This window comes from Echiichthys vipera (assembly GCF_963691815.1).
Source record: "Echiichthys vipera genome assembly, chromosome: 2".
Lineage (NCBI taxonomy): Eukaryota > Metazoa > Chordata > Actinopteri > Perciformes > Trachinidae > Echiichthys > Echiichthys vipera.
The window spans coordinates 10,553,477-10,841,834 of record NC_139827.1 but is presented as its reverse complement, the minus strand read 5'-3'; the positions used below and the strand labels follow the sequence as shown (position 1 = coordinate 10,841,834).

The following is a 288,358-nucleotide window of genomic DNA, read 5'->3' as shown; positions in this document are numbered from 1 at the left end:
TTTTACAAAACCACTTCATCACACTGCACTAAAACACAAGTTCTTTGATAAATTAACATGTGCATAATCAGTGATCAACTAAGACAGACCAGTTAACCAGCTATCAAAGCAACTTTTACATGTTGATTTAACCTATATTAACCCCGGTCCAGGCTAATGATGCTTCACAGGGACTTTATGAAGTGGGTGCTTGAGCTACACACACTCAAAAGGTAAGTGGTGTGACTCCTGTCTTGAATAAGTAATAACAGCCCACTTAGCAAATCTACATATTTACCATGATCCTGATCATTTTCTAGAAAATAATGACTATAAGAATATTTACATGCAATTTTGTATGCAGATATTCTAACTCCTTTTAAACTTAAAGTTACATTCTGGCATTTTTGACCACTAGTAGCGAGCAATGTATATATGAGCAGGTTTTGTTTGTTTTGTGCATAAAGACGTACATGCATGTGTGGAAGTATGCAGGCTATGCAGTACAAATTCCTGCCAATTATCTCAAACTATTCCACTGATACCATTGTTGGAGGGAAGCCTCAAAAAAGCCGAGCAATAAGCCAGAAAAGCCAGTGAAGAAGATGATTTAAGGTGAAATACTAGAGACTTTCAACTAGAGAGGGCAGTCTAACAGCCTTGTGTAAGTTGCTCTTTAAGAATGCACACAATATGTTCTGGTAAAAAAAAACACTGAATTTTTCAAACACAATCTATGTAAATTGTGGGCTTCAGATTTATTCATATTAAATCAACTACAGTGTATGATGCATGTCTTGTTTTCTTATTCATCTTCTTTAAGTTTAAAGTGTATTTGCTACAGTATGAAGCTTAAATGCATGCATAGAAGGTAAATGCGTAAAAAATATTTCATCAACATTGTACTCATAAATTCAAAATAAAATTGCAAAAAGGTGTTTTGAAAATGTTTAATTGTATTCTCGGAGATAACTGAGGTTTTCTACACTGGAATGTTCGGTCAGCAGATTAAGCCAGTGGTTGATGGATAGATGATTCTCTCCTTCAAATTAATGACGGTCTTACGGCTATTGTTTGAGCTTTTAAAATAAATGATGTGAACTGCTGTGTGACTTGAGGTGTGGGGCGATCACCCAGAACACAAATGGATGGGCAATGAGGAATGCTTGGGCCAAGAATCTTCGATAATTTGCACATGACAAATAGACCTAAAAAGGAGTTGACAGCCAGAAAGCATGAAATAAGTTGGGTGGTTTGTTACAGAAAACCATCTGAGAAGCCGTCATTGGGACCATGTTGGAAAAGGGCAGGAACTTCGGGAAAAAAACCTGGCAGGTGATTTGATGAACCATCTGTCTGCTACACGCTGCTGATGTCAGAGAAAGCATCTTCTCCATCAAGAAAAGAATTCAGTGCCTTTTTTTGCTCTGCTTTTAATGAAGAAATACTCTCCAGTTCTGATATAACTGATGCTATTGCTGCATCTACACTAACCTAACTTTTTTAGGAGCCACCATTGACACTTCATTGTCACGTGATCTCATGATATCTATACAGCTGCCGTGCAAGGTAAATTTATTGTATCTTTGAAGCCCATGCAGTGCTTTCTGTGGGTGGTGATATGAACTCTATGCAGGACCTTATATTGTATTAACTGAGTTTTGGGATTGCAGGTGACAGTGCGTTCCTGAATTCTTCTGGATTGTGGTTAGTTTTTTTAAGTACCCAAGTAGGTCAAACCACTTTGGTTCAGGTAAGTTTACAAGAAAATATCACAGGTCTGGGCAGGCGGGTCAAAAAGTGTCATCAATTAATTCAATGACACTGAAAATTGTGCAGCAGACATGGAGTGAGAATGTAACTTTTAAGGAATGACTCCATGTTAATCTGTTTTGTCAGGTTTCTTGTAAGAAACGTTTGTGTGATGTGGACAGCTGTGGGGGAGGGGAGGAGAGACATCGCTGAGTCCTACTCAGCAGGAGCAAGGAAAAGTAGGCTGAAAAGTGACATAGAGAGAGGGCCATATAATAATTATTATAATACTTATAATAATAAATAGTAGTATTACTACTACTACTAATAATAATAAAAATAGGAGAATATTATCATCAACATTGCCACCATCAACACTGAAACCTTTATCGATAAAAGTTAAATGATGAAAAATCAAGAACCAATATAACAAGTTATATAATATTTTAGAGCTGATCAGACTATTCATCAGTTAGTTGGACAAGACATTAATCAACAACCATTTAGGTAACCGGCCAAACAACAAAGCTATTAGGAGATAATGGGATCTTGGAAATTGCATGGCATTTTTAACTATTCAGTGGAGGTCGTATATGCTTAAGGCGCTCCACACAGTCAGGCCTGTGTCTCACACACCAAATTTATTTTACTAGAATGGCAAAGTCATGACCTGCCCTACTCTGCCTCTAATTGGCTAGTACCCATTGCCTTCATTGGTTGGGTTGGTTAGGTTTAAGCATGAGGAGTGAGGTATGTAAGAATATCAGGGTAAGGCAATTAGAGGCAGAGTAGTGCAGGTCATGCTTTCGCCATCCCGGGAAAATAAATATTGAGTCTCACACAGCTTTTTTGAATAGTGACTTTTTGATATGTTATTCATTAGAACCCTGGTGTTGAGTTAATGTTGAAAAAATTAGGCCCAAGTGTAAATAAATATGGAAGTCCTGGTCTGGCTAAACATCAGGTAATGCAGCCACAACACGTTGTGCAGTTTGAGTGATAAATGATGTATAACAATGAAGATGATCAAGAATACATGCTGCCCTTGTCTGCTCGATGCAGAAAGGTCATTGTGTCTCGGCCAATCTGCCTTTCTCTGTTCTCCAAATAATTACCTTATGTTTCTATAATGAAAATATAACATCTTTACAAGCTCTTCATTCAGGGGTGGGCCAAGGCAAACTTTGTATTCTGTATGCATAATCCATGTATAAATATGCCTCACTCCAGAGCCCTGTGTGTTATGTGATTTGAGTGGGGGTCAGAGCCACTTGTATTCCTGTGGGTGGGATTGTGGAATTGCAGGAGATTTGATTGGAGCATTATCCCTACACGAGGGCCCTCCAGAACTCCTATCTGTTGTTCCCCCTACTCATTTACTTTATCAGTGCACTGCTGTAATATACATAATTCAGACAACTGGGGAATGTCTTTGGGCTCCGAACCACCTGCTGGCTTTTATTAGCTAATTAATGGTGATTTATCAGAGCTGCTAATTTGAGTGGGGCCGCTTGCCTTCAGGATTCTCAGAACACCATATGAATTCTGATGGTAATTATGCTTATTTGATGGGCAGTTTGCTAAAACAAAAAGTTCTGTCTTTTCTGCCCCACAGGGATGGAATTTTCTGTTCTTACGAAAGACGACCTTGTGCGATTTCATTTTTCTGTCTCATTAAGGTCTCACACACAGTTCATTTTAATACTTAAATTCAAAACAGCTTTTTTACCTTTTTACCTGTAGATGTGTGTCCTTGGGAAGGTCTTTTTTGATGTCCTTATGTTTCAAGTATATTTACTGTTCAAGGACCCCAAATTCACCTAAGTTTCGAGACTAGATATTTGGGCAGCCTTAAAGTATAATCTCAGAGATTTTCATTTAAATATGTGCGTAAATCACTATCTATCACCAAATGAGGCAACACAATGGTGATTGAGCCTTTGGCCGACTGATGAAAGTATTGCATTATTTATATATGTGCGGTATTAAAAACTGGTTGTCCGTGCCGATATTTCAGGAAAAAATGCTGTAGTGGGTTACTGCTAATGCAAACCAAATATTTCCTACTGCTGCAGCTTCACATTAAAAGCATTTCACTTTTGAGTATCATTATGAAGTAGTCACTGGAAATACAATGTGTTTTTGACCGCTTTCCTGTCGTTCTTCAAAAATGCATCTCCAAAACAAGATAACGGTGATTTTCAGCATTTCGCTGTTGGCAAACTAATGCCATGGGGAGCATAAAATCAGATCACAGTTTCTTACAGAATGATGGAAAAAAGCACAATTATTGCTGCTTTTATTGGAGTAGCTTATTGGAGAGCTTAAGCACTAGCGAATTGCATGTAAGCTGTGCATCAGTCTGGTATATTGTGTTGCACTGTAGTTCCCCGCTGCTCCCCACCAAGAATTTAGCTTTAAAAAAGATGTTAAAACGCATCTTGCTAGTGCAGTAGTAAGAGCTATCTGACACATGCCATTGCCACTATATCGATTAGGACTGGCAGTCAGCCGTCATTAACTTGACAAAGGTTAAAATAACTGCTGCTTCAACGAACAGATATGCAAAAAAGGTTCTGATATGGTTTTTACAATTTGTAAGGCAGTGTGGGTTTTCAGGGATTATTTCCTGAAACAGGGACTTTTCTTCCTGTGGGTGACGATTGTCGATTGAAAGTAAGCTATGAACTGTGCATGGCAGTTATGTTAAAAAAAGAAAAGTTCTCCAATATGCAAGTAATGGACAAGTTTGTTGTTCATGTCAAGCAAAAATAAAAAACAAATTCTGTGTTTTCTGAGAAGTTAGGTGTGGATACCCCTGTAACGCTGGTAATATATTACCCTTGTGTTTTCCCTAAAGTCAATGCCATCTATTAATCCTAGTCATTGCAATTGTTTCTATTCTGTAATAACATAATCTTCATTGTCTTGTGACAGGGTTGTTGTCGGTTGAGCTTTTGTCAGAAGCCTGTTCTTTATTAAAAAGGTCAGGATCCTCCCTGAAGATCTCTCCTATGATAGAGTGAAGTGAAAATTTCTTTCTTTTCTTTTTATCAGATTATGTCCTCTGCTTCTTCTTGTTTTCCTTCAGAACTGTTTTGCTCTGTCTTAAGGAAAAATGTGATTCCCGACAAAAACATTTTAGCTTTTCAATGCTAGTATGTGGATGGGGAAGCTGATTTGGTCCAGCAGACCCCTGAAATGTTCTTCTTTATTGGTTTAAACTACTACTGTATCAATCAGCAACTGAATCAGAAATACTTTAATAATCCCAGGGGGGAATTATTTTAGTTACAAAACTCCAGATATAAAAACAACAAATATACTACAAATACAGACAAAATAAATCCCAAACCATCATTGGAAATATACATTTTTACTAACCTGACCCTTCAGATGGTTTGTTACACAGAATCATCTGAGAAGCCATCATTGGAAACAGTTTGGAAAGGGACAGGCACTTTCAAAACATACCTGGCAGACGACTGGATTAAACAATCTGTCCATCAAACCCTTGCAGAAGTCCGTCAGAAGATTGATTACATCTTGGAGAAAAGCCTTCAGTGCTGTTCTTAGCTTTTTTTTAATGAAGAAACACTTTTCAGTCAAAAACTCTGTTACAAGTCTAACGATAAAGACTTTACATTAAATACATACAGTATGTTTAAGTTGCCACACACACTCCTTTTTTGACGAATGCATCTTTGAGCACTAAAAATGCCAAAATATTTAATCCAGAATTTGCTATTTTTTTCTAGATAGTTAGATTCAAAACATTTGACAAGCCCTTGATATATCAACAAACATCCAATGTGTAAGGTGGCCGATTGATGTTTTCTGCCCTCTGCATGCATATCCTTGGGGAAATGCTGTAGACACTCCCCCTCTTTGCCAAAGCAGGTTAAATCCCAAAAGGCACATGGGAAGTATAGAAGTATAAAACACTATGTCAAGTCATTTGGCATGTCTGAAATTAGAATGTGGAAGAGGAAGAAAAAAAATCTGACGTTAAGAAATATCTGCCAGCGAACACCTTCTCCTGATCTTTTCATCCCAATTCAAATAAAATTCAAAACAGCAGGTAAATGGTAATATCACACAAGCAAGCAACGGTGCCTCCAGCAACATGCTCCATTAAAAGAGTTTTCAGCGTAAGGCGCTGAGCTCCCTCTGCACAAGTGAAGTGTTTACTCAGTGGGAATTGAACAGCAATTCTGAAAACACACTTTAATGTTGAATATCACAAAACCCTCTTAACATAGGTTTTCAAGACAATACACGTGTAAAAGTAATCCTGTTATGTGTCAGTCATATAATCATTTCTACATGTGTTGTATCACATCAAAGAACAATTAGACACTGACAGCCAACCTCATCCTGTAACCTGAGGTGGATATTTAGTGTTGAGACTAAATAACTCCTGTTGATCATATTCAGACAACACAGTCAATTAAGATGCAGGTCAAGATCTCTACATCAAAGGTGGGACATGTCTATGTTCAAAGGTGGGACATGGCTCTGTAATTCGAGCAATGACCCAGAGAGGTCACAGTGTGTGTGTGTGTGTGTGTGTGTGTGTGTGTGTGTGTGTGTGTGTGTGTGTGTGTGTGTGTGTGTGTGTGTGTGTGTGTGTGTGTGTGTGTGTGTGTGTGTGTGTGTATGTCTGTGTTTGTGTGTCCGTTACTGTTTGTGTGTACACAATAGACCTCTGGTAGAGGCCTCAGCCCCTCTGGGGAGGGAACCTTCAGTATAAAAACACGCTATTCACAGGGACCTCAGCAATTGTACAAGGAGAAAAGGACCAATCCTTCCCTATTCACCACAACACACACACACACACACACACTCACAGAAACTCAGACTAGGTTTGATGGGGGAAATGGAAATAAGCGCCTCTGTGCCCATGAATGCTATCATTTCATTCCTCTACTCCGAATGCTCCAGGGATCTCTGAGAAGAAGTAGGAGCAATAAGTTCACTTTGCTGAATTAATGCTGTAATTCTTTATCAGGAAAGCCTTGGCATTACCTTGAACCAGGCTGATTTTATGCAAAATGGTTTCAAGTCTATTTTTTTTTAAATGATGTTCCTAATTTGTTGGCTCACTTTAAATTATTAATCTCTTTTATATTCAAGTAGTTATTACGTGTCATAAATGTGTATCTGTGGGGTGAAATGTAATAGCATCTGCTGGACCTTAGGAAAGGAGCCAGTGCAGAAAAGCCATTAAATATTGATAATTAGCTAAATATTTGCCTTGGCACCTGCTTTGAGCTACCGTGCTAATTGGCATTGGAATAGCTGCAGTGGTCACTGAAGACTCAACGAGGTGTCCGCAGTGAAACTCACCGATAGAGGCAAACAAATCAATTAGAAAAGAAAGATCAGACTGTGACTGGTGGCTACAAGCATCTGATTTTCACCCAATTTGAAAGTGATGTAAAAATACCCAAAATTTAAACACTCCACTAACTTTAAGTAAAGCTCTCTCTCAGGAGGCTTATGAAATGAATGTTGTGTGGGACTAGGCGTCAAAACCTCAGTGCTTTTTTAGTGCCAACCAAAAACTGCCATGTACAAAAGGCTGGCCTAGAATGCTCACTGAAATTGGTACTGTATTCTGCACGGCTAATTTGTTTAATACATTTTGCATTAACAAAGAGAAAAATAGCTTAAGAAGTTTAGTTGAGTACAGTGTATAGTGCATATACACTTAGAATTTTGAGCAGGGTTGATTTTTGACTGTGAGATACAAGCAGCTACAACCTGTGAGAGCTTTACAATCATCATTTTTTTTCCACACACTGTTTTAATTATTGTACTATTTTTCTTCTCTTTTTTCCCATGTTTGAATTGTAATTTCAAATTTAAATTAGGAATGTGAACAGTTCACTTTACATATTTGACTGGTTACATGGTCACATGTTGTTCCCTAGGTTAATTTGCATACATAGTCACACTCCGCAAACAGTGTCACTAAATAAGCAGCCTGAGATATCACGTGTTGAGCAAAACCTGGCTTGTCACTAAAATGAGCTGGTCCACCTTAAAAAGTCAGTTCACCATGAGTCTGTGCCAAAGTTCTGGCTCACTGCGGGGCTAACACACTACGACTAAGCAAACTAAGGCTACGTTCATAGCTATAATGTTACTTACTGCTATTCTCGCTGTCTATTTCGTACGCTACCCTCACTCTATTTTCCTTTCTCCCTATCGTGCACTCGCTAATGTTATGCGCACAACCTACCCACTGAGTTACTTAAAGGACTTTGCTACTTGTATACCATCTATGGGTGTGGAGCTATCCAAAGCTATTAAACAAAACTGATAAGTTTGAATAAAAAGCGACAGACTAGTCTGGATGATATCTTATGAAATGTTACTGTTGCGTCAAGGAACTACAGATACGAAAATGCCAAACGAGAGATGGCAGTCCATGTATATGTCATACAAAGGAACTTCTGTGTCCATACACACAACAAAGAAGAGAAATAGTCAGCACTATGCATCCATATATCCATCAGTCAGTACGTCAGACATACCACTGAACCATCTGTCAGCCTCCCCCTTCCCTGGCTGAACCCCCACAGCCACCAGCCAGGAGGAGGCTCTCTCCCGGGGCCTGATGTGCTAATGTGAACCTTTGTGGATAGCTAGGTGGTTGAACCGTCTGTAACTTAGCTGTGACGTACTGCTTGGATATCACAAAGTAAAACTGTGCATCAGGCATGAATTCATCTTGTATTCAGGTGATGTAAATAATTATTAAAAGTACAACAACAAATAAATTATTTAATTCCTAGGTGTATTATTATGGGCACGTATCTCTTCTAAAGCTAATTTTTTATTTTGAATCTATTATTTAGGGTTTTTTGTGTTTTTTAACTTTTGTTTTAGTTTTAAGAACAGATCAGAAACACGGCAACAGTGCTCCGCATGCTGTCCTCTGCAAAATTCAATTAGACATAATGTTGCACTGCAATCTATTCATTTGTGGCACCCAGTGAGGCAGCCAGTGGGAGTGTATTGATTGGAGTGTGTCATGTGTGGAAGCGAGAGAGGGGTGGCCACAGTTTTTTGCTTAATGGACTGAAATAAAAGAGGTGGGAATGGGCTTTAATTAGGAGCAGTGGCAGGGGCATCTAGTTTCCCCTCCCAGTAGTTACCCTGCACCCCCTCTGCAGAACACACTTATTCACCCATGCATTTTCACATGTAGATGCTCACCAACACACACACACACACACACACATTTCAACTATGAATGCATTCACACATATAACAACAAACCTACACACTGGCAGTCTATCATGTGCACACACACACACACACACACACCGAGACACACACACTAACACACACACACACTGAGACACACAGGAGGAGGGCAAAGGAGAATGGAGGGGGTGATGGAGGAAAGGATGAAAAAAAGAGAGGGAGTGCTGGGCTCCTGGGGTCTCAGCTGCTGCTAGGGTGCTGCATGCTCCTCGCAATGAGTTGCAACTGTCAGTTTATTTTATCTCAGGCTTTTCATCATCGCACAGAGCCTGGTTGGAGGAAGCCACCTGAGAGTCTTAGGAATTTGTTGGCTACAAGTCATTAGCAAAGACTGCTGAGATGCGCCAGGGCCAGAGATGTGCGTGGGGTACTGCTGCAGACAAGTGTGTCCCTTTAACCCTTGATAGGCTGATTGGAACAGCAGCTTGGCTTTGATGGCTAGATAATTACATGCAGCCTAGATGACAGGGCAGGTCATAGAAGCTGAGCAGTGCAGGTAAAGAAACAAAGAAAAGGGCGATGATGTGAATGAAGGCATGTCGAGAACATTGAAAAGTGAAAGCAAGTCTCTTTCTTCCCCCCAAACAGTCTATTATTACTAAGTATACATAAAGACTGCATGTAAACCTCTTGACAGATAGTGAACATCATGGTAGGGTGGTGGATCAGTTTCACGTGGCTGCACATCCACAGTGAGATGGACATGACTTAAAGTGATAAGTAGGTATCAGGCTTGCTGATGGGAGGTAGTCGATGTTATCAATGTTACACGGTGTTCAGGCATCCACCACACCCCCACTGTTGTTTTTGTTATTTAAAATAAATGAAACCCATTTAGTTCATTTTTGCATATCAGCGGCCGCATTCATGAAATAAAAAACTAATTTGTAAAATACTAAGGGTGTTATCAATACTGAGTCGGATGATGGCTGCTACAGTTATAAACTTTAAAGTGTCTGCTCCGTGCAGCAGCAGCACATTCTAAGCACATAATAGCAGAAGTCAGATTTCACTTTATCTTGTGACGGGAGTAATGAGAGTTGACCAACAAGATGATACCGTATCATTTCAACGCGTAAAGCAAATTAGCCTATTCGGCCATATTGTGGATTAAATCCCAAATGCTAATAGGGAACAATGACATCGTTAATGAGGCAATCTGTGAACTTTGAAGGTGGCAGCAGCTGGAGGCAACATTTGTCTAAATTGGCCACGATCAGCTCGTGTCATAGTTGGAACGCAGCGCTGCAGTGCCCAGAGCCACAGTGAAGGCTTGACCGGAGAGGAGGCCCTAGTAGTTAAGTATATAAGTAAATGGATGGGTGAGTTGGATGGTGCCTTAGAGTTCAATTGCAACTTGGGTCATATTTTCATAGTTTTAGCTTCATATTAATGTTTATATTAGTTAAAATATCTGGAAACATGGTGACATTACTGACAAAGACAAAAGCTGAGCGCCATACAAAGGAAAGAGACCTGATAATTGTTCAATTTGGGGTTAGCATCACACTTTGGAACAGTTACTCCTGAAATGCATTAATATTGTTGCAAACAAAAGAGTGACAAAAATTGTGTAAAGAATGAAAAAAGAAAGCTTGAGAAAGAGGCTCAAACTACGTACACGCACCTGGCCAATCACAGTGTGAAGGGGGTGTGCTTTTTTGGGTTGTCAGTTTCAGAAAGTGAAAAACAACTGTCAGATGCAGCTCTCCCAACACTGATGTCCGAAAGGTGTAGAGAGAAGGGGTTTCAGACATCCTACAAGCACTTTTATTGAACTATACTGACGCCTTTTGACATTATCAGACTGGTAGTAAACAAGTCAACAGTTTAGCGGGATTATCTAAACCACGATTTGAAAGTAAGCCAGAACAGAGCTCACCTGAAATATTGGTTATATTCCCCTACTGCACCAGAAAAATGCAACTACCTCAAGTAGATAGGTGGTAGGTTTAAGCGCAACCAAGAAAGGTGCCTTGTGATTGTTTAGTGAGCTTGGATAATAATTTTACTATTTACTGTATTTGTTTTCTTTTCCTAATACATGTCTTGATCTCTATGATTGTCTGACAGCTCATGCTTCTCGCCAATATAGTCTTCCTTTTAGCAATCTTGATATGATCACAGATCAATTAACTTAGTAAGTATAAGGTTATTATTAGCAAAAGGACGGATGAACAAAACTACAAAGTAAGTCACTAGTTGCAATACACCAGAATTATACCTTAATACATGTAATGGCAGCAATGGGTAGGCAGTGAGGAGCATCACTAATGTGTTCTGTGACCGCTGACTTGATGGATAAGTTTGGATCAGTGAACATGTCATTTCCATTTGGCTTACACGCCAGCCGACTGAAGATACAGTAAAATGTTTGGACATCTCTGTGTGACCACTGTGTGCCAAGCCATCGGTAGCCTATTGTATTTCTTGTGGGGTTCCACCACAGATTTACATTTCCTTATACAGGGTACCAGCTCATCTCTGATGCCACAATGCCTTGGTCAAAGAGAGCAAAGACTGTAGCTTCTTTTATGCTGACTTGAAAGAGTACATGTCCAAGTGGGAACACCATATTAAATATGGATACTGTTTGGGTCCCACTTCAGTTGCCTCCTCGCCCCCACCTAACTCCCAACCAGTGTCGATGTCTCCATGTATGAATCCATGTAAGTGAATGTTTTTGTAATGCGTAGGCTCCAGAGTGGATGGCGGCTTACCTTGGAAATGCTGTATGATTACCCAACAAACACAAACAGTGGTTATAACCTTGACCACACAGAATTATTCTTTGGAATGTATGAAGGGTGAGGAGGAGTAAAATGTGAAATTCCAGTGGGTGTCTGTGTGTGTGTCTAACCTTGTGAAAACACAGGGACGTGAGTTTGATAGAGATATTACACATCTGTGGTTCTACCATTTGTGCAGCTGAATCTATTATCATGAGAGAGACGATTCTGTTGGGACATTTCATCACCTCTGTGTCACGGGTCAGACAATTGCAGCAGCCACTGTTTGCTTTTCATTACTAAAATACAAACTTTAAGGATGTCTTTTTGTTTTTCTTAACAGAACAATGTTTACTCTAGCGATGATTAGAGTGTTATTATTTCCACTGTGCCCTGGAAAATGGAATTCTACAGGCTGAAGAGAGAGAGAGTATTTTGGCTTAGTGAGCAGGCTTTTGTTGCAACAATGTGCAGCCACTTTATTGTGGCTATAAGCATCCAGGAAAAATAATTAGCCAAGCACATGTTGTGTATATTAACTACAAGGCGTCTCTGTCTACTCTCTGGAGTCTTATTTTCTCTTAATGTACGGTAGTTCAAAGAAATAGGGCTGCGTTCTACACTGTATGGTGGTGGTGTATCATCACTCTCACGTCAGTCAAAAACTGGCGTATTTCATCAGCACAGAAATCAGTAAACACTTTTCATGTTGAGAAGAACATCAGGCTATCATCATATTGTTATCATTGTTAGCTCAGTTTGTATGTTGCTTTACATTGTTAAAGTTATTTAGATGACATATTTATCTTTTACCCACATGAGGAGCAAGTGATCACTTTCAAGGTGTGTCATATATCCATCAGGGAGGGAAATAAGACGCTGGTTATCACTCCTAGACCTCCCCTGACAACTGTCCAATTATGTATATGACACTCTGCCTACTGTTTGCACTAGAAGTAATCAATAAAGGATGTGGCTGAGTGCTCATACATTTTGGTGGAACCAAATGCATGAAAACTTAATCATTCGCTCAGGCTGGCGGGGAATCAAATATTGGTAGGGAACAAGTAAGCAGTGGTTCTTCATAAGGGGAGGGACTGATTAGTGATTGTAGCACCAAGTTTGATGGGGGGGGCGGGGGGGATAGGGGGTGCAGTGGGGTTCTCTCCTGACGCGGCAAATGGAATGGGTGACAGGTGGAAATGGGGATGAAAAGGCGGTCCTCCGTTTCATGAATAAATGTAAACACAGCTCCATGCAATTACTGCGGCTGGTCATCTCTTTTAGGTTGGGGTGGGGGTAAACGTGCGGCTACATCCCTACAGGTCCAATCTAATGAAAACGCGCAGGTTACTGGGGCGTTTAATTGTATATACGGTAAAGCTAAGAGTGAGGACTGTAGGGGCTTGTTGCGGATGAAAGCCCAACCCCACAAGTGGAAAATTTGATTCAGTTTAAACATAGCGTTTCGTTTATTGATCCGCTGTGGAAGGTGAGATCATCACAGGAACACGACCTGAACAGATGGATTCATTTGAACATGTCATGAGAACACATGGGTCTTGTTGCTCCGGAGAATAACTTATTACACAGAGATAGCAGCCCAAATGAAATTTTTAATGGCAGTGATCAGAGAAATACTTTGGCTTAACATTTTTCTAACAAGTTCACTATCCATCATTCTGTATTTTCTCACAACAGATATGTTCAATAGATGATGACTTATTCACTTTGTACAAAAGTTATATAAGTTATATAAAATCTCAAATAGTCTGTCTGGACTCCATACTCTAATACGATTCAGAACAAATGTGTCATTTTAACAATTAGATAAGAAAAGCTGTCAAACTAATTTTATATATTCTCTGTTATTCAAACGGCAATCATACAGACAAGTGCTAGTCTTTATCCTATTTTAAAATAATCTTATGTAATCATCTGCATACATATGCATATCTATTTGGTATATCCACCAAAGAAGAGGCAGGTCAAAGCATACTACAGTTATATCTTTTCTATTACTGAGGTTAATCAATAATTCATGGGTCACAATAGCAGGCGGTGCGAGTCGGGGGGAGGGGGGGACACCCTGAGATCCTCTCTCTATGAAGGATCCCCTCAAAAACAGGAAGTGGAAATCAAAGCCTAAAACCACTCCGTGGAGACAAAAAAAATCATCACAATGCTTCCCTCCCACCACTTTGGCAAAAGGTAGACCATAATCACGATCTTCCTCACTGACACTTCGGCGCCCGTTCAGGCATTCCTTAGTGAGGCGATAACCTTTTCTTTCCCCTCTTTCCCTGCGTTGGTCTCTGAGTAGTGCTCACACCATCACTTAGAGCATTAATCAAAAAGCATGTGCCTAATGGCTCCTGACAGGCAGCGCCCATAATGGGCTGCAGTCCAAGCCTGCATCTTCCTCACGCATCTGGTAACACTAACAGCAGCAGCAGAGTACAGCTGCCTGCGTGGCCACCACTAGATTGTTAATGACAGTGGATGATATGGTCTCACTCACCATAAAACACTTAGGGCCCTGAGATGTTACCACATCATGCATGAAGAAAGCTTTTTGATAGTATGCTAATCTCAGCCATTACTGTGGGATGATTTACAATCACTTAAACAGCACATGAGCCGGCTGTAGAGACACAGGCGGGCTGGCTGGGATAATAAAGACGCTGGCGCATGTTGATCATTAGAGAGCTTTCTCTCTTTCTCTCCCCTTGTGTGTGTGCGTGTGTGTGTGCGTGTGCGCGTGTGCGTTTGTGTGTGTGGAAGCATGCACTCTGAATGCAGTGGCATTTGGCTTAATTAGTAAGCGATTTTAACATGAAAGAGACAAAAGACAAAAGGGAGAAAGGGTGTTGTGTTGTGCAGTGTTGTTTACTACCTGGATGTGTGTTGATGCATTACAAAGAACTGTATGAGGAGCAAAAAAACAGATTAAAATGCCAATAAATTCTGTTTCATTTGACTTGAAGGTCAAACACAGAAACACTTCTTTTGATTTTTCCCACAAAGTGCAAAGACGTACAATCCCCTTTTCTCCAAAATAATGCTTTTTCATAAATGTCTCATCTATGCCTCGAAGTGAAGTGTGATGGAATAACTAACAAGGTGCTATCAGTTCGAAAGCAATACACCTTTAACATTGAATGAAGCCTCTAGAAAAGAATAATACTGTACTGGAAGTGAATGGCAAATGCCAAAGGTTGGATTTTCAGTTAAAACGCATTGATATGGCGAGCAACGTTCTAATAGGCCATCAATTTAGCCAATACAGATAAATATGTAACGATATGATACAGTGGGAATCAAAGCTGATAAAATTTGACTATTGTGTTCATTAACATGTTTTTAATAATTTAAATACGATGGATCAAGATATCTAGAATTCTTATTGCACAACATACAACAAACATGGGCTATGATACAACGGTTAACTTTTTTAGGAGATACATTTTTCACTGAAATGCTGCTCAAAGACTATGGTTTGCCTGGGTCCGCGAACAGGAATACTGCCGTTAGACTGTGACAGAAAAAAGTTATTTTGATCCTTAAAACCAATTAATATCCACAGATATTTTTATCGCGTAGTGGCCTGTGTTCAAACAATAATCCAATAAACATGACAACATGCATGTTTCACCAGATTTTCACCAGTGTTTTGCTGTGTTTGACAATTTATGTTACCAGGCGACATGCCATTCAGCAACCCGCTGCCAGTGTATAACACCTTGTTTTCCGATTGCTTTTTCTAAATGTAAAGTGAGGAAATTGCATCAATATTTCATAGGAGGCAGCATTTTCTTGCACACAGATTCAATGGGCAAGGAGATAAACAGTGGGGTATTAATAATGCAGTGCAGTGACACTGACCTTATTTTGTGCCTTTCAACCTGCACTGATATTTTGATGCACAGTGCCCTGCTACTCTCTAGCGCACAGGAGGTTTTTTTACACTCTTTGTTCAAAGCCTGGGAAAAAAACACTTCCTGTTTGACAGAGGTTACATCACTGCCTTAACCACCTAAAGATATTAGCAGAAACGCTGGTGCTAGGTGCTGTTTTTTTGGATACACTTTGGAAATACATATCTTCATTTTCACAGAAACAATGTGAATGCTAAGTGTCGGTTTGACAACTGGCGTTGACAGCTGAGCAGATGCCTTGAAGGTGAACTGTGAGAGGCTTTGACAGGGGACTAAAAAGGCAGTGCTGCAACCTCTTCTTCACTGCAGTAAGGGGGAGATACTAAGCAGCCAAGAAAAGCCTGATAGTCCAACTTGAGGCCACCTGTACAGATAAACATGTCTAAGAATAAAGGTAGTTTTTGAAAGGAAAAATCCACTATCACTGTGGTGCATAAGGCATTTTATGATTTGTATATAACATGTCAAATACTGAATGAAAAGTAAATGTGGGACAGACATGAACCTTCACACAAAAACAATTATTATGATGTCAAGTTCTAGGCAATTCAATACTGTCGTAATGATATGATTACATTATATTCATTTAGCTGACGTTTTTATCCAAAGCAGCTTACAATATGTGCATTCAACCATAAAGATACTACTCAAAAAGTGCAAGAATTAATGTAATTACTTAAAAATCCTCCAATTGGCAAAACGGCTTCAAGTGCTAGCTAGATTATTTTGTAAATATGCATGTCTGAACAGGTGAGTTTTCAATCTGCAACTAGGGGTGTGTAAGGTTTCCTCTGTCCTGATGTCCTATGATCATATATGAGCTTATATGCTCATATATGATCATATTGTATTGTGTTGTATTGTATTATTGTCCAAAAATTCTGCAAGCAAATGCTAATCAAAGACAAACAAGATAGTTATTGAATGTTCTCTATCACATAATGAAAGAGCTTTGTCTGATCTTTACTTTCTATGCAGTGTTTCACTTTAGTTTGTACTTTCGGGACTGACACACCTTCGTCACTGGCTAATAAAAATATATATACCTTGGTATGATGTCTCTCTCTTTATCTCCATGTATTGACATATCTATGTTTTTTGATTACTCTGTTACGTTTTAACTACTGCTTTAATGTTTATATAAATAACTGTATGAAACAGTACAGTCTGAACTACAATTTAAATAATCTGTAAAAGAATAGATTATCCTGTTATCAGACTCAAAAATGAGACCTTAAAGGGCAACAGTGCTGTGAAAGTGTAAAATGACATTAAGAATGACGGAAAAAAAAATGAAATTCATTTTGTGGAACAACTTGAGCCACAGGTCATGCATCACACTAATCCTTATTTAGCCCCACTGCTGCCTATTTCCCCCATTTCCATCTATTACTTGAATATGATGCCAGAGGATATCCATTTAAAATCTATAATTCATGTGTCAAACATTTTATTTGGCATGTTTTAAAAATAAATAACCTAAAAATGTTTTTAAATATCTCTCTGACCCCTGAGATTGTGTGTGTGTGTGTGTGTGTGTGTGTGTGTGTGTGTGTGTGTGTGTGTGTATATGTGTATGTGTGTGTGGGTGTGGGGGTGTGTATGTGTGTGCAGTCTGTCCATGAGCTTGTTCTCTCAATCATCAGTGGTTTAGCTGGGCCAATCATTTCTCTGTGCAAAATAGGAAGACTTGACTTGTCCCAGTGGAAAGTTGCTTTAAAGACAAGCACATATGTGTATGTGTGTGTTTAGCCTCTGGTTCACACATTTACAAAGGTGACAAACAATGACTAAGGCCCATCTGCCAGGAGCTTTTACCATGAGTGTTATAACAACCAGTAATAAGTGTAAATAATAAATAGCCCATATCTTACCATGAGGGGGCCTCGGCAGCGCTGCTAAACTATTTAAGGTGCCTTGTTGATGGGAGTTATTTTTTGCTGTGGGGTTGTAGAAATTCTCTGGCTTCCCAGTAGAGTTTTGGCCTGACAATAAACAACAGTTTAATACTTTATCTAATCCCTGCCAGGAGGTGAGTCCAACAGCAAGCTCTTGCAGATGTTCACATCCAATAATCTATCCATAATTGATGAAACAGGGAGGTCAGATGTAATGGCTGCTGCCATTCCAGCAACAAATAAATGGTTATTGACAAAACAAGCCAGTGTGGCACTGAGTGGGCTGTGAGATGACAGGCATGGAGCAGAGCGGAGAGGAGAGGCGTGGAGACGAGGCAGGAGGCAGGAGGCAGGAGGCAGGAGAAGGAGGCTGAACTCTGGACCACCGCTCCGCAGATGGGCCAGACAGGGCCCAGAGAGCGGAGATGATCCCCTGGTGAAAGGTGGTGGACACACCCCTGAAGAGCCGTCAGGAGAGCGTAAACAGGAGGAGAATGAGAGTGAAAAGGGGGGGTACCGAACAGGGGGGCAAGCGGCATGGCGAGGTGAGTGCAACTGCGTGGAGTGTGCTGAGTGCAGTGGGCCAGCTGTCCGCTCTTCTTTCATCTCAGGGCTCTATGTCAGATACAATCTACCTGACTGTCAAGCCTCAGCAACCATCTCACAGCTCTCTCTGTCTCTGTCCCCCCCCCCCTCTCTCTCTCTCTCTCTCTCTCTCTCTCTCACTCTCTCTCTCTCTCTCTCTCCCTCTCTCTCTTTCCTGTCCACCTCTGTGTCCTCATGCTTTTCTCGGACTTCAAATTGTCAGCCCTTTAGAAATGTAAAGTCAATTCATTTTCCACATAGAACTAGACATTTTGCAGAAGGATGATAATAATAATACAATGCCTGGTATTCCCTAAAATAGATTTTTGACACATTAGCTCCTAGGCTAACATACTGTTTCTACACTATTATGCAATATTGTGTTTTTCATTTACAATTAAATGATGTAATATTTTGTCTACCACAGCGTATTTTTAAATGTTGCATCCAAAGACAATTGATCCTTGTGAAACAGAAAATGATTAATTAATTTACGGTTTGTCATTGTGCTCAAACTTAAATTAAATATATTGCCATGAATGAGATGTTCCAATGGGTTAACAGTGTAAATTATGGGAAATTGCTACTAAAAGTACGTTTTATTTGTGTGAACTATCACGAAAGATCAAAGTTATACATGATAAGAGTTGCAGCCCAGAGTACTTTAAATAAAATCCTAAAGTGAAAATGTTCTAATCTAAAACTAAGCTTAATATGTATCTCAGCAGGTTGCCTTCACTCCTTACAAGATTTAAAATACTGTGGGGTAAGAGATTCTTTAATTCTGCTGCAATAAAATCATCTAAGAATTTCACAAGTTTAAGTGTTTGCAAGGAAAAAAATTCTAAAGATGTATTTAATGACAGACGTGGGTGGTGAACTGTGGGTTTTCTCCGGCACAGAACTGGAGTTAACTCACTAAACAAAATCTGCACTTCTTTTAAACCTCATTAACTCTTACATTGTAAATGACTCTGTGTTGCACAACAGCGCACACAACGAGGAAAATTACTGAGAAAGCAGAGGACAACATGCTTTTTAGTGCAGCAGAAAAAAAGACCATTTTTAACTCCAGCAGAAGGGTAGTGACTCTCCCTCGTAGACTTCCCTTCTCCACCGCTTAATTACTGCGTGCGATCATGAATATTTCAGGCATATGCTTTCCCACTTTGTCACTGGAGTTCAGAACTAAGAGAAACAAGTTCATATGCATATTAATAGGGGGGTTGTGAGTGGAGGGGGACAGGAGGACTAAGGGTTGCCAGTGTGCTGGTGACAGCAGGAGGAAATGGCACTCATTCCCCAGCAGCTGCTCTTTTTAGATCCCCCTCAGAGGGAACTGCCCGAGGAGGGCCTCCGCCACAAAGGGGATAAAGGAGATGAGGGCTCTTGATGGAAAACAGGCAAACAACCACTGGGACCCCTTCCTATCCCCCTTCAGACACTAATGCTAGTGCGCACTCGCACACACGCACACACAGAAACCCTTGGCCCACACTTAGCCGACCCCCAGGAGTTGTCAGGACCTCTTTAGCATTTTCCACGGTGGCTGCTAAACTGTGCATTAGCACCAGGCTAACGGGACCGCTCTAATGACAGACTGAGGAGAGATTTTTTCCTAGCTATGTATAATGACAAATGGTATGAAGTCCTGAGGGAGGGGGAATGAGCCGGGGCCCTGGAAGCATCTGAGGCCCCTGTCGGTTGAAGAGGGCCGTACTATTAAAATGACAATATAAATGTAAATCCTAAGTAATAATTCTTAAAAATGGCTGACGCGACCCTCCCCTGGATCACGTGTGTCACTGCACTAACATGGTCTAGGGGCAGCATTAAACGTTGTCTAATTGAATTTATGGCCCTTTAAACACCACTTAGCACCCAGTAGAGCATAATGATATGCTTTATTTAACATATCTAAACAAAGACGATTACGGCATTGTGCAGGTTTAATGGAGCACAAAGTGTTCTCTTTCCACTTGATAAAGAGTCCCATTTGCACATGTGGATGTCTTGTTGCCAAACCCTGCGCAAATAAAAGCCTCCTCTAAAAGTTGATATTTTTGCAGCATGTAGGACGACGCTTGATTAATTTGAACTCTGTCACGTCTGTATGGAGATATCAGGAACATTCAATGGCAAGTTCAAAGGGAGCACTAATTAGTTTGACCTTTCCTGTCATAATTAGCATGCCCATTCAACCTCCCACAATTTACCAGCAAGAACAAAAGAGGTAACACTCAAGCTGTGTTTCGGGATAGAAAACAATCTCTTAATTGATGATTTCGAACAATACATGACACTATGTTTTGTCCCACATGCCCCTTATTTGCACAATTCTTAAGATGGATGCAGATCTGAATTACAGAAGTACTCAACTTGGGCAAGGAACACAAAGACGAGGCATGTAGGGTAAAGGCAATTAGAGCACTGGCAGCTATATCACTTCCTCTAACATGTCAGAGGTGCTAAATGTGATTTATAGTGGGAGTTCCTGCTGGGCACCCTTAAAGGGGAAAGAATTGAGAGGCATTCAAGAGGAGTGTAATGGGGAGGGCTTTATATTACTATCTAAACACATGCTTTTCTTTCCTTTTTTTTGTTGATTTTTTGGGGGGCAGAAAAATAAATTAACCAAAGACAGGACAAAGCTTATAAACACAAAGATAACACAACCATCACTAATACATTCTGCTTGAGCACAGATGTGTGTTAAGTACTCTTACAACTGCAAAGCCCATTGCTTAGGGTACTCAAAGTATTATTAACCATTTATCTGCAGCCAGGGTGAGCCAATGATAGCCTATAGACAGGATTAGAGTACAAGTCTAATGCGTATATCTACAAACACATCAGAATGACTGCCACAGCTACAATAAACCCTTGTGATCTGTTTCAGATCTTGTTCCACTTTCCCATCAGTCATCATCACAGCCACTATAATTCCCTTTCTTAGTGCCAAGATTTTTCTGTCTTTTTCCCCCTTAGATAGAAGGCACAAAGAGAACAGGACAGAGAGGGTGGCTTTTGTTTTGGTATCTCTGTGTCTTCCCCCACTCTTTCTCTTTCTCTTCCATTCCCTCTGTGGGGCTCTGGTGTGATTATTACACTTTCAGTGGAGGATTTAACCACGGGCCAGTTGGGCCATCGCCTCGGGGAGGTCCCGATTTCAATGCATGTGTGCTACTTTTTCCCCCAGTTTATTGCCTTGCCTTTTATTCTGCCAGACAGTCCCACTGACATCAGGGGGCTCTTAGAATAACTTGCCTGAGGCGATCAGATCCCTGAACCTTAAATCAGCCACCGTATACTGGTATAGGTTCCAGATCTGAAAATGAGCTAGTGCTAATAGATAAAGATAACTCATGATGTTGAGGATGAAACATTTTTTTTTACTGTTTTAATATTTGCGTAGTGTGTCAACCAAGGAAGTGTTCATGTGCTAACCTTTAACTACCTTTAGCCAAGATGATAAAACGAATTGTGATTAAAAAAAAATTATTGTGACACTTTGATATTTGAGTGAGCATTGCAATGCTCCGATTTGTACACTATACGTACACCACCTATCCCAATCATCAGGACTCCTATATCCAATACGCATACAGTATTCAACCTGTATCAGCAATTACTTTAGTATAGTACCATAGCTGCATTGCAAAAGCTTCACTAATGACATTACTCCTCACACTACATAAAATTACAACTAGGTTTGTACATTGCTGAAACCTTTTACAACATAAGCCTATTTACCTCTACAAGATATTGAATAATATCTAATACATGATTTTAAAAGTAGATATATATAGATAGATATTTTCTTACTGGTAAAATATAGGATTTCTGTGCTCCATACAGTACAATCTCTTTGGTTTTTTTTTTGTTGTTTTATTTCATATCTCTATTCTAACAGCTTTTATAAATGCAAAGTTAAAAAACTATCATGATCTGAAGGGAGGATAGCAGCCAAAATCAATCGGTGACAGGTTTTAAGTCTACTAATTGGTCTATATAAGAATTTAGGTATAATTAGCTTTTTTTGGCAAAGTCAAGAGGGACCTTCTTTTGAATTGATGATCTTGACCTCTCTCTCCTCTGGTCAGTATAGATTGTGTGTGGATCAATGTGATAGCCAAGTACAGGTCAAGCTTTTATGGAAAATTCAAATCGACTATGATGAAATGAAAGGAGATCAATATTCTTTTGTGCTGTGTGAATAAACGGCACTTTCATCCAACATTTTCAAGCTTTTGAGAACTTAATAATAATAATAATAATGCAACACTAGTATGAGACCCATAGAAATAGAATTTGTTATAACAGACATTGAGCCGTTAGCTGTGGTGAAGCAAAATGCCGATTGTTAATTGTTATGGTGACAGCAAATGTCTGGGCCGTTAAGTGTGTAACAGCAAATATGGTTTAATACTACATAATAGAGAGGGGAGTATAACATAGTATGCTGTTTTAATAAAGATGTAAAGCAATAATTGGCCTTTTTCCATCATTCTGTGAGCAACCATGATGTGATTTAAGGCTGCACACAGCATGAGTGTGCGAACAGTGAAAATAGTTGGTCTCCTGGAAGAGAAGATGGATGTGTGCAGCATGTTGCCTGCAGTTCACAGTGTCTGTTCCCGTTCCATTACTCCCTGAAATATTTCAAAGCGATCGCCTGTCAAACAATCACAAAAATTAATGTTTTCACGGTTAGCATCAAGCTCACTGACAAACATTAATTTCCTTTAACTACTTTATAATAAAAGTTGACTTGTGGTTCGCTGGTTAAATTCTTTTAATGTGAATCTGCAGCTGAAGGAAATGTTTGGTTTGCATGAGCAAGTGTTTATTAAGTTTAGTTATTGAAACTAAACTTAATAAACACACGCTACTAAGATGAGATGGTGTTTGGTCATCTAAGTGAGTCCGTAACATGCTTTCAAATCAGTTCATACAGAAGTGGCAGTTCTTTGCATTGGGAGGGTATGCAAAAATGTTTTTTTGTTGATTTAAATGGGAATGTCCTTTCTATCCAATTCTATTTCTATAGAAACACCTATATGCAACCCCTGAGTGTAAAAACTAATAAGTAGGACAAAAATGCACATACTTAATGTCATAGATTCACATTTGTTTGGCAAGAAGCTAGTGTGAACAATGCAATGGTCTTTTACAAGGTCTGTGACCAACGCCAGTCTACCTTTCCTGCAGAACTGTGAATTTCAGAACATTTTGGCTAAATGTCATCGTGCTATCTATCATCTGCTGTTGTCAGAGTCTGTACAGGGAAGAGGTCAAAGCCCCTGCCCCTCAAAAGGTCTCCGTACAGCCCTGCAACACACATTGCTACCAGGTCTGTAAGAAACACTGAATGTACAAAACAGCATGTATAAAGCAATTTAAAACCAAAATGCTTATGAATAAGAGGTTTAAGCAATAAGCTTTAGAGGAAGATAATCAGAAAAACATTCTTATAGCAGAAATATAGTTTGTTATATTTTCTTCTTGTGGCCCCCTCAAGGGTCCTGACACTAATGTTTGGGAACTACTTTGTGTTACATATAACGTAACATACCAATCATCTACAATCTCATACCTATTTTCCTAATATGACCTGACCACATCTGAAATATTGTAGACACACATGGGTAGTCAGACTCAGAGTCAAACCTCTAATTAATAACATTTCTACAGTATTTCTGATAAAAAAAGCACTTTTTATGTGAAAAGGTGGACCCATAATCAGTCAAGTAAAAAAAAGAAAAACACCATCGTGAAAATGCAAACCAGGACATGATTAATTCACACCACTGAGTAAACACTTAATAATTTCTTAATGTAGAACTGTCAAAGGACTTGATTTGTTGGAGGCTGATATGTACATAAATAAGACATACTGTAATTTCTGTCCTGTGGGTGCATGCGCCTGCATGTGTGTATGTGCTTCAGTGTTTGAATGACAGCTCGTAGAGCCCATGTAGTGGGTAAATGTTGCAGAAGGCCAGAGTCTCAGGAGTGAGCACTGTGGATCTGTGATCTGTGTGGGATCTCAGCAGGACACTATCACTGACTCTGCTATCGTATCAGCCGTAGACATAAACTCACATTTGCTGGGCTCTCCCGTCTCCTGCTAGAAGAGGCTTAGCATGTCTAAAACTGATGGCTCGCCCCTCCTGGTGGAGGTGTATCAGGCGTCAGAGCTCTGATAAGAAGTAATTGTACCCTTGCTTTAGCCTGGCACCCTACGTGGGATACAGGTCAATAAAACAGCTGAAACTTAGACATTGTTAAAAACAGACAGGGTCGCTCTGGGATTATTTGTAGATCGGCTTCAAATGAAATAAAAGGCATTGCCAATTTCTAGCAAGGCTTTTCACAGGAAAAGTCACAGCTTTTAAACGTCTAATTGCAGTTGGAACAAAGCAGCTAAAGCTTGGCTTGAAAAGTAATGCATTCTAGCTTAAAAACAGGAAAAGCGCTATAAACTGACAAGAACAAACATTGAATCATTGTTAAAACGATGTTAAGTTAAATTCATTAATATTGAAGCCTCAGCTTTGTTGAGACGGTTTTAAGTCGGATTGTATCAGCCTTTAAGTTTAAGATTTTATATGCAGTTTATGCAAGCAAAATGGGCCACTGCCACATCGGGCTCTCGCCTTGCTCTTTATTGAAAGCTTTCTTAAAAACGACTCATAAAAGCCAAGGGCATCTTTAAGAATTGACACAGTCTTTAAAACATACATCTCGTGAAAAAGACTTAAAGAGGGCCGGTTGCAAATTTAATATAACTTGGGGAATGCATCAGTGAAATACCATCAGTGTGCAGGCAGTGACTGTTCACAAAGTAACTGCCTGGGTCTGAGAGAATACTACGCTCACATCACATCTAAAAGCCAAACACTGGCAGACAGAGGCGAGGCAGCCAAGGCTGATGAAGAGTGAGGAGAAAAGGCAGGCTCAATTGAGCCGGAGAGATATACCCCTATTTCACCTTTTTGCATCACTTGCTTTTGTTCTATATGTCCATTCAGACAAGAGCCTTTTATGGCATGAAAGCAAGGGTTTGATGAGTTCATCTAAGTAAATAGGCAAAAAAGAGAATGAAAAAAAAGTTTCATGACATGCCTGATTCTCCTAACACCCTCTACAAACCAAAAAAACAAAGAAACCTGGACAAAAGAACCCAAGAGCTCCCACCACATGAGAAACGTAAGTGTAATTCTGTTCACTTCTATTTTGATGCACTTTTTTACCCTATAAATATTTGATGAAATGGGTCCAAACCAAAGCTATATAACACTCCTGCCTAACTGATGCTTGCACCCGTGAGCCATCAACATTAGGAGCATGATTGAGTGCATTCAAATGAATTAAAACTGCACATTGATTACTTGATGGAATAAATGGGTCCTTCCCACCACATTCCCCTGTCACTCTTCAGCTCTGCTTACATGCAATAGATCCCTAAGAAAGCAGCATTGGCATGACAGCAGGCAGAGCAAGGGACGGGTAAGACCTTGGCAAATGCTCGTTTTGACTTCCCATATATTTTAAAATGATGTGTTGATTTGATCTCTGTGGGAAGTTAATTAGGTTCATTGATTGCTCCAGGTATTCTTCAGGTAATTCAGAGTGTCATGATCTCTCGAAATAAAAACCTGCGACCTCACTCTGATCCAAACACACTGCTGCATTATTTGGAGTAGCTAATTATTTTTACTGTGTCAGGGGTGTGCATTTTTGCCGGTAGTAACGCAGTGAAAAGGAATAATAATTGGAAGATCTAATAAGGCTAGCAGACACAAAGAAACTAGCCTACATTGTAAAACGTTAATGAAAGTTTCTGGGATCCTATGAGACTGACGTTCACACTTCAACCCCACAATGGCCTTTTCTCCTGCTTTAAATTAACATTAGCTGCCAGTGGCTAGTGAGGAAAAACTTTTTTCAGTAGTGTTCTCTCCATTTTAACATTCATACTGTTAATGAGGACTATAAAGACATGGGCATCAGGACAAACAGTGCCACTGATAATGAATTGCAATTAATGGAAGCCTGCAAAAAGTCTTTCTGCAGAAGCTCTGCTCCTACAAACGGAGGTAGTAGCTTCAGGATGAGCCTAAGGCATCTCCTAGCTGTCAAAGTTGGAGGATATACAATGAGGCCACTCATTTTCCACTGAACAAGTTATTCAGCTCAGAGCAGGTACAGGACCTATTGGGTGGTTTGCATATTGGAACAGTGAAGGTTGAGAGAAGCAGAACCTCTCATTAAAACCTTCAGATATAATTAGTTCCTCTATCAACATTTTACACCAGCCAGCTCCTTTCAATCTCATCTGTAGCTTTCCCTCTGTGGAGCAGCTGTCTTAAGAATAGCGAAAGCTAACATAAACATGAATAAATAAATTTCCCATCTAATCACTCGCTTGAAAAGATTCATTCACACTCCTACCTTTCAGCCATATTTTATTTAAACAAAGGACATCAATCCTTGAATCATAAATAAAGGGGCCGCTCCATGCCAATTGTTTTAAAATGTTAAGCTATAACTAAAACCCCATAATGAAGCTGATCCGCAGAGACCAAGGTCAAAAGTAAAAATCATTTTGGTAATCCGATGTACAACAGTTCCCTTACACGGTGGCATAATTAACTTGAATATATTAATTCTTTAGTACATTGCTTATTGAATTATACATCCTCAATTTGCCTTCGACAATACAGTGTATTGAGCAATGATGGTGAATAAGGAGTAGTAGATAAGACCTGTTGGCATATCTAGAGCCCCTGAGCATGAATTATTATCTCCGTCTCACTGAAGGACATTCTGTTGGGTTCAGGGAAATCATGAACCTCTCCTGATTAGGCCTATTTGTCTGAGTAAGCTGTAATTGCTTTCTCAGGACATGGGAAAAAAATTTAATATTTTAAGTTAAACCAGAGTACACTGATGCTGCAGGACCTGACTACTAAAGAGAACATTGTGGACATTGCTCTCCATAGGATAATAAATGTCTATTCAATGTGTGTTCAACACCAGTTGCTTTCAGTGATGGGCAGCAAGTACAAATGTACAATCAAATGACAAACACGTTTGAAATATGCTTATGTGACTTTTCATGAGGATAGCAATACTACCAATACTGAGTTTTTGGAAATTGGTGAAAATTTCCACTTCTCGCTCACTGAGCTGTTTTTTTCTTCCACTCTCCCACTCAAAGTCGCTCCACACAATATCGCTTCATGCTCAGGAGAGATTTCAATTGGGGCCCCAACAGCTCACCGCTCATTCCAAAAAAAAAAAGAAAACAGGTGTATTTTATCAGACGAACGGAGTCCGTCCTCCTTTCATGTGACCAGTGCACAGAGCTCCTCGCCCACATGCTACCAAAATGTCCGGCATCATCTATCTGGGACTCATGGGGTGAGCAGTCCCTGAGCGAAATTGAAGCGGGAGATTGAAACTCCGCTCTGTGCTCCATTCAAAATCCTTCCGTTTGCACTCCGCTCACATGCTCTGCTAGCCACTAATAAGCAACCTTCTGTTAAAAGAACCTTTTTCTGAATTATGCCCCTTGTTGGCTGCAGTTCCTTGAATGACCACTTGGGGCTAGCTGCAAAAGAGAATCAATCCTCATAGACCCCCCCCCCCCCTCATGTGAAAATGACCAATTTAACAGAAGAAATAAACATGTGTACAGCCTAGTAAAAAAAAATGCTGTGATCTTTATAGATGATCCTTATTTATATGAATTTTCCCTGTCCATGTCAACGGTACGTGATTTTAATTGTGAAGTTATACATAATTAAGGGAGTGCCACTTTGAGTGACAGGTGGATGCAGCCTGCTTCCCATTTTAGGATTTTCCAGGAGCAAGGCGACGTCAGGCACTACCAAGGTGACGTCGGCCGGAGCCACCATATAGACCTTTTCAGTGGAACTCCATTGCTAGGCAACAGCCTTGGCCCTGTTTACTTCCTGTCAGTTTATGTCATTTACATGAAATGCAACAGGAAATAAACTAGGACACATTTAGAATATTTATGTTTACAACTTTGAAAAGGTCTAAAGCCAAACAATCTTCTACAGCTTCTGTCTATAGCATCACATGCAACATAAATGAATATTAATATAATATGTATCAAACAGAAACAAAATATAAAAATAAAAATATAAATAATTTTTCATTTAGTGCCCTACATTTGACCCATAGTCGCGTCTGTTTGAGTGTTATCTGAATACCAGTTTGACAGAGGCGGCGACGCTGCAAAACTTTCCCATTGTCTTGTCAGTCATGCCTGAAGAACTCACATTCCCATCTCTTATTCTCATTTTTTGATCCTACAAAAATGGCAAAGATTCTTTTATATTCAAATGAGAACATTAACATTAGACATCCGGCATCACAAAGTCCCTCTCTGTTAGCATCTCATTTGAATATCTCATATCTTCAAGACACAGCTCAGTTAGAGTCATCTGGGCTTTTGTCCCTAGCACGGGACACCACAGGCAAGTCAGAGAGGTGTCACACATCCAGCCTAGTAATTTGTCATGAAAGAACCCTTTCCTGGGATGAAAGTAACGAGCTGTCAAGGTTATAATGGCTAGCATAAACATAGCTAATTAATTAGAAACCAGGTGAGGCAGGGTAAAGCCACACTGCGGAGAGAATCCATAATTAGCTAATGTTACATATACTACTCAGAATATATTGTTTGGGAGGCAAAACAATTATGTTGGTGTGAATATCAACAAGGATAAGGAATCTCTCAGTGGCACCTGTAACAACCTCAAAGAGAGCATGCATTATAAATACAAAAGGCAAGCCATTCTCTATTAGAGATGAAGACCAAAAGGCTCTTAGACAATAACATGTCAGTATCTCTTAAAGAGCACACCAACTCCCTCAGACGTCTCAAAAACGCCAAACAAAATGAAAATGGCATGCTCCGGCTCAGAAACTTGGCGCTGAGTAAAAACTTTCAACAATGCTTTTCTCAGAGGAACGAGTTGTCTCTTTTTAGACTTTGATAGTAAATTGCAGCTAATCCATCTATGCTGTTCACTGGGAGGAGAAAAGGCTTTTATTGCATCAGGTTTGTAATATCATTCTGATATTGTAATTAGTGAAGGGGTAAAGGGATCAAGCATTGCTGTAGCTCTGAATTTAGCCTCAGCCTCAGAGTTAACATGGGAGGTAAACAAACAGTCCAACTGGCTACCTACTGTATCTATCTATAAGTCACATCCATAGGTTTCTGTGTGGCTTTTTTCAGCATTCTGGTGTAATTACCACTAATTCTCATTAATACTGGGGAAGCTGAAGACACACAGCATACCAATTCCCCTGCCCTAGGCTATATTTAAAAAAAAAAAATGCTTTATTTGATTAATGATGAGCAAAGTTGGAAATCCCTTCAAATGGCAATGCATACATAAATACAGTTTGAGACTAGAGATTTTTTAAGTAAATGCAAACACTTTAGGTTGAAAAGGCCTTCATTTCTGAGTTCTATTTGTATTGGGCTGATCCTGCTATGCAGTATTCAATATGAATTTACCTTCCCCTCACAAAAGAAGAAAGGACCAAGGCACTGTTCTGGCAAAATGTTAAAAAGCCTTTATTCAGACAGCTTCTTTGTGGTGAAGGGTTTTTTTTCATGTGTATTGTTGAAGATCACCTGTATTCACATAATTTTTCAACAGAATCTATGTAAATACTGTATGTGTACAGCACAACAATAATAATATATTGAAATGTTATATTTCTGCTGAATTGAAACCATTTTAATATCATAAACTGAGAAGCATCATCGCCGTGTTTATCTAAAACATGAATGGTTACATTCCTCTACACAAGGAGGAAGCAAAAGGAGGAATGCCTTGCAGTCAGGAATGTTGAAGGGAAAGCACATTTTGAGGGAGATATGGCTACTCAGCAAAATATTCTGAGCCATAGGAATGCAACAATGCAAAATGTTTCATTCTATAGATCACTGTACGTACTAATCAATCCATATTTGGTTATATGGAACCCTCAGGAAAATATTATTATTTTCTTAAAATGAAACAAAACTCCATTCTATTGATGACAATGAATAAGTATTTTTTTTAAATAGCATTAGGCCTGAAAAAAACTGTCCTTCATGATTCCTAAATGTTTGATTGGGTGCACACAAAAAAAACTGCTTATTTAATAATGTTTTCAGGTTCATGTCAGTCGCTGCCATAAACTGAGTATCTCAACTTGTTAACATCTCTGAGGTTGTGTTACACCATATCCACCACTAGTGTTTGTATTACAGGAATGCCAACCTTCTGGTTCAGTCCAGAGAATGGTACGGTCCGCTCTGACAGTGTATCTGCCAGTAGACAAATGGACTGACTGTTTCTCTCCATGTTCAGTACAGGTCCTGAGAGCTTACAGTTATGTTACTCTGGACAGACAAAACCACCAAAGCCAGATATAATTATTCAGGTTAAATAGGTGAGTAATTGGCCTTTTCACTGACAATACTAGTAATTACTCTACAGAAAATATTTTCTTATGAATCTAAAAATTTTATCCATTCAAAAGACACATGCACTAAACTATTTTGGCACTGAAGAATGCATAATTCATGGTTAATTTCATTTTTTAAATTATCTTTAAATAGAAGAAAGGCTTTTTTTTTTGCTTCTTTGCCCAAACGTTGTATTTTTGATTAAAGTCTAACACCGTAATAATAAAGAGAAAGTCAATCTCCACCACTTTCTGTTACACAATACAAGTGTAATCTGCCTCTTTAAAATATTTGTAGACATTTGATAATCGGCCAACATTACATTTATTCTGAAAATAAAAACAGCCACAGCATTCAACAAGTTATCAGAGTATTTTATCAGAGAGGCTCAGCAGATTTAGTGTAAATTTCAGCAACCCTGGCTTTTATTTTCCCTTAGCATTGCAGATGCCATGGATGAAACCATTTCTATTTCTCTGCCCTCAGGCTCCTAATGGTGCTGCTGTGGTTCCTGCTGCTAAGGGGTAGCTGCCACCACCCCCCTCATTTACCTGCTTGGTGGTGCGGCCCGAGCCTCGGTCAGGAAGTGCTGAAGCTGATCCAGCTTATCGGGCTGGCTCCTCCAGGGGCTTCTGCCACCATATGGCTGACCCAGGCCCTGCAGCATCCCCAGGGGTGACTTGTGCATCCATCGCAATAACGATTCTGAGTATATGGCTCTCCTTGTCGCCCTTCTACCTCCAGCATGACTTAACAGATGTTGTTTCAGCAAATTCCTGAAAACTATGAACTATTAGGGAGATGAAAAAGAAGCTGGGGTACTGGAATCATGCAAAGAGGTTAAATTGGATTTACCAGCCTTTAAACATTATTTCTCAGTTTATATCAGATAAAAGTTCAATATCAGTAAGTGGTGTTTTCTTCTTCAGTACTTGGTTGCATGAAATACATAATTTCAGATGGAGTTTGGCAGGTGGACACAAAGCTCTCAGCACCACGTGAGAGATGCACTTTCTCCATCGGTTTCACTTTTCCAGGCAGTACCCTGACATTTTAAATACGCTTTCACCCGTGGTTTTAATGGCCCTGTGTCAATATTTGCATATTGTCTTTTGTCCCCAACGGCAACAAAAGAGGATAGTAAAGAGGTAGAGGAGAAAAAAGCCAACAGTTTCTACACCAGCCAAAGCTGTATCTAAATGTGTCTTACATCTCTGCACCCTGCCAGACCCCCCATCCCTCTCATCCCTCGTTCCTCTTGCCTCCTGGAGGGAAGAGTGATTGAGGGGCGCTACCCCTTCCTTTTATCCTGCAAACGAAGGCCTGCCTCTTGCCTTAGTCAAAAACATCAACTGAGGTGTAGTAAAGACAGGGTAAGCGAAGGGGAGGGACGTGAAGTGTCACATATTCCCCTAAAGCACAATGAGCCAAGTACAGGTTAGATGCAAGGATATGGAAAGTCATTATTTGCAGGCCTAAAGGGATGTAGTTTTTACATGGGCCAGATGGTATATCAACAACAGGCAAAAAAGGACAACCTATTACAATCCTCTGTAGTATAGTGGTTTGCTATCAAAGACCTACAAAGGCCTTGTTGTGGCTACCTTGTTATCTAATTTGTGTATGTTTATTTAAGTGCCATGTGCATTGGTTGCCCCTGGGAATACGAAGCTGTCATTTACATGTTTGAGTACACCAGGTCTGCTTATAAAGTGAAGACAGTGCGTGTTTGAACAAACGGTGTTGCAAAAGATTCGATTTACGGGAAAAATAAATTCTTCTGATCTTTGATTTATTGTTTGTATATATATACACAAATCTAATTAAAACAACATTTAACTACTTAGAATCAATAGAAACACTCATTTGGGGTATTAAACCTGTATATTGTGTAATTTTAGATCCCCTGTTTTTTTGTTACTTGATTGAATATGTTGGCATGGAAGTATCAAAAGGCATGTGATTCAAGTTTCAGTAATGTATATATATTTTGTATGCCGCATAATCCTCAATGTATGTACAATGAATGCATGACACTTACTATATAACAATCGACAACAAGAGAAGCAAAACACAGAACTGCAACAAGAAGCCACCAAAAAGTCAGAGCCACTCCACACTCAGTATATCAGACAATAAGACATCATGAATACAATTACAGCCCAAATGTACCAGTGCAGAGACAAAAACAGACTCAAGACAGTTAAAAGCTATCAAAGAACAAAGGAGGCAGCACATAGAGAAACATCAGGTTTCGGATATTGCAGGGTTATTGCTGGCTTTGGAGGCAAGAAGCAATTATCAACGAGAACATCAGTAAAAGCATGGCGCCGTTGATATAAAAATGTCCACTTCAGTATTGCTTTGCAGCTCATTCCAGTTACTGTGAACAGTAAATTGTAATGAGGAGAGCCTGATGGAGGTGTTAGCTCTGGGGACTTTTAACTGACGGGCAAACTGGGTATTATAACTGACAGATGAGATTTGTAGCACGCTTAGGTTTGTAATCTAATCTCTGCTGTCGTCAAATGACACTATCAGGAGTTGTTTTATCGTCAGACTATGGGAAAATCACTTTGTTGACTCATATTAGAGTTGCTTGAACATTTACAATCAGAAGAGCAGTATTTTACGTGTGTGAATTCGGCCAATGTCTGTCTGTAAAGTTGGTCGGTGTAGTTAAAAGTAAACCAACTCTTGATATCACCATCACCTTTTGCTTTGTGTTTTTGTCGAAATTAGCTTAACAAATATCCCTTTAACTTCTCTTTCCAAGCTCAAAAAGGTCAATTCCTGATTGTATCTAACATTGTTTCAGAATTCTGAGTCACCCATTTATTATTTACATGTCTAAATATATGAAACAATTGAATATTTCTATTTAATCTTTTCAAGATATGTAATCAATTAACACAGAGCATTCGTGATGTAATTGTATCTGCGATAATTGAATCTAAAGAGAGCTATACATAAATCATAACATGGTCTTTAAATGGTCTTCTTCTGTTTAACAAATACAACAGAAAGTCAAGGAATGTATGGAAAGTTAAATTAGTTTCTAATTACCAGCAATTTTGTTACTGTGGCCTCTGGTTCTGTTACAGTGAAAGAGATGGTGATGATTGTTATGTTTGCAGTAACAACAGTGTCACGCTGCAGGCAGGACCAGCATAGTGCAGTGTTTATATGGTTTGTAGGGACACCTATTGGTTAAATGTGAAAACTACACTATATGTTGCAGATGCACACAAGATGAAAATGTCTCACCAGTCAAGAGTGCATTGCTTTTAATTTGTGTAGTTCATTAACGGTGAATAACAAACAAAATGTGTCATACATAATGGATAACAATTAAAGTGCGAGGCATATTCTCCTTTCCTTAAAAACAGAAAAAAATGGGGCTAGAGTTTTTCCCGACTTAGTGCAGTCACATACTGAGCAGTCAAGTCAGCCTGTTAGGAATAAAAAAGCAGTGCTTCCTAAGGACATACTAATGAATCATGTATAAAAGATAATCATTATTGGTTTAGAAACGCTAGCGTCTCACAAGCCACAAGCACACAGCTCAGTCCCAGGATATGCAACAACTAGTAATATAGTAATTAAAACTGGAAACATGACTGAAATTCTCTGACTTCAGACAACAGAATATCACAACAACATCTGCAACAACTGCATGAAAAAGCACGAGTGTCAGAAACCTCTGCAGATCATCCATTCACAATGTCCAGGAACACATGGATGACGTGTAGCTTCTTAAATTCAAATTTAAAGATAATATTATTGTTATTTCATTCATCATGATCACATCACACCTTAATATTTTAAGGGATACTTTTATGAAATACTAAAAACATCTGAGTAGTTTTTGAATCATAACTGTGTACTAGGGAGTACGTCCTTGTGTTTTGTTTCCATTGTGTTACTTTGTCCACATCTTAATAGAGTTATAAAAAATAATATGGTGAAGAAACTACAAGTGCAACAACAGCAGAGCAGATTTTTTTTTTATTCTCAAGGATATCCCTTTAATTTTGCACTCATTTAGTTTCTGCTCATTTCCACAGTGCTCAACAGGTGTCGTTTGCCGCGGTAAGTCCTACTTAACGGCAAAAAGACTTCCCTCTTGATTCAGTTTCACCTTTCATGGACCAGCTACCTTTGAAAGAGTGAGTGTATACAATAAATAGAATAATTCATGATTTTGTCATTAAAAATGAAAAGTTTCTTTTCCTCATACTTGGGATGTGTTTTGAAATTATACATAATGGACCATAGATGTTCAAAAGTTTTCCAAACCTCCTCTAGCTACATTGGGAGACGTACAAGAGTCCCCCCTTGCGTTTCACAGGAGAAGGGTACCAGGGCTTTAATTATGTGCAGAGCTCGGATCATTAGCATGGAAGGGGGGTGCAGTATGGAGCGTCCTCGTCTCCAGTCAAGGAACTGTGCTCTAAGTCGACCACCCCCTCCTTTCACCGACTCCTCTCATGTAACAAACGAGCCCCAGCCTTGTTACGGAGGCACAGGTTAACAAGCACAGGCACAGTGAGTTCATGCTGATGAGCTGTAAATACATGTAGGAGAATATCAGCTAACCCAGGTTGCAGGCAGTTAATTCATATAATAGTGGTAATAATATTAATTTGATTTGATTTAGCTATATCCTTAAGTTCACAGTTTATATGAAGTCACTATATTAAAATCTGAAATTCAAATTTTTCATTCTTGAGGGGAAAAAAATCCCAAAACACGTCTTGTCATGACCCTAAATGATCAATCCGCTTAATCCCACTAAAGAAAACCTAGCTCTATACAGCTGCGCTGCTGGAAACAATCCAAGTATTACCATGACATAGATACACGTAACGCTCACGCACATTCATCCCAACCTAGTTCTAAACTTTCTCAATTATTCATTAATATGAAATTGTGTTTGTCTCAAGTGGAACAGCGTGATTTCCTCCTGCGACATACAGGCATTGTTTGGCCCCTCTCCAGAGCCACTGTCACTCCTTTGCCAATTTCTCAGTTGACACATATTGTTCAGGAATCCATTTCCCTCCTGATAGTTTGGAGAGCCCTGATTTGTCCTAATCCTGAGACCATTTGTAATACAGAAGACTGGGATAAATAATAAATTGTGTATGACAGAGTCAAAGGAACAAAAAATGAGGCTCCCGAACAAATGGTTTGCTTTATGGTTAGGAAAGAAAATTTTTCTTTATGGTCGCATTATCAAATCATGATATGTATATTCACTGTAGAAATGAATAATAATAAGTGAAATGTGGGAGAAATATGGAGAACAAAAACAAAGCTGCTCTCTGCTGTGACAGCTTCATAATTGTGCCGCTCTGAGGCTGCTCACTGTGAAAATGTAGATTTTTGTATATTGTTGAAAATCATGTGACATGTGAATAAAACTGCAGCTCTGTTGTGTTGTGTGGACAACAACTTTAATGTGTGCTATACGAGAAAATGAAGACTCTTAAAATGAATGCCAATATCAAAATATTAATTATATCACCTGTATTTGATGACACACATGATTATGCTTTTAAATATTTTTTGAGTTTCTATTAATGCTTAGGAACATATCATTTAAGAATGCATGTGAGAGAAAAGGTATTTCATGAAAAAGCTGAAGAAAAAAAAGAATTAAAAAAGGACTGAAAAACTCATTCCTTTATAAATGCTTAAACAATGTTGTTTAATGGGTTTGTACATGTAATTGTAAATGTATATTCATCTTGTTTTTGGTGATGTGATTCACATTTGTGTATAAAGATAATAACTTTTAGCGTTTAAATTGTTTATGAAACTGCAGACCGTGAATAAAAACTCTCAGAAAAAATAAGATCTTTATCTGCACCAGAAATATAGAAATTACATTTTCAGGAATTATTTAAAAACATTATAAAACGACATTATTAAACCATTATATTTTAGATATTGACTCTTCCATGGCATATGGCTCACTGTACTGTTAATCTGGTAGGCAAATAAATCAATTATAATCATGTACCTAATTTACTGTGATGTCATGCTTGCACATGTTCAAACTGAGAGCCTTAAGAAATATAAAGTGACCTCTTCCAGAATTTCCCAGTGGCATTTTTTCCCCATGAATGCTGCATGCCGAGGATGAATTCATACATAATTTGGAAACACTCTGTCGTGTGATCTTCTGTAAGCACTTTTCATTCAAATCCTGCAAAAGGCTACTGAATAACTTTAATAAAAGATCAGTGATGCTAAAGACTCATAAAACAACACTCATTCATTTTAATGCTAAGAAATTTCCATTTCTGTTCCTTTTGTATCTGGGATTAATTTTGCAGAAACTAAATTAGTTTGAATAGTATAATTTGTAAATATATGTTAATTAACCCCTTTTCTTCGTCTCGTTTGTTAAGAGAGAGCAGAGCCAAATGAAATTCAAACTTACCTGTAAGGCAGACTCAGGACCAGTCTAGGAATTAAGGGCAATAAAAACACTCCTGCACAGTTTACTTTTTTGCATACTCAGTTGTTTTTAGCGAGGCGATGGTCCTAATTGCATTGTCGTTAGTGTGTCTAATAATCGCCACGAGACATTTGGGTTTATGAACCTATGCCGGCTTCTACTGTGTGTAAAACCTGCAAAAGGAAAACCACAGGAAAAGGATGCCCACCACTGCTCCTTAATTTAAGGAGAGATTAATAAAGTAGTTGCTAGACTTGCAGTTTGTTCTCCCTGAGGGTTGTATTAATAATCTTAGAGATACAGGGTTCATCTGTGGAGATCTGCCCTTGTGAAAGACCGACAAAACTTAAAAGGCTTGTCTTAAAAGATCACTGATGAGCTGCTGTTACTTGTCCTCTATAATTTACTGTTAGTTTCAAGCAGATTAAATGTTAAAAGAGTCTGTCTTTAGAGTATAATAAAAAAATGTCCTGTAGATGAGAGAGCAGGAAGGAAGTGACGTTAAGACAATCTAATTCTATATTAAGATCTATAGTAGTGGGTTGTGAATGTGGAAGAATAAAAAAAGAGAAGAGGCAACGACAGCCTCAAATATGGAGACACCTCGGGTAACGCTACTTCTGGAATGAAGCGCAACATGATGCAGAAAAGTGTTTGTTTGCTTACTTTCACTTCAGCTTACATGAAAATAATGGTAACTAGCACACAACCATCAAAATTATAAAAGGATTATTATCTAGCTTGAAAAACATGTGAATTTAGCTCAATGCACTTCCTCATTTTCCTATACAGCCAAAGCCTTTAAGAGCAAAAATATGAAAATATGCTACTATTAAGCATTGACAGTTATCCCAAACATATACTTTACAATATTGTTTGGCTTATTTGAAAAGCCCTTATCTTAACTTTACACTTCCTTCCTTTCCTTGTAGTCCTACAATGGCCTTTTGTACAAAATGTGACAAAATAAAGTCTAAATGAATAACCCGAAAAACACATCAAGGGATCACTGGGATGTGACATTAGTCAAAATCCTTAAAAATGTCTTACAAATCTGCATAAATATATTTTAATAATAGTTATTATTAACAGGAGCAGAGACATCAGTGTGTATCGGTAGGACTTTATTATACTGCATTGGTGCTGTCTAATAATGGTCTGGGTTTAGCATCTAAATGACTTAAAGTGCTTCAGTCATTTGTTGAGTCATTGATTAGGATCTGAAATCAAAATTATCTACTGACAATTTTGAATAATTGATTAACACCTTAAGTCATTTATGGAGTGAAAGATTAAATCAACAGCTGGTTATAACATAACATGTAATATAACAATAAACATGTGTAAATCATATTCCCTTTTTGACTTTTGCTCAGAAAAAATAAGTAACTTTCACTTTGGGCTTTGGAAACTAGGAGAGAAGAGAATTTATCATAAAACTAATTTATGGAAATTACTGGAATCACACCTGTCACTTCTAATCAGTTCACCATACAGTATAACTCTCTGTTGACAATAAATGTCTTAAAATGTCATGATTGCAGAAAACTATAAGTCTGATTTTCAATGATCATGTTAAGTAAACACTGATAATTATACTATATATATGTACTATGTATATTAATATAATGAATAATCATGTCTACAATATTATTCAAAAACTCAGAAACCTTTGCAGCAAACAACCCCACTCACCAGTTTATAATTTGTTAATTCTATTTCCAAAATCAGGCAAAAACTACTTCAATAACTCACATTTATTGCATTTGAGAAATCAAATGTGGCTCATCTGTGCGGTATTCTATCAGTGTTGGTCTCTGAAGCATGACTGCTTTTCATTTACAGAATGTGTAAGCTCAAATATAAAACATCTGAATACTGCAGGAGGTGTTGACTATTGATACAGTAATTCAATATAACCAATATAACCAATATAACGCAGCTCAGAGCTTTTTAAAAGGAACAAATGTTCTATTCTGTATTTAGAAAATTAAGGACCATCTTGTCAGACAAGTTGTTTGTATTCTTGATGGGGCATGACTTTATGCCGTCCACAGTACGGTATTTTGCCTTCAATTCTGTCTTTTTGTTCAGAATTAGATACGTTTTATGGAACTTTCGCACCATATTTTCCGTGAGCGTGAACGCTGTACACAAAGCAAAGACAAGTTTGTTGGTCTGTTTTTTATGTCTTCCTTTCTTCAAATGATGATTTAATGACACTGATATGATTTCTGCTTTTAATTCTTACAGCCTAATTGTCATTGAACCACATCTAGATACAACCTATCTGCTTGTTGAATTTCTTTTGGTCATCATATATTAAATAGCTTTTTTTTAAATAAGGAGAAAACAAACAACTAAATTTCAGAAGTACAAGCATCATCCATTATCCATGGTAATGAAACCATAGCCTTGCATTGCACTCTTGACCACCTGTTGGGACCTCGTCCTAAATATTTCACAGCTTTTCTCCCTTTTTACTCCTTCTTCTATTGCCCTTTGATGTTTCCTTATTCTTTCCTCCTTTTTCATCCTCCCTGGAATAGCTTTGGAATAATCCTACAGTTTTCGCCTTTCATGCCTGAAACTTTGCATTGCATTTTAACATTTGTCTGGAGAACATCCTTTTCCTTCTGTGTGAAAGATCATCTTTAATAAAAAGTGGAGGGCTGAGAAGAGCTGTAAATCTGTACTAACCACCAAGCGCTGAGGTCTCTGGGAGACTGATTAGCATCTGGGAACCAGTGCATGGCTTCTTAATAATGAGAAGAGGTGTTGGTTGGCTGCCATGTGACTCGGCTCGGCCTTGATGCCATTTCCCTGGTCGGCAAGAAAACACTACAGCCTACATTTTTTTCCTGTGTCCATCATTGCAGGCAGCCATTCAAAGAACTTTTCACTTGAAAGGTTTGTTAATTTCTAACAATCTCGTCACCAGAGCAGGGATGTGACTGTGTCTCCCTTCTGATTCAAAGATGCTCCTGTGTGGCCACAACACTGGCATCACACATATCCACAGCATAGGTTAAGAAAGTGTCTCTCTGCATCCCATCTGATAGTATCAGGAATTATTTAGATTCTTAGCTTCTTTAACAACAAATCTGTGGTAAAATTTGGGAGACATTCAAAATGAACCATCCAAGCTAATTATTGAGTGACGCCTCAGCACACTCCATGTACTTATTATTGGCCCCAGTACTGAGGAGAAACACTGGTTTGGTTTGAGTGCTTTATAGTATTGCATTGATTTAATTCAAGAATTAAAAACTTAATAATTATACCCATTTAATTGTCTCTGTGGCATTTGACTTTACTTTTCACAAAATTGATGATGAATACATAGTGAGAACAAATAACATTTTAATTTAGTAAATGTACCCTTTCTCTTTGTAGAAATCAAAAACAATTTCATATATGCTAACTGAAAAATCACTGCCTCACATGTAGTCAGTGTGGAGCTGTGAGCAGCTAAAGTCAGGTCATAAAGGCCAACGTCGTCTGCACTTGCGTAACATTGAGCTGTGCAGTACTGTGGCTGAACAAAGTTGAATTTATTTGGATCTTATGGTGCCATGGGTTTAAAATTGGAGGTGTAAGACCTGGGTTTATGCACAAGTGAGTATGTCAACAGTTTCACATTTTGCTGACATGTATATACTTTATTTTTCTACTGAATGCTATTCAAGCAGAAATTCCTACATTTACTATGTTTGCTATAAATACATTTGCAGCCACTACTTTTCTGATTGTCTTGAAATGATTACTATGTATTCCTCTGTTTAAGTATCAGGTAATAAAACTATTATATACTCACACACACATACACAGTGTAATTTCTATTATGATGATGACAGTGATTGTGATGCATTGTTACATATTCTTAATGAAATTCTTTAGTCTTCTGCCCTGGTGTCAGGTTTGACTCGATGATGTGGTACATCCATGATTTTTTTTTCTTTTTTGTCTATTCCCTGGACAAAAAAGGAAAAGATCTAAACCTTTTCTTTTCGACTGAATTTACATCTTCTGCTCATTTCTCCTGCTTTCTTACCAAGAGAATTCTAATGAAGGGCAGAGTCAGATATCTACAGGGATACAAAAGGACCTGGAGACAGGAGAGAATGCAGCCACTGATGGCAAGAAATTTCCATAAAAGTACAATCAGGTTGGAATTTTAAAAGTGAATGTTTAAGTAGTCTAAGAGATGGGCTTTGATTCACACTCTGATCAAACCCAAGACATCTCATTCAGAGAATAATGATTTTTACCCCTTAATTTTTCTGTTTCTGTCTCATCTGTGAGCTTACAGGTAGAGCAAAGCCCAATGGTATTGTTTTCCCTCCAGTACTTGAGCACAGGAGCCTTTCTTCTGCCGGATTAGACATGGCCAAAAAGAATGGCAAATGTAGATATGCCATGTTATTAAAGGTTGGCTACACAGTGCATATTCAGGCCCAATCCATTCAATGCATTTCATCTTCCCTCAAACACTGCAAGTAAATAAAAATATTTATTTTATATCTTTTCATTTGAAATGTGGAAGAAAACCATCTTCCTTTTGTGCATATGTTCCCATGCATATGAGGATGTGACTGAATATCCGATATCTATTGTTATTTACAGGAATAATGGACAATACAGTTGAGCTTCCATGTGGGAAAAGCAGCTATTCTGGCCATGGTTTTAACCAGGCTCCCCAGTAACCTTCCGTTATGGTAATAGGGAGAGACAGAAAGCCAAACAAAAAAGAGCAAAATAAGTTTTAAAGTACCATTATCTGAGTATTTCCATTCAGTGAGACTCTTTTTTACCAATAATTCAAATGGAAATGGAAACTATTTTCTCTTTTGTGCTTCTTTAAGTTACTCATCTCTTTGCAGAATATATTTTTTGTACATCAAATGCATAATAAGTTCATGAGGGATAAAAGGTCAAGGCACCCAATGGAAAGGAGGAACAGCACTTCAGTAGATCAAGTGATCCTCCAACTGCGTTAACAAAACCCTCACAGGAACTGCAAAGAAAATGTTACATTGACAAGCAGGAACCTATGGGGCTGAAAAATAAAGCCAACACAGAAGTGCCAGAAACTTCAGTTCAACCTCTTGAGGCTGGCTCCAAAACAGAGACAATCCCTATAGACACCCATGTTAAAATGCCCAACTTTACAGGAGAAATAAACATGTTTACAGCGTGGTACAAAAATAGTTTGGTCTCTATAGCCAATTTCACTCTTCATGACAACTCTATCAGGGGGTGAATTCTGAAATGATATTAAGGCTTAAAGTTATGCATAATTAAAGAATTGGCCACTTTGAGTGACAGGTGGGGGCATTCACAGGTGGCTAGTATAGACTGGATCCATTCGACCTGGCTGCTGCCGCCCACACAGAGCTTAATTGTAGCTCTTCAGGAACCTATGGGTCACGTCACAGAGACTACATCCATATTTTATACAGTCTACAAAGTACAGTTTTACTTTCAGTAATTCAAAAATATTCCATTTTAAAAGGAATTATTAGTTTTAATTTTGTGGTTTTCGCTCTACATTCTGACAGCCATCACTGTGTGAGAGTCATTAACATGGGTCTCCCCGTCCTTCTGCTGTGCATGTGGGTAACAGAACCTTTGCGAGAACGGATTGAAAGTTAGCAAAAATGCTGATATCGTTTACATCCCCTGTAAGTAATTCAACATATTCCAGTGTTAAACACTGTAACTTACACTGAACACTGTTTTATTTTAACATTTAATTACTATTCTATTATTAATTTTGAATGAATGGTTACTTCATGGAATGATATCCAATTAGTGAGTGTTACCATTGTAGTAGACTGCACACATTGTAGACTCATCGGCTGTCCTGAATTGTCCACTAAGAAGTCACACGGAAAAGCCTAGTGTATTCAAATATGGGCCCTACATTTCTCTTCTCAGTAGTGTTGATAAAGTAAAGGAAACTTTGTTTAAACTGGGTGTGGGGTGTGTAGTTCACATAGTGAAGGTCTATACATTTTCAGTTTTAAATGTGATCTGTCAGACATGCGTGTTTTTGCTGCAAGCTATTACTCTTTCATGGCCCCTTTTTGGAGGGAAGGTTCCTGACCAATTATTTTCAGACAGATGCAGGGATGCAGAATGACTAGAAGCATCAGTTTTTTTCCAGATGATGCCTAAGGTAAGGGGAGAATGGCCAGAGGCTAAAGCAGCTCTCTAGGGACACAAGGAGCTTATAAACTGTGAAACTGACATCTCTTATCTATTACTTTTGCTAAGTAAACCTTTAAAAAACCTTGACAGTCCTCTACATGCTTTTCCCAACCTGTATATATTTGGCATTTAATGAATTTGAAGTCATTTTGAAGTATCGACTGTGTATAATCTTGTGAATAATCACTGATCCAAGGATGAATAAAAGTGCTCAAACGTAGTGTATCTCCTCATCTGCAAGATTTCATATTTCTTTTAACACACCTTATGTTACTTTTATGTAGTACAACTTTCTAAAATCAATACACTGTACACTTTCAGGATGGAATATGTTTTATCATATCAATATACACTTCCTTCACAAGCCAGTTTTCACCATGCCTATCAAAGCCAGGTCAGAAAAGGCTGGTTGTGCAGTTCAAGTGAGTTTGTTGATGTGGTGCCATTGGTAGCACGTAAAAAAAAGGAAAATAAAAAGCCACTCTTAATGCCACCATGCAGGTTCCCTTGATGATAGGTCCTTGCAAACCAAAAAAGCCTTGCAGGGTGCCTCCAGAAATGTTCCTTCAGTCACAGGGAAGCCTGTCACTGTTTGAGTGCTGTCACCTCCACTTAGAGCAAAACAAAGCATCAGACATCTGCCTGTAGCTTCCTCCTAACCTTTCACATAAACTGTATGTTATACTGTATAGTCACAGCAGAGCTGTAACATAGAGATAACCAAACTATCTGAGAGACTAAAGGTTGCTACGAGATTACCCATGTTGTATAACAACATATGGTATGTTTTATGAATTTTTTTTATCATTAAGTTATTTATTTTTTGAATCTTACACACACATAAAACATGTGCAATGTCTGCAACATTTTCAGATCATGTTGGTTTTGCTACGGACTACTATTACACAACAGTGGCACAAGCCAGCTAATGGCTGATGGTGTTTACGTTCAGTTTTTGAACCATTATTGCACACTTCTGTCCAACAGGAATTTTGTCTGGCTCAGCAGATGTGTAGATGTTTGGCATCAGCACAGGAAAAAGCCAAAGAAGAAAATTATTACCGTCACTATAAAATGAGGTACAAATGCAAAAAACAAATTATTATTACAAGCCTACTATATTATATAACTTGGAGAATGCCTTTTTCTCTGACATAAGAGTGACATAGTGTATAAAGTATATATTTGGCCAATAGCTTTGCTAACTAGCCGCTTTAGGTAGCTACACTACCCACATAAAAATCTATCATTTATGTTTACAACCTCCAACAACATCCATGCTTCTCTTGCAAGTAATCTCCACTTACACTAATTCATCTTATGCCCTGCAAGTCTCATTTCTGACAAAACAGTGATTCTATTGCAACTTAATATAACCTCTATGGAATAGTGCCAATAAGGGTTACCACTAGCAACAGAATGTTTAGCCTAAACAAACTGTTGGTGACAGAACAATGGACGCTTGGCAACAATGATGCCCTATCTTCCAGTTGCAACTTCAAAGCAACATTGCTTGATTTCTGTCCAGAGCTGAATAATCCCTCAAAATACTGGCACACACACAAAGCCCTGACACCTTAAAAGTTGATGTGGACCTAAAATAAACAAACAATTTTGTCCTATGCAGTAACAATAGAACTTTTATCTCATCTTTGGTGCCAATTTCAGTGGTGAACCATAACCACTGGGCTAAGGACTCTCTATCCATTCTTCTGTTGTACTATTATTCTACTGACTAAATACAAATGTCTATCTTTTAATCAATATATATTTTTATTCAAGTTCAGTCATACCAACAAGCCAGCAACAATATCCTTGCTTTCTTCTTTCTCCTTCTTTCTTTCTTTTTCGCTTTTAGCATATTAGCTTAATCAGGACTTTTAGCTTGGGAAAATCATCACTACTTTATCAATAATGGAACCCTCCCATTCAGAGCTAAAATATGATTGGTTCATTTTAATATTACTCCAGAATGTAACCTTGTTAAATTACATTTGCAAGGCCGTCCACAGCATTAAAGAGGAACCACCAATCAGTGTTCCCTGACATGTTTTCCTGACATGTTTTGCACTAGCCAAGGTAACAAAGTTATAGGGGCACAGGGGTATTTGTTTTTCTATTCCATTCATGTGTTTGATTTTAACAATACAGACATATCGAATTGGTGTTGGGGAGGAAAATGTACAACCTACATTAGATGGTGAACTGCAAACTGTGAGACTAACCCATAGGGTGAATGTGCAGGCTGTACAAAACAAAACTATAAGCTACAAGAGGCTAAAACGTTCCATACTGTAGACCTGCAGAGTTGGTTCATCACTAAGAGCAAACCCTTTCACATTACATGCAGTCATTATTTTAAAGAATGGAGCTATAAATTACAGAAACTAAAGAAAGAGGCTCGAAGTTTGGATTCTCAAACAATGGGTTTAGATCAGTCTGCCAGGGTCAAATGTAAATAGATTTATAGTTCAAAGTGATATGCAACATAAAAAAAGATCAATGTTTTTAAGGTCATTCTTATATCTAGGACTACAGTTGTCATTAGGGCACCATTAAATATTCAGCACACCCCAAGGTATACACAGAAAGCACAAAACAGGACAATGCCACTAGCCAGAATGAAGGACTGAATTTCACTTGCCAGTTGTTCTAATTTGGACAACCATCAATCATTGTTTGGAGGACAAAACAGTTCCCCAGTTTGTCCACTTACATTTGCTGTCCCTTTGTTGTTTTCGTCTTTTTAGTTGCAAGTAGTATTAATTCAAATAGAGGTTAAGAGTCTTCAGCAATTTAAATTGACCTCTAGTACTCATGAGACAATCTCTAATCAATACTACTGCTCCTGGTGCCTTTAGTTATGCCTTGAGGGTCTAATAGGCTTTATGATTAGCATCTATGAGAATACATAATGAGAGAGGATATATATCATAATGGGTACTGTTCATAAAGCACAACAGGCCTCTGCATGATGCAGATGTAACACCGAGAAGCATTTCAGTTATATCTAATACTGTACATCCTATCCAAGCATCATTTACACCCAAACTTACTCTCTCCTAAACCTCATGTTGTCAGTAAAAACATCAATCAGACTTTCTTTTCATTGCATCATTGTTGAGCAACACAATATAATAGCATAAAAATCACCTCACTCCAAACCTAACCCAAACCTAATCAAGAGAATGAAAATGGAACAAAGAGCTGTGCGTCGCACAATACATGTTTTGCTTCCTCTGAACCTTAAGTTTTACTTAATGTAAATATGTAAAGATGTTTGCGCTATCTCATACTTAGCACAGTTTACCGCAAAGGTGCTGCCAAAACTGCCAAAGAGGAAGTAAAGCGTCATCTGTTAAGGCTTGAGCCACTGGACCGCAGTAGTGGGAGCCCTGCAGTATTGGTAAGAAACTGAAGTCTTGTTGCCACCACAGCAAAGAATCATTCAAGATGTTCATGAGTCACAAGCTAAATTGTGATGGAAGAGAGTAAGCAGAAGTAAAATGATTGGTTTAAAAAAACTGCATTTGTGGCTCCAAATGGGAACTATTAGGAAGAGAAGTGCGGATTAGGAGGAGAATATTTAGAGCAGTCATTCCGAAACTGAAGTCATGGCTGAAGACAGTCAACAATAAATGCCTGCAGTGTCGGCCTACGCTACTATATTTAAGCATCAGTCTTAGTGGTGGTATTTGAGAGAACCTGATATTTTCTGAGGTGGTACGTCATGTACAAAGTTTGAGAACCATTGTTCTAATATAAAACTAATAGGGAAGTTGTGCTGCATATCGTCTGAGGAGATCTACTTATTATTAAATATGTTGCCACCAGAATCAAATTGATTTACAAGTTATTACGTTTTTTAGTATGGATTACTTTAGGAACAAATATTACTGGGACCATTTAATATCCAGGATTCACATAAAAGACAACAGTGGTTATCTGTTTAAAAATGTGGCCACAATTTAGCCCATTCATATAAGAGGAGAATGAGGTGAAAGTATGCCATGATATGTATGTGTGCAAATGGTTATTATCATTAAGGCATCTACTGACGTAATGTTGTACCTTAGAGACTGTGTAATTTGACAACTTCTAAGTGTATACAGTATTGTAACACGTGTCTTGGGGGTGGATTATTTGGACAGATAATTCTACATTCCGAGTCAATTTTCATTGTCAGTACATCCTGTAAATACACAACTTAATTAGTATGCAAGTCAGTGGGGGAATCTCAGAGGGGACATTCCAGAGGTGGTGAGTTTGAGGACACAAGGGATGTCTGCAACAATCCCTGGTGTAAACCTAAGCAGACACAGCATAATATTCTTGATTTAAAATGAGGATAAAAAGTCAGAGCTTGAAAACTAATTAGCTCACGTAAAAACGCCTACAGAGGAGCAGAAATGGATTGCTATCTGAGTATATCCTCCTTACTTTTTGTTGATATAGCAACAATGTTCTCAAGCTAGAAAAGAGACGCCTTAAACGACAACACTGATGTAGGGAAGTCGGGCAGCCATAAATGACCCCATATTATGGCACAACACACTTCGTTTCCATCCTATCTTCTAGCTGTCCATCATCATTTAAAAAAAAAAAAGTTTTGCCTTTTCCACTAATAATCAAAACCAAGGCGCAGCGATATGCAGCCCAACTTCCCGTCAATCAAAAAAACGAACTTTATTTAGATATATTTCTCTGGGCCCTTACACCTCTCAAGTATAAGCTCAAGTCCGACACTATCCAATATAATCCAGCAAACAGTTTATATTACAGTTGAGTTCATTAGACGTTACGTTTACACCTCTTAGTTCAAGTTAGTGTGGAATTAAACTTTACTACTCTTTAATCTGAACCAACACAAGATAAACAAAGGTATTTAGTTTTGGTAAATATACATTTGAGGGTGACACTGTAATTTAAGGTGAAGCATTTATTGTCAAGACAAAAAAAGATGTAAAAATGATTGAAGTTTGTCATCCTTAGTGCATGTGAGAAGAGCATCCAGCATGGAAACACAGCCCTTAACAAAGCTGGGCAGTATGTTTCACTTTCACCGAGTATGGGCATCTCCATCAATATTTAGCTTCTCCACCACCTCACCTCTTCGACAGATAAAAGAAAGTGGAGGCCAGAGTACAAGGAGACGCCACCTCTCCCAGAGATGCTAATTATCCCTGTTTGCTATCTGGCTAGCTCCCAGGCATTCTGATTGGATTTACTTCACAAAATAAATAAATGATCATCATAAAAGAGTAATGCCACATACCTGACCTTTCCCCACAACTCAAGCCATGTTAGCAAAGGTATAGTGAAGCAAACATCTTTGGAATCTTTTGTTCTTATGTCAGATACTTTCTCACACTTAAACCATTCTCGATACCTGTCATCAGTGAGAAGCCTTGTGTGTGTTCCTCACTAAGATTTTTCCCACTGTCTCTTGTTATCCTTTCTTTCCTTCATGACAGTCAACAGAGGTAAAATATATTTAGGATATATAGCCTAAGAATATATATAATATATAGCTGTATTTACCAGAGCAGAACTTGGGTGTTTTGTTGTGTATTTACACACCACATCACTGTGTGTAGGAGTGAGTCTAGTCTTGCAGGTACTTTTCAATCATCCAATAACAAATTTTGGCCACTTAGGGGCAGTGGAAACAAGCTATAAATAAAACATTTTATTATTAAAATCATTATTATTATTATTTATGTTGCTATGCCAAACTTGCTAGTTACCAGTTGCTTATTTACACATCCTGCAGATATGGAATAGCTTTAGCATTCTTTTAGAGTCATGTTTGTGTCCCCCTTGTGAGTGGAAGTCCGATATTCACTCTACATTTAGCTCTCAATTTTAAAGGAAAGGAAACATCTGACTCTCTAGCTTATAAGTGCTCCACTGTGTTCACCAGCTAGTAGTTGTCTTACCCGCCATAAGACCATTGAGTTAGGGCATACTCACACTGTCCATTTGTACCGTGTTCGTTTGACCAGTGTGAGTACAACTGTCCCACGCCCAGACACAGCACGCTTGCCGGTTGAGAGAGGTGGACTTTTGTAAAGCACGGATGCACATGTACGAGCACACGCTGATGTCTATTTATATGCAAGTGTTCCTCGCAAAGGGACATTAAAGGTGCCGCTGAAGGGTTTGTGGTAGTCTAATGTGAAGTGGAATGTTTACTGCAGATTAGGTCAGATAAAAATGTTAAAAAAAACAGCCAGACAAAACAAAAACTCAGAGAAGTGATGACCTATACGCAAGAAGCATTCGAGCCTAGGCCCGGATAATTTCAAGTAATGTGAGTACAAGCGGGCCTGGTCCGCGGGGGGCGAGGAAGAGGGGACAATAACCCTAAAGCCAGGGCACATACAAATGGACAGTGTGAGTGTGCCCTTAATAGACACTGAATACCTTTTTAGAGCTGAGGGGAACTAGTCAGTTAACCGACACTCCTGTCACATAGTAGTAATCATACGATCCATTGTTCATATAAAAATACTGACTAGAGCCGTTTTAAAAAGGCGCTGTATTCGATATTTAGCATATTCAAAATTAATATAGCAGCAGACAAATATTTTCTAAAAAAAATTAACTTCAAAACACACCAGAAACCAGAAATGCAGGAAGGTTGGGTTTGGAGTTAGCAATCCCAGTAAATATCTTCCCCCATTGAGATAGTAAAGTATCTATCGATGTAACCCCAACCTTTAAAAACATATGCTACAGAAACACTGCAAAAAACACAAAAATCCTAAACCCTTTTTAAGGAAGACTTCAGTTTCCAAAGCTAAAGAGAATATGACGACGTACACGGAAAACCACAAGGAAACGGCACATCTGGTTCTGCTGACACATGGAAAGTCACGACCATGTATACAGGAGGAAAGACAGCAGTAGGGACTGACATGGCAGCAACCGATCAAAAGGCACAAGACCAAAGAGGATGGTTTATGGTTTTATGTACCTTAGGGAATATAAAGGCCTAAGTAAGTGAAGAAAGTTGGTAGGAAAGTATCCATATCATCCCCACATAAATCTAAACAAGTTTGTGCAAAACACACCAGGGTGCATGGTGGCCTGAAACAAATGGTTACAGCAAACTACTACAAAAAAATCACATGCAACATGTTAGTACTCACAAGTTTGTGGAAGGTTACCCCACGGAGACGCAGGCAGCTTGAGCAATGGAAAGAGTGGAGACTAGGCAACGAATGGCAGGAGATATCTAATCCACCCACAGTCCAAGGTGAGCTTCTTTGTCCTCTGTTTAGTGAACACAAATGTCAGTCTCCTCGTTAATCAGTTAAATCAGCTTTGCAACACATTCTGTACGTGTACCTGTCGTGACGTCACCAGTTGCCAGCACACATTGAAAGGCACAAACAATGTACCAGGTCTAGTGGTTGACCAGTATGGGTTTTTCAATGGCTGATGCCATCGCCGGTTTAGAGAGCGGGGCGGCCAATGGCTGTTATATTTTAATGAGAAGAAGAAAAGAGAAACTAAATTGCTGAACCAAAATGAACATATATTTAACACTGTTATGTATGTAAATATATAGGCATAAAATGGTAAGTAGCAGCAATGACATATAGGCTATGTGACTAAATGCTGTCCCCTAATTGTTCACATGCATGTTACTCCATGTAAACGTGACTAAACTTGAGTACAGGCTCATCCCAAACAAAGGTCAGTTAGCTTATATGAAAAACATCAAATCCTGCTTTATGTGACCAAAAATCGCAGATAATAAAGGCAACAGCCAAAATGTCAGTATATGTCAGTATAGCCTCCGTTTTCCAACTTTGTGCTGCATTTTCATTGCCAAATCAAAATGCCATTTTCAAAAAATGCCTGGAGTTACATTTTATAAATATGAAAGTCTATAAAACCATCCATTAACCTTGTGAACTCTGTGGGCTACCAACTTTTAAACAAATCTAACCAAAACAATTGCTCTACTTTTTCCATCCATTCAGTCATGTATGACAAGCGGTTTTAACATTTAGTCGAATCACATTTGTAATTACATTTCACATCCGTAATATATCCATAATACCCTTTCTCCTAGTCAAAATTGAATTATTACTAGTCAGAATGGTAATTAAAGATATTAACAATGTCATTCTTTCTATCTAAAATTGTCATATCAGATATCCACAACATTATTCTTACCAGTAAGCCTACAAAGGATGTCACTTTTGCCATTCATTTCAATTCTAGATATCCACAAATTTTAGATGTCTGGAGTGATCATTCTGGATATCTGTAATATGATTCTTACTATTAAAATTGCATTTGTACATATCTCTATCTATTTTGGAAAGTAAAAATTACATTATGAATATCTGAAATGGTTATTCATTTGGGATATCCTAAATAAAAATTACAACTAGTAACAATTGAATTCTAGATATCTAAAATGTAATGGTGCATATCTAGAATTTAAATCCCAATACACATGAATGGCAAACGTGATGTAAGTTGTACTGGTAAGGCTGTAATTATGGATATCTTAAATGTTATTTTTAACAAGGAAGAATTTAATTACAGATAGCTGCAATGCAAATACAGTGTAGCTATTGAATGTTAAAATCACTTGCCACAAGGCACGTTTACTGAAAGGAATGTCGTGACATATAATAATATATTAAAGCAACGTGTAAGTTAGCTCAACTAGCGACCACATCACACAGCACTAATAAATATTGGGTATGCTAACCTTAGCAGGACCTGTTCGAGGCAGTGGAGACAACTTCAGGGGCTCAAACACATGCTCACGGTTATTCCTTTGACTTGACGTTACCATGAGTTTGACACAAGACCTGCGCTATGTGCCGCTAACAAATTAAAAGCTAACAATGCAAACAGCTATCGGCAATTAGCACTTTTTGACGACCCTGTGTCAATTGCACACACGTTTAACGTTACTTTTTTTTTTTTTTTTTTTTTTTTTTTTTACATTTTATTTCACTTCGCATTCATTACAAATGAGAAAAAAACGACTATACATCACTTATTTTATTAGGTAGATGTTCAAATATTTTTTTAAAAGGTCAATATATACACAAAAACAAACCAATAGAAAAGCAAAAAAGAAACAAACAAAAAACTAAACTAAAACATGGGGTCATAAAAATAAAATAATATTGAAAATAACCTAATGGAAAACATTAAAGGTTGAATATTTTTATTAAAAGCTATATTTAAAAATAATAATAATAATACACCCATAGGGCGATTTGAAGGGTACAGAAAGAAAGTATTGCTTTTCCATAAAAAAAAAAAAAATATTCTGAATTAATATTTTACATTTTTTTGAGGGGTTGACAATGACTTTCTGTTTACATTTGACCAGCCAATAGCGGCTGATTCAGGGTTGCCAGGGTTGTCTGTCATTAGTAGACTGGCACTGGGTGAAATGGAGATGCCAATCCTGAGCTGAGTGACCGGAGACGGGCAAAAACGAGTCAAAAAAGAGTCAATATAGGCCAAGCATTCACTGGATGGACTGAGATAAAGGAGTTCAACAGCATTAAAATGGCTACGTTTCACCTTGATCAGTAAGCTAACTTTCATGTTTACTTGGCTGTAACGGTCACCGTAACTGTCAGTCAAACTCCTCTGCAATACTTGTTTTTATGGTGCGATTTGCCGGAGGGGAACGGTTCAAACAGGCTCAAACAGACTCCGGTCTCCTGTAGGATATTGGGGTGGGTCTGACCAACCTGGCAACCTGAGGGGTGGAATTATTTTCTGTTGTTGCGACTATTTTCTTGAGACACTAGATGGCGTCATTCTGCTCATTCTCCATATGCAACCTTTAAATGGGGAGCCAATCTTAGAGTTTTGGTGACTTTTTTGTTTTTGGTGAAGTAATTGTCTTAATACTGTTTAACACATTAATGTAACGTTTTTTCACTCTCACATCCCTGTAGTCTTCTGCTTCTGCTTCTTCTTCTTCTTCTTCTTCCTCTTCATCTTCTTCTACTTCTTCTTCATGTATTATGTCTGTTTTCTGACCTTTCGGAGTAGGTGTGGGCAAAGTGGGTCTGTTAATAAATAAAATTGTATCTAGTACTCATATGTATATGACCCAATCTTCAACTAGGCCTAAATTAAATACAACTTTATTAATTATACCAATAAAAATGGATAAAAACGGGTTTACATTAGCCTGACATTTTACTAAACATTTAACAGACTCCCTGCACCCACCACCACCACCAACAAAATATTTCTGTGATTTTTCAGAGTTGAATAATTTTTTTAATTAGCATTCACTTTATTAAAACACTAATGGAATACACAAACATACCAGAATAATTGTCCTCGCTCCAGAATACCTACTCTGCCCGTGAGGATAATTAACTGAAAAGTTTTAAACAAATGGTTACTATTGTAAAAACTGTATTAAAATCTTATTGGTTTGGACAAATTGAAAATCATTACAAAAATGCTAAGTCTAATTGCAGTTACATACTTTTGCCAATGCTTTATGTAATATTTGGGCCTCCACATCAGGTTCATGCACTCCGACAAAATGTGATTTGTCTACTGTACCACTTTGTAGACAGATGCAAAGTAAATAACATGCCTAGTATGTTTAGTTTAACAGTGTGTGTGTTTACAACAAACAGTGCAGCACATGAATATAGTTGCTCTGCTGTCAAACAGGTGTTTTAAAATTGAACTGAATAAAGATTATGAACTGTTACTGCATACAGTAGCTGATCTATCCATAGTAACACATCAGATGGGATGGTCAACAAACACAACATTTGGCAGGAGCTCGGGGAAACTTCTGGGGCTGTGCAGTTTGCCTTTAGGCCACAGGACAGCCGCCAGAAGCCAGCTTTTTCCCCCCGCCTTGCCTGTCTGTCACTCTCTGTCAGTTGCGAGCCGGTGGTTTGCCTCCACTCTCTGTCACCCCTCTGTCAGGCCCTGACCGATAAAGCTAGCACCGGCGCCAATCTCCCTTCTTCAGCTCCGTTGGCTGTTCCTGGACTCCATTCCACCACTAATTAGCTCTTCAGAGATTTCTTTTCATGGAAGCAGGGTGTTGGTGGTGGGGGCTTGAGGGGTGGGTTGGGGTAAGGAGGGAAGAGGCAGGAGGATGTATGCGGAGGAGAAAGTCTTATTGGATATCATGGCTCCAATGACAGTGCGCTGATTCTTGTAGTGACAGAGCTATGGAGCCCAAAGCAAAGACATAGAGACATAGATAGATAGATAGATAGATAGACGGATAGATGGATAGATAGATAGATAGATAGATAGATAGATAGATAGATAGACGGATAGATGGATAGATAGATAGACAGATAGATAGATAGATAGATAGATAGATAGATAGATAGATAGATAGATAGATAGATAGATAGACAGATAGACAGATAGATAGATAGATAGATAGATAGATAGATAGATAGATAGATAGATAGAACAACCTGTGAAATATCTTAAGGCTTTCGTCAAATGGGGGGCAAGAGGCGTTTCACTAATGTCCTGCCTCTGCCGGGCCAACATGACCACTGCAGGTCCTCAGGTGATTAACATGTTGGCAGGGGTTCCTACATGAAAAGACCCCTGTTTCTTTGTCTTCTAGTGTGTAAATATTGTGCTTGCGGAATATGAAAGTAGTGCAACTATAAGGTACAAAAACATAGGGAAAAAAGATCAAGAGTGGGTCTCACATCAAGGAGGACCCCGAGGATGTCTTTGTTGTCAACTTCAGAAGGGGGAAGAGAGGAGCAGAGGAGGAAACTGGCAGAAGGGGGAAAGATGCCAGAGAGAGCTCAAAGGATTCGGTCTGGGCAAGGTGATCGGTATTCCTCGGCAGTCTGCCTTCTGGCTCAGATCAGTGGGAGTAAGCTGGCAGCCAAGCCAGAGGGCATAACAGCACAAACACACCTTCAGCAATACACTGCTAGAGGCTTGGCTTCACAATCTGGAGGGGCGGGAGTTAGAGGGAGAGATAGAGGGGTGAGAAGGAGAAAATAAATACACTGTAATTATCTTCAAATCATCAACCACTGACATCCATTGTAAATACGTGCATGTGTGTATGTGCATATATTCTATTAAAAGCCATAATGCATCGTCTACTGTTGTGTCAAAACATTCATTATTGGATGAGATTCAGCCGTGGGTTATGTGTGGTGAAGGTACTGAGGCCACCAGTCAGGCAGACTCATCCTCAGGCCAGTGATGTCGTATCTACTCACATCATCACCTCACTCTTGGATGAAATCCAAAAACCCTCAACGTGTGACGCGCGGGTAGACTGCATCCCTCTTCAAGGATTTCCTACCGCCACGCTGGGACACAAGCATGATGCACACCTTGCATTAGACACCTACATGGCCCTCGCTGATGTTCTGTTACAGCTCTAACTAAAGGTCTAAGCAGGTACCTGATGGGTGGGCAGAACTGGGCAGGGCCCAGCAATGAAGTGCTCACACATGCACAGAGTGTTGTGACAGGAACCAGATGTCCTGGCAAAGGCCAACTGTCTCCATGGAGAACCACTTCCCACACACACATGCATACACATTGCATTTGGCTGTGATGTCCTAATGCGCTGCTACACACATTTAGCTTCATTCTGCAAAACAAATGTCTCCCTATATTTGATGTTGCTGTTATAGCTTGCAGTATGCTCATGGGTGAATAGTTGGGTCTCTGTAAATCAAAGAATGTAGAATAGACCTATGCTATATGGAAAGTGTCTTTAGATAACGTTTCTTTTGATTTGGCACTATAAATAAGATTTGATTGTATTTAATATTTTGTTATTTGTATGTGGAACCAAGTTATCCAGATTTATGATTTGACATGAGGCTAGATTTTTTGGTTCTTCAAAGTTCTCTTGATCTGAAACAGTTGTTAGAGCAACAAGTCTTTAAGCCCAAACTTGCAAAAGGCTTATTATTATTATTATTATTATTATTATTATTATTATTATTATTAATAGTAATAATAATAATAATAATGATTTTATATCATTTATATAGCACCATTTAAAACAGAGTTTACAAAGTGCTGTAAGAGGCAAAGCAAAGAACAATTACGAGGATAAAAAGAGAGACAACAACACGTAAAGTAAAAATCCAAAGAAATCACTGATGCTGCGAGCCTTATCTCCTCACGCAGGTCGTCCAGGGTCGAGAGGCCCTGATCGCAAAGGCACAGTCACCTATAGATGACGGTTACAGTTTAATGACGGTTAGCGGGATCATGACCCAGACAATTTACTGTGAATCACATGAAGTCATTTTCAAAGACAAATCGCCTGCTTTCTTAAGCCCCTCTCACACATACACTACAAACCTGAAATCATTTAGATATTCATCCGGTGGAGCTGTATTTCACAAAGCAGCTGGATTTAACATCAAACAGAGTTTACCCCACAACCTCCCAGTATAATCTCCAACTGAGCCCATGTGTGAATATAGCCGCTTATTCGTGGAGTATTCACAGAGAGGGGTGGGCGTATTGATGACGTTCCTATCATGTACTCGCCCAGACTGGAAGAAAGGGTGATTAAATAAACGTATATCCAGTAAGTGAGAACAAGTCTGACACAGATAATGTCCTATTGTGTGCTACGTTGGTGAAAGGGAATTTGATTCTCCTGACCTCTGTTCATATGTGAAACCGGCTTTAGATTGATAATGAAAGAGTGTTGATATAATACTGAGAAACCTCAACTAAAAGATTCTAACTGTTAAAAAGACCAGTGGAGCCAGAAAAGATGGCATTTGAATGATTAAACAGGGAGTCTGCCAATCTAATCCAATACACTGTTTTGTCAAGTGTCCTTTCTGTGTGTGTGCTGAAAAAAAATGTGTTAGTACACAGCCTCGGCTCTGTAAATGGGAAGCAAACAGACCCGAGTCACACAGCACGATTCCAGCAACACCCGCATCTGTGCTCATACACAGAACAGGGGAAAGGCCATGGGTGTGTATAAAGAGAAAGGCAGTGGGAGCAAGAGCGCCGGTAAAAACGGTTGGCGTACAATACAATATTTCTCCAGAATTGTTGTCTCCACCTGCAAAACTCACTTTGCTGAATATGGTTTATGCAATTAAAGCTGCTTTAACAAGATATTATCAAGGTTTCATCCTCATAACAGGCTTATGATTGTCACAAAGAGCTGCTCGTCCATGAGGGGAAACACACCATGCAACTGCATGATCGGCACTCAGACAATATGAATGATGCTCATGTTTTCAACACTCCACTAATTTTGCCGTTATTTGGAAATAAGAGCGTACTGTTATCCAAGATAACTTCATCCAGGACTACTGGTCACAGAATAAGTTACTTCACAAAAGCACAGTGTCCATTACAAGGTACTTTAATTTGATGCAATGTCTGTTTGCACGCAGCCAAAACATTGATTGTTCTGAATAACAAATGTAATGATGAGAAATTATATAATATTATAATATAATATTGATATTATTATGTTATCAATACAAAAATATATAGCCTGAATCTATCTGTATAGATCTCTAACTTATGTTACAGATGTTGCCACAAACGTAAAACAAACTTGGTTTAAGTTAATGCTTAATCTCCTCCTTCACTATTTATACCACATATAATTAGGTTCCAGTCAGACCTTGAGTTTCCATCAGAGAAACTAATTTAAGAGATATGAATACATTTTTGATGTGTTAAATCCAATACCCCCTTAATGTTGAATAATCTTCTTTATTATTCTATATCTTAGATAATACACTGTTATAATTGATCAATATGGTGCCATCTTGAACCTTCGCTAATATCCCAGGAGATGTAAGAACATCACTTTCAAGGCTGCAGCCAAGAAGAAACTAAAAGTATCACCCGATGTTGTCTTGACTCAAATTGCCCCTCTGCTTGTGCATTTCAACCTCATGAACAGGACATAAGTAAGTAATCTCCTTTGGACGGAAAAGGGAGAAGTTCTTGCTGTTTTAAGGCTTTAAGTGGAATCTTAATGTGTGTTTTTCCCTCTGCTGAACAAGTCTTATATTTCCTGATGCACAAGGTCAACACATTCACGTGGCCAGATATGGAATTAAATAAATAACTGCAAGAAACAATTAGCGATGCATCAATAGTCGGATCAATAGTGATGTTGGTAATTATCACTTTTGGGAGAAGGGAGATGGTTTTTCCTTATTGATGCTCTCTAATTCACGGGTATAACCTCAGGGCGTGCAGAATAAATCAAAACACATCAAGGTAAACCACATTCCCAATTCCTATATGACAGATGTGAATAAATATTGCCATGTATTTTAAAATATTAAAACCTGAAGTTAGCTTGCACGGACTTAGTGTTATAGCAAACTGTTTTATAATTTGGCTCCAGCTTTGATTAGGTCATGTTATAGGGTGAGTGCAGATTTATACTTATTAAAGGTGGTGAAAACATGTTAAATAGATTCAATATATGAAATCTATCAGTTTTTGAATCTTGAAATTATCTTATAGGCTTGAGAAAAAGGCATATATGTTTTTTTTTATCTACAAAAGTTATAAGATAATTTTCATTGCAAGTAATATGTTTGTAATAAATGTTAAATTAGCTAATATCCACTCTCCTTTTGTACCTAATGTTTTTTGTGTGTCGTTGAATCAGTATTTCTCATATCAATTCTCATTAATTGGTTTCAACAAATTGTTGTTTGTAATTTAATCCATACTTATTTAATATCCCCTTGTTGTATTTGTTCCAGCTCAGGCATGATGTCTAATGAAATGTGACACTTTATTTAATTCAGGCCATTTATTTTAGGCTGAATGAAAAAGCAGATGCCAAATTTGTTCTGACCCAGCCAATTTCTCGAGTCAATTACAGTCTTTAACATTAACCCTTATCACACTAAGTACAATGTGTACACTGCTCGACAGCAGAACAAAAAGCCACGCTCCCAGAGCATTTAACCAATCGCTTTCGCTACATCTAATTAATAGCGTGTTTCACAGAACCGAGTTTATTAAAATGTACCCCTGGAAGGCCCTGCAAAAAAAACCTGAAAAACTCAAGTCTTGTTAAGTTATCCATTTGGCAGAAAATAATTCACACAGATCCCGCAGGGGTCAAATAGCAACAAAAAAAATAAATGAATGTGCATAACTTCTCTTTAGTGGGTTTATTAATGTTTGTGTTTTAGAATATGACACAAGATCATCACTGATTAGTCGGCTGATAAAGTTCTTGATTAATCGATTCGTAATTTGGTCAATACAATGTAAGAAAATATTTTAAAATTCCCATCATAATATCCTAAAGATCCAGTGCGCTTCTTCAAATTGAAATTGCTTTTGACAGTCCAAAACCCAAATGTACTCATATTTGTATCCCATAAGACAGAAATAAGCAGCAACTCCTCACATTTGAAAAGCTGGAAACAGAGAATAGTTGACATTTTGGCTTTAAATGTGATTTTAAACAATCCATCGATTAAAAAGATAGTTGCAGATTAATTTTTGGTTGATCAATATAATATTCAGCTTGCCGATATATGACTAATTTGCTTTACATTAGGAACACCTGTCTAATCCTTCGTATCATTAAGGGTTAAAAGGTCTATATGTAGTGTACACAGTTATTTCATACTATTAACTATTGTGATTGACTTATAAGGTGCTGAAAATAGTGAAGCCGTCCATATATGATGAATTCTCCTTCATTCCACATTACTTCTGTTGATGTGTCTTCTCCCTTTCCCTCTTCATCTCCCCCCTGTGTTGCTGTATAAGTCGCTGGTGCAATCCCTGACCCTCAGTTCCCCCAAGAGAGGCCTTGCTACCATTTATTCTCAGCTAAACAAGAATAAGTTGGCTCAGGTTTTCAGCTTTAGGCCTAATTTTAGGTTTGTCCTAGCTTACTTCTGAGCTCTCCCAAGAACTAGACTCTCTCCAGACACATAGGAGAACATTGTGAGCCTGTGCACCATCTGAGCCTGGGCCCCTCAGGCCCCTGCTGTATCAATAATGCAGACATGACCACAATGATTGGAGGAGACAACTGGTGTTTAGAAGGAGCAAACCCAAAAGAGTTCTCTGTCTCTACACAAGTTAGCTCTGCTCCGTGCTTGCCACTGATTTAGATGTACAAGTGTAGTACGAGGGCTTCGCCACCATGGACCTTTATGTGCATAGGCATGCATGTGCACACCCACACACACGCACCTAAGTGCACACTCAGTCACAAGGAGTGCACACACAACACCCAGTCTTGTTGATGGGCCCATTGATTTTTGAAGGCCTCACTCCCTTTTCCTCCTTTTCTTTGATTATTAATTCACAGAAGCAAAAGAGAACTGCCCAGCGCTTTTAAATCTTAACTGCTCACTGAAGAACCAGCTATGGGAAAGGGTTGCCCTACAGTGAGTATACATACAGTACGTGTTTGATACGGACAATTAAAGAGGTAAATTCATTCCTTCCTGATTCAATATTATTGTAACAGGTGCAGTAATACTATGGACATATTGCTCAGTATTATCATAAATATTATATATAGTATAGAAGATGAATTAGATGACACGTATTAAGTAGGTTCATATACAGTACATCGGCAGTAAAAATGACTTCCTCAACAGTTTGAAATTTCCCAATTACCAGAGTTCAGTATGGTGATGAAATCAAAGTGTAAGTGCTGGGTGCTGGGTTTTGGCCAAAGGGTAAGAAGTGCGCGGTGTTGGGAAATAGCCAAGCTGACCAACGGGGCTCGGAGGAATTAAGATTTTCTCTGACTGAAGGGTTTTTAAAAGTTATGAATGTGTTTTTATATCAAGAGAATACAGTATGATATTATATTATGTTGGTAATGTAAAAAAATGACTTTAAAACACAGCATGTAAAATAAGATGCACAAGACTGTGTTTTTGTCTTTTTCTGCTGATGTTATAAACAATTCTCCGTTTATGATCAAGTGTCCAGTTTGTCATTTCCCAAATTATTCACTAGATGGAGCAAATACAAAACTGTTCACTCGTTTCACACTCAGAAGACAAAAGTGAACAAAACACACTGTAGGTTGTTTGTATTTATGTATCAATTTCTGTCTAAAACCAAAGACTGCGCACAGCAAACACTGTGTAAATGACATGTTGAAGTCTGTATATTTACTTTAAATATACTTTCCAGCTATACTTTCCTTTAGACGAATTGTTTGTGCTGAGAGACTTTGGCACTCTGAAAACTTTTCATTTTGGAAGAAGAACATTCACAAATGTCAGGGGGGGTTGAGGGTTTACCGGGTTTACTCCAAAGAAAAGCCACTGAATGTTGTTGCCTTCTCAAAGATGATTTTTGCAACGCGAGCGCAGTTCAATACTGCATGCTGGGTTCTTTTTGATCACTTGACTTAGCCGTGTTTGTTTGTCCGATGTTGTGATGCTGCTGATTAGTGAAGAGCGATTAATGAATCATAAAAAGACACGTTAGAAGTGTCTTCTCTGAGGGACACATCCATTCATCTGCGGGGAAACTCGTAATGCATTTTTCACTTTTCCTTGCATAATTAGACATATTGATGAATATTAACAATTAAGCCTTTCAAATGTCTTATTTTATCTGACGCCAGATAAAGACTGCTGCTCTTAGTGAATTAAATCCTGAGATGCTCCTTGCCGAAACATCTAACATTCACCCAGAAGGCTGTGCTCTGCTTGCTCCATGCTAGTTGCTCTGGGCTCCCTATATGCACCCCCATGCCTGCATCCCTCAACTTACACCCACCCCTCCACTCTTCCTTTTTTCCTTTTTCCCCGACCATGATTTCTTTTTCTTCTTTTTGCTTGTTTGATATATTTCTTTCCACCCCACCACCACCATATTCAAAGACTTATACAATATACATGTTCCATCTGGTCAAACTTGGTGAACTTAAATATACCTGTCAAGTGCAACTTTAAAGTTTCCCCCGCAACCTCTACTAAGTCTCGCCCAATCCACCAAGGCTTTAATTAAAAAGCAGCCCCAGTTCCAGGATGTGCTTCTAAATGAGGGAGTTTGTGCTGGCAGACGAGGAGCTGGGGTCTTGCAGTGGGACCCGGCTTGTGGCTTTCATCACTTCCACTCCACAGCTCTGAAGTTCCGGAGAGGCATCTGTCTGACTTGAATTGGAAAGATGGAGAGATGCACAGTGAGAAAAATTTAGACAGAGGAGAAATTGAAGAAGCGAGACAGGAAGGGGGAGGAAGAGGAGGAGGAGGAGGAGGAGGAGGAGGGGTAGAGAAGAATATCGTTGAGGCTGATTCCCTCTTTTGTTCCAACTGTGCAGAAGTTAAAGGTAGACTTTTATGCATTAATGCAAGTTTAAATGATTACCTCTTACTAGGAAATGTATTTCATTTTTCATGATTGATATTTTTCCTTAAAATAAATCACGTTAAAGGTCAGATGTTAAGGCTTTTGATGCATTTAAATTTGAATTCATTTAATTAAATTGATAGTTGATATGTTCAAATATTTAAAAAAAACAACAACTCTGAAACGATTAGAGGCTCAGTTACATTAAAAGCGTTTATACAGCGTATGTGGCCATCTGTTTATTTCTACAAAGGCCTAACTGCAAAGTGTTGACATTAACTGTGAATCAGTCAAATTAACATTCATGTAAGTGTAATATTAGAAATATTTGCATTTCCAAGTAACAAAGTTTGAAAGTTTTACAAGTACAAAAAGTATATTGAAACAACCTTCTTTCCGGACCGGTGTGTTTCTCAGCAGAGTGGACGGTGAAGGTCTATAAAGATTTCTAACCAGACTGGATATTCCTCAAAACCAAACAACTATGACATCTAGTGGTCATTACCTTGAAGCACAGCATTACAGAAAAATCTAAATGAGCTCCCACACAAAAAACTTGGCAATTCAAAGCATAAAATTATGAAGTTGTAAGATACTGAGCGCACACACACACACACACACACACAAAACCCCACACACACACACACACACACACACACACACACACACACACACACAAAAGACAAATGCAACCGTCCCAAAGAAAAGTAGCATTTTTTGTTTTGTTTTATTGGGATGCAGGAGCTGACAATGAAATCTTGTCCAGTTTTATATTTGTTTAAATAGAAAACACAGATGACACTAAAAAAAGGAGAGAAATAAGACTGAATAAAAATAAAAACCCGCCCAACATTCCACCCTGCAGTTGGTACACATTTTTATTATACATCTTGGTATATAATTACGCATGTTCAGCACCTTAAAGAATTCAAGTACACAGCAATACTTCAGGGAAAAATTTCATTGGGAACTTAGATATTTTAACAAAATACAAGACGACAAGTTGTCATTGTATTGTGAAATGTCATGAACCCTGTAAGAAAGAATTTCATTTTAAAATTAAAATCATGAACATGTAGATTAAAGTCTCCACAACATGCAGAGGTGTAGAAGAAATAGAGGTGAAATATAACCAGAGAAAAAGTGTAGTGTATTCTCTATTCTTCAATAGAAAACCAAATTTGTTTACAACATAATGAGAAACGCTGATGTGATATGACCTCACACATCTAATGTCTACAGCAATGCTTCCCAACCTAAGGTTTGGGACACCCCCAAGGGGTCGCAAAATAGATCTGAAGGGTTACAAAATTATATAAGAAGACAAGAAAAATGAAAAAGCTTCAATATTCTACATAAAACCTGTTTATATTTTTATCTCTGCTATTTTCTTGATAACAATTGGTTAATTTGACTACTTCTGGCTTATTAGATAATTCAAAATAACATTCTGAAAAGGTAACTTTATGCTTTAAGTGCTTATACTTACTTATACTTACTTATAGCTCGTAAAAATACAACCTTTAAGAAGGGTTTAACTTTGGTTTTCGAGAATCAAAGCCAAAAAGGTTGAGAACATTTGAGTTGACATTTATATTTTATTATAGTTATAATTTAGAAGTAGTGTTAAATGACCATTTGTTTTATTATTGTTTATAGAAACTCCGCCTTTACGTATAAGAACCCAAAAGGCCCCAACATCATCCAGAGCTTGATGCTTTCGGGCAGAGAGCCAAACCCCACTGAACCCTGTGGAAGGTTAGAAATTTCTCACGCATGTCTCAAGCGGGTCTCCAAGCATGCTTTTTACTTGAAGTCTGTGCTCCAGTTATGTATGGCGTATAACACTACACAACAGAAAGGCATTTCAAAAAGCTTACAGCGTATCTTGTTGTCGTGTGCTATAATAAGTTCAAGGATTATCCAAAGTATAGTTAGGCCTACTACAACTGATATCACTCTAATTAACATGACGATTGACGTGATTATAAATATACCTTGCACATTTTTGTCCTTTAACACACAGACAACTGGTACATGTACCGTCTGAATGATTACATATCTGTCTCCCCTATAGCGTCATTACACATCAGCTGTTTGTCTCTGATGAAGGGCATCAAAGGAAGGGTTCGAATATCGAATACCTTAGGCAGTCAGTGGCCATTATATACTGTAATCACTCCTGGTTCTACTTCTCTTGGATTTTTTTAAATCCACGATTGTGGTGAATAATGGGAGCATTTTTGTTGCTTCTAGGCAGGAACACAAACACATGCAGTGTCCAGATGCTGTATGATAAGCACTAGGGTTTGACCCTGTGTATTCCCTCTTCTCAAAGGAAAAGGAAGCAAATTAGTTTCAGGTGGCAGTGTGCAGTGGATTATCCGTTTTTTCTTTAAGCACGTTTGATACAACATTACCTTCAGAGACGGGGACATAACCAGCTTTTATTGTACTAAATGATGTTAAATAAATCATAATATAATAAATCAATAAATCATCAACTCTGAATAAAACACTTACCGTATATATTGGACTGAAAAAGTTAATTGGCGTCTGTAAATAACAGAATAGATTTATCACAACTAAATTAAATATTTGCAATGCCATAGAAGGTCAAAACAGAAAACTCTCCCAAAGTCACCATTTCAACAGAAGTAATTTTCACAAAATGTTTTTGCTAGATTCATCTCTCAAAGTAAATACAGCTCCGTTGTGTTTGGAGAGCAGAATGTTGTATATTTGTATTTCCCTGCATCAAGTCAAACCAGAGTTCCCTCTCTTTCCATTTGATCTTTTATTTTGAATCTTTTTCTGTGGCCAGATTCAGCCGTGCCATCGACCTGCCAAGTCCCAGCCTTTAAACCAATTAAGTGCTACCATATGTAGGGTAGAGGGTACTATTGAAGCCGTCACGTGTTTGCGATTATGCACTACAGGAGCAATCACTAAGGCATCAAGGGAGTAAGGTTTTTGTTTTATTAGCATTTTGTTAACAAGGATGAAAAAGCAAAATTGTGGGAAAACGAAACATTTTATGCTGAGAAAATGTCTATAAAATATGTCTTATCTGCTCCATATACTCACAACAAATATGTTCTCCAGAGATTAACACTGATTTTCAGGATAAGACCGTAAGACCTCCGCATGGTAGATGTGATAGATCTGTTGGCTGACATTCCTTGGACAAAATGCTAGTTTATCAGTGTCTGCACTCCTCAACCTATGCCAGTCACACTGCAGCACTCTGTTTTCATTTTATATAAGCTGTGGGACTCACCGCATGTATAATAAATTATAAAAGTCAGTAGAATCACTGTTTCTGAACGACTGGTCAGTGTACATTCTTTCAGTAATGTCTGTGCCTCTAAGTTTGTTGGCTTTCAGGAATAAGTTTTGCTTTTGTTTTTCCCCTCCTCCCTACTTTTTCTTTACAGTACACCCCCTGTTCGTTGTTTGCAGTTTTAATGTTCATAATTTTGTGTGAAGAGGTTTTGTTGATAAAAGAGATCATTTGAACCAAAGTGTAGCAGAGGGAAAACTTTGTAAGTAAAGCGTCCCAGTTCCCAGCACCAATTCTTGGTGGCTTCATTAGTAGCGTGGATACACAATATAACTTTTATTAGGTGTAATTGCGCGAAATGATTGGTTTGCTAATAAGCTGTTGATTTATCATGGCCAAGATTCATAATTACTATAGTTTGCAGTAAATCTTGGGGTTTTATGGGATGTAAAATCTTAGTTGTTGTGCATGTCATTAGCATGAGATGGTAGGTGTGCATCTGTGTGTAAATTATGTGATTCAGATTTAAAATCAACCTCTATATAATCTTATTAATACTTTCTTAGACAACATACCTATACGTCTCTCTGTGCCAATGTGAGATACCTCCACAATTCTTTTGGAAGTGAAGGCCATAAAGAGAACAAACAGAAGGGCCATTTTTAACCAGATCAAACCAGCTCTGATCTCATCTGGGTCCCCTGTCTATGAAAGCATTTCTACATCCTGTAAACACACACAAGCGGCCCACCACAGACACCAAAACACACTCATGCACGTTCTCTCTATGTGTCTCCCTCTACACTGCCTCGTAGATTCCCATCAATCAAATATTTCAGTGTCTTATTCGGAAATTAGAAGACGCACAAAAGAAAGAAACATGGTTCAAACGGCCCCTGATGCCGTGGTCTACACACACAGTTATGCCAAGTAAGGGAAGCAAAACACTGCTATGCACACACACACACACACACACACACCCAAACACACGCACACACACACATGCACACACGCACACACACACACACACACACACACACACACACACAATGTTTTCAAAGTGTAATTAAATCATCCCATGCTCGGCCCATGGGATGTCCCTCGAGGATTTAGAGGCCCACACTGACAGTCCCTGCAGGTCACAGAGGTTGCTGTTTTCATTGGGAATGTTTCATGAGACTACATGCGCTTTCTCTGGGAATTGGGTCCTTTGGATAGAAAAAAAAAAAAAGGTCTGGAAACGGTCTGGATTCTAGACATCAGAACAATTGTTGAGCACAGATTCATCTCAGTCCTGCACCTTAACACCACGAAGCAGCCCAGGTCTTTGATTGAAGTGGCTCCCAGTGGGTGGCCTCGCATCCACAATATGCCAGAGGTCATCTGAGGTCTTCTCGTGTTTGCTCTGTTTATGTTTTATTAAGGAACTCACAACAACGATGTTCTTAGGACACAGTGAGTTTTGTATGAGAGGAGCTCTTGAATTTATCTACCTCTTACTCAGTGTGTGTGTAGGATGTAGGCCAAAGCAGAGGTTAGCATCAGCCTGAGTTCCCTCAACAAAAGTTTTTTATTTGGATTTTGTATTATTGCAGAAAATAAGCTGTGTGGCAAATACACGTTTATGATACTTAAACATTTTGTTAAGTAAGATAATCTTCACAAATTAAGTTTTATGATTTTTGAAGAGTAAATGCAAATGCCAGAAGTAACAGGCTCATGTTAGGCTATGAATGAACTACACTACCCACTAGTTTCTGATTTTGCTTGTATGATCTGAAGACATTTGTGGTCTCTTTAAGCTTCTTGTTAGCAAACGCTTGTTTTAAAGATAAGCTTCAAAATTCACAAGGGGCATATTGACTGGCGTATCTCATGTTGTAGAACAAAAGGTTAAATTCCTTTCAGCCTGTGGTAACCACAGACCTTATTTAAGCATCTAATCAAAACCCCAATAAAAAAAAATGACTTTGAGACCAGGGAACTCACTTTTGGGTTTTATGACTCATTCCTGCAGCACTCTATTCCTGTTTTTGATGATGTGTATAAACTGAAATATACTGGGGGTACAAAAGTTAATGTCGGTATACAATATTGGAAATAATTGAACAACAGACAGACAATTAACACATAATAGACCTGAAACAATAAGTTAAACTCTTTCCTCTAAAAATATTTGTGGGTGTTCTTGTATAGTCTATAGGTTATGTTGTAATCTGCAACAGTCCTTGCCTCTACATCAGTATTGTTGCAATACAACTTACAGCCACATGTGGCAGACCTGAGCACAATGCTTCACTGACACTCCAGTCTGTGAGCCAGGAAGAAAATATGCACCATTTTACATTTTTCACAAGTTGTAATGATTCAGTTTGAACCAAATGTTAGATTAAGTTGTTGTACATAAATATGGTCAATAAAAAGTTTATTTTACCTCCTGTGAGTTTGAATTACAGTGAGATTTGGTACAGAGCTTGGCAGCAACTTTTTGTGTCAGTAGGAGATAGAAAATGGCTTTTTGTCTGATCTCTGAATAAGCTGAGCTATGTGACATAAAACCATGGATTACCTTTTGATGGTCAGCAAAACAAAATATATCAAATTCAGCCATTGTTTTCAAGTGGTGAAAACAACTTAGGTCAACCTGGAAATCAAAGTGTCATGATGGGATTGAAGATGGTGGATTGCATTTTGGAAGCTCAAAAACCCAAAACAATTAAACAGACAAAAAGCTGAACAAAGAGTGTAGAAATTTCTACTAATGTCTGACATTAAACATTTGAAAAATTGGCAAAAAAAACTAACAAGGCTGCATACTGGATGTCAGTGCAATGTAATAGTCATATGCAAATAGTTGTTGCATTTAAAACAACGCATTCTCATCAACAGGTTCATATGATAGCTTACAATAAGTGAGACACAAAGATTCACATGAGAGCTTATGAAACCGTGACCGGAAGTAGACCGTGAGTGGACCACACTGCTTAAGTTTAGGAAACAGAAGGTGATGGTTAGAGTTAGGCATTAAAATGACTGGGTTAGCATCATAAACAAGGTTGTGGTTTGGTTTAGTACTTTCGGGACACAAACACCGCTGCCGGGCCTCAAACTCCTTTTGCCTGGGTGAAAGTCCTGTGTTTTGGGAACCATCTAACCCCGACCCAACTCCCTAATTGGAGATAAGACCTGCTTTTAATAAGTTGAATACACACAGAATAAATATGTGGAATACACACAACTTAGAGGTAACAAGTAAATAATGGAGGACTTTGAATTGACCCCTGAGGAACACCTCAGATAAAGGGGGAAGGGTAAGAAAATGCTCTTTCTATTACAGAGAAACTTCTATTGTGAGGGATTAAAAAAAGAGCTAAATCTGAAATATAAAGGTATTCATATGCAGTAGTTGAACGATTCAAAATAAGTGCTATGTCAAAAGCTGAGCGCATTCTGAGAAATCGCACAATCACCTGAGAGGAGTAAATCATTTGTAACTTTTTCATAGACTACTTTTCATTAATAAAAATAGGTTTGGAAAACATAAGTATTTCAAATGAAGTTCTTAGAAATGTGTCAAGCCTCACAATAGATGTCTTAAGCATGTTGCATGTTTCTTGAGTTGCAGTGGATACAGACTCGTCTTTCCTTAAGCTGTAATACTCAACTCACCCATTGTACTGTATCATAAAAACCTTTTTTTTCCCTTCTGTAGCAGAAAAGGACTATAGATTGTATTTATGTTGCAGAATTACAATAAACGAATCTTGTAATCTAAAAAATAGATCTTAAAGAAAATATGTTGGAGTTCCATGCATGAATTCGAACGCTAATCTATTGTAAGAAATGCTCAGAAAATGGACTTGAAGAACAGTGGACCTCCTGCAGCTTCAAGTCCATCCTCCAGGTTAGAGATATTGATGACTAGCCCATTTGAGCAGAGAGATAGGTCATTAGCTATACTAGTGTGGCTACAACACCAGATGGAGGTGGAGGTACGGCTGTAGGCCATACTGTGATCCAAGACTTCTGAACATGTAATCCTGTCTCCTCTGAGTGTCCCTAACCACAGGAAGTCTCTCATGCTGCTCCACTGATCTCTACCTCATGGCCTCAGTGCACCTTAACATGTTTCACCAATAAATGAATATATGACATCATGTTTTATACGGCGGTAAAGGTGTGGTGAAATGACTTCCAAAGCATTGATCCTGCTTGTCTTCTTGTTGTTTATGATGTCTGTGTTGTTGGTTCAATATGAAAGACTGGAGTCAGTGTATGGATTTTTTGATGTTGTTAGTTCAACAAGAATAGATATAATCGAGTTGTCTTCAGCAGGACCATGTAACATGAGACATTCACGAGGTTAAGAGTTTCTTTCAGGAATGTGATCTCAATTGTAAACCAGACTTATAGAGAACAACTAGCTCCAAAGGGCAGTTATTATTTGGCTGCTTTGTCCAGGTACTCTCCATGTAATAATTAGTTTGTTGTTGTCACAGGATTGTTTCAATATACTGTGTGTGTGTGTGTGTGTGTGTGTGTGTGTGTGTGTGTGTGTGTGTGTGTGTGTGTGTGTGTGTGTGTGTGTGTGTGTGTGTGTGTGTGTGTGTGTGTGTGTGTGTGTGGTGGTGTTTTTAATTATACAGTATATTTTGTACATTAAGGATACAAGGTCAACAGTAACTGACTTTTAAGTTTGGATGTCTCGCAAAAAGGCTAAAAATGTGGAAATTACTGTAAATGATGATATAACGAAGAGAACGACTGTGAAATAAACAAAACTAAATGTTTATACTGATAAGCCTGTGAATGTTCTCATTTGTCCAGGTCATCAAGCAATTTCAATCAAAAGCAACTGGACTTGTTTATTTGTCTAGGAAGACGTTTCACCTCTCGTCCAAGAGGCTTCATCAGTTCATCAGTTTTTGAACTGATGAAGCCTCTTGGATGGGAGGTGAAACGTCTTCCTAGACAAATAAACAAGTCCAGTTGCTTTTGACTGAAATTGCTTAGGGGGTTTATGCTGATTTGCACTATTATCCACTTATTAAATATGTCCGACTTCAGAAATGATGAGACACAGTAGAGCGTCTTGAATGGTATTTTCTGCCAGTTATTATAACCCAATGCCAAACACATAATGATTAAATTGGTCTTCAGTCTGATGAAGAGTTCTCTGCATTATATATTTTTTTCTTCTGCTTTTTGTCATGTTTTGCGTATATACATACATGTTCATTTCAACAGGCAACAACACATATGTCTTTTTTGGGACAAAGAAGTTGAAGTTCAAGAATGATAAGAATCAGAAATGCTACTAATTTGGGTAGATTAACTGTGATATAATATAAAAGTTATAAATAAATAAACATACCACAGCCTGAAGTGAGCTATTGCTTTTATAAAATAAAATCAAAAATATGTAAAATAAAAGCAATAGCACAAGTATGGCACATTACAAATTAAAATATTTGTATTCATAAATAATAATATTCACAATAAAATAGGCCCTCCTGGCTGGCTGCACATACAGAGGCGGTTGCTATGGAACGTAGCCTGGCCTACACAAGCAGCTAGCATTCACCAAAGTCACACAATAACTCTTGGCTGGGCACTGCTCAACCCACTCCTCTATCGGCCACCCAGGAGGTCCAGGTTCATCTTAAATGTTTCCATTTTTTATCAGGTTTTATCAAAAAGTTAGACATTATTCTCTCCAACCCTGAGTGATACTTCTTGTGCAAAGACATTAGACATCATTAGATATGCTTATTATATTGTGGCAAGCATATTGATTGCTTTCAACTACCTGTTTTATAATGTAATATTGCAACTGCACTGTATATTATGTATAACTAGATTAAGTTTCAGGCCTTTGTGTATACACTATAGGTATGTTTACGCTAAATTAACTACAGCTGGGTGAATAATGAAATGGTTTATTTCTTTTCAGTCTTGGCACACCATGTGTACAATTTAGACCATTAGCAGATATTTTTGATAGTCCTTGGCATTTCTTATAATCACAGTTTCACTCTCTCTCCCACACACACGCACTAACACGCGCACACACACGCACACGCACGCACACGCACACACACACACACACACACACACACACACGCACACACAGCAGCCCTGTCTTCTGGAAGAACATTTAGTGTAAACAAGCACAGGAAATGATGAGGATGATGGCTGGACATGCTGATGGTTTTCGAGAAGCCTGTTTTTGGCATTGAGCTGGTTCGACGTGAACAAATTGTATGACCTTTGCAAGTCATTTGAGTGTTGACACACTGACTGCCTGACTGTACTTAATCCTTGTGTGAATATTCACGGTCAGACTATTATGAAATTACACTGAACTAGCATATTGTTTCATGACATTTTAGTGGCCAAATGTCATTAGGATAATGAAGCAGTGACACCTTTGAAAAGCAATGGTTCTGTTCTCTTCATATCAGATTTTTATCTTAAGGCTATATTTTCTCTCAAAATATTATATGTTTTCACACATAAACGGAGTCCATCATCAGCCTTTATCAACCCAGCGACCTCAACAAACATCTCTCAGAGAAACACACCCAACACAAGAACATAACATTATAAAAGCACGGAGCCTGCAGTTAATAACCCGTGTCTCCAAACATACAGTAAGTTACTTGGCAGCCCTGCCCTCCTAGCGTGCCTGGAAATACCCATTTCCTCAGCTTTGATCATCAAGTGCAAGAAACACCAGCCAATGGGAGACGCTGGTCAATATCATTCACACTACACTTATACAAATTGCATGAGCGATATGTAATAAGGCAACCAACTCTTAGGGTTTCCTGATAGGGCATAAAAACAGTGGACACAAAAGGACAGAGTATATAAAACACAGTATGTTGCATATGGTTGATATTAGTAGCTGTTATAAATCGGCTAATCAGTTAATTTTTACAGTAGGCAACATCTTATAATATTTTTTAAGAAGCCTTGCCACTGATGACTCATTATAAGTTTAATTATGTATGTAATCATGCTGCACAGATAAATCATGATCATAAGCTGTGACAATGAAAGAACCCTTTTGGGTTGCCAGATTGTGAGCCCACATTTACAGTAAAAGAGGAAATACCCTGCTGGTTGGGAGCAGTGTGGTATTTTCTTTTTAACTCGTTCTTTAAGGCTGCACTAAAGTGTTTTTATAGTTTTATATAAACAACAGATCAAATGACATGTAATGTGAAAGGTGCTGCACATTATAATTAACCCTTATACAGTAGTTCTTTTTAGCGTCTTTTAGCTTGTTGTTTTGTTTTTCCAATGTTTTAAACAAGGTTGTGGTCTGGTTTAGTACTTTCGGGACACAAACACCGCTGCCGGGCCTCAAACTCCTGTTGCCTGGGTGAAAGTCCTGTGTTTTGGGAACCATCTAACCCCGACCCAACTCCCTAATTGGAGATAAGACCTGCTTTTAATAAGTTGAATACACACAGAATAAATATGTGTAATACACACAACTTAGAGGTAACAAGTAAATAATGGAGGACGTTGAATTGATCCCTGAGGAACACCTCAGATAAGGGGGGAAGGGTAAGAAAATGCTCTTTCTATTACAGAGAAACTTCTTTTGTGAGGTATTAAAAAAAGAGCTAAATCTGAAATATAAACGTATTCATATGCAGTAGTTGAACGATTAAAAATAAGTGATCTGCTATGTCAAAAGCTATATAAACAACAGATCCAATGACATGTAGTGTGAGATGTGCTGCAAATTATAATTAACCCTTATACAGTAGTTCCTTTTAGCATCTTTTAGCTTGTTGTTTTGTTTTTCCAATGTTTTGTGGTTCATTTTCCTCAGTGTATTCTTATTCACTGTGCTCCACCTGCCCAGCATTAAACTGAAGTTGGACAAAGTTAGCACCTAGCTGGTGAAGATAGTGGATCATTTAGCAGCTAAAGAGTCAGATATTTCACCGTAAGTATTTGTGAAAGGCCAAAGCAGAGCTAAAACTAAGTGAATACTGGACTTAGATTCATTGGATGGACAGAAACACAACTCCAAATAAATGGCAATGTTTGCTCTCCGTCTGCTGCAAATCTGGAAAAACACAACCTTTTACAAATAGCCCTCATATTGTAAGGTCATGAATATTCATATGTTTTAAAGTTAGTGATGCTTTGCAAGCGACAAGGCTTTCATTTAAATGTGAGCTCACAACCTGGCAATGCAAAAGTTGTTATTTATGCATTTTATTGCGGATCCGTAAAGCATTATGAATGATTTAATAACCGTTAACTCAGTCAACAGAGAGGCAATTAAAACATTTCAAAGTATGCCATATTGTATACTATTGCCACTGAATCACATAAATAATTTCCTCAGAGTTTCCCATCAGCTGCTCTTGCATGTTAAAATGATCTTTCAGTGTTGTGTTTCAGTTCGAAAAACAAGCTTCCTGTTTTAATTGTCTACACAGGTGGGCCTCTACGTATCCTTTGACCCTGAGGGGCGAATAAGGGTCCCATTATACAAGTCAAAGGTCAGTTTAGTGCTTGAGGCGAGTTGAACTGAGTGGTGCTTAGATATGCATATCCAATGAATCACAGCAATCACAGCTAACCATGTGATTATCTGCGAATTTATAATGCGAGGACATCTAATATATTACCGTTTGTTTAGTGGTATAGATTTTGTGTTAACTCATTAAACTATGGGTTACTAAGAAAATTGTCACTTTTTTTAAGTTAGTGTCCACAAATGGTTAAAACTGCCATTTCTCTTAGCCCAGTCCTTAGCAAAATAAGCAAAACATTACAAGGTATTTTGCAAACATTCAGATCACAAATACACATTCAAGGCACATCTCTCATATGATATCTCAGCATGTCATCAGAGACGTAATCACTGCCAGATCGTGTCAGTCTTCTCCCCTCTAACCTTTGACGACCCTGACTCTTTGGCTCTTACTCATGAACACGGGGAAACGATAAGGTCCAGGGATTTGCTGCCATGTCTGCTGGAGGAGTAAAACTCCGTAGGAGGTCATACAGTGTGAGGGGCCAGATGAGGCCAGGAAATCCCTGTGGTCTGTTAATCAACACAAAGGAAAAACAACACAAAACGATAATGTATCATGCATGAAGGTCTGATGAGATAACCACAGCCTGCAACATTGCAGACAACGTGATGATATGAGATGTCAATAACATTTAGAAACAATGATTATCATCAGTATATATTCATTTCCGAAAATCTGTGCTACAGTTCAATAGTGATAAAGGATAATACATGCATTATTTCATATTTTTCTTCTTTCTGAAATTACCAAAACCAACAGTTTATCGATCGGTACTTTCTGATTTCTATTTCCCTTTCTGTGGTACCCAAGACAGGTCGCAAATAGTAAAAAAAAAAAAAATTAAAATAGAAGAACTGGACTAAACCCTAAACCCCGGGAAGTACTTTTTAGAACGATATAAAAATGTATTGTTTGGGTATTTTTATGGGATTTAATAACGATTAAAAGTCTATACAATATTGTCAGGCTTTTCTTTAAATATTTTAAATGTATTGCTCAGGATACAATATGAGAATAGAAGTACAAAGTGCAAAAAAAGTGAAATGGGCTTCTTTTCTTTCACGCACACAGTGCAGCTTTCAGTTGTGCTTGACTACTCTGACAGGTGCAAGTCATGCGACTATGTGTGTGCAAGTGTTAAGAATAGACTTTGCTTGAATGACCCTAATTGTTATTATCTCATTATAACACAAAAATAGAAAATTAAATTAGCTTAGTGTATGGTGAGAGTCTACAGGCACTATTTCTGGACGTTACTTTTAGTCGCCGGATCACACAGCCATCAAATGAACAGTGTCACAGCGAACCATAGCAGTGTCACTACTGCTAATCTGGTATTTCATTTTATAATTTGAAGTCAATTAATTAGTTTAATTTTACTCTTTTACGCTAAACTGTTTCACCTTGAGTTTTACATCACACTTCATTAGCTGCTCTAACTGTTAAGTATTTATACACAGGAAAACATTGTATGCAGTAGTTTCATAAGGCAGTCTCAGAGAGCAATGCAAATGGGCCAAATGTCCTACATCAAAGCAGAAAACAACACTGCAAGCAATCAAGGGAAATAAGTGGGGGGATTAAGTGTTCTGGGGGGAGGAGGGGGTCAGGCTGAGGGTTGGTCCAATTAAAATAGCAACTGGATAAGATGGACAGACTGGGAGCAAAGCATACAGATTTTTTTGGGGGGGCACCTCTTGACAGACTGCCATCACATGGCACACGTATATCTACTTAGTAGCCAATTTTGTAGAAGAAAGCACTCTGTTCTGCTAAAAACAGAACCATTTCATTCAGCATTCATCTCCAAAAATGTTTCCTTTTCTGCCAAAATCATTTCCTCAAAACATTGCTTTCACCAGGCATGTAGTTTTCTGATATCAGATCTGTATCAGGTAACAAGTTATGCAACAACAGAACAACATATGGAAGTTCAAGGAAACGGCATCAGTCTCTCTTGACGGAGGTTTGTTATCTTCAGTTTTTGGCCACTTGGTTTTCACAGCTGTGTTTACGAGTAGCACGCCACATTTAAATTGTCCACAGATGTTTTTCAAACATAACCTACCTGAAGTAAAGACCGCAAAGTGCTGATCACAGCTTCAATGGCAATCTGTATTTTGGTGAGACTTACAACATAACATCTTCACACTAATGTGAAGTTTACACAAGATGTACACAGAGATATTTATGTTTAAAAAATACCACAGACACAGTTCTGTTTTCTAGTCTGACAGACATGGAGTTATAATTATGTTCCAGACATGCTGAGCATGCACTCGTGGGCTTTTTGATAAGGGGAAAGCAAAGTGCGATGGGCTCAGACCCTTGCGTTTATCAGCCTGTTTAGGGTCTGTCCGACAAGTGCCAGATTGTAAGCAGGAATGTGTCTCAGCTGTAAGTGCATGTGCATGTGAATTCAACAAGCGTTGGATCTGTTTATTATAGCAACAATTTTGAAAAATGAATAGCAATGAATTGTTTTTATAGTGTGGATCACAGGGATTTTTCTTAGTAGGTAGATGATGGTTTTATAAGCATTATCCTCCTGGATGACAGCTTTTCACTTTACAGTGATTGATTGATACCGTTGTGTAGCTGCTGTATACAAAAACACACTAGCTTCACTTTAATGAACAGTTTTCTTCCCAGTGTTATTTAATAATCTGGTCCCAACATTCTTTGGTATCATTAAAGGGAGAAAAAAACTCTAAATCAACACAGAAACAACAAAAACAACAATAACAACAACAATTAATTTCATCTCACTGCATTCAAATAAGAGATGCAGTCGCGTGGAATCAGCAATAAACCACCTCCACCAAAACAGAAACAACTATGCCTGTGAAACAGTTCTAGTAGCCGCTACCCAAATCACTGTCATGATTTATATTTCCACAATGTAGATATACAACATCACTTTCCCCCTGCGTTTGTACTACTGTAAGCTAACGTCAGGCTAAACACTGAACACACACATATGATACAGATATACAGGCTATATTCTCATCTGTCTCCTAGTAAGTTTTCAAAAACTGTTGACTATAATTTACAGTTATCATGGACTTTTATTACAGCTTAACATTACGTTACCTCAGATCAGTTAAGATCCAAGAGCTTACAGTCACATTAAATCATAATAAAGCCTTTACGGACACTGCTCCTGGACTGCTATGAATAATGTTCTCTGGGACTCCAGAAAATCTAGACAGCTTTGTTTCCCAACAACAGTTCTGTAATAGCAAAATTCCTACCTCTTAATTTTTTAGTAATTAATTATTTGTAAGCAACCTCAAGGCACAGAAAATGCTCAAACTGTTATTCTTCCTCATTGGTAGCCTAAACTTAAAAAAACCCCAACTGTTTTCATATAATGAACCATATTACTAATGTTTGACTCTGGTACACAGAGCAGAAACAGCCTTTCAACCATTGGCATTTTGCAAAAAGTAAACCGATTAAACAAACACCAAACTACTGCAATTTGTGTTAATCTCTTAAAAATGCTCCTCGTATTCAATATGATGATGATCAAATTGGCACACTCCCCCATTTATGCATAGCCTCCCCTCCTCCCTGATTCAGTTGGGAGTGCTGATGCCAGTAAGACTGAGTCATCCTTTGGAAGTGGTTGAGTTTGTGAATTGTAAGGTGCCACCTGGTTGGAATGCAGATCTGAGATATGAAGCAGCAAAGATTTAAGTGGAGAATACATCGGACAAAATTCACTTCAACACAGCTGCCCCTGTTACCCTGGCTCTTCAGGTGGGGAATACAGGGAAATAACTCACAAAAGCCTCAACGGCAACAATTCAAATTCACTTTATGTGTTAAGGGTCCCATATTGTAAAAAAGTGAGATTTCCCTGTGTTTTGTTTACTTATTATAAAGCAGAGCAAGGTGCCATATAAATACAGTGGAAGTTTCAAAATGTTTAATTCACAGAGAAATGCATATAGACGTCCTATATATATTCAGAAAACTGTGTCTTTAAACGAGCCGTCAGGATTTCTGTACGGTTATGATGTCATAACTACACTTTATATCTGGCAGATATTCCCCAGCTACTGATGGAGAAGAATCATTATCAGACGCAGGCGCGTAAGGCCCTGAAACGCTGACGAATCACAGCAAACTGGGCTTTTTCAGAGGGGAGCTTAAAGAGACAGACGACACAGGAGAATACAGGTATTTTCAGATAGATAGTATGAGGAAAAATGAAAGCATGTATGTTCCAGTATTACAGCAAATTACAAGTATGAACCTAAAAACGATCTTAATACGTCTTCTTTAAATAGTATGCCGTTAATGTAACATCCAGCATTGTGCTTTGTCTCTAAGTTGTCATTAAAAAAAAAACTAAAATAAATCTATTGCTTTAAACCAGTCAGCATAGTTTCTCTTTTCAACTCTGAGTGAGATACATGCACATGTCATTGCTGTATAAAATGGCATGCACAAGAGGTGGAATTTTATTGTACATCAGGGCCTATGGTCTTGATCAAAACAGCTCCGAAGATAATCCTCTGAGAGCTCCGAGAACTCCGAGAGCCCAGAATTAGCTGTTTCTGCAGACTTATCATAGTTCAGTTGTACAAAAGATAACCTCCTGTCAGTTATCCACCTTCAGATAACTTGAGGCCAACGTGAAAAAGTTGCAGGAACTTTCCAACAGCTGAATTCTTCTCGAGAGCACAGGTTCCTCCACAGGCTCTTTTCCCCAGATATCATCATCACTGCTTTGACAAAGCGTCCCTCCTTCTAATTAAGATGGTCTGTTAATATTATATTGATTTATTTTAGATGAAGTCGAGTGCTGGCACTAATCGGTCTATTATGAAAATTCCTCCATCTCTATCAAGATTCACATTTTATTGTTTTGTCTCATGCTGTAACTTTTGTTTGTGAGGAGCATATGTCCCAAATTAATAAAGCCAGGCAGTATACTGAACACTCTTCACTCTGTCACTGCTTGTCACAGTAGAATTGGCCTCAAACTTTGTCTCTCTCTCTCTCTCTCTCTCTCTCTCTCTCTCTCTCTCTCTCTCTCTCTCTCTCTCTCTCTCTCTCTCTCTCTCTCTCTCTCTCTCTCTCACTATCTCTCCTCTCTCTCTCTCTCTCTCTCTCTCTCTACTCCTCTCTCTCTCTCTCTCTCTCTCTCTCTCTCTCTCTCTCTCTCTCTGTTCTTTCTGTATTCACGCAAGTGTCCCAGTTAAGAAATTGCTTACATCCCACTCAGTCTGGGGCTGGATTGGAATTTCCCATAGGGTATGTACCAATATGCAGAGAGCACACTTCGACAGATGCCATCAGAGAACAAGCATATGAATTACCAGGCAGCCTGCCATCTTTGAGTTCAGACAGAATGGCATTAATACCTGATTACGATCCAAACAACAACACAACAACAACATGAAAGCCAAAGCAACTGGAGCAGGTAAAGGTTTCATCATTTATATATTAATGGATTTACTAACAAAGACTCTACTACCCCCTCAAAAGTTAAAATGTCATAGAAGCTGCCAACAATCAAGCGACTTTGTTAAAAAAAGGGGGGGGGGGGGGGGGGATTCAGATGCCGTCAGCAAATCACGTTCCAATAAATTAAATATTCGCCACTGCTGACCATAAGTAATTCAGAAGGCATGATAAATTCATGACTACAATAAAGAAAACACGTTCCCTTTAATTCTAAATAGCTGTAAATATTGGCATTACCCAATTAAGTCACATTCGACTTTAGGAAAAGTACCTGCAAATTAACCATAACCCCATAACCACTGAACCTATATGTTGTGGGAGGAAGCATAAAAGTTTCATTCAGAGTTTATTAAAAAAAAAAAACTTCAGACATTGCAGCGTTTTATGGGAAAGGTAAAAAGTAATTATGGTTATAGTATGGTTCAAGTTATATTAATATATGCATCCCATATTACAACATAGAACATACAATTGTACAGTATAATATGTCTGAGAGAGAGAAAACACTGCCCTAACTAACAGCAACAGCAATGGAGATTTCTTGAATACCATGATCAATCCCTAACCTTACCATAAAGCAGATACTAAAACTCATTTTTATAATAGTCGTATACATTTTGGAGTGCACTGAAGATGTAATCCTGATGACGGGGCAGCAGATTATATGTTCAATCTGTTTGGAATGAGTTGAAGGAAAAGTAATAAAGACGGAACCTCATGCTTCACATCAGCGCTGAGAATAAGAAAGGAACAAATAAATAATGGATTAAAAACACATGGAGACATCTCAGAGGATATTCAGTCAACGGCCTTTGACACCAAAGGTCACAAGGAAACAGCCAATCGGAGTCTGTTTCTATACATGTATGTGTATGGTGTGTATGAGTACCTACCTCTACCTAGATTTCTCTTTCTTTTATCATATAGTGTTTCAGGTGAAGATGCATTTCTGATTTTTGCAACATCTGGTACATAAATCTACTCTACTACTTACTTATGCTTTGCACTACTTTGAAATATATAATATAACATTCTTGTAAATAAATAATAGCACTTTAATATCATTACATTTCTGTAAATAACTGTGTACTTTCTATAGCCAGCTTTTATAAGTAAAATGAATGTCCAGAAATAGTCATGCCCCTCGTGTCACTGAAATTGTGTTTAAAGGTCCAGATTGTTAGGATCTAGGGCAGGGATGTCAAACTGATCCAGTAAAGGGCCGCTGTGGCTGCAGGTTTTCATTCCAACCAAGCAAGAACACACCTGATCCAACAAAGCAACTGTGTGAAGACGATTCAGGTGATTGCATGACTCAAGTCAGGTGTGTTTATGCTTTGTTGGAATGAAAACCTGCAGCCACAGCGGCCCTTTACTGGATCACTTTGACACCCCTGATCTAGTGGATCTGTTGGCAGAAATTGAATATAATATAAATAAGTTTTCTTTAGTGTATAATCACCTAAAAAAATAAGAATGGTTGTGTTTTTGTTACCTTAGAATGAGCAGTTTGAGCTGATCCTCTTCCATAGAGTTCGCCATGTTGCACCGCCATGTTTCTACAGTAGCCCAGAACATACAAACACTGGCACTAGACAGCCATTCATACTGTGTTGTCGCATCGGCCCCCGTAGTTCTCTTACACGCACTAGAGAAGTTTCAGGTGGTTGCAATCTGCAACTTTACTGAACACACTGAACCTTTAAGGTGCTATTAATTGTACCCGGTTATAATTAAATCAATCAGATAAATAAAAATGTTAGGATAACTTTATTGAAGTTTACGATGACGGAATAGCAAAGCCCACAAACTCCAACAATCACCTTATTGTCAGGGGACCAGTTTCTCATGTATTTATTTATTTGTTTGTTTAACATATTCAGTGGAGAAGAGGCCATTTTTAACAAATATGTACTGAATTCCTCCAGGCAAGAGGGATAACATATGACTTTTTTAATTGAGTGGTTTTCCCCTTTAAGCAGTTGCTGTGTCAGCTCTTTGGCAGTGGGAAAGACAAATCATGGATATATACGATGGTCAGATAGCCCTCTTCCTGCTTTCAGCACACATCATGATAAATGGTCCATTTTGGAATCCATAATGGACACTGATGTGGGAGCACTCTTCTCTCTTGACATTGAACTGTCTTCTTCTCTCTGTATGCATTTAGTCATCTCACAGAGCAGCTGTCTTTTTGTGTTGTTTGTTTTGTCTTTTACATGCTGGAAAAAAACAATATTTTGGCTTCTCAGTGTTAGCCTTATTTTGCAATTTCGATGTTTGGTAACTAAAAGGAACGCTCATTTAATATTGAAAGGACTAGATTAACCCATATAGTGATTATCTACATGTTACAGCTAATATAAAGGTTTATTAGAACACTGTATCTGAAGTTCAGCAAGAATAAGGATGTGCTATGTGGTCCCACGCAGCGGTTAGTCTGTAAAAGCAAAGGTAGTTTGATGGTTAGTTCCCACTTCCTGTCTCCGTTTCCCCCCTCTCAAATGAGGCAAACATAACATCACAACATGGACACTGACTTCCCCATGCCTTCCTCACTCCCATCTAATCTCTGCTGCCTCTCGTGTGAGGAAACAGTTGCATGTAAGGTATACAAAACATAATGTGAGTCAGAGAGGGATTGAAAGAGAAGGTAGGAGGGATTTAAGGAAAGGGCAGATTGGAGGGGCGTTGGGCTCCCAGATGCCCTTGCCCCTGTGAGTGTGTGTGTGTGTGTGTGTGTGTGTGTGTGTGTGTGTGTGTGTGTGTGTGTGTGTGTGCCTCGGAGATGACTGTCAGCAGGCGGTGCCTCTGAGAGTGAGGAGAAAGGGGGGCAATGTATCCAAAGGGGGCCCAGTCTGTTACCAAAGGGAGGTGGAGATTTACTATCCCACCCAGTCAAAGTGTCTCACTGGTGCTCTGACACACACATGCACACACACATACACACACACACACACATACACGTATGCAGAGATACACACAACCTCTCACACTCAGACGTACTGCAAACTCTCCACAGGAAAATCTGAGCCATAATGCGAAGGCACCTCAGAGCAGACGGGTGCATTGCTCAAACCAAGTGGGATACGGTGCGGCTTTGATAGTGCGTTAATTACTCATGTGATGTGATACAGATGTCTGGGGGCTTCAGCCGAAAGTTTGCCTGACGGTTTCCAAGGGGGCCAGGCAGACATTTTAGAAGCGGTAGGTGAAAACCAAATGTATTTATTATTTATGGATAGATCAGTTTGCGTGCTGTCACAGATCCCAGCAGTGTCATGCTGATGCTAAACTGTGATGCTACTTGAAGGGCTGGCTGCTAAATAGTTCTTTGTGTACTTGGTGACAGCTGGGACTTTGAACAGGAAGAACTCTGGGCTATAAGAGTTGCCTGTGACATGATAGAAAGGGCTTCACCATGGATCTGACAGTTTGAAAGTTTACCTGCTCTTTACCAGAAGTTTTGTACTCGGATTTTGTCCAGAAAGTTTGTTGTTTTTTTTTCTTGTGTGAAGGCAGTAAAGGTGAAGGCATCTACAGTATATATTTAACATTTAACTAAGTAAAGAGCCAAATGATTCAGTATGCATTTTGTTTTGCGGATTTTCATGTTTTTCAGATTATTATATTAACCTTTTGTGCTTGCATTGAAAAAAAAATGACTGTAAATCAGCCCTGCAGCACTTCTTTGATGTTGGAGAAAAAAGCTCTTTCTTTTGTTCGTTTCGTAGCCACATGTTTAAACTCGTCTAAATATGAAACAGAGGGAGAATGCCAAACTGAGGAAATCATTTAGATTGCAAACGAACGCAACAAAAGGCTCATTGTGAAAACAGAATATGGAGCTTCACTGTGTGGCTGCAACGTTATTAACACATAACAGACAGCTCCCTCTTCCAGAGACAACTGAGAGCAAACAAGATGCCCAATGCGCTCTGCTGATGCCTCATCCTGAACTGTCTGAATCTAACTAGTCCTGGCATCTCCCATCTGTGCCCCCTTGGCAAAACCCTTTTGAAGTCTTGAAGAAGTTGTTAAACTTCCTCACAGCTTTTGAAAGGACAGTGATGCTGTTTAACTTCTTCATAACTGACATGTAATATTCCACTTTGGTTAGATTTTAAGTGAAGGAGGAAAAATGAGAAATGCTGGAGAGTGTGTTGTTTGAAAAATAACCAATTTTTTCCCCCTTTTTTGTTTTCTTTTCTCACCAGTGATATATTGGGCCAGTCTTTCAATCAGTGAAATCAAAGCGCCCAATGTGTTCCATAATGGGCATCCCAGCTGTGCATATGTTGGTGCTAATGGCCTGTATGGCAGCCAGAGGAATGTGCCAGATAAACAGAGCTGAAGCAGAGGAGGACTCTCTTGTCCACTCCACCATCCAGTCTCCGGGTTTCTACAGCACTGTCAATCCCAGCACCATGCCCGGCCTCAACCTGTTGGTCCCAGGGGCTGATGCACAAGCTGTGGTATCTGGAAATGAAACTGTCATGAAGAGGCCGGTCCGACCTCCAATGTGCAGTGCACCAACTTCTATTAAGGGCTATTTTAAGTACATCAACACCATTATTTCCATTATAGTGTTTGTGGTCGGACTGGTTGGCAACGCCACCCTGCTGAGGATTATATACCAGCACAAGTGCATGAGGAACGGGCCAAATGCCCTCATTGCCAGTCTGGCACTTGGGGACCTAATCTACATAATCATTGCTTTGCCCATCAATGTATACAAGGTACAGTTTTCTTTATGTTGGTGCATGTATAATGAAAGTCTTGATCTTATTTTGAAAACCAAGCTGCTGAGTGACAGGTCTCTGTGTCGATATGATGAAACGCAGCAACAATGGAGTTGATATGTAGAGATAAAGTGGAATATTACAGACGGGAAAAGAGGGGGGGGTGTAAGGGAGTGTGCAAATAGACGGGAAAGTGTAATCAGTCGGACGCCATTATCTCCCTCGTGTGGGCAGATTAGTGATGAGAGGAGCAGAGATATGACTGGCTTAAATAAACACAGGAATCAGCCTGTAGTCACACATGCCAGTGGCCTTGTATTGACCTAGGACATTAGTCACTGACCCTTATCTAGAGGTTTTATTTTTTCAAAAAAAAAAGTGCCCAGTGTTACACAAGTGATAAATCACTTGTGGAGTTTTGGGCTCAGTTCTTCATTAAAGCTCCCTTTAGAATGATTTATCTAAATAAAAGTGAGGTTAAAAAGGTTGAGTAGATGAGTGCATGATTCTCAGCTCATCATAATAAAAGTCAGCTTATGTTATTCCTGTGTTCATAAGCAGTACTGATGTAAAAAAAAAAAAAAAAAAAAACTTTTACAGCATCAGAAAACATAAAAAAAAAAAGTCTTACACTTAGTAGCTGTTGAATGATTATCAGTGTATTCAAAAGTCAATCAATCTGAGAACGACAGCCGGTTTCAATTTAGTGTTTTGATTTTTGCTGACTCACAACACTTTTGTTTATTTTTTTAATACAGATTGCGCCTATAACATTTCAAGCATTTAATGATGATAAATTAATCTTAGGGCTTCTGGGTTGATTTATACCAACAAATATAGCGTCATGCTTTGTATAGTAATCAAGAATGATGGAGTCATCAGTCAACCTGATCCATCCAGTGCATTATGGGACGCCATTTTACAAGAGTAAAATGAGAAGGCCACCTGGTTAGAATTAACTTGGGCCTTTGAGGGCACAGCAACTTCGTAGTCTGAGAAACACATGTGCAAAAAGGAAACACATCTTAGCGGGGGAAAGGTTTATTCACAAACAAAGAAAGAGCCACGTCTACAGTGTTGAAACCATGTTGAAGCCTTGTGTTCACTTCCTCGGGGCTGTGATGGTGTTTCCAAAAATAATCAGCTACTTATACAGTGAAAACAGTGGAGTGGGCTCCTTTCCTTTCTGCTGCTCTTCTGTGCTCCTGGGAAACTGAAACGGCACAAGTAAACAATGGGAGGCCAGGAAGCACGGTAAAGTTCTTCCTCTGGCTTCAGCTGTGGGAAACGTGTTCAACGCAGGTTAAATCATACTGGAACAGTTTCAAGGCCACTTTGATCTAACAGACAACAGAAGTGTCAACTCACATGGCCTTGACTTATTTTTCCCATGGAAGTAATATTACAGTAAAGGTTGCGGAAGTGAGGTATTGGTGACATATGGTGAATTATCCTGAAAGTTTGGTTGTACATTTTGAGCGGCCGTTTGTTTGCAGCCGATGTGAAAGGTTTGCAGACGTTTTATCAGCTGATGAGCTCCATATGGTCTGTGTCAGACTTAACTCACTCTGACGTTAAGATGACGTTGAGAGGTCTTTGATGTACTTCGAACTGCTGCAAAATTGCCTTAAATAGATATTAATGACGATCTGCATGAATTCAGTTACAAAAACAAGATCAGCTCCCAAAGGACTCAAGGCAGATATTAAAATGATGTACTTTGTAAGGAACAGCTAAGCCAAATAGGGTTTTAATGACACATTAGTGTGAATGTTGAACAGTACGTGCTGTTACAAATGTATTTTAATTCCTATTATATACGTGTTTGTGTGACAGTTATTGTATGCGCTTTTTCCACCAGCTCCTGGCGTCACACTGGCCTTTTCATGACAGTGTTGTCGGCTTGTGTCTGTGTAAGCTGGTGCCTTTCCTGCAGAAAGCCTCTGTGGGCATCACCGTTCTCAACCTGTGCGCCCTCAGCGTGGACAGGTCAGTGTTCTCATACCCCGCACTGCTTTATTAAGTAGAGCTTTGATATGTTAGGGTCAGTTTTGATGGGCCAGCTTTTGTGCATATGTTCATGATGTTTTTGATTAAACATGAAAGTTAATGTAGATTTTAGGGAATCACCTGAAACTCCAAAACACAAAACACAAAAAAAGAATAAAAGGTTTTATTGGTGTTTTTATCATTCCATAGAGACATATGAAAATGAGACACTTTCCACTCAAGTTACAGTCTTATAACCATGATTGTGCACATCCTATAGCCTGCAAATGTTTCAGATATTTGTTCGTAGTTAAAAAGCAGATATATTGTACAAAATTAGAGGAGTCAGTCAAATCGTTGTAAAGAAAATCAAACTAATTTAATTTGGCTGACAAGTCTTGCCAATTCATCCATCTTTAACTCAGCTCAACAAAGCATTGCTTTATATTCATTTTGTACATTTGTCACAAATGTTTTCTTCTGATGTTATTGTGCAATTATGAGATTCAGAGATCTATGATTTCATTTCAGTTCAATGACATGAAGATTTGGTTAGCTGAGATGATGGTCACTTTCGGGAAAGGTCAATACTGACTGAAGCTATTTATCTCTCTGCTCTTCTGTTGCTTCACTATTCAAAACTAGTGTGATGAGCTGTTTTACAAGATGCTCTTTACTTCCTTAAAAGGATAGTTGGGATATTTTGAAGAAGGGTTGTATTGAGGTACTTATTCATAGTCACTATATTAAACAAAGTACATAGCGGATGGTAAATCCCCAGTTTAGAGAAACGGGCGAGAGGTGAGGCACAGAAGCCAAGCAATGTACTTTTGTGGACAGCAGCTAAATTGCCTAAAGAACAATCAATATTAGTTTAAGTGTATGCTATATTGAGAATATTTTCACCACTTTACCTTTCCATCAGACAGCCCTGTTAAAGTTCACGGGGGGGTAACTTAAGCAGTTATCTATGCTCTTGTCAAAGCCACCAGACTCCATTGACAATAACAGTAATTTTACCTCACAGAACATGGGAGTCACTGGTCTTTCATTGCCCAGACGGGTAGTTTGTTTGTTAGTTCTGTTTGTTCCTAACCTTTTAAAACACAAAAGTCACACAATAACACGGGGACACCAGAACCTTCTGCAAGGTTTTTGTCAGTGGAGTCTGGGGGCTTTGACAAGAGCACAGAGCGGCTTCAGTTCCCCCGACGTAAACATAAAGAGGGCTGTCTGATGGTATGGTAAAGCTGTGAAAATATTCCAAATACAACATGCACTTGCACTGATATTGATTTTTTTAGGTGGCTTAAATACATCTAGCTGCTGGCCCCGTCCACAGCATTGGGTTGCTTAGCTTCCATGACTGTACTCTTGCCTTCTTCTCAAAGAAGGTGTTCCAACAGCCATCTACTGTAGGTAATACATTGGCTAAGGATAAGTACCTCACATGACTCCACTTCAAACCCTGAATTATTCCTTTAATGGATCTTTATAGTAATTTACTTTATATGCAGCATTAAGTGCATGATATATGCACTGTAAACTCTATGCTAATATCAAAAACATTATCTTGATAACAAATATACTGACAACTCCTTTTTTTAATAGTGCCTTAATAGAAATTCCCTATTGAATAAATGATGATCATGAAGTGCTGAAGCTCAGTGCCATCTCACTTTAAGCACTAGACACAACTTTAGAGATAAGAGGCTGGCCTGCCTGCTCTGAATAAGCTCCAAGGTTCAACCAGGCGGAGGTATTTAATGACCTCTATTATAAGAAAAAGACTGCAGTGCTGTAAACTTGTGTTCAAGAGCAGATGCTCACCATTTGTTTCAAGGAAACGTGTAGCATGTTTTTGTCTGTGTATATATATATATTATGAAAGTAGATGAGTCTCTTTTGTATCTTTTCGATGTTGGAGGAAGAGAAAAAGGTGGATACATTACCACTTAGTGAAATATAAATGCCGCCATGTTGTTCGACAGAGAAATTCAAATGTGTCATGAAAAATATATTGTTTTTGCCATAAAATCTTGATGCAGGATTTTACTAAAACATTTCGACAAGTGGTTTCCATTAATGAAACAAACAAGCAAACAAGTATTCGGTGCATGGGAAACGCAAGCCAACAGACAGACCTCTCTGCCAACATGGGCCAGTCTGTTTGGAGGCTTCACAAAAATATAAATATTAGATATTTAAAATAAACAATTGATCATCTCTCCTCATTAATTCTTAACATTTTGATATTCTTTGCTGACTGAGCAGTTTGTTGTTGTTGGTGTGCTGCCATGCATAGAGGAAATGTTGTTGGCTTTGTCAGTCAGGAGAGACAAAGAAAATTACGACTTCTACTGATTTCTATTTAATGATAGAGCAGTGACTGAAAGCAACTGAACACCTGCAGCCCTGTTTTAATTTTCATTTAGTTATAATAATATTATTGAATTAGTAGTGTAACTTGGTAACTGTGTTGAGTTTATACTTTCTCGTTTCAGTTTGTATCCCAGGAGTGCTATAATTCCTGCTGCAATAACTAACTATCCTGTCATCATATTACTTGATTCAATCAGTTTAATGTGTCTCATCCATTGGTGATGCCAGAACCCTAATGTATCTCTGTGTCTGCCCTTCACAGGTACAGAGCTGTGGCATCCTGGAGCAGAGTTCAGGGAGTGGGAATCCCTCTGCTTACAGTCATAGAGATTATTTCTATTTGGTTGCTGTCACTCTTCCTGGCAGTACCGGAGGCTATTGGCTTCGACATGATCAGCTTCAACTACAAGAACCAAACCTTACGCACCTGCATGCTTAACCCTAAGACTGACTTCATGCTGGTATGCAATCATCCTTTTCTTATCAGTTTTTTTTATTAGAAAGTTGCTGTTTAGCACTTTCATGTCCCAATGTTTTGCTTGATTTAAGGCCAGGATGTGCTGTGAAGTACATTGTGTCATGGTACTCACAGGAAGGGTAGTGGAAATTTACAATAAAGAGACAAAACATTACTGGACTAATGAGATAGGAAACCCACCCGCATGAAGACTACTTAAAGTGAAAGTGCAAGTTAAGCTTGATCTTTCCATTGTCTTAAAAGCCTGTGTTGTTTGTTTGAGTCAATGAGTGATTTTTTGGCACGCAGATGTGATATTTTGGTTATAAGGGTATATTTTTAGAGCATGAACACATCAGTAAAATACATTTCCTACTTGTGCAATAAATAAATAATATATAAATAAAGCACAAGTAGTATACTTAAGTAGTACACCATCCAAATTCAACTTTCAAGACAATTATTGAGTATTTGATACTCAAAAGATTTTGAGTGGAGTATCCCTTTAAGAGGACAAAAATGGTCTACTTACCCTCTCCATGTGATTTTGGCCCTTTTCACATCCTTTGAGCACATAATTGATTGCAGGCCAAGTGCAATTACTGAGACCTGAGATCTGGGGCCTCAAGCTGAGCCACATGTGTGTATCTATTCCATATGTACAAGACTGGGGTAATCTCTCTCAGGTATCAGCAATACAATGCTAAGTCTGAAAAACTGGTCTGTAATTAGGAATTTAAATGGCATTTTTTCTTTAAAATATTCTTCACCTAGTTTTATTTGTTGGTACAGAAGGCCAAAATTTAGAGTGGATCTGCAATCTTCAGTTTTGCCTTTCATGGAAATGGTGTGATAAGTTTTCAGGGTTGTGAATTTGGGGCGTTTTTAAAGAGCATACTTACCATAGTTTTAACAACCACAGAGAGCCAGACGGCACAGAAAGCGGGCTGTTTTCAGACCAATTATACACTTCGTGCCCACTTGTAGCACTCACATGGACTGTAACGGCACTGGAGTACAGGGGTAGTCTGGTGGTGGTTTATGTTGGGGTCAGGTTCAATTACAAAAGTACGTTTTATTACCTGGGTCATACCAGTGGAAGCCAAATAATTTCATGTTTACTAGTACAGCACAATATCACACATGATGTCTCATTTTGCAGATGCCAAAAGTTAATGAGAGATCTTCCCTCTGCAGATAGATGGAGGTGAAACAGGAACCATTGGTGGGAAATTAACACTTACAGAAAATGAATAGAAAGTTGTATGAGGTCCTAGGATGTATTTGACCCATCTAGATGAAACCATTCTGAGTCAAAGCAGGGCCAGGAAGATGATTGAGCTGCGTGAGAGATTAATTGAACAGGGAAGCTCAGAGGACATGTGTGAGATACATCAACAGAGCAGACAGATCACGAAGTAATTCATGCATTTATTTCATTTTTCAATGTTATTTCTTTATGTGGGCTTGTTTCCCCTTAGTTCTATACGAATGCAAAGGACTGGTGGCTGTTTGGCTTCTACTTTTGTGTACCACTGACCTGCACCGCTGTGTTCTACACCCTGATGACCTGCGAGATGCTCAACCACAGGAATGGCACCCTTCGGATAGCCCTCAGTGAGCACCTTAAGCAGGTTGGACAATACTCTTATAATCCTACATACAGTGTGATCAGGTGCTTATTTCACTAAAACCAAAAGAGCATTTGTGATGGGACCTCATAATCTAATGCAACTTTTTAGGGAGTAAAATGACTCCACGTTGGCTCAGTGTTTAAACCTCTAACCTTCCATCACACAAACTACGTCTTCTCCTCTCTAATGGTGGAATGAAATCTGTTGTTTCTCTCTGCAGAGGAGGGAGGTGGCCAAAGCCGTCTTCTGCCTCGTCCTTATCTTTGCCCTGTGCTGGTTCCCGCTGCACCTCAGCAGGATCCTTAAGAAGATGGTTTACTACCAGAATGATGTGATGCGCTGTGAGCTGTTCAAGTGAGTTACTGGTGGAACAAACCCTCGTGGACAAAAGTCACTTGAAGATCTACAGTATATGAAACAGAATATAATTATGTAGTATTAGTTCAGGATCTCACCTGTATAATAAATTTGTATTTCTTATTTTCATAAAAAAAAGTGTTTACCATTAAACAATAGATTTGTAAAAGTTTTAAATGGTGATGCGATGCTCTACAAAAGTAATTATAATCATCGTCTTCTTTTTTCAGTTTCCTGTTGGTCCTGGATTACCTAAGTATTAACCTTGCAACAATCAACTCCTGCATAAACCCCATTATCCTCTACTTTGTCAGCAAGAAGTTTAAAAACTGCTTCAAGGTATGGCACCCTCCTACACCAAACAGATTTTGAAGCATGCACACTCACACTCTTTATGTTTTTCTCTCACGCACACACTTCAGATTTAGTCTGACCAGTAAAGCAAACAGTGAACTCAGGCCTTTTGTCTATGACACAGAGGATGTGATGGTGATGAAATTCCATGAGCAATATGTAAAAGCAGCCTGGTGATTTATGTATTCACTTTATAGGCCTGAGGTCACACACTGCAAATGTCTGTCGAACGGACCTGTGCTGGAGATAAACCATGTCTCAAGTTTGCACATAAAAGGATTTGTGGGAGGGAGGTGGGGGAGCAAACAAGAGAGTAACTGCGGAAATTGTTAAATTAAAAAAACGCTGGATAGAAATTGCTATGGAACAGTTAAAAGTTTTGGGAAATACACTTCTTTGTTTTTTGCCAAGATTTCGATGAGAATAAGATATCTTAATTGATAATTAGTCAGTTTAAGAGGAGCTGGTGGGCGGATCTTACCTTTGGGCCCAGCTAAGCTAGCTGTTTCCCCCTGATCCAGTCTTCTGGTTCCAGCTTCATATTTAACAGAGAAATAACAGAGAAATATGAGAGTGGTGTCAAACTACTCTAAGACTGACTCATTTAACCCTTGACAAGAAAGCTAATAAGTGTGTTTCATGTTGATTTATTCCTCTAAAAACTTCTCTCTCACTCTCTCTCTTCACATGTACTTCCAGTCGTGTTTGTGCTGCTGGTGTTACTCTGACAACCAGCTGAGCAGCATCGGACCCATGAATGGTACCAGTATCCAGTGTAAAAGTCCCGAGCCCAACAACATCCCCACCGATCGCAGCATCAGGAAGGACAGTGACTAATCTCTTACCTGCCGACTATTTTAAAGCCCTTTCATATACCCAGCAGCTTTCAAAACACAACAAATGCTCACCCTAAAATATATACCTACATCAACAAGTACTTTTTAAGATAATATGCACATCCTTTGGACCACTGAAGCAACAAATGAACCTGGCAGGGGTGGATTAGGAACTGGAGATGAAAGCAACAAACAATGGATTTGGCGCACAGTGCTCTGAAGGTGCCCGGGTCTCTCAGCGGCCTGAACTTCCTCAGACAAACTCCTTGTATTCCCACACCCACGGACAGTGACGCTGTAGCGTGAGAGGAGGAGGAGAGTGGGATGAGGAGGATTTTTTTTAACAGGATGCAGCTGAACAGTGTCTATAAATTACTCTCAATCAGTAGACGAGCATGCTATTCCTGTAAAGGGCAGCACTACTGGGAAGTGTGCACAAAGCTACAGGAAGGAAAAAGCAGACTGCTCTCTGTCAGAGGGAATGATGGGAGATGAGTATGCGCTGTCCCCAGGAGTTCGCTACTCAGTGAAAACAGGAAAGCATGTTACTGACTCAAACAACAATTCATTTTCCATTAAACATGCAAGTGGTAGAGTATCTCACTCACGCTCATTATTCAGTGAGCTACGTTGTGGTATAATCAGAAGAATGTTTTGAAGTTAATTTGCTTCCTATGGTAAAGAGGGAAAATACATCCCTTCATTGGAAATAAATTGTCATGATCCACAGACCTGGTCTGCTTAGTAGCCTTATCCAAAAAAGAGAAGGTTTCAGTAGACACCAGACGAGATTCTGTAATCTCGTCTGGTGTCAGAGTAAGCCAACGTACACTGGCGCAAAATCCAATAAAGGGTTGTAGGTTTTAAGAGCTGATAAGGTACAACTCTGTATTTTCATATCACATGTCAAGCAAATGATAATATGATCTAATACATTATAAAAAGTCCCCAAAATTAACAGGAATGAGCTTTTTTTCTAAAGACTGTGAATTTCAACACATATAACCAAAAATTATTGTGACTTTTATGCTTGTATAACCAATGGAATACATACATATATATAGATATATATAGTGTCCACTTTTATAAAGTGTTGTACTGCAGTGATAATAAGTATTTTACTCAGACAACATTACCTGTGTAATGACAAATTAGTTCTTAATGGTGGTGGTAAATGCTCCTAATATTAAAGGAATAGATCAACATTTTTGGAAAATACCCTTATTGGCTAACACTCATGTCTGTACAATAAATACTTAGTTACTTAAATACTTAACAGCTATCCTGCCTCTGAAAGTGACAAAATCCAACTGCCAGCATCTCTAAGGCTGACTGATTAGCATGTTACATCTAGTAACAAAAGTGTAAAAGCAACAATTTGTGTTTTTTTTGCCACAAGACATCATTTGTTAATTATTAATTATTTGTTATTATTTGTTACCTTCGGACAGAGCCAAGCTAGCTGTTACCTCCGGTTTCCAGTCTTTATGCTAAGCTAAGCTAACTAGGTGCAGGAAGTAGCGAATATTTACCAATCCAACACAATCCCAGTGGTATCAATCTTCCCATCTAACTTTTTCTAAGAAAGTGAATAGGTTTATTTCCGTAAAAATGTTGAACTATCATATTCAGCTATCAAAAACTAGCCATATACTGATTTGTTAATACATGTAAACCTGTGTGTGTGTGTGTGTGTGTGTGTGTGTGTGTGTGTGTGTGTGTGTGTGTGTGTGTGTGTGCTCTGTGTCTAATTACTTGCACTTCTTGAGTTGGAGTGTTTTGCACACTTGTGTACAAAAAAACAGGCGATGTTTGTACAGTTTTTATTTTACCACTATCCATCGGAGCGATTCATTATAATCTTTAGAAAATGGAATTCATATGTTTGTTGTCATTGATGCTGCTGCTTATGCCAATAAATCAATTTCCATCACCACTGTAAGGAACAAGGAGGTTTATTTCACCCTCATGCTAATATGTTTTTTTCCAGGAAGTCGCGGGGTCCCCTTCTGTTTTTCATCTGCGTCTGTGAGAAAGAGGCGTCTGGGAGTGATTTGAAGCACACTGTGACCTGTTTGGCAACTGAGCCCTTAGGGTTGCTCATGTCAGCAGAGAGGATGTGAGCAGCTTGGACTGTGGGAATCTGATACATAAAACCAACTCGTCATCTGTGTTGCCAAAAGAAAATGGAGGAAAGTAAAGTTTAACCATTACTCATCCTAGTTTTAGTCATAGATTAGCTTTGATGTGGCAGAATTGTATATATTTTCCTATAAACAATGTCAATGGTCATAAATAATACAAATTTGCTGAAAGCTGAATAGCATTAATGCAAGTAGCATTTGATTTAATGCAATGCATTTCAACTACTGCTACTAAACTTTTTTTTGGTCTAAATCCATTATATAAAAAGTTGTTTCAAGATGGAGTTTGTGGCAACCTCTCACAATTAAGTGTCTACTTTGCTGTGAGCAAAGATGTCATGAACCCAGGATTATGCACTCAAACCTCTCAAGAAGAGACAGTTGCCAGAGCCATATAATCCCGTACAAAGTTGAAAAACTTCCAAGACCAACAGAACATCGCAGCAGCCACGGTTTTATCGGACGTTGGCCTGTTATTTGTTTCAGCGGGTTAGCGATAAGTCTCAGCCAGGTCATAACTTTATGAAACTGGTCCATATTCCTCATATGAAATCATATCACAAACAGGTTCCAGTAACCCTGAGAAAATACAGAATTGCTTAAAACTTTGAATGCTTAGACGAAGCATTTCATGGTTAAATGGTTCAGAGAATAGAAAGGAAATAATATCAGAATGAAACATATTAGAGAATATTCATGCTTTTCTGGGAAAAGAGAGAGAGAAATCAGACAGTGTGAGAGAAAGGGAGGGAGGGAGGGTGAGTGGTGAGTAGTTTTAGCTCTGTGGAATTTGGTGGGAACCTTGTTTTCTTGCCAATTGTGAATTGAATAAAGCTCAAAAACAAATAATAAAGGATCAAAATGGTCCAAAGTTCCTCTCCATGCACAGCTTATTCTGATTTGGTTGTTGATACAGAAAATATGTTCAAGAAAAATCCAATGGAAAGCTGCTTTACAAGGTGTTCCCTATGAGGAAATAAAATAAAGCATTTCAACTTATATTATAAGTTGAAATTATACTATAATACGACAATAGTGAATGTTTCCCATTACTTATTTTATTTTACACTAAATAAATGTTTTTAACAAACATTTTTCTTGTTTAAAATTGAAGAATTACATGAGAAATACTATATATAATTTAATTCACAAAAAAAATCCTAAAATCATCAAGTGCTTTCCACTTTCCCACAGAAAAACCACACAATCAGTATTTGCATCGTAATTCGTAATTCAGATGATTTTAAAAAGTCAATGGATTCATCAGAAATTACATAATAAAATTTGTATCTTTCAATTATCTTCAAGCTATCATTCAGGATTTTGATTAATAATAGGAGGGGAAATCTGTCTCATTATTGCTCAGTTAGTTTCATAGAAAATCCTGTATCAAGCACTCGGTCCACACAATGTGAAATGTGAGTTCAGTGAACCACAGATCATTTGAATGTGTCTGTCTCGCTGTTGCTGTATAATATCTTAGGGGTTTCTTGAACTCTTGCACTCCAGGGGCCCCAAAAGCTCCATGTTTACTGTGACTCAGTCTGGCTCTGTTTTCAGGGTTTCGATAAGCTAGCCTGTGACGGGAGACTTTGGCCAATCACAGGTCATTTCAGAAAGAGAGAGAGAGAGATCTTTTCACCTACTGCAGCTTTAAGTGGGTTATGCTGAATTAACCGGAACTTTGTTCGGAAATATGCAACACAAAGCATAAGAGAAGGACTTGCTCTTGAAGCCCTGTCTTAAAGAAGGTCCACATGTGGAATTTTAAGACTTTTAGTGTTTATATTGTCATAGCCAGCCGATCAGATTGTTGCAAAAGACGGATTATGCTGAATAATAAAGGAAATCTATTTACAGAAAATATAAATATATAAAGACAGTACTCAATACAGAGAGTTTTTCTTTTCATATTTCTAAAAAGAAGGATTCTGTCAAGCCACTGAAGGGTCATGAGTGTCAGGTGACTGACAGTTCATTCGGCCAATAAGCACGCAGGATAGGCGGATACAGTTTTTTATGTTTGAACCTGAGTTTCTAAAGGAACAAACTGATTTTATTTTATATATTTGCAATGCATTTTTTTTCTCTTTGTATTCTGGTTTTGAATTACAGCTCCATTTTGCTGACAAACTGTTTATTCAATAATAAATCTGCTTGTGTAAAAAATAAAAAATAAAGGGCCAAGCTGCTCCTTTTCGCCCTGGGGCCTTCAAACAGGTTAATCCAGCCATGAGTGTCACCAAGTGTGAAATACTTTTGTCATGACCTGTACATAAAAGACAAGGCTAGTGATATTGTCAATTTTTCATTATTGTTAACAAATGAAGTCACAAATACATACTTATCTTAACTCACTTTTTTTTTTAAAAAGGAAAAATGATTTCCTAAAATAGCCGCGTTTAGCATTAACGTTGGTCAAACTGGAGTAAATCATGTACATTTGGGGCCCAGTTTCAGGCCCAGATTTGGGTATTTACGGCAGCAGGACAGTGCATGTGGTATTGACTCAAAATAAGCTACGGTGCCTCACATTACAGTGTTCATGGTTATGTGGGAACATGTGGCTCATTGATGTATTTTTAATAGATTTTGGACAACAAAGGAGGTCCATGGCACGGAGACATAAGCTATATCCGGCTTTGGATACACAAATATTATTTAAAGAGAGTCAGAGCTCTAACTCTTGATTTAAAATAATTGCTGTTCATGTTGCATGAGCTTCTTTGACTCCATCCTACTTCACTTAGGAAATATTCAGACTCACTGAAGGTGTTCATCTGTTCCTGAACAACAACACGACACAACGGCCTATGGCAGACGTATTAAGATGAATAAGTTATTGTTGAACAATTGCAGACTTGTGTATTCCTCTGACAAAGGAGGTGCACTTCGGCTGAAACATTATATCTCAAGTATCAGACAGTATGTCTCCTCCTTTGTTGTGCATTGATTATTATTATTCCTCAGACCCATCCATTCTGCTTATCCCATCTATGTGTGTTTCCTGCAAGGCACATACTGTATGACGTACTTCACCCTACAGTAATGGCTATGATTCAGTAAGACATAATGGACGCCACATCTGTTATGCTAAAATATGTCTAGGGTCTGATCAAACACAGCATATGTTTATCTACCCTGCCCTTACATGGCTGTACCCTGTATGCCACTTTGCATGGCAATCCCTCCAAGCTATCCACCATGGCACTCGCTTGCACGATTGTGGCAAAGACTATTTCTAATTCATAAAAGCCAAAAGGATCAATTCAAAATTCATGAACAATCTGTCCTGCTACAACCAGTGATTTCTGTGACTGTGGGGCAGTGGAGGCATGGAGCAACAGAAAGGAGAGTTCTGCCTCCCCCCATTTTACAAGAAGACACACACACACAAATATACTCAGGCATGTGCACGTACACTTGCACGCAAGAGCAAAAGGTAAGGAGGAGGTTCTGATAGGTATTATTAATTACTTTGGAAATGCAGGATTTAGATTAAACAAAACTTTGTAGAACAGGGCAAACTGCTAATAGTGTTCTGCATTCATGAGATACTTTTCTGAAGGAAATAATGGATGATGGCTATTTCAACAGTCGGTCTGACAGGTGCTGAAAACATCAGTTACACTTCTTGTCATAACTTAGTAAGAATAAGGACAGCTTGAATTAATATATCCGATCCGATGTATAGGACTTGCTTCTAGATTTTGGATATGGTGCAATCCTTGTTGTCTGGCTCTACTGGTCCTTTGTCACTGAAGATATTTCGACATGTAACATTTAGAAAGGCCCATGTGTAAATTATTAAATGGAATATGCTTTTTGTTGCAGGGCTCTGGTATTGTGCATGGTGACTCACTGTCATGGCTTACTGTGACAGTTGAATATAACAAAGCCATTGTTAATATTATTAATAACACCTGTGCTTTTCCTACATACTTTTATAATAGGCTACCTATGAAAATCCAGTCCATCTGGGAAAATAGCACTAAATGCACAACGTGTGAAGCGAAGTTTTCACATGTAGGCTTATTTATCATACATTTCAGATCTTCTGTTCAGCTACGAACCATCCAGACCTCTCAGCTCGTCTGGGACAGGTCTGCTCCGTGTCCCCAGAGTCAGAACTAAACATGGAGGGGCAGCATTCAGTTTTTATGCTCCACAAATCTGGAACAAACTTCCAGAAAACGGCAGGTCTGCTTCAACTCTTAGTTCTTTAAAATCAAGAATGAATACGTTAACCATCTTTTGTATGTTTTAAATTACCTTTAACGTGTTTTAAATCTTTTATGTTTTAAATTCCCTTTTATGTTTTAAATATATATTTTTTTACGTGTTATTTTCCCCAATGCTTTTAATGCTTTATGTAAAGAACTTTGAATTACATTGCCTTATCTTTCATTTAAGTACAAATGTGTGAATATGGACCAATAGCTTATGAAATGGATACTATAATAACTACAAATTTGTCAACAAGTGTACTTTGCGTGCTTTCAAGTAGTAGTTACAAATGGTATTTTAAAGTCACCAGTATAAGTAACAGTTGCATAAACGTCCCAAACTAAGGGCCACATCTTCACAAGGTCTGCATAGCCTAAATGTGACCTTTCTACAGTGGATTTTAGGTCTTGTATCCTAATTCACATTGCCATCTGCTGGCGAAAGCACAGATCATGTCATCAGAGAGATTGCAGCGCAACCAAACTAGCCACAAGTAACTGGCCAAAGCACTCTATCGATTGGCTACCTTGATTCCACCAATCAGCTTCTAGATTATGGGCGGGACATCATCTAGAGCGAGCAAAACAGCAGGAAGTAGACACAACAATTACTTTTTGGGAAACTTTTACTCACGGAAACCTGCTAGAAGATACACTAAAGTGTCTATTTAGCTATGAGATACATCAGTGAGGAGTTTTAAACCATTGCGGTGGACGTTTAGATATTCAACGGTCTGGTTGCTTTTGTTTGTTTACATGGTGAACAAGCTGACGAGCTAACGTTAGCACCCTAGCTCTAGTTAAAAAGAGTCATATGATCTGTTATTTATAACAGCAGCTCTGTCCTCATGAATGTAACTTAGCATTAGGGAAAGAGCCAACGTACCTGTACGAGTGTACGAGTAAATGGTTGTCTCGGGTCGCAGTTTGGCCTGTGAAAGTGTAACAATGCGAAGCTAACGTTCAATGTGTCGAGCGTCAGTTGAAGTGTTTTGTCTCTGAGCCTGCGGCCAGTTTTATTAAAGGCCTCACGGCGTCTTCATGTAAAGATGCCTTGTTCGTATGGCAACTGGAGAAGATGGATTCGGCCGCTGGTAGTCGTGCTGTATATTTTGTTGCTATTAGTCGTCCTGCCTCTTGTCATCTGGGAACTACAGAAGTCAAAGGTCAGTTCGAGCAATCGATGCATCTGATCGGCTTTATGTGGCGTCATTGTGACTGTGGGTGCCCTGTAAGGTTTAACACCCTGGTGACATGTAACTGTGCACATTTGATAACGAAGTACTGTCCTTTTCAAAGATGTAAACATAAACAATCTAAATGTGCCCTAGTTTGTTTCCTGTTGCAGTTCATCCAGTCATTTTAAGACAAAATAAGGGTCAAAGTTGAACAAATTGCATCAAAAGTAAACTTAACTGATTTTGTAACATCAGTGTGTTAAGTAAGGAAGAAGGCCCAGAAGAATCCCAATAGGTGAAAGTTTCGAAAAAGACCCAAATATACCCTATACATTCACCTATTCATTATTTTCTTGCGTGAATAGGGGGAAATAAATTTCAGATATCACCATGAAAATGGCTGAGTTGATTGCTTTCCAAACTTGCCAAACAAATATGCATTACAATTTTTTTTATTGTTTGTAAACATGGGCAAATGGGGCATAATCTAATAATGTATGTGCTTATTTCTATAAATACCACAACGGATCTAAACATTGGGTAAAGCCAGTTGGAAATATCTTGTTAAATCTTGTTGACATCTAACAGTAAAAGACTTAATGTTAAAGTCTGAATGGAAACCAGTTAGTCTACCCATGAGCATAAACAAATGGAGGCAGGAAGAAGGACTTTAAATGTATCCTTTAAAAGTACTTTAGAAAATAAGCTCATACGTAATTAGATTTTCCCCATTTGCCCACGTGTACAAACAGTTTCAAAAAACTTGTAATACATTTTTTGTTTGTCTTGATGTAAGTAATCAACTCAGTCATTTTCATGGTGATCTCTGAGGTTATTCTTTCCCCCTATTTGGGTCTTTTTTGAAACTTTCCCCTATTGGGATTCTTTGGGGCTTTTTTCCCTTACTCAGGACACATTGAGGCATTTGTCTTACATCCGTAGTCAAAGACATATAAATATAATGATCTTCTGTTTATCAAGTATTTGCTATAATGATTCTAGTCCAGCGTCCTGCTCTCATTTCTAAAAAAAAATCTTGACCACATTGGTTTCAGTTATAAACATTTTGAAATGCTCCGACAGATTTATGTTGATTTATGTTATAAGAAAATAAGGCTGTCAGGGCTGAACTTTAGACAGACATTTCCATGACACTATAAAACTGAACATTCTGCATTATGAGTACATTTTGGTGACGCAACTTCTGCGATTTGCGTTTTAAAAAAAAATTAATTTGACAAGATTGTATTGCTATTTTACTTGAGTAAAGGATCTTAAATGTAGCCAAAATGCTAGTTTTTCCAGACTAAGTAAAATGTGAACTGTGTTGACTGTTTTTTCCATGTAATAACAGGTTGGCATTCATAATAAAGCATGGTTCATTGCTGGGATATTTGTCTTCATGACCATACCCATATCATTATGGGGCATCCTCCAGCATTTGGTTCACTACACTCAGCCAGAGCTTCAGAAACCTATCATCAGGTAAAGATGTCAACAATCACGTCATCCATGAACAATAGTCTGAGGCTGTCGTTTAATTGTTTGTGTATTTGTTGTGTTGTGTTTTTTTTAGGATATTATGGATGGTCCCAATCTACAGCTTGGACAGTGTGAGTGGTGTATTATATAATCAAAGCCATTGTGAAACACATACTGTATATGCATAGATGTTACATATGTATCTACAGAATAATGGATATTAAAAAACACGTCTTGGCTGACATGTCACAGTTTCCTTGATACGTTACTTCAAGACTGCAGTTATGCTTTTTGAAAATGATATATCCTCACTTTCCATTTAATCCCTCTCGCTCTCTTTTTTATCGTGCAGTGGATTGCATTAAAATACCCCAGTATAGCAATTTATGTGGACACTTGCAGAGAGTGCTACGAGGCCTATGTCATCTACAACTTCATGACCTTCTTGCTGAACTACCTGGAGAATCAGTACCCCAGCCTTGTGTCAATGCTGGAGGCCCAGGATCAGCAGAAACACCTGCCCCCTCTTTGTTGCTGCCCACCCTGGCCAATGGGAGAGTGAGTCTACTTCAGAATTATTCCACTTTTACAATAAGGACTGGAATACATACAATTCATGTGGGACCACAGGTTTAACTTACCAAGTTGCAGTCAACACAGCTATACAAATAGACCAAAGTCTGCAACCAACGATTTAGTGTAAAATGAATAATTACCTATAATACTTTGGCGCAAACATGTCAGCCCTACTGACTGTGGTCATAATTTATTACTATATTCCTGATTTTCCCACTATTGGAAATCTAGCTAACTTTTCAGTAATATTTTAACTTGTTCTTTTTTTTTTATATTTTATTATCAGCATTCTTTCATGAATGAAGGCAGGCCACACATTTCCCTTTGGCATTATTGGATTGCAAGGAGTTATTTACAGTTTTGAAGAAAGTAAACAATTGAAATGACTCAAAGATAAAAAGTGACAAGTTTGTTTCTTGTACTCGCTGTTTGTTTTGAGTTTGTCTTAAGGCATTGACATTTTAAGATGGACGTTTTTTTCTCAGCAAACAAATCAATGATAGTCACCAGCTACAAATTAGCCTCAGTCAGGCAACATCCTAAATTGGGTAATGTGTGCAGTTAATTTGATTCAATGCTTCTTCTTTCTTTTTTTTTTACACAAGCACCAATTTATTCTTCAAAGCCAGCAGCATCTGCCTCATTTATTAGCTTTGTATTTTATAATACTTACCTGTTAAATGCCCCTTAGTAATATTGTTGCATTTTACTTGTGGATATCATAGACCATAATCGAATATGAACAAATTAACCTTAAATTGAGAAATTATTCCAGTTGTAAACTTTCGATGTTAAAAGTTGTCACTTCTAGGATCCACTCACCACATTTCTTGTGATCGTAGATATTGGGTTTGATATTAAATGTCATAGATTTGAATGATATCCGCAAACTAGATGATGGTAAAACTAATTGAACTCTAAGTCAAATCATACATTTCCTCCGCAGGGTTTTACTGTTGAGATGCAAATTGGGAGTGTTGCAGTACACCGTTGTAAGACCCGTCACAACAGTGATTGCCTTGTAAGTTACCTCTGCTCTTCTTGTACTTCACTCTATTCTTTGACACCAATTACAGTTTTCTGGTCACTATTTGTATTGATGTCCATTGTGACTGTTTTTTCTTCTTCCCAGGATCTGTCAGCTGTGTGATGTGTATGACGAAGGCAATTTTAGTTCAACAAATGCATGGACGTACTTGGTTATCTTCAACAACATGTCTCAGTTGGTAATACTGTTTTTTTTTTTTACCTCAAGTTAGGACTTTATCATACATTGGGGCCTTGCATCATGTGAAGCGATAAGATGGAATTAAATAATATTACAAGCAGCTGGTTTTTGACCTAGATGTCTCTCTGTCTGTCTTCTCTTGCTCTAGTTTGCCATGTACTGCCTGGTGCTGTTCTACAGGGCTCTGAGAGAGGAACTGAGTCCAATCAAGCCAGTGGGAAAATTCCTGTGTGTCAAAATGGTGGTTTTCGTCTCTTTCTGGTAATTCTCAGTTTATTCAAAGTTAATGACATGACATGGACATTTCTAAAAACGTACTTTGTAAGGGGTAGTTTTTACCTTTCTTGTATAAACTTTAAATGTTGGTGACGTATGCTTGCAGTCTGTTGATTTACATAGACACAGATTGCCAGTGAATAGGTCATCATTATCCCAAAATAAATCTAAGTCCAAAGCAACTGGACTTGGTTATTTGTCTAGGAAGACTGTGTGGTCGCTACTGAGAATGGTTATTTTGTAATTTCTTCCAGGCAAGCGGTTTTCATTGCTTTGCTGGTGAAAGTGGGCATCATCTCAGAGAAACGTACATGGGACTGGCAAAGTGTGGAGGCGGTAGCAACTGGCTTACAGGTAAACTAAAGCATATGTAGTTAAGAAACAAATATCATTAATGTGTGAGAATAACTTAATGTCCCGAGTTTGATCTAAGTGTCAATAGATTTAATATAAATATATATATAACCATATGGCCTCCTAAACGTTTAAGCTGTTTTAAGTATCTGATAAAAAATTTATTCTTATCAGTGTAACACAACCAACAAACTGTCCTGTTTCCCTCAGGATTTCATCATCTGTGTGGAGATGTTTCTGGCAGCCATTGCCCATCACTTCAGCTTCACCTACAAGCCCTATATCCAGGAGGCTGAGGAGGGTTCTTGCTTTGACTCTTTCATGGCAATGTGGGACATCTCTGATGTCAGAGCAGACATTTCTGAACAAGTCCGCAATGTTGGTAGGTGTCTCCTCACCACAAAGTGCTTGCAGTTTTGAATGTAAATCATATATACAGTATCTCCAACATCAAGAAGACGGTAAATCCTTTTTTTTGTTCTCACTGACAGGGAGAACAGTTATGGGTCGTCCAAGGAAGTCCTACTTCGGTGAGGCGCAGAATGACGGCGAGCGATCTGGCCTGCTTTCTTCAGCCTCCCAAGATGCCATCATAGAGGCGGCATCCAACCCTGTATCACCCAATGGTCAATACCAAGGCCTGGGCAGAACCCCCACGCCGCACTCTTTGTCAGCCCCCGCTGGGCTCAGCTCAGCCCCGTGGGATGAAGGATATGAGGCTAGACTTGAAGAAACCCAAGAAGAGGAAAGGACCAACCAAACCAAAGAACCAACGGAAGCAGATCTCATCGTGATTACTTAGCCTATCGTTAAGGCCCATGTCATCAACAGACTCTACAAGACATGGTATTAGTTTACAGCCTTGCTATTTTCCTCCAGACATGACTATACTGATGCAACAATAGATAAACTTTTGTTTAAAAGGCACATCAACCAAGTAATAGTAGAAGTAAGCCAATAAATGCAAAACTAGATGGACCTCTGCCTGTGACAGCTCCAAGAATGTTCAGTGAAGTTTTGGCACTAAATAACTTGTAGATAACGCACATTTTATGAAATGGCTAATGGTTATTAATTCATTGTAATTGGGAAAGACTTCCCGTCAATTTCTAACATGCGTCCCAAAGAGCACACCAGTCCTGTTTCTTGAGATGCGATGCCTCATAACGCCTCCTGAAATCTGAGCGAAGCTTGCATGTGTCTCCTTTCCAAATAGGAAATTATTACACATAATTTGTGCCGTCTTAATCATATCATGATCTCAGATGTGACAGATGACAATTATGCACCATTTCCAAATGCAAATGTTTTTTTCACTCACTATCCTAGTTCATAGTGATTTCAGAAGAGATTTACTGAAATAAGTAACGGTAAATGAGAATCTAAGATACTAAAGCACATTTGATGTCCAGAATCATGGTCAGAGTTTAGATGATGTTTATCCCCGATGGAGTGGATGAAAGAAGCAGAAGCAGAACATTTTAGGGATGGACTTTGGGGGGGTTGGGGCGGGGGTGCTGAAAAATGTGTCCTGACACCGTTTGCTATCATGACAGAATCAATAATAAGATGTATTTACTATAAGTACAGACCAGGTATTAACATTCAGTTCACAGTGATGTCAGTTACAATCAAGCACATTCTAGTAAATTCCTATTGCTTTACTGCATACAGCTCACTCTAGTGTTTTATAGAAATGTATTCACTAGTTTTCTCAGATGCCTTGTTCCATGTGCCGTATAACCGGTCTATCCACTACTACGATTTAGCATTTATTCTCCACGATCGGTTTTATGTGTTGAGATGTTCCCCATTGTTTTTAGCTGGAGTAACTTTGCAGCTTCTGCACGCCAGTCATTTGTTTCCCCCATATATTTTCCAAGTTCGTTTGTCATTGCCATTTACATGAGTTTGCGCAGGGATATTGACGTGTGTAATATACAGTGTAGGATATCAGTTTGTCAAAAAACAATTGTATCAAATCAACATAATCTGCATCATGTCCAGCTACATAATACTGCATTGCCTTACATGATTTTATTTTTATTTGGTAAATAAAACTGACAGGATTATATCAGAACTGGTGTAAATGGTTCTATATTTTAATTTAATACCATTTCTTTCTTGCATTTAGTCAGAAATGACATTTTATCATTACATTTTTTTTAAATTAATACCACAAACATCTGTATAAATACAGCTGCACCCACAATCAAGAGACAACTCTAATGTTTATATTATATACTTACATTTCTAAGTACAGACTATAAATGCCCTATGAGCTCATGGCACAATTTAAAAATAAACACATGACTTCAAGGTTCATTGTTCCAAATTCTTTATGACCGTCATGACTCCTCCCGCATACTACATAATACTTACACAGGTGTGGCTCATGCAGGCTAATACTAAATCTCACAAACGAGTTCCCTGGTGTCTGGAAAAACGTTGAAGACTGGTATTACATTTATGAAAAATGGACACTGGAGAAAGTAAATCTTTAATTGATACCTGAAAGGAAATGCATAGTGTTTAATGCGCTTCCCTGTCTCTCAATAGCCTCGATTTAATTGAGGCAGTTGCAAAACTACAGTGTAAGATTATTGTTCAATTGGCCCGGGGGAATTCTCTATATGGGCTGATATGGAGATGGCGCTCTTGTGAAGCTTCACAGCGAGGCGGACCCAGTCTCCGGCTTGTACCTCCACGGGCTGCTGGAGCACAACAGCCGCCTGCTTCCAGTGAGAGTTCTGGCTGAGGGTGCTGACACTGATCTCCTGGTCCAGGTAGATGTCGTACCAGAAGGGAATTGCAGTTAATTTGCCTGCAGCTGTGGCCTGGACCTGGGACACAAACAGGGATTATTGCTTATTAATAATATACTTTACTCAGTGACAATAATTACCTGTAAATCACTAGTCATGTTTTGCTTCGGTTAGAAATAAGTTCACGTTTCTACTTTACCAAGTAGTTCTCTTCAGTTTTAATTAGCTTGGATGGGTTGAATTGACATTGCGCCTCATGTTAGATCACTGTATGATTTTGGAGAATGTGGATTTCTCGTGAAGATAAAGGTCCTAAAATATTTGAATGTTAATAACTTAACTATTTCAAAGAGCATACAAAGTCAAATTTCAAAAAGTGTGTTTGAGCTGGGATCAAAAAATACAATGTTAAAAGTGTGTCTAAGAGAGATGTGCAGTGTCCTTTGTTGGTGCAGTTTGTTTGTGTACCAGGAGGTAGCTGTGGGATTTTTGAGATTTTTTTCTTCTTCTGCAGAGTCAGTGCAAGAATGTTCAGCAGTCCAGTACTGTTCTACCACAGCACTTGTAAAGGGGACCTTTCCAAAGAATTTAAATATATTAAAGCACTCACTGGGCGAACGTATGTCTTACCTTTACTTCTCTGGTGGTGTAGTTTGCGGTGGACTCCATTAGGTCAAGAACAAAGAGCTCCACAGTCTCACTGAGATGCCTGCACTCCAGTGTGGAAAAGTCCAAAAACACATGGACCGGTACCTAAAGGGCATAAAAGATAAACACAGTGTTGGTGAGTAGTTTGCAGCAGATAAAAAGAAAAAGACTCCGGTGACTTTATCATTAAGGAACGAAATAATCCCAAAAAACAATAAAGACCGGGAAGGAAGAGTTAAGATGCACGGGTTCGAACCATAGACTGTATAATAGATTATAATAATAAAGTCTTTCGTTTGAACCCACTGTCCTAAAGAGAGGGAATGGATTTCCTTTTCTATTTAGGAGACCAGGTCTCCCTCAGTTTTTTATACTGGGCGCCTTGATGTTTTGTTGGGTTTTTTTTTTTTTTGGGGGGGGGATCCATTTATTATCAATCCATTCCCTCTTCTAAACAGAAGAACTACATATCATGTACTCACAAAATAATAGGTTGCTTATTTTTACTCATAATACAGATTTATACGAAAGCTTCACAAAAAAGGGCTCCGACCTAAAAAAACAAACAAACAGAAAAACACTGCTGCAGTGTATTAACAAGCATGCAGAAGCTGACTCACAGTTGTTGTTGTTGTGGTTGGCACTCTTTTTCCCAAACCATATTTTACCCACATTAGGTTATAATTCACAGTGTCAGTGGATAATCACTCAGTCACTGACTGTTGTGCTGACCCCAAACTCCTCAAAACTTAACAAATAGGCCGTGGCTGCAGGGCCCCCAGACTTTAAAACTGAGGGAGAGACAAAGTGGCAGCACAGATAGTGTCACAGTTTCCTTTACTGCAGAACAAAAGAATCTTTCCTCCTCCCTGTCACAGTTGTGTAGACCTTAGAGCCCGCTGTTTGATGTGCTTGATGTAATGTATACTGATGGATTCAGGTATGAATGCCATGGGCCAAGCTGTGTGTTGTGTCTTGTGTGACAGTTGTGCTAGAAAGTGCCCTCCACTGAGGGCTTCAAAGACGACATCTGGTAAAACAAACGACCGTCCCGTGTGGGGCCCACGAAATTAGAGCACAAACGTGATGCTGGAGTAAAAAAAAAAGATTTCCAGACCAAATAAAGACAAATAATTCAAAGGGGTTCTGCAGCTTTTTTTAACCACAGATAGGAAACGCACATGGAAGAAAACATTCCTGGACCTCATAGTATTCCAAGTGAAATACCTTGTTCAACCCAAACATAGTTGTACCTTCATAGTATTTCACTATATGTCAATCATATTTAACTAAACGCACAAGCAACACATTTACACCAAAAGGGTAAAACATTTAATGTGCATCTAACAAACACTGTATGCTGACTATGTGGAAACTCGACAGCTGCCTCAGTAACGTGGCAGAACACAATATAAGAGTGACCTTAGATCTTTTGCAACTTGTATTTTGAAGACTGAAGAAGTTTCAGCTTGACAGTATGGTTTAAGTCTGCTTCAATGTGATTTCCTAATAAATATAAATATTACTAGTTCTTTTTAATATTATTTCTAAGCACCATTTAGCCAGAACACATCTTGTGTTTTTAAGTATTATCTTGTGAACCTCTACAGCAGGGACACATTACATTTTGATAAGATGATTGTTTGAACCAGTCACTGTACTGTCGCAGCAGGTGACCAGTTTGTGTGCCGTTCACAGCTTAGAAATTCCTGTTAATTAATTTGTGCCAGAGTCTGTTGGAACAGGAACGAGGGCCTCTCTAATTTGTACTGTCTGTGTTCCAGCACATATTGGTGCAGAACCGGTAGCTCTTGTGTTATAGAAACAACTGCTAACGCAAAATAAAAATATATACTGTATATTTTAAGTTACAGACAAATTTTCAAGAAATTTCACTGTCTTTACTAGTTTAGATTTATTCTTCTCGCTCAAGAGCGAAGTAAACGAAAATCTTGCACGGTAATTAGGATGTCACGTACTAAACAGATTTAAAAAAATAAAAAAAAGGTGCCCAAACCGCCAAAATCTGCTGCAGTCACAACACTGAAGAAGAAAGAGTCAGAGTGTGCAACTGCAAAGTAAAAATATCAATCTCAAAAGAAAAGAGTCGTTGAAACAGCTGTTTCTATGCGCCCACCAGCTGACTTTGAGTGATTCTTGTGATTGCTCTGATTAATAAATGTAAATAAATAATGCTTTTTTTTGTGATGACAGTTTGCATCTAGTCCAATGTGTTCCAGGGACTGTTGATTTGTGATGATTCCCTTCTCACCTCCTGACCCGCCAGAACAATGACCTCTCTGGATTGACAAATTAAGCAATGCATGTACATCACATTTTATGGTCAATGGACTTTCCAACAACTCTACTTGCCACATTCACACATACACTGATGGCAGAGGCTGCCATGCAAGGTGCCACCGGTTCATCAGTCATCAGGATCTGATCCAATCATTCACCGATGGCACAGCCTTCAGGAGCAATTCAATTCGGTTCAGTTCGGTTACTTGCCCGGGGAAACTTAATCCCTGCCCATCAAGAGTTTCTAAAATGTTGTTTTAATTTGAAGTGCTTATGATCTTGTCACTTTTTGCTTATTTGTTCAAAACATATTCTATATTCAAAATGCAGAGAAGCAAGCACAATATGTAATCTGGCATCCTTTGCTGTTTGCATTTATTAATTTCTCAAGTAAGAAAAAAAACCCCCTGAAAAATACAAAATCAAGGTCAGTTGCTTTGGCACAGCCTACAGCAAACCCTGCAGTGTAGTAAGTTACTAGAGTAAAGGTCTTTGCATGCAAAGTAATTACCATAAATAAGCTAACCTTTACGTGGTAGGTCATGTAGGTACAGTTGGTATACTTACAGTAAACTGGTTGATAAAGGGGGCAATGTTGAATCCCAGTGTCGGCTCCTGACCCTGGACAGCGCTTTCCAGCAGCAATGTGTCCGACTCCACCAGGATACCGTGCACCAAAATCTTTGCTGGGAAAATCTGTCCGCCGTCCTCCAGCAAACACCTAATACAGATCATAGAGATACATTTGACTCTAAAATATATTAAAAAAAAAGGTGCAAAGCTAAAATAATCAAAACACAAAGCAAAATAAACAAGTGATCCGACTGCTTCCCCGTTACCTGGCCAGTGAAGCTTTCTCCATCAACTTCTGTCGGATGAGACCACAAGTCTCTACACAGTCCAGCATGATGGCACTCCACAGCTTCTCTCTGGACGGCCTTTTCAGCATCCCCTGCTCATCCTCCACGTGGTTGAGCCAGAACTCTAGATGCTTTTCTGGGACATTATTGGAGCGAGCCAGTTTCTTTAAGACTTCCTGTTGCTTGTTCTTTTCCACAGAGCTGTACGCTTTCACATGACCATTGCTGGCAGCGATGAGGGAGAGCAGAGAGAAGCCCTCTGACACATCCAGGACATAGAGCAGGTCACTACAGTCCGCAGAGTCAGCAAGGCCAGACTGAACAACTGTACCTCGCTCCTTGTTTCGGCTTTTAACCTTCAGCTTGGAGATGAGTTTGGCCAGCGCGCTGGAAAAACTCTGATGGTAATCCTGATTGTTCAGGAGCGCCATTTCTGCACATTCCAGCATGCAAAAGTCTTTATTTAGATTCTGGTCAGTCTGAAGACTTGCTAGTGCTTTGCACAGTTCTGCCTCTGGGTTTTGATTTGAAACGGGGTCCCCAGAGTCATGCGTATCCAGACGCTTGTCTAGTCGCATTTCATGCCCATCCCTCAGCACAGCGACACTGCTGAGCCTCAGGAAGGAATCTCTGCAGGTGACTTCAACAATCAGCTCGTCTTTAGGTTTCAGCACAAAACCTGAAAAGGATCAAAAGAAGAAAACACTGACTTGGCCGGGCGTGTGCAAACCTCACTAAAGATTTGGTAGCATGTAATGAAGCACAGAGAACTGAAAACTGTCGTAGCTCCTGATTTAAATGAACCCTTTACCCGTTTTAGTTTTTGTCCTCTGAAGGTTATTTAAGAAAAACATCTTCATATTGCTATGATAAATAAAAAAATAACATTATTTACAAAGCCATGTTTATGATTTCATAAATGCAAAGCTGACAGGGGTCTAAGGATATTGGGTGTCATATGGCCTTTGAGGCAATTTTGCAATATTGGGCTATATGAATCAAATAACTTGACAATTGAAACCATTTTAAAACGATAGAGAGTAAAGAAAAAGCAGGAGATGCAGAAAGGGAAGAGGAGAGTAAAGCCAACAGAGAAATGAGATTCAGAGGACCGGGTGCACACAGAGAGGGGGAGAGGCCCAGAAAGGATTCCTCCAGGAATAACATCTGTTCGTGTCTTCATGTCAGCGCGCGGCTCGACAGAGGCATTTGGGGAAAATGCATATTTATTGCCTATAAGAATTTCATGAACACTAAAGAGTGTCACAGGCGATCACGGTGCACACGTCACAGCAACCGGGAAACGGATGTTGGTGATCACCGGGAAAGGTGGCGGCTCCCTCGGCGCTGCCGCCGCCAATTAGCAGCGTAGTGAAATGCTGTTGAGCCCTGTCTGAGAGATGATGTACTCCAATGCCAACTGGAACATGTCACCTCATGTCAGAGGCTATTAAATTCACAGTGGCCTAGGATGATAGCTAGCGAAGATATTGTCAGTTTAAGTTTGTTGCTTACCAAATATCAACTTTACTTTGGTATAGCAGCTTTATTACAAGCCTTTACGATCATAAAATGTGTTTTTTAAAGTACATGGGTCTTAAACAGTGTTCTAAAATGTATTTTCTACACTTGCATATACTATTCAGTGATGATAATTAAGTAGATAATTAGTTAGGTTTTTAACACTTTCTTAGAGTTAAATCCTTACGTACTATCACCCTGTTATTATAGTAAATCATTTGATGAGTTGACATGGAGATCAACTTTGAACCTAAGCGTTACAAAAACGCCGCCGCCGAGAACCCTCCGTAACAGTGAAGGGAGAAGCATAGGGGCTGTAAATGATCGATGGTAAATGATCGATGGGTCAGAAACCATGGCCCAAAATGAACTGAAGGTTGTAGTAAATTAGTAGTGATGATTAAAGGCTGAAATATCCCTGGCATTATTTTTTCAACACAGTTAGAAATGTTAAATGCTGAATGTAGGGTACAACACACACTGCCCTCCTCTGACGTAACATGGAAATGCATGATAAATCGGGAATAGAGAATACAAGCGGAGCAGAAAATACAATCCATCTTATTACAACTAAATATGCCCAAGTCATCAAGCCACAATTGTAGGAAAATTCCCTGGACACCCTGTAACAGATGGACAATGCTGATTAAACACAAGACAAGAGATGAGAGAAAATGCTGTTGGCGTGCCGAAAGTCCCCCACTGTGTCTCCCTGTATGTCTACTGAATCTTACCGTTGGTGCTGTGGACAGGGTAGATGGCTTGCTCCCAGCAGGTGTCCTCCTGAGGTCCAGTAGACAGACTGCTCTCCTCGTCCAGGTGGAGCTGGAACCACACAGCCAGAGCGTCCAGCTCCCCCTCCTGAGTGACAGGCAGGCGGATCTGCTGCACCTCCCTGGAGCTCAGCCCCTCCAGTTCCTACAGGATACCAAATCAAAACAGTTAAGGGTCAATAGAGTTGTTACAGGGACTTTGGCTTAAATAAAAATACAAAGTGGCTGTAAAAAACAAAATTGGTGTACAAAAAGTGCAATATGGGTATAAAAATACAATCAGATTTCAGAGGGTTTAATGTTGAAAAGGGAGGAAAAACGACATTTTCCAGTCAAATAATACCTCCATTGGATCTTTTCTGTGCCAAGATGTAGAGAAAAAATACTATTTGTATGATTTTGCTCAAAGGCAATCACTGCAAGCCTTCTTCAATTTAATGCAATGTGGTATTGGCCCTTTCAAAGTGTATTTCTATAAAAATAAAAAAAATTTGGCTGGGGAGGAGGGGTGGTGGCATTTCACGCAAGTGAATTCTTCTATTCACATGATGGGTATCAAATGATGTAGAAAAAAAAGGGATCAAATCAAGTTCTCTGTTGGCATCAGTACCACTTAAAGGGTACTGGTATTGGTTATGGTACTGTGATTTTTTTTTTGAACGACACTCACTCAAATATGTATGCATTTCACATTGTGTATAAATATACTGTGGGTTTCATACATCAATAGTCAAATTCTAAACCCGACAGGCTACTTACAGTATTTCCATCCAGCCCAATAACACTGATATCAAATCTGGCCTGCCTTGCTGCTGACATGTTCACAGCAGCGTGGCGTGTAATAGAGCAAGCACCGTTTCAACACTTACAAATACACAGTAAATGTATTTCTCACAAAAAAAATAAACAATGATTCTCATTGTGGAAAATGTCATGGTCTATATATAGGAAAAGCTCTGTGAAGCCTAAGGATTTAAGGCGCATTTAAGGTGGTAATGCAAAAAGGATTTCTGTGTGAGATAGTATCTCAACCCCTTCAATGGGCAATACAAGCAGAAACCCTCCAGAGCAAACATCTCATTCCTGCTGCTTACAATCATATTCTTAGATGCAAACTGAAGACTCAAGTACTACATAACTGACTGAATTAGACTGCAGTGCTCTGATGTCAGAGTATCAATCTGGTAAAAAAGAGTTTGCTTCCCCAGTTCTAGACACTTTATCACAGCTAAGGCTAAGTTTGTCTGAAAGTCACTACTGCACCTGTGTGAATAAATATGAACTAATGATCCTGCAGGTGCTGTCTGGGAAATAAACACTGTCTCTCCAATCTGCCAGGTTTTCACTGTCAGCTAATAAATGAGGCAACAATACCCTGCAGGCCTATAGCTAAATAATAAGTGGTAACTGATGAGCAATATTTTAGCCTATGAGGCAGCCAATAAGGTCGTTTCATGGGACCGATGGAAATATGGTCCAATAAATGAATTACTTTTCTCAGAGTTAGATTATTCTGCTTGACTCAAGGCAAAAAAATATACACATTGAAGATTAGGAGATATCTATGGTCGCATAGCAGAAACAAAGAACATGCAGAAGTGAACTAAAGTCAGAACACTTACATTGATAGACGTTAGATTAGTAGATTAATCCCTTATTGTTATAGCTTATCAGCATCTATTGTCCGTTTCTGCTCACCTGCACATTGTTGAAATCTATGTTCAGGGCTGTGAACGGCTCCGTCAGAGATTTATATCCCCCCGGCAATCTGCTTAGTCTCTCTGTGGTGTAAGGCTCCATGGAGTCATCCGGCTCAGGGCTGCAGCTCACTGGGCTGCGGAGCTCCCCGGCTGCTGCTATAGACAGACTGCCCACCTCTGACACACAAACCCTGCATGGAAAACAAACAGCAATCTAATGATAGGTCATAGACACCTTGTGCTGCTGCTGTTCTTTTAAGTTCATTACAGGAAAACATATTTGATGCGTTTGAAGCACACACGCACGCACTCCAGGGCCTACCTGTGATGCCTGCGGATCTCGATGCTCTCGAGGGCCATGCCAAACACAGTGGCTCCAGCGGGGATGACCCGTCCTGTGGCAGACTGTTCCTGGGATTCATTCTCACCTCTCTTTAGGACAAGAAACATGTGCTTCTTTAACATTAAGCCCCTCTTGAAAAGAACATAGAATTTTACAGCATACATTTACCATTAACCTGGTTAAACTTGCCAATGAGATCTACATTTCAAAAAGGCCAAAACATTTCCTGTCCTCAAAGCCAACACCCTGAACTGTGTGTATTTTACAATAACCTTTTTAGGATTATGTCAGTAGCAAACGGCAATAGATTTTAGATGCCAAGAACTCATAGAACATTAATGTTGCACTGTGGCAACTCGAAGACAAAGTTGTGTTTCCTGCCCTGTGTTTGTGTTTAATAATTGAAGTTACCTGTGGAGGTAGCAGAAGGTGGTGCCAGGCATGAATGAGACTCTCAATGATGCCCTCTCCAAACAATCCTGCATCTACCGTCTCTGTCACCACCAAGGAGACCCTGAGAAAAACAACACGTTGAAAGGAATATGCTACTTAACATGAATTTCATAAAAAAACACACATATAAAGGTTGTGTGCTTGTATGATCAATGCAAAATAAAATAAACTGTACCTCTGTGGAATGTCCTTTGGCACTTCCATCTCCAGAGACTTCATATGGATGATATTGATGCTACCATCCATTCCGTTAGCGGTCAACACCTCACAAGCCAACTCGTACATCGTCTTCGACAGCTCACAAGCATACACCTCAGCAGCCCCCGCCTTCTTCGCACACATACTTAACACAGAGAGAACCCGGACATCAGAACAATAATGCTTACAGTATTAAAAACAGGCCCTTCACTTCAACTTGAAGAAGAAAAAAAACGTTTCCAAGTTATCATGGAGAATATCTCACCCAAGGATCCCAGTGCCAGTACCTATGTCAAGTACAGTTTTGCAGCCGCTCTGAACAGCCTTCTGAATGGCTTGCTGGTACTTCCGGTTCCTCCCGTGGTCGTTGAGCATTAAGAAATGCCAGCGCTCCACCAGCCAGTTGGCCACACGGTAGAAGTTCTCCCTGGCTTCTGCGTAGTCTGGTCTCAGCTTCAAGGCTTTATGGAAATGACCCGCGGCTTCGTCTCTGAAGCCCATTCTGGATTAGAAAAGGAGAGTCCCAATATAAAAACTGTATGAGTAGATAATTGATCTAAAGCTACATTATTCTTTTGCAACTACGGAAAGCATTGTAAAAACATCTATGCAATGATAAAATTTATGCCGGTGAGGAAATACCTGAACAGGTGTTCACCCATGCTGTTCAGGATAACCTCATCTGCAGGAAACAGTTCCAACGCTTGTTCGTAACAGTCAAAGAGGTCTTGAATGCGTCCCACAGAGTCCAGCTCTTCTGTCCATTTGAAGAGAGTGAACCTGAAGGACTCCTGAAAGATGACGAGAAAAAAAAAAGAACTAAAATTAAGTTCTAAAATAAAACATCTTATGATTCTGCAGCGGAAAAACAGACGTCTCTGTGGTGTATGATTGTGGATATTATGTGTATTAAATGTTAAGCAGTGAATGTAGAGATTTTCAGAGTAGTGTAAACAGTCATTACTCTGGCAAAGTCCTTGAACATAGGTGCAAGGTTGAGGACCAGAAGGTAGTGCACAAATGCAGTTCCATAATCTTGGTTGAACAGGCACTGTTGAGCACTTTCAAGGGAACTGGAGACCAACTCGTTCCTGGCGGGGTCCTCTCTGCGTCGCCTTCGGGTCCTCCTGCCATGCTTCGGTTTTGCACTAGCATTAGGCATCCCTAGCACACATAAAAAGGAGAGCGGAGAGTCTATTAGGAAATGATCAAGTCTGACAATACAGTATTTTTTATCCTTATCTTTTTATCTTTGTACTTCTTTCTTTGCACGCACCTTAAATTAACTAACTAGCAAGCTAATAATAATTACCTTTGTCCTCAGCACACTTTCATATAATGATGCATAATTTATGGGTATGTTCTACCTCATTGGACTTTACTATGTTTTTGTTTGATGTAGTATTTGTGTGTGTATTTTGATTTTTGCTATGTCAAAGCAATTAGCTAACTGCTGTTTTTAAAAAAGGTTCTATACAAAGAAAGTTATTATTAATAATAATATTTTTTATGACACCTAATAGTACAATAAGTTTCCACATGACACTGCACTGCACGGCCAATGTACTACGGAAGCCCATTTTGGACAGGAAAAGATTTATTAAATTGTGACTTTTTTATTTCTTAGTCAACTTTTTCTAGATAATAGGTCCAAACTTTGACATTCAAGTAGTCAAAATTATGATGTAGGAGGAACTGTTTATTAAGTCATTTTTTAAATATGAATTACTACTTTTGACTCGGGAGTTTTGACTTAACAATACATATTCTTTAATTATTGCTCTTTAAAAAGATATTTGTTAACTTAATGTGTCTTTGGGCTTTCATAGATAACATATTGCAGGGTAAAAGTAATAAACATCACAATAACGTCAACATAAATGAAGTAAGCAAGAGAAATAACCAGTAATAACGGTGACTCGGAACAAAATGGCATGTACTTTACTAGCATTACTGACAATTTATGTTGACTTACTGTTTGTTGTTTTAGATCACAGTTAAGTTCTGAGATGGAGACACGGAGGAGATCACTGCTGTTTAGTCAACGCGCTAAATCTGCAAAACGTTATCATTACGCTTATGTCCAATAACGTCGTTAGCATCGTTATAAACACGTGTGATAAAGGCTACGACAGTTTAACTGCATCTGGTTCACATCCACGTTACAACGGCTAGCTGGTTACCGCTGTAATCACATTTTCTCCTATCGTTTAACAAGGAACGTGTCCGCGCGCTGAACGAGTCGGTCGGAAACATGCAACGAGCTATGGTTCCGCTGACGCAATTTTAATGAAGTTTAGTATATTTAAAAAATTACCCCGGGTGAATTTTGCTCTCTTATTAACGTTTTAAAACACGGTGAATAATAATTTCAGTATTTATTTACAAATTTACCCCCAAAGTAAAAGTTCCCGCCTCAGATTTGTGTCTGACGGAGCCAATGACAGACGAGTCGTGAAGCACAGTCAAAGAGTATAACAGATCAGGATAGTTCTCTACCATGTAACTCCCCATCGTGCAACAGGAAGGAAGCAGTGTTAAAATTAGTGTGAATACGAATTATTTCATGTTCTTGTACCTTTGTTTTATGTCATGTATGTTGCATTTTATTAGGTTACTACTCAGCCTCCTATCACTAAAGAATATATCAAGGATTAAAGGACTCATATGTCAGCAGGACTTAGAAAAGCTTGTCCATGCATTTATCTTCAGCAGGCTCGACGACTGTAACAGTGTCTTTACAGGTCTCCCTAAAAAGTCCATCAGACAGCTGCAGTTAATCCAGAACGCTGCTGCTCGAGTCCTCACTAAGACCAAAAACCTTGATCACATCACCCCAGTCAGCAGATCTTTACACTGGCTTCCTGTCTGTCAAAGAACTGATTTCAAAATACTTCTGTTGGTTTACAAAGCACTGAATGGTTCAGTACCAAAAAACATTTCAGATCTTCTGCTCAGCTAAGAACCATCCAGACCTCTCAGCTCATCTGGGACAGGTGTGATCTGTGTCCCCAGAGTCAGAACTAAACATGGAGAAGTAGCGCTCAGTTTTTATGCTCCACAAATCTGGAACAAACTTCCAGAAAACTGCAGGTCTGCTGCAACTCTTAGTTCTTGTAAATCAAGAATGGAGACTTTTCTGTTTGCCGCTGCTTTTCAGTGAACTGCACTGTAACTTCTGTAACTGTAACCATATTTTATATGTTTTAAATGTATGTGTTATATGTGTTATTTCTCCCAATGCTTTTAATGTTTTATGTAAAGCAGTTTAGGAAGAATTACCTTGTTGTTGAATTGTGCTATACAAATAAACTTGCCTGGACTTGCCTTACTACTACTACTACTACTACTACTACTACTACTACTTCTACTACTACTAATAGTTATAATAATAATTAAAATAATAATAATGATGATGATGATAAAACTATTTGTTCTCAAATTACCTCTCATACAAGAAATGTAGATCATAGTTCTTTACAATGAGGGAAAAAAAGACAGAATGATTTGGTGAAATGTTTAAATCCTTCAGTAGCCCGCTGATCATTTGCACAATCCAAAATGACCCCCAATGTCATTGCTTTAGATTGTGACCCTCATTGTGGGTGTAGCTTTGTAATACACTGATTGTGATGACATATGTGACTGAGCCCTGACGGTTGAAGACAACGCGGAAGCTTAAACACATAACCTTTGTTTGTAAGTGTATATGCAACATGATTTTGTCTCCTGTGATTGGTTATGACTTTTGAGTAAGCTTCTGGTGTCCTTGATGGTTTACCCTGTTTGTTGACCTTGGATAGAGCACTATAGGCACTGGAGGGTCAATATGGGCTTGGTACTTCGCTGCAGCTGAGAGATGGCCTTTGTTTGTTTGGGGAGCCTCTGCGTCTCGATTGTATTTCCCTTGTCTTGCTAAGAGCCTTCACTTAACAGCCCCAGGGCTGCGGTTATAGACATCCCATTTCGCCACCCTTCTGTACTTCTGTACTTTGTTTCATACTGTTCGTATAATTCAAATGCACAAACTTGATGTCATGTAGGCTACTTATTTATCGTGTTTGTAGTTTCTTTCATATTCCATACTTTAATGTATTTATGTAACCAGTGTGGCTAGTGTTGTCTGTTTCTTTGTGTTGTGTTGTGTAAATGATTGCCCAAGGCTAACCAGATCGCTTTGGAGGCGATCTCCATTTATTCTGACACATTGACACGTAAAATCAAACAAAAACATCAATGAGATGTCCCGTTAACTTTAGCTCCTAGAAAGTTAAACAACACACATAAAAGAGTTAGCATAAAGCTAACATGTAAAGCAGGGCACCTACTAAACAACTACCTCTTCATTAGTTTATAACAATGGGCAGAGGCAAAAGTAATTTTTACACGTAGGGGGACCCCGGGAGTGACGTATGGGCTTTGTTGACAAACTAAAATAGGGACTCTCAATAAAAACACATCAGGTATCAAATATTTTGTGTAATTATAATATAATATGTAATGAGTAAATAACTGACCCTGTTACATTTAAACATTTCTGTATAATTAACATGTATGTTTGTGTTTCCAGTGTTATCACCACTATCCAGTTAGCCACAGTTTGCACCTCTCATGTGTGTATTATCAGAACGTAATGACAAGACATGAGAGATATACACTGGGGCTGCATAAAATAAGAATTGACAGTGAATCTCTACAAGCTTTTACTCTGTGTTTCAATGTAGTGTCTTGCTTCACACTGAAATATAATAATTTAAAGTGATTAAAAAACCTGTACGCCAAACCACTTCTAGAAGTGGTGGAAATGAAAAGTATCAGATCACTTTACTTATTTCAGATGGATATGTTTTATAGTTTCCACTACAACTGTCTGACAGCTGTAGGCTAGGCAAGATTTTACATACAAGCAAATCATGATCTTATATGCATTGTTATAGATTAGTCAACCCATAAAGTAGTTAAAATTAACTTCTACCAACTACAATTGTGAAGTGCTACACATTAAGGTATCATTGATAAGAATCACCCAATAAACTATATAATAATACAACACTCTCACTGTCCAGTTAGCATTAGTGCATTTACTTTTTTATACTTAAGGACTTATTGAAACCATGTTGCTCTAAATTCCCTGTTCGCTCAAAGCAAATCCATTATATAATACGACTCTGAAAGACAATCTAACTAAGGTCTTACTACTAATTTAATGTCACTGTGCTTTCCTTGAAGGAACCATGGTTGATCATTTATCTTGCTTAAAAAAAGTAACAATCCTGGCGTAGCAACCAGTGCAGATCATGTAACTGGATCTGTTAACAAATCAGTGGTGTTGTAAGTCCACATTTCATTTCTTGTGTGACTTATTTTAAATTCAAATATGTGATATCATTTTTACCACAAGTATTTTGACAAGTATTCAGGATACTTTTATGGAAGCCCATTTCCGCCAGTGTGATGACAAAAAAGATCATTTAAGTCATTATAATGAGTTAGTATCTCAAAATAGTGAGAAAGTATCTAAGAAATAATGAGTTAAGTATCCCCAATATAATGAGTTAGTGTCGCAAAATAATGAGTTAGTATCTCAAAATAATGACTTGGTATCTCAAAATAATGAGAAAATATCTCAAAATAATGCGAATGTATCTCAAACTAATGAGAAATGTCTTTTTTTTGAGATACAAAGTCAACATTTTGAGAAAGTGTCTCATTATTTTCAGATACTAACTCATTATAATGACACACAGGGTCTTTTTCCCAGCACACTGGCGGAAATGGGCCTCCACATTCTTTCAATCACTTACTTTTTAATTCACTTAAATATCTGTTTCTGATGTAAACCTTTAACTTATATTTAAGTTGTTTTCCCTGTCTATTATTGTTCCCACCACTGCTGACCTGACATGTGTCGCCCTGCAAATACTGGACGGCGAGTCGAAGGCGGAAGTAAACAAAACTACACCATCTTGCAGGAGTTACATCGTCTTTGGCAGAAGTTTTTGCTACACGCACACAAATGTCAGCAGAGTTTCTCAATCTGTCACTTAACTAGGTGGAGTTAGTTTGCTGGAAGAAGGAAAAACTTGGGATACAGCTATCATGACTTTCTGACAACTCCCGCGAACTGACCTCTGATGAACCTTCTTCAGCCGTTACCGTATTGTTTCTCACCTTTTAACCGTTATACCTGTTCGCTACCCTTCGTTATTTGACAACTGTGGAACAACACCCATGCGCGTGTCAGAAGTTAACGTTACCATGCTAACCACCGTTAGCTGCTGCTGCTACGTTACGTAGCTATGCGTTCTCTGCTAAGCTTGAAACTGCCAACGGAAAGAGTGGCGGTTTGTTTGTAACGACTATTTTTTTTTAAATTAAGCCACAAAGTCACGCGTCATTTTGACAAGTTTTACCCCGTTGTTGAAAACGAAGCTAAGTCAAGTCACAGAAATGGGACTACACCCGCTGGAGTTTAGTGAGTGCTATCTGGACAGCCCCAGCTTCAGGGAGAAAATCAAGGCACACGAAGCAGAGCTGGACAAAACTAACAGATTTATCAAAGAGCTGTACAAAGATGGGAAAAACCTCATCAATGCAACAAAGCGTGAGTTGATTTTTAAAGTATTCAAACGTTAATATAGTAAGAAAAGTGTTTGAGGTCGCACAGATCATGACCAGCCCTGGGGAGAGGTCTTGAGATCTTCATGTGTACACCACTGTAACAACGTCTTCCTCGGGTTACCAATGATGAATGCTTTATTTTTGAAAACATGTAAAATAAATAATAAAACAATAAAAGGTAAAGGAACAAAAACACAATATATTATATTAACATATCCGAAAAGAAATGGGAAGAAGCAAAAACTTGTTTAGTCCTACCCCTTTTCCACTAACGTTATATAATAATAATAAACATAATGAATGGCTTCATATTTATATCATATCCTATCTTTAACACAGTAATGCAATTTGCTACATATGTTTACACACACCACAATAAAGAAAACATACATATTTACACATGTATGCATTATACCCACCATAGAAAAGAAATACTATGACTCACTGGTTCTCAAACTGTGGTACTTGCACCACTGGTGGGACTCAAACTCTCTCTGATGGTACTTTAGGAATCTCCAAAATAAAAAAAAAAGAAACATTAATTACATAATTAAGATAATACCAAGAAAATACTTATACATTTAAGATCCTTGAGATGTCATTTAAAATAAGCATAGCATTTCCTGTCATATTTTTGTTTCAATATCAGCCTGTTGCGTGGTCACGGTCATGAATTACGAGCTAAACTGTGATGGTAAGAGGTAAAATGATTGGTTTGAAAACACTGACATGTCAGTTCTGATGCTACCCCTTCCTACAGCATGGCTGTGGCTGAACACAGTCAACATTAAAAAAAGGAACAAACTTTCCTGTATTTATTTAACATTGGTCTTAGTGGTGGTACTTGAGAGAGCCTGATATTTACTGAGGTACGTCACGTACAAAGTTTGAGAACCACAAAATAAACAAGTTTAATAAAATAATCTGTGAGAACACCTTGTCATAAAAACTCCTTCTCCATGCCTTGTGAAAACCATAAATTTGTACTGCTTTTTAAACTGGAATGATTTTGATCTTTTCCATTGTTAGGAATTGAGAAAAACAGCTTACTTAAAAGTTACAGAACAGCTTTGCTCATTGTCAAATGACATGAGGGACTGTCACGATAACCCGATCCAGGTGTTGCCTTCTTATTTGTTTGAAATTTGCTTTGTTTTTCTTTTATGAGGACAGTCCTTCATGTTTTAAGCCTGATGCAAAGGGCCCTACGTTGTTTTAAGAAGCCCCTTTTGTATTTTCTCTCAGTCACTTACGTCCTCAGTGTTAACATGATTAGATCGTTATCTCTCTGAACTCTAGTCTTGTGGGTTGGGCTCGTTTGTAAAAAGGTGCCCAGAGCTCACAGCTAGGCTTCAACACAGTCATCTAAAATGGACTACTATCAGCATGTCTTGTTGGAAATTCCCTCAGCCTCAGTTATATAATGTTTCATAATTATGAAACCAAAACAGTAGTATCAATGCAGAGGTGTTGACATGCATGTTCTAGCTGTAGTGCTACAGATGCATAGAGCTTTAGACTGTAACACATGTTTTTCTACCCTAAGACCTTAAGACAGCCTTACTTTGTCATGTTTGTTTCAACCCTGCTTGTTAGTCACCGAGGCGGGTAGGCCATGTCTTTCATTTTGCCTTTAGGACAAACCAAATTCTTCAAGATCCAGCTGCAAGACTTTGTCAAGCTTGCACAGGGATCTTAGTTCATGCTGACTTCATAGTGTCTCTATTAGCAGGTTTTTAGTGTCACATTGAAGAGGTTAAAACTCCAAACAGCAAGCTGAAGTTTATTCCCTTCTCCATGCTCCTTGAAAGTAGGTGAAGTTGTGCCAGAAATCCCTATATCTTCCTAAACAATTTTATACTAACTACAATTTCGGGCTAATTGGGGTTAAGAAATATGATTTAAGATTGTTTTGCTCATTAAGAGTTTAGTCTGCTGTTACGGACCACTGCAGAACACCTGAAACATATCAGATTTTACACGTTCAACGATAATCCTCAGCCTGAGGCAGCTTCATTCTGAAGTTGTTTTGGTTAGTTTGAGCCCTGAGGACGTTTCTGGTTTCTGGAGTAGATTGAAATCAATGTCAGTCCTTTATAAACATCTTGAAACGGCAGGTGCTCTATGGTTTGGTGGAAAGTATAGCCTGACACAGGGTCAAAAGGTCCTGAAGAGATTCACCTGCATAGCTGCATGTTTAAGTGTGCTGCGGTATTCAAAAGCGCCAGGAGTGGTGTGTCAAGAAAACGTCTCCACTGTTGACACCACCAGACCTGATGGATCTATGGATTCAAGAGAAGTGTCTCCTCCCCAGATACCTCTTCTGTAGATTCAGTCTTGCTCTTATAAAGCCGACACCAGCAAGGCCTCATGCTGCTGTAGGTTTTTTTTTAAGCTATAATTTGCATAGTGGTCTATTATACCTGTTAAAGTCCCAGTCAGCAACATTTGTTTGATCATATTCACAGAACCCGACACTTTGCTCCGATAGAACATAAATCATCAGGTTTTAGAAAAAAAAAACACACCTGAGCGCGTAGAGCCTGTTGTTTGTTTTGCAAAAATCCACAGCGCCCGAATCATTCCGTCCACTCAGCGCAGAGCTGACTCTCAGTCACAGTATGTATACGCTAAATGACGTTAGCAGTTGCTATCCATGAGTAAGTTAGCCAGTCTACCTCCATGTAGCGTGTACTCCATGCCGTTTATTGATGAGAGTAGACACAGGCGCGATCACAGGAATCTGGTGCACGCCCACTGACGAGCACTTAATTGGAGAGAGCGAAGGAGTTCGATAGTAGTGGGGGAGGGGCATGAGAGTTGTAAACATTCGAAATTTGACTGAGTCAAATCGATCTGCCAGACTTGCCGACTGCGGCTTTAACGTGAGTGAGTCTGACCATCTTCATGGCCAATGGTCCCCTCAATACTGCAACTTTATCACATATTGCGTACACTTAAGATTTATTCATTTGAGTAAAAGAGTCAGGAAGGTAGTTGTTTTGCCTTAATTACAAATCTTTCCATTTGTAACCTTTAAGTTACCTGTAATTAAGCATCCTGACCGTCTTTGTGTTTTTAATCATGTTTAATTTATTTGCTGTGATGTAGAGTTGGGAGATTACACAGCACTTTCTTCAGCCTCAGTTTTTGCAGCCACATGGAGCAGGGGTTTCCCACGTGTCCTGGAAAAGCTTGACATTTCCAGTTTTCAATTTCCAGTCATGTACAACACATGGAAAATTAGAGAAAAAGTATAATGTCCAAGAAAATCTTGTCCTGGAAAATTTTTTCAACATTCACTGAATTTCCTTTAGCTGAGAATGAATTACTAGACTAACTATCAGCGCTCACCACAATGAATAATGTCATCTGAAAAACGCAAACTCAGGATAATATTAATGTTCAAATGGTAACATTAATATTTAGACAAGAGTTTTTTGAATAGGCTGTTATGTCCAGTCCAGCACTTTAGGCAACAATTTAAGCCAAAATACACCGCCAGAAACCTTTTTTTTAAGAAAGAGACTTAGTTTATTAAATTGAAATATGTCATTTTTAAGTATGTAAGAGATCACTGCATAGATGAGTTATAGCCGTAGACTGCATCTTTTAAATCAGACTTTCATCGAAAGGAACATATTAAAGCATGCCGTGATCCCGGTCTTTCCATAACAACTAGATCATCACTGAAAATGTCCTTAATAAGTCCTGGAAAATGATTTCTAGAAAAGAGTGGGACTCATGTGGAGTTACCAAGTGGACTTCCACAGAGCCCCATGGTGAACTCTGGTATTCACTGTTGCTTATAGATGAGTTGATATTGATGCTCTGCTATGTTGGTGTAAACTGATACACAGTATCCCATCTCAGCAGGACATGTCATGTCTTGTATTTCATGCCTTATATGACTGTGGCTAAACTATGCGCCCCTTTTAAAAAATGTTGGTTTAAATGTGTTTAACTTAATGACGTATATCCCATATCGAGTCTGTTAACCCTCATTAACCTGTGTTAGGAGGAGGAATAAGGAACCCTGGTCATATGCTCCCACTGGGAGTAATGCAAAGTCAGTCGAAATTACAGGAAGGAACTGATGGTCATGTTCTTCTGTACTGACATTAATGAAGTGTCCTCATCCTATTTTGCCCAGCTTGTGGAATCAGTTTTTTATAAATGTGGCTTGACCCGTCTTTTGTCAAATAACTGTGTTTGACATTCTTTGATAACTGATATCATGAGATGTTTACTCTCCTTGCAAATAGCATTAGAGCAACTGAAACAGTATCCAACTATAATAATAAAATAATAATGCCAGTGGCCTTTTTGTTTTTGAAGTTGTCAAGAAGTAAAACAATACACACCTATTTACAAAGGGTGTTTCCTACCTTGATATTTAATTTAATGGCAGGTCGAGGTGTCACCTTTATGTTTAAACACTCAGGACTCATTAGTCAGTGAAGAGAAAATTAATCTGCATCAATTTTTAATATTGATGATTTAATCAGTCAAGTAAATTTGAAAGGAAAAATGCAAAACATTTGTTCTTGTTGATTTTGTTCTTGCCTCTTAAATGTGAACATTTCCTGCCTTTCTTAGTTTTTATTTTGCAGTAAAGTTTATAGTTTTGAGTTTTTTTTTTAAAATAGAAGTAAGTGATCCTTGGCTTTGGGAACTAAAATAATCGTTAAAAGGCTCCTTAGTTACTTTTGTAACTTGTGTGGTCCCACATGTTGTGCCCCAAATGAAAAAAATCTAATCTAGTTTTATCTTGTGAGCACAATTTCCAAGTTATTATAATTGAAATTCAATAAGTTCTGATTTAATCACGGGACTTTCAGCTTGATAATTTATATAATACGCGATGGCCTAATAGGGATTGAAGTTTGTATTGATCCTTTTCAACGACTAATCTTATTGTTAAACCAAGATCATACGACACTAATTTAAAGGCTATTTCTGCAGTCTGTCACCCTGTTCTCATACTTTGTCTTAGCACAGCGGTATTTTAAAGTACACAGTATTTTAAGCTAAAGCATTGTTAATTTACACTCTCTGGGTGGAGTTGGCTCCTGCCTTGCTCTCATTACTGGGAGTTGGACATTACTCTGATCATTTTGTCTCAAGAGAATATGACCTTGTGTTTGGTTCTCCATTTCATAGAGATCATACAAAATAGCCCTGCACTTCTTTCTTCTATATCTGCCTTGTTTGTGGTTTGCAACTTTGAAGCTCAGACGGTTGTTTTTGATGAGTGGAGTTGATTTGGGGAGGCTAAAATATGTAATCCTCTCTGTATACGATGATCACACCATCATATCTAACACTCTGCAGTGTTGATCTAGCATTCTTTAGGATACACTGACATATTTAGTTTTGTTTACAACTTATAATAAATGTTGTAGGTTGAAGAGTTTCATGATAAAATACTCTGCTTTATGTTTGACCTCAGTATGATCTGCTGTTTGGACTAAAGACAAAAAGACAGTTGTTGATGTCCACATCCCATTCCCTTCTCAGCCTTTCAGTCACTGGGAGGATGTCCCACTACGGAAAGTCCTTGGTTCTGAGAGGAAACCTTATAGTGGGGCCCTGGGCCAGGGAGCCATGACATGGAAGTGCCCACTAGAGGAGCAACATGCAGATGTGCTTCTGTTTCACAGGGTTTCCTCCACAGGAACTGTGTCCTGTCTGTACCCTTTTAACACCCCTCCATGTTGTCCTCAGCAAACCCATTGATTTGTGGAAGAAAATACGAACTGAGTTTCTCCTGCTTTATTTGTTTCATCGTGTTTCATTGTATGTCCTGTTATTGCTGCAATCATCTGAAAAGTGAAGTTGGACAGAGTTTCAGCTGAGTTAATCATAGTGTTCCCCACAGCTGGACTTCCTCTGGTGAATTGACCATTTGGCTCATAAAGCAAAAATGATTTGTAATTTTTTCCCCCATAACTTTCAGTTCCACATACCCAGCCACGTGAAGGTCGTTTTCTCATTGGCAGACAGGTTTAAGACTAAGAGTAGCCTGCTATGGTGTTCTTTGGCTCACGGCTGCTCTCTGTAATCACATTACTGTTTCTGCCAAAGAGCCACATCACAATCTTTCATTAAAATCGCATTAGTACAAGACGTGAAGTCATGTGGGAGGAACGCTTTTTCATCTCTCACTCCAAAGAGAACAAGACCTACTATAAAAATGATGCTTGATGGCACAACTATGCTTCTGGGGCTCCTTTTGTGGTGCAAAGTGTTGAAAAACTATTTGACATAACTTTTTGATTTAATTATGCACTGTAACCTTTTGGATGTGTGCCATCAGAAGACCCATGCTGATCTATCTTTCATTAGCTAGTTGGTCGTTATTGACAGGATACGGCTCAGCACAGCCTCACCCTACTTGTTTTGAGGACCAGGAAGTCATGAATTAAGTAATGCATGCTTCTTTGTGGGCAGGGAGCTGGGGGAGATTGTGGGAGTGGTGGGCAGGCTCTGTCGAGGGCAAAAGTGGGAGGCGAGTTGGGATTCGGACTGGAAAAGATGGGAGAGTGGAACAGGAAGGACTGTGGAAAGGCACAGTATGTAAACGCTGGCCGCTGTTTGAGGGCCTGGACCAGGCAAGCTCTGACCTAAGTGGCAAATCTGATGAGACTGTAGAAATCATAACAAACATTACTGCAACAGGCGCCAATGAATACACTGTGGACATCTTCAGCAGCTGACCTTCGACATATACATACCTTTTCTGGTTTGTTTTTGGGAAAGCTTTTGCAGCAGCAGCCAGAATTTAAGTTTCCTGCTTTAAGACATTCAGTCAGTAGAAATCAAGTGCAGATAACTGATGTTAATATTTTTTTTTTCATGTACTAACACTAAATGTGCTGCTTGTGATGTTTTGCAGCATGAATCACTAATGACACATTGTGACAATGTTGGGAGAACATATTAGAAATATTGTACATAACATGTACAAAGATCAGTGTCACGGCAGCCTGATGTTATAACCATAGAATAGGCAAATTCACCTCCGGAGGATTCATAAAAAACACTACACTACTACTGTACATTGGCGACATATTGGAAAAAACATGGACAGACTGGCAAAGCAATCCTTGTTGGAAAAGCTATTATTATTCCAAGTCAGTGTCTTTCCAGATTACAGTTTAAGTATAGTTGTACAGTTCAGTTAAATGTTTTGGAACCTGTAATAATTTTATTGTGTTTTTTGAAACTGAGGAAGTTTTTTTTTTTAGCATGTAATGTATTAACGAAGTGTAAGTGTGGGGCAACATTGTAGTGCAGTTTTTCACACTGTCGCCCAAAAGGGGTTTTCTCTGGGTATGTAGAATATCAGTAATTGAAATAATCACTAGCCGTTGTAATCATGACCTTAAGCTACAAGAGCCTAAGTATGTTTTTGATTGTTGAATTGACATGATATTTTGAACTAGAAGTTCATCGTTAACCTTGGAAACAATACACGTTACAAAGTGATCTTAACTGAAAGGTGCACTAAAATGCTTGCAAAGCTAGGAAATGGGCTTTTTGTATATTTTTGCTGTCTTATTGTGACAGTGGTTTTGTTGGGGGGAAAAAAGCCACCTCTGCCCTGTGAATCAGTGCCCTTCCCATTGTGTCATCTTTGTTTTTCTTCCCACCTCAGCTGAACAGGGGCACCACTGTTTATGTCGCAGAGCTAGGTTTTTTTTTTCTTTTTCATGTTTTTCCTATTACAGAACAATCTGGCCTGTAATATCAGATATATGTAAGGTGGAGTTTGTATGACTCACAGACTGAAGCTAGTAGACTGGGGTCTCTGGCTTTCTGCAGAGAAACTAGCCAAGTTTGACAGTTCCCAGGTTTGGTCTGAAATGCCTGGCTTTAAAAGGCAAAAAGCAGGAGAAGCCTTTGCCTTGGACTTTCTTGCCCTAGTGTGTGGTATTTCTATCTTGTGATAGTTCTTTCCTCCAGGACAGCAGCTATCATTTCAATCTGTTATGCAGACCTCTCATCTGACACTTTTGTTTATTGCTCCACTGATTGTATCCACTTGATCTATGCTGTTTTAAATTTTTGTAACAATTGACACTGCACAGGGACGCGAATGCTGTCGCTATTTTTTCCTTCTCTGAATGTTGCCTGCCGTCCATTTACTCTGGAGCTTCATGTAACCGGATAACATTCATTCTTCATGTTTTATGTAATGAAGTCCACACGGCCTGGCCTCATATATTCTCATATTAACTGTCCACCCTGCAGTGAGTTAACATGCATGCAGCCTGTGTAATCAGATTGTGGATGGGTGTGATCTGTGCACCACGCTCACATATGGCTCCAATAAAGAGCTTGCAAATCTATCCCTTGACATCACTGTTCCTGGAGTACACACTAATTGTCCACAGTGACCTGAGCTTTGGTGCTGTCTTTGCGGTGATAAAAAATATGTTTAATTTTCTAATAACATTGAATGGTGTAATGTACAAGACCCAAATTCACTTTAGATATATCTATGGATAATTTTAAAAAGCACATCTCATTGAGAACAACATATAAACTGGTATGTAGATTATGAAAGAGATAGCAAAGCAACATTCAACAACCCTATTAAATTCCTGCATTTATTGTGTTCTGCAGTGGGGCAGTAAAAAGTTGCAAGACTCTTATCACACCTTGAAGAATGTTTGAATGGCATTGATTTTTACTGTCAAAATGCCATCGGCTCTTCATTATCTTTTACAATACGTTGCCCCGACTTTACGTCAGACCAAATACACTGTCTTGAGGCCTTGTTAAGGTGTGTCAAGGTTCGGTGTAATGTTGTCAAAACATGTTTTTTCTATATGGGGGAGCAGCTGAACTCTCCACTCTACATTCATGTGTGTTTTGGTATCTTCTGACCACTGCAGTTGACCAACAATAAAGGTCACTGATTACCCATCAGGCTTATAGAGGGTGATAATTGAGGCTTATGTTATGAAGTGTTTTTAAGCATAATTTAACAATACAACTCATTACATAACTTTTCACTCTTAACAACAACAGATTTATGTAACATATTTTATTTGTTTATGTTAAAATAAAAGTTACAACATAAACACATGCTGTAGCTGAAGCTTCATTCTTGTCTGGCATGCAGGAAAATATGTAAAAGTAAAATCAAACATTGCTAACACAGCTAAACAAAAGCAGAGCAAAAAGCACTCGAAAAGGCAAGAGTAGTAGTTATACAGTGTGAGCATAAAATAAAACAATATACAATCTGTAAAATTGCTTTTCTAGAAAAGGTTCAAAGCAGGGATTTAAAAAATGACTGACTCATCTTCCTCACGTTCCTCTGGCAGGCTGCTTCAAAGCACAGAGAGCCGCAGACTGTAGAACACTTGTCACTCTTAGTTTGAAAGCCTGGATATAAGGATCATTTGAAGGGCAAACAAGGACTATTGAGTTACAGCAATTAAAGTAAATGTTATATTTTATTGACCGATGAAAACAACAAGAGGCCTAGGATACAACATTGGGTTAGACTATAATTAAAGCCCACCTGGGGCAGAGGAAGAAACATTAACAATTCCAGTTATTTAAGGCAGTCATTGCTTTTAAAGCCTCTTGGGGGTAGTGGAACAACCTGTAAACACAATTTTGACATTATCACATAAAGTTGTTGTGGTGCAAACATTTCAGACACTGAGCAACACTGGTATTCATTTGGGGTCTGTAAATGTAAGTCCAATAGACACCCCCCTTTTAGCTCTGTTCTGGAGTCCAACAACTCCTGAGAAGAAATGTGGTTCTTAATTATCACCTTAGTTCACCAGTAGGGATGGGAATCGAGAAGAAGTCCACTTGAGAACCGGTAAAAAAATTGGAATAGGAATCGTATGCCTCCTTATTGATGCCATCATGTTTTTCTGCAGAACAATGACATTAAACTCATACGCTGCCGAAACCTTGGAACAAGAAGGAGTCAGTAAGCCAATTGTCCAAAGCCTGGCATTATTAGCAGTCAGGCGTAGTACATTTTTTCTTTGAAAACCTAAATAAAAAAGAAAGTTGCCTTGATGCCGAAATCCTGTGTAGGCCTGTCTTTTTCCCCACACAGAAAATTGATCAGGAATCAATAAAGAATCGATATCAGTAGTGGTAGCAATAAAATCATATCGATTCCCATCACTATCCACCAGCATCCTGCTGTGCAAAGATAGTTAACCAAAACTGAAATTGTTAGTAATATGTAGCCCAACCTCAGCCCCAGAAATCCATTATCAAAACTGTCAAAAGAAGCTTTCACAGTCAGCTGTGTCAGCACAGATGTAGTTGTTTTTGGTTTGCCTGGCTAGCTAGATAATCTCACTAATGTGGTTAGATACTTTGTGAAGCGTTTTGTATTGTCTTGTTGCTGAAGTGTGTTCTATAAATAAACTTGCCTTGCCTATAAAATGAGGTTCATACAGGACTGGATACGATTAAAGGCATATTCATTTAGATTCATCAATTATGACCTGTTATAAGGAGGTTTCCGTGCTAGATAGATAATAGATTTACATACTGTCAAAAAAGTAGAGCACTAAACAGGAGAACAAGAACTACATTAAAGTGAAAAGGTGAGTTCATGGCATGACGGTGCTTCATTGCTGGAGAATTGTGTGGGTAACGGGATTCTCACCACAGGGCTGAATGTTACAATAGCCTTATTACATTGTGTTTGACAAGTGGACAGTAAAAACATGAGCAGTTGTGAAATACGATCATAGTGGTGCAGTCAGCATAAATAGATAAAGCCTACAAGTTAAAATTGAGTATATATATGATGCCTGATCCAATGAAATCGGAGTGTCTCTCCATCCATTACTTTATAAAATCATAGAGTTTATTTGATATACCATACCAATATAGGATTGTTTGTGTTGTCTGCAGTCAGGTGCTGCAAATTAAGGACTATTGCCTACATCAGTGACCAGAATCACCTTTTATTGAGTTTCACTCCCTGGTCTGGAGTTTTTGTTGCCTGTGTGGTTTAGATTCATTCTAGATTTTACAGTCACTTCAAAGAAAATTGCTATGTTCAGCATAGCAAGTGTTTACTCCCCAAATAATGCCCTTACAGGCTTATATTTGCCATACCTTTATTTTGAAAATAATGCCCGTAACCCGCACTTTAATACTCCCACATAGCAATTCATCAGGTGGTGTTTACACCAGCTAGAAGTCACCTCTGTGACGGAAACACGTTGGCCAAAAGTGGAAAGCTTTTAATGTGTTAGCAGTATATCGGTTATGAACTCTTATATTATTTGTGGTTGACACACGTTTATAATATAACTTCTACTCTAAACTATTGTCTAATGAATTCTTCCAGTAACTCACATCTGGTTATAAGATGACAATAATTAGACACCCTATAATACTCCTCCCTTCTCTGACTTCAACAAATTCCCAACTTTAAAGAGGTGACTGAGACAGAGGACTGCTATTGTTTGTCAGAGTCTCTTAATGTAGCCTGTGCAGTGTTGTGTTTTTGTTTTCCATGTCTCTGTGGTATCTGAGGGAAGGACAAATGTAGACCCTCTCCAGTCGTGATTAATGATCTAAGCCTGTGTAGTGTCTGAAGGAAGTCCATGAGCCAAGAAATGAGGTATAAGGAGCCATAAAAAAGTTTTGAATCCTTTTGTTTTGCTCACTGTCATTATAGTTGCTACATTCTTGTGAATACAAATTGGGACATAAATAAGTAAATAGATAGAAGCTGTATCTTATTTGTATTTCATCAGATTGCTTTTTGTGTGCTTATGCACATTTATTTAGCTATTTAAGCTTTTAATTTCTTAACAACAATTACCTCACCCACAAGTAAACAAAGAACATTTCCTCCAAGTGCTATATTAAGACCAACTCAAAGAACAAACAATTGTAACTACTGTGATACCCAAGCTGTCCCATTGTCTACTTTGCATCCCTTAGCTTCCTGTAGCTCAATGATTTACACAAATTGGCCAAAAGAATCAACCACAGGTGTTTGTTTGCCCATTTTCCTTGTGTGCTTTGGGATTGTAAAGAAGAGCTGAAGAGCAACCAGCAGTTGATTTCAAACTGTTTGAAATAAATTATTGAGGCAGAAGCTATGCCCTTTGTGCCAGGCTCAGGCAGGCATTGTCCAACACCTCTCACATGTTTGGGCTTTGCGCCCTACTGTCAATTTAATCCATAGCATGTGTACACATTTTGCTCAATCTGGATTGTGTAAGCAGGAGGATAGACATGGATAGTAAATTACATACACATAGCAAACAGCTCAAATAAATGAATTAAAAAATATTGTGCCAGATGGTTATTCTTTTTTTTACTGTAGAGTATATTATTGTACCACATTTGCAAAGGTTTAGGTAATTGTTAATAATCTGACCCTCCAGTGTTTTTCTTTCAGAGAATATTGGATGGCCTCTGCTGTCAAACCCGGTTTCAGGGAGTCATGTATGGCCTTACACCATCCCCATTTTACATCCAATTTGGGACCTTGTTGTATAAACAGCAAAACAATGTAGTTTATCAGTGTGGTTCATAATTAATTTAATGAATCCGTTAGCTGCAAGGATGAGAAAACAAAACTCTATTATCACTTATTTCCTCCGTTACATTCTTTTGTTGGTCAGATACTATTAGCAGAGAACATAACTGCTCTGGCAAATAATGATGGAGTACATTTCTCAGTACAATTAGACTATTATAAAGACTATTTAGAATATTTTCTGAATTCACTCAGTTATAAAAAATAATCATTAGTTGCATCTGTACGTTCCAACCAGCTGTTGAGTGCTTTTGTATCAGCTACAGATGCTCAGCGGACTCAGAGCTCTATTCAGTAGTGTAGCTCAGTTGATTGTTCCCTATAGAGTCCCAGCTATCTGCAAAATCTAATGACACTGCTACTCAGTATACAGCTCACAGCTCCGGTCTTAAAATACCCTTACTGCATTCTGTCATGCTTCCCTGGGGTACTGTGATGGATAAGAGATCCTACCTCTGGGAATCTCTTCACTGTTTGGAAATAGATTTGGTTTGCTGTGTTTGCTGTTGTACAAGGGTGTAGTGGAGGGGGGACTTTAAGAACATTTATCCACCTCTCAAAATTTGAAATTGTTGTAAGGCAGATCCCAGGAGCGTTTATGCAGGGTTCACATGAATACGCTGAAAGTATGTCACAATGTTAGGTTCATCTTATTCAGCAACAGCAACAAGATTACACGGATGTTACTTGATTTCTTGTGCTAAGCTATCGTGAAGATTGAGACCTATTTTGTTTCAAAATCAGTCAAGTTTCATAATTTGTCATAGCTCAAGGGGGCTTCTCAGGAAAGATGCATTGCTTGTATTGCTTAGCATTCCTTTTGATTAATGAGTTTTTTGTGATTGCATTTTCAGATGTTATCTGGGCTTTACATGTATATTTACAACCACACTGTAAATAGCATATGACACTGGCGATATGAAGGGATTTGTTGTATTTATTCAAATAAGAATAGACCTCAGTAAAAGAACATTTAATTTCTGTTACTTCAGCTGTAAAAACTAAATACTTTCCCATATCTTGAAAACTAAAAAACACATTAAATGTTGCCTATGTTGAACAACCTGAGGGTATACTATCAACTTTTTTTCAGAACTATCCAACATCTGGGTTATTCATTGGTAGCATCATTCTATTTATTTTCTCTTTATTTGTGTAAGCTATGACTGGCACACAGTTGATTAAATAGAGTTTGATGTTCAACAGGATGTAGCAGACTGTAGACAGACAGGATGTTTGCAAAGTGGTAAACTCTGTAGGATGCACCAGACATACTTTTCGTGATGGTTTATATTGTGTTATGTTACAATCTTTTCCTCAGGACAGGACAGTAAAACTTGTAGATCTTAAGAATATACAGACAATATAATATTATTAAGCCTTCTGCTTCTTTTTAATGGCACTGCTTGTAATTGCTTTTATATTTGAAATTTTCTTTCAGAGCTTGGGTTGGCACAGCGAAAGTTCGCCCAGTGCCTGGGAGAGTTTCAGTTTGAGTACATTGGCGATGCAAAGACCGATGATGAAAAATGTATTGGTAAGTGTGGGTTTGTCTTCTCACATGATGGAAACTAACCACTAGTTTTGTTATCACCATGCAGACATGCACTGTAAATGTTGGTTTATGGTTGCTACCAGCATATTAAGAGCTGCGCACCTGTGGTGGGAACCGATGTTAATCATCATTTTGGTCTGTGTGTGTGAGTATGTGTGTATGAGAGAGTGAGGCAGAATGATTGCATTTATTTTGTGTTTGATTTTTTTTCTTCAGATGAGTCATTGCAAGAGTTCTCGTCATTCCTCAAGAACCTTGAAGACCAAAGAGAGCTGATGGTGAGAACAACCAGTTAGAACCTGCCTGCCTGCCTGCCTGCCTGCGTGCGTGTATGTGCGTGTGCGTGTGTGTGTCTCTGTCTCTCATTGCACTTGTTCAACTGTGTCTACCTGCACTGTAGGTATTTCCAACCAGCCCACACCCATTGCTGACCATATTTGGTACTTGCATCTATTAATTTCTGTCTGTCATCCGCCAGAGATCCAGACAGACACTCAGTATATTTTTCTCCAACATAAAGTACAGCCAGAACATCCAGCAGGCAGAGCAAACCAGTTCCCTAGTGGGTGGATAGTATTGATAGTGTTCAAACAGTTCCTCCCCTTGTGCCTGACTAAGGGTCACTGTCACTGTACTTGCCTGGGAGTGGCTGCAGAGGGGACAGGATCCACATTGTTACAGCCAAGCTTTAAATACCAAGACAGATTCTCATAAGCTGCTACCGGCAACAAGGTCTGTAACAATACAGCCTGATTACAACACACAACCATAAAACTACAGTAGCTTTTGCATCAGGCAGCAAAAATCGCACATCCAATACGGAGGAAGTTACAACATTCTTAAAGGATATGTTATTTCAACGGTGCAGGTTGGTTATAAACTGCTACCCTGAAGTGTTGAAAGTGTCACACTATGCACTACCAGGGCTATTCAACTGTATTGTTCAGGGGGGCACATTTGCAGAAAGCGGACATTTGCCTGAGCTATTATTCTCAGAATATACACTTGACACGGTGCATCAACACATTTTCGATTCATATTCAATTCATAATTAGGGATTGGTATCATTAGGATTTTATCAATACCACTACTCTTATCAATAGTCCATATTGGTTTTGTTCTTTATCGACACTATATATATATATACACAAACACTAATATATATATTTCAAAAAAAGAATTTCAGTAAAATTAATAATATTCCTAACATCACAATACTGATTGAAGTTTAGGAAGAATGAAGAACACACCGACATCAGTCAGTATCATTCCTTCCTTCTACCTGCTGATGTGAATCAGGTACTCGCACCATCAGGTCGGATGATGTCATTCAGGTGCATATCAATTAGCAAGGTGCAGCTGTGCTGCTGGTAGAGGGAGGAAGGGTTAGTTTGGTTTGTCTCCACCAGCAGCAAAACATTTTCAGACACAGATTTCAAACTAAGAGTTAGACTACATACAGTCAGCTAGCTGGTTACAATTGACTATTAGCTGAGCTATCGACACCATATCCACCAAGATATACTGTATCAAGATATGTGTGTGTAAATGTATCAGCCCGGCTGACACAGAGCAGCAGAGATGCTGCTGCATGCTAATAAATTATACCAAAACATTTAAAAAGGATGCATAAAATTACCAGTAACGTCGGAGCTTATAACATGGTTTTTTCGGCCTGCCGATCAGTTGGATAGGCCTGCACTATACTGTGTAATAGATATACTTGTAAAAGCTTCTCATTTGAAGATTCATTTTAATTTAAGTAGTAGTTTCATAGCCAGTGATAGCCAGTGAGACATACACACACACACACACACACACACACACACACACACACACACACACACACACACACACACACACACACACACACACACACACACACACACACATTCTGTTGTAATGTTTGTCTGTACTGTCTGAGGTTAGGGAGTGGGCCCATCATCAGTAGCTGACTGAGATAACTGCTTTAGCGCCTGGCTTAGACCATAATGGTTAACACTCAGCACAGAACTGCTCAGCATAGTGGTATGACATCACAGTGCAAAGTAAGAAAAAGTAGGATGGATATACAGGCTCAGACATGTCCTGCAGTCAGCATAGCAGAAGCACTGGAGGAATGAGGAAAACACATTTGACTATATGACAAAGATACATTTGGAATAATAGCTATGTCATTTCAGTTATGTCAATTAGTTCTAGCCAACTTCACTGTGTGTCACTGAGTCGAACATGTTTGATCTGAAAATGTTGTTGGGTCATGAAATATCAATGGGGTTTGTCATTGAGTTGGGCAACAATGAAGGGTTTGTTTTGGCTTCTATGTCTAGATGAGAAACATCACAGAAACCTTAATGAAACCCCTGGAGAAGTTCAGGAAAGATCATCTTGGTACAGTAAGGGTAATGTATGATGATTTACTTTTGTAGCTCTTAGTTTATTTGTTTGTAGGTTTGCTGTACCCTAATGACTGTCAAAAAAAATCCATATTTTACAGTTGGAAGCTAATAGCATATTGATTGTCTTACACACACAACTTTGATCCCTTTGTCCCTCAGAATAATCTAGTATTTTGTTCTCCTTTTTATGTTTCTGCTCCTTCCACTGTACCTTCTTAAGGCGGAAAGAAAGAAGTATGAGAAAGAAACAGAGAAGTACTACAGCTCTCTGGAAAAGCTTCTGAATATGTCAGCAAAGAAGAAAGAGCCACAGCTACAAGAGGTATTTATCCTTGCCTGACATCTTCCACAGTTATGTAACATGCAATAGCATTCATAATGACAACAAAACGGATGGAAAAGGGTATTTAGTTAAGTTTGAGAATCCCTGTTTTGGTTTTTGCCTTTGGTGACGTGGGGGAAGAGCCTCGCTGCAAATTTGTTGGACCATGTGAGTTTCCACTGACCTGAATGCCTTGCAACAACAGTTTTCCTGGCTTGTTTGCAAAGGAAATGTGTGCTTACTTGTGCTGTACTACCAAGGTCAAACTTGGTTGCTATGGTCTAGGGAACAATTCATGCTACAGTACCATGATATGGACATTTTAAATTGCAGAGAATTAAGCAACCTCTCACTAAAAAATGTTTGCGCCTTCTTGTCTTTGCCATGCCATGTAGCCATTTAAGGCTTACCCATATGTTGTATACACCAGCCAGAGAGGACACTTGAAATTGTTGACATTATGTCTGCAGGTTGTTCTGTTCTCTGTGGCTATTGTGATAAAATGGTCTGTGGTACCAACACATATTTCTATCACACTTAAATAAATAAACCCAGTCATTCTTTCACAGCCACGAGTCATGAACTTCCTCAAGACTGCATGAGTTTTTAAGGCAACTTAATGAACTCTAGCATATGTTATGAAAAGCAGTATGTGCATTTAGATCGTACTCATTTCGAAGTTAAATAAGAACTGCTACTTATCAGTAGACCTTTAATTGGCAAGGATATTAGCCATTAATCTTACTGTAGTAAGAAAGTAGATTTTGTATTACATGTACACTTAAGTCAATTTTTTTCATAATATATACCTGTTTTACATAAAGGCCTCTACCAGGGTTGAACCAGGGTTCATTTTTGGTTTGAAAGGGTTAAACCGTGTTGATCAACCCGGCTTTCCGACCCAGGCGTCGAGAGGTGGGGCAAGGGTCAATTTAAATGACACACTACCATGGTTGCTAAGTACCAAGTATTTGGTATGCATTGCTCCTGGGTTGTGATCCAGGTTGGATGTGACATGACCAAGGATTAACAAAGAAGGCTTGAAAACTATTCACGAGCATTGCTAATTCAGAGTTCTTCGATGTATATTGTAGTTCTAGGGGACCATAGTGTTAAGTGTTGTCGCCTCACAGCAAGTAGGAAACAAATCCCTTCCCCATTCCCCACCTGTCTGGGACTTTTCTGTGTGTAAAGTTGCCCGTTGGGTGCTCTGGTTCCCTCCCACCATCCAAAGGTTACAGTAGATTACCTGGCAACCCTAAATTGCCTTCAGATGTAAATTTCCTCTGTCTGTACATGTTCAGAAGAGGAATCCCTGTTCTCTTGCACTTCCTTAGGTTTTCCTCTGTTTTTTCGTCTTACAGTTTTTTGGGTGTGTATAGCTTATCTTGATATAAATTGACAGTAAAAGGATAGAGGGTTGTATGTGATGCAGATTATACAGCCCTCTGAGACAAACTTATTGTTATTTGGGGCTGTATACATGAATTTGAATATCATCAGTAGATGATAAAGCACTACTTCACTATTCCCTTTGAAATAATTTGACACCATAACAAGAAAAACCTCAAATTACACCACAAAGATCACATGCTTCCATGTATCCGTCAGTCTCTATAATCATCACGGTTTGTGTCCTCCGCCTCCACAGGCAGACATCCAGGTGGAAACCATGAGGCAGCACTTTCAAGAAGAGTCACTGGACTATGTGTGCAAACTGCAGGAGATCCAAGAGAGAAAGAAGTTTGAGTGTGTGGAGCCGGTGAGTGACTCAACTTTGTGGCTTGTGAGCACTGACGTGATTTGTCTTTCACATTAATAAAAGCCAAGGGGAATTTTAGGAAATGTCACTTGGGGTTGTGTTATGAGGCATTTTGTTAGGAGTTTCTCTTTCACTTGCAGACTCTTTAGATTAACATTTCTTTATCTTTTTTTTCCTGTGTTGTCATCTTTTTAGATGCTGGCCTTTTTTCAGACAGTCTTCACCTTTTATCACCAAGGCTTCGAGCTCGCCAAGGACTTTGACCATTATAAAAGAGCACTTCAGATCAATATTCAGAATGTAAGAGATATTCATGTTTTATTATTATATCTGTTATTTGGACAAGGATGATTCTAAACATGACTGCCGTTGCTTGTATATATTGTGTGTTGTTTCTACCTAAAGAATAGAAACATATTTAGTGTAACAGTGCTAAATTGATTTAAGCATAAATAGGTCATAAGGTGAACCCTGGTATCGTTTCATCCTTCTCCGCAGTCAGGCATCTGCACAATCTTGAGTTCATAAAAAGAACGAGTCATGCTAAGCTACTAAAAAGGGTTTGTCGCTATATATCCAGTCGATTATCCATGCGTCTCCAGTCTGTTTTATACAGAACTAATTTCTTCGTAGCAGAATAAGATTTTGGTCGCGGATGGTGGCATGGTTCAACACATGATCATGCTACCTGTTAAGGCAGATGCTTCTTGTAAACAGAATGGAAAGATGGCGGCCCCCGTGATTTCATCGAGCAGTACCGAAGAGCTCCTATGAAGAAACTAGTTCTGCATAAAACATAGACTTTTTTCCGGTATCTTAGCACAATTCGTTCTTTTTTATGAAATAAAGGTTGTGTAGATGCCAGACTGCAGGGCAAATCATCATTTTCTAAAATACTTTTCGGGTTCACTTAACGGTCTTAAAAAGGGCAAAGCGGTCTGTGAAACAAAATGTTAATATGATATCGGCTCATCAAGTTCTATGGCTAACCTGGCAGAAAATCATTTCATACAGAGCGACTAAAGCTAAAAACAGAGCTTCGTCAGATACAGATCCAATTTTACTTTTACTTTTCATCCTGATTTGGCCACCAGCTGCTGAGCCCAATGTGTTTTTGGTTTCCCTTATTTCAGTTTCATTTGTTTTAGATCGCTGCCAACCATCCAACAGATTTAATGGAAATAAAGGGGTTTCCAAGGGAAGCTCATAAGTTTTTATTTACAGTGGCCACTCATTAGAAAGGTTTTCCTATCTTACCCCTGAGCATCAGGAAGTGACTCCCTGGAGTATGTGTTTGCTTCCTCTCCTCCCCCAGACAAGGAATCGATTTGAGGGCGCACGGTCAGAGGTGTACGAGCTGATGAAGAGGATCAGGGAAGCACCTCAAGAATATAGACAGACCAGCCCTATCAGTTGTGAAGGCTACCTCTATGTACAAGAAAAACGTAAGACCTTTATATAGTTTAAATGTGTATTAATACTGAGTGTCATATTACACCCATTCATGACACACACTACTGCAAGGAAACGCAGTCAAGGCAAGAATGCATGACAAACTTTCCAAAAATACACTGTCTAATGTCATGGTCAGACAGCTCTCCTTCACCTCCTAATAGTGTGGAAGTGGTTTGGCACCATTTAAACATAAATTCTGAAATGATTTCTGTACCTACTGTAGGTTCTCGTGGCATTATCTAAAGGATTGTTGACTTGAAAGTTTGGCCTTACTAGTACATTTTTTTTCACCCCTGTCATGAACTAAACATGGCATCAGCATTGATGCTGGGTGATGCACCTGCAAAATGTTGCTGAAATACAGAACAAGTAAACTATTTTTGGATGTTTCGGTTTTTTTTTTAAATGGCTCCACTTGCTGATACACGTTGTCATTATGGTGCGATAATACTATTTGTCCAAATAGTGTTGAATGTCTTTGTCGCATCCTTGTTTCTCCAGGGCCACCTCCCTTTGGTTCAAGTTGGGTCAAGCGCTACAGCACATTTGTCAAAGAGCAGAAGATCCTGCACATGGTGACTTTCGACCACAGATCTGGTGGCAAGATTGTGAGTAGAACACACAGGGCGGTGGGTTATCGATGCACACCATTCTAATGATATCTCAATGCAGTCTTTTCACCTTTCACGCTATTCTTTTGTTGTCGTGACAAATTTCTGTACAGTAAAGTTTGTTTCTTTTGTTTTCAGGGTGAGACGGAGTCTGTCACACTCAAATCCTGTCTCCGCAAAACGCCAGACATGTTGGACAGGAGGTTCTGCTTAGAACTCGACATAACAGATCGGTACACCATCACCTAGCAGTTTCTCAAATGCACTGTAATGATGTTATACTTGTTTTTGTAGGTATCATTGTACATTATGTCAGAGGTGCTGGAAAACAATGCAAAAATGTTTCATGTGTGCCTTGTCCAGAACCGCCACAGATCACATAGATTACCTGATGTGCTATTTCACATTAACAGTTTTGCTTAAGATCTTGGCTCCCCACACTTGGTGATTACAGTTTAGCTTGCTGCTCTATGTGCTTTGGATTGCAGAGGGCAGGACAGCAGGATTTGTGTTGAAGGGCTGCCCTCACACACTTAGCTAGAAGGATTTGTCACACCCTGCTGTGCCCTCCTGTAATAGATATCTCATTTTGTCACACAACTTAACTCTGCCCTTCCCTTCTTCTGTACTATTAATAGAAGTGCAATACCCCAGATTTAGTTTGGAAATTCAAGTCCATACATCCATTCTGATTGGGATGAGTAACGTGATATCCATCTGGTCCTTCATGATTGCAGGTCTCATAAACCAGCTGGGGTGACTATCAGGGCTCATTTGTGTAGTTCCTGCAAAAAGGTGCCCTTGGCAGAGGGTGTTTTTGTTTCAAATATTGCTAAACACATTTTGTGTTTTATATTGACACTGACATCACGTAATGCCTTTCTGTATTGTACCTCTACGGCTTTGCTGATGTGGTATGGCTCTAATGCTGATGTGGTATGGCTCTCCTTCAGACCAGGAACGGTTCTAACAGTACAGGCTCTGTCAGAGGATGACCACAAGTTTTGGATGCAGGCCATGGGTGGGAAGGAACCTGTGAGTCAGCTGCACTTTGTCATAATATACCACTCACACTTTGCTTATGTAGCCCCACTGTATTCTGTTTAACTGCCATCTTACAGATAACCATTATTTTTAGTTTAATATAATCTCATATACCTGCACTTTACTGTACATCACAAGGTTAAGTATACTTCATAAACTTTAAAAAGCCATGTAGATGTTTTGGAATTAATACATGGTTTCTTTTAACAGATTGGACACTATCTTGGGAGGACTTATTCTAAAGAAAGAGGAAGTTAGTAATCTAGCTGTACCAGTCTTTGTATCTGTAAAAGAGTATCATTAAGTTTCATGAGTACAATGCTTCACCACATTGATGGTGTTTTCCTTTTTCTTACACCTGCAGTTGATGCCCAGCTGGATGAAGTGGGTTTAAATTTTATGAAGAACTCCATCAGCGCCATAGACACGAGAGGTGAGCTTCAGATGTGTAAATATAGAAAAGCTTAGTTAAGAGAAGGCGATTTATATAGGGACATTTAACACGACATAAGTTTGATAGAAACAGGTAACAGGGGTGCAGTATCTCTATCTGTACACAAGGGGGAAGGCTTGCTCCAATTTGAAACAAAGGGCTGACTGTCAGGTACTGCAGGCAGGGTGTACTGTAAATAATACTAATGCCTTTCATTGCTTAGCGTTAAAGTTCTTGTTCATTTGCTTCAGTCCTCACATGCTCATTTGACCTTTCTTTCAATTTTGATCTAGTCCTCCTCAACATTTCTTTATACAAATGGTTAACTATCATGGTTATATTGCAACGACCTATTCCTTTATCTGGTGTATAGTTTCTACATATATGTACAGGGTTGTTATATATGGTATTCTGTCCTTATTTCTTATGATTTCATTGATGTTTTTTGTTTGCCTTTTCTTTTATTGTTTACTTTGTGTGCACTTTGCTGTACAAATTAAGTTCTTTTTTGTTTTTACTCATCAGGTATTAATGACCAAGGCCTGTACAGAGTTGTTGGGGTAAGCTCCAAGGTCCAGAAGCTCCTCTCATTAATGATCGGTAAGTTAAAGTCTATTCTTGTCTTTTCTTTGGAAATGTATTTTGTGGAGAGAGTTGCTGGTTAGAGCTGAATAAAGCTAAGCATTTAATTTGTATGCTACTGCACTATGTCTGTGATATTAGGTTGCCCCCAGTTTGTTGAATGTGACTTAATGGATGTGTCTGTCGGGGCAATATTAAAAAGACAGTGACTAACAATCGGCCCATGACTCAGCCAATCAGAACCATGTCTCCTTGAAGTGTAACAAGTGCCTGCGTGTATTTTTTCCTCACTTCATATACGTTTTATTTTCCCCATGTTTCATTAACGCACCACTAAAACCACCTCTTGTGCAGTCGCCTTTATGCCTCTCACTTTTCTTGAATCCCTTTCACTCAAACCCTTTTCTATCAAGCTCCTTCCTTTCCATTGCTCCCTGTCTGCTCTCTGGTTTCCTGCCGTCTTCAGTAGACACCAGCTCACTTTCAGCTCTGTGTTCAGAATGACAACAAACTCAGGCAGCCGCCAGTCTGTCTCAGCTTCCTCTCCAAAACTGTCCAGCCTCCCAACCTGCAGACTCATGCTCATGCTGTGTGGACTCCATTACCACTCTGTTGCGGCACTCTTAACAGGTTTATTTAAAGACTGAATATAATAAAAGAAGCATTCATTGGTGGGCTTGACATTCCACATATTATTGTGAATGAGGGTAAATAGAGATTTAACTTGCACTTAAATGTTTGCAAATGTTCACTGAATGACTACACAGATTAGGATGTTTTCATTAAGTTGCCTAGAAATGTAAGTTATGTTTTATCCCAGAAATGACAGAGGTAGTACTACTTCCACTCAAACCAACACATTCACAAACATTTCATGCACGCAACAGTTCACAGTGAGTGGGTGAAGCAAGCTTTAAACCCTGAAGAAAGACTTCGGATCCTCCCACTCCTCCTCTTTTTCATCTCTCACCCACCGACATGGCCAGGATCCAATCAGAGAGGACAGACTGATAGAATTTGAGTCTCCCATCATATTACAGTACACACATAGAGAGTGGCACCTATTGAATATCAGGCAACTTTATAACAGGAAGAACGCTGTAAAAATGAGCTGCATTCTGTCTCTGACCTGTCCGTTATACAGTATATGCCAGGACGTGGTGTTGGTCTCGATATGGCAACTGCTGAGTTAGACTTCTTAGTTCTATAGATATAATTGCAGAGTGAGGCAAATTTGAGGAATGCAATGATGTTTCCAAAAAACTACTTGATAAATTTCACATTTTCATAAGGCTTAAATGACCATTAATGGATTTAATGAACTAATTTGTTCCGGAGAGCTGACAAGTGCTGATCAGCGCAAGAGGTTTATGTTGCCCCTACTGCTGTTAGAACATGTCAGTTTAAAACAATATCTTGATGACTCTTGTTTACTTTGAAGGGTTGGTTCACTTAAATTATAAGAAACATAGTTTCCCGACTGTAACGCCTTCGATACTGTGGCTAGTATGCTCGCCACTTTGAGTCTGTGCCCTCTAGACCGGTGGGCTCTAGCCTGAGGGTCAGGACTCCCACAAGAGGTTGCAAAGCAAAACTAAGGGTCAGGTAACATTTGAACAGAATTCATTTGCACAGCATGTTGTCAATCAAAAGTAGTTGTTCCAAACGGCCACAGTCGAAAGAGGGGGGAGCAGCTCGGCTTAGAGAGGGGAGAGACGCGATATTGTTTAAATATAACAGGGCACATTTTCAGACAATCTCTTCTGGAAGCCATTCGTAATGTTGCACTTAGTTGTTCATGTTAAAAATGACAAAAATAGTTGTCCAAAGAAGGAAAAAAGAGAGCTAGAAAGAGAGGTACAACTCTGGTTGCTTTCTCACCTCCACGCTGCTGGCCAGTCACAGCGAGATGTGGGCGGAAATGTTAGTGAGGTTACAGTTATGGTCAGCCACTGGCCCCCTAATCCAATGTTGGAAGCATACAGGCATCTTAAGGTGTCACAAGATGATGGAAGCAATCCCTGACAAGGGGTTGCAAGTAGACATTGTTCCTTGTGAGGGATTTCAAGCCAAAAATGTTTGGAACCACCGCGTTAAGGGAGCTTCAGGCAGCTCCTACGATTCTCCGCAAGGTTGTGTAGTGGTGGGAGTGTCACTTAAATGGCCTGTTTGTGCGACATCCTGTTTCGTTCATGTCATGTTTGTTGTATTGTTTTCCGTCAGATCGTTGTTATGAACACTTAAAGGCCGCTTCATTTCACAGAGAGAAAGAAATGAGACGGAGGGACTAAGTTTTTTGCAGGAAACAGTCAACTATTACACAAACTCCTTAAGTACTTACGTTTAGTTTTTTCTTACCCTTATACATTTTTATAACTTTCTTGTGACAGTGATAGAGGCAGGGATGACTGTTGACTGTACGGGGCTGTCTGATTGCTTGTTATATGATGTCGAATTGCATTTCTCCAAAAGCTACTTTACCAGTTTGTATCCACTATACATCTCCTCCTTTTTTAAACTTTGGTACCACCATAACAAGTCCACAGCAAACGTCACACATCTTTCAAAGATGACTCTGCATATTTCTACAGCATATATTTTATTTGGCTTACGGTCAAGACAAAATGTTTGGTCAAGTTTATCTTTGACTTTTATTAAACACATTAGATCAGTTTGTCAATCCACCATAGTTTTTGGTGAAACTATGGTGGTGGTCAGAACAATTTCGCTAATATAGCAGATCTTTCCTGTGTAATGGATCTGTATGGCAAAAATAATTTTATGCATCTAAGGGTTTCATGAGAGCCGCAGTTCTAACTTTAGCTAAAATGCTTCAGTCACCACACAGAACAGTTACGTCTCCAAGGGCTTAATGTAGATAACTAAGGTAAAAAAACAAACAAAGAATCATATCTTTGAACTTGCTGCTTTGTGGTCAGCACTTTTATAATCAATGCTACTCCAACTGCTACTAACAAAACATTTTCTTTGTGCCCATGACCTAACCAAGTCCAAACCTGTTTGTGCTAGAGCAGACTACATAGCCTGTGCAGACTCCATCAATCTCAACACATACACATTTGCAGCCTTGGCTACTAACACTATTCAAAAACATTAGCTCTCAGAAGTTGATATTGGACAGACCGCTTTGTGGACAGAGCAGGCGTAGAAACACACAGTCCTCCTAGCTGCAGTGCTTAGATGAAATCCAAAAAATAAATGTTCATGCAACGCAGACCACCTACCACCCACGAAGTCTGTGTGGTGACCTGAGACCTGTGCAGTACATGTGCCTGACTCATACACGTTACACTTGCACATCCTCTGTAATTCATCAGAGGTTACTTAAGGTGTGACTAAAGCCCCCTGAATTTCAGCACAACACAGCCCTGGAGTCCCTGTGGAGCCAGTGAAGTAGTGAGGGATTAATTAAACTTGTAATGAGTGTAGAAGCAGCAGCCCTGTACAGCAGCTGTAACTTCCTTCCATATCCACTGGGGCTAGACTAGACGTAGACCCCCAAGGCTAGTAGCACTGCTTTTATCCTCATATGGCTAATTACAAGTTACATATTTATATTACACATTTTCACTTTCTATGCTGCCCACAAATTACAATGGCTTTGGCTGCTTAGTGTGAAACAATAGTTATCTGGTGCTTTATGTTGTTACCTCAGTCAATGAATTTTCTAGTAAGAAAATGTTTCATGATTGTGATTAATTCAGACGAGAAGAGCAACGAAGTGGATCTGACTACCAGCGAGGACTGGGACATTAAGACAATAACAAGTGCACTGAAGCTTTATTTAAGGTAAGGATCAGTTAGATGCAACACACTCTCACACATAGACAAATGCAAACCGTCTAGGGCTGTCAAATAATTGATTATTTGACAATTGATTAATTGTTTTTGTTATTTTTCAAGCAGCAATTCCCATGTTCACTGTTTTCTGCTGGTTCTTTTCTTTGTCATAATTATGTGATTGTAAATCATATATCCTTGGGTTTTGGACTGGTGGCTAAATAAATCTATATTTTCTGACATTTTTATGAACAGAACAATACAATTTTAATTGATACTTAAACTAATCCTTCCTTGCAGCTATCACTTTTTACCCAGTAAGCATTAAGGATATTGTTAATTTGGTGATAAATTCTAAAACCCCTGTGATCAGTTTAACTCACTCACAACAAAAATATTTGAAACTATTCTGAGTAATATGTCCCCTGAACACATTTTGACATGCAAGCAAAGTATCTTAATATTTTGTCCTTGTATTGATGCATTTAAACTATACATAGAGTATATAGAGTATATATAGATGGACGGCTTGACAGCTCCCCAAAAGTGAATCCAAAACATCTTGATTGCCCCCTGGGAGCTGGCTGCAGTATAGGTCGTATATTTTGCTTCCTCTGTGTTCTCAGGCCCTGTATACAGGACTTTTTTGGCTTCACTGTGGTACAGTGAGAGAAAGAGGAATCTTTATAAACAGTCTATGATTCAAACAGAGAATGTGGCATGACTTAATCAGTCCAGAAACACCTGTGCTTGGTGCATAGTTGATACAGGGTTGCTGTGTGTCTAGGCAAATCCACTGCTGACCTAAGACAAACCAAGTGGTTAAAGGAACATTTTCTTTGTATATCTCTTTTTTGATGAATATGATAGAGGCTCTGTTCACTTGAACATGAAACATTTAATCCATTGTCATCTCTGTCTTTTTATAAAATGAGTTAATTATGCAAAGTGCCTTTGCATAATTAAATCCTTGCAAGGTCACATTGCTTACTGTAGGCCTGTTCCACACTCACCAACTCCTTCCTGGTTGACAGATAGTGTGGGTGAAGTTCAAAGATTAAATATGCGGTTTGGCTGCAAGAAGCCGAGGCAGTTTTCATTTAAATGCCAATTTGTTTTTTAAACATGTTCGGTTAGTCTGAAAGCAAAGTTGTATTTTCTGAGTTTGGAATTTGCCTGTTTTCCTTACAAACACAATTAAATAACCCACAGTTATACAATTAAGCAGTGAAGGTTTTAAGTCCATCATCAGTGTCATTCACTACCAAAAAACGTGTTGATTTATCTCTTTTATCCTGCATAGTTAAATCATGTTTATTTTGCTGTAAGATAGTATCGTTGTGAAAAATAAGCCTAAATGTCAAATGAAAAACAGATTTCCCAAATATATTTCTCAGGATTTTATTAACTGATATGGGATTATTATAGATAAAGATTGATTTTAATCTGAAAATTGATTTTAAAAATACAACCCCAACCCTAATTGGTAGCAGATTAATTGACAGTGCTAAAATAAAGAATAAGAACATCAAAGCTGTTGAGGTTCCATTCAGTTTCTCTGTTATTTTCACAGCTGTTAATGAAGTGCTGTCATGAAATCCTATTATTAACATTTTCATGTAATTGCACGTGTTCACTGCTGTATAACAGGACTATTTTCCAACAACAAGTATTTTGATCAGAGTGTAAATGACAAGTCCTATTGAAACTGTAGTGCGTTGATTTTAAGCTTCGACCCTTTCAAGGTAGCAGTTTTTAATGGGTCGTGGGACTGTGTCACACTTGCAGTCCTCTCTCGTTCCAACTCCCAATGTAAAGGAGAGCTTCACTGTGATTTATTCGGGCAATACTCACTGTAACATTTAGTATTTTTTTAAACACTGTTTAAGCTAATGTAGCTTAAGCATATGTAATGCTATATTAAACCATGCTGAGTGTTGCTCTGACTTGCCTTTAACTTTGTGTCTGGCCTGCTGGAATGAAGCGGGGTCAATCTCCTCAGTTTCCTCTGAGGCTAAGTACCTTTGGCCACTGGCCAACTGCAGTGTGAAAGTACCTTCAGATGAACTTGGTTATCTCAACGTGTGCACCATCTAATTCCATCCCCTGGCCCGGCCACATTAATCATTGCTGTGTGCAGACCCTATAAAACAGTGTGCCGCTATTTCTGTCCCCCCTTGCTCACTTCAACTCTCATTTTCTCCATCTACCCCACCCACCCCACCCCTCTCTCTTTCTCTCTCTATCTCTGAAGGAGCCTTCCTGAGCCGTTGATGACCTATGGACTGTACAAAGAGTTTATTAGCCCTGCAAGTAAGTTTGACTAACTCTTATACCATCAGTTAATTTGAGTACAGACCATAATCAAACAACAGTGTACAAGTGTTGTATCAGTCTGAGCTCATTTTATGCTCTTAAGTTTTTGTTCTTCTTCAGTGAGTTATTGAAAACATGCAGTCAAGTGTAAAAGAGTTTAATTACTTTTAACTTGTTGTAAACTTTTACCAATTCTTTTAAGTGGGTAATAGTGGTCAATCCTTTAAAGTAAAGGATTCATCGTCTGAAAGCTATTTGGCTGTGTGTGCGTGTTGAATGCTGATAAGGATCCATCCACAGTCCTTTATCCTAATCTTTACACTTTTGAACACTTGATATGGGGCTAATAATATTTAATGCTATACTTTTGTCTTCTTACTTGGTTTAAGAAAGTTGTAGTCCCACCATCTGAGGACACTGTCTTCCTATTTTTCGTTAGAAAATTTAATATATTTGTTTTTGACTTCCAGTGAATACAGTTTACCCATTCTGGTTGCCCAAATAGCCTGTCAGCTGACTTTGGCTGAGACATAAATCTTTGATATTTCAGACTGTTTTATAACAATGACATTTATTAGCCATTCAAGGATCCCATGTGAGCTTACTGCCCATCTCCATATAATTTCTACCTGTTTTAATATGCTACTAAAATGTGTGGCCAAATAAGCCATTGAAGGTTAAAGCTAAAAGGTTTAAAATGACAAATATGCTGTAATTTGCATGCCCTCAAATGGCCCAGCGAATGACCTTGAAGAGCAAAAAGATGTATTTTTTTTTCCACCCACGTAACATCATTTATGTTGGAAATGTTTTTAAAGCAAGCCAAACTTGAATCTTATTACAACAAGTGCTATAATTGGATCAGGTTGACATTTTTATCAGGCACTCGCAATGCCCTCATAACGAGGGGGAAAAAATGGATTAGCAATGAATATTTTTTTGATGGATGACAGCATCCATAAGCAGCTTTTTCCATGTTTAAATCCTTGTCGTTCCCATAGTAATGATGTTTTGTGGGTCTGTGTATGTGTGTGTGTTTGTGTATGTGTGGGCGGTCAGATGCCCATGTGTGAGGAAATGTTTAAGAGATGATCTGGGGGGTTTAACACAAGTCTTTTATAAGGTAGCGACTGTAACGTAAAGCTATCTCCTTCGCCAGCATACTGGTCCCTGTTGCCAAATCCCGAGAGGCTTCAGACCATATATCACTTTCACACCTTTTCTTCACTTATTTAAACATGAATGTATCATCCTCCAATCCTTATACTTGAGGGTGATAGCCTCTGACCCTTGTGTCCTTAGAGGTCCAGTAGTTTTTGTTCAATTTTTAGTTTTTTTTTCAGAATGTATCCAAATAGTTTTTTAGGACTGTTTCTGTGCCTTAAACTGTGAATGTACACAGCTCAAATAAACAGTGTATCATTATCTCTTTGAATTAGCTAATGTTGTACAGTATTCCATCACAGCTGTGTCCCGAGGACCACAGAGAAAGGCTTGTAGTTTAATGCCAGTGCATGGCTGCTTCTGCGTTTGAACAGAGGGCGGGAGTCCAGAGTCTCGCATCCAAGCCGTCCACTGCCTGGTCCACAAACTACCAGAGAGGAATCGACAAGTCCTCGGGCTGCTTATGAAGCATCTGGCCAAGTGAGTGTTCATAGTTTCTTGGTCATAGTTCACCCAATCTCCACCCCCTCTCTCTCAGTTCTCTCTTCCTGTCTGTCTCCTCATTCTCACTCTACATGCTTTTTCTCTCTCTCTCTCCCTCACTCCCACTCTCTTCACTCCCCCTTCCCTGCTGTCACTCTATCTCCACTCTGTCTACTCAGTGCCTGCTGGTTAAGAAAATTGATGCCTCTAGCATCTTAACATTATTAGTATTATTATTTATTTCTTTTTTACTTTTTTTTAGGTAATTCTCATAAAATTATTAAAAGTTGTTGTGGGAGGATTGTGTAGCCTACCATACCTGTTTAGCATGCCATTGTGCAGCCCACCATGAAGTGCATCTCTCAAATGAAGTCCTCTCTTGAGATTACTCTATACACCCCTGGATAGACCACTATTGTGCATCACTCCATTTGTGAGATTAGATAGGAAGAAAGATTTGAGAAATAATGTTAGCTAACATTACAAGGTTTTACCTCAGCAAGCTTTTTATAAACTAAATATGAGCAAATTGAAGATAAGTAAATAATCCCTCTTCCCTGAGGCAGTGAAAGTCTGCTGGATCTTATTTCATAGAAACCCGCTGCAGAATCAGGCTCTGGTAAAAAGGCAGCGCTATTGAAATTGAATTTGGATTATCTAGCGTGAAATTCTCCAGACTGGAGAGACTCGAATATTTTTCTGAAGTTGGCATGTGTGCATGTCCTGCAGGGGAAGGAAGCAAAGCCAGAATTTCACACTCATATCTGAAATGGTTTCAGAGATGTTATAAATGTGAGTTGTCACCAATGTTTTGTCTTCAAAGGCATCCTTTGAAGCTATTTAAACTGTCTCTCTTCAGATGCACTGCATACTATCATATTTTGAGTGAGAAATCTTTTCACCTGTCTGTATAACTTTTTTCTTCAAAATCTTTCTTCACTTTTTTGGCTTCCTAAGATTAAGTTTCTTCTGCTGGTGTTCTGATTTCAAAACTGATTGACATTTAAATAAAACATCATTCCTCCATGTCAAATGTCATTACCGTTTTGTTAAAATAACCACAATAGCCACTGCCAGAAGTATTGATAGTTGTTGTTGTTGGAATTGATAAGGAAAACCATGTAGGTGGCATTTTTGTTTGAATGTTATAGTCTGTGTAGGGACCTGTACATGCGGGACAACTTAATGCTTGGATTGAGTTCTTCCTGTTGTTGGCACACACTGGGAATGTATATGTGACTTTTCAGTGCCTCTGTGATGTGATTGACACAATTTTGGATCATCATGTGAAACAGGAAAACTAAGAAGTAATGAATCAATATGATCAGGAGAAGGGTCAAAGTCATTTCTATAGATAGCAACATTTCATTATGTTTCTTGAGCCATTTTGGACTTTTGATATGCTTGCTCATTGAGAAATTAATATCAGCATTATAGGAAGAAACAATACATAGAATTTCCTGCAGTGCTTATTAGCAGAAGTGAGACACCTTGCCCAAAACAAAGACAGCCTGTTAACATTATAAAATGTGTTAAAATGTAATGTTCTCACTTTAGAACTGTTTCCTTCTGTCCTAAAAAAAAACATAGTAGTGAAGCTGAGTTAGTAAGTTGTAGTAAAACATGTCTAATGTGAGTTATCTTCCTCAGTGTGGCGGCTCACAGTAAACAGAATTTGATGACCGTGGCCAACCTGGGTGTGGTGTTTGGCCCTACATTAATGAGGCCACAGGAGGATACTGTCGCTGCCATCATGGATCTTAAGTTCCAGAACATTGTGGTGGAGATCCTCATTGAACACAATGAAAAGGTAACACTCAAGACTCAAGATTTGCCAGACATGCAGTGCAGTAAAGACTGTAATATCACAGAGTAATAAACTTTATACTGAACACTCTCTAAGTAGCAGTATATCTTCCAGTGGAAGTAGTTATTACAATGTATGTAAGAGCCTTTTCACACCTGAAAGTCTGAACCAAGGTTCATGTCTTTGTTACATTCTATACACTTTAAACCGGTTAGTTTTGTTTTCACATGCAATTATGCAAGACCACGCATTACGTGACAAACCTAGGTCCTGTCATCAACTACGTGAGCTTTGTCTCCCTATACTTTACTGATGTCCTCTCGTATCCTCTCAATGTTTTTTTCCAACTGACTCCTGCTCTCCCCATACTACTGCAGCTCATTGTTTTGTTGCATTGTTGAGAAGCAAGAAATTGGTGCTTTACTTGTGTCGTGAGGACCTGCAGCATTTATTCCGCGACAAACTGAAACCTTCATTGTACATTGACTTCTTCTTAACAACTTAACTGCTAATTTCTTCTCTCTTCCGATCACCCCAGCTCTGATCCACCCTCCCTCTCTCTTTTGCTCAACTACTCACTATGTACACCCTCAGTACTGATCTATAGATTCCTTGTTCTTATAACATGACAATAGCCTGCCAGAACTTCTTGTCATTGGTTTGGAGGTCCATCAAAGAAATGCTTTCTTACCGGCCATGTTTCGGTTTGATCCAGATCGAGACCATCCCTTTTCGTCAGACAAGAGTTCAGCTGTTTGGTCCAGCCGAGCTCTGTAAATAACTGTAAATAAATTTGGACAATGCAGCTCCATTTCCTCTCACCCAACAAAAGTGAAGCTAAAATATCCCGGCTACAGGCGATGCCATGTTGCTCGAGACTTTGAACTTGAAAGACCCGTCCATACGCCCAAATAACCAGTCAAAACATCAGCATGATAAAATCGAACTCAAATGACAGAACCATCTTTGGGACTTTTTAGTTTGGCCCATATCCCATCTACTAACATGGAGGGGATGAGACTTATGACCTAATATTACTACAGCCAGCCAGCAGTGGAGCATCTCGAGAATCGAGATGCTTTGTCTTCACCTTAGGGGAACTGTCAAGCCTTCCATCTTTATACAGATGTTATTCAATCTGGGGTCTGGACTGTGGTCCGAGGGTCATTTCACACCTGTAATTTTGGTTTGGCTCAAACTGAAAAGTCTGGTTTAAATGACGTAGTGTGAAAGGGCCCAAAGAATAGCAAAATGTCTTTTTATTGCATTATGTTCTTTTTTTTCTCCCAAAATGTCTGTTTTTAATTGGTCAAATCTTTGGGCACTGACTGCACTTTAATGAATCAGTCTTTCAGTGCAACACTTTGTGTCTAATTGTGTTTCCACTTGCCATCCAGGGCAGTATTTACTCAAAGATAGACACATGAGGAAACTCAAGTCCAATGATAACACCAAATCCAATCTGAATTAGATGGCACACAGCGCATTTGTGTGTATCTACCTGGTGTGCATTTACTTGATACTGACTGATAAAACATCTGCATGCAAAGCAAAAAATCTTATGTTTGGAAGTCCTGCTCTCTGCCCTGAGCGCTTTCTTACTAGTGTTAAGAAGTTAATGTTTTTTACTTAAGTTTCGATTTGACAGTTTCTGTTGGCAGAGAAGTGCACACACTGTACTGTACCTGACACCAGAATTTCATTTGGGCAGAGTAAGAGTCTCAATTAGGGTGGATGTGAAGCTCTTCTTTTCTGTAAATCCTGTTTCTTGAGGCTGTTTAGACTTGTGTATACTCGCATACAAATCTTGCCTATCCACACAAAGGTCAGTTTCTTTGAGCAAATGTTCCAGCAGTGAAAATGCATGATATTGGGTCCTTAGTAGTCTGTTTTCATATATGCATATTGTATTTTTACAGTATTACTTGCTTTACCAAAATAACAAGCAGTAATAAAGTTCTGAGATAATGAGACCTGTACCAAATTTGTCTTAAACCCATTGAGACAGCATACCCTTCACCCAGTTATTAAGGTACATAGAAGTTATACAGCAGTATGATATCCAGAATATTTTATTTGGCCAAAAGAGGGAGCCCCAAGTGCTCATACCAAGATTAAACACATTTTATTCTGTTCACTTCCAGTAGGGTGATTATTCTGTAGATTACCATATACATTTGATTACATTTGGAAGGTCCTTTGCTTGCCTAAATACATTGATTTTGTTTATGAGTCGTTTCATAACCTGTAGTTCATGAGATCATGTAATCTCCCCAGAATGTCATTAATCGGTGTCAATCCTCAAAGGGGGATAATTGTCCGTGTCAAAAGAAAAAAAAGGTTGGAGATTAGTTTTCTAATCTGTTTTGGAGCTGCACTCTGCCTAGAATCAGATGAAACCAGGAGCTTTTAGGGATTTTTTCTCCCTTCAGCTTCATAAAATGGAAGATGATGATGTGTGTTGTGAATAATAGCTCAACCAAAGCTCACAAATCTAAAATGTGGTGTGAGAGAATAAAGAGGCCTGGTAAAAAACCAATGGGGTATACAAATGTGCTTAAAAAAAAAACACCAGCAGCACTGTATACTGCTTGTCTCGAGACTACCCGGAGGTATCCAACACCGTCCAGGTGATAAAGGGATGTAGTGTTAGAATGCAGCATGAGCATTTTGGAAAGTACAGCGTGTTAGAGCAGGGGGAAAGTTGAGCAGACAGACAGACATGCATTAACTTCCCTCACAGCTTAGTCCCACTCTAGACTGTTGATACCCCCAGATACCAACAGTAGACTCTGTTTTACATTCACCTCCATCTGCAGAGAAAGGCGAGAGGGAGGCAGCAGAAACTCTCAGCCATATCAGATTTCTCACTTTTTCTATCTGCCTTTCTCCTGCAAACTTTCTCTCTCATGCCCCCTCCTCCGTGTCTGCCTCTCCCGTTCACACTCTGTCTCACTTTCTCTGCCACTTTCTCTCTCTCCTCCCTTCCCTACCTCCCTCCTCTCCACGCCTGTGATCCTTTCTGAGGCTCTGCTGAGACTTCCTCTCCTCTGCAGCCCTATTCTCTTTCAACTCTACATCTGAAGTTTATATGTAAACACGGACCGGTGTAAACAGGCTGTGCCAGTTGGCCAGCTCTTTTCGAGTCCAAACCCAGTTTATTTTACTCTTAACTCTTTCTGAGAGTGGGTCAATTTCTTTGAGGAGAAATGTCACCTTAACTTAGACCCAGATTTTTGGACGGGATGTGATTGAGTTGCATGTGGAGCTGCTCTTGTTTACTTTGGCACAAACAAAATCTTCTCACATGCAGTTTTTAGGGTCCAATCAATGAGCTGCTCGGCTCTCCCTAGGAGCACATGCTGTGGCTGCAAATGGCCTTTTCCATTCATCTACCTCTACATGAAGCCTTTGAGTTTTAAAACCCGTTCACTAAGTAAGGTCAGTTGAGGACATGCTGCTGCTGTTGCTACTCAACACTCTGAGTATCTGCACTGTGCTTTTGGTCTTGGTAGAGACTTATTGTATTCTCATTGTGTATTCAGATCTTTGCAGATGCTCCGGAGTCATGCCCTCTTTCACCTGCTGCCCCAGTATTCTCTGCTCCCACAAGGCAGTCCAAGAAGCTGAGTCGACAGAATCGACCTCTGGCTGTCTACAATCCACAGGCCCTAGATATTCAGAATGGTAAGAGCCATGTGCACCTGTTTATTTTCACACCTCTATTTAATATATATGGATATATTAAAGGAACCGAGTCAGGCAAAAGACACAAGATTATTATTATAGCAACTATTAGTAAGATCCTTCCTTTTTTGGTTTAAACTACCTTAGTGATCCAGAAAGTATGCAAAACACTTATTCATTTATTGTAGATTTGATAACGTGTTTGCGCTAATTAGTAATTCACGCACTTTAATTAATTACTTGTCTGCCCAAACTTGTAATATTTGTTTGTGAAAGACTAGTGTGCACAAATGAACATACAAATAAACAGTCTGTTATCCTGTAAAATATGTTTTCACGCATATGTAACTATGTAGTAGTGCTGGGCGATAATTCAGTATGACCACTAAACGTCTTTCAGTGGAATTGTTTTATCTAGGTATGATAATACACAATTTTGGCATCTAAATTGATAATGAGCACATACTAACTACTACTTTTGAGCATTATTAATTACTAGATTATGTACACAAATTACTAATTTTAGATCACAAATTAGAAACATTTTGTCACAAACTACACCCTCCAAAACTTAATTAAAATTAAGTTGAAGCAACGCGTCTAAAACCATTTCAGCAAAAACATTTCAATCTTCAAGCTCCTGTATTAGACTGCCAAACCATAATTTTAGCTGGTTGTACCCCGTGAACTGGGAACTGAGTGTATTTCCATTTGATTCCTGCTGGACACCTTATTTATTCACTTAATCATGATTAGGCTGTCTGCTCCCTAGTGACCACTTTACACCATAGCAGTGTCCACAGATGACACACTGAACTCAGTTGCCTCCTCTCTCTGTATTGCTGTTTGGAGAGAACTGCATCTATGACTTTGTGTGCTCTTGTTTTTTCTTAAAAATGCATGAAATTAAATACTACCTTACCTGGTAACCCAAACGATCTAACTCCAGCAATTTCTGATCCAGGGCCAATCAAATCCCTTCCCCTCCATACAAAAGGAATCTAAATCTGCTTACCAGATTGCCTCTCTTTACAGCCCTCATGCCAGCTTTTAGCATGGGGTATTTTAATATCAGGGAGGGATGAATGGCGTAATCCTTTTGTAACCTTTGTGTCTTTTATATGAGTCCCACATAATGGTTTTAAAGTAAGTTGTCTCGGCATTCAGCGGGCAAAAGCAGATTTAAAAAAAACGATGAAATGGTAGAAAGAATACTGTCTATACATGGGCGCCTTCTTGTGAGTCTAGCTGTGATATGCATGTGTCCAGTGCTCCTGTAGACATGACAACATACCATGTATAAGGGAGTGCAGTTTGTGTCATGCAGACAAATCATATCCTTCAGTAGATGATTTTAGATCAGTGGTATATCTGTTATTGATTTGCTTTTTTCATTCATTGGAGTCATGTTTTTATGTACCTGGCATATATAAGTCCGATATTCACTCTCTTTTAGCTCTGTTTGTGGTCTCTACAAACTTCTGAGTGAAATTTCTTGCTCTTACGCTGCTCAATGCTCCACTACTGTATATTCACCAGCTAGTCATCTGTCTGCTATTTGGTGCTGAGCAGGTAGTGAACACTGGGTTTTTAGAGTGTTTTCATGGAAACAGCTGCCTGCGGCAATGCGCATTGCAATTTGATACATTATTGTTATAAAATGTTCATGGAAAAGATGTGACGTTTCCAGCAGGAGTTACAAAGTCCCTTACATAAGGACATCAAATCTAATTCATAACGCAACATGTAATACCAACATTATGGCTGGTAATGTCTTTCTCATCACATACATCTGTAAATGCTCTGAGGAAACACCTGTATGGATGTGCAAAGCCTTTCTTTACAGTATTAATATTGTTATTACATGTGCTAACAATTGGGCCATAAGCCCAGCACCAGTTCAGTTCTACCTCAGGTAAATGTGGGCTTTTGGATTATGTGCTTTGATATGTGTTTGCTGATGAAAAAAGAAGAAAATGGTCCAAACAAACTACTTTTTTTCAAACATTAACAGTTGCTTCCCTGCCTCTCCCATCTCCCCAAAGTAGGATCTTTACTTGACAGTAAAATTGAAATAAAAGAGCTCCCTAGTGTTTCTTAGGTTCCTGTCTATGACTGCAGAGGTGTAGTATTATGAACAATGCAAACCTGATTGTAAGTGTTGCCTGTTTTGACAGCAGTTTGATTCATAAAATCCCACGTTGATGCAGTATTGCCTTATGTATTGATAAATTATTCAGCAGTCGTATCAGGCAAGCTATCATCAGTAAGAAGGAATAGGCTGACTGTTTTACAGTAGAAAAAAAATAAATGAAAAGATGTAAGTAATTAAAGATTTTATTTTTCACTCAAGTGTCAGTAGTGGGAGATTCCAGCCTAGCTACAGATGAGACATCAATGGGCAGCAATGAATCCGTATCGTCCCAGTCATCTTCAGCCTCGGCTTCAGAGATGCCTCCAGAAAAGAATGACCACCTACCACTTAGGGCCAGCCTCAGCTCAGGCAGCAACTCCAGGTAAGTGGTTCACCAATGCCGAAGTCCCCAATCAATATGTAACTTTGCTGCAGGCGTTGGTAGTGAAGTTAGTAGAGTCAAACATGAACCAACTTGGTTTACATTCAAATGTTGGCTGTGTACACTGTATGGATTGCAAGTAGATTTGCATATTTTCAATATTTTACAACTATTTCAGCCTCCACAGTTAAAGTTGCTCAGATACTATATTGATGCTGTATGTTGAGAATCCCTTCAGTGGTGCATCAGATCAATTGTACCCAGCAGGCTATTTGTTAAGATTCTAACTTGCACAAACCTCAGTCAGATAGAGGATCAATGAGTCAGGCAGACTAGACTAACATTTAACTCAACAACCCCTCTGTGCCTCTCTTTTTGAAACTAAGGGGGTGGAGAGGGCCTCTTCAAATCGCTTACTTATTATGCCATATTCATATGTTACCAGTCTTAGCAATCACTACCGTTTGATTTGTGTTGTAATTAACTGGTATCTGCGTCCTGGACAAAGTTGTTAGCCTGGTAATCAGTTGCCATTTTGTTTCACTCCCCTCATTCACATGGCGACTTATAGGTTTGGAACTGAGCTGCACAATTGCAACTTCAAGCCAGAACACTTTAACTACAGAAGCAAACTACAAGAATAATGTAAAGCCATTTATTATTAGGGATCGTCACTTTATGTGATGTCATTATTGTGATAATCATTGTGATCATTATTGTTGATTATTGTGAGTAACAGGAGTAGTAGTAGTAGTTTTATTTGGGAGATTTTACAGTTATATTTAATTTAGTCATAGTCAATACTGTTCAGTTAACCGATAATTTCCCATTTTTGTATAAAGAAGTTCATAACCAGTTGTTTATGCACACACCTGAAGGTAAAAAAATGCTAACATGTAGAGGGCAAAGATGGTTGATTTCATACGTATTAGCTGTGCCCTAACCAAATCTAACTGATACCACTATTGTTAACACAACAATCAACAGTACTGACTTTTTTCTTTATTTTTTTTATGGCTTAAAGGCCATGGGTGTGAGAGAGAGAAATCCTATTTGCAACCCATCTGTGTCATGTTATTGTTAATATTATTTTTATTTTTGTATTCATTATTTTGTTTCTGCATTGTCCCTTACACATAAACTAATAAATAAATGAATGTCAATTAGTCATCCCTAATTTATATATTTGGTAACTTTGATGATGATCTGAACTGTCAGTTATGTTTCATATAGCAGAGTAAAATAGTGAGTGAATTCCTCCCGTATTAACAGTCAGCACACTCGAATAAGAGCCTGAAAATGTTCAGAAATGCATCTTGACAATACATTTTGCTTCTATAGAGCATCATAGTAGCAGTTAAACCATAGTGCACTTTGTGGTTGTGACAGATCTTTTCCTCTTTGGTAAATAGAGTATTTAGCAAGGAGAGACCATGTCATTATTTCTTTTATTAACAAGCAAGTATAGATTTTTGAACAATTGCAGAAAATAAGCATCTCAATTCTTAATCAATACATTCTTAGTTCAGCTATTCAAATGGCAGATACTATTTGTACTTCTCTCGCTGTCCCTTGTACTTACTAGATGGAAAATGCTTCAGCAGTTTGGTGCTTTGCTTCTCTGGCTTCTCCTTTACGTCCTCACTCTCTCTACTAAGTCCTTGGTCCTTTTTGTTGTTTCCAGCCCATGACTTGTCTTGAATGCTGATGTGAAAGATGAATTATCGGGTTATGCTGCAGATGTTAGACTCGCTGCTGTGTCATGTCTACAGATTCACCTTGAAATAGACTTTTTTTCTCATTCACTGTCCCCTTCTCCTTCTCCAACAGCTGAAAAGAACTGTAAAAGAAAAACAAGTCTTGACAGAGGACAATGTGATTCCTTTCTCACTTTGACCTCTGTGGGTATGTGCCCACCTGGTGTGTGTAGGCATGTGCGTATCAAGTGTTTTCTCAAAGTTGCAGGATTAGATAGACAAGGCTCTACAGTATTTTACTTATGTAACCAACTCCTTTTTTTCTCCTGCGGGTATTTTTTTGCACTTTCCCACATATGTGGCATCATGTTGGAGGACGGAAGGAGCAACCAGGAGGAGGTCGTAAATCTCAGCTCTTATTTGTTTGGGAGACAGGTGGCCGTGCGTTGGCCGTGTAAATCGTATTGACATTGGGGAGATATTCATCTTGTTTACCCTTATAGCCACAGCCCCTGTCCCTTTATGAAGACTTGCGCCATATGTCACAGGGTGTCGCCCTGGCTTTGTTCACTCATAAATCTTAGCATGTGAGATGGTGGAGACCTGTTAGCACAGCACCTCTCTGGCCTGGAACCCAGGGATTCAGCTTCAGTCCTAGCCAAAAAGAGCAGTCGGGAAGCAACTGCTAGATTACTTCCAGCCACTCTCAGAAATGTGTTATCTGCACTCTGGTGTGCTCAAAAGTGCACCTGGAAAACAGCATATTTTAGTTGGTTTCTTGCAGGAAAGCTGCAGCAAAATCTGCCTGGTCATACACAAATGCATCCTGACTCACTATATCATGCAATGACTCTTTGTGGACTGTGGCATGATTTATCATCTCCGTCATTTCTGATGTCTTGCCTCATTTCTCCTCTTCTCCCTAAATCCAGTCACAGCTTCTCCCAGGAGTACTGTTGCCTCGAGTCCTGCCCAATGAGGTTACATTTTTTGGCCATTTTTCCCCTCCCCTGCCCTGCCTTCAGCCCTCCATGTCTCTCACTGGCAGACAGCTGTGGATCATAAAATGGTGGATCAGAGCTTATTTCCTGCCCACCCAAACTGGCGGTGGCTGGGTGCGCAGTTTGGCTGTCGGTTTGATCCCACTTTCTACTAGAAACACTACTAAATCCCACCACTGCCCTTCTTCCTTTATTAGAAAGAAGGTTGATAGCCCCGCTCATCCCTGTTTTAGCTCCACGCCAGGATCAACAAGGCCTGGATGCTGCAGGGTGAAATTCCTGCAGTAATGAGAAGCAGCAGTCCACTTCTGTTGATGAATTTCTCCTTGCTACTAACCTGGCAGCGTGTCACAATGTGATAACCCTGGTATTTAAAATTAATAAACCAAAAGACTTTGGAATTCGTTGTATAATACTTTTGATATCATGATGTTTTGTTTTTTAATAATGCTATACATAAGAGTACAGTTATCTTGCTTATTGTGATATACTGTACGTGCCTGTACAATTCCTTACAACTTAATATTCTTTAAAAACGTATGCATATAACCAACATCTCGAGAGGGATTTTCATGTGTGTCTTACATACAGTGCATTTTCACATGAGTCCCCATTTACTGTATTTAATCATGTTTACAGAAGAAGCTTAGCTAGGCCTGATGGGTGAAAACAACGGATGAGCAATTCAAAGCTTGATGCTATTTTCGTTGAAGAGAAATGGCAAATGATTTCCCTCGGTTTGGCTTAGCTATAATTGTGAAAGCAATTTTGGGATGAATCCATTTACCTCTGGTACATTAAACAAGTTTCTAGGGCAGCCATGTGGCATTCACTGATTTCCCCTAACTGTTTATTCTATTATTATTTAGATATTTGTTTATTTTAAAGATCTTCACAGATCTGTATAATCCTCTTTCAACCGGAATAAGCAGTTGGGGTGTGTGTGTGTGTGTGTGTGTGTGTGTGTGTGTGTGTGTGTGTGTGTGTGTGTGTGTGTGTGTGTGTGTGTGTGTGTGTGTGTGTGTGTGTGTGTGTGTGTGTGTGTGTGTGTGTGTGTGTGTGTGTGTGTGTGTGTGTGTGTGTGTGTGTGTGTGTGTGTGTGTGTGTGTGTGTGTGTGTGTGTGTGTGTGTGTGTGTGTGTGTGTGTGTGTGTGTGTGTGTGTGTGTGTGTGTGTGTGTGTGTGTGTGTGAGATTTCATGGTATTCAGGGGTTTTGTGTGTATCTGAGTGTGTTCACCTGCAGGTGGGAGAAGTTTTGGTGCTCTGCTCTCCCTTCTCTTGGCTGTGACCCAGGAAGACAGTGGTTGTGCCTGGTCCCAGGTTAATGAGTGGATTTGCTGCACTGCAGCGCACTATCCCCCCTTGCTGATGTGGAGCAGCTGAGCAACACAGTGGCCTCACACTGCTGCAGAGCTATAAATCACCCACAGTCAGGCCAGGCCCGGACGGAACAGCCACCGCTGGGGATGGACAAGCGCACTGAGAGGGCGGCAGGGGAAGAAATGGAGAGAGGAAGTAATACAGAGGGGGAAAAGAAAGCGTGAGCCCAGTACGGTGTGCTCACCTAAGTCCACATAAGATCCCCTACAATGTTCCTTCTTAAGGCCGTATCTCTCTTTTCCACCAGTGCCAACTTAACCACTATTCACAACATCCTCTCAACCTCCAGCCCCTCCCCAGCTGCTCCCTCTAATTGCCTTTATTAACGTCTCTATGGGAGCGGCAGCTAGGAGCAATTTGCTCATTATGTACTGTATTAGCACTGGCCCTGGGGCAGGCATGGAACACAGAGGGATGCCTGGCTTAGACTCCTGCTCTGCTCTGCTTCACTCTGCCTTTACCAGGACCCCCACTTCTATCCTGTAGGTCCACCATAGACTTGTTGGCCCTAACACCAGCCTACTGTAAAAGATAAGGCTCATGGTAAAAGTGTTGGAACATTATTATCTGACTTTACACATACAAATTCCTGTATGAACTGAATGCACATGTATGAGTTACAAATCAAAAGTTTAGATTATTTTAGACTGAATACTTGTTATTATTCTAATCTGGTTACTTTTGACAAATTGACTAGTTGGGTTGATCCATTTAATCTGTCAATAATGGTACTAGTTCATGAGATATGAAGAACAAGAAGTTTCAAAACTGTGACACAAGGTCAAATACATTTATTTTTATGAGTTTAAATTTCAGACCATCGGGTAAATATATCAAAGTTTGTCTTGATGATTACCTTTCAGGTTAATATGGACCACACTGTCGAGAGCCAGTCCTCCTGAAGAGGCTTTTTGGCAGATGGAGTGGAATGGATTATTTGATTTATGGTAGCCTTCTTGTTATTGGACTAAATGTACAGCCTGCACACAATGAGAATTCAAAGTGCGAGTCCCCCTGTATGTAGCTGCTGTACTGTAGAATGAAATAAGATGGGCTATGTCTTATTTTTTTTGTCAAGTGTGATATATTACTAAAATTTTAAAATGATCATAGTAATCATGTTTTCTAATTAAGTGCTACGTGTTGATATTTTATCAACGCTTTTGACTTCAATTGACCTAAGTTTGTGATGGTTTAATTTCTCTTCAATTCTGATTATGAACTTATTTGACCTAACAGTGTCCTTGTGACATGAATTTGCCACAGAAGTGACAGAGCATCTGAAGGCAGCTTGATAGACGATTGTGGATGGTGTCGAAATCTGACGAAGCTAGGCCCTTTTGCAATTTTTATTTTGAATTCCCATCCCCAAAAGTGCTCTGTATTGGTGTAGAAATGTATTCTCACCTTTTCTCCATACCATTTTTTTTCAGTTTTGCTAACGGGCTAATACCACCTCTTACCGTTGTTTCTACCAATACTGAACAATTTACGTGTATGAGAACACAGCATGTTTGTCGTGGTAAATGTCCCATCTTCTCCACTTTGCTGAAAACCCACCGCTTTTTGTAAAAATGATCATGGGACCACATTCTTGCTGCCTTCTACTTTATGTGTGTCTTCATTTTTATATTGAAAAGACATGGTGGTAGTATGGGCGGATTATGACCATTTTCACTTAGGAGCAAGACAGACTTTTGATGTTTTTGCCTCTTTTTTGTTATTGTTCTGTGTCTCTTTGTAGTTGTTCCACATCTCTCTGTGGTTTTGTTTCTCTTTGGGGTCATTTTGCATCTCTTTGCAGTTGATTTGCATCTCATTTTAGTCCTTTTATTATTCTGGTAATTTTGTGTTTCTATGTTTTTGGTATGTGGTTTTTCGGTCAATTTTTCTGTGTCTTGTTGGTAATTTTGCATCTCTCCGTGGTTGGTGTGTGTCTCTTCAAGTGACATTTTACAGGACTGACACTTTTGGACTTTCAGTAATTTAGCCATGATTGGTAGTTTTTTTTTTTTTTGGGGGGGGCAGGCCCTTCACTGCACTGCACTGCACTGCACTGCACTGCACTACACTACACTACACTACACTACACTGCACTACACTACACTACACTACAGTCTTCAGGGCAATTACGTCATGTTTTATTTCAAAAGACAACACCATAGTATCTGTGGTGACTAAGGTGTATTGTTCTTTATCTGCAGGGACCCCATAGCAGGAGCCTCCTGGTCCACTACTGGAGCCTCAGGAGAGAGCCAACCTGCTTCTACAACCTCTGACAAAGAGAAGCCAGAGGAGAGGTAAGACAGGGTTCCCTCTCTTTGGACTATGTGCCTGTTTCCTTCCCAATTGCAGTTGAGTCCTTCCTTTTTCTGCTTTATTTCTTTTTCACTTAGTCATTTTCACACTCACATATTGGCTAAGCGTCACACTGGGATTCTTTCACTCATTTGCTTCATTACTCACTTACTCGTCTTACCTTTAGCATGTTCACGCAACAGAATCACCAACTTCTCACTTGTCAACATCTACTTGACGTCTTGCTCATCAATATTTTCTCTGACTTTCTCATATATTCACCGGCCCTTAATTTGGTGTACCTTGGGATTTGAATGCAACAAAAGTATTGGCTGTTACAAGGACAGCAACCTTCTCCCCTTTCAGTCAAACCCTAGACAAACACAGGTATCTGAGTGAACCGAAGGGGTCTGTGCATACAGTCTGCCCATTACACTGATCTATTGCTCTGCTTCCTTGAGCCTAAGTGATGAATTCATTTTCAGTGCTTTCAGATGTTACCTAGAAAATTGTAAACATCTCGGTCACTCTGTGGCAATCCATTAATGTTATTTTCATAGAAATACAAATCCTCATTTTTTCCGAATGCGGTTCCACAAGAGTGCATTCTTCCAATTCTGAATTCAAGAACTCGGCTGAACATTGTTGTATTGACAACTCTGTGACCACAAACGTTTTTTTTTTTCAGTTTGTGTATCTTCTTTCTCCTCTCTCATCCTACATTGTTGCTGCTCTGCAGAAAGAATATGAAATATTTATCAGGGCATCGTGTGTTGAAGGCACAATTTCTACATGGTAATGTTGCTGGCATTCGAGATAACGGTTTGCAGTGGTGAGCAAAACAACCTTTCTGTGGAAACGTTTTTTATGTTTTTCCGAGCGCAATGGCATGAATATGCCTTTTTACTAACGTTTTCAGAGCGATGACTATGGCTTTTTTGACGCAGTTATTTTACATCAAACTGATTTAAAATGCAGCTTCTAAGCTGAAGCACCATGGAGAGAGATTTCTATTCTTCCTCTGTTTGTGTGCAAACCTACTTTAGAATCCCCTCTCCACCTTTTAATTATCTCAGCACAGATGGGTGTCTGCTGTGCGGACCTGGTGTGTGCCGGCCTTTTCGGCTGTACAAAACCTGCTACAAACAGCGCTGCATCTCATTGTGTTTCTGCATGCACACGGGTGCATGTGGGTCTGATTTGACTTGCTTGCTAGTCTTTCTAGACTGGAGATAGGGCAAACAAGAGTGTGTAGCAGCCCTGCTCCTCTCTTAGTACTTTTGCCTATATTCCAGCCTGGCCCATTTCTGCTGTTTCAGGCTAGTAAGTGAATGAACAAGTAGGCCCCGGGCCCAGATTGAACTGTGCGGTAATCCTCCCCAAAGCTCCGCCAGCTCACTGATTGCCTTCATTTTTCAGTGTCACCAGCAGGAAAGCCAAGGCAGTGTACCCATGTGAGGCTGAGCACGACTCTGAGCTCTCCTTCCAGGTCGGCGCAATATTCAACGCCGGTAAGTGTTATCGCCTACACCAGTCGCTCAATCAGAACCAACCCTGGCATATTGGATTTGGAGGAAAACCGAACACCCAATCTGATCTTCAATCGAATAGAGATGAGACGAGGAGAAGGAGAAACGGGAGGGGGGGGAGGAGACACAGATTTGCTCTTCATTGTGTCTGGAAGAAGCTCGACTGAGCTTTAATCACTCTCAGAGGAAATGAGGATTTTGTAGTTCCTATTTTTGCCTTTGTTGTGAGACACAGACACTATAGATATACTATAGTCTTTACTGGGCAACATGTGGTGGTGTCTTTGATAAGATCTGACAAAGCATCGCAGTTTATCGGTTGTCTTTATTCTTTCGGCTTAAGAGGTGCGATCCAAACTTTTTTTTTGACATTTCTAGCCTCTGCTGTCCCACAGGTATGAATATGCCGTCTCCCATCAAATATATAATGATCTAAAGTTATGATCTAAACATCAAAATATGCTACCATTAATGCATATGGATTAGATGACTGAAACATCACTTTAATCATATTTCTATCTACCTACAGTATGTACAGCATTTCCTGTTGTGATGCCTGCACATTAAAGCCATCATTGTTGCGTTGTTGTCTGAAACAGTTCATATAAGGATAAAGGCCTGCAATGGTCAAAATTTAAATTGGATTGAAAGTGTCACATTTTCTAAAACTAAATTAGATTATGTTCTAGAGGCCATTCTGTTATTCTGAAATTTAATTGGAAGCTTATCTGTTGTGTGAAGTAAGTATTACTGAATGACACAACGTTTGGGGAGTTTACATGTAGTTTTGCATATTTTCTGTTTGTCCTTCACCACATAATCATGCTTTAAACGAGGTGACGAAGTGACTGAAATGTTACATAAATACTCAGTGAGGTTCGCCTTAACTTAACATTTACAGAAACTTGAGGACCCTTGACATGTTGCATATTTTGCTGCACTATACAGTTACTTCTACATGTATTTATGATTTTTATTCTGTCTGTATGTGCATAACAAATGTGCAAAAGGTCAAGAGGTCTGAGTACTTGAGTGAGCTGCTGTACGTACAGTTTGTCTAAAGAAAAAGCTATCAACATATGTTGAAGCTTCCTGGCCCTTACTTTACTCTCCCTCACTTGAAGGACAATCTTGCTTTTTTTTTTTTTTTTTTTAAAAGGCGCAACGTGTAATTACAGTTGGCTTAGTTCAGTTTAATAAAAATAAAAATAAATCATAAAAGATAACATACTCAATCACGTATACACTGAACAAGTACACAAGGTAATAATATCAGGTAAGAGTGTAAAATAAAATGCTATGGTTCCTAGTTGTGCTTATTAGTGCAGTGAATGTAGATGAAGTTTTTCCTTCCACCTAAGGGTCAGCTCTATGTCTCGACGAATGATTAAAATATATAAAAACTACATTTTGCAATAAATATCCTAAAGACAGCAGTAAACACAATTCCATGGCTGTTTGTTATTGTTCTCTGTTGCTTTTCATTTTAATGGGGACAAGCTGATGTAAAAAGATCGTCGGAAAACATTAATCATGCCGAAAGAGTTGCTTTCTTGTGGCAGCCGTTGCATTAGAAGACCTGTCAGTCAACTTGGGAGTAAAAGCCGGTTCAAAGCCTGCTTTGAATATCAGTGGCGGGTCAACTCTTTTGATTCCACTTGTATAAAAGTTCTTTATTCATGTTGTGTTCAATAGACACAAGAGCCCTGTCGGTAAACACATTTCTTTTGTGTCGTGAGCCCGGCTCAGACATGTTATAAGTTAAAAAAGAAGTGTTTGATTATTTTATGTCTTGATTTGGCCCTAGAAGTTCTCACTGACGACGCATGTAACTGCTGACAAGCAGATGAACTCAATATTTTAAATCAAATCAAGAATCCTGGGAGGATTTTGAGAAGCAATGCCACAGAAATGTTCTGTGCTTTGTCACATTTGTCATACTAAAGAGCTCTGTTTTTCTGCTGAGGTTAAGCTCAGGGTGGAATTCTAAAAAAAAAATTGGATCCAAAAACAGACCTGAGATGTACAGTACGGATAAAAAATGAGTCACAGTGGAGTTTAGTGTTACAAGAAAAATTACTTTACCCTCTTCAGGCCTGTGCCCTGCTCTCGCTCTGACATATGCTGTATACTAACCGGGGGCTCTGTGTCCTCTGTCTGTCCCCCACCCTCACCCTCCCTGTGCTGTTGTCCCCCCTGGTGACGCTGTGTCCTCTTCTGCAGTGACCCCGTCGAGAGAGCCAGGCTGGCTGGAGGGCGAGCTGGAGGGAAAGAGGGGCCTCATCCCTGAAAACTATGTGGAGCTGCTGTAGCCCCAAATGGAAATATTTATGGACAAGTTATCACCTCCACCAGGAAAAATATGCAGAGATGCATGTGCCTCAACTCTGACATTAACCATAGAGCCTTGTTTATCCAAATCCCTGAATTCTCTCAAGCAAGTGACAGTACGTTATTACAGGTGGACCATTCTCGATACACACCTATATGCATTTTTGCTGGCAAGTAGACTTTTGTAATGCATGTGCAAGCATGTTTTGTTAGTTTGAATTTACATTGGTCGAGTTAGATTTGAGTGTCCACATGGATTTTAGCATTTTAATTACAAAATGGGTTTGCACTTACAACATTCTGCTGTATACAAAGATGGTGTAGCCTCTAAACATCAAGGTAACTTTGTAGCAGCACCAAAGAAGGAGCGTCTCTCTGTCAGAGGCCACGCTCTCTCCCTCAGTTATACATGGTATCCATGAGCTCCCAAGTCAAAGGACGATCCTCAGAAAATGTTAGGAAGAATGTCAGCACTGTAATCCGTTTTTGTTGAGATGTTTTTGCAACGAATGCAGCGGCTTTAGACAATCTTGAAAATGATTGTCTAAAACTAAATGAATTGTTTTCAGCTTTTAAAAGATTAGAGATACTGTACTTACCGTGCCTTAACCATCACAGTGTAAATGTCTGTACGGGTATGTATGGCAATGAAATAGAGTGTTACTGCTTTCACTTTTAAAATGTTGCATTTTATTTTCTGTCATTTAAAGAATATTTGGATAGTCAAAATGAGGCTCCCTATTGTTATTTTATTTTATTTAATTGGCACATTAATTGCATGACTTTTGAATTTTAAATACACTCTGTTCTGTTTTGTTCTTGGTGCACTCCTTACCCACAGAAACTCAGTGAAACGCCTGTTTGATGACTGATGAGTGTCTTATGTTAAACTAAAGCATCAGGCAGTCAGCAAAGATACATTTAAATAGTTAGTTATGATTGAAACCAAGTGTTTTTTTTCCTATCAAATTTATGTTTGTTTTGTTCCTAACGTCGCTCAGTTTCCTCTGAGCAGAGAAATGAGACACTCCCACAGAGGTTATACCCTAGTTAAACATTATTTTTTATCTGTAACGTCAGTGAATTAAATGATTAGAAATCAAAGTTTTATTATCAATGAGACAAAATGCAGTATTTCAAAGTTTTACAACTTTTTAGTGTATACTTTATAACCTAAACATTGAAAGAGTTTATGACAAGTATGTTTTACAAGTCTCATTTAAGTGACAGACAAGATTTCATATGGATTGGTTTTAGCATGTACACATCCCGTTACAATTCATCCCTCAGCTGGTCAACAAGACACTTTAATTCCTCTGAGAGCTTTGGTTCAGCAGACTGTTTTCAGCTGCAGTAATTTAAGAGATTGATTTATGATGTTTGTAAAGGGCCTTGACTTCTGTCATTTGCACCTTTATACATTTGGGTATCCTCTTGATCAATGTTAAACAAATAAAGATTTTTTTGTTCTTTACTGTATTGTGTATCCTTGCCATGAAGAAAATGTGATGTATAATAATTTAAAAATGTAGGTCTAATCAAAGATTTTATTTAATAATCAAAACAATCCTATCTCAGGCACTGATTTCATGCACTGTAGTTTCAGCGAACCTATCAGCAGTGGTGGAAAGTACATTCACTTTGTACAGTACTTAAAGAGATATTGTGCTGATTTAAACCCAGCTCTGTGTTGTGGCAGTTTATACAGGTGAACAGTGTTTGGCTTCCCTCAATGGTCGCAACATCTGGAGCTCCAAGCGTCTGAGCATTTCTGCTACTGAGGGATTCACTGTTCATCTACTCACACTGCCCATACTGCCACAACACAGCTGGATTTAAATCAGCAAAACATATCTGTAAGTATATTTATATTCAAAATACTTGTTATTTACTTTAGTATTTCCATCTTGTGCTACTTTATACTCCGGCTCCACTTCATCTCAGATGGAAAAATTGTTCTGTTTTTACTGATTTACATTTATTTACTAAATTAAGTCACTAGTCACTGTACAAATATACACGATTACTTATACAAAATATAAATCACCTCATAAATGGTGTATTCTTATAGATTACATAGTTTATAGAACTACCCAGCAGCAAACTTAAGCTGCAACATTAAAGTGCTAAATGCATCGATGCATCAATAATCATAATCCAGCTATACAGTATATTTATATATATATATTATGTAAATATAAGGATTATGTAAATATATATTTTATTCTGAAATAAATCTGCATTATGAGAACTTTGATTGTTTTGGTTCTTTAAGTATAATTTGATGCTAATATTTGTGTACTTTAACTTAAGTAAAACATCTGAGTACATCTTCCCCCACTGCTGGAGAGGAAGACATTTGTTTTCCAAAATAAGACTGACGATAATTCTGGACCAAAGAAATTTCAGAAAAGCACTGCTTCTTATGGACACTTTCTATTGACTGAGAGTGTCAAATTTATATTTGTAGAAATGTACTAATGTGAAGTCTAGCAAAAATGTCTAATTTTGTGATGACTCATCTATAGTGTCACTGAGAAGGCCCACAGTTTCCCAGGGTCTAAGAATATAGTGACTGGTGGAAGGAGGATTCATTCTGCAGCCAGTACTGTTACATTGAGCTATGTATTGAAATGTTAGCCTTCCTCTTTATATTGACCTGGACTGGTCCATCTGTCTAAAAGCTTCTTCCAAAATAACTTTCCAAAAGGCGATTAAAAATAGATGGTAATCTTTCATAGATGAAAACACATGCTTTTTCACCTCCCTGATCCATTAACATCTCAGCCTCACACATGTTCATTCTTAAGACTACATCTGTGTAATTAATTAACACGTCAAATGGCCTCCAGATCTGTGCTTTGGCCTCAGTTACATAATTACCATCAGTTCACCAGAACACTTACACCTCATTTAAGTGTGCTGTTGCACTATTTAGAAGTATAAACACACACACACACACACACACAGACTCTGTCCACTTTGAATTACTGAAGGTTTCAGTGTGGCACATGTCCACCAGCACCCTGAAGCCACCACAGACTGGATGATTACATAATGAAATGAGGCAGAGCTAATGAGATGGTCAAAAATATTCCCCCACTATCACCCCCACCACACCATCCACCCCCAAGGCCCTTCATCATCACCATCATCATCTTTCCTCTGCCAGAATACTGCTGAATCATAGAGACATCCTCTCTGCCTGCCTCTCACTCTGCTTTGGACTGTCTGTTAGAGAGTGTGCCATGATGCTCTGTCTGCCTTCCTTTTTCCACTGCCTTACCTGTCTGTGTCTCAGGAGTATTTAAAACTCAGTCTCTCCCCTCCTTGCCTCCTTTCTTTTCCCTTCTCAGTTAGTGCTCCATTTATTTTCTGCTGCTTTAATAGTAAATTGTTTATGAACTCCGTTAATCTCTGTGCATTTATCGTTCCTCATAATTTGGGAATATGGCACATTCACCAACCGTTGTAATACCTTAAAGGTCTTAATTATGCTCATTTTCAGGTTCATACTTGTATTTTGGGTTTCTGTTAGAACATGTTAAGTGCTTTAATGTTCAACAACACATTATTGTCTCATAGTTTGAATATATATGTATTCACCTTCTCTCTGAAACACTCTGTTTTAGCGCCTGTCTCTTTAAGAAATCCCTCCTGAGAAAGCCCAGCTCTGATTGGTTAGTGTTTCTGCCAATCACATCTGCGCTCTCACTTTTTACTTATATATAGTTTTTGAATGAGGGCTATGTGCATTTCTCTGTGGATTGAGCGTGTTGATACTTTTACAGTATTTATGTAGCACCTACACCTACTTTAGAATAAAAAAAATACATGCAAATCTAACTTTTAACAATATGGGGCCTGTAACATCACTTGAGACTGAGGTTGTGTTACCTGTGGGGATTTCTGTGTCTCCGAATGCATGAGTGCCAGTGTCGATTTAGACAAGATATGTGTGTGAATAAAAATCCGGATAGACGTTTTCATTTCTCATTTCCCTGAGTCCTGGCTGTGTGCCAGTTGTCCTCTGCCTCCCATGACGCAGTGTCCTTCAGCCTGAAAACATAGTCCAACAGCATGACTCAGCTGGCAGTTTACCTCTAACAAGGAGCAAATGACACAATCAAGTACCACAAATGTGTCTGAATTCCCCAAACGTGCACGTCTGGAAGTGACATTAACTTAATACATTCCAGTGTCTGGTTCCTTCAAAGTGCAAAGCCTCTGAAATATAATAATACTGAGATAATAAGACATGTATAAGATGTAACATTGGGGGGGACTGAGTGGGAATTTGGAAAAAAAAAAGGGAATTTCAAACATATACGGGAGAGTGTAGAGGGGGGGAGAGAAACTCAGCTCAGAGAGTGGGCCACAGAAGCTGCCATGTGCGCGGGCGCAGCCGTGAAATCAGCCTGATCCAATAGATTCTGTTTATCTGGCACGACTACAAGTGAAAGCAATTGGAAATCTGGGGGAGATTTGGAGAAGGCTGTGGATTCGGAGAGCGAGAGAGAAAGAGAGAAAAAAATGAGCAAAAAAGTAATACTGTCTGCTCTACAGTCTGGCAAAGCAGGCGTGTTTTCAGATCAGCTTTTAACAAGGTTAATGGTGATTTTTCTCCACAGGCACCGTTTTACAGTAAAAGCCTCATCCTGGCATGCTTTATCTCTGACATTTTTACTTTCTTCTCTTTCCGTTTCTCTTTGCTCTCTTTATCTCCCCTCACTGTGACTGCTGTACCTGCTGCTGCACAACATCATTTCTGTTTTTCATGCTAACTCTGTGTTTTTTGGCTCATTATTCTCCCCAGCCACCAAATGCAGCTGTTTCAAAATCACCCAGATCAAGCAGACCATTTTTTCGGGCATGTTTCCCTAGCTTCTGTCTCATGGTATACATTTCATCATACACACACACACACCTACAGACTATACACACAAAGAGACAAATTACTTTACATCCAATGATCATTTTAACAGTTTTATTAGAATCTTGCAATAGTTTTGCAAACACAAGTATGGCAATATCTGCATCAAGATATACAGTAGTAACTGGTTTTATTGGTTTATGGTGAAGGATGTCTACTGTCGGTTTGCTGGGTAGTTGCTGAGAAATATTGTACAAAGCATCTGAGTAAAAAGTCATTTTTGGAATTGGAAAAAAAGCATTTGTATATATTTATATATTAAGAAATGCACCGCCATAGCTGTGTAGATATGGCTTAGTCTCTCTACACCCGATTCATCACTGTGAACAGAAAATGGCAATGACGTGACTCCACATACAGTGACGCAATAGATGGTGTACTGTGTAACAGCAGTTGAACACATTCTGAGTCATTCATGCCTAAAAGGAGTTCATTTAGAAGTAGGCAGCTTTGAAGATGACGTTGCTCACTCAAGTAGAGGGAAAGGTTGTTTTTTTATTTTGCAGTAGGTGGTAATCAATGACCAATAAATAAACAGTTCATACATTTTTAGTTTGATATTTTGGGAAAAAATATTCATACACTTTCTTGCGGAGGATTAGAAGATTGATATCCCTCTCATGTATGGTAAATATGTAGTTACAGCCAGGCAACGCTAGAAATATGGGGGAACAGTTAACCTGGATCTGAACAAAGGTAACATAATCTGCTTAATAAAACCCATTAACATGTTTTTATCTTGTTTAATCCGTGCAAAAACAGAAATAAAAATAACGTGTTTTGCAGGGGAACTGTGTGCTGGACTATTTCTTTTTAGATGCTAGAATATAGTTCCCAAAAGCAACTGACATACTGTGCAAGCGCCAACACAACACAAGTTAGCAGCTGGCTAGCTATGCAGGGTTTAGGTTAGGTTAAAAGGCTAGGTTAGGGTTAGATCTTCTTAAAGATGTCTCACGTCTTCATGTATAATGAATTATAAAGTAGATTATTGCTGCATTGCTGCAAATGTTGAGTGTTGACGTTTGCTCAGTATGCCAGTTGCGTGTGGTAACTACATTCACATTTTAGCATCTACACTATTTCTTAGGCGAGCATAGTAACTTCCTAACACTCTGGGACATATACCCCCTCATTTTTTTTACAGATTAAACAAATGAAATACATGTGAATTACTGATCCCTTGGATAGGGCCAGGCTAACTGTTTCTCCCTGCTTTTTTATGCTAAGCTAACACAAGCTAACAGTCTCCTAGTTTTATATTTATCGTACAGACATGAGAGTAGTATTGATCTTCTCATCTAACGCTCAGCCAGAAAGTGAAGTGTATTTCCCAAAATGTTGAACTATTCCTTTAAATAAAATAAATAGCCAACAGTCAGAGCCTATAATATTTTTGGAGTGCAGAAGGTCATACAGGGGCTTGAGAATATTATTGAACACTGTCGTCATTTTCTGTGTAAAGATTTTAACATGATGACATTATCATTCTTTGGGACAAATTTTCTTTTAGGATTGAAACAGATTTTGGCAGTTAGTGCAATATGTCCAGTTAATAACTGGTCAGAAAATTTGAATCAGCTAAGCTTAAGGTCTACATTTATTTTCTACATCCATTATTTCATTTTATTTTGCGTGTCTTAAGTTTATATTTTTAAACTGAAAATTCAATAACCTTCTTTCACGTATCCCAGTTTCAATAGTTTGCGATTTCTTGACTTTATTGTGGTGCTCATCAACAATACCGCCGCGGGTTAGGAAATCATTTCAACAGCAACGACTCAAGGATCCATCACTTGATACATCTTGTTACAAAATAAGAAATTTTGATTATTATTTTTTGTTTGAGCCACTTGAACAATGATGCAAAAAGTAATAATAAAAAAAGAAGATGCAAAATCAAATAACTTTACTTAATAAGAAGATAATAAATGTACTCTCTCTAACATTCAGGTAGTAAGTTCCATAAGTCTCTCACAATGTATGATACATTCATTTCTCTATTTGGCCCTTTCTGGCGCCAACCCTCACTGTAAATTCTTCTCTGTGATCCAACACACAGAACATGGCGAATGCGATACACACAAATTTTTTTCTCCAATATTCCAACAAGATGGTTAAAGTAGAAATGTTTCATACTATACTCAACATACGGACTTGCTGTATTATTTACAATATATACTGTAAAATTGTAAATCAGGTGAGATAAAAAGGCACAAGTTTCCCTTTTTTAAATACAATGTAAACATCTCATCAAAAAGCATGCATTAACATTTCATTTTACAAAAAGGATATCATTTTTAGACAAAGTACTTAAATATTGTTTTCCAGCAAAATATAATTCTCTCAAAAATACTTTCCCATTCATCCCATTAACCTTTAGAGTTTTTTTTTATTCTTTAAAAAGGAAAAAAAGGGGCAAAATAAAGAAACAGTGAGAGATTAGCTTAAGGGTCCTTCACAACGTGGAACACAATAATGCACAACAAAGACAGATTGTAAAATGAGGCCTTTCTGAAAAGGGATTGTACGTAAACCATGGGGGCAGTGGAGGGGGGACTGAACCTTATATTTTCTTTTATAAAAGCGCAAAACCCTTTAGCTCATCCTTGATATTTTCATTGGACCCTCCCATACAATAAATCAAAAATAACAAGCTGCTAAATGGTTGGGTTTATACGCGCCACTGAATGAGTCATCTGATAATAAAAATCCTCATGAGAACTGATAGACTTGAGCACAATATTTACACCCCAGAATTAATTCAAAACATATCATTTTGGGATGAAAAGAAGTTGAAACACCTTCCCGTACTCTCCCAATAAATATAGACTACCCTCCGTTGAGCCAAAATTAAAAATACATAAACCTCCTCCCTGAATAATTTCCGTACAGTCCCTAATGACAGTTGTGATCATGCCACTTCCATCTCTTTGTACACCAATCTTCACACAATTGCCGCCACAAAAAAGACCTCATAGTGTAGCACAGCGCCATCATTACGAGAGCCGAGGCTGCAAATACATTACACCAGCACCCGGCTGTGCTAATGATGCCACGTTGTCTAACTTTAGGCTGGGTGACCATGCAGAAAGTCTTTTCCCGCATCATCACAGTTACTTATCAAAACAGACAATTCCTGCTAGCTGCACTAATGCCTCATTTCACATTGTATCTCCTCTGTGCAAATCTAAATGTGGAAATAGGATATGGCTAATCCTATAACATAAAATGCATAATACCCACACTGAAAGAGCAGATCAACTACGCACATGCTTGCCAGGAAAAAAACACACACACACACACACACAAACTTAAGCCATTCTCGCTCCATACGCAAATGTAAATACGCACTCACACACAGGGCACAAAAAAAACAAACAAATAATCACACGCCCCCACTGTTTTTCTTCCCCAGCGGCTCTATCGTTTTTCAGTAGCATCATAGTAGTGTTCCACAACTACCCAGAAACCAGTGGGGTGTGAGACAAGTTAATGGTCCAGATGACTGGGCCTGCCATACCTAAAATAGTAGTACTTGGCCCAAAGATAAGAGTAAGGAAATAAACTAAATTAGGAAAGGTGATCATACCAACAGTTCTTCATCAAGCATTCATCAACATGTACCTCAAAACATCTTTTGTACAACTGCTGAAGAGAATGTGTTTAAGAACTTGTTAATACCTGTACACATTTGCCTGTTTTTTGTTACATTAGCCATTTGCTGTAAGCACTGCAGAGTAATGCTCCATTTTGGATTATATCAACTTTACAGAGTATGTGTGTTTAAACTGCGTGTCCATATAGCGTATTGTATGGACTGTCTACTGTACATGTTATGCTTTGCCTGGCTTTGTAGAAATGAAGCACCTTAATGTAAAATGACTGGCTTGTCAAAAACTAAACCTTTGCAACACACTTTTATAAAATGCTTTTTATTATTTCTGGGAAGAGTAGATAAGTGTTGGTTCACAAAGGGCTGGTTTTGCTTCACTGTGAGTAAAAACAGACATTTGGACAGCTGCTCTGGAGATAACACAAAACACAATTACTGTGGATGCACCTCAGTCAAATCCATTACCAGCGGACTCTACTGAAATTGTTTCCGTAAATGCATGATGTTTTCCATCCTTCAGCACTACTGACCATTTCTGCACAAAGGTAAAATCGCTCATTAATGTTGTCTTAACTCTACACCACAATGTCTAAAATAGTGACTTTATGACATGGGAACTTCACGTGCAAGCTTTCTTCACACAAGTGAGACATTTTTTTTATTATTTCAAAACAGCTTTAGCTTTGGACTTTTGCATATTAGTTTTGATTGTTTTACTACGTATTTTGATTTTAAAAAAAACTCAGTATGTGAATGTTAATGATGGCTGCTATGACACCGATTGAGATTCAAATTGGACTTGTTAAATTTAATGTGATTATTCAGCTTATGATGAAGCTTGTATAGCCCTTGGATTATACTCAAAGAGACCTTTCGCTTACTGTCTAGATTTCTGCCCCCTCATAATGTCCTTTGCCCTGTAGTCTTGCAGTATGCTACTACACTGCAAAACCAAATCTAATTATTGGCATATCTTTTTTTCCCCCTGTAGTGCTATTATTAGTGAAAGACTGCATAAGCCACATTTAATAGTTGCAAAAACTCTTCTCTCTAGATTTGTAAGGGAATCTTATTTTAGTGCGTGTGGAGTGCATCTGTGCGTTTGTGTGAAGGCATGTGGACAGCATGTGTTTCATTTTTCCCTCTATGTGTAGGTGTGTGTGTGCTCGCAGTGAATGTATCTAGCGCGTTCTAAGAAATGTATGGCTTTATCTCCATAAAAAATACTGTTATCGTCTTTGGGGCAGGGGGAGACACGGGGTGGAGTACTTCGGGATGCTTTGTCACATTTGTCTCAAGTCCTTCTCTTCGTGTCGTGCTCGGCTCCACGAACTATTCACAGCTCTGATCCCGCTCGTGGTGACTGCAGGGTCAAATCAGTTCTCCCCTTTTTACTTCTGTCGCCATTTGACTTTTCCATCCAAGACGAGGTCGCTGGCATACTCGACGACCAGGTGCAGGCCAACTGGTCAGGCCTTTTTCTCGCACGTTTTCTCTTCTTGAACTTCTTCCTTCTCTCTTCCAGTTCTTAATGCCGCTTCGGTCCCGACTGTTAAGTGAGTCACTTCTTGTGGAAGTAAATTATATGAGTGGCGCCTGACTCCACCTTTGGTATCTGGTCACTGATGATCTCCACCAACATTTCAGGGAACTCCACCTTCAGGGCCTGGGACTCACGAAAAGTGTAGAAACAGAAGTCCAATAGGTTCCCCACCAGCTGGACAACACAGACAAACAATTGGATGAGAAACATGTGTATGTGTTTATGGCTTGTTTTTGGCTGACAAAAAGGATTTTTCTGATGTAAGCCCTTTCTATAAATTTGAGAATCTAAGTATACTACTGTATATTCATATAATTGTGCTTACATTCTGTTGGGGCACTGACCCCTTTACAATTCTTCCAAGCTCACCACATGGGGGCACCACTGATTTTTTTTCTAGACAACCCTCCTTTAAAGAAGGGTCATCCATTCAGCACTAACTCTATTCACTCAATCATTTGGGTCATTGACTTGTGGCCATTTATCTCTGTGACCTCTCGCTTGCTGACTGTCGATATGCCACATACCGGTTGATCCATGAATAAAAAAAGAACAGTGATTTAGTGCATTTTCTACGGTGGCCACTGTGCTCCAATAAACAGTGAGCTGGCATCGATCCCCTTCTGTTCCATTCACCAATACAGACTAGTCACCGCCTCTTCCAAAATAAACTTCCCAGAGGGACCGATTGGGATGCAATAATCCTTACTCCAAGCCACAGCACCATTGAACCCCTCAGTAAATGCATTATCTTAATCCGCTATGCTGCCATTTTCAAAACATGTCCAGTGATATTAGAGGCCCAAAGTGTCACTGGACACCTCGCCCCGTGCATGAAGGCATGGCATACGGAGAGACTGCCAAGGGAAGCCTGTGCTGTACTGTAGGCCATTGGCATGGAAGGCACAGGGCAAGAGTACTTACATCATGCATGGCGTCCAGTAGCTTGGTGAGCTGAAAGAAGCGCTGCCAGGTTTGGCCAGAGTTGTTGGTTGCTTTCCCCACCGAACGCCGGAGCTCCTTAATGTAATTAACCCTCATCTCCTCGAACGCCGCCTGGTTCTTCAGACCCTCTTTGGGAACTGGGACACAAAACAAATCTTTCTGTTATCAACAGGATTAAATGAGGGGACAACTATACATGTTCAAATGTTATGAGCCAATACTGACAACTGATATGTTACATGTATGAATACTGGATAGATTTTTTTTTAGAAATGACTAAGAGTTGTTGATCATTTGTGTCATATGTAATCATAAATCATAAAAAACAGCCATTTTTTGGTATTTATGAGCTGTATTAAAGGACTGTACTGGTAGACTTGCATGTTTTGCAACACTCATGTTACTGGAGATTTCGCCGTCGGCATCAAGGTAGTAGAATCACTTTAATATCTCTGGTTGTACAAGGCCGTTGTGCGCAATATTGTAAATTAACATGAACAAAAAATGAAAAATCAAAATGCCTCACAATACATGTAAAATCAAAATACCTCAGTACTTTGATTTGACTGTGATGTATTTATCTGGATTAGCAAAAAATGACATTCCCATCACATATACATCAACATCATAATTTACAATGAAAATACTGTGATAAAACTGGCTCTTGTTTTAGATTAAGCAGGAATACTGTTAATGCATTTAAAAGCAGGGACTACTGACTATTTTTGAAATGGTTTCAAATTCAATAAAACTCATTGGATCCAAAAAATAATTTCATTTAAAAGTTGTGTTGTCAGAATATCAAACCTGGGCCATGTTTCCGAAACCAGGTTTAACAAACTCTTGGTCTAACCCTGAACTCTGTGTTGACTTATCCTGAGATGGGAGTTTTCTGTAACAGAAAAGCTGATTAGTGTCAGCTCAATCCATAAATATGTTTTAATATCTATGGTTCAATAGACTCCGAGTATGTTCACTCGTGTGTGGTGAAAAGTGTCATAAAGTTAACACAACAACGTTTTATTCAACGTTGTCCATTAATTCATATTTTACCAGACATGGATGTCTTCAATGGAAGATATAGTGGTGATACTGTCATAGCCGACATTACGTTTGAAATATATTTGTTCAGCTTTAATGTGACGAGGACAACAAGCAGCAAGTGAAGATGAGAAATAAAAACATTGATCGAGGACATGAGAGACGTGATTGTAAGCTCACAATCTGATCCAGTTATAATGTGTTTGGTGATTTGCACTTGAAAAGTCATTGAGGTTAAAACACAGTAGATTTAAATGCTGAACATCTATTTGAATCTTGGCTCAAAAGCCTTCAGTGGCTTTATAATAGCTGCTTCAACAAATTTAAAGTCAATTTAAACACGGTCACCGAAATGCTGGTTAAACACCTACTGATTATATACAGCCTATTTAACCACGATTCTGCTCACTCATATATTAACATTTATTCGCCAATATTATAGGACTTCTGTTCCATCAGTGCGACAAATCACATCATGAGTGATAATTATTCATTGATCCTACGTGTCTAAAGTTTCATACCGATCTTTAATATTTAAACTGAGATCAGGCCTACACATTATGTGCAATAAACATTTTAGTGGGACTGGAACAAACTGACAGCTGTCTTGTTTACACAGTCGTAGTGTGATAAAAAGAAAAGAAAAACTTACAAAAAGAAAGACATGCAGAGGTTTTAGTCTGAGCTGAAGGTGACTTTATGCTGTGTAATATATGAATGTGAGGGTAAAAACTGCTGTCGTAAAAGCGATAACTTAAGTCCGCAGTAACAAACTGATATCCGACCAGGATTTTGATTCTGACATTCAGTAAACCTCCAATACGCTTTAATAATCCGGACGGAATCAATGACTCTGTAGGAAGGACGAGACGGAGAGAAACTCAGGGATGGTTGAAGAAAACCTGCCAACGAGCAGGTTAGGTTCACAGAGTCAGTTACCATGGTAACTGACCCAGATTTCAAGTTACCTCTATCTAAAACCAAAAAATCTGAGAACAAACTCACTCAGTTTTCACTTATCCTGCTTTCTGAAACAGCACCCTGAGGACAAATAACAGTAAACAAACATGCTGTAGATTTACTGAAAAAAACAACATTCACTTGTTCTTTCTCTTGCAAAAGAGATTATTATTTAAAAAAACATTTTAAATCATGATTTTGATTTCACTATGGATTTATAAAGTAGGATGTTCTGTAGCCAACAAGTAATTCTCAGCTGTCAAAGTCTCACAAAAAATGCATTTAAACGTCAGTATTATAAATACTTTGACAAAATAAATAAAGTTACTGTAGATGCCCACTGTGATGATGAGTTCCAAGTCTCTCTGACTTGTTTTTCCTACCATTCAGAAATAACCACAAGCCGACTGCAATGTAGGACCAAGTCCCAAAATGTATGGTACACTTTAGAAAATACCCATTAAACACCATTTGCAGTTAATGGGCTAAGCCGTGGACAAGCACCGGTGTGTTACCTTAATGTAGAAATGTGTAACTGTGTAATTAGAGGTGCTCTGTGAATTACGCTCAGACTCCCACACAGTAGTCTTTTTTTGGACATTTTTCCTATGTAGAAAATCTAATCTCTCTATTTAGCGACTCATTACAACCACTTTCACCATTTCAAGAGGTAATTAGTTTTCATGTGTAGCTACTGATTCATGAAAGACAAGTGATATACTGGAAGGCATTGATTAAAAGTTATCTCAGCAACAGTGACAGCAGAGACAGAGCTTATGTGTGTTAAAGATCTTAATCATTTTGTCAACCAGACCTCATTCATCAAGCAGTTTGTTCGATGACCAGAGCTGTTAAATAACTGCCACCGCACCATAACAATTTGGATGGTGGCAACAATGCACTAAAAATAAAAAGGAAGTGTAATGAGAGAGATCCAGACGGACGTGAAGAATGAGTTACAGTAACTGCACTGTGAGGATGCATCAAAATGTCTACAGTATCTTTCTCTCTCACTCGTTCCCCCTCCCTGTGCAGGAGAACAAAGTCACAGATATGGAAGATTGCCAAAGCTCTTAAATGACATTCAGCTGCTGGCTACCAGATTAAGAAACACCTCGCCTCTCAAAGAGCACCCCTCAAATCATTTTGAGGAAACGCCTCCACTTGTCCTTCAGCCAAGTCTAAGAAGATTTATACAGCATACCATGAGCCAATGTGACTTTGTCAACCATCTGAGATTTGGCAAAAACGCTCATACGGCAGCTATGCCTTTAGACCATCTTGGGCAATGCTGCAAATCAGTGTGTGGGGATGTTATATATTAACAGGATTTTTGTATCAATTTGCTTAAGTACTGTGATTTGTAAGGTATTTAAAGGTTCTGTGTGTAACTTTTTACATGTATTAATTGTTTTTTTATTGCCAATGACAGGGCAGGTTGTAACGTAACTTCAAAAAATGAGACCTTCACTGACTTTCTCGGTTGCTTAAAACAGCTTGTGGACTGACTTCTATGTAAAGGACTGATGGAGCGATTTGCAAACAGCAAGCTAGCGTTATTCTAAATATGGTTGTAATTCATATTACAGCAATCAGTCAACATGATCCAGGTCAAACACAGTCACTCTCAATGCTTTTGCCGATACTCGCATGCATCTACGAAGTGTGAGAGTGAGCAACAAGAGGAGGGTCCATCGTTGTCATTAATAACAAGGGTTACAATAACACAGAGAACCTTTAATTCGCTGTGTTACCCAGAAACGTTCATTCATTTCTGGTTTCTCAATTCACTTTCCAGAATTGAACTGTATCACTGTAATTTTATCCGTATCACCCACCCCAACTCCTGTATTAATAATTTCGGCAGGTAAAAAAATCTTTACAGATTCAGTAGTTACAAAATGTTTTCTCTACTGTTATGTGGTATAGGGCCGCAACTTCTGGTTCTTTTCATCATTAATTGATCTGTTGATTATTTTCTCGAATAATCATCTATTAAATGTTCTTGTTTTGTACAACAAACATCCAACAATATTGCATTTACATATGAGAAATGTTCTTAAAATCACCTCAAGTATTAATGGATGAACAAAATAGTTGCCATTGATTAATCACTATCTCTTTAATGTGGAGCATTATTGACTGACTGAACATGTATTTAAAGAACATGGTATCTTATTTAGCAGTATGGTTATTCATTGTTGAAGCTCCCGATCACACATCAACAGCCTGTTTTCACTGCAGATATTGACATGTCAGTCATAGTAAGAACAGCACAGGTGCAATAAGTAAGGGATAATGTAAAGTGAGCAGGTCATTATTTTGAATTAAAGCCTGATAGGGTCATGTGAAACGTTAAGGGGTCTCTACATTATCCTGCTTACTACTAACTACTAAGAAAATCGATAATTGGACCCAAAATGTTGATTAAAAACTGATTTTATTGAGGTCCTGATCAGAACTGCGTCCACCTCTAAATGCAGCCTTCATTAACGTTAAATACACTGCTCTTGCTACTATGTCAAAATATCTGCTGTGAAATTGTTCTTGGCCTCTTCTGCGTTCACAGCATGCTTAAACATGTCGAGAAGAGGTGATGGTACAGTATTAACACCTCGTTAATTTTTATAGTGTTTTTAAAACGTTACAAAAATATCTTTTACAGCAGAATGTAAAATTTTGAGCCCTAATGGTTCAAATGACATCCTTTTAAAAAATAAATCATGCGCTTTCTTCAGTGCGTTTGAGTGACCACGAGCAACACATACACAAAAGCAGAAACTGGACCTGTTTTGAGTTCTGCAGAATGAATAGCCATAAGCAAAAGTCTGCTTCTTGTCAGTTATTATTGTATCGTTTTGAGAACAGATCATTGCAGGTCAATAAATCTGAGATTGTGTGTTTGTCTGGCTTCATCACATCGTCTCTTTTTGTCGTTCTGCCTCTTTCTATGAAATTCTCTTCACCGTAGTTGGATGCCCAATCATCTTCAAGCATGACAAACATGAAGCTGAAGAAAGCAGATATTAAAACAGACTGGACCCTGGTGCAGTGTTTGTGATTTGTTTGCTTTATTTCATGGCTGACATGATGAGAATGTGCTAAAACCCAGGGCCGCATTCAGACCCTTTGTTTTCCTCCCACTGACCCACATACGCCCTGATTAGAACTAAACCTGGCATTTAGGGGTGTTACTATGACCGCCCCCAAAATAGGACATTTATACCACCGTAATGGGTGTCAAACTGGTGTTTGCTGCAGGTATAGAACTTAACTAGGCCATATTTCATGAACCTGCACTATTATGTATATCAAGAGCCAAGTAAAGCTCTTTTTCCAATGCATGTAACATAAAGAGGCAAACATAACTCATGCAGCTAGGAGATGCTATTAGCACGTGTGTCGCTAAAGGACATGCAGCTTCCTGCTCTGGGTCGCTGGTACATACCGAACTGACAGTGTGGCTCTCTGTTTAGATTTAATACCCGACACTTTTCATTAGGGAATTCTACAACTAGCCCTGAGCTTGACTACAGTGAAGCTTCAACTTGGATTTTATCTAACGTAAAATTTTAATCCAAACATCACAAAGAAGAAGAGTAATGGCTGGTTCAAATGAAAAAATGATTACAGTATTTCAAAAATGATAAGGCTTTGGCGTAATTAATACACTTGTAATGAGGCTGTTTTGTAAGAGAACAAATGATTGAGATAATCTAGGAATACTATCTACGTCTGTGTAGAGGTGAGTAGTGTCACTGGCTTTAGCAGGCCAGTGCTCCTGTACCAAATCCAAACAGGGTCATGAGACACCGCAGGCTCAATGAAACCTTAGGCAAGGTCACAGCGGAATAACAGCCCTTCTCTCATTTCTCTTTATCCCTCTTTCCCTCTCTCTCTTTCGCTTGTTCACGCTTTCTCTATGTAACACAACATTTTTCAAACCAGCCCAAAGGCGCACACACACACACACACACACACACACACACACACACACACACACACACACACACACACACACACACACACACACACACACACACACACACACACACACACACACACACACACACACACACACACACACACACACACACACACACACAGTGTCTCCGTAGTACTTGCTCAGCTGACAAGTTCTGACAACTCCTCTGTAAACATTTCTGCCGCTACTCCTTCCACGAGACCCTAGAATTACCTCTGAATGACTGTAACGAAGAGAGCTTCCTACAGCGCCTCAGAAAAGAGACGGGCCGCTTTTATAAAAAAGTATTTTACCATACAGTGCAGTAGCTGCTCACAGGTGCAGAAAATGTCTGCTGCACATAAGAAACGGAGCACTGGGTGATTACTTTCTTCCACTTCTCTTTACATATTTTACTGCTATATTTTGACTAAATCCAATAACTAGAGCTGACTGAGAGCCCTACATTCCCTGTTTCAATTCTGTATTCCAGCTTCTTTTATCCGTTCCTTCAAAATTCCAGCCCTGGGTTTGAAGGAAGTAAAGAAAAATAGCAGGTCTTGGAGCATTGCCTGGTGCTTGACTGGCCTTTATTAAGTACAGCAGGGCTCTCTGGAAAACCTCCAGAGGACCAGCAAGGAGAGGAGAGGGAGGCCACAGCAACAGAAGGACCAGCTCTGCCAACCCCCACTACCATCTTTGTATTCCCTCTATTTCTCCCCATAGCTATGCACCTGTCTCTTTCCCACCAACACAAGCTTTCACTGTCAACATTTGTCTGATTTCACTCTTTAAATCTCCCTTTTCCCTCTTGGTTGCTCTTCCCCTCTGTGTTCTCTCTCTCTTCCTCATCTCTCTCAGCATCCAATAGCTGAAGCCCAGCTGGAGCTCCCCAGCTTCCAGATGACTAAACAACAAGTATATGTCAGGGGAAATGCGTTCACTCCAACTCTTTCATATGCCACTGTACTATGAATCTTAACCAACCTGATGCCATTGGTCAGGGATATATTGTATGTTTACCAGTTACATCAGAACTGGAGAGTATTGCTTCATGTCCTGACTGACTTTGGTCCGTTGATCTGATTGGTTAGTAGGTAAAGTAAGCAATGATAAGACGCTGATAGATGCCTCATCCAATCACCTGTCAAGTATTTTTTGAAAGTGCCAGTTTCCACTGTAACACACAATCCAGCTCATCATTCATCAGTGTCATCAATCATACATAATTAGGTCCACTGACATACCTGCTACACATAGTCTGATACAGAACTGTAAGCTTCCTCTATGGTTGCACTCATTATAACTCATTCTGGATAATGGTGTCAGTTAACCAGCGGAAATGTAAATGTAAAATTGAAGAACTTGTGATGCTTGGATGAAGTTTACCATGGTTGAGTCTGACATTCACACATCACTTTCAGAGGCCTCAGTAAGTGAAAAATAAATATTCTGCCAATGAATATTTCCACTGATTGGCACTGATGGTGAAGTTCAAAGAGTCTGAAGTCTGGCCAGCACCCCCCCCCCCCCCACACACACACACACACACACACACACACACACACACACACACACACACACACACACACACACACACACACACACACACATACACACACACACACACACACACACACACACATACACACACACACACACACACACACACACACACACACACACACACACACACACACACAACCTCACCTCCCTCTTTCTCTAAATATCGAACATCTATTGACACAAAAAAACACACAGATAAGGGCCCTACATTGACGTATGCAAAAATACATGACTGCAGCAGGTCTGGCATGTGCCAGTGTAGTTTTAAGCTTAAGGTGATGTGTTTTAATAGCTATGACTGGGTGTGACCGGTGTGGTTATGACACAGCTGCCATCACGGAATCTTTAACTGTTACTATTGAACTGACAGCAGCTCACAGGGTGTTGAGGTGGTGGAAAAACCAGTGCTTTCAGTTTCCAACTGAGCAACTTCGTCCAACACATCATCTAATGGAAGCTGCAGTGCCTGTGGGCACAGTTTGGCAGAGAGTGACAACACGGCGGAACCTTCTTTAGTGAGTGATAAATGTATTTATTTTTTTATCCATGGGCAATAAAAAAAAGAAAGAAAAAAAGATAAAATACAGACTACGCTTCGCTCATAGAATGGAAACATTAAGAAAGTGCTCCCTTTTTCATTTACATATACTGTATGTTGCTACAAAAACAGGCGCATGCAAATTCAAGTCTATTTCCACACTTGTTATGTGCGTTAAGGGATTACCAGGATTGATAATCTAACAGACTTTTAAAAAGCACAGTCGTGGGTGCAGGGAGATGGGTACCAACACTGCCAAAAACCACCGTCACAAATGTGTGTTGATGGAATAGATCACAATACACCTTATCAATACAATTCCTATTTGGGAGGTCTGAGGAATATGGGTGTGGATCTAAGGTGGTTCAGGCCATAAAAGGCATCACACCATTTAAAGCAGACAAACACACAGATACTGTATACAATAAACCACAGATTATCAGTGGACTTACAACATCAGCACTGTTGATTCTGATGAATCCTGCTTTCAACTGCACTACAATAAAAGTTGAGTCAGGGTGCAGCGTAACACTGTGTCCTAACAGCATGCGACATGAGTGGATGAAAATCCCTTTGATTACATTGTTTTCTATTTGAAAGAGGCGTTATCTAAACGAGACTTCCTCATTTTACTGCAAAAAAATAAATAAATGACGTTGTAGCTAAACAGTGCCGGATAAAGTCAAGCCAGAGGAGACTCAGAGGAAGGAAATGAGTGTCACTGCATGTGTGTATGTGCGTGCGCGTGCACGCACACATGTGTGGCAGGACGGCGCTTTGGAGAAATGGAAGCCTCTGTGAAGGGACGCCGCTGGCTCCTTGTTACACAACACATTGGGAGTCCGCTGGTGCATGGGAAATTTACCTGTTTTTCAGGGGCATATTTTACAGCTTGTTCCACACATTCTGTGAACAAGTATGGACAAAGACTGTCGGACGGTCGCAAGCTGTTAGGACACGTCGTAAGTCACAATGCGTAGGATTGAGTTCCATTAATATGATCAGCTCCCTGCCAGAGAGTCCAGAAACCTGGCCATCATGATCTCCTGATCCCAAAACTGTTGTGTTGACGCTGAATGCAGCAAGAAAGGAGCATTAACCTCTCAATGTTGTGAGGTTACTTACAAAAAATAATGTCTGCATGGTCAGCTTTAACTGGGACACTACAGTTCAGTCATGTGGTCGAATGTGGTACTGAAGAGCAGCCTGAACAGTAGCCTCTTTTAGTAGTGTCTCCAGTCTGTACGCCTTACAACCAGTAAATTCATTATTTTACATTTACAGTTTTAATGTTATTGTCTGTTAGTCGATTTGAGTTATGGCTAGCCTGCAATTTCAAATGATTTTTGCTTGGAATTGATCTTGGCTACATAATGTTTTTTAAAATAAAATATTTCCAAATTACATTTCATTATACAGTTGGTAATTTGTAGTGAGCAGTGTGAGCGGAAGGGTATATAATGAATAAATAAGGGCTCTTGTAGGGCCTGTAGCTCACTGCTTACCTGTGCTGAGAAGCAGAAGGACCTTCATGGAGAGGAACTCGTCGTAGGTTAGCTGCAGTCGTACAAACTCCTGGCTCACCTGCCTCATGCCCAGACACAGATCGTACATGGCTGACTGCTGCATGCGGTCTCTGGAGAAAGAGAGGGAGGAGGGAGAAGAATGTGACAACAAAAACATTATTTAAGCTTCACAAAAAGAGGTATTTCTTTGAGAACTTCTGTATTAGCATTAGTTACAATCTATCCTCATTACTACACAGACTAATTTATTCATACTCATTCTGATTTTATGTCACAATTTTATGTAGCTCACTCATTCACATCCCAACTTTATTCCTAGCACACTAGTACAGCCCAGTGAAACAATATTTCCACACAGTGCAGAGGAGGATACTGCTACTCTGGGCTAAGAGCAGAATACCAAATCCCCCCAGATTGCAGAGCACTGCATACAGTATCACAGCACAGATGCACCACTCTTCTAAGGCTGTGGCATCCTTCGAAGGACCCCGTATCAAACCTTAGTCATCATAGAAACATTCTTAAGGATGTGTAATTTCCAACATATTAATATTGACAGAAAGGAGACACACATGAACATATGTTTAGCACATGAGGATGCACATGCTTACTAAACAGATTCATATGCATCATAGATATGTCGAAAATACATCATTAACCATACAACGCATTTGCGCATGCTGCATTTCCTCACTCCCCTTCACCCTCACACACATTTTATCAGCAAAATAATCTCAGTTACATCACAGAGTTCACAAAAACAGGAAAGAGACATTAGTAGGGATAAAGCATGAGCCAATCAGAAATGTGCTGTGCAGATGCCACAGATTCAGGGGAATCTCTGGCTTTAGATAGCACTTCTCTTTGCTATAAATCACATTCACATGTCAAGACTACAGTAATTAAATACAAGTGGAGAGGCTTGACTTGAAAGAGGTTGGAGTTTTACCCACAATACAGTGACAGTGCATCATTACAGCGGAGACTTGATTCTGATGGCAACTAGTGTAAACATTTTGCAGAGGAGACCAGAAGTCACTGATTGAGAACAAGTTCATAATATTCCCATTGAAGCATAATGCACATTTTACAGTATTTACTGTACAGCTGTGTCTGTTGGCCCGACTAAATAACTGATTAACGCCTGGGAGAGGAGCAAACCTGTTTCCCTGCTGAGCAACACTGTGTATGTGAGCAGTTTCATAAAGTGCAGCATAACATCATTTGATACAACTTTGGGCTGGAGTTTCTAAAAGTCTCCACACGTTTTCTCTCCCTCTCTATCACACTCTCTTCCTGAAATCAATTTTGCTGAATCACTGCCCAAAATGAGCTGCTGGTTTTGGGGCGGAAAGAAAAAAACTGGCAGAAATCTCTCCTTCCCACCTTCTCCCTCTCTCTTTCTCATCTCTGTCTCGCTCTCACTCTGTTTCTCTCTCAGTCTTGAACTCTATGGTTTCTATGGTAAAAGATTGAGGAAGGAACTCAGAACTGAGGAGAAAGGAAAGTTCAGATTCACCTTTGGCTGGAAAAAAAAATTGTTCAGAAAAGTATGTACAAAAAAAATCACTTGAAATCTAACTGACATCACAATTAGTAACTGTTTTTTTGCAGTGAAATATCATGTTAAAGTAATAATAAAGATATATAGTTAGTTATATACGGTGTATATATATATAAGGGCTGAAATAAGGGCTGAAAACAATTACGCGAGTAACTCGATTACAAAAATGTATCAAGGCAACATCTCTGCCTCGATGAGTCGCTTAATTCCTATCATGTGCGTTGGGCCTGTTCAGCGCAGGGATCATTGTTCCAATCCACATGGACTGTATTTGCAGATGCACAACACTACATCCGGGAAAGTCAGAGAATACGTTTGGGATGATTTCACACTTGAAAAAGAAGCCAAAAGGTGCAGTGTGTCCACTGTTAACTAGAACTGTTATACCACAACAGCACGACATTGATGTTTCAGCGTCTGAGCCAAAGGCAGTCCGTTGTTAACGCCAATTCACTGAGCACCGCTGTTCCGGTTTAAGGAGGGATGTTGCCGTAGTTACGGAGAAACAGGAAGAGAATGCGTAACGTTAGCTGTTCTTGTGAATGCCTCTATGTTTAGTTTTCCATGAATGTTAAACATAACGTCACCTACCTGATCTATCTGATCAGTCATTATAATTTAGTTTGAGTAATTGTGTCAGTGGTGTTTTGTTCGTTGCTTGTTGTTACGGTAAACAGGAAGAGAGCGAGTCGCTCTTCCTGATAATATATCTCTCATTCATTTTCTAAATAGATCTATTTATCTTTGAAACCTGTTTGAGTAAACACATCCGTCAGGTAGAATTTTATGCTTTGAACTGTTTAAATAGTAAACTTATTCATGGTAAATTGCGAGTGTATTGCCTGTAACACACACACCTCTCGTCTCTCTCTCTCTCTCTCCCCCTCACACTCATGTGCACACTCAAACACGCACGCACGCACGCGCGCGCGCACACACACACACACACACACACACACACACACACACACACACACACACACACACACACACACACACACACACACACACACACACACACACACACACCAAATAGGCCTACCCTAGACATAATATATTTTTACGCAAATTTATATATATTTATTTTTTATCGGATTACTCGATTAATCGATGGAATAATCGGTAGAATAGTCAATTACAAATAGATGCGACAGCTGCCTCCCTAATATACGCACACATGCACACACACACACACATACACACATACACAGCATATTATTATTTAATGCTTTAGGAGCATTACTAATATATGTTGCAGTTCATTTCTATCTTTAGACATAGTAGATAACTGATGACTGTCAAACATGAACATTAATTGAATCTTGAGTGAGTTCCTGGAACTTTTAAGGAAATAGGTTTGTTTATCTGTTTGCACATTAAAGACTTAATGACACAGATTACGCAGGCTTGCTTTGTCTTTAGTGTAAAATGCACAACTGTCTTTGCTGTATTTACGCTCAATCAGTGACAGATACCACCCTAATAGCTGAGTGAGTGGACAGTCTATTCAACAAAGGCCTTAATGCCGTGGGTCAATAAGCACTAAGTAGCTATGGAAACAAGTGTACACTGTCCAGTACCCCTAAAGACTGAGTGGAATCAGCAAAGTTATGGACCAGTTTTATCCACAGAATTATAAATGAAAAAACAAAACATAGTACTGTATGTTAACAACAAGCAAGCACCACACCTCCCCCTCATAACAGGAGGCCCAAACAAACACAGTGGAGATGCTAGTGACATCTAGGCTGCCTCTTACAGAGCAGCAAGCATGTGACCAACATCCAAGCCACAAACATCAATCTCCAACCGGTCTACATCTCATCTCCTCTGTCAAGCTTAGCACCAGGCCCATCTGTCAATGGGCCATAAATGCATCATATGCACCGATGGCAGCATACTGTGCAGTAAAAAAGATATCTTAATTTCTCTGGTAACCTTACATATTCATTTATCATATACATGCATGTGTAATATCAATGTTAGAACTAATTCCAAACTGAACTTGTTATATGATGCTATCCATTAAAGGATTGTTCAGATTATTTGAAGTGGAGTTGTTAAAGGTATAGTGTATTACCTATCTACAGTAGATGGTGGTCAGCACGACCCCAGTTTGGAGAAGCAGGCAGGAGTGACGACATTAAAGCTTAGCGATGTACATCTGTGAACGGAGGCTAACAAAATGCTCCCTTTAAGTCTATATCACAAAATAATATTTTCTCCAAAAACTGTTCTGTCATCTCACAGAAGGAAACACATAATTCTTAATAAACTATGATCCACTTGGCACTAAATTGATTAGAGGATCAGAGGATCTCTGGTGTGGCAATCTAATGCTTTACCAACTGTACTAAGCTCACAGTGATACAACACAGGCTCACAGAGCCTGAAGCTGTGTTGCACAATGGCATTTATGTGTTTATTTGGGACAAACTGACCCACTGACATTGACTTACACAAGCTATTAGTTGGAGCTTTTAAACCTGCCCCTGACTGAACCTGCTCCTCTACAGCAGGCTGCCTACAGAGGCTGCTATTCTCATTTTTGATTAATTCTATTACATTCAATTCATCAGCAGCCCTGCACCACCGCTCCAACGAGAAAAGGCCCACATACACTTCCCTTCCACTCGCTCTCCTGTTCAAACATATTAACACAGATCAAGTGGACCATTGACTGCCCTTGCTAGGCTTTGATCGCCTGTGCCTGACGCAATTAAGGAACCATCAAGAAGTACAAGTACTCAGTATTTTCTTGTGAAGTGCCAGAAATCAGGTGAAAGATTATGACATTGTGCCCCATGACTTCCTAAAAACAACATGATTGCCAAAAAAAGCTTATTTCGATCCTTTGAATAGTTTTAAGGTATGTTAATGTAACGCTCAAAATAGCACAGCAGGAAAATACACTCCTTACTCTCAACCTTCCACTCATGAAATGTATGTTCATGCATAAATTTGCATCTGATGAGCAGAAGCTACTAAACATAAACAGACATACCTTAACTTTACAAACAATTACTGTATCTACTTATTCTATATTCAATGCAACATCTGAAATGAACATGTTTATTTTTTTGTAATCATGCAGGACATAAATGTATTTTACAATATTACAAATATTCTATTTTTGTGTTTGGTACAGGCTAAAATGGTACTGGGGTGACCCCCTCTCTTGCTTACATTTTGAAAAGAAGATCATATAAATAATGTATTACAAAAAAATATTTAATATCTGGGCCACTGCTAAATGTCAGCAAGATGTGTGTGGTATAGTGCAGATATGGAAGTGTAGACCTACTCGTTAAAGATGAGGTCAGGGGCAAAGTAGAGCATCTGTCCATTGGTGTGTTTGTAGGAGCGCCAGCTGAGGCAAAAGGAGGACAGACACATCCATGAGTATTGGATCAGGGTGATTTGGTCCTCAATGGGCAGGCTCCGGAAACCTAACACACAAAAACAGAGACAAAACAGACACGGATGAAGCTGATGAGAAAAAAGCACAAGCTGAAAACACTCACACATTGATTTCAAGCAATTGGAATTAAGCACCAACCAAACAGGCATTTATGTAGCTGTGTGTGTGTACCCGTGTGTATGTTCACGAGCATTAGCGTGAATCTTTGCGGTGTGCTTTTTCGTGGCAATATTTGTTTAGACACGATAACCACTGAGAAGCATTCACCCATTCTTGTTTCATGCAAATCCCACAAGGCCTCCAGTTATTGGCGTGTTGTCTATGGAGCGCCAAAAATAGAGTTGAATAGGAAACCTGCCAAACTTTCAATCAAACTCTGGCAAGAAAATCCCCCTCATGCAAAACATAGGCCAACTGAGGACACACAAATGACTTATAAAAGCTTAGGGACTATTTTAGACAATATGCGTGTCAATTTGCAAAGTACAATAATTAGAAAAAATATATTTGTAGGAAAGGTATGTCAAATGCCTGGCTTGCCAATGTGTGTTCAGTACAGAGCTGGCTGATAGTAGAGATTGATGTCTGTAATTTTTACTCCTTTTAGACAATGTTAAAGGTACCTAGAAATCAAAAAAGTATGTGCTCCCATGGACAAACCAGTCTGACACCCCTGCAAATATAGTGCTGGTACTGACAATATTGTTCCATGTGTGTTAGACCTGTCACATCCAAATATAAGCTGAATGCAGGCAGGGGCATATCTGGAAGTCGAAGGTACTCATTTTGACCCTTCTGTCTGCCTCCCCTTCTATTTATATGTCCGGATATGGCAAGCAGACACCGTGGAGGTATCAAATATTTGCAATACAGCAAATTAAACAGCCTCAAAGAGCTACCTGTGAGGCATCTTTTAATATGTCTCCCACTGACTGGCATTTTAAGGGAACTTGTTTATCCCTTTTCAAACACTTGTTTTTTCTTCCAGTGCGGTGGTTTATGGGTAAAACATTAATGAGATAGACATCGGATCTTCTGTTCAACGAGGATGATGTAAATGAGTTCTGTTTGAAAATCTTAATCTTGATTCGTTTTAATGGTAAAATAGGATTCTCTTCCTAATCTTGTCGAAGCTTTACAAGATCATTTCCTGGCCTAATATCTGAAATTAAAATTGTTGTGTGCCCTGACAAAACCAGCAGTGTTGCATTCTCTAAATGTCGAGATCAAAAGTGAAGATGTAGGCATGTAATCTTCATTAAAACCCCAGTCAACTCACATATCCATAAATAAAACTAACTTAATTTCAATTGTTTGTCAACAATAAAGTCATTATCAATATAATATCATAGATGTAAAAATGTACAGGTAAAAGACTTTGTATTTCACTGAAAATATAAAATTAATTGGATTTACAGGCTATTTTATTCAGATAAATTTACTGCAGAGCTTTTTTATTGACTTTTAAAATAATGGCGGGGAACTGACAACAAGTACAACCCAAAATATGTCTCCATAAAATATAACCTTCATAAAGTGATTTACACACCTTATTTGCTTTACATGCATCTGTGAACGCACATTTTCAACTCCTTTCACATTTTGGCTTAAAAAACTCTCTTAAACCGCATTTAGGACTCAGTCCACTGCTCTAGTGGTCACTAACCTGGAAGTACTTTGGCCCACTTCACCATGCGTACCATCTGCTTTCCGGCCAGGCGGTTGAGACTGGACAGCAGGTGGTCAGTGGTGTCAGGCTGCGTGTTGTCATAGCCAGAGAACACCTCTTCAGGCTCAATCAGCTCCAACACACTGCAGATGGAGGGCGGCAGAAAAGGTGAGACCACCCCAGGCCCATGGGGCACCAGGGCATTGGCAGCACTGGCGTTAAGCTCCTTCTCTGAGGACAGGTAACCGCCACCAACGCCACCTGTGGCAGTTTGGCCATCCTTAGAGCCCTGCAGGTCCTCGCTGACACCCTTCAGCTTTCCTAACTTTTTGGACTTTCGTGCTGTGGAGGAAACAACAGCCCTCATTAACAGATTGTTGGTGGTGTTATTTCTTACATTCATAATCTGAGGTTATAATTACAATGTGACAGATACTGTTCCGGTATTAAACAAACAAAACAAAATGTAGATATATAGGGTAATACGCTGATCCAATTTTCAACGAAATATGCTATCTCTGAAAAAAGTTAACTTCTGGGAAGGATGTGAATCAGAAATTGGAAAGTGCTATCATGCTATGATAATCTATTAATTTGGGCTGAGTAAAATTGTTTCAGATCTTTACAAAAATAATGTAAAAATAGCAAGAGTGAAAAAATTTCACTTAAAGGAACAGTTTGGATTTTTTGAAAGTTGGGTTGTATACAGTAGGCTACATATCCATAATTGTATTAATTATTAAACCCTTTAAAACACAAAAGTTACATAACAACACTAACAAACTAATCAAGTGAAGCAGCGGTAGATCAGCACCTACTATGTTCTGTTAGGTAAAATGTGGTGATGGCAAGGTTAAGTGATGAAAATATTCTAAATATAACGTACATTTATAATAGATTTTTTTCTAGGTGGCCCAAAAATGTGGTCAACTGATATAAGTTTTTCAAAGGCTAATGCCGATATTTAAAGGCCAGCTTGGCCGATCATAATGTCGATATCATGTTATTGTTTTTTTTTGCATTGGATAAAATACAGTTTAATAATTAGAAGAAGTTTTTTGAGCTTTAAACTAAATTATATGACTGTATTAAAGTGAAATACATTAATGCTGGTGTATTTGTATAAAAGTAAAAAAGTACTCAGTATGAATAATGGGAATGGCACACATATTATATAACTGGATTATAAGTATTAATGCATTAATGTGTTCATCACTTTAATTTTGCAGCTGGTAAATGTGGAGCTAATTTTAATTATTCATACACGTTGGATAGCTTAGTTTATTTATATTTTGTTTTGCAAAATAATTACAGCTGTCAACATTTTAGTGGAGTAGAAGTATAAAGTGGCATACATTGGAATTACTCAAGCAAAGCACAAGTACCTCCAAACTGTACTAAAGTACAGTGCTTGTGTAAATGTACTAACTGTAGTTACTTTCCACCACTGCCCAGGTCTAAGTAGATGATACTCATGTATATTGGCAGAAGGAGTATAAACATGACTGAAAGTATTTACCCTTAACATTGGCTTCAAAGCAAACGTGGGGATAGTAAACACATCCACTTCTCTCCACCGAGTTGATATTTAACTAGCATCGCAGAAATGTGTTTTTTTGTTGTATTTGTATTCTTTACATTTGGGGATCTGAAAGCTTTCTTTACTTGTCTTGATATCACAATCCGATCCAAACAGCTGAACTTCCATGTAATGGGTTACACTGATGCTACTCTTAACGTACAGCCACACACTTGTTGGCAACCTTGAGCTTTTATTCATGACTCATGATCATCTGCTGCTTTTCAACACTACCTAACATTTGCCATAGAAAGAGATGTGTTAACTCCAAGTCATGTTTTTGTGTTTGTAATATTCTTAAGGTAATATTTAACTGCTGCTAAGTTGACATGTCTATACATGATTGACACATGGTGGATCTATTTTAATCAACTTGTTGGAGGCGCATTATCCGAGGGTAATCCTACGGTGGCTGGACCTCAGATATTACTTACAGCTGTATACATAATGTCAGGCTCTGTATCTGATGTGGTTTTCACAGTTGTTGTTTTTTGCGTCTCTCCCCTGTCGCCTCTCATCCTCTTGTATGTTTTAGGGGAATGCAATTGTTCTACATATGTGATTGATTGACAATAATTGGTCTACTTAAGACTACTTTTTGTTCCCGTCTTTTTTGCGCTGCCCTGCTATGCATCATCTAAGCACCACTTCAACACTACTGCTGATCATAAAGCATTTAATAAGACCCCCCTTCGTCCTAGCATCCACCTGTGTGCTCTTACTCTGCTGTGAGTGGGTTTATTACTGTCACTCTAATCTTCTCTGTGTATGAACATATGCATGTGGAGAGGGATTATGCCGAAGCAAAGAAAATGGACTTTGTTAAAACTCTGTATTCACTCAACAATACATCCATTCCACATTTGTTTTGTTGACTTAAATATATATTAGTCAAATTGGCCATAAAATCTAAGCGTTCACACATTCGCTGTGCAGAAAATGTTTCATAAAGGTCTTTTGTGGAATTGATTTTTCCAATCAGGGCCCGTTTGTTTATTTTATGGTGTACTATCAAAGGTTTGGCTTGGTTCCAGGAAATTCACCGGCCTTGAACCAAGTGTAAAGAAGAACTTCACCACTGAAATCTTTGCTAAACCAATCGCTAGGTGCATAAATAACTCGAGCTGTAAAAAGCTTAACATAGGTTGGGAGCAATTGGTGTTATGGGCTTGTAAATCCTTTTAAATAGTTTATGTGATATTAGGCTAATACAATAAACTTGATTTGACATGTCAGCAGACTGTTCTAGTGCATTTTACATGACAGACTTTTCATAAACCAGTAGCCTAGTACTGTACAGTATCCTGTCTAATGTGTTGAATTATCATAAGGATTAAGATATTCAGTATTCACTGCTTTTACACTTTGATCTCATTTCATATCTGGATAGAAAAAAATCACTCAACATTTTAAAACATAAAAAATGGTGCAAGCTTGTTATAGTGTCATATCTCACAGGGTATGATAATTAGGAATTAGGTGATAATCATTAAGAAAAACAAGTCATTTCTGTAAATGGTTTATTTTGACAGCAAGTCAAGGAATCTACAGTGCACATCAGAACAGCTAGTCTGAGTCTAAAGTCTGAGGACTTTGCCATAGGCATTCATTATCTCCCCACTGCTATAGATACATATTCCAAGTTGCGAAGATTTCACTTTGGGTTGATTTTAAAGACTCACAAATTCACTCTATCAGCAGCAGCTGCATGTGTGCAGGTTTTTTCCTTGTGGCCACCTTTGTTTTCTCAAGTCATTTAACAGCTCTATCAAATGTTTCTATACATTAACATTCCTGTTTAACTTTAGCTTTCTTAAAGAGCTTAGGATTTGTAATTTTAATAACTCTAATCGACTGAAAACCCTATCAAGCTTTGTGTATGCCACTGTAACCCTGAATTGGAATAAGCCAGTGGCAAAAAATGAATAAATTGAATTCCAAATCCCTCGCAACTACAGTGCCGTCTTTCCACATAATACAATACTGTAACTTGTCTGCAGGCTTTGTCAACTGGCATCGTATTGTATTGTACTGTACTGTAGATCTACACCTCCTGTATATGCATTATGCATATTGTGTTCAGATATACTAGATGCAGAAACATACACACAAACATCCTATGACTCAGCCTCCTCAGGCCTCCTGTGACTACAGCCAGACCTACTTTTCAAAATCTATCATTTCTTGTAAGCAGAATGCGACTGACTCAAATGTCACATCTGAGATACGTGTCAGAGCAAATCTGTAATGAGGGTGTGACTCCTCACCTCCTAGGTTCATCCCGGCCTGGAGACACTTCCGTACACGACACGCCGGACAGTTTTTTCTTCGGATCTTGTCAATGATACAGTCATTTCTCCCGGCACACAGGTAGTTGTGCTGACCTACAGAAAGATAAGATACAACATCATGGCGTATTGTACATGCAGTTTGACATAGAACAGCAGCTGTGATATTTTCAAAGTGATGTGCAGCAAAGATATGAATAGAGCAATAAAAAATTAGATAAAGGAGGCTAACTTATGCAATAAAAATATGAAATAACATTTGTGTAAATGTGGTTACATGAACAGAGGCAAATGTTGGATTCTACTGTAGAGTCTCTGCTGTTGACTGTTTGTAATGTAGGTCAACACAGAAATCCGTGAAATGTCTGGCAATATCAGAGATCTACATTTCATGATTATCACTGAGAAAATGATCGGAATTGTGATTATTATGTTCTCACATTCTACAAGGCATGACTAATGGTATATTTTACAGTATATGGCATGAGGGTATTAATATTCGCTGGAACCAGGACACTGGCTGCAGCTAGACTATTCCTGACAGTGATGCTAACATGGCGAGAATCCCTCCTGCCTCCTGCCTAGCCCTTAGCTAAACCCAATGATCTCCCATTTCAGAGCGCTTCCTTTCGCTCCACTAGTTCTTCACTGTACAGCTCCTCTCCTCCTCCACTCTTCTCCTTCTCTGTGCCTGCGTCTCCATCCCTCTTTTTTCCATTTTTCCACACGTCCGCCAGCCTCAGAGCGCCATACGCCCACACACAGGCAGGCTCATCCTCGTGCACACATTCAGTCATTCACTCTCTCACGCCCATACACACACATACAAACGCACGCACAACATGCATGCTCATACACACACATAGCCAAAGCTGCTCCACTCCGCAACTGGGAAAAAAACTGCAAATGTTGTATCTGATTTCACAAACAAATACACACATGGAAATCACAACACAACCCAGATGGAGTGGTATAGTGTGCTGTAGTGACCCCAATGACCCCAGTGCATCACCTAGGGGTGATGTTAAACTGGCGTGTCCTGAACATCTCAGGTGGTGTATTTGGCTGTGTTTATGCACATGGTCAATGCATATCCATCTGTATATCCATGCATGTTCGTCTTGTATCGTTTATTTCTTCAGAAGTATCCAAGATTTCTGGCATAGACTTTTGTTTTGGCATGAAAGCTTGTAAACTGTTTATATGCATTTTTCTCAAACATGTACATTATGTGCATTGCCTTTGTTGCATCTACAGTACAGTATTTGTATTTGTGTGTAGGACTGAGCAGAAGTTGTTTTCTGAGCTAGCAGGAATAGTGCGCAGTGTGTCTGTCTCGCTGCTGCCAAAAGCCAAGGAACCGAGCTGCAGGAGGAGAGGCAGCAGCTGTAGCCCCACCACTATTTCTGGCTAAATCACATGACCGTTACATAAGCCCATTTTTCTTGCTCTAAAAAACAGTAAACTGCGACACAGGAAACACAACGCATGCCACCCCCCACCCCTGTGCACGCACACGCACACACACACACACACACATGCGCACACACACACATACACACATGCACACACGCACACACACACACACACACATATACAGTCGCTTGGATATGTCGGCCCAATTGGCAATTCTGAAAACTCTGGAGCCTTCCTGTCAACTGTTTTGCTCATTCCCGTGAATCTTGTTAATAATTGTTAGAGTGAACTACACTTTGAGACAGGCGAAGTTGTAGCCCTGTGTGTGACTCTGTGTGTATCTGAAAATGGAAAGAAGTTGTTTATTTATGCACTGTTGCCACTCACATACCCTCGCACAGCGTTATACCTCTGAATATGTGCATTTGCTTATCAACCCGACACGTAACGGGCTACTGATGAATGCTACTTTATCAGGCTTACCTGGGGAGAAGCATTATAAAATTGAGAAAAAACTTCCTTCATCTAAAAATTATTAATTTATGAAGTAATTTCAACTCATATTTTCATGTACATCCTCACAGAAAACCACAACTTCTGTTTTAAAAGTAATAACATCTGAATCCTGTCGAGATATTTTCATTTAATACTCCATGAAAAAGATAAAAGATTCCTCAGATGCAGTATTAAATTTGACATCATTCTAAAAAACTGCTGTCTGCTACAATGCACACAAGGCAACTCTAAGAGTTTTTTAATGGAGTCCACTCACATCTACTTTTAGCTAATGATCTCACAATCTGGCAATAACCCGCTGAGTAGTCTCTGTTGTCTGTCAGCTCCAGTGTACATCAGTTATGAGGACATTTTCTGAAAGGGAAATACTCTCTATGGGGACCCCACTTTAACAAGTAATCTGCCCAGTGGTTCACCTGCCACTGGCATAGCTACGGTGCATCTCTTCAACAAACAAAAGACAGAAAGACGGCCTTTGCTAAAATACAGCCTTTAGCCTAAGAGTTTTGAATAGCCACTAGACCCAAGTGGTCAGGCGCCCAATGTGTAAATAGCCTCTCAGATACAGTAGCTGATCCACATCAATAACAATACTACTGTGACTCTCTGAATGGCATTTAGTAGTGGCTGCAGATTTATTAGTTGCAAGCCAGTCCTGCAGACACAAGATGGCATATAACTAAAGGCTCAAAACTATTTCACCAATGCCATTTAATTATCCACTCATAAAGCATTGGGTCAATTCTGTGATCCTCAGTCATCGGTATTTATGCAACCTAAATTACATAGCCAAAAAAAAAAAACAGGCTTCTCAGAGATGTAATTGTTGTTACCACTGGGCCAGCAGTATGCAAATCACACTGTTACTCCACTTCTTTGGACAGCTCACAAACAGCTGTGTTGAATGGGGCTCTACACATTTAAGTTTCCCTGTCTGGATCATTATAAAAAAAGAGGGCACAGAATGTGAAATATGATGAGAAAAGAATGTAAACAAAAGTTATTTTGTTTGGTAATCGCTGTATTTCTATAATAATCTGCTAAATCTCAAAACTGTTGTCCTGTGCATTTGTGTCTCACAAAGATTCTCACTATCTGTTGCTTTTGTACATAATGAGTCATTATTTAGGTCTCTATATAGTATTTGGAGGTGTCTATTAATGTACAAAAGCAGCCAGCCATGGTAGCCTTTATGATAAAAGCAGTTATGTTGACAGTCTAATGTATCTTACAGTATTTTCATCCATAAGGCATTATATACTTAATTAATTGACACATATGAAAAACATTAGCTTGGTCTTACAACTGGAGGTGAAAAACACAAGAAGTGGTCAATGCTAACTGTTTTCAGAATATAGAGTTACAACAGAAATGCACACTACTCTGTACCCCATTACTCACTGCTACAACACTTGTAGTACTGTATCTTTATATAACCAATCATCAGTGAAGACACCGATAAAGCCCATCAGATTGGCACTGCTTATTTGGTTAAACACAAAAGGTGTAACCCACTGGCTGCACTGGATCATTTTTGCATTGATGTCAAAGAACAAAGGTATCACCAGGGAGCAGGAAGAGATGGAGGTCAGATTAAATCCACTGAAGAGCCATCAGGCCTGCAGGGCAGCCCAGGCCAGGGGAACTGAGGGCACAGAGGAAGTAGTGTGTACATGTATGAGTGAGTTATATCATCATACGTGTACCAAACATACAGCCTAACGGCTACTGAGGCTGCATGTGTAGAAAAAATGCTCTGAATACTGTTTTTTGTAGTGCTTAGTTAATTATTTGATTAATCATTTGAAGAAGAGATATAATAATCAACAGCAAGTTAAATAATTCAGCATTTAAGTCATTTATCAAGCAAATACAAAAAAATACTTTGTTTGCTCTAGCTTTTCACATGTAAGGATTTTCTGAGTTTCTCTCTTTTGCATCATTATACATGTAAGGCATTTGTGTTTTGGAGTCTTGGTCAAATAAAACAAGCAATATGGAGATACCGATGTAGCTTCAGGAAAAGTACAAAGGACATTTCCTGTTTTTTATTTTAACATTTTACAGCCTAAACAATTCATCGATGAATTTAAGTAGAAACAACTGGCAGATTTTTTGTGTTAAAAAAAATCAATTGTAGTATCCTAATATATTGTATGCCCTTGGGTCTATTTTTAAAGCAGGTAGGGTGTAAAATGCACACACAGACTGTGATGGTTAATGTATCTAGGTTGCATTAGATAGACCCTTCCTCAGGCTGCAATCTCCAATCTAAATACCTATTAGCAATGTGGGTCACACACATACTTACAGTAAGCTTTGTAATTCTAATACTGTGCACCTGAATTCCTATACTCCTCATGAAGAATCGGTGTCCATGCATGTGTGCATGATTAGTTTGCGCCTATATATTATGTGCAGTTTCTGATCAAAGAAGTTCTGATGTGAAACATGTTGTGAAGCTGAAATGAGGGCAACGCTGCTGAATGGCTTCACTCCAGCCGTTGTTACATGAGCCTCTCACACACAACCTGAAGCATTCACTCTGGCATGGGAGGAAGACCTTTATTCCCTTGGCCTGAGCTGAAAAAGATGTCATTGGACAGCAAAGCTGCCAGTCAAAAGCAGAAACAGTGCGAGACTTGTCCTCAGATGACCTCTCCCACAGAGGCGGTATCAAAGAATAGGCTTTGAGATTGACACCAGTGCCATGGAAACAACGACCCAATCACATGACAGAAGACAGTGAGGCCGTAACAAGGTTGACTAATGTCTCTGTAAACCTCTCAGTTCAATAAGAGAACAGCAAAAACACAGCTAGTAAGCTAAAAGCAGGACCTAGTATTATTGGAAAGAGCACACATGCCAAGCCACTGATGACATGTGAATAATAAGCTAGCGTTCAACTCTTCAAATGTGCTCCACATGGAGCCGTTTATTGAGTGCAGCTGTCTTGTATCAACAAACTAGTCTTTAGTGGAGTGGATGCAGGAGAGAAGCACACATGAATGCATTCAGCTATTTCCACATTTCATTAGCGAAGATATTTACAAACTGTTGTTTTGTGTCGGTGGGCATTTTACTGCAGCAAAGGAAATACTGAAGAATTCATTCATTTCAACAGGGCCTAGAAATTGGCTGCACGTTTGCATGTGACAGTTGAGTCAACAGTAGCAATACAACTGCAAAACTTGTAAGCTTCAAAAAATGTATTATCCTTCTGTGTGTTTAATGTACAAGAATATGACAGTGAATAATATGTGTGAGTGCGAAGCTGCCATCATGTGTAACATAAACTGGATGACTTGTGGAATTGGAAAGCAGGTGGATGAATGCTTCTTTTATTAAATACACTTGTATTCATGTGGAAGCTTTAAGAATGAATTGAGAGCATTTGGAAAAAAAAATCCCAGTCCGTACTGTGCACATAAATTACTATGTCTATATGTTTCCTGGGACCATGGTTATAAACTTCACACTGCACAGTTGGCTGTGCCTTCTAGTAGATTTCACAAAAATTAAGTGGTATGAATATTTTTCCTCTTGAGGAGGACTGTTAGGTGCACACATTTGGACCGTAAAATGCCCATGTGGCCATTAGATATTACAAACAGATGGTCTAAATGTAAACCTGAAATTGTAGACTTCTACGAACAATTGTGCCAAGTGTAGGTGATGTAAAATAAAGATACCTAACAAGGTCTGACTTGAATAATGGGACCCTCCACAGTCAGAGGATTTCATCTGATTTGTTGATGACTCCAGAATGCTAACTAGCTCTGTAGTATAGGGCTGTGAGCCAGTTAGTCGTCTAATGAGCTACAGCCGACCGAAAAGTTTTGTCCCCCGAGGCAGGCGGTGCCAAAAGAAATTAAGCATGAGCTGGATTATTCCCCTTCTACAGATGCCCACTCTCTGCAGTCTTCTTTTATATCTCACACGCCAAGTCTAAGTTTTTAACTTTGAGAGAAAAGAGGAGGAGAAGGAGGAGGAAATATTGGGAGAGGGGAGGAGTAAAACGTCTTCTCCCGTCCTAACTTACACCTCTCTCGCTCTCACTGCTGACACATCGTTTTCCAACCCCTCTCCCTGTTTCTTACTCCCTCTCTCTGCTCCTCCTCTCTTTATCTCTCTGTCTGTCTGACTTTTTCTTTGTCCTTCCTCCCCCCCTCCCTCGCTGTATCTGTTTCCATGTCCTCTATCTCTCTTCACTTTGCAAAATCCTTCTCCCACTATTTCTATCCTTTGCCTCGCTCCACCTTACCTCTCTTTCCACTTCAGCAGCAGCTGTGGAAGGGTCAAGTAAGGTAACAGCTCCCTTTGCACATCAGAAGGGCATACACATTGCACGCAACCTTGATGACATCACACCACTGTACGGGCTGCCCTTATTACGCTGTCATACTGTGCATAGTTGTTTGGAAGAGCAAAATCAAGAGGAATCTCCAATCAAAGACAGAGAGATTCTCAAAAAGGAAAGAGCACTGCATTAGATTTAAATGGCATCACACAATCAATGATCATTTGTGGGATGCCATTTAAATACAAAGACAAATAGGGTTTCAGTAGTATAATAACACGCCTATAGGGATCAGAGCTCTTCACAAACCCACCTGACTGATACTCTCACACAAAGTCAGATCTTTAGCATCCGCCGCCAGCTCTCTGCTGGCCATGCTTGGAGCAAGAACAATGGCATGTCTGATTTGATAACCCCTGACACATAATCTGGTTTCAGGTCTCCATAATGACGGTGTGTAAATATCATCAAATTAAGGCATGATTTGATTGGGAATGAGTGCTATTCCTCCAACGCTCAGGAAAACACCTAGAGGGCCTGATGGCTGACTGGCAGGCTTGTTTGCTTGTTTTATTTCTGCCTGCACTGGGTTTGTAAGAGTGTTTTGCATTGAAACACTCATCTTAATGAGTGAGGCCAACGCCTCAGGCAACAGGCACAAAATGAAAAGCGCATTATGTGATTTTCCCTGAGCTAAATATAATATAAAGGGCTGCTGCTGGAGAATTACCCACTGATGTTTTTTTCCTGATGTGCCACTCAACATCTTCAAAGGCTATAAATGTAGTGTACCAAATGTTTTTGGTCATTTTAATGATCTTTTAAAAAGATGAATACGTACAAGGTCTGCTGAGACTAAACAGTAGGTTATGGCATAAAACAGTGTGGTGCAAATAAAAGCAGTATTGTCTATTGGTTAATAAAAAGTGCTGATCAGCACTGTATATTGCCTAAATGGGAACAACAGGCTTCATCTGAATGAGCTTTTCAAACTCTATTATATCAGGTAAAAAGTGATTATCGGAAAAATGGGAAAATGACTGAAAGCAGAGTTACTATATCCACGCACATTTTCTCATATAACAGTTGGAAAAGCTCTAAGCTTGAACCACAAATTTAGACATACTTAGCATAAGGAACAACCCACAAACTCAGTAAATTAAGAAGAATATCCACCAATAATTGGTTATTTTGTTTGAAATGATTTGTGAGAACCAATTTTGCTGTAAAATAAAGTTGCTGAATAACAGTAGTAGTAGCTTTCTGGTACAGTTATACAAATATTAGTTTTAGGATTAGAGTTTAAACAATATACTATGTCTCCTCTTAACAGTAAAAACAGATGTGTTTTCTTGTTTCGACATTACATTATAACATTATAAAAAACATTATAACATTATAAGAAAAGTACAGTGGGCAAGAACTCAACATACTGAAACCAAAGACAACACAAAATGAAAGAGCAATCAAATGATTTAAGTTTTAACACTGATTTCATGATTATGACATTACTGGAAATATTGGTCAGTCTACTACTTGCATGTTACATTGTTGTACCACTTTTTTCTGTTTGCTTGTGTGTGCATTGTCATTCATGTCTTGTAAAAGTGGAGACAAAGTGTTTTTATTTTCATTTACTTGTGTTTTCTTAATTTGCATTGTGTTAAGCTCTCCCAGTCACCCTAGAAAAGACATCTATCTTCTTAAAAAAAAAAAAAGTAGTAAGTAAAGTAAAGTAAAGTATCTTATGCCATACCTTCCACGGCTCTTTTGAAGAAAACTTTGCAGCTTCCGCATGTCACAACACCGTAGTGGCATCCTGATGCCTCGTCTCCACAAACCAGGCACACTTTAGCCGTTGAGGATGGTTGTCTCAGTGGCGAACTGAAAGGACACAAACACACACAGTTTTCAGACTGGGCATAAATCAACAGAGCTTTTTGTTCCCCCAAAAGTCAACCACAAAGCCAGAGCAGACTTTCCCCTTCTTTACAGTGTTTTCTCCTGATAAACCCGTGAAACATTCTTGGGTTTTTACGACCCACAGTACAGTAGCAGCACAATGTGGCTAGCCATAAAGATGTCGGCCAACCAAGAGAGAGGGGCTTTGCACTCAACTGATTTATAGCTTCACCAGGCTTACAGACACGAGAATGACAGAATTATAGAGGAGATTATTTAAATTCAATAAGCAGAGAGACACAGAGCAGGATGACAAATTTAAGTAGGATCCAAAACACTTGTCTCCTTCTCTGGCATACAAAGTGTGAGGCACTGGAAAAAGTAATGAAAAGAGTGTTGGACAAAAATAATACAAACTATGGTAAAATAATAATGTTATACTGAATATTATAATACTAGTATAACAGTCAACACTTTAACCAGTTTAGTCAAAGATCAAAAGTATGAATTGGTAGTGACGTGTGCTGTAAGTAGCACTTGTTGTATAGTACTGTTCTTACTCATGCCATGCTAAATGGGAGATTTAGTTAGAGTAAGTTACAATTTATCTTCTCCTGGAAATGAGACCATCCAGGTCATGGTAATAAGCGCCAAAGGTCAGAAACAATAGATTATATCTGATAATTTATTAACAAGCATTCTCAAAGCAGTTTACCATTATATTAAAAGAACTGAAAAGGGCTTGAAGTGCACACAGCGGGGCTGGACAGTATCATCTATAAGCTATATCAAGGTAGATGATCAGATTCACCTTGATCAGAAATTTTTGCAATCAGTGCATATATTCCCTGTCTCATATACACTCACTTCTGATATGTTTGTCCTGTTTAATTACAGAGAAAGATGGGCTGTTAGTTATTGTTACTGTTAGTTATCGTTAGTTATTATATTCAAAACTGACTTATGAGCAAATGTAGTTTGATAAGACATTTATAAATTCTGTTTACTGTCAATACAGATGGACAGAGCAACTGTACAGTGTGAGTATTACAGCCCGACTGATGAATTGCTGGGACAATATCATTGGATATTACTTCCCTGAGATACTGCATCAGTATCTATCGGCATATGTGTTGACCAGTGAGAAATATGAAATTGCAATACAGAAATTAGTCAATTATATTTTCCACATTTGTTACAGTATCTTTTTCATATTTTTATTGTAATTTCTCTATTCTGTATTTGTCCTGTTGTTGACATTTGCAGTACTTTTCTTTCTTCTTTATATGCTTATTGTATGCACCAAACGTTGAGGCAAATTCATTATAAGTGAATATCTACTTGGCAGTAAAACCTTATTCTGTTCACCATTACATAGTATGTATGAAAGCAAAAAGAAGTTTATTTTTTGAATATAAAATATCACTGTTTTGATAACCACGTGTAAGGGTCCCCTATCAAAAGGTTTATGTATGTTAAAAATAGTTTTTAGATTGAGATGTTTTAAAACTCTCCAATATCCATATTTAGTCAATTTGTAGATTTAATGCAAAGCCATTACATTTTAGGCATATCCAATGCATTACCAGGGACATTAAGACTAAATCTATTTCTCAAAACAAGCTCTGCTAAGTGGAGATGTAAGGCAACACATAGAGGTAGGTGGGCAGGTATTTTTTTAATTCGAACTGGCCACTCAGTACAGTCTGGTATGAAACATGACTCTTCATCTGCTTGTAGAGCGAGTATGTCCTATGAGGCTGAATAATTATATCACTGTATATATGGATATGCTACTTATTCATGTTATTTTTTAATGGAAGGACATTGAATCAGATGGCTCTCACACATGATAAAAAATTAAACATACATTTACATTCTGAGTAGATTAAAAGCTTTGTGCATTTAAGAATATGTCTACACATATGGGAAAATCAGGATATCATTTTTGATAAAACATTACCCTTGGTTTGCACACACCAACACACACAAACAAACGCAACACACACAAAGAACACAACACGTAGATGGGTACAATGAGAGAACACCTTGTATCAAAACATTAAAAGTGGCCTCAGCTTCCCCCTCTTTTCTGTTCTAATTACCTCCCTCCCATCTCAATCAATAACATGCAAGGTGATTGTCTGGTTAACATTCTCCTTACATCCTTCATCAAACCAGCTGCTAAGCACTCTCTCTCCTCTCTCTGTCTCTCCACCATGCACACTCTCTCATGCACACACATTTCCTCCAGGGGACTAGCTGGAAAGGTGTACAGCAACAGCACACTCAGATACAATCAGGACCACTGATCTAATTCCCTCTTGTCCATCTACACACACATTCAATTTGTTAGGACGCTTAGAGGAGTCTCTGGTGAGGTGTTTGTCTGACTAGATCTTTCTGGCGCAGAGCCCCATGGTTTCAGCTAATGTGAGTGTGTGTATGTGTGCACGCACAAATCCAATCCATGTCCAGATGTGTTTTTCAGCATGTTAATCTGCTGAATATTCTCCCCATACAATGGCCTTTTCACACATTACAAAGCAGTGTTAACAAGAAAGCAATCCACGGCAAGGAAAACAGCCCTAGAAAGTTCACGGCCAAGAACAACACGAGCAGCATATGAGAGGTCCCTCTAACACTTCTAATATGCAGTCAGTGGTCCACCCTTTAATGGTGCCGCACATTAAAACCTTGTAGCTGTGTGCCAGCCTGCCTGCCTGCTGGTCCACCAACAAGGTGACTTCCCCTCCCTCAGAGAAGTATATAGGTCATTCACTCTCTCTGCTTATGAAACCAGAGCAGACAGGCCAGGCTGCAGTGACTGTGCACCAACGGTTGCCAGTAGCCCAAAACTAAACACAAGCTAGCAGCCATTCTCACAACAGGCTGTTTTAACAAAGATGTTAGCCTGCATTTTTTCAGCATACAGTATGAATGCAAGAATGCATGAATAGCAATGTAATGTGTTTAACTGGGGTTGAGAGAAAAAGAGAATGACATGCAAAATCAAAAATGGGACGTTGTGGTTAAATGGTGTGCGTCTTTGACCACGAGGACATGCCAAAAAAATGTCCTCTTTGTTCGGCTTGTCATTTTCATAGCTTAAAATATTCTGAAGTTGCAATTTCTGTCTGTTTCAATGCAGGGTTAAATGATGATGTAGTAACATTGTTGTTAAGGCCGGGAGTTCAAACATTGCAATTTGCAGAGATCAAGTTAACTAAGGACAGATGTTCATTTTTGAAAATTGCAATGTACAGTATAACACATAAAATATGTCCTAATTAATCCTTAAAGACAAGACATTTAAAAAAAAATTTTTAGATCACAATATTCCTGAAATAATGTTCAAGTTCTGCAGTTGGGTGCCGGCTACTTCTGTGAACTGGGACATTTTCTCGACCCCTGTCTTCTCTATTTCTGGGTACAATCTCAGACTAACTCAATGGGACTGACTGCACAGATCAAAGGTCTCATTCTTCGCTCTAGTTGTTGCTTTTTTCTCTTCCTACAGAAACCCCAGGGCAGCAGTTTCATTGTTTTCAGTGTCCTTTCATCTTTAAAGATAACAGGCAAAGCTAACAACTGATTTAGTTGCTGTTTATTTCCCATGAGGATACAGATGAGTGCGAGTACACAATGCCTGTTTCTCCCCACCAAAATGTACAAGCAGAAATGTGTATCTCTTACTAACACTTGCAGCCCTTTTCGCTGCTTAGGAAAGATGTTTTTGAAATGACAAAATGAGAATAAATGTGAAAGCTTGAAACTAGACAAAGCCCAATGTGCCCGCTAAAATGTGTGAGGACTAATCCACGGGACAGATGTTTGGGCTCAAAATTGGCCTCATGTTTTTCTACAAGTTATTCAGATGTCACACTGGGAGCATTCTCCAAATGGTTCAAATATCTCCACCCTCTCTCAGCTGTGGAAGGAATGCTAAATCGGCGAGAGCTAAGACCAGAAAGGATGGCCAAAGATATATCTGAAACCGGAAATGTTGCACTTGATAATAACAGCAGTCATTGAAAGTGGATGTTTTTTTGTAGTAGAGAAATGTTCTATAAATTCATTATCTGCATTACTCGTAAACAGGTCAGTATGGGTCACAAGAAAAGGTCAGAAGTCGTCCATGCTTGGGGTAACTAGAGCAATTAGTTGCCACATCAACGGAGCATGAGGTTTGAAAATGACAAATATTGGATGTAGTACAGGGGAAGTTGGGGGGGCCGTAGTTATTCATAAGTTATCAAGATGACATCAACATGGATGAATAATGGACTGTGAGATGGCCGTATGAACCCTGTGACCCACATAAAGGTAAGTACATTTGCAAGACAGAGTCAGTAAACAATCGGCTAAACCGCAGAGGGAGCTCTGTTGTATAGAAAAACAATGTCCTCCTAATGCTTTTAACACTGTCTATCACACTTCTGTACTGTACTGTATTTACACTGCTGTAGAACCAGCCTCCCACTGTAAAGATAACTTTGTGTGTGCGCGTTTGAGCAGACACACTGACTTGTTCATTCTAGAGGCTGTTATCACAGAGATAGTTCAGACAAGTACCACAACCTCCCTGAACCTACCCCTCATGAAAGAGAAGCATCCTTGACTCTGCAAAAAAAAACAAAAAAAACAGCTTCCACGGTACAGTGCATCTCTACAGTCTGGCCTACAATATTTATGTAATACACACCTTGGCATGCTGAAAAACCTTAAGCTAGACCAGTTCAAAGAATATTTATGTAACACACAACTTGGCATGTTGGAGAGGTAAAGGTAGATTGGTTTAAACAAGATGAGGGAGATGGAGAGGGAGAGAAAGAGAGGACAAAATGGCTTACATAACCATGAGCAGACAGTATAAACATTAGGTTGACACCCACTCACCGCCTCTCAAAGGGAGAAAGGTCTTATGGGTAGTGTTAGAGAGCCACCAGGGATTTATTTTTCCTGGTGAAGGTGACCCTAGCATTGGGCAGAGTACCTGAGCATACAGAAATATGAGATTTCCTCTTTGTTGGGGTTGTGTTACACTTGTGTTAAGGTTACAGTATAATCTGCTTTGATTGGCTGCCTCTTATGGTTAATTAAATAAAAAATCCAGACCTTAAAATGTTATGCATGGCGGTTTCATACAATCGATTCTATCTCAAAATTTATTTTTTTTCTTATATTTTCTGTTAAATCACAACAGATAAAGACTTAAAATACAGGGCAAACAAGGTGATTTCATCATCAAATAAAATGTAGTTTGCAGCAGAAATGGCAAATTTGCTCTCTGATGGAATCTGGTATCCAGGCTGTGATTGCATTCCTTGTTTTAAATTCCAAGCTGTTGTGTTGTCTCTTCTCCAAGGCTTATGCCTACAAACTTTCAGTGACCTTCCCCATAACAGCAAATCATGATTATCTGTCTCCTGTAAATCCACTGTTTTGAGTGTAAACAAAGAAATGAGACAAGTCACAGAAATGCACGTATACACACTCAGACACACTAAGCGCTCAGTAGGGAGTTGATAGAGGCTCGATCTATGGGCAGAAACAGACTACAGTATCATTCTGATCTACACACAGTATCCAGTTTTTCCTCAACATGTCTGAAGCTGTACCGGTCTTTTAACTTTAAATTCCATAAACCAACTCCACAAGCACACATTGCTGAACTTTCACCTTTCCTTCAGTATGCAGACGCAGCTTAATTGCCTTAGGGGTCCCATGGAGACGGTGGATGCCTTTAGGGCACCAGGAGTGTAACTGGGCTGCTTTTAACTAACCAGACCATTTTTACTTCACCTAAATCACTAACTGTCACACATAGTGAATCAAATGCTCACCTGAGATATTTTGGCTAAGTCGCAAAGCATGCAGGAATGAATCTCATGGAGATGTGGCAGCGTGTTATTATCTGGTGGGGCGGATTATAGTGGCTGGAAAGTCCCGTAATTCATGCCTGTCAAGGGCAGCGGGGGGCCGATCACATCCATGCAGTATAAAATTAGGCATGGGATGCCACTATGAGCCAAAAGCTTTGTTCACAGTTTCTGTGTAGCTCAACTTAAACTTTGTGTGAATGCTGACGTGCTTTCAATGAATGCTGGTACAGTATGCACATTTTTCATACTTTTCAAAGTGCACATAAAAACTGCAAAAAAAGCACAGCTGTATTAAAATTCATCTTTTTGCCTAATGCCACAACAAGAAAAATAAACAATTCCTATACAGTTCATAGGGTCAACACACCCACTCGTTCATTTCTGACTGCATGCAGGAGGTCATTTACACAAAAAGCATGAACCGGGCCAACGATCTCCAATACGGCAATGAACTCAATTTAGACAGATCTCGCATTTGAACTTTGGAAATAATGCATCTGTACAAGGCCTAGAAGGGGTGTAAATCCCACACATTAACTTGGTTATTTCAAAAACCTTCTCCATTTAGAGACATTATTCAGAGCTAGATATGGAGAGCACATCGGCGGCATTTAGTGTGCTTCATTTATACAGTTCTCTTCTTCATTTCGATCGACTGTGACAAAAGTGACTTTGCCTTTAAGCGGTTAGGTTCTCATGTGCTCCTCACACTGATCTGTTCCTGATCCCCAAAGTTTCTGTTTTTAGCACGAAGTTTCCAAGATTCTCTGCTGAAAACAGTAACAGCCACAACAAAGCCGGGGGTGGTCAGCTGACATGTTGAGAAGTACATTGTTAGGCATCAGGATGATTTCCAGGCATGGGAAATTGGAAAATAATAAAACAAGAGGTCAGAGAAAAAACACAAATGTTCAACACATGAAGAAACTAAAACTAAAATACCAGCTTGGTGACTTAAGTCGAATCTCTTTCCTGAACATAAATACACACACAAAAATAAGCAGGGTAGTTGGCTTGGATCTAACTAAATACACAAAATACACAAAAATGAGCCTGTTTTTACCACCTTTGTGAAACGTGGCTCAAAATTGAATCTATCTGACTGCCACGAACATAAACACAAGTGGACCACTTCAAAGCTATGCTGCTAAAACTGGTTTTGTTATTGACCCAAATCCTTTTGATTTCAGTGGCATGGATGAACTCTAGACCTGGCCCCCCACTCTATTTACTGCTGACTTTGCTTTCTCCCACCGACTCCATGTAATACCTGCCTCCTTACAAATGTGTCTCTAGTCAGCTTTTGGGTCCTGTTGCCTGTACAGCAGGTGACCTCCAAACTCAGCTTAGAGGTCCTGGGACAAATGAGAAAAACAAATCCCTGGAGAGGGAGATTATCTTTAAAGGATCAGCCCTGACCTGAGCCACCTCCACGCCACATACTCCTTACCTCCGTTCTCCACTTTCTAGTAACAGTTAGTACACAATCACCTCCTGTTTATCCTCATCTTGTTAAACACAAGAGTCAATTAGATTACAGTATACTATAAGATTAATGGTAAGATTTAAATTCTAAAAACCCATAAATAGAAATGAACTAAGCACGCGGCTCCAGAGAAATTAAACATGCCAAAAAATGTCTTATTCAAAAGGCGACCTTTTGCTTTCCTGTGTGATTTCAAAAGGCCTCACTCTGAATGTAGGTTAATGTACACTGGCGCTGACACATGTTGCCAGCAACCCTACGCATTAGCTGTCACATGTGATCATCCTCAACACCCACCAGTCATTTACAATTCTGCTGGGACAAACATGGAAGTAGAGCAGGCAGGGAGTCCAGCCTGTGTAAAGAGGAAACACTGCACACACAAACCACAATACATTAACATACATACTGAGGGGATAACGTTATCAATGGGGCTGCCAAGTGGATCTGCCAAGAGTGTTTATTGTATGTATAGTTTATAGTCTCGTGGCTCCCTAAAGTCACAGGGTATGAAACCACAACCTCAAGAAGTGGGCTATGCATGAGCGTCAAAGCCAAGTCTCTGGTTGGCTCTGATCCAGGTGGTTAGCACCACAGCAGCACATTCTGCATGTTAGCTCAAGAACTGCTGAGAACTGCTCTCCAGTCAGCCTCTCTATAGTATTTGACAGGTTCAACAGCAGAAGAGCAGTCTTCTACCAAGCTAGAAGCCTGCTCTCAGTCACTTAGTAAAGTGTCTTGAGATAACTTCCGTTATGATTTGGCACTATAAATAAAATTGAATAGAATTGAATTGAATTAGTCCTAACTGCCGCTGACTGCATCTATCAGGAGCCAATCAGATGATCGACAAAATAGTTTGCAGTGCAAAAACACTATGCAGAATGGAAAATGCAAAATTTGCACATAAGTCCTAGTAGCAGGTAGGAATAATTAGAGCCATTAGGATTTAAGCTATACCAGTACCAATGCAGACACTGCTTATCCATACCGATACACTTCTCAGTACTACTACCCATAATTTGGTGCAAAAAATAAAGACATGAAAAGATGTCTGTTTCCTGTACATATGATATGTGAGGAGTAATTGTTGTCCGGTCTAACAGCAAGACAATAATTAGTTATCTCTGGTTGTCAAGGTGAAGGGTAAGCTGTTACTCAACGTCCCAGTCTCTACTGCTCACTCGCTAACATTACATACACATACAGCACGTTTAATTACAAATAGTTATACCTCAAGGGAGTTTGCTACTTTCTATTTAAAACATTTTATATTAGAAAAAATGCTTACTGTTTACCCAGTGGGCGCCTGGCAGCTTGCAATACACTCTGGAAACTCTGATGTTTTAATGAATTAATGTTGCATAAATACAGATAGCAGTTATCGATATACTGTATCATTACTGGCCCGTCATGAACCGGTACTAAATTTACATCCCTGGTAGCAGGTGAAGAAAGGTGAAGATTGGTTTAAGCTCAGTTAAACAGCACAAAATATTCTGCTGTTATGGATATTCTGTGCTGCTGATTAGGAGGTTAACACCCATCAGTCCAGAGCAAATAAAATAAGTGGATTATGACCACAGTTTGTCCAGCAGCATGAGGCCTGCTCATTGTAAAACGTGACATTATTTTCCTAAAAGGTCATCTTTAAGATTCTGGCTTCAAAAGTACAAAAGGTCCCATATAAGCAGTACAAAATGCAAAAGAAAAAGGTTAGAGGGCAAAAACACCCACACACCCACACCCCCCCCCCCCCCCACACACACACACACACACACACACACACACACACACACACACACACACACACACACACACACACAACGTCGGGCTAAACTAAATGTGTCTGTGCAGTGACCTTTTTCAAATTCAGTGTGTTCACCTCCAGAGGATTACAAGCCCAGGTGGCCACTGGATGAACAATGCAACACCTGCTGAGGGACATAGCAAAATTAGATTCTCACATAAAATTGCTTCAAAAAGAAAAAGCTCTTTACAAAATGAACAATCAAAGGAACACATATGTGCAGTATGTGCTGACTACAATCCTGGCTAATCTAACTCTGACCACAACCATAGTTCAACCCTAATATATACTTCATCTTCAGTCAATGTCTTCTCTTGTAGTGCTTGTACTGTAGATACCAATCTGAAATGTCTTGTTTAAAGCAAGCCAATATTGTATGTTTCCATTTGCCAGATAAGGTAGTATTGAGGTATACTTGTATGATTGAATTGTTTTTAGAATAGGCACCTAAATCTTAAGAGGCGCAAACCTTCTCCTCCCCCTTTTCATTAAGGTTTGATTCGTTGGTTTATCTTTGTTTGTGTCCAAGTGCTTCTGATGCAGAACTACATGCTGCCACGCTGTAGTGCGTGACTTCCTTTTGATACTGTGTGGTTTGTTGGTCTGTTTTGTACGTCTATATATGATATTGACCCCTGAAAAAAGTAACTTTCTGCACATTTCCCCTGCGCTCACAGCTGCAAAGAAGTATCTAGTGTTGTGTTTGTGATCTGTTTTACTTTGTTTTCGCTGTTATGCAGTTATAATGTTTTCAACCAAACAGGTAAAGTTGTATATCATTTACTGAAGTGACTGACAAAGTTAGCCTGCAGCGGCACTGACATCGGAGCAGCTGCAAACAAACCGTATCGACATGTCTCAATTTTCTCATTTCAGACAAAGTCACGCAACCCTTGAAATCTGACCAGATTGGCTTTAACAAAGAGGAAACACAGCTACTGACTGATTTCAGTTAGTACTGCTTTCTTGAAAAGGGATACAGAGAGCTGATTTTTTTTTCTACAAATGCTCTCAAGCGCTACAGCGTGGATTGCATGTCTGTGTCTCCCACATGTCTACCTCCTTCATCTCTATCATAAGTCATGTACCAGATATTGGCCATCACTACAAAACGCCCAGATTTTTCTTACCATCAAAGTCTTTTGTGTGTGTGTTGGATATGTGCAAAGAGAATGAGAGGGGGAGTGGCAGTCAGGGAGAGAGACAGGTACACAAAAATAGAGCGAGAGAAAGAGAGACGTCCCGTTTTCAATGTTGTCACCTCTCACCCGTCCCTCTCATTATAATGGTACTTGTATGTGTCACATATTATAACTTGAAATATGATTTCCTGTCCAAAACAAGAGGTTAAAAATAACATCAGTCATCGTAACCTTGGCTCAGGTGATAGCTTCTTCACAGGTATGGCTGACTATTGATGTATATTTAATAAGGTGAAAGATTTGCAGTGGTGCATGTGGCTGCCCTTTCAGAGCGCCCATGTCATCTTTTTGGGTCGGCCAAATCCAGAGATGTCAGCAATGGTGAGGCAGAATGGAAGAGTATAGAGAGTAGAGGGACAAAGGACAGAGTAAGGCAGGGCTAGAAAGGAAGCAAGGGAATATAAATATGGAATATTTAAATTGTATTTTCACATACACAGATGACTTGTTTGCTCGCTGATTCTGACAGGCTTCAAAATATATAAAATATATTAATATATATACACAGTTCTTCCCATACACAACAATGAAACTGAATATTCTGACAGTGAGTCAGTGAAGTTGAAAAGAAAGTGATTTTAATTAGAATGTTTTTTTCTGATATAAGTATAACAAAATGGAAAATGCTTTTAAAATAAAATGATCAAATGGATATTTATTCAGTCAACACAGTGTAGTGCATGGTATCAGATGAAGCTGTTGGTGTCATTCATTTTGACGTAGAATATCAAAATATGTTCACATCTGTTCTAAAATGATGGAGCCCTTGAGAGATTAATCATAATATATCAAATAAAATGACCAAATATTTAAAGGTTCCATCCTCTGTAATGTAAGGATTTGCAGCCTTTCTCTTTATCATATCATTTTAATCTGAATCCCTTTGGAGTTTGAGTTGGTGTTCAGACAAAATAAGAAATTGGAATATGACACTTTGGGCTCTTGCATTAGCCATCTGTCTTTAAAATATATTTTATATATTCAACTATGATTTAACTGAAAGTCAGTAAATGTCCATCGTGAATAGAACTTAAACCATTAAATGACTTATGGGTAAGTTGATTTAAAGAAGTTAATTGCCAACTGTATATTTTGATAATAAGCATTTAAGTTATTTTTCAAGCACAAATGCCAAACAGTCTCTTGTTCCTCCATCTCAATTGCCATAACTTGCTTGTCTTTATCTTACTGTGACTGTAAACTGAATAAATTTGTGTTTAGAGTGTTGGTCAGGAAAACAAGACATTTGAAGGCTTCAGGAAATTGTGATTTTGATTTTTCTCTATTTTCTGACATTTTATAGACCAAAGGACTTATCAGCAAATGAATTGCTCACCTTACTTGCATAATGTCCTTATCTAGACTGCCTCACTTCACCACATTCACAGTATGCAGGGCTCAACAGTGACTGCTCCCAGGTTGCCATTGGTAACCATTTAGAGAGAATTGCAACCAATTATTGCCCATCGCCCACTTTTAAACATTTTGGGATTTGGGACAATTAAACGTGCACCCCAAAATAAATACATTTTTTATATTTGTTAGTGATATTTGCAATTGCTGTTACAGTAAGACAACACTGCACATGACAATGCTGCATGTGTATTGGTGTGTTAACTTGTGTGCGCACATGCATCTATTTTTGACACAATGGTGAAGCAAATTAAGTTATTTGACTGTGGGAATAAGAGAAAATAAATTTGTACAGTTACTGTAATAACAATTGTTTCCTTTAATGTCCCATTTTCATTATTAAACTGAAATATAACTGTTTAGTATCTTAATCACTCAAAATATGAGGTTACTAAGAATGGCAACCATATTTTCAGTTTCGGCGGATGCCACTTTTAAAAGTTAGTGTTGAGTCCCGTCAAAGAAGAACAGCTGTATTCATGACGGAAATAAAATGCTATGTACTGCTCATCATCTAACTGAACTGTCCTTATGCTCTTTCCTCGGGCTAGCAGTCACATGCACACAAATATTTTCATCAACATATAGTTGCAGGCACCATACACACCCATATGTACCATTTCCCACCATGCTGCACTTTAATAAATCATAACATCAGGCTTTGCCACTAAGACGCCCTGTTCAAATAAAACATTCGCCCAACCAAATACTCCTGGGGCTCAGAATATCTCCCACATTTTCCATCCAAGGGAAATACTGTCGATTCAGAGCTTTCTCTCTCTCTCTCTGCTGCTCTTTCCCCTCACTGTCTTGTGTATACACTACATTTCATTGTTTGAGGTGTATGAAACTCTGAAGATTTAGGTAAATACATGACATCCTGAGCTTATGGCATAAATATGTAAGAATGGAAGACAGGTTTCAGGTGGAGAGGGGAGGAGAAATATCCAGCATATTATTTGAAAGGTGTATGAGGGTGATCGTTTTCTTATGAAGAGGAAAAATAAAGAAATAGTATTTCAGTCTGTCTTTTTCAAGATGGATCTCTTTCTTGAAGGAGACCACTCCAGGTCAGATGAGTGGATTTTTATTAGGAAGTATTTTAATTACTTTTTTGTAAGCAGCAGTTTGGTCTCAAGTGACATACTGAGTCCTTAAACGGGAGGCCATGGGGATTTACACAGTGAACAAAGGATTCCCTATTGAAACACAGGCTTTGTGCAGCAGAAAAGCAGCTTGTAGCTCTACAGTTTCTATCTATTCACTGTTCTGCTTCATGTTGCGAATCCCGTCAGCGCTAATGAGTAGCTTTATAAGAGGAAATAGAGCGTAATTGGTTTTTCTGAGTAATACAAAGAAGTGGTGGAAAGATGTCTGTACATCTCATATCAAGCATACAGCTCACCGGCCACTTTATTAGATACACCTTGCTGGTACTGGCCTGGACCCCCTTTTGCCACCAAAACTTAATTCTTTGTGGCATAGATTCAATGAGGTGCTTGAAACATTCCTCAGAGATTTTGGTCCATATTAATAGTTTTTGCTGCGGATTTGTTGGCTGCACATTCATGATGCAAATCTCCCAAAGGGGCTCTATTGGTTTGAGTTATGGTGACTGTGAAGGCCATTTGGCTGCGGTAAACTCATTGCCATGTTCAAGAAACCAGTTTAAGATGATTTGAGCTTTGTGATATGGTGTGTTATCCTGCTGGAATTAACCATTAGAAGATGGGTACACTGTGGTCATAAAGGGATTAAACGATGCTCAATTGGTACTAAGGGGCGCAAAGTGTGCCAAGATAATATCACCCACACCATTACACCACCACCAGCGCCTGGTGTGGTCTTCTGCTACTGTAGCCCATCTGCTTCAAGGTTGACGTGTTCTGCGTTCAGAGATGCTCTTTTGCATACTTTGGTTATAACGAGTGGTTATTTGAGTTACTGTTGCCTTTCTATCAACTCGAACTAGTCTGGTCTTTCAGACCTCTTCAATCAACAAGGCATTTTCACAGAAAGAAATGCCGCTCACTGGATATTTTCGGACCATTCCCTGTTAACCCTAGAGATGGTTGTGTATGAAAATACAGATCAGCAGCTTCTCAAACCAGCCCGTCTGGCACCAACAACTATGCCACGTTCAAAGTCACTTAATCACCCTTCTTTCCCATTCTGATGCGAACTTCAGCAGATTATCTTGATCATGTCTACATGCAGCTAAATGTAGGTTCTGTCATGTGATTGGCTAATTAGATATTTGTGTTAACAGGCATGTGGTTATACCTTCTACCAAGACCGGACTGGCACACTGCGTTCAGATTTGAAATGACGCCTCTCAATGTGGCACTGAATCCTCTTTATGTACTCTGCCCCCAGGGTCTGTCTGTCCACAGAAGCTTTATATGAGAAAGCCTGTCATAACAGCCATGTTACAGTGTGAAGCATGCCCATTTCACTGGAATCCCTGGCCAAAGCATACAAACTCTGGTTACTGTAAATTCGGAAGAAGTGCCAGGCTGCTCTGAACAAATCTGTCACCACCATCTCCCCTTGGGGAAACAGGTCATAATTTCCATTTAACACATACTGCTCCTACACATACATGTTACGGTTAACAGCCTTGCATGTGTTAAGTATATCTGAAAGGGGCATATGTTTCTTTGTTTTATAGCTTACAATAATGAAACCTTATAATTTAAAAAAAGGCCCAAACCTGCAGCCCTGCTACTGTGCCGTAGATGAAGGATGTGTTCTAAATAAATCAGCAACTGGCTAACTTGCTGTACAAAAAAACAGGAATATCTATGCTGTGTCTTTTGTTTTTCATGCCTGGATTTTATTTGCATTTTCATGTCTCCACAATATCTAATTCGGGATACTCTTCAGTAAATGCAAAATTAATTTCTATTCAGCAAATCCTCAAAATGTCTTTACAATATTTAAACATTTCCTCAGATTTAAGTTAAACAAGGCTGTTTAACCACATAGTCATAGTGTTTAAGCACCTTCTTCTACCTTCTCGTGCCACCCTTCTTTTGGTCGAGGGCTAACTGTGGCATGCTGCTGAAAGGTCTTTACCCCAGATGCTGCTCTTAAACTGTGTGTCAACACTCCTGCTTTCTCAGCCGTCTCGTCAGAGCTTCTCTGCCGTCTCTCCTCTTTTCCAACACACACATGGACACACACACACACACTGCGTGCATTATCCCTGTAATCTTTGCCTCCTGCCGAGCAACTTCTTCTAATTTATGTGGATTAAAGCCATTTGTTGCAGAAGGAAAACTGTGCCAAACATAAACATTAGCCTCATGCTTGAGACTTGCATCTTCTATTGTATAACAGAGGCATTTAAAAAAATCAATACATGTTTAAGTTGAACTGGGTGTTTAAACTCACTGCCCTCCAAAGCCCTTTTGTGCCTCGGTTGAACATACAAAATACTATTTCCTGCTTGTTTTTGTTGTGATAGCATCAGTTGTTATTAACGAGGAACAAATGCTGCGTAAATTAATCTGTCTGAGCTTGTTGCCCCCGGCCATCAACCAATATGTAATATGCTCTGCCCTGATTTTATAAAGTTAGAATGGCTGCTATGATGCTACATGCCATTCACTAAAAACTATTTGTTAACAGGGCCTATTCTTGAGTTCTGTTGTCCTCATTCCTTACCTGCATTTGAAACCTGAAGCACAGGGAAGAGGAGTGGGGAAGCAGTGGAAAAATGGAGCCATCCCTTACAGCCACAGCTTATGAAGCTGTTCCAACAGTCTTGCACCCTAGGGAGTCATTGTAGTCACACCAAATCTATCCAGAGAGACATCAGTGGACTAACAGTAAGCATGGGCTGTTTCAGGTCTGTCTGTGCAGCATTAGCATGTATTCCCTTGGTCTTTGGCCAGGGTAACAGGAGATTCAATTTCCCTGTTTCTGGTCCACTGAAATCAATTGGCGCAGTTAGGAATAGCGGAGTGTGAATGATACAGACAAATTCTCTTGGAGAGGGAGGTTAATGTGAAGTGCGCAAGGTCAGTGAATTTATAAAGGTAACTTTGGCTTTGCCTGTGACTTTGTCTTCTGTTTTTTCCCCTCTCTGTCTTTTTCTTTCTCTCACATGAACACACAGACAGCCGTATAGTCCCTTAGTGGTTTCTTTCTCCTTCACTCGTTCACTCTCCCCTTCTCCCTCTCTGTCTCCTTCTCTCTCCCACATAGGTTATCTCAAACAGTTCTCTTCAGCTCGGGGTTTTCGCTCTTTCACACTTTTATTCCCATCCCCTTTTCCCCTCTCACTCGTCTCTTTCTGCATGCTAAGTTTCTCTTTACACATCACAGGGGTTTACAGAGAGCTTCACTGCAATAATTAGATTATTGAGGAATCGGCAAACAAACATACAATACAAGACACAGGATCAATATGGAACGCTTTCATCATTTGAGGTGGTCAAAAGCAATCAAACTACTAACAGTGAATTAAGCTGTCAAACAACTTGCTGTTTGGGATTAGTGAGTCTAAGAAGAAATTGTAGTGAGACGTCAATAATTGCTTATTAGACATCAAAGGAATCCATCATCCACGCAATCACTCCCCGGCCTGCTCAGTCTGGTGAATTTGGATGAATGTATGTCGCCAGGCTTAAACTGAGCCCGGCAGTGAACAACACAGTCTGTCTGTGGCCAGTAAAATAGCTTTTGGTTTCTATTGTGTATTAATGTCCAGATGGACAGTTGTGTTGTAATCTGCTGCACTTCCTGTTTACAGCCAGGTAGTGCTGGAGCCTGACTAAATATAACAGCAGCTTCATTGAGAGGCTGAAAAAGACGGCAGTTTTGGTTAAAGTTTCATACTATAATGCACATTCAATGATAGTGATTAAAAAATACATTTCCTGTCATGGTTGTTAGGGTCTTAACTAAGGATTATAGTCATTGTTTATTAATTGTTATTAACCCCAAGACGGTGATCATCATCTGGCAGCCCATAGGCCACATCCGGCATGCCAAAGCTCCCCATCCGGCCCTTGGAAATATGCAGTTGATGATCCCTAGTAGTGTAGAAGTTTTTTGTGACTGTGACATGCAAATTTGTGCTGTTAACCAATATGTAATTGTAACTAGAATAAACTCTGCTATCATTCCTTTAACAATGATACTGAATAAAGACAAGCTGCAAATCCTCTCATTTGAAAAGCTCGACATGGAAAATGTTTGATACCTTCCTTGAAAAGTAACTAAAAATATTAATTAGAATTTATGGTTGGTGGCTATTTTCTTGCTATCAACTAACTGATTCTAATTGTTAGCATTTATAAATGCAAGGTGCTATTTGGCTCGTGCACCAATCAGAAGAAGCTAATAAAGGAAGGTTGAAGTGAGAATATATATTTAATTCACAGATAAGAAACATTTCAGTACATTTCCAGGTGTAGAAGCCTGCAAGCCCCAAAAAACAAACCCTTTCCCCCTTGAGATCCTCTAAAACAACAGCAAATCATGCAGTAAATAGATTATACAGCACTTTATGCATCCACACACTGTATGCCATTCCTTATAAAATCAAAAATTACTTTTGAATTCAGAATATGTGCGCAGTTATACCCAGAGCTTTTTCTAGGTCAAGTGAATAAACATTGCCAGTCTTGCATACTTCCTTAAGCATCAGATGACGGGAGGAAAAAAGGAAGACTTCCTACAAAGTTTGCCAAGGGAACCTGTTTCACTAACCCTGAACTTGTGGTGTGGAACGTAAAAGTTGAGCTCCAGCCCGCCTGTCAGGTTGTGGTGAGGAGGGTGTCGATAAAAATGTTACATCGGCATTGACGTGCTGGCAGTCTTTCGAACAAACGCCCTGCACTGTCATTCTGCTTTACTGTCTCTCTGAGCACACAGTCACAGAGACCCTCTCGCTGGTTTCTTTCTTCTCATACTCACCCTCACCCTCTCTCCCTCTCTCTGTCTCCCTCCTCCTCACTCTCTTTCTCCCTCTCTCTAAAACCCTTATGACATCCTCCGGATTTAAGAGCTTAAATGTCAGTCTCATGATATCTGTGCCATTCAGATTAAGCGTCTTAAATACGATGTAAATGTATAAATGTAGGCCAATGAGTGGGCACCATTCAATCCAATTAGCCATAATGAAGGCAGTCTCAAGAAATCTCAAAAGCAATCATTTATAATCATTTTCTGTGGCTTATTAACTATTACACTCCACACACAGACAGCTTAGTACATTCTACCTTCATATGAAGATTTAAGCCTTTTTTTGTCTGTAGTATGGGACTAGAATAACTTCCAGAGCTTAAGCCATCTAATACTAGAAAGTAACATAGTTTTGTTTAATCTAATTTATTATGTGAGGTCTTGAGCATTACCAGGAGTTTAGACTGAAAACACTGCAGTGTTAAAAGAACGTGGGTGTGTTTTGCTTTAGGTAGTGGCTTATCATATGCCAAAACACTGCACTGCAGGTGATAATGTTATGGGGAAGGATTTCAAAAGTCATCTCAGGAACATCGTCATTTTATCCTTCGCCTTGACAGTAAACGGGAATTGCCCTGTTCATGTTACAATGTAATTTACCAGGAACGTACCACCACAGATTTGATTGGCCAGTTCAGTGCATTGCTGGATAAAGTTGCATTGTGCTGAACCGAAAGTTGAGCCAGGTGTGGTGTCATTAAAATGTATGAAAATGTCAGCAAAAACTTTATTATTCTGTATTAATCTTGTCTGGAAAAAGTGTGACAAAACAAAGTGAACTATCGTGCATTGATAAAGACCGTGGGTGTATGTTCTATTTTCTTTTCCTACCAGGATACTAATATTTTTGTTGCATACTGCAGCTTATACTGGTAGCTACACTGTTTACATGTTGGTTAGCTATCAGGTATCACCTTCGTTTATTGTTTTCAAACTACTTTTTGAATATTTTCATCTAACAAAATCTGCAGTTAAACACTCCACCTTCGCATCAGACCATCACAAACCCTTGAGTGGGATCTTTTTAAAACATCTGTTGCAGGAAACAGTCTCATTTAAATAGTCTCAGGACCGCCGTCATGTGTGCATGCTCATGCTCGTGCTCTTACATGTGCAATCATGCTTTACTAAAGCCCACCTCTCTCAACTGGGCTGCAGCCTAGGCCTAGACACAGCACACTTGTACTCACACTGGTCAAACAAACTAGACTAGCCATGATTTGTGCTTTGGCACGGTACGATGGTAAGTGTGAGTAGACCCTTACAGACTGTCCTCCCAAAACCAATTACAGCACCTGTTGTTTTGGCAAATGCCCCTAAACGACACTTGTTTACATTCAAGTGAATATAGCAGCCATTGTAATCATATAATTATAAAGCAAAGGAGGAAGTCACATGACGTTGTTACAATGACAAAATAAGCACAAGAAGGAGGTTGGGATGAATATATGGGTAAACAAAGTTGTTTGGTCAAGTTTTTGTAAGCATAACCATGATCATTCCCTGATCTTATATTATGGCATTACATAATCCAATTGTTAAAACTCTCACATGCAAAATTCAGAGAGTTCAGTGTTTAGAAATTAGCATTGACAGCATGTTTGATACTGATGGGTCTAGCTTAAGTTGCACTGCTTCACTGGTATACTGACCTTCTCAGGAGAGTGCACAGATTTGCCAAATAGGCTTTGTATTGTGATCATTTGACTGAGACTGTGACTTAAACCAGTCCTGAACCCAAATTAAGAGATCAGATTTTGTGTCCTTGCCTCTGGAATCTGGTCAGTATGATCCAGATAAGACCAAACGGAGTGGGAATGGGGAAGCCAACTCTGTAAAGGCAGTTTAATTGAGGAGGCCTCTCCATTCAGGAAAACAATGGGAGGTAAATCCACCTCAACTCTAGTATTCAATACTAAACACATCTTTGTAAAACATGGAAAGATGTGTCATAATGTTTATTTCAAGACAATGCAAAAGGAAACAAACAAAATGCTGTTTCAGTTATTGCTGTATACACATGTATGGATCTTTTTCTCTCAACACCATTTATGATTGTGGTAGAAAACTACACTTCAACACTTCCTGATGTTTGCAAAAAATACTGTTGATCACATATTTTATGAACAGGGCTTTAAATGAACTTTTTCGATTACCAGCCAACATGGCTAGTAGATTTTTAAAGTTATCAGCCAAATAGAGATTCCACTAGCCACATCCATGTGTCTTTAAATTGTTCTTATTTGCTTGATGGCAGATTTACATTAAAATGGTAAAAAATATAAACATTTACTTTAAAAACAATCATAACAATACTGATACCAAGACCTAATGCTAACTGCCGGCACATGCTATCTATGTACATCTCATACTGCTCATTAAAACAGCAAGCATGAAAAATTAGGCAAATACTCAAATGATTCACCTTAATGTTCATATGGGGGACAGTAGGTTAGATCAGTCTGTGGGAGACTGGGCATGAGGACTGGAGAGTCGTTTGTTCAAGGCCTGTGCAAATCTTACAGTATATTGTAATTTTTTCTTGGTCAAATATGAGCAACTCTGACATTGCATTGTTTCTACAGCCTGCCAACTCAAACGCATAATTTCGCAAACGCAAATGCAATCACCAGCCAAAATGGCAAGTCATTTACAAATGTTACCCGACGAAGTTAATTTTTACCAGCATTTGGCGTGTGTCAATTTAAAGCCCTGCTCATGCCATTAGGTGACATTTTGGTCAAAATCTCCAGGTACAGTAATGGATGATTTTATGCTTGGTCAGACCTAGTGGCAGTATGTCTACAGAGCACTCTTTCCATGTATTACACATCCTCTGAACAGCTGTGACAGTTGATGTGGTGTGGTGGGTTTTTTTTTTTTTTTTTGTTGTTGCAGCATAATCGTCATGGCTGCATTTCCCCAAATAAATGAATTAATTAATTTTAACAAAGCTGACTTAAACAAATATATTTGGTGTTTAGTTACAGTGAATATGTCCTGTAAGATATTTCATCACACATACACCAGTATGGACTGTCTTTGTGCAGTGTTTGCAATTGGTGTGTATGTGTGTGTGTGTGTGTGTGTGTGTGTGTGTGTGTGTGTGTGTGTGTGTGTGTGTGTGTGTGTGTGTGTGTGTGTGTGTGTGTGTGTGTTCACCATGTCTGCCAATGGAAGCCTCACTTTTTGGAGAATCAAATATTAGTGGGCTGCATTGATTTTGGAACAAACCTCTACGTTCTTGTGTGAGCTCAATCATCCTGCCAAGTTTGTCTGGTCTGTCTACTCACTCTTCCTTTCCAAGCATTAGAGTCGCTTCTCTGAGCTGTGCTCAATGTGCAGAGTATAGCACTCACTCTGTGTATCTGCTTTCTTTCTCCTTTCTCTCTGATGATATTAGGAGACCTCAGACTTGGTGATAATACAATATCCAACATTTTAACAACTGATAACCACTCTCCATGCAATCCTGGACTTGTATTTGGGTATTTGTTTTGTCATGCTCTCAAGATTCAATTTGCCAAAGTAAAACTGAATCTTGGTGTGCAATGCTTCAGCTGGAGTTGCAGGAAGACGTGCTTTGGCTAAAACATGTTTACAATCCCAGTCTCATGCATACAGTTAATGGCAATGTCTCCTAAGTCACTGGCTACCAGCCAATGGGAAAAGATGACAGGAAGGACAAGAGACTTTGTTTTCATTGCATTCATTGCTCCCTCCAGGCGTCCACTGTAAAGAGTATTTCCCCTTGCTCTTTAAAGCAAACCGTATACTACACATGCCTTAATGGTTTTTAATTGGTCCTACACACGCACCCCAAGAACAAACTAACATTTCATTCGGTTTTATTTGGTTTTGTGATGAGATATGATTCATGATATTGGAGGGGATGATCATTTTTGCATGATTATCATTTTCATTGAAAAATATATTCAAGTGATCATGGTGGGATTTTTCTTTTTTTGAAAGGATCTGCAGAATACGACTGGCAGGTTGGGACATTTCTGCAGCACCACAGTACTGAATTCAGAATGGTAATTTGACACATTTTTTGCCTTGAACAAATATTTTGCTTCCTGCGATTTGGATATTGCACTCGTCCATATTGCCATTTCAATAAAATTCCTTTTAATTGTTCAGCCCTAATTTGAAGGAACCCTTATCTCATCAAAGTAACTGCGATCATTTGCACTCACAGATGGCACAGAGACATGTCCTTGTTCCATATTTTCAAACATAATGCTTTGATTATTGTGGAGCATGATTCATTTTCTGGATAAAACCCCATTTTTTCCATAATTAAAAAGAAGAGGATAAGTTCAGTGAGGTGTGGGTTGATGTGTGGAGATTAATTATGGCCGTGGTACTTTTATTTAGGCTGCAATGAAAAATATAGAATAAATTGAAAGTGGACTTAGGCATGCCCTTTTCCTCTCCACCCTTTTGTTCCTCTTTCTGCTCATCTGATCATCATATTTCCCTCTCTGTCCATGCACCTATTCAGCTCTTTATTTGGGTCTGCCTTGCTTGTCTATATTCCCTTGGTTTTTTTCTTTTTACACTGGACAGTGATCCAAACCAAACAAGACAGTCAGTTATTTTGGTGCTTTAATTTTATGAAGCACCGAAAGAGCCTTATATAATATTTTAGTGAGTTTGATTTTTAGCTGAGCCTGTAATGTGTGTTTATATACTGTATATAACCTACTGTACTTACAATTAGTAAGTAACGTCCAGAGTAATTTATCTTTTATGAGATTATTTAATCTACATTATTACTCTTTTAACTAAGGTGACCGTTACTGTTAAAAGACACGGCTGAAATCGCTTCATCAAGCAAATTTAAGAAATTCCCAAGCAATATATATTTTTGGATCACTTAGGCTCATAAAGTACATGTAAAGTTATAGCCCTGATGTGTGTGTTGAAAGTTGTCTTTCACAGGGCTCCATTAAATCACATGGTGTCTTCTGACAGAAGGAGAAATAAATGCTGGCACAGCAGCAGAGACAAATTAAGACATTTTTGCTGAAGAATGTGATTTTTATGTAAATGAGGGATTTTGGAAAATGAGTACTGAACCACAACAATTACAAAAAATTTCATCATGTCTGCACGCTTGGCATACAAGAAAATCCTTTGTTTGAAATATTACAATACCTCAAAGAAAACACATCTTAATACAAAGATCTTGGACAAACATTAGACCGTCTGTGCTTACAAGTGGAAATATAAACCTGCTTGTGCAGTTTTGTTATCCTAAGAAAGGATTTCAGGATCATAAACTGTGTCATAGGCTTGCAAAGTGGTGTTATGCTGTAGTGAAAAGTTTGTGCCAGCTTTGCACCCCCTTCTTCTCAGTACTACAGACTGTTAAGTCACTTCATAGGAGTGCAAACCCAAACTAGAAACTGAGGTAACTAGTATCCAACCATCCATCCATCCAATTAACCTAACACGTGCATGTCTTTGGACTATGGGAGGAACCCAGAGAAACCCACACAGACACAGGGAGAACATGCAAACATGCAAACTCCACACAGAAGGATTCAAACCAGCAACCCTCTTGCTTTGAGGGGACAGTGCTAACCACCACACCACTCTGCCGGTAACCAGTATGGTGGTGTAAAAAACTGACAAAAACATAACCAAGGTCATTTCAAATTACATTTATTCCAGTCCTTTCAGCTGTCCTAACTATTGTAACTTGATCAATGTGATATGATACACATTCTTTGGTTTTCAAACAGGTATGTAACTGTTATGGTACATACTTTTATTTTTAAAGGATCACCAGAGCAAATTAAAGGGGATTGTCTTGATTTTCTGTCTTTAGTCCTCCTCATACTGGAGTGTAGAGTTGTGTTGACACACGTGAACATGCTGTAATGCTCACCTTGGCACGTTCTTTTATGTACAAGAGCCTAATCTGATTTTAATACACTGTAGGGTTAACAGCTGCTCGAGGCAGAGTGAGCTTGACTCTATGAGGACAGATCGGATCAATTACCCAATCCATCTATAGACAGCGAGTAGAAACTACCCTGTGTTGCCCGTGGATTAGATGAATATATTCTCTTTTAATCAGAGTCACTGCGACCTTTCATCAATGCCATCTTCCCTCTGACCAATGAGGTGTGAAGAAAGAGGAGTTGACAGGTTTGAATGTCCTTCAGTGTCTGTCCTGTATCATTACCCATCTCTCAAAATAGATCGAAGCTCTAAAAAAAGAAATCCGTTGTCATGCATTCACTGTGCATGGTGGAGCTTTGAGTCCTCCGTCCAACAGTAGTGTTAATTGTGGGTTTTGCTATCATATTTGTGAAGACACTACCATAGTACATTAGGGTCAAAATACAAAAATATTTTCAGGTTTTGTCCCGATTTAATCATCAGACTTGGTAAAATGGTAAATGGACTTGTACTTATATAGCGCCTTTCTAGTCATCTGACTACTCAAGGCGCTTCACAGTGTCTATCACATTCACCCAGACATTCACACTGATGGCAGTGGACATCTACATACCATCTAGTCTGATCTAACCATTCACACCACATTTACACACCCATGCGCAGCACGGGGAGCAATTCAGGGTTCAGTGTCTTGCCCAAGGACACTTCGACATGTCGACCGGGGGGAGATGGGGATCGAACCACCAATCTCTCGAACAGAGGACAGCCCACACTGCCACCAAGCCACAGCCGCCCAGACTTCATTCCAAAACGTGAGATTTGGGGTTGTTTTATGTAGGTACAAAGATCACTTATATTTACGATAATATTTAATGAAGCTGTATTTCCCAAAAGTCTTTGGGAAAAATCATTCAGATTTATGTATCCATCACATTAAAACAAACCATACATATTCTCTGTAAAACTGAGAAGCCAGACAGAAATATCAACATGTCCACTAAACAGCTGTGGTTGTTTACAAGTGTGTGTGTGTGTGTGTGTGTGTGTGTGTGTGTGTGTGTGTGTGTGTGTGTGTGTGTGTGTGTGTGTCTGTCTGTTTCTGTGTCTACACCCCAAAGGGAGCCACAAAGAGACCAAAACCAAAGGGAACCCACTGAGGAGGAATAACTAAATCATGCAGCCCACAGATGTTTGTTAATACCACAATGGTACAGAAAAGATGGGACCAAAACTGTCAGATTGTTACATGGATGTGGTATTCTGTCTGACCAGTAGTGAGCAAGCATTAAACAAATGTGGGTCTAAATCTTTGAATCCATGTCAGGCTGCCTGTAGCACTATCAAATGTAAACTAGACAACAGGAGGAGCATAAGCCCTACACAAACTCCACCATGAAACACTTGGCATGCTAACGCCTGTGGACTTGTGGAGTAAAGTGTATTGAGGCAGAGCTTAATCAGAGATAAGGGGTTACAAGCTGTATTAAATACATTTTAATTAGTTTTTTGTAAAACGTTATTCAACTAAAGAAGCCTTTTGTGTGAAGAACTGAATCCTGAAGTGAGAGGTTTCAACACAAATTCTCCTTATGCAGAAATCCTTGTGCAGTTGATAAAATCTACTAGCTGCCAGTAAAAACTCGTAGTGACTTTTTTACAGTTATTCAAATTTTTTAACTGCAGGAAGTCCCGTCGTGAAGAGAGTGGATATATAGCATGCAGCTTGTACAGTGAATGAGCCTCCAGGCTAGCTCTACTGAGGCCAGTGCTTCTCCCATTGCGTCAACACATGTGATGTGCCCTCATTTTCAACACCATTAATCTCTGGATGGTGGGGGGGAGTTTGGAGAAAGAGGGGTGAAACATGATGCAGTAGGCTGAGCATTTGACTCAGCATTTTGTCTTGCCATTCATCTAGGGGACTGTGTAAATGGTGTGTGTGTGTGTGTGCGTGTGTGTGTGTGTGTGTGTGTGTGTGTGTGTGTGTGTGTGTGTGTGTGTGTGTGTGTGTGTGTGTGTGTGTGTGTGTGTGTGTGTGTGTGTGATCGCCTAACTGGATCTGCAGGTAAGAAAATGTGGAGCCAAAGTTACAGGATGTTGTAGTTAACCCCCCCCCCCCCCCCCCATCAAACCACCAATGAAGCTTGACACACACACAGCCACTTTTAGAACAAGATGGCAGAGATAACACAAAATATTAATTGAATAATATAATAATTGTTCTATTAGCCTCAAGCAAGCCCATTTATGTTTTGGTGAACAACATCTGTTGTGGCCACAAGTGAAATACAGCATAATGGAACTGAGTGGAAATCCCCTTCATTTCTCAAGACGGCCTTTTTAGTGAATCGCCATCAGGTGGTCTGATTGAGAGAAGTTTAATAATAAAACAGCAAAGGTCCTCAACTGACTGAGCTCAGTAATGTCCATAGGACCAGTTATTGGTACAGTACGGGCTCGGCTCACTTTGGCTCGGCACACTTCGGTCAAGCAACTCTTCTGCCTCCCAGTCAGAAATTAAGAAAACTATGCCATGCAACCGTAGCGAAAACATAAATGTGAATGATGATAAACATTGTAAATACTGAATATTGTCCATTTACTTTAATTGTGACTAAAAAGCCAGTCTAGCTATTGTCATTAGCTACATTTCGATATTGATTTTCTAGTCTTATTTAGACTATTTCTAGTAAACAGCAAAAAGACAACTTCCAGACATTCATATTGATTATTGATATAAATTGATATTGATATATTGATATAAACTACTCATACTCATACTGTCTCACAACATACCCCATTTGTATTATTATCAAAATTATGGACAAGATACATTTTAGTTTATAGATAAAACTGCTGCTAAGACTCTCTTTCATAAATACAGTACAGTAAATATGCAACTATATACTGTGCTTTCCCTCCCTTTACACACACACACACACACACACACACACACACACACACACACACACACACACACACACACACACACACACACACACACACACACACACACACACACACACACACACACACACACACACACACACACACACACACACACACACACACACACACACACACACACAGAGTGCCATACTTTTTAACAGGCTTTCGCTCTGTCTCTCTACAGTATGGTAATTTTCTCCTGTTCAGTTTCTGGCACCTCTCCAGTGGTAATCACTAAGGGGAAATCACCCCTTGAAACACTTGTGAGTGTTTGGCCCTTAATTCATATTGCATGAAATGAGCATGCAGCTTTGTTCACAGAGGAAATCAATGCCATGCCTTCAGTAGAGCTTGTCTAATACAGCCCACAGATGGGAGCTCTAATAACTGTCAGGGCCAAGAGAATAAAACAACAATAAAATGGTACCTGTACCTGATCTAACTGTTTTTTTTCTCAGAGTGAGACATCTAGTGATCGGCTGACATGTATTGTTTATTTATACGGTGAAATAACACCTTCACCTGCTAGTCTTTACCTGTTTTATTATCAACACTGGCATTCATTTGGAGTTGTATGTGGCTGGCCACATGATGAATGTAAGCCCAATATTCACTCTTCTTTTAACATTTTTTTTCATCTCCACCAGATCCTGAGATTTTTTTTACCTCTTGTGCAGCTAAATGCTCCATTTTAATCACCATCTTGTTGCTAACTTGAAAGTTGCATGCTGAGGGATTTAGATTAAATGCTCTGTAGACCTGAGGGGAACTGCATAGTATGGTGATAATTCTCTGTGAGCGCATCCCTTTAAGTGACCTCTTTCACATTACACACAGTCATTTGATCCATTGTTAATTCAACATTGATTAGTGCAGCTTTAAAGCTGTATTTCTTAGATAAAATGCAGGTGCTTATAATGCACCAAATAAGAGCCAATATCATCACAGGCTATCCCTATTCACTGTTCGTACATATAACTATGAAAAGTAATGGGCTGTATTATGTGTGTATTCCATGTATTTATTACTTGTTACTTTAGAAATGATGTCGCCGAATTTCCCAGGAGGGCTAAGCCAAATCACAACATTGTTGCTTTCTCCTAACCAAGTTGTTTTGATGCCTAACCCTAACCTTCACCCTTTTGTTACTAAATGTAACCAGTCAAATCACAGTAGTTTCCTAAACACAACCGTCACACCCTGTTTCCTAAACTTGTTTTACTGCTAAATAGAATATCATATATTGTAAGATATCATAAGAACCTATTGATGACAATGCGTTGGTCATCACTATTATGACTTGATGATAAATTCAGAACATTTAAAAAAGAAAAATTATAGTTCTGATTAAAGGCTGTGGAAGTTGTTTCCCTAATTGTATTCAATTTATAGCAGCAAATGATTACAGACAGTTATTTTAAATGCTGTGTGCAAACATTGTAAATCCCTGGTAAAAAATGTAATGTTTATGGGCATACACTGATGTGCAGTCATGCATCACATGTCATAGAAACTATTAATGCTGATGATGAATGAGATCTCCATGTGCATCACGGTGGAAAATAAAATTGTATCTTCCTACGTCACACCTGTGACCAAGGTAATCTGATACATATCTTTTCATTTAGGTCATACATGTAAGTAGGTCATCATTTTCCTAAATTTTCATGTCTGTCTTCTTCTGCGGTTAAGCCACTGTAGCGTCATCAACCATGTACTAAAGAGACAATCAACCCATCAACTCTATCTGTCAAACAGGCAAAGGCAGCTGGAACAGTATCAGCCTCGCACCTGAAGAAAAAGCTTCCTCCTGGTGAGCCAGAAATACCAAAAGGCGCTTGTGTCACTCGCACTTGAAGGAGTGGGTGTAATCATACCGGAATGAAGGAAGAACTTAAGGCATGTCAGCTGCATTTATAACAAGCAAGATAACATCCTCCTCCACCAGCAACCCAAAAGGAACCTGGTACAGAAGGTTGCCTCTCTAAGGTTGCAAAGAAGGAACTTTAAAAATCATGTTTGAGGAAAAGGAAGCAAACTTCTACCAGAAAAAATGCATATGAATTGTTCTAAGATTATAGTTTGCCTCTTCTTAGCAGATGTGAACGGATTATTGTTTGGGAATGGCCACTAGTAATGGACGGATCCACATGCAGAACATATACAGAGCATTTAATTCTGGATACGTACCACGAGTCAATAAAGAATCATACTCATCCACATTTCCTCATGCAAGGCACCAAATCAATAACCCACTGATGAGAAAACCTAATTGGAAGTCGAAGACCACAGAATTCTGTGAGTGCTGGCATCAGCATCTGAGAGCTGCAACAACACCAACCAGCCCTCTGGAGTCAGAGTTCAGAACATCAGGACCTTTCTTAGATGCTGTCATAATGACAATGGCACCCTTGACGAGGAGGCATAACCTCCACTGGTACCTTTTCACCTTCACTGGCACGTGTCAATCAGTTGACACGATTGGAAAAAAAGACACTGGCCTTGAGAAAGCAGGTGTAATGTTAAAGAAACAATCATGTGTGCCTGTTCCAAATGAAAGCAGGGTTCCCACGGTCATGGAAAACCTGTAAAACCTGTAAAATAAATTCCAGGCCTGGAAAAGACAAGGAATCAGTAAATTCCTTAAAAGTTTCGGAAAAGTCATGACTGTAAGGAAATTAACTGTGAGAGTAATCTCCCATGAGCAATAACCTTCCATGTTGTGTAACATAACGCAGAAAACATTTTCTGTAGCAGTCTTTTGAAGTATATGCATTGATGCATGGCGTTTTGTTTACCATCACGTACGTTTCTTCCTCATTCCATCTCTCCTTCCATGTTGACAAGCTAGCTGAAATTATGATTAAATGGAGTTTTAATCAGATATGTTTGAAAAAAGTCGTGCAAGTGTACATTTAATATTTCATGGCTCTCTAATGACCGATTAAATATTCTGTAGTATGTAGGCTACATACTTGTGTTGCCGCATTGCGTTTTCTAGACATCCAGAAATAAGTTTTTAATCAAATGCGTCACGAATATACTGATAGTAATCAGTTTAATTTCCCCTCATGTTTGAAAGACCAGTGCCAGGTTTGTGCTTGTAAAGTTTTATGTTTTTTTTAATAAAGGACCACGTGTTGACTATGTCTGTAGAAGTGAATGTAACCAACTATAAAATATATCATTTTCATACAATAATTAACATTTTGAGTATGCTATACATTTTTGTTTGTGTTATACAGTCGTGGACATTTTAGTCATGGGTCCTTGAAAAGTCATGGAAATGTTTTGAAATGTGTTAAAACCCTGTGTAAAAATAGCAAATGATCACCTAGAGACAAGCCAACAGCCACATGTTCGTATATTCATACTGTATGTGATGTGGATATTTCAAAAACACAGTTTGTTGCTGGAAAAAAAATAAATAAATCTTCATATGCCTGCTAGGATGAATGTACCCTCTTGATTTAAGTAACATTCTGTAGACTCCCGAAGCCTCGTATTGACTTGGACTGAACTTTAGAATAGATTTTCACAGGCTGGTGGATTTTGTAACCCATTTCTTTCAGTGTAGTAGCACTAGTAAATAAGTGCTTCAGGGCCAGAATGTAAAGTGATTGCAGCGACTTTTAGCTCTTTAAATGTAGAGTAATATACAGTATAAAGACTTTGATAAAACCCTATACTTTAAGTAACTTGTCAATTTGAAATACATTTACCAAGTTAAAAATCAAAACTATGCTACAGTAATACTGAATGAGTTAAGTTCTTAAACATACAAAACTACTCCAGATAAATTATTTCAATGTGAGTTGTAAATTAAATATAACTGAAGTATAAATGGCACAGATGGAACTAGACAAAAGAAATGCACCGGATAAACCTGAATTGCAACCTACGGTGTACTTTCTCCTTAACCCTTAATTACTTTAATGTGACTCTTTGTTATAGTCAACCACAACTTAGCAAGCACGCATCTGTTGGCGTGCATGTGAGTGGTTACACAAACAATAAATCAATGAAGGTGTGAACATGCACAAACCCTTCTACGTTACAGTATGATGATGCATCAGCTTCTCGGAGTTCCTGCTTAACAGTCAAAACCCCCTAAGAAGCCCAAGACTGTCTCCCTTTCAGAGCAGAGTGAAACAGGCAACTGTAGCCAAGTCAGAGGAAAGCAGGCGAAACAAAAAGCAGACATTGAACAGGGGAATGTTTACTTGTGCCAGGTACAGTGCAGTAAACTCTACAGGGAGAATGGCCAGATCTGAGTGTTTCCCAGAGCCATGGACAACATTGAATTGATGCCATCCTGCTTAAAATGGCTAATTTATCTATAGAAATGCCAAGTTCCCAAACGCTCGACCACATGCAAAGCCTTTTGTTCTCCCTATGAAACAAATGCCGCCCAACATTCATTAGAATGAAATGACGGCTACCGAGTCACATCCTCAGATGTACTTCTACTGTGAAATTATGTTTCTGTGACATGTTTCTGTATTAAAAGGGATTTTCAATGAAAATTTAACAAAGAGAAACAAAACCAGAGACCATCGCACAAGCTGCAGCACCAAATTGGACCAGGGGCGTTTCTTCCATCACCCATCTTTGAATTCAGACTTAATTTTGATCTCAACTATACACCTGTAAAGTATTGTGACTGCATCTTGCACGGCTATAGCACAAGTATAGCAGTTCAGGTTACAGTAGTTGTGTCCAGGACAACATTTTGCCACAGTGACTCACCATACCATATTTTGGCCTGAATAGAAGGTCCCATATTATGCTCAATTTCAGGTTTATATTTGTATTTTGGGTTTCTAGTAGACATTTTATTTTTCTCATACTCTCTGTCTATATATAACTGTATTTAACATCTGTCTGAAACGCTCCGTTTTAGCGCCTCTCTCTTTTAAGCCCCCCTCACAAAAAAGCCCAGTCTGCTCTGATCAGTGTCTCTGTGCCTCTGCACCATCATTGCAGCTGGAGAATGACAATAATGGCGCTTTCTATCTATATATAATATAGTTATGACATTTTACATCGCAGCAGTACGAAGGTCCTGATTGCTTGTTTAGTGGCACCATTTCTGAATTTCTGTGGATTGAGCGTTTTGATACTTACAGAGTTTTTATATAGTACCTCATCCTGCTTTATAAGTTTAAAACATGAAATGAAAAACTCACTTTTAACAATATGTGACCTTTTGTACCTCTAGTGTTAGCAGATAACATTTGTTTTAATTGGCCCTGTTTTGAAATCTCTGTACGGTATTGTTAGAAATGAAATACTTGATTCCATATTGTACTTTTTTGAGGGATAGAATGTTTTCTTCCAACAAAATAAGCCAAAAATCTGAAGTGTTAAATATTTAAACACAAGCAGCCATGCATGAACTTTGCCAGATCTGACATTCAAGTATTGAAGTCTGTAATCCCACACTATCTGTCTCAGATTTGACTGGAATTTTACAGTTACTGTGAAAAATCCACAGAACACACTGCAAAACCGTTTAGTTTTCATAGGAACTAGAAAGTACTTTCAATGAAAACTGTTCACAATGATTATGCAGAGTAATGGAGACATCTACGCTACAAACACAATGTCATCTACCCTCACTTTATTGGTGGCACAAGTCTGAGATTGACATCTCAAAACCTTGACACTTGAAACCAAAATGATCTGCATGACGAGACACAAACTGGGGTAAGGGAGTGTGTGTGTGTGTGTGTGTGTGTGTGTGTGTGTGTGTGTGTGTGTGTTTGCGCGTGTGTTTATTTATGTGTAAATTGAGAAAGCTGACCCTTTAACATCCCTTTAATTATGACTTTTCCTTTTTTACTGAAAAAAGAACTAAAAAAGAAATTAGTTTACACTTCCTGCCAAACACATTTACCCTTTTGCAGCGTCAGGCCAGAAAATGCGCTCTTTTAACAGGTTCAGAATTATATATTTTTTTTTGAGCAGTCACTTAATCCTTTGAAGCCTCCTGATATCTGCTGGGTCAGTGTGCCACACAGAGCCACATACTAAACATGATTTGTAAAACTGGAGGAGCCGGACTCTGAATAACAGGGATTCCATGGAATAATCTTTTTTCAAATAAAGGCTTGACAAAAGGAGACGAATCATTTAGTTTTTTTTCCCCACAGCAGAGCAGGAGGAGACGCCCAGTAAATTTGTGTTTTCTAGGTCACCAACATGATGGCAGTTTTTAATTAATTATATATTTTCCAAGCTAAAACATGTGTGTGAACATTATTGGGTGTATCTGGAATTTGAACATATGTGACAGATGTAGAAATATAGCCATGTGACAGATATACATTATGTTTTTATAACAGCTGATAAAAGCGTTGTGTGTAAGATATACAGTACAGTGCACATGTTAGTATGCACCTTGTCATGTCCAATGTGTTAACAGTTGACTGAGTTTTTAGTGCTACATGTGCTATTAAATCGAGAGGTCAATTAAAAGCAGATCTAATTAAGATGAAACTATCTTATTATTTATTTGAGTTAATTATTATTTTTTAAATTATCACAGAGTAAACATTTAGACAGCATAGAAAATAGATGCATTGACTATAAATCAGCCTGGGAGGGAAGAAAAAAAATATTTATGAAGGTCGTTGTATTAAAAACCTCCAAACCATCCTGGAGGCCTAAAAAGAGGTTGACTTTTGACTTTCTTTTCACTGTTTTCCGTTCACTTAACGCAACAATTCTTACTGTTTACTCTGCCTTTTGGGCGTTTGTGTTATGAATTAAGTTACCAACAAAGTTATTAATGTTTCAAGATCGTTGGCAGCACCACTTTTCTGAATCACGGGTTCTGCTGGCATTAAAGTGTGTGTTTGTGTGCGCGTGAGAGAGAATAAAAGTGTTATGTAAAAGGTCCCGGAATAACCCCCCCCCCAAACACACACACACACCCACACACACACACACACACACACACACACAAACACACATACACACACACACACACACAAACACACACAAACACACACTGTTCACTCTATTTGAGCCAACTATGCATGACCTACTTTTGGGAACCTTTCAAGCTGAACAATTAAAATTTTTTGAAGCGTCTTTCTTCATGGCATCCTTTCCATGAAGGAACTGACAAAACAAACACAGGGGTTTAAATGTAAGCACTTTGGCATGAAGACTTGGGCAAACTCTAATTAAACATGAATGATAAAGACATGCCTTGTTTGCTCAGTCAAGTATATCAGGATACAAGAGGAAGACAATAATACGTTCGGGGAGTGAGTCGAGCCGGGTTCTCTCTGCTTCCTCTCCACCAAAAATGAAATATAGATCTCATTGCTTTTTATAGCTCTGAATGAATGATGTCCAACCAATGTATTACACATCTACATGCATTAAGCTCTACAAACATTTTCTTTTAAATTTATCACAATAGTAACAGGATCTTATGACCAGTTCATCTTCATCTCAACACCAGCATGTTGCTATTTCATCTCAGATGATGGTGCATCTAAAACCGATCGACAAAGGTCATGACTTTAAGACTACTTGTGTACTAGGTAAACAAAGTACTGCCATTCAGCTACATTATTTCACACAGCAGTACGCTATAAAATTCAAGGCATTCATCCCCAAACAGAAGCATGCACTATGCTTTGTTGCAGCTCTGGTATTTAGTTTCCACCTCCTTTATGCAGTTTGTTAATGACCTCAACAACAGAAGGGAATGTCAGCGGTAGGTAATAGAGAATAGATCTCCAACTGTAGGACTGGCCTAGCGGATATCTGGCCCTCTGTCACCAGACTGTGTTTCATGAATAGGTTCAAATGAGGACATGACAAGCATTCAAATCTCAGAAGCCCTGGCCAGCAGTAACCACACTTTTATTGGGGTGTCAAGTCCGGCCTGGAATGTGTGCTGTTGTTGGCGACGGCTGTGTTGTGTGTGTGCGTGTGCGCACATGGCTCTGCGTGGGAGAGGTAGTGTGGAGACTTTTACCGTGGTCTCCATTCTGTGCAACAAAAGCATCGGATTATTCACATAATATATTCTTAAAAAGATTACGTTCTCTGTAGGCATTACTCCTACACGCTAATAGCACAACATAATAGAAAAAAAAATCCATTCATAAAGCTGGCTTTCACTGTGCCCTTGACATAACATTGTTGGATATTTAGATCAGATCTGTAACTTATTTACTTTTTGTATTCAAGCTTCTTTTTTTTCTCTTTTTAATAAACGGTAAGACAATTTAATAACCATGACAGCCGAAACTTTGTGCTATTGTAAAAGCTATTGTTGACAGAGAAAGCAAGAGTATAGATCTGCTAGCAACACCAAATCTGCACTTAAAGCCAAATGCTATTTAAAAAAGTAGAAATAGATATTTTGGACAGTGGAACAAGCTCTTAAACACAACATTGACATATTATCATCTTATAACGTTGTTGTGTTGAACTTGTCTATAGACCATAACATTCTAAATGTGTCAAAAGTGCAAGGAACTACTAAAATCTAAAAGAAAGAAGAGTCATTATGTCACTGGTGCCAAACTGGTGGTATTCTGCATGTGTTTGATGGTAATAAAGAATCATTGTTACCAGTAACTAACCAACCATCAAACTGTTTATGATATTTAATAATATTAAGGAGCTAACATTAGCCTGCTCTCTCGATAATAGGTTGGCTCAGTTTCATTTGGTCATGTATGATGATAAAGCAGCTAACTTGGACCAAACGGGCTTGAGCTAAAATATATGCAGCTGCTGGACAGAGAAAAAATAATGACTCTTCCTTCTTTTACAGGGTCCTTGACTGCAACAGGGAACCACTAAAAGAAGGAAGAATCATTATTACATCACTAGAATTTTGCATTGATGCCAGTTCTATTGATGTTAATGTTTCGGGCATGGCATGTCCCACTATAATCCATAATATCTGGGCTGTTCTACCTTGATGTTTTGTTTTTAATGTGTCAGTTTGTTTTCCTTGTTATTAGTCTCCAAACAGATTGTGTCTCTGTCCAGCAGCTGCAGAGCTCAGCTCGAGACCCTGTTTGGTCCAGGACAGCTGCTACAGCGCCATACATGACCTAGGGGTGGACGGTACTGGTGTTTCGTCATCGTAAATACACACACACACACACACAGACACACACACACACACACACAGACACACACACACACACACACACACACACACACACACACACACACACACACACACACACACACACACACACACACAGGGAGATCCTATGTCAGGTGAGTGCCAGCAGCTATGTATTTTGTGTTGTAGTACATATGTAACGCTCTTGGTTGAATAAAAAAAAATGTGGCCATTACTCTACCTAATCTTAACCCCCGGTAGTGTGCCAGGCTTTGAAGCCAGATTGACATAGTGGCGAAACAGTGGAATTGCAACTACTGTGGCCGTCACATGATGCCATTGGGCCCCAAAATAATTTTTCACATTGACTTCACAAGGTGAAAAAGAGACATCAGTCAACATTCGGAAGGTCTAGAAGAGACACACGATTAAATAATTTAATCCCCCTTCATGTTCAGAAGCACTAAACTGGCTAGGCCTGTGGAAATCTCTAGTGCATCATATTGCGGAAGCAGTGCCGATCATCCAGATATTTTTATACGTGGCTGAACAGATGAACTTTTCGGCTTCACGCACCACCGAGCAACTTTCATGGTAATGAAAGGGGCTCCGCCTCGAATGCTGTATCCACTTCTCTTAATACATCCATGGGCGGCCCGCCCAAGTATAGGCTTTGTGTGTCACTGTTTTATAGCTCAGATGCAGGTTGCTCAACAATACATTTCACTCACAACTCAACAATAGCATACTCTGAGAATGAATCACATTACATTTACTGATCAAGCTACATTATGGGACAGGTTACTCCTCCCAAAACACACGTTGGCATATACCTCATTTTCATTCCTATTTGGAGCCAATAAACACATGGGTGGCTGCTGGCAGACCCAACCATACATTCCCGCAACCATCACACACTGCATCCGCCATTGGGTACTGCAAATTATGGATTTCATTTCTTGTATTTCCTCCGATGTCCACTATGAGGCACAAGAGAACACACACTAACGATACACCATGTTTCTGTTTATCAGATGTAGGCCACACCTTATAAATTTCATGTAAATCAGAAGATGTCTGTCACATAAGCTTTACTTGCTGTTGTCAGGAGGGGACGATGTGAATCTGACTCAATATGGCTGTGTAGATGTCTTCAGGTCTGGACTCTCATACAGAATGTGAAATCTGGGGCAGAATGAACAATGTAAACTCATGTTATAACAGTTTACTGCATCATGGCGAAACATACAATTTTGCCCACCTTGCAACGGCAACTCCATTCCACTAAAACACAAATGCTTTACAATTTGGCATCGGTGAAGGTCTTGTGATTCTGCTGACCACATGTGAGATTGATCAGTTGAATTCTAAATGGAAAAACACCATACCTGCCTAAAATGGCGGGTAATCACATGAATTATGACATCATCATTTTCCTTCACAATTGAGCATGACATCAGTGGTAGGATTATACCAAGAAAATATGAAATTAATCCGATAATGTCTCTAGGAGAAGTTTGCATAAAATACATGAAAACCGCACAAAATTAAAAATGGCTGACTTCCTGTTGGGCAGAGCTAATGAAAGCTAATGGGAAATATGTCTGAAATGTAACCTTAAAGCTATTTGGCTACCAAATTTCGTGAATATCAGAGCAACTTTATTTCAACTCAGGCCTTCCAGGCGTTAGGGGGCGCTATGGAGCCAGCTAAACACACATGGACCAAATTGCTGTATATTTTCGCAATGTTTATGGGTTTACATGTGTCCGCCAAGTTTTGTGCGCTTTCAAGTATAATAAGTGGGCTAGAAATGCTTTCATGTGCTTAAAGTAATTAGGGGGCGCTATAGACTGGACGTGCCACACCCAAGTCAAACTATAACATCAAATCAAAAACATAATTGGTTTGAACATGCGTACACAGTTTTGTGCATTTCTGTGCATCCTAAAGGCATCAAACATGTGTCTGTAAAATGAAGATGAATGCAAAAAAATGCAAGATGGCTGACTTTCTGTTAAGCGAAAAAAATTCAAATGTCAATATAATAAAGATGAGAGCAATGATCTCATCAAAATAATGTTTTCCTAACCATAGCCTGCGTTTGGAGGCGCTATGGAGTCCGCTGGCCACACACAAGTCCAATTACTGTAGAACTTTGCAATTTATGCCACTTCTGACCTGTGTGTTTTGGTGAGTTTTCAAGAATCCCAAGCCCCTCAAAATGCAACGAAGTTTGACGTATAAAGCTGTAATCCTGTTGTCAGTAGGTGGCGCTATGACTATGACTTAATTTCAGCATTGGACTGAGAAATTTGGGGCAGATTTAAAGTTTAGCTATGACAACTTCCTTTTTCATGTTTTGGGCACAATTCACCGCCACGCCACATCATGGCATTCCATGAAACCTCAAGAACTTCACAATTTCGCATCACAACTTCTGTCTTATGTGCCAATTTCTGTTTGCCTACGTGCATCCTAAGCCCCTCAAAAATGTGATGGTGCAGTAGAAAAATGATAATAATTTCATCGAAGACAATGGGTTTCCTTGCACTTTCAGTGCCAGGGGCCGAAACATGCTCGGGCCCTAATAAAAAGGCGGTATCATGTTTTGAGTGGAATATTCCGTGATATAATTCTGTCACTGCAGAAAACTTTTTAGGTCATATCGCCCGTCCCTAACATGACCAAACGGAGCCGATCCGGTCTATTATCGCTGGAGTTGGCTATCGTTAGCCCTCCTGCATATTATTAAATATAATTTATAGTTTGATGGTTGGTTTCATAAGCACCATTTTCGATCCAGTGTCATTCACATACACTGCAGCAGGAAATAAACTGAGACATATTTAGAAAAATTATGGTTAAACTGTGAAATGGTCTACAGACCAAATCACTGTGATGCTTACGAGAAAATTACTTCTCGATAGACAACTGGCAGTTAATTTGAATTGTGGAGACAATCACCGAACTTGTTGATTTTTGTTGTAATTTTCAGCTGTAACATTCAACAATATTTTTAAACACGACTGTCCGACCTATCTGACATTTCAGCTGTGCTTATTTTATGTACTTGTGTTTCTTTGCTAGCATCTTAAATCAATAAAATCTGGAGTTACGAACAGCTACATCTCACCTCCGATGCTAGTTTTGGGTGGTGTAATTTCCTTTAGTCTGTGGCCCAACAGGTAAATAAGGCCCCGAACCTAACGTTAGTGAAAGTGTGGCTATTAATGAACTATAAAAGCATCAAACATACGTTTTGGATGAATGAGATGAGAGTATATCCAGTTGTTATTTGTCCCTGTTTGCTCAGCACCGCAGGTTTTTTTTTTACCCGGAAACCAAACATTGTGACAAAGAGCTCTATTTTGGTCTCCAGCAACTCCTGAGGGGGATACATTTATTATAATAATAACAAAAAACTGTTTGAGGTATTGCCTAATTTTGTAAGATCTGTGAAGTTTTGCTAACGCCTAATTTGCATGATTCAGACCTGAAAACTCACAAGAGGTGAAAAAGGTGACATGTTTGTGAATTCGAATGTCAATTTGTTGTAACAGTATTTATTTATATTTACATAAGTTAAAGCTCTAATTACTTCTTCCCCCACTGTCTAGTGAGGACTAATAATATTGTAGATGTACTGGTGTTTTTCCTTGGACCTATCATGACAGATTTATTTCTCCTCCCAACAGCTGTCTAACAGCTCGCTGCACTTACATATCACATATAACCAGCCGGATGCCAGTCGCTGGTATTATCCCTATCTGGACGGATCTGGTCTGCCGCAGTTTCCAGTCGTGCTTTTACTGGGTGATCACCACCGAAGTGCAAGTAGAATTTATTTACACACTTCTAAGAATCTACAAGTGACATTTCATATATACATATACATGGCCATTTACATGTCAAATTAGGCCATTTACATGTCAAATTAGAATACAAAAGTGCATTGTACATTAAATTAAATCAAAACATTACACCATCACTTTAAGGTTAACAGAAAGTTTGATTTGCCTGTTCAGTGCAGGGATCATTGTTCCACACGGACCGTTTTCGTGGATGCACACCACTACATCCGGAAAAGGTAGAGAATAAGTGTGGGATCATTTTGCACTTAAAATAGAAGCCAAAAAGTTGCAATTAGTCCACTGCAAACTAGAGCTGCTACAACACAACAGCACAACATCGATGATTCATCTGAGCCAAAAGGGGCCCGTTGTAAACGCCACTTCACTGAGTGCCGCTGTTACGGTTTAAGGAGGGATGTTGCCGTAGTTACGGAGAAACAGGAAGAGAATGCGTAACGTTAGCTGTTCTTGTGAATGCCTCTATGTTTAGTATTTCATGAATGTTAAACATAACGTCACCTACCTGATCTACCTGATCAGTCTTTATAATTTCGTTTAAGTAATGTCAGTGTCAGTGGCGTTTTGTTCGTTGCTTGTTGTTACGGAAAACAGGAAGAGAGCGAGTCGCTCTTCCTGACAATATCTCTCTCATTCATTTTCTAAATAGATCTACAGTATTTGTCTTTGAAACCTGTTTTAGTAAACACATCCGTCAGGTAGAATTTTCTGCACTACTTTGAATTGTTTAAATAGTAAACTTATTCATGGTAAATTGAGAGTGTATTGCCTTCAACAAACACACATCTCGCCCCTCCTGCCCCCCCATGCACATATGCACGCACACATTTTTTTATTTTTTTGCAAAATATCGCAGATTACAATCATTTTTTATGCAAAATTATATATATATAAAATATATTTTTTTCAATTAATCGATGCAATAATCGGTAGAATACTCGATTACAGAAAGATTTGATAGCTGCAGCCCAAATGATTATATGCCAAAATTGGCAAGCCTTCATTAATAGAGTTCTTGAACGAATCTGCGAGTCAGACAGCGATCAATGATTCTAACCAAATTAAGTTAGTCCATAATTAATGTTGATTTGTTTGAACAAATTATAAACCGCATCCTATTGTGAGGCTATAAAACAGCATTGATGGCAATATGGTATTAAGCTTCTCAATCTAGAGTGGTTTACTAAGTCCTTGCTTCATGCAGCCATGTAACCCCTTTACTTTAAACAAACAAATAATAGTCCTTCTCTTTACTAAGGTTTCACCTTGCATCCAAGGTCCAAAATGCCTCACATGGAGCTCTTATCTTCCTGAGGCAATTCTTTTTAAGGATACATGTTAATATCTTTAGCAGCAGACAGTAGAATCTCACTCTTACCACTCATATCTTGTGTACAGCCTCACCACTCTGCTCTACGCATCATCCAATCCACCCACACCAAGGAATGATTGGCTGCCCAAAAGATAGAAAAGAACTGAATCCTTGGGCTCTATATATGATTTTCTTTTTCCATTCAGGTGTTTTATTCATTTAGATTTTTTCCAGTAAATGCTCATCTTTTTCTTTTTCTTCTTTGCCATGCACACAGTAGATATTCATGGCAATGAAAGGTGTTGGGTGGGAGGGACAAAACTTTTGGTCAATTTTTAAGAAAGTGAACTTATTTAAGGCAGGGGGGTTGTTCAGTTGCATCAAGGCTGTCCTTGGGAATGACAAATCCTATTATACTGAAAAAATATTTTCAGTGTTCATTCAGTATACAAGTACTGTCGTTTTCTTCCTACCCTGAGACAGACAGTGTCACACTTCTCTCTCTGTAAACTGATTCACAGGTTGAAATTTTAAACTTTGTGTGATTATTCACCTCTTTTGAGAAGCAAACTTGAAAAATGTTACACTTAGATCATTCAATATCATTCAAATGCATATTGGGTGGCCTATAGTATAGTCTTTACCCGTTTCATTGACCTTTGCAAAGTCTTTTCTACTGTATGTTGTGCCACAAGTATGTAATTTGGTCCTTGAAAGATTTTGATCAATCCTCTTACTTACATCTTGTTAACACAATTATCTAACAAGGTTTCAATCATACTGAAGATGACCATCTCAAACCACCATAGCCTGGATGTATCATAAATTAGACGTACTGATAATTGAAAATAAATAAATACATGTCTTCTTTTGATAAGAAGTTAGTAAGAATCGGATGTATGCACTATATATTGTGTACTGAGCACATGAGGACTTTGATCCTCAACTGGCTGAACCCCATTTATTCATTAAATATGGATAGTTCTCACCATCCACGCTGCACTATTTTTTTTTAATCAATTCACGACTGGTTGTCACATACAATTCAATATCAAAAGAAATGAATTAATTAATTTCATCAAACACTCTTCATTTTTATTTAACTCTTTTATATGTTGCTTAAGAGTGCTCAATCACTGTCAGGTATGCACTTGCGGAGATATCAACCTTAAGAGTTTCTACACATTCAAAAGAGTAGGCTCAAGAATGTTATTGTGTGTTTTTCTACAGCTACCTCATATTCATTAAATCAAATTGAATAATGGAAGTTACCGAATGAAAACCATGAGCCTGGCACTTGAAGTTTGTCAGTTATGTGCTCAAATGTTTGATAAGCTAAGTCATTAAATGAAAAATACAAAGTTGGACAGCATACATAATGGATACACTTGAATGCACTGAGAGACAACATTTTTGCAAGATTAGTGTAGACAGCAGAGACCCACAGCCATTCCCCAGCACCTTCACCTGTAACATCCTTTTCACAACCCAAACAAGCAGCTGCCCGCTTTAGAGTCAGGAGCCCATAATGCACTGGGAGCCCCTGTGCATGCCTGGTGTTGGAATTTAATTGGATATTAGTATCCAGCAGTGTCTGAATTAATCAAATCATTTCCATTCATTAATTTAGTGGAGGAACATACAATTAAAGCCTTATTAGTGTGCTCTCAGGAGTATGCCTTTTCAGCCCTTTGCAGAACATTGAGGGTTGGCTAGAGTCCAGTGCAAAGCATGAATCTGGTGCTTCTTCATGATGGACACACACTGTTGATTTGCAGCAACTGGCTGCAGGCTTTAAAGCAAGTAAAAATATCGGCCTATAGTAAAGTGCTACTTTCCCAATGGCTATAGAAAAGGCAAAAAAATGAATGAGACCTTATCTAAATAAAAAAAAAAAAAAACACTGTTCTATTCTGGCTTCTATTTCGAGTCTTTACAATTTGTCAGATTATGAAATGATTAGGTCAGGAGGCTGAAAAGTTTTAAAGTAATTCTATTTGGTTAAACATTACTGTGAAAACCAGCACAAAAATGCCCTAAATAGGGTGAAAAGAGATTTGGAGATTTAGGCAGCTAGCAAACATAATCCAGTGCACCAATATAGGTCATTTTATGACAATTTTCATGACTTCTTTCATATTGGACTTTGAACTATAGTGCACAGCTTTTTAAATATTCTTCAAGAAAATGAATACAGGAACTCAACATTTTTGTAATAAAAGACACATACATTACAATACACCGTTCTGACCACATTGTTTGTCTGAGCATTAAGTTTAAATCAAACATGACATAATTACAACAATTCTAGTTAGGATGAGTCATTTTCTTCGCCTTACTTCTGTCTTGTGAATCTAACTTAAAACGTTTTTGCACAAAGTAATCTAGACCACTCAGATGAGCAGCCATTTTTAATTAAAACCATTTACAGAGGAAACCAAAGTGAGAAAAAAGAGCCAAGGGATTTTACACTCTGTCATCCGAGGCTTCAGCGGATCAAAGAGTTTTAGTTGTGCTTTTTAATGGTTATGTAATATTTTTGCCTATGAAATATTGGGCCTGGGCACTGTGTCAGTCCAAAGCTCAACAGTACCACAGATTTCCTGCAGTGCATTTTCAGATTTCAGGCAGGATACAATAAGCCTATGTTTATGTCTAAGTATAGCTGTCAATCAATACAATACTACTGCGGTAACAGGACACTGAGCAGGCAGAAACCTGTAAAAAATTGGTAGATTTTTGCATTCTATTTATGTATATGTGTGTATATATGCATTAATTGTATGTATGTATGTAGGCATGTGTGATTGTGTCTGTCTGCTTCCTTGCCTGCCTGGCTGGCTGCCATGTGGCCCACCTCTTACTGTCATCCTGTCTGACATTAGGGCTAAGCTGGATCTCATTAGGACCAAGGTGGCAGTGATCCCGTCAACATCGCTTTGGCTCCTGCCATATGGGTCGCCTCCAAGGTAACGGGGCTGTATCAGTCTCCTCGGAGCTGCTTGCCTTGTTATAGCACAAACACACAGACGAGTATCTACTCCCTAGAGAAGCGTGTACTTTACATATAAAGCTGAATAAACATGTCAAACAGAGAAGACATAAAAAATAGAGATGATAAGATAATCAGGTCAGATGTATGGGTGAGATTCAGTGTGAATAAATACAGACACACTTACACAACATACTTACGATATGTTTGCAATTGGAAAAAAGATATATATATATATATATATATATATATATATATATATATATATATATAACAAAGACAATAAATCTAATCTAATCTAAAATCTAGTTTTTTTATGAGCTATAGATTAGAAAAACTACAGGAATGAATCTGGTCATCAGTTAATCTTAAAATTGAATTAATTAATTAATGAAATATTTCTGGTACAGGACATAAATTCTCCACACCAGACTCACCAACCACAACAAACAAACATACTGTACAGACAACATAAAACAAATAATACCACAGTATACATGTACAACTAATCAGAATAATTTGATCTTTAATCACAAGTCAGCTTTGAAATTATACAAAATATCCCTTGTTGAATAGAACTTATCCAATCTTTTCTTAAAAGAGTTAACTGAAGGAGCCTGTACTACATTGTCTGGTAGATCGATCCTATATTGTAAAAAGTTTGATTTCCATGTCTTTTTTTTATTCCAAAGCAGGTTGAGATGCTATTTAAATTCTATGAATCAAAACGCTCAATCCACAGAGAAATGTTCACAGCGCGAATTCAGAGTCTGTGCCTATGACTTCCTTACTTTTCTGATGGCATATTTATAGGTAGAAAAGGAAGCTACAGTGCCGTTACAGTTACAGCTCCCCCGGCAGCATTGGCAATACAAAGACAGAGAGTGTAGATGCGGAAGACCTGAAAACACTGACCAATCAGAGCAGACTGGGCTTTTTCAGGAGGGGGGCTTAAAGAGGCAGGTGCATTCGAGCGTTTAGACAGTATTAACCAGACAGGTTAATACAGGTATATTCAGGCGGACAGTATGAGAGAATAATGTATTTTTTAACATTAGAGTATGTAAACATGTTCTACAGTAGTAGAAACCCAAATATATAAACCTGAACATTAGCATAATATAAGACCTGTAATTCATTTAGCTTGTTCTTACATACATAGATAAATGAGACCCTGCATCTTACTAGAAGAGGCTTTTTATAATGTAATATATACTATATATATAATATACATATATAATAATGAAGTTATGTTTTGTACTACATTTTCATGCTACAGTAAATCCGTTTGCAGTTGATGAGCTACGTATACAGACAGTTATGTAACACAGATCAACTGACTTTTTCACAGTCCCTTTCTCCAAACTTGTCCCTGCAATCAGAACAACCACAGCTAAAGAAAATGAAATTGTAAGACAATTGAAAGTAGCAGAACAATCAGTGAGATCTGCTGAAGATGGTTTCTACAAATTCAATAAGGAAAGCTTTTGATCTAATAAATCTTCATTTTGAGATTCTGTGCAACATCGCTGCCCAAAGTGGGTCTGGGATTGTCAGGGTCAAGTCACAGTGGCGGAGCAACATACATTAACATCCCAGCAGCAGGTTGAATACTGTACAACTCATCAGACTCGTATCAAAGCGGTGATATGCAGGAAGTCATTTATGACTTTGTTTAGTGCTTCTTTAGACCAGCTCATAAAAACTGTGAATTTATAATACAGCAATGTAGTTTCTAAGAACACCACCTTTTGAAATACACAATAATCATATCACACCCAGAGTCCCCAACCTTTCTACGGCAAATAAACACCAGCACCTCACATTATTAGGTGATTATACCTACTTCTGTATTTTCAACAATGTTTTCACGTGTTTCAGGGTCTAGATAATGTCTTTGATGTTTGCTGTTGGTAATTGTGTTGATATGACTTCCTTTTGGCCTCACATGCAACTAGGACACCAAAATACACTGGAAGCACAACAACTGTGTCAAAGTTGCACTTTGCCAGATTGGCGGCTATTATAGATTTGTTCCCTTTGGCCTGTTTGTTTTTGTTTCAGCCCCCACCCTCACAAAAGCAACTGTTTACTTCATCAGTTTGGCAACAAAAACATGTGATCAATCATTCATAATTTATGATGCTGCCAATGGCTTAGGGCCCATAAAAACAGACATTTGCATTACACAAGGTCTTAGCTAGACCTCCCCATAACAGACCAATAAATTGTTGTTGTACACACACAGGCCCCTGATAAGAGGTAAACTTTGCCTCTGTGTTACAGAAGAACACAGGGCAGTGCTTGCAGGGATGATGTTGTGATCACATGCTACTATAACAATGACCTGGACCCCGTCCTTTAATTCCTGTTCCCCCAGCCAGCATCCCGCTGCCTTTCCCAAGCCCTGCTGTTATTATTTTTGCACTGTTCAAAGCAAACGCCCTAACTCCCTGGTGCAATATGAGTCTGAATGTAACACACTAGTCCTCTACTAGAGAAACACACTATTATTCAGGTATACTGGCAAAAACTTCTTCTCTCTTTAAAACTGGACTTGACAATATTCATCACAAGTCAGAAACGTGCGGTTTTAAAGTCAGAGGTCAGACTCACTCAGATTACAAAGAGACATTAGCATTCTCCTTACCTGGACATGCTGTCTGTGATGCAGTTCTGACCCAGGTACCCTTCTCCTCTGGTGGACAGTGACACTTGTGACATGCCCGGTCGAGATTTCCACGACTCCATTAACGCCGTTACGGGCGAAATGAGATTCAACAAAGGGTTGGACTGGTCTCTCACATCATGCCGCGTGAAAGACATTGTTCCTTGCGCTCCAATCTGGTAATGGAATGAATGTCCACCGGAATTAACTCCAACAATGGCCGATGTAGGCATGCTGTTATTCTCTTGGTAATAGCTGCCATCAGTGGTCTCCTGCTTAACCCCTTTAGACAGGACATTGTTGGAGAACACATCGGGCTCATAGTTCCCATTCATAGAGGAGACAGGGGGTCCTAAGATACCAGAAAGACTGTATTCATCAATGTTATTCCTCAGGGACAAATAGGTGGTCTCAGATGCAGGAAAGTGACTAAGAGATGGTGACTGCTCACCATAGGGCTGTTGGTTCATACATCCCTCATTTTTGTTTGGCTCACTCTTAATCTGTGTGATAAAAGGTGTACTACTCGCATTACATTTGGAGCTGCCTAAACACATGCTCCTGAAATCAGTTCCAGGCTCGTTTTTAATGAACTTAACCATGCCCATCTGGTCTAAGCCGACGTTGAACACCTCCCCGTCTACCATCTCTACTTTAGGGAATTCAAAGTTCTTGAAGTCTGTGTCTCTGGTCAGACCTGCTGCTTCTGGGCTGTTGGTGTCATTCTGCACCAAACCCAGTCCACCAGCAGGACTGGACACAGGGAACCCACCAGAGGAAGGGTTTTGTGGGCTACTGACAGTCATGGTGCCCCCTGTGGCCGGACTGGAGATGGAGGGCCGTACTGTGTTGCAGGTGGCAGTGCTGGTGCAGCTGCCACCTGTGGGGCTCGAGACAGATGACCTAATGTTACAGGTAGTGCTGCAGGACGGTGGCGATCTCACACTACTCATACTCTGGGGACTGGACATGGGGGACCGCATGATGTTGAGTGGACTGGTGAGAGGTGGTGAGCCCACTGTGCTGGACTCCACAGGGCTACATGTAGCTGAATTCCTGCGCTTGATGTTGGCCAGAGTTGCAGCACAAGACGTCTGGCTGGCAGGACTACTGACGGATGAGCACACTGGTCCAAAACATGTAGGAGGACTGGTGGTTGACGACACCATATTGTTGCTGCCCCCAGGGCTAGAGATGGAGCTGGAGGTCTGGGGGCTGCAGGACAGAGATGAGGCCAGCATTGAGGCTGAGCCGACTGGAGTTCCAGTGGTGCATTCTCTAGGAGTGGTGCTGGGCTGCTGGAAACCAAATGGCTTTAACTTTGGGCTCTTTGTGGAGCCACACTGGGTCTCCTCTAAAGCCCGTCCACACACAGGATACATCTTCCCAGGGCTGGTACTGCCCCCATGCTGGCTAAAGGCAAAGTCTGCCTCCCTGGCAGCATTCATATACAGGCCCATAGACTCAGCCACAGTCTTGGAAAGCTCCTTGGAGTCCATTTCCTGCTTATGACCATGAACAGAGTTGTTGAAGTGTGGGAGAACAAATGGCTGGCTCTGGCTGAGCCGAAGCACTGGCTGCTCCTGCTTCTTTGAATTGTTGTCTTTGCAGTCGCTGGCTGGGCTTCCAGCAGGACAGCTGACATTGACTATGTCCATCAGGATATCACTGCTAGTCAGACTTGAATCTTCTGTGCTGCAGCAGTGCTCCATGGTGTTGGGGACCTGGGACCATCTGTTCTCTGTATCACTCCCATCAAAGAAACTTTGGTATCTTTTGGTCTCCATGGCTGGCTCATTGATTCACCTGGTGAATGAAGACAAAAGACATGAATGAGAAAGGTTCACAATGCTGTTGTTTCAAGCTGCAGGGAATTGGCTTAATAATAATAATACAGTACAAGAGTGACAGGTGTATTGAGGGCATTTGCCTTCAGGCAGAGATAACAGGTTTATGTGGCACTGAATGATATATTTAGAAATATGCTAATGAATCCTAAATCTAGAGTGTAAATATGGTCTTGTTGGTTTTGGATAGCATATGGTTCTGCTTCAGTACCTAGGCAAAAAAAAGTAGGCGGGAAGGGGAAATGGATGTGTGAAGATGTAGATATATAATATTATAATAACTGAAGAATACCAAGACTGAAACGTAAATTATGCTGTGTAAACAATATGTTGAATCTGAAAATAAAAATCCAAAGCAAGTCTGTACAGTGTTTCCTCTCGTGCTGATAAAGCTCCTTGTCACTGCACTACAGGGTATGTACAGTCTGATAACTTGAAGAAAACTGCATTTCAAGGGTTAATGTATCTACGTGACGTCGTCTGGGCTTTTTGTTTAAATTCCCACCTCTGCTGCGCCTCTATTGGACACTTCGGCCAGAGATCCACCAGCTTTATCCAGGCCTTTCATGGATTGGTCGGAAAGCTGTCACTCAATAGTTATTGCTCTTGCAGCCACAACATAGCTGCGACATAACTTAAAATGTTGCTTTAGCGGCTGGAGCGGTTCCCTCATGTGCAAAAGCAACAACTATTCCGGCAATAATGAGACACTTGACACGATCGGTTGCAATGAAAGGCATTTCTTTCGGTGATTCCTGCCGATATATTTTTCAGTGCTACGGTGCACTCTTTGAAGGGCTGACAGCTGTGGAGCAGCCAAGACATCTGAGTTAAAGTTATTCACGTTGCATGCTAAATACCCAATGCACAGTGTGTGCAGATCTATAGATATAAATAAGAGAACGAAAAAAATGTCAGAGTTATAACTGCTTTCTCTTGTTCCTGCCGTGATTTCCCTGCCACTCATGCAACTCTCTCCATTTTGCGTGTGCGCAAAACATTTTTGTTAGATTGTTGAAGTTATAATTAAAGTAGTCTCATAGACGGCTTCTTTCAATGACAAGAGGGACAAAGTGCAGAAGGAAGAACATATGAATTAGTGGTGTCATATTTTTGGAAATCATGTCTCAGCACCTCTACACAGGTGCTTGAAGAAATATGAAATCCACTTAAAAATGATGATGGCTATTTGTGTTTGTACATAAAGTACACAAACTTCCTGGCGACTTCGTTTATGTAGCAGAACCAGGGCTAGCGGTCCCGGTGTAAAGTTATTAGATTTCTCTCCCACAGCAAAAAGACCGGGGATGCAAGTATTTAGTGATCCGACTGAGCAGAGAGCAGTTTGCTTTCATTCTCTCAGACCCAGCTCTAAATGAAATGTGCACTCAAACAGTGAGCTCCGTCCTTCCTTACCTTAAGTACGACATTCAGAGTTGTCAGGTGGCCGTGTTGCTGGGCAGCGATAATCCAGAGGACGAAAAAAGACACGCAAAAACAAAGTCAATAAATATCAACAAATGGCCTCTGCTTACTCTTTCCAATACATAGTTTTCAGTTTGACAGCTAGACACACTGGAGAAGTCTACTGCGTATTATCACTAGTAATCCTCAACAGCGAGCCGCTGCTCCTGGCAGGACGAACGGCGGCGACGGGTCGGACGACAGCGGCGGATGAGCTCACATTATGGCCGCAATTTTGCAGATTACCGATTCTGAGCCCGAGATAATAAAAAAAAAAAAGGAGTAATAAAAACAAACGAAGGAGTCCGTCGGACTTGAATCAGAGCGACGTCATCTGTGCACATGGACCCTCCTACTGCAACGAGTGCAACACAAACTCCGAGGAGGGGGGAGGAGGGCAGGGGAGAGAGGGGAGGGGCTCCGCGCAGGTAGAAAGAGCCGCCTGGAAATAGGGCACCGTACTCAGCGCAGTGTTTGAAATCAACTCTTAGGATAACAGCGAGAAGCAGTCTTTTTTTTTTTTATTATTTAATTTAAAAATACTCTATGCTAGTTTGTTCCATTTCTCTGTCGGCGTCAAATAATCTGCCCTCTTCCCTTTACCCTACTTTATGCTGCTTTTCCCTCTTTTTTTCCCTATGTAGTGCCACCTCTGAAAAGGTTTGCCATCTGGAACTCGTCACATACAAGGAGATAGAGCAGGTGCATATCCTCAGACCCACTTTACAGTTCACATGGATCTCCCTGAAAATGTTGAGTGAAGAGTCATATCTTACTGAAGGAGAGAAATCCAGTCAGGATGTTGCCCTGTAACAATACAACGCCTGCCTCCACTAGGTGGAGCAATATTTCTATTGCTGTTGGAAAAGATCTCGTCTATAGAGTGGTCAAAATGTCGATTGACTTCATGTGCTTATTACTTATTTGACATTTAGTTTAAAAAATATTTTTCATTTGGTCAGCCTAAACTAAAACTGCAGTTGTCTTTGCTCACGAACAATCAAGCACTATAATACACAATTTACATGCAGAGAAAGGTGTAAATAAGTGATATGCTGAGAATATGTATTGGTAGACATTTTTGATATTGAAGTGAAATACATACGGTTTTCAAACTGCACAAAAAATGTAACATTGTTTAAAAGTCAGTTACCTCTGAAATGATAATAAAGAAATAGAAAAAAAGCTACAGGAAACTGAAAAGCTATCAGATACATGGTCAAATTGGCAAACTGTAAGCACTGATAATGCCACTCATCAGAAAGTACACTACACACCAGTGCCACACACTTTCATATGGATTAAGCTGTTTTTTACATTTTACTGCTAATATGTCATGGCATTGATGTGAGTGTAGACTTCAGTTTTACTCCAGCAACATCTCATAATCAGTTTAATGAGTTGTCAGTCATTCCAGTCACTTTCTGTAGTGTTTCACGTGGCTGCATGTAGGATTTAGGCTTTGAGAGTGAGGCTCTGTACAGTGGTTGTTTCTCTTTATTGCTTGTCTGGGTTCACCAAGCCAGCCTGTAGCCATTACACAAGCGAGGCAGCAGCAGTTATATTTGTCAAAGCCATCCAAGCAACACTGCCCACCTCCCTCATCTGCTTGTTAATCATCCATGAATGGAGGACCTGCTTTCAGATAAAGCAGGAGAATTGAGATATTACCAATGTTTCCCACCCCCATTCATGCAGCTCCCATTTGTCCCTTGTACATAATGGGTGCCAGTCAAACACATCATGAGCAAATCTAATTTAGCTTTGCATCACAGATTTTTTTCACAGTGACGGAGTCATACGAATTTGCAGACCGACAGCAGAACACGGCTGATATGAAATCAGTCATAATTGCCTCCCTTATTGGGAAAAAAGTCAAGGCAGCTCCATTTAGTCCCACTGAGCTTTCAAGCACCGTCATTCCAGTCAGTCAATGATAATCACACTAGACTGAAAACATTGTACATACATGAGAGCTAAAAAAAAAAACGCTCTCTTTTAAGAGAGAGAGAGGGGGGGGGGGTCTTTCTGGATGAGTGGTTTTTATGATTAGGAGTAGGCTTCCACTCCAGTTTAGACACAGCTTCAGTAGCTGAGAAGGCCGAAGGAAAAACAGAGAGGTGCATGCTGCGCCTCATGGGGACAGGTGAATTGGAGCATGCTAACTCCGAAACAAAACACTCGTCAACTCAGCAGAAGACCCTGTCCCCATCGTATGTGGTAATTACAGAGGTAGTTTTAATCAGAAAAGAAGCATCAGCATCATCCTCCCAGCTGCTGAGCGTTCCAGCACGAGGATCATGTTTTAGCATTGACTCTGTATCAATCAAGTCTTACTCTCACAACATATTTTACTGTAGCCAGGCAATTTGAGGGGGGCTACCATCCCCTTTGTTAGCAAAATTATCAAAATACATGCCCCTTGTTAACCTGCCAACCCCTTCTGTCTATCCTCCAGTAGCAGAGAGAGTGCAGGGGCAGAGGGGTTGTTTAGTTGAATAGGTTATTCTAGTCTGCTTGACTCATTGATCCTTTATCTGACTGAGGCTTGTGCAAGTTGGAATCTATAACCCCAACCATGGCTCTGAAATATCAGTAGCCTAACTATATATTGATAAATCTATGGCGCTGTCCATGGTGCTGAAGAAGCGGGCAGATGTTTAATTGTGACTGTTTCTTTGAGTCCCGCCCTTGTGTCAGTTTTGTTCTCAGTCTTGCATTGGAGTGCGGCTAATCATTCTGGGTTCGGAGAAAAAAAACGTTAAGGCTTGTTTGTATTTCTTTAAACCAATCACAATAGTCTTGGGTGGAGCTAAGCGGTGGTGCCCTTGCAAAAATAAATAGCAGCCCCCTGAGATCCGGCCATGTGCTGGATGTCAAGCTTTATCCCATCACTGTACATCCATTAAGCCAGATGGATTTTGTCTTGGATATTGAGGTGTTCCAAAACACTTGACTTTACAACTGGTAAAAAAAAAAAAAAGGTTTTGGTCGCTATAGTTCCCTGTTCATGACAACTTTATGGGGGTGAAGTTTAATATAACTCACCCATTTATACACATTCCTACACATTAATTTGTTCAATTGTTATGAGAAAAATATTGATTATATCAGTTTTAACAGACATGTTAAATCACTGCTTTAACAAAAAAAAGCTTTTGACCTGAACTGTGTTGGCCAGATGTCCAGTAACATAGTAGATTGTTGGAATGAGATCAAGACACACACATCATCATGAACCCCCAATCACTCTGACCGTTACTTTTTGTATTTGATCACTCATGCTGCATGTGGTACATTTCATGCCTATGTACAGTATGTGGCAGCTTTGAGCCCATCTGTGCAAGCATCACTGGCCTGTTTCCATTAAATGTGTCCGTTTGTCAGTAAACAATTTTGTAGTTGAGGATTACATTCTGTTTGTCTGAGGTTCTTCAGTATGGCCGGTATATGCTGATGTATCTGGCACACATTTGGATAATAATATTCCTGCCTATGAAGGTCAGACATGGAGGTATATGCCATTGAATTTTAACTGGTGTTGCTATGGGAACTAGCATGTTTTAATATCTGAACTCTGCAGCCATGGTCAGTGTAGGCAGATAGTAAGAAGAAGAGCCTTGAGCAATAGCAAGTGTTAACAAAATGTACATAACTGATTATTTTGAGTGACCTTCTTTACATATGCATGCTACATTATAATTTATTGACATGGATTGTAAGCAGCAAATGCAAAATTAAACTAAATCTCTTCTGCTATCATATAATACTCTGGCCTCTGATTTCTGTGCTTGATTATATATTCACACAGGAAAGGAATTAGATTACAGTTTCACATGATCGAAGCAATTAGCACCACATTTAATATAATAGATATTCACTAGTATTACTGGTATAACAGCAGTCAAGTATATACAATGTTGAAGAGTTACACAACCAACTTGCAAGATTTTAATGTATTCATCCAGAGTTATAATCACCTACAGAATCATTCAGGTGTGACTGTGTCAGTGTGAAAAGTTACACTTAACCACGTTTCAAAATGCAAATGAAACTGATTCCAGATCCGGAAGATATTGGGGGAGAACTGTGTTTTAGATATCCATGTATCATTTATGTGCTGTTTAAAATAAAGAAATTCCAAGTGTGATAGAAAATAAATAGCATGTTATGCAAAGTCTTCATGTGTCTCTCGTGAGACTCCGACAGCATAAATAAGGCCACCTTCCAGTTCCACTTTTGACACAGATTGCTGTTCACCTTAAGTTGCCCTACTACACGGATGGCACGTATCGTTTAAATGCTGAATGATATGCATTCAGCCTGCCTCCCTGCAGAAAGTCTCTCGTACTATTTGTACACCACCTGGGGTTTGTTCATCCTACTTAAGCATTGGCGACTGAAAACACATTGATGATTAAATAACATGTTTATCCTCTGTGTAGTCAGAAATACATATTCAGTGGGTACACTGCGTATAGGCTACAGCCTGGCCTCAGATCAGATTATTAACATGCAGAGAATTATCATTTAATAATGTGTTGTTCAACAAAACTGTGTCAAGTACATTATGAATTGATATTCCTGCGTCTGCATGCAAATATTTTGCTGTAGCACCTAAAGGTACAGCGATCTTAAAAGCAGACACCCATATTACATTATTGTACATTTGAGTGTTTGTGTTGAAATATGACAGTTAGATTTTTGTATGAATGTGTTGCAGGTGATTCATTTAAATTTAAATGTATAGAACAACTTCAACCTGCTCAGACAGTGTCGTTATTGCAACCTGTGTATGTTTTAAATCAAAGGCAGTATGAAAAGTAGCCACAAAGGTGTGTTAAACTTCACTGGGTTTGAGTTTGGTTGGCTAAGCCTAGCTAGATGGATTAAAGCTGTAAAATCATTGCAGATGTTTGTTAACAGATGTTTATCATGCAGGGGAATTGATTTGAATGCACGCGACTTGTTGGAGCGGCTTCCATATTTGTGTCAGTTGTCACCTCCTGGGAAATGCTTCTTCTCCACTGAGTTTATTTAACAGCTTTAATTTCACTTTTCAGGTAACAATTGTAACTAAAATCAAGTGACCATCTTAGAAAATATCATGCATTTATATAGATAAAACTACTTCAAAATATTTTAGGTAGTTCAAATTTGCCTCATCATGCAGCACATGAGTAGAAATCAGCCAAGCTCTCACAGGATGGTCAGTCCTGATGCTTTGTTATCGCCGTTATGGTTGATATCGACACACAAGGCTTACCATCAAAACAAACAACAGAGAAGCTCGTTTTACAACACACGCAGAGGGAGAGGGAATTTATTCTCTGCTCTGGATGCCATTACTCCACCATATCTGTACATAGCAATTATTTGTTTGCTGATATTAATGAAGAAATAAAAAGAATGAAAGTATATTGACTTATTAGCTCCATTTTAGTCCCAGCCAACCCTAAAGTGACAGTAATTTCTAGCTCTTTAGCTGCTTAAGGCTCCACTGTGCTCATTAGCCAGTTGCTAACTGTGTGTGCAGTGTTGTGCTGAGCATGTAGTAGCTGGTGCTGGGAACAGTGTTCATGAGAGAAGTTAGAGTGAACCAAAACAGCAAAGTTAGAGGCTTAAAAACCCAGAAGTTGAATTGAAAGACACTGTAACACTTAATAGAGCTGAGAGGAACTGCAGAGCCAAGTGATAATTCTCTGTGGGTTTGTCACTTCCAGTGACCACTTCACTAGTCATTTGATCAATTATTCATAAAAAAGATATTGATTAGAGCAGCTTTAAGCCAAGAGTCAAAACACACTCCCACTACCAATAAACACACATTACAGTAGTTGTCCTTTTTCTTAAAGTATGCTTCATTTCTTCAGCTTTGAGCTAAATGAGGGTGAAGCCCTGAGACATCAAACATCAGAACAGTAGCCAGAGACACAGCCAAGGTCAGTGTGTCACTCTGGCTGGGATGTAATGTAGTGATATATTAGAAAGGAGAGACCAGACAACAGGAGGGGAGAGGATTAGAAAAGTCAACTTTACACTGATGCACTGTCTGGCTGTTAGTGTGTCACTTTATAAAGGTTACCCTCTGCTCCTCTGTCTGTCACATACAGTTCACACATCCTCGTCTAGTATGTGTATGCAATTTCACTAGGAGATACAGTGTTTTTAAAAAAAAATAAATACAGACAGTAATACAATGTGAATACGATCTGAAGCTTTGATCTACAGTAGTTTAATGTGCCTGGGCGGTGGGTCTCCGGTGACTTTCAGCGCCACGTGTGTGTGTGCGTACAGTGTTTGCACATACAGTATGTGTCTGTGCTAATAATTTGTGAAAACATACTCTGGACTATTTTCGAATGGGTTTCTTCCGCTACTTTTTCCATATGACCTTTGGTCAGACAGACTGATAAAAGTGTTTACATACATGATTATCTGGACCTTTCAAAAGTCTCTTCTTGTGTCTCTGCTTCCTTTACTTTTGGATGCAGGTGCAATATATTCAGTGTAGTACAAATAATGATTATATTCACAATCAAAGGAATAACAAAAATCTCTAATAATTGTGATCATAATTATTACCCTGACTCCCGCATACATCTTTACCAGGTCAGAAGCATTGACTGCATATAAAGATGATGGCATCCAGGAAGTGAAGCCAAAGCTCCCTGGTGGCTCGCTCCGGCATCGGTCATAAATCCCATTCCCCTCATGTTAACGATGGGACATGGGCCAAAATATGTGATTTCTGTTGATGTAGGTAGTTTTCATCAAGCAGGTGTTTGTTCAGGTGTTTATTTTTTTCTGATAAGTTTGGTTTAAATTAATTATTTAATGCTATACAAACAGGATGCAACATCGTGATTGACAGGCTGTAAAATTACAACATGGCAGTGCCCATATCTGGGAATATTACCGGATAAATATTGAATAAAAATAGAACTGATACAGTATAAGAATAATTGATTCAAAAGAAAGCAGTTCAGAAAAGGTGTGTTTTTCAGACATGTAAAAGAAGAAACAGAGCTAGTTTTTTTTTCTTTTAGTCTGATTGCAGCTGCCCAAACAAAGTACGTATTCTTGCATGCAGTATGCATACAGTCCCAATCTTCTACAACTATAACTCATCAGAACATTGCAAATTGAACTTAAGCCCTTTTGCTCGTATATTGCCGGTCAGAAAAGCCAGAAAACGTGTGGCCATGCATACAGCAAAATGCAACTGGAAGTCAAAAGGCATCTTGGTATTTTTGACATTCTATGTATCGGGACATTACTAAATCTTTTTCTGGCATACTAATTAGTATGATAGTATGGGTATTGGTATGCACAGCTGGTCTCCTCCAGCACTTTGTTCCAGAGCTGAGGGGCCCTGAATCCAAAGGTTATCCCTTCTCCGTTTTTTAGCCTTGACCCAGAAATTATTCGAATCAATTCTAAAATATTCAGGTAACCAATGTAGAGCTAAAAAAATAGCTTCTGTTAGATTTTGTGAGTCGTCTTTCTGCAGCCTTTTGAACTTGTTGAAGATTGGAGAGGCTCTATGAGTGAGACAGAAATACAGCAAAAGAAATCGATCAAAAGAAAAGAAAAGAGGAGGGGACACCGACCATGTAATTGCAACTTCCCTGCTTCAAATCTGGCCGGGGACCTTCGCCGCATCTCATCCCTCCTCTCTACAGTCATCTCCTGTTATCTCACTGCTGTCTGCTATCAAAATATGAGCAAAATGCCTGAAAAAAATGCAGTGTCCCTGTCTAGGTGCCCTCAGTGACCAACCTCAGCCTGAGACTAGTTGGGAGGATTTGAACAGCTGAAGTCAAGGTGCAAAAGTTGAAATGATCTGAAAGGATATCCATACTGTACAGAGAGATGATACGGTCCTAAAATAGTTTCATAGTACACTTTGTAGGGGAAGCACTAAACACTTCTGTACCAATTAAAAAATACAGGAGCCCTCTACACTATTCATAGTTCTGTTTTTTTCTGGAAGAAAAAAAAAACATGTTTCAAATGGAAAACAAGTTTTCTTTGTGTTTTCCAAATAAACAATTCTGATACACTTGAAAGCCTGTGGAAGATCAAAGCTAATCACAACAAAAATATCGCTTTATGAGAGGTAAACTATATCTGAAGCTGATTTTAACAAAAAGCAAGATGTCAAATCAATTTGCCTGTGTCTTGTCCCAAACTGCTTGGCTTGTGATCATTTGCCACCAAGGCAGTAAAAACCTCTAAAAATGAGCAACCAGCTCTTGTCGGGGTTTTGCACTGATGAGCTGCATGTCACATTAATTATGCCAGATACTGGTGGGCTGTGTTTCTGAAGTCTCAGTTCATCTATTTGTAATAATAAAGTAACAGCAAGGTTTTCGGCTAACTGAAAAGCAACTGTTTATGTTATGCATGACTGGATATACTGTAAGCGCTTTCCAGTACAATGCTATGATTTATAAATAGCACTGTAGCCTTCTGCAAGCTACTGCTGACCCACAGCTGTTTAGAATTTGCATATACATTCATACACCCTCGTTACACATGAATTATTTCACTATTTCCCATCTATGCTAGCAAACAACACCTCAAAGTCAGAGACATAAACAACCTCATTCTACATGTAATAGTTAGAAAATATGTTGTTGCTATTCCTGTTAGTTTTTCTGCTGCACTTACTTTACCTCTCATATCTCTACTGTGTGGCACCTGGCGTTGGATTTAAGGTGCCTGGTTATTATTAAGACATCAGTGTCAACATCTAATCAGTATGTGTGTGCATTTGGTTTATTAATTACATTGGCTGGTACGAACTCAGAGCACTTGGCGAAAAATATCAAAAGCTGACGCCTGTGTCATGATTAATTTCACAGTGAACAGTCTCCGCGATGTCAGTGGTAATTAGGCATCACCCATTGCATAACACACCATGTGTCAGGGTGGGTGGTGTGTGTGTGTGTGCGTGTGTGTGTGTGTGTGTGTGTGTGTGTGTGTGTGTGTGTGTGTGTGTGTGTGTTAGTGTGTGTGTGAGAGAGGGAGAAAAAAAGTGAGAGAGAGGAGGAGAGGAATGAAGGGCAGGCTAAAACAGATAAAGATATAGAAAAAAAATATGGCATCAACTACTTCTGTAGTAAACCAAGAGGAAGTTTTTAACTAATAAAGGCCACTTTGTTTTTAAAGACTTACAGTGCTGAACTATGTTGTTCTATTACAGTGTAATATCTGTGGAGCATATACATAATATGTAATATCTATGCAGGTAAGTGGCTTTCTGACTGAATATTTATATTTTCCATATCATTATTAAACTGTGGATGGTGACAGTAAATTTTGGTCTAAATAAAGAACGACAAACCTCAATGAAAGCCAATGGCGGTCCAAATGTTTTCTCCAGAAACAAGTGCAGCACAATTATCTGCACAGCATGATTACTGGCCTACATAGTATTCTGTTTTATTTATTAAAACGTTTTAATATGCATCTATTTCGTTTTGAATGAATCCATGAAGCATTATTGTCTCGTAGCTATATTAAATCTTCATTTTGCCAGGTTATACACATGAAATTTTCAGCAGTGACCTGCAGTGTGCCTGGCATGGTGCACGTCTGCAAAAACTTTGGTACAAACTTTACTCCGAATTAACTACAAAAGGGTTTATTAATCCTGTGAGTGAGGTTTTTTTTTTCCTTCCTCTTTTTTTTCCAAAATAAACAATGGCCCTTAACACTCAAATTAACACAGATTGGGATTTGATGTGCTGTGCAGCCAGATGGCTTGCTCACTCACTCTCTGGCGGGCTGGCAGTGCAGCTGAGGACGAAGGCACTTCCAGAGCGGATTTGAAAGAATCTAGGCCAGAGAGAGCGGGGCTGCTCTCTGAGACTAGCCGCCAGTGCTGTCATGTTTTAGTGCACATTTTTCTATTTGAGGAAGAAGCCGCTACAGAGAGAAATGTACAGTGTGTGTGTGTGTGTGTGTGTGTGTGTGTGTGTGTGTGTGTGTGTGTGTGTGTGTGTGTGTGTGTGTGTGTGTGTGTGTGTGTGTGTGTGTGAGCAGACTGGAAGAGGAGGAATGCCTTGATAGAAATGAAGGGAAAGAGGACTCATCTTAGAGCTGTGTAAACAAGCTTGTGGAAAAAAATAAATTCCATTCTGCATTTTTTTCTCCTGCCCAACTACTGTCTACAGTATCTACACACATCATTGTAGATTTGGCACAGGGATGCTTCGGAGAAGTCAGAAATATTCAAATAACTGTGGCTGATAGATAATAGAAATAGTTCTGGTAATTGTAACACCAAGTGACTCGAATAAAGTTGAGATTATCCGGATATAGACTAAAATACATTCTCACTGAAGTATAAATGTGCTTGAGATTGATGTGAGAGACAGTATTCTGTATGTACAGTATGCATCAATGTACAGCGACTCCAGCACCGGTGTAGAGATCAGCACTTTTATAAACATTGTAGCGCAGACATTCAAATGCAACTTTTAGAGCTAGTCATTATTCAAAAGCTAGCCTCCATCTGGAAAGTGGCAAACTTGGCTGTTTTCCTGGTGTTGCTGTGGAGGAAAACTGGGTCTGTGTGAAATTGCAGGACTCATGATACTTTTGCTAAGGTGTAAATTTGTCTGGCTTTGATGATCATTTTCTTCACAGCCTCGCTACTGCCAACGGGGAAGGGTTAAAGTTGTCACAAGACTTAGAAAGTTTTCAGGTTGTGAATACGAATCTTCAGCAAGTGATTGTAAACGAGTTACCACAGAGAGCAGGGTAATGTGAGGAGAAGTAATATCATGCTTGCAGTGCAAACTGCAGACTGCACTGAACAAATGTAATAATTTGGACTGTTTGACCATCAAACATTCCCTGATATCAGATCAAATTATTTCACGAAAAGCAGCCATGAGTGCATATCCATTTACTGAACATCTTTCTTGGAGGTTTGTCAGTCAAACTAGTGTAGTTTTTGTTGAAGAGGAGAGGACTCTGGCAAGAAATAGGCTAGAACAGTTTAACAGTTATTCTCATTATCAATAATACTGTTGATTATTTTATTAATTAATTGATCAAAGTAAGTTTGATTGACTGATTAAAGTCACAAAAAAAGTGAAAAATGAAAAATGCAGATCCCTATTTCCCAGAGCCCACTATGATGCTTTCAAATTGCTTGTTTTGTCTGACCAACAGCCCCAAACCCAGTTTACATTGATGTAAAGAAGAGAAAAACTGCATATCCGCACATTTGATAAGATGGAAACAACAAATTGTATTGAATTGAATTTAAACAAAAACTGCTTGGCTAGGTTTGGAAAAAGATTTAATTTAAGTTGTGTTCATATTAGTAAAGTAGCCTACATTAAGTAGATAAAGCAGGTCCACATTACGTAAACAAGTCAGTGTTGAGTTTTGGTCTCATACAGGACATGAACAGCAGTCCCCAGGGTGTTTGACTGATCTATCCACCTCGACCTCCTCCCTATGCAGACTTTCTCTGACTTTGACTAGAAACATATTTGTTAGAGATGTTCTGTTGCAATTTTTCCAATCGCGATAAGTGAGTACTGATCCGATACAAATACGATTAAAACATATGTATATATTACTTATTCTTTTCATTTTTATCAGCTGTATACTACAAACCCTGTATGAATGTGATCTGATTGTTATTGTTAAATGGCCTGGCTCAGGTTAAACCCTTTGTAAAACATGAACAAATACATACAGAGACTGAATGCCATAGAATTGTTTATTATCTAGTTTGACAGCCAGTCATAATGGAAACCCAACATAAATAAACTGCTTTTAGAGTAATTGCAGTATCAGAGACATTTCTGATACTGGTATGGGAACAACTGTGGCATTTGTGATATGTCAAAGACTAACGTAATCTGGGCAAAATACGTTTCCCTGGAAACATAAGTGAGGATGCAGTTTCGTTGGATGGGAAATGGAGCATGGAGAGACACTTTGTGGCATTAAGTACGCATACAAAATACACAGAAAACTAGTAGTGAGAACAATGAATTACTGTTATAGTATATGAAAACAGACTCTCATGTGATTGTGGTAAAATAAAAGAGAAATTTTACATTTAAGGCTTTTTAAAACGTAAAAATCTTAATGGTACAGTACATAAAATTTCTGTCCTTCATGAGGTCCTTTTGTCCTCCGCAGAGAATATTTCTACAACATGTCAAAATGGCTCCTTAACCAAAGAACAGGGCACATCAAGCTCAACAACAGATTCACATTAATTACAAACTGGCAAAGTTGTTAATATAACTCTGCACTTGAAGCCAGGAGTCTGTGTGAATGGCCTGAAGTGCCAGACAACACCTTCTGTTTCGATCGATGGCCATCAGCATGCACACCCCCTTACACAAGGCTGCTCTGCTATATATACACACACCAGCCTTGACTGCCTGAGAGGAATCTCCTCTTACAAACTAACTTTTCTTTCTTTTTTTAATTTTTCTATTCTTTAGCAACCTAATTATTTCTCTGTGTGTGTGGAGGGCTGCAGATGTGCTTCCAGCATCTCTGAGGAATTTTGCTTTTTTAAGATTAGCATTAAGACCAAGTAAAAGGAAAGTTCTTCAGTACAAAGTAACAAAAGCAAACTCCTATATTTGTTTTTGGAGCAAATTAAACTGTGATGCAGAAGAAAAATTAGGAACATATGTGTGCTCTGACAGTGTGAATATCAAACCCGATTGAATGGGGTTATCTGTAATGAGTAAACACATTCCCCTAAACACAGACCAAAACTATACTTAGCAAAACTGAAACCTTTGTTTTGGTGTTTCCTTTAAAAAATAGTATATATAGTAAATAGAGTAATGCTTGTTAGTCTAAAAAACTGTTCATTAGCTGACTACATCACAAGTGACAACTTTGCTACAAACTGAAAGCTTGTAAATATTATAAAAATAACTGAAGGTTGACCAACTTAAGGTCTACTTACTAGCTTTCTTGACTAATTTAATCCGTTTCACACAGTCTTCATCAGTGGAGCTGGGAACATTGAACGATTCAAAATGAGGGACTATTTCTTCGCCAGGTTGTATGACATTTTGGATGTTGTTAGCAAACTGACCACAATGCATGCCCCTTGTTAACCTGCCATCCTCCCTTTCCATCCCTTAGTAGCAGAGAGAGTGCAGGGGCAGAGGCGTTGAATACGTCTATTCTGTCTGACTCCATAGTTGTCTTTCCACTATTCAGACAAAAGCTTGTGAGCTGAAGTTTGCCAAGGCTAGTCGGTTTTTAATTGACACTTCCTGTCTTAAATGGCACCGCTGTGGGGCTGTGTCGGGACCAATTTCCAGCTTAATATGGTCCACCAACCATGGGCCTAGCAGAACTAACCTGGTCTGAGAGTCTCTGGACAGGGAGGTGGGTGCAGCAGCTAATTTCTCATTATTGCTGAAGAAAAACGAAAAACGAAGAATGGACAATGGCTGACACATTTTGGCTCTGCTCACTTTCTGAGCAGAGGAATAATTAATCACCAGTTATAAAAATGTGTAAAGTACATTGTTATGGTAGACAAGCTTTATCTGGGATACACATAAATGTCATTTATTCATAGAGGTAAAATAATCCCAACATTATCATGTTAAATACACTCAAAAGTCTTTTTCAGGTGTCATAAAAAGTCATACATTATTAAGAAGTATCACCTGTGAAACAGCAATATGTTAACAGAGAAACTAGGAAATAGGCACTCCAACAACTCCAGTGTGTATCCCCAAAGAAATTTAAGTAAAAAAAAGTGTGTATTTTCAGGGCAGGTCTGAGCTCTTGTTTCGTGGACAACAGTCCATCCGACTACTGGTGTTTCGGTGAGTTTATTGCATCACTGCACAGTGAGTTTTCTTTATTTTGCTAGCTAAACAGTGAAAGTGATTCACACATTTTAAAGTATGCCTAACATTACTTGTGTTGTGGATTGCTGGATGGCGCTAACTGTATTTCAGCATGGCTATTGTAAGAAACAAGAGTCTGTTTGTTGTAGTGTGGGATGAATGGGTGATGTTTACACCAAGGAGGCATGCTATGGGGTAATTTTAGAGAAATACTGCGGGGCTATTGGCGTAATAGTGAAAAGGCATTCGTTTTTTTCCTCCTGGCTTGCAGCCCAGGGCCATCAACTCCCGGCTGACTTGACCATAGTTCACAGTGGCATGGTATTGGAGAGATGGCTATTGAGCATTTATCAGATTGAGATTTGTGCAGGTTCGAATCTGGCCCCGACCATGGCTCTGAAATATCAGTAGTCTGTATTGATAAATTCATGGTGCTTTCCGTGATGCTGAAGTAACAGATTTGCAGGGCTCCGCCCTTTTTTAAGTTTCATCATGTATCTATAATTTTCTCTTCATGTGTGAACAAAAATATAAAAAACTGCCTACTGACCAGGAGCATTGACTTATGGAAGTCCTTTGGTCACCATGAAGTTGCCAGTCAATCAGTCATTGGTTGTTGTTACTTTCAAACACAGCCAGGTTAGTCCTCTACCAGTTGTTGTTTTTAGTGTTTATGCTAAGCTAACCTAACCAGCTAATGGCTGTGGTTTCATATTTACTGTACAGACATGAGAGTGGTATCAATCTTATCATCTAACCCCCAGCAAGAAAGCAAGAAAGCATATTTCCCAAAATTAGTACTATTGTCCATTATATTGTTTTTAACTATAGAAGGCAGTTACTAATATTTCTCTTGTCTTTATTGAATTGAGTATTATGACAATATATTATAACAAATAAATCCTTTTCCTCCCGTAGATAATAGAATTTCTTTCATCCAAGTGGTTACTGTGCATATCTGACTGAGCAACATGCTTTATTAATGTTATTTTATCTGAGGGTTTGAAAACCCTGGCATCTCTACTTTTACTATAAAGTATCTTCTTAAATCTCATAATCTGTTGATCAGACAATGGTTAAAATGAATGCCATAAAGAATGTTGTTTCACAAAATGGCAGGCAAGAACCCCATAGCGCGACACAGGAAAACAGTTTGGGTGCAAAAAAACAGAGTTTAATAGAAGCAGGGGTCAAACCAGGTAATCAGTCAATGTGGCAATTCCAGAAGGAGCAGGCGAAAAAGGGAAGTCAAAAATCCTAAAAGTTAAATCAAAACACAGACAGGCAGGCTCAGAACAAAGGAACACTGGAGAGCTGAACTGAGGGCAATGGACTGTATACATATTCTTAAGGGGCTGATTAGCTCATGAGGAGCAGTTGAGTGTGGGGGTGGGGCAGGCTATGGAGTAAGACAGCTGTCAAAAAGATGTGTCCTTGATTAAAAGATTTGTCCGTGATTCTAACCATTCGTACTTGTAAATAAAAAAGTTTTGTACACAAAATTCTGCTGTCATACACAAGTCTGAGAAAGTGTTCGGGCTAGGATTGTTTTTACGTGAGTATGAATCTAAAAGCTGTGAGTACAACTCTAATTTCTACGACTACGAAGTCTCCCTTGTGAACATGAATTCAGTTTGTGGGTACGAGTAGAAAAAGTGTTGAAATGACGTCACATAGGTCAAACGCAGGTCACAGGGGAAAGTAATCGAACCACAAATGATGCGCCGAAGCCGAGGATGGCTGACAACACTGCACCCACTGACACCGCCTGTAACTCAGGGGAAGCATCATCACAGCTAAAGTCAATAACACATCCAACATTTATTTATTTTTATTTAGTTATTTATTTCATGAAATTGTACAAGAAAATACTTTTTCTACTCGCACCCACAAACTGAATTCGTATTCACAGGGGAGACTTCGTAGTCGTAGAAATTAGAGTTGTACTCACAGCTTTTAGATTCATACTCACATAAAAACAACCCTAACCTAAACAGTTTCTCAGACTTGTGAATGACAGCAGAATTTTGTGTACAACTTTTTTATTTACAAGTACGAAAGGTTAAAATCACGGAGAGATTTTTTAATCACGGACACATCGTTTTGACAGCTGTCTTACTCCATAGCAGGCCAGGTGAATGCAATCAGCAGGTAGCGCCGAGCAGGAGGGAGTGGCAGAGTCTGAAATTACATCAGAGTTAGAAAACAGGGAACAGACAAATAAAACAAAAAAAAAAACTAAAGCCTGGCTGAAGTTATGACAAGAACAAAGCAAAAAGGTTCCTTTGAAAAACATTTACCTTTTCATTCTCTCAACTGCACAAACTCCGCACTGGCAGAGTTAGCAGACAGGAGAAGATTTTACTTTTATGTTTATTGTTTGGCGGGTGGAATCCACTGAGAACTTGGTATGAGTGTCAATGCTGATATTGAACATCTGTTGTGTGCAGTGAACAAGTCTTTCATACATTGAGGAATACTTATTTAGAAGCTGTAGCTCAGTTTTCATGCTCGCAGGCACTGTGGATTAAAGAAGGAGGGAACTCTGAGAAGAAAAAAGAAAACTGTATCATCGGTGTCTATCAACAAACATGATTCACAAGTCCTCCCAGCAGGAACACTTGTGATTTGTGGAGTGAGTTTGATGGAGTGAGAATAACACCAATCTACCAAAAATACCAGTAATAAATCTTTGTCTAACTCAAGAGCATACCTTGTATTATAATTGGCTTGTCCTTTTTACTCTGAAGTATCAAAAAGAAAATGCGATTTCTCAGTTATTTCTCGTAAGCCTATGACATTCAGGAGGTCCCGTGCTGTGTGCAGTACTTTCAAAACAGAATAGGCCTATGTGAGTCACTCGCTCGGCTATCCAAGAACATTAGACTGTTTAACATCTGCTATAGTATGCTGAGAGAAATTCAGAAAAGTTACTCAAAGTAAGAGAGTAGTCTAAGCACAGTTTTGTCTGTATGTAAATATGTTAATTTCATTTTGTTAAGAGATAAACCGTTTTTTCCTTCAGATAAATAAGCACTTTTACTTGGCATATGCTATTTATTGGACATTGAAGACTTACTGTAAGTAAGGTTTTCAAATATCCAGCAGAAGAGCAGAACTATGGAGAGTGAATGTAATAATCAACCTATATTAATAGTTTACAAAGCTGTAACTGGCAGTGACAGTAGTTTATCCAAGAAACTCCCAGGTCTATATCAGTTGTCAGTCACATTTTTCACATTTTCTTGGCTTTCAACATCTTAACAAACATTAAACTGTTAAGAATAGAGCAATAGAGCCTAATTAGATTGTATTAGTTAATCATAAAATTAGATGTAAGACAGTTAAGACCCCCCAAAACCGCATATATTTTGTACACTGCCTCTTGTTGTATCTAGCCAGTAGTTTTATAATTATTTTCATGTGTCCAGGTTTGGAAGTATCTTGTATCTGAATGTTATAGAGTTGAAAGCACTTTGTGGTGCTCACAAAAATCACAAAAATGCATGAAAAAATCAGTACCAAACACCCAATTATTTTTTGATAATCCGCAGACCTCCGCGTCAACACTTTTCATTGTGACTATTTTCTCCCAGAGAAACTGTTCTTTTGTGTGAAACATATGAAGCTGTTAACTTTTTAAAATGTAGTTTTCAGTGCTGTGGGTGCCGCAAACAAAATGTCATTAAACTCCATGGTGTTGGTCATTGTATTAGGGTGGAGGCAGAAACCAAACATGACTCGTCAGATAGTTTGTTACAATGAACCATCTGAGAAGCTTTCATTGAAAACTGATTGGAAAAGGGCAGGCATTTTCAAAACATACCTAGCAGATGATTGGATAGACCTTTTGTCTATCAAACTCGCCAGTCAGGAGAAATCTGACATCTTTTTAATCGAGTAAAGCCTTCAGCACTGTACCCCACCAATTTTCTTTATTGAATTTTTGCAGACAGGCAAAGAAAAGAACAATAGTTGCATACTGCATCAGAGCGTCTGCTTTGGACGGAAAGGAACAAGAAAAAACCTCAACACGAATCCCACTATCCCTCCCATACTTTTTTTTTTAATGTATATATACTCTCCAGTTCTGTATAACTGATGGTATTGCAGCGTTTAAACCAACCTCTTTAGGGGTTGCCATGGTCGCCCCTCGTGACGTCTTCACCCCCGTAACTGCCAGGACCTCCTCACAGGATGTTGATTGGCTGACTCACCTTTGCTCAGACAAAAACACATTACTTGGAGATGTTTTTTGTGAACCTGTGATCTCATGACAAGATAGTTGGTGTGCAAGGCGTGCAGAAACCTCAGAGGCAGGTACTTACAAACTTGAGCAGCTTAGTTTAGTTTTTCTAATTTAGGTGAACTGGCCAGAAATACTGGGAAGAGAACACCATTCAGTTAGCTTTTGTCTGACATATACTGCAGCAACTTGTTTTTCCTCAACCGTTGCATAATATTTTGAAGGTGCTTTACATTTTTACATTGAATACCTTCTTCATCTTCTTCATTAAAACCTTCTCTTCTCCCATGTTGTGTGCATCCCCAGTCCTATCCTGACCTACAGGAGCATACATGAATTATCTCTTTGATTGCCTGTGTAGGAGGGACATTTACAGTAACGAGGAACCTGGGAACAGGATTTACTGTTCCATATGCCCTCCAATGACATTACTTGAAGTGATGATGATGATGACAGTCATAAATTGGTCCTGATGGCCCACAGCAGATAAAACCTGCATGGGATTTGTTTTGCAGACTGCTGTCCCACCAAGGCTTGCTTGATAAACCATTTCATCACATTCAATTAGACCATTGCAATGTGACTTCTGTGATAAGATATTACATAAAATTGCATCAAATGCCTTCATCCACTTTTAGCAGATCCATGTTGAATGATCTCTAAATATTTTCGGGGGAATATTCATGGGAATATCCCCCGCTCTTCTGTGTTGTTTTTCAGACTGTCACTCTCCATCTCCTGTAGAGGCATCATTCCTCATTTACACTGTCATCCCAGCACATGTTCCATTTACCACGCATTAATCTCACTCAGCGTCACATCATTCTCTCTTGTCTTGTCCTTTGGGATACAGCAACAGAAAAACATACCCCGCTTGCCAAAATGCACTGTGGTGCTAAATGCTAAATAGGAACTTTTAGCAGCAATCCAAATTTTCTTTGACTTACAAGTGGTTTCAGTTTTCCAAAATTGAGAGTGTTACAGTACACCCCAAGTTCAATATTGCAGTGTCTCAGCAAGGCCTTTATAAACTTGTCTCAATGCTCCTGAGCTAACCTTTTGATAAGCCCTCGAGACAGTGTAAATTAAAGACATTAAATCATGATTTGGTGGTGTGTGAGGGTGCTCATGGAGACATCCCCTTCACAGTCTAGTGGTCAGGGTGGAGGTGTGTGGTGGTCAGTGCAGACAGGTCATCCCACAGCAGTGACGGATGGCTTTCATCAAGGGGCCTATGGGCTCACTGGGGAAATGTACATGGAAACCGCTGCCAAAGGAGCTGATATTTATCTACCAGCAGCCCTGCTAGCAGGACACAGGAAGAGAGAAGCAAAGATGGAGAGTTAAGTGAGGAAAGGCACAGAAGAGTGGTCACTTCTGTATTGAAAGCTATTATTGAACTCCTGCATACACTGTACAAATTTGTGGTTACTAGCGAATGCTATGTGGAAAAGAGATCTAATCCTAAGTGTGATTTCAGCTCAGAAACAAAGCAAGCCTCCCAGCAGCCCCTCGCTGCACTAATTCAATAGCAAATGGAGACATCCTGAGATTGAAATGAAGCCAATTAGCAGAGGCTCAGCTGATTTTAAAGCACTGATTAAGGGAGATGTGCCATGCTCGTTCCGCGATCTATTCCCTCACTGCAGATCTGCCTCAGCTTGGGCTGTCATTAATATCCCATGAGGCATTGGGGCACGCTCCTGGTCAGCAGCCAGATTCCCAGTTATCTGTTTAAACAATTTTGCAGGCTATTTCAAGAGGGGGGAACTTGCTGGCCATGCCTCTAGGCGCTGCTATGGCAGCCCAGTTCATCTGAAACAAAACATAGGGAGGTTACCCAGTATCCAAAGCTCTGCACAGTCAACATTTAGAGAAATTTGATATATTGTGTTTAATGTCAGTGTATGATGCTGAATTTGCACAATTGCCTTGAACTAAGCTCAAGGTTATAATGACAAAGAACCTCAAAACATGCATTAGCTAATATATGAAAGATTTTAAAACAAGTTTTTTATATTACTATAATGTATTATAATTGCAGCGATTAACATGATCAAGCTGTGATTCAAGGATATTTTTTATTAATCTCAAAGTATGCTAATGCAAGTGTTTTGGCACCAATCTGATATAATAGTATTATATACTGTCGTCATTAGGAGAGAAACTTGCATGAGTGACTCTTAAAATAATTGCTTATCACTGTAACCACTCCTAAATATAGGATCCCTTAATCCTTGGTAGCTGTGTAATTGTTGCAGGATTGGAAATACAGGGAGTGCAATATAGAAATGCGTATGAATAATGTGATGTTAATGAATGGCACCTAGGTTAATAAGACTTTTCAGGCTGCACAGCCCACAGAAGAACTTAAAGGAGACTGAGACTAGCTGTTATCATTTCATTTCAATTTCAATTCAATTTTATTTATAGTGCCAAATCAAAAAAAAGGTTATGTCAGGACACTTTACAGAGTTGGTATAGACCACACTCTATGACTTATTTGTGATTTACATAGACCCAACAATTCCCCAATTGAGTACAGCAGCAACAAAAACCTTCCCTATAACAGGCAGGAACATCGGACAGACCCAGCTCTATGGAGGACGGACATCTGTCTTGACCGGTTGGGGAGGAAGAAAAAGAAAGAGAAGTAAGACATGTAAGCAACCACAAAAGTAACAATAATAGCAATGATTCATTTCATTCATCTAACTGATTTTTGAAATTAAAGAAAGTTTGTTTTGTTGTGTCATAAAAAGGTTATTTATGGACATCTATGATGGATAGTTCGATAATAATACTGGAAATTAAATAAGGCATGGTGTTAATACAATGTTATGTTCAATATATCAAGCAACATATCATTATGAGATCCTGGGTTAAAGCGCATTTCTGCTTTGATGTAACTCCAAACAACCTTACCTTGGTTAGTTTTCATTTATTAGCCATGCTAGTGGTGTGGCTCGAGGGGTCACTGGTCTGTACATCGATCCACCACTTTGCTTCAGACTGAACCATCTCAAGAACAATTGGATGGATTTTTTTTTTTATTTGTACAGACTAGTACCAAGAAGATGATTCCCTACTGACTTTTTATCTAGCGTCACCAGCATGTCAAATATTCCCTTTTCAAGTAAAATATCCGTACATTTATTAGATTGATTAGGATAATAAAACATTTACTGTTCCCAGAGGAGGAATTCTATTGACTTTAAAGGGTTGCCTGACTTTTACTATTGGATGGATTGCTGTGACACTTATATAACCAAATACCTGGAAAAGTGATAATATTCCCATCAGCTTCAACTGTCAACTGTATTTTGTGTCTAGTGCTCATTAGCATATTAGCATTCTAACAAAACAAAACTAAGATAATGAACAGAGTAAACATATCTGCTAAACATCATGCGACCATTGACATTGTGAGCATATTAGCATGCTGACCCTTTAGCTCAAAGCACAGCCTTATGGAGCTGTTAGTGTAGATGTCGACTCTACATCTGTGTCTTGGAGACCAAATGTGTCATAGCAATGCAACCAAGACTGTCCCACTTCAAAGACTCCTTCATATGCGGTGGTGAAATGTGGCCTTCTTTTCCCAAAATTGGAGGATGCAACGACTCCTTTGTGGACCAACCTATCCCAAGATTCATTGAGTGCCAGTGAGTTTTTGTTGAGGAAAATGAAAAAAGGAAATGTCAATGACACAGCTTATTTCTTGCTGCAGCTGCAAGAAATCGAAAAAATGTGTTTAAACGTATACATACAGTACTAGTAGTAAGAAAAATGGTCCAACTACAAATTGGGCTCTGCACAGTTGAACTGAATTGACTGAACTCTATAATAATTCCATGTTGTGGTGTCAATCTCTGTAGACCTTAATGTAATCACTTGACAACTTAGACTCTTGTTGCTTTTAATACCAACTCTTTGACCATTTTAGAACTTCATTTGTTGCCTTACGCCTCATCTAATGTGTTTCATGACAAGCCCTGAAATGAAAATGCACAGTAATTAAATAAGATGTAATTGCCAATATTAACTTAACCCGCGAGGACTGGTAGTGTAATTATGTCATGTCATCTATGTCTTATTTAGACTGATTGAAGAGGCAGACAGGTCTTAGATCATTTCAGTTTGATATTCTGCACTTTGCTGAGTCCTGAGGCACTGCTTGCAGCTGCACATGCTCTTAGCTTTTTCTGTAACCAGTGTGAACAGTTGCACCTTACAAAAGTTATTAAAATGAGTGTGGTATGTAACTAATTAGCTCCCAGAAATCCACACCCTGCGAGCAAACAAGGCTGAGAACTGATGTGCAATAATTGAATATTTCATGGCATCACTGTTTTTTTATATGAAAAAATTAAGGAATATTTTGAACTTTAAAGGGAAAAAGATATGCTAATTTTCAGGCTCATACTTACTTACTCGTATTTTGGGTTTCTTCCATTTTTCTTATACTGTTTGTCTGAATATATATCTGTGTATATATATATACACTGGAGATAAGAATAAGAGGACAAAATTATAAATACTTACTGATTCATTCTGAAACACTGTTATTTTTTATTGTTCAGAATTTGACAGAATATCCACTGTGGCTATACCACTGCTGTACTAGCATGTTTTTTATTTAAATAACCAAGGCACTTCAACAAAAACCTTTATTTTGTGGAAAAAAAACAGTGAGCAAAATTAGAGAACAGTAACAACTGTGCCAGAAGAGTAGATTTAAACAATGTTTTCTAAGGGCTGTAGGATTAAAAAATGAATATGAAGTTTAGAGGACCTTGCTTAGAATGACTTGAGCACATCTGCGCCCACAGGACATAAATAGTTTCTCACACTGCTCTGGTTTGATCTCTGTCCATTCTTCTTGTAGTCTCTTGCGGTCTTGCAGACCTCATAATCTAATCTCTAATCTCTGGAAAATCCTTGGCAACTAAGTAATGGCTAAGAAACCCACTACAGTTCCCAAACTGTTGACTTTAAGAAGAGTTGACTTTCAGAGAGACTCAGGGACTCAGGGACAAGAACGTGGTGGTGCCTGCTGCCATGGTCCTACATGACGCTTCCTGCTGCTATTATCACTGTTACTCATATATACTATCACTAGTTTAATAAACTATACAATTTGTAGCTGTATCGTAGCTGCTACTGCCACTACTCATCATTGATCATGTTTGCCACCATAATTATTATCATTTTCATATTCTGTCACCTTAGCTGTGCTTGTTTCTACTATTTTGTTGTATTAACTGTCTTAACATATACGTTATATTCACATTACTATAAATATTATTATAGTTACTGTTAGGCTTTGCTTGCATCTCTGGAAGTGTGTCTGTCTGTCTCTCCCTGTCCATCTGTGTGTCTTTTCTCTCTTTCTCTCTCCTTTTCTTCTTTCCCAACCGGTGCAGACAGATGGCCGTCCTCCACAGAGCTGGGTCTGTCTGACGTTCCTGCCTGTTATAGGGAAGGTTTTCGTTGCCACTGTACTCTACGGGGGAATTGTTGGGTCTATGTAAATCATAAATAAGTCATTGAGTGTGGTCTTTACCTACTCTGTAAAGTGTCCTGAGATAACTTTTGTTATGATTCGCCACTATAAATAAAATTGAATTGAATTGAATTGAATTGAAGAACACTGCAGTATCTTCATTTCAGGGCAGCTTTATTCAGCTCTCGGAGGTACAAGGCAGGTTCATCTACAAACAACAGTTAACATCCACCTTATATACTGTAGAAACATACAACTTCTTTATGGATGTGTTCATGACAAACCCTTAAGTGGTAACTTAAGTTAAGTTAAATGTCACATTAACCTCTGTGACCTAGGCTGTGATGAGAATATCCTCAAGGCCCTCTATGGTCCTTGGCTAAACTAAACATGTCATATAGCCTTCTTTTGTGTCCCTTATTTATTCCATCTTGTCAAAGTTTCACCCACATTTTGGTCACTAGCACACACCGAAAAGATTGTTACAAGACAATAGGATATCCAAAGAAATTCCACCTATCAAGAAAAATGGACCAAGATCAAACAAGAGCAGTGGGAGAAACTAGTCATGTCCTGTGGGCACAGATGTGCTAAAGTCATTTAAAGCAATCCTACAGCCCTAAGAAAACTTTGGTTAAATCTTCTCTTCTGACACAGTGGTCACTGTTCTCTAATTTGGCTCACTGTTTGTTTTTTTGTATTTCTTTCAAAGTGCCTTGGTTACTTAAAAAAAATAAAACCATGCTATTGCAGCAGTGGTATAGCCACCGCAGATATTCGATCAAATTCTGAATAATCAGCCTAAATCAAGTATTAATAACTTATTCTCTAATTTTGATCTCCAGTGTATATCTATATAGTATAGTTGTGACATCACAACCGCACAGAAGTCCTGACTGTGCGTTTAAAAGCATAGTTTATGAATACAAGAATGTGTGCATTTATCTGTGGATTGAGCGTTTGGATACTTTCAATGTATTTTTATGGCACCTAAACCTGCTTTATAATAGAAAAAGATATGGAAATCTAACTTTTTACAGTACGGGACCTTTAGCATAAAATGCCCCATTAATATTTCACATTAATGCCCTTGACTATTGACTGCTTTAAATCAGTTTTAGTTTTACTTTAAAAGTGTTACATGAGAAATGCTCTCAATTAACAATGATGCTAGCAAGTTTATTGCTTTAATGTATTTGATACATACTATTTCCATATTGGGAAATGCAACTTATTTCAGTAATGTTTAAACACAGTAATACAAAAAAACAAAATACAACTTCAGTCTAGAAACAGCTTCCCAGATTCCTTATTAGTATGTAATTAAAAAAGTGGGAGTGACAAGGTGAATTATGCATTTTTATTTTTCTACAAACATATTCAGGTTGGCCAAAATAGTCTGATTTTCTTTTCAAGGGACACACATCGTAATGCTGCTATGGCCTTACGATAATAAACATCAATGCAAATGTAATGCAGTGATGGATATTATGTCAACATCTTTTTAAACCAAATGAAAACGCAATGATGATAGCAGTGCCAGAAATATAAGCCCAGCTACCCAAACAGTGGATGCAAGGGAGTTTGAATTCACTCTCTATCACTAAAACTGAGTTCCAGCAGCCCACACATGCAAAGAAATACAGTACACACACAAACACACACACACACACAAATGGAGTGTTAGTCAATACTACGTAATACAGGTTTTGTGTGTGCATACTGTGCTTTATGTGCTGGCTGGTGTTCGTACTGTATGCATCCATGCCAGTAGCGGTGGTGGGGGCATTTGAAGCCAGCCAGAGTCTGTGTAACATGATCACTTAACAGGGCATGCAAATGTGATCTTCAAAGGGAAATTAAGATCCTCTGAATCTCCATGAAGTCTTGTTTTCTCCACTAATTATGTCATCAGTGCCAAAAAAGTGAGGTCACATGTTCAATCTCACTCCTAAAGTTTGGCCTGAGAAAGAGGTTTTTTGATACACCAGGAACTTTTCAGCAAAAAAGTAGATGATGTGGATTTATAATTATACTCCGAATATGGGAATATATTAAACTAAACTTTACTTTTTTTCTCTCTGTCTTTCCTTCCCAGCGTTCCTAGTTCCTTCATCTCTTCCTTCCTTCCTTGGATAGAGCCAAATGTAAGTCTGATTCTTTTATGCTCTCTGCTTGTCAGTGTTTTAAGAAGTGAGGTTAGCTTAGCTGAATTCATTGATATCAATTGGATCAGTAACAGCTCCTCTCAGGAAGAAATTACACTATCAACTGGCTTTTCCCTTTCTTAACACCTCCCCTGAACAGTGATTGCCCAATCATAGCTAAATCACCATAACAGCAGGTCTGTCAATTGGTGAGCATGTCGCTTTTGCAAGCAACAACCCGAAAGTGAGATGTCATCTCTCAACTCCAACTCCTTCCTCGCATCTCAAGTTACCAATCGGATCGTCAACAATGACTGCAGCTTGGAAGAGGATGAAACTAAATTGTCTTCAGACTGATAGCCAATGTGTTCTGAGATTGGGAAATTCCTAACATTACTCATTTAGATCAAACACTAAGCTACAACAGTCTAGAGCCGCATGTAGATCCAAAGCCTGTGCTCTAAGTGTCACACGCATCTCTAATGTCCTCTTCGTTTCATTTTGATTTACATGTTACCCCTTGCTGTGAGTGAGACCTTGAACTGACTCTGACTCCCCATAACAGGAGGCCATCTCTATAATTACAGTACAGAGAAAGCAGACCAAACTCACAGCCCTCAGATTGTTAAAGCACATATGTCAGCTGTAGAATTTGACTCAGATCCAAGACTCGCTGGTAATGAAACAGGGGGATGAGGGGTGAGTCAGCCACTGGCCTTTGTTAATTGCATGTCTCACATCGTCCTGGCTGGGACAGTTAATTGGAAAAGATCAAGGGGATTTTCAGTGTTAATGAGCTTCCCGTGAACCCAAGTCATACTTTGGATACCAGAGGAGTCTTTTCTATCTCCCAAATTCAATGACCCGTCTGTGAGAGCAAAACTTTTCAATTCTGGAGTGATGTGGTTGTGGCTAACTTCTGCCTCATCTCCTGTGTTTGGTAGCATTGGCTCACTGGAATAGAGAGTCTTTCATCTGTTATAAGAACGGCACCGTTTAAGCTGAAGTAATCAGTTGTTTATATCTATCTTGATGTCACTGTGCGTTCAACATGTATCATGCTATATTCCGCAGTGCTATATTCCTTCGAATGCAGCATATCCTCGATGAAAAAGGGTGAAAAAAGAATTAAAATAGAATAAACATGCTTCAGCCAAACATGCAGGCTTGGAATTATATTATTTGTCAAGAATATGCTTGTCATATAATGTCAGATATACCATTTAACACACTGTGCTTCTTGGAAACCCTAATTTAGGTGTCCTGCTAATGATGCTATTACCATTAGGAACCTCTGCTTTGTGTGTTTTGGTTTTGTTTGCGTCTGCATCTGTCTACTCTGATATTGAAACCACATCATAGGTAATAAACCATATCAAAGAGAGCAGAGAGAAAGCACACCTGTACTTCCCCAGCAAATAATAATAATTGTTTCTTCAATAGATTTTTTCACAGCGTTTTTTTACTCGACAATGCCTGACACTTGGGAAATGAGTCCTCTACTCTACTAAAAACACTTTGCAAGAAATCACAATTATTGTTCACACTGAAACACCTTTTGAAATTATCATTCAGCACAAAAATACCAAAGGAGAAAAGTGCCACATACAGTGTCAAAAATGTATCCCATATGCATAAAAGTTCAAGTACAACAACTTAAGGATAACTGCTATATTAGTTTGTTCTTTTTATCAGAAGTAAACAGACACACAGACAATACAGCTACAGTTTCTTTCAGTCTAATATCCAATCTTTTTCCCGCATGGCTTTAAATTTACAGTATATCCAGGTATAAGAATGCCATTGCTCTACTGCCTGAGGGAGCTACAGCCTTAATAAGAAGTTGCCACTATAAATCATACAGCACTCTGACTATAGAATCAATCCACAACTCGTGTTGACTCAATCTGTCACCGTAACGCCCACTGCATGCCAAGAAATTCAAACACACTGGCAGTGAAAGTTCTGGTTGGTATGCAGTTGAAATATTCACATCAATATTCAGATTCAGATTCTGGCACACTGACTTTATGCATCAAAGTACTGTAAAAGAAAAATCCATCGCTAAGCACTTCTAATGTTCAGGCTTTCAGTTCTTTGTTTAAAAGGGATACACTCATATTTGTGGGTGATATGTAGCGCTTGCCCCTGCGAGGTTTGAATGCACTCATTCTAAGTTGCTTGGGGTAACAGTGTCTAGCAAATAAATGTAAAGTTGATTTACCAGAATCTCTTGATGGCCTTGTGCA

General features: G+C 39.0%; 5 protein-coding genes across 6 annotated transcripts; 3 read left to right on the top strand and 2 right to left on the bottom strand.

The window, feature by feature from the left end:
- Window positions 1-82,968: 82,968 nt before the first annotated feature.
- ednraa (endothelin receptor type Aa) lies at window positions 82,969-94,708 on the top strand. Its single transcript, XM_083924323.1, has 8 exons — window positions 82,969-83,228; window positions 84,239-84,760; window positions 86,625-86,752; window positions 89,397-89,595; window positions 91,073-91,225; window positions 91,446-91,579; window positions 91,813-91,921; window positions 92,636-94,708. Exons 2-8 carry the CDS (start codon window positions 84,284-84,286, stop codon window positions 92,771-92,773), a joined length of 1,338 nt encoding a protein of 445 aa, XP_083780449.1. The 5' UTR covers window positions 82,969-83,228; window positions 84,239-84,283; the 3' UTR covers window positions 92,774-94,708.
- A 5,020-nt stretch (window positions 94,709-99,728) lies between these two features.
- Window positions 99,729-106,440, top strand: tmem184c (transmembrane protein 184C). Its single transcript, XM_083937540.1, has 10 exons — window positions 99,729-100,308; window positions 101,675-101,805; window positions 101,897-101,933; window positions 102,155-102,360; window positions 103,325-103,399; window positions 103,511-103,604; window positions 103,755-103,867; window positions 104,137-104,236; window positions 104,447-104,618; window positions 104,728-106,440. The coding sequence occupies exons 1-10, from the start codon at window positions 100,192-100,194 to the stop codon at window positions 105,036-105,038; spliced, it is 1,356 nt and encodes a 451-aa protein (XP_083793666.1). The 5' UTR covers window positions 99,729-100,191; the 3' UTR covers window positions 105,039-106,440.
- Window positions 106,441-106,557: 117 nt separating this feature from the next.
- Window positions 106,558-117,993, bottom strand: prmt9 (protein arginine methyltransferase 9). Its single transcript, XM_083933597.1, has 13 exons — window positions 117,774-117,993; window positions 116,763-116,962; window positions 116,441-116,589; window positions 116,064-116,300; window positions 115,776-115,943; window positions 115,559-115,661; window positions 115,127-115,236; window positions 114,803-114,995; window positions 113,066-113,249; window positions 110,790-111,489; window positions 110,518-110,671; window positions 107,632-107,754; window positions 106,558-107,079 (listed from the first exon to the last, which is right to left on the bottom strand). The coding sequence occupies exons 2-13, from the start codon at window positions 116,958-116,960 to the stop codon at window positions 106,837-106,839; spliced, it is 2,562 nt and encodes an 853-aa protein (XP_083789723.1). The 5' UTR covers window positions 116,961-116,962; window positions 117,774-117,993; the 3' UTR covers window positions 106,558-106,836.
- A 3,803-nt stretch (window positions 117,994-121,796) lies between these two features.
- arhgap10 (Rho GTPase activating protein 10) lies at window positions 121,797-172,601 on the top strand. Of its 2 annotated transcripts, XM_083937963.1 has the most exons (23): window positions 121,797-122,402; window positions 136,420-136,515; window positions 136,750-136,811; window positions 138,864-138,935; window positions 139,153-139,254; window positions 140,906-141,016; window positions 141,212-141,316; window positions 142,332-142,461; window positions 142,973-143,079; window positions 143,221-143,315; window positions 144,036-144,117; window positions 144,337-144,379; window positions 144,491-144,559; window positions 145,085-145,159; window positions 148,867-148,951; window positions 151,197-151,255; window positions 152,797-152,902; window positions 154,556-154,715; window positions 158,258-158,399; window positions 160,753-160,915; window positions 167,198-167,293; window positions 168,711-168,802; window positions 171,044-172,601. In XM_083937963.1, exons 1-23 carry the CDS (start codon window positions 122,249-122,251, stop codon window positions 171,130-171,132), a joined length of 2,295 nt encoding a protein of 764 aa, XP_083794089.1. In that variant the 5' UTR covers window positions 121,797-122,248; the 3' UTR covers window positions 171,133-172,601. The 2 variants fall into 2 exon arrangements, with proteins under 2 accessions (XP_083794089.1, XP_083794090.1); XM_083937964.1 differs by lacking the exon at window positions 168,711-168,802.
- Window positions 172,602-176,181: 3,580 nt separating this feature from the next.
- Window positions 176,182-260,613, bottom strand: nr3c2 (nuclear receptor subfamily 3, group C, member 2). Its single transcript, XM_083923617.1, has 9 exons — window positions 260,292-260,613; window positions 257,011-258,834; window positions 210,293-210,420; window positions 202,284-202,400; window positions 198,435-198,779; window positions 196,652-196,796; window positions 191,763-191,893; window positions 182,168-182,325; window positions 176,182-181,417 (listed from the first exon to the last, which is right to left on the bottom strand). The coding sequence occupies exons 2-9, from the start codon at window positions 258,813-258,815 to the stop codon at window positions 181,262-181,264; spliced, it is 2,985 nt and encodes a 994-aa protein (XP_083779743.1). The 5' UTR covers window positions 258,816-258,834; window positions 260,292-260,613; the 3' UTR covers window positions 176,182-181,261.
- Between the last annotated feature and the right edge of the window lie 27,745 nt (window positions 260,614-288,358).

Bases quoted from the DNA above. Each gene is read 5' to 3' on its own strand.
- tmem184c (XM_083937540.1), top strand. From the start codon at position 100,192: ATGCCTTGTTCGTATGGCAACTGGAGAAGATGGATTCGGCCGCTGGTA. The intron at 101,806-101,896 runs GTAAAGATGTCA...TGTTTTTTTTAG, and splicing joins CTTCAGAAACCTATCATCAG to GATATTATGGATGGTCCCAA. The intron at 103,605-103,754 runs GTAATACTGTTT...CTCTTGCTCTAG, and splicing joins TCAACAACATGTCTCAGTTG to TTTGCCATGTACTGCCTGGT.
- prmt9 (XM_083933597.1), bottom strand. From the start codon at position 116,960: ATGCCTAATGCTAGTGCAAAACCGAAGCATGGCAGGAGGACCCGAAGG. The intron at 115,944-116,063 runs GTGAGATATTCT...CTCTGTGTTAAG, and splicing joins ACTGGCACTGGGATCCTTGG to TATGTGTGCGAAGAAGGCGG. The intron at 107,080-107,631 runs GTAAGACATACG...TTTGTGTCCCAG, and splicing joins ACACCACCAGAGAAGTAAAG to GTCCAGGCCACAGCTGCAGG.
- nr3c2 (XM_083923617.1), bottom strand. From the start codon at position 258,815: ATGGAGACCAAAAGATACCAAAGTTTCTTTGATGGGAGTGATACAGAG. The intron at 210,421-257,010 runs GTAAGGAGAATG...GTGTCCTTTCAG, and splicing joins ATCACAGACAGCATGTCCAG to TTCGCCACTGAGACAACCAT. The intron at 182,326-191,762 runs GTAAGCAGTGAG...TTTGTGTCCCAG, and splicing joins CCTTCTGCTTCTCAGCACAG to TTCCCAAAGAGGGTCTGAAG.
- ednraa (XM_083924323.1), top strand. From the start codon at position 84,284: ATGTGTTCCATAATGGGCATCCCAGCTGTGCATATGTTGGTGCTAATG. The intron at 84,761-86,624 runs GTACAGTTTTCT...TTTTTCCACCAG, and splicing joins TGCCCATCAATGTATACAAG to CTCCTGGCGTCACACTGGCC. The intron at 91,226-91,445 runs GTTGGACAATAC...TTCTCTCTGCAG, and splicing joins TCAGTGAGCACCTTAAGCAG to AGGAGGGAGGTGGCCAAAGC.
- arhgap10 (XM_083937963.1), top strand. From the start codon at position 122,249: ATGGGACTACACCCGCTGGAGTTTAGTGAGTGCTATCTGGACAGCCCC. The intron at 136,516-136,749 runs GTAAGTGTGGGT...TTTTTTCTTCAG, and splicing joins CGATGATGAAAAATGTATTG to ATGAGTCATTGCAAGAGTTC. The intron at 167,294-168,710 runs GTAAGACAGGGT...TTCATTTTTCAG, and splicing joins AAAGAGAAGCCAGAGGAGAG to TGTCACCAGCAGGAAAGCCA.